Source organism: Neoarius graeffei, chromosome 27, assembly GCF_027579695.1.
Source record: "Neoarius graeffei isolate fNeoGra1 chromosome 27, fNeoGra1.pri, whole genome shotgun sequence".
NCBI classification, from domain to species: Eukaryota; Metazoa; Chordata; class Actinopteri; order Siluriformes; family Ariidae; genus Neoarius; species Neoarius graeffei.
In genome coordinates this window covers 20,376,199-20,664,556 of record NC_083595.1, presented here as the reverse complement: position 1 = coordinate 20,664,556, position 288,358 = coordinate 20,376,199, and the positions used below count along the sequence as shown (strand labels likewise).

At 44.0% G+C, this 288,358-nt stretch overlaps 2 protein-coding genes and 1 long non-coding RNA gene across 3 annotated transcripts; 1 reads left to right on the top strand and 2 right to left on the bottom strand.

The window, feature by feature from the left end:
- Window positions 1-84,493: 84,493 nt before the first annotated feature.
- Window positions 84,494-203,461, bottom strand: filip1l (filamin A interacting protein 1-like). Its single transcript, XM_060911145.1, has 5 exons — window positions 203,150-203,461; window positions 202,034-202,207; window positions 200,841-201,019; window positions 130,225-132,988; window positions 84,494-84,667 (listed from the first exon to the last, which is right to left on the bottom strand). Exons 1-5 carry the CDS (start codon window positions 203,456-203,458, stop codon window positions 84,494-84,496), a joined length of 3,600 nt encoding a protein of 1,199 aa, XP_060767128.1. The 5' UTR covers window positions 203,459-203,461.
- A 26,259-nt stretch (window positions 203,462-229,720) lies between these two features.
- On the top strand, window positions 229,721-230,521 carry LOC132874835 (uncharacterized). Its single transcript, XR_009651710.1, has 2 exons — window positions 229,721-229,978; window positions 230,089-230,521. It is a non-coding gene; the product is annotated as an uncharacterized LOC132874835 (long non-coding RNA).
- Window positions 230,522-256,297: 25,776 nt separating this feature from the next.
- LOC132874996 (uncharacterized) lies at window positions 256,298-257,401 on the bottom strand. The gene has a single exon (XM_060911546.1). The coding sequence runs from the start codon at window positions 257,399-257,401 to the stop codon at window positions 256,298-256,300; it is 1,104 nt and encodes a 367-aa protein (XP_060767529.1).
- Window positions 257,402-288,358: the final 30,957 nt, after the last annotated feature.

Genomic DNA, 288,358 nt, shown 5'->3' with positions numbered 1-288,358 from the left:
AAAGTTGCTACCTCTGTGGCAGTTCTTATGAATGGGCGGAGCACAGAAGACGGCAGGACAGAGCTCAGGTTGGTAAACCTTTTTATTTTTAACACTTTTCAGTGGTCTCTTGTTAATAAACACAGACACACGCGTGCGCACACACACACAACCGGCGTCTGGTTCGGGGGAGAGCTCCCTCTGCTCTCGCTCTCTCTCCTTAGATAGGGCGCGGTCACTGGAGAAGACACACTAATTAACATCAGGTGCAGTGATACCGCCACTTACCTTCCCTGACTCCGCCCTCTGGTCACAGACCGATCCTTGACCATGCCCCCGCTGCCACATACCCCCACCGCCCTTCTCAGGCTGGGCAGCCGTCCGGCCTGCAGCCGACTCCCCCCCCTCCCCCTGATGGGAGAGGAAGTCCGCCACGACCATCTGCGCCCCCGGCCTGTGGATCACCTTGAAGTTAAAGGGTTGGAGTGCCAGATACCAACGGGTGATCTGCGTGTTGGCATCCTTCATGCGGTGGAGCCACTGGAGGGGCACGTGGTCCGAACAAAGGGCGTCCCAGCAGGTAGTAACGGAGGGCGAGGACCGCCCACTTGATTGCTAGGCACTCCTTTTCAATGGTGTTGTAGCGCCCCTCACACACCGACAGCTTTCTACTGATGTACAACACTGGGCAGTCCTCCCCCTCCACCTCCTGGGACAACACATCCCCCAGCCCTCTGTCCAACGCATCCGTCTGTAACATAAAGGGGAGAGAAAAGTCAGGGGAGTGTAAAAGTGGCCCCACACACGGTGCAGCCTTTACCTCAGAAAAAGCCCACTGGCATTGCTCCATCCATTGGTACGCGGCCACATAGGTTGTGTGGGGGTGGAGGACCCTATCCATCAGCCGCTGAAACGTAGCGGGCACCCCAAACAGCCCAAAAGGAAGTGTGACAAACTGGTGTAAGCCGAACGGTGTGGAAAAGGCCGTTTTATCTCGGGATAATGGAGTCAAGTGGGTCTGCCAATAACTCTTTGTTAGATCCAGTGTCGAGTTAAAGCGAGCCGTGCCTAGTCAATCGAGCAACTCATCAATACGAGGCATTGGGTACGCGTCAAATTTAGACACCGCGTTGACTTTTCTGTAGTCTACACAGAACCGGACAGACCCGTCGGCCTTGGGTACCAAGACCACTGGGCTGCTCCAGTCACTGTGGGACTCCTCGATGATGCCCATTTTGAGCATGGCCTCGAGTTCTTCCCGAACCACTTTTTTCTTGTGTTCGGGTAGCCTGTAAGAGCGGCTACGCACTACCACCCCCGGGGGCATCTCACTGTGGTGCTCTATGAGGTTGGTGCGGCCGGGCAGGGGCGAGAGCACGTCCAAAAACTCGGTCTGCAACTGGGCAACCTCCGCAAATTGGGTCGGGGAGAGGTGGTCTCCACAGGGGACCGGAGAGGTACGTGATGCCAATGTTCCCTTTTGAACCTCCGGCCCCAGCTCCGCCTTCTCCGGAACCACCGACACCAATGCCATGGGGACCTCCTCATTCCAGAGTTTGAGCAGATTGAGGTGGTAAATCTGTAGCGCCCCACCCTTGTCCGTTCGCCTCACCTCATAGTCAACGTCCCCGACTCACCGTGTGACCTCAAAGGGTCCTTGCCACTTGGCGACCAATTTGGAGCTCGATGTGGGCAACAGTACGAGTACTTTATCTCCCGGTGCGAACTCCCTAAGGCATACAGGCAGGTTTGTCGTACTTGGGCCTGCCGCAAATTCTCCTGGGTTAGGTGCGTGAGTGTGTGGAGTTTTGTGTGCAGGTCAATAACGTATTGGATTTCATTTTTACTTGGTGAAGGTCCCTCCTCCCAATTTTCCCACAGCACATCTAGAATGCTGTGTGGCTTACGCCCATATAACAATTCAAATGGGGAGAACCCCACGGAGGCTTGGGGGACCTCTCGCAATGCAAACAACAAGAGTTCGAGCCATTTATCCCAATTGCGTGCGTCCTCGCTTACGAATTTTTTAATTATATTTTTGAGGGTGCGATTGAACCGTTAAACCATCCATTTGTGGGTGATAAACGCTGGTGCTCGGCTTAATTCCTAATAACCCATACAGTTCGTTCAGTGTACATGACATAAACGAGGTGCCTTGGTCAGTCAGAATCTCTTTCTGGATTCCAACTCGGGAGATGACGCGGAAGAGCGCTTCCGCAATACTGCGTGCTGAGATATTGCAAACATGCACTGCTTCTGGGTATCGTGTTGCATAGTCCACCAGAACTAAAATTAAGCGGTACCCTCATGTTGACCGATCTAATGGCCCGACGAGATCCATCCCAATTCTTTTGAACAGGGTCTCAATTAATGGGAGAGGGCGCAAAGGCGCTTTTGGAATGGCCTCTGGATTTACTAACTGGCATTCGCGGCATGCCGTACACCACCTATGGACATCGCCGCAAATCCCTGGCCAGTAGAACCAGGCCATTATTCGGGCTAGTGTCTTATCCTGCCCTAAGTGTCCAGCCATGGGATTAAAGTGAGCCGCCTGGAATACCAATTCCCGGCGGCTCTTTGGAATCAAAAGCTGTGTGACTTGCTCTTTAGTCTGAGTGTCCTGCGTCACTCGGTATAATCTATCCTTCATAAGTGCGAAGTAGGGGAAGGACGGGGTGGAGTTTGGCTGGAGCATTTGACCATTGATTACTCTCACTTGGTCAAATGCATGCCGCAGAGTCTCGTCTCACAACTGCTCTAATGGAAAATCCGCAAGGGATTCCCCAATAGAGAGAGGAGCAGCCGGCGGCTCCTCACTCTGACACGGAGATGATGTAGACGGCTCTGTGACAGCTGCTCCTGCCAATGCGACACTGGGACCTCCCCCTATTAAACTATGGCAGGACCCACTCTTCACTAGATGACTCATTAATTCCCCAAATCCCGGCCAACCCGTCCCCAAAATTATTGAGTGGGTAAGGCGAGGATTAACCGCCGCCTTTACTATAAATTTTTCCCCTCGAAAAAGAATGTGGACCGACACTAAAGGATAGTTGTGAACATCCCCGTGCACACACAACACCTTCACCAATTGTGCTCCCCCCAATGCCTCGTCTTGCACCAGGTTTTGGTGGATTGAGGTCTGATTACAACCAGAATCCACCAACCCCTGATATGTATCCCCTTGGACACTCACCAGTATGCGATACGCTCCGGCCCGATCGAGGGCGGCTCCTGGCACGTCGGGGATCCGAACCACCGCACCCACCTCCGTTACCGAGCACTGCTGTTGGAGGTTGCCCGGCTCCCCGCAGTGCCAGCAAACCGGCCCGGGCTTCCTCTCTGCACTGGTGCTCTGGGGCTCACTCACCTGAGGGGGGGAGAGACAGACACAGAAGGGAGAAACAGGAGGGCACCACGGGTGCCGCGAGCCAGCTGGGGTGGCACTGGCCCCCACCTCCGCGGTGGGGGAACGGGGCGAGGATGAGACACAGGAGGTGGGGGAGAGAGAGAGGAGAGAAGAGGTTGTCTGCTGTCCTGCCGTCGGGACAGCCACCAAATGGTCCTCCGCCAGCTCGATTGCCTGATCCAGCGATGCTGGGCGGTGGGACTGGACCCACTCTTTGGTTCCGACTGGTAAGCACACGATGAACTGCTCCAGTACCACCTGGTCGATGATTCCCTCGGCGTCGCAGTTGTCTGCCCTCAACCACCGCCAGCAGGCGTCCTGGAGTTGCTGGCCAAACGCGAACGGCTGGCCGACTTCCTCCAAGCGCAAAGCGCGGAAGTGCTGCCGTTGTTGCTCGGGGGTGCGCCCCACATGCTGGAGAATGGCCCAGTGAAGGTCCGCGTAGGCCAGCCGGCAGTTGGTGGGGAGCTGTAGCGCGGCCAGCTGCGCCTCTCCCATTAGCAGGGGGAGGAGGCGTGCTGTGCGCTGTTTCACCGGCCACCCCGAGGTCTCTGCTACCTGCTCAAAGAGCGTGAGGAAGGCCTCGGGGTTGTCCTGCTGGCCCATCTTCGTTAGGGTGAGGAGGGAAGGGCCCGCGGCGGTGGAGTTGGTGGACCCCGCCGACGTGAGGAGGTGCCAGACCGCCTGTCGTTCTTCCTGCTGAGCCAACACCAGGGCCTCAAACCGCTGTTCCTGCTCCTTCCAGAGGGCGACTAGCGCCTGGTGCTGGCTTTGCTGGGCTGTGGCGAGGGCATGAACCAGGTTGGCGAAAGGGGAGTTGGCGAAGGTTGGGAGGTTGGCGAAAGGGAGACTCCATGGGGCTGTTCTGCTTCTGCACTCCAAGTTCCCAGGTTTTGGCACCACTTTGGCAGTTCTTATGAATGGGCGGAGCACAGAAGACGGCAGGACAGAGCTCAGGTTGGTAAACCTTTTTATTTTTAACACTTTTCAGTGGTCTCTCGTTAATAAACACAGACACACACGCACGCACACACACACACAACCGGCGTCTGGTTCGGGGGAGAGCTCCCTCTGCTCTCACTCTCCTTAAATAGGGCACGGTCACTGGGGAAGACACACAAACACATTAATTAACATCAGGTGCAGTGATTCTGCCACTTACCTTCTCTGACTCCACCCTCCGGTCACAGACCGATGCTTGACCACGCCCCTGCTGCCACATACTCATTTCAGACGAAATCAGCTTTTGCTGTGAAATGCTTCAGGCATCGAAACAGCTGTACAGAGACTCTCATGGCACTGGTGAGCCTGGAAAGCTATTTAATGCACTTGGAGACATAAAGTCTGTCCTTCCACCCTGAAGAGCTTCTCTTCAAAGAATTTTGTTGAAAACTCATGTCAGTATGATTGTACATGTAAACATGAGTTGTATGAAGAGAAGGGGTTAATCGTTTGAAAACATGAAAATCCATGCATAGAAAGTTATTACTTCACATGAACGTAAATACTCATTTCACATGAAATCAATGTTTGTTGTGAAACGCTTGCTTTAGGCGCTGAAACCACTGTAAAGAGTCTCTCACGGTGCTGCTACACCTGGAAAGGTGTTTAAAGCACTCAGAGACAAAGTATGTTCTTCCACACTGAACAGCTTCTTTTCCTACTATTTCGTTGAATACTTATGTCAGAAATGATTGTACATGTAAACATGACAAGTATGATAAAGTATTAACAGGTCGAAAACATGAAAATCCCTGCTTAGAAAGTTGTTACCTGTCAAATATGAGCCAATAAACTCATTTCACATGAAATCAGTGTTTGCTGTGAAATGCTTGCCCTTGCACTCTCATGGTGCTGCTGTGCCAGGAAAGCTATTTAAAGGTCATAGGCAATGGTCGGAGGTGAAACGTAGAACATCAACTTTATAATTTACAACCCCGATTCCAAAAAAGTTGGGACAAAGTACAAATTGTAAATAAAAACAGAATGCAATAATTTACAAATCTCAAAAATTGATATTGTATTCACAATAGAACATAGACAACATATCAAATGTCAAAAGTGAGACATTTTGAAATTTCATGCCAAATATTGGCTCATTTGAAATTTCATGACAGCAACACATCTCAAAAAAGTTGGGACAGGGGCAATAAGAGGCTGGAAAAGTTAAAGGTACAAAAAAGGAACAGCTGGAGGACCAAATTGCAACTCATTAGGTCAATTGGCAATAGGTCATTAACATGACTGGGTATAAAAAGAGCATCTTGGAGTGGCAGCGGCTCTCAGAAGTAAAGATGGGAAGAGGATCACCAATCCCCCTAATTCTGTGCCAACAAATAGTGGAGCAATATCAGAAAGGAGTTTGACAGTGTAAAATTGCAAAGAGTTTGAACATATCATCATCTACAGTGCATTATATCATCAAAAGATTCAGAGAATCTGGAAGAATCTTTGTGCGTAAGGGTCAAGGCCGGAAAACCATACTGGGTGCCCATGATCTTCGAGCTCTTAGACGACACTGCATCACATACAGGTATGCTTTTGTATTGGAAATCACAAAATGGGCTCAGGAATATTTCCAGAGAACATTATCTGTGAACACAATTCACTGTGCCAACCACCGTTGCTAGCTAAAACTCTATAGTTCAAAGAAGAAGCCAAATCTAAACATGATCCAGAAGTGCAGACATCTTCTCTGGGCCAAAGCTCATTTAAAATGGACTGTGGCAAAGTGAAAAACTGTTCTGTCGTCAGACGAATCAAAATTTGAAGTTCTTTATGGAAATCAGAGATGCCGTGTCATTCAGACTAAAGAGGAGAAGGACGACAAGTTGTTATCAGCGCTCAGTTCAGAAGCCTGCATCTCTGATGGTATGGGGTTGCATTAGTGCATGTGGCATGGGCAGCTTACACATCTGGAAAGACACCATCAATGCTGAAAAGTATATCCAGGTTCTAGAGCAACATATGCTCCCATCCAGATGACCTCTCTTTCAGGGAAGACCTTGCATTTTCCAACATGACAATACCAAACCACATACTGCATCATGGCTGCGTAGAAGAAGGGTCCGGGTACTGAACTGGCCAGCCTGCAGTCCAGAATTTTCACCCATAGAAAACATTTGGTGCATCATAAAACAGAAGATATGACAAAAAAAGACCTAAGACAGTTGAGCAACTAGAATCCTACATTAGACAAGAATGGGTTAACATTCCTATCCCTAAACTTGAGCAACTTGTCTCCTCAGTCCCCAGACGTTGACAGACTGTTGTAAAGAGAAAAGGGGATGTCTCACAGTGGTAAACATGGCCTTGTCCCAACTTTTTTGAGATGTGTTGTTGTCATGAAATTTAAAATCACCAAATTTTTCTCTTTAAATGATACATTTTCTCAGTTTAAACATTTGATATGTCATCTATGTTCTATTCTGAATAAAATATGGAATTTTGAAACTTCCACATCATTGCATTCTGTTTTTATTTACAACCCCGATTCCAAAAAAGTTGGGACAAAGTACAAATTGTAAATAAAAATGGAATGCAATGATGTGGAAGTTTCAAAATTCCATATTTTATTCAGAATAGAACATAGATGACATATCAAATGTTTAAACTGAGAAAATGTATCATTTAAAGAGAAAAATTTGGTGATTTTATATTTCATGACAACACCACATCTCAAAAAAGTTGGGACAAGGCCATGTTTACCACTGTGAGACATCCCCTTTTCTCTTTACAACAGTCTGTCAACGTCTGGGGAAGTTGCTCAAGTTTAGGGATAGGAATGTTAACCCATTCTTGTCTAATGTAGGATTCTAGTTGCTCAACTGTCTTAGGACTTTTTTGTCATATCTTCCGTTTTATGATGCACCAAATGTTTTCTATGGGTGAAAGATCTGGACTGCAGGCTGGCCAGTTCAATACCCGGACCCTTCTTCTACACAGCCATGATGCTGTAATTGATGCAGTATGTGGTTTGGCATTGTCATGTTGGAAAATGCAAGGTCTTCCCTGAAAGAGACATCGTCTGGATGGGAGCATATGTTGCTCTAGAACCTGGATATACCTTTCAGCATTGATGGTGTCTTTCCAGATGTGTAAGCTGCCCATGCCACACGCACTAATGCAACCCCATACCATCAGAGATGCAGGCTTCTGAACTGAGCGCTGATAACAACTTGGGTCGTCCTTCTCCTCTTTAGTCAGAATCACACAGCGTCCCTGATTTCCATAAAGAACTTCAAATTTTGATTTGTCTGACCACAGAACAGTTTTCCACTTTGTCACAGTCCATTTTAAATGAACCTTGGCCCAGAGAAGACGTCTGCGCTTCTGGATCATGTTTAGATATGGCTGCTTCTTTGAACTATAGAGTTTTAGCTGGCAACGGCGGATGGCACGGTGAATTGTGTTCACAGATAATGTTCTCTGGAAATATTCCTGAGCCCATTTTGTGATTTCCAATACAGAAGCATGCCTGTATGTGATGCAGTGCCGTCTAAGGGCCCGAAGATCACGGGCACCCAGTATGGTTTTCCGGCCTTGACCTTTACGCACAGAGAGTCTTCCAGATTCTCTGAATCTTTTGATGATATTATGCATCGTAGATGATATGTTCAAACTCTTTGCAATTTTACACTGTCGAACTCCTTTCTGATATTGCTCCACTATTTGTCGGTGCAGAATTAGGGGGATTGGTGATCCTCTTCCTATCTTTACTTCTGAGAGCCGCTTCCACTCCAAGATGCTCTTTTTATACCCAGTCATGTTAATGACCTATTGCCAATTGACCTAATGAGCTGCAATTTGGTCCTCCAGCTGTTCCTTTTTTGTACCTTTAATTTTTCCAGCCTCTTATTGCCCCTGTCCCAACTTTTTTGAGATGTGTTGCTGTCATGAAATTTCAAATGAGCCAATATTTGGCAGGAAATTTCAAAATGTCTCACTTTCGACATTTGATATGTTGTCTATGTTCTATTGTGAATACAATATCAGTTTTTGAGATTTGTAAAGTATTGCATTCCGTTTTTATTTACAATTTGTACTTTGTCCCAACTTTTTTGGAATCGGGGTTGTACAATTTGTACTTTGTCCCAACTTTTTTGGAATCGGGGTTGTAGAAGAACGACCCAAAAAGTGTCCTAGTATCTAATTTGCACCCTAAATTTGAATAAAATGGTTCAAATATACTGTTTTGCCCAATTTCCGAAGGTTTGTTTACATCTTACATAAGCACACTTTCACCGCCAGGGGACAGTCTTTGTGATGTCATTCAAGGCAAACAGACTGGGAGCAATTCTGTGTTTACTTGAGGACTGAGCACACATGTATGGACTTTGGTTGTGAGAGGTTGTGTAAAATGTCTGAAAGCAATAGCGATTTTGAAGCAGGAACTCTCCAAATTGAATATTGAGAGGTGAAACCATATATATATGAACCTATGTTCGTTGCGAAGCAATCGGTGAATGTGGCTCACTGGTTTGACCGTGCTGCCTCAGAATCAGACAGCGACTCAGCTGACTCTGATCGCTGTGACCCCGGACCTCAAAAAGACTCACGCCCAAATGATTTATCCTGGTAGTTATGGTGAAACAAAATCAAGCAGTCAAAGAAGAAAGTTATTCTTACTTTTGTCATAATACTAGATAAGAGCCCTTTTGAAGAATTATTAAACCTCCCTCCCTAGTGGATATAGGTAACGATTACTTGACAGTGTGCCAGTAGGCAACATTAGTCTGCCATCCGCAGCATTATACTATTTATAGCCTACTCTAAGTGAGAAAATATCCCTTTGTCTCATTTCCACAATGACTGTACAAGATCCCTCAGGATTCATGACTTGTCAATTGCAAGCAAAAGTAAAAATGTTTACCTCCAATCTTCTCCTTTTCGCTTGAGCATTGCTGGTCTGTTTCTTCTTTGACTGCTTGATTTTGTTTCACGTGCACAATCCACTCTCTCTGCCTCTTCTCCTCTTTCAGGAAAAAGCCAACCCTCTGACTTCATGCGCACAATCCACTCTCTCCACCTCGTCTCCTCTTCCAGAAAAAGCCAACCCTCTGGCTTCATGTGCACAATCCACTCTGTCCGCCTCTTCTCCTCTTTCGGAAGAAAACAACCCTCTGGCTTCATGTGCACAATCCACTCTCTCCGCCTCGTCTCCTCTTCCGGAAAAAAACAACCCTCTGGCTTCTCGCACACAATCCACTCTCTCCGTCTTGTCTCCTCTACTGGAAAAAAACAACCCTTTGGCTTCACGCACACAATCCACTCTCTCCGCCTTGTCTCCTCTACCGGAAAAAAACAACCCTCTGGCTTCACGTGCACAATCCACTCTCTCCGCCTCGTCTCCTCTTTCAGAAAAAGCCAACCCAATCGCTCCGCCTCTTCGCCTTTTTCAGAAAAGGCCAACCCTCTCGCTCCGCCTCTTCTCCTTTTTCAGAAAAAGCCAACCCTCTCGCTCCGCCTCTTCTCCTTTTTTGGAAAAAGCCAATCCACTCTCTCAGAAAAAGGTAAAAACTTCTTCCTGAACCGGTCCTGTTGTTACAGTTCACTGCACAACAATAAGACATAGTTTTTCTTTGGAGATTCCTGAATGCACGTCTGCACTCAAGCCGAACAGATTGCAAGTAAACTGAAGTGGACTCACCTCAAGCAGTTTGTTTGACTTGAATGACGTCACGAAAATCGCCGAACAGAAATTTGCCGCGATCCGCACTAAACTTATTTTAATTATTACTTATTAACAATACTTCTTGGGACCAGAAGAAAATATAAAGTTTCAAATGTGCATAAATTGAAAACTGTTGCCTATGACCTTTAATGCACTCGGAGACACAAAGTATGTTCTTGCACGCTGAACAGCTTCTTTTCCCAGTATTTTATTGAATACTAATGTCAGAAATGATTGTACATTTAAACATGACAAGTATGATGATAAAGTGTGAACAGGTTGAAAACATGAAAATTCATGCTTAGAAAGTTGTTACCTGACAAATATGCTCCAATACACTGATTTCACATGAAATCAGTTTTTGCCATGAAACGTTTGCTTTATGCACTGAAATGGCTGGACAGAGACTCCACGCTGAACAGCTTCTTTTCACAGTATTAAAATGAATACTTATGTCAGAAATGATTGTACATGTAAACATGACAAGTATGATAAAATGTTAACAGGTCGAAAACATGAAAATCCATACTTAGAAAGTTGCTACTTGTCAAATATGCACCAATACACTCATTTCACACGAAATCAATGTTTGCTGTGTAGCTCCTGCTGTCAGCACTGAAACGGCTCTACAGAGACTCTCATGGCACTGCTGCGCCAGGAAAGCTATTTAATACACTTGGAGACACAAAGTATGTTCTTCCACACTGAACAGCTTCTTTTCCCAGTATTTTATTGAATACTCATGTCAGAAATGATTGTACATGTCAACATAAATATGATGATAAAGTGTGAACAGGTCGAAAACATGAAAATCCATGCTTAGAAAGTTGCTACTTGTCAAATATGCTCCAATACACTCATTTCACATGAAATCAGCTTTTGCTGTGAAACGCTTGCTTTAGATGCTGAAACGGCTGGACAGAGACTCTCACGGTGCTGCTGCACCAGGAAAGCTATTTATAGTCGGGGAGCCAAAGTCTCAAAAACCCTTTAAAATGGGTTGAACCTGACATGGCTTGTTATACTTTTTATTTGTGATTTATTTGATAGTTTTATCCATAAGGACAAATAATTGGAGGGTCTGCTCTGTCGGAAATATCGCGAAAAAAATTGTGCCTATTTTAGTGTATGTACTCTTCATTTTTCGACGAAAAATTCTGAAAAATGAAAAATTATTTGAAATCTTCAGTGGCTTGGGTAAGTTGTCAATAAATACTTTCCAGGTGCAAAGGACACATATGTTGACAACATTCAGTGTAAAAATAATTCTTAAACCACATTTCTACATGATTTTGGCTCCATTTAATGCAAAAAAATTAGGCGTTTTTTCACTTTTTTGCAATATTTTCATCTTTACTTCATTGGCAATCAACCTTTTCCCCAAGTTATGACATCAGACAATATGCCATTCTTTTTACCAAACAGTATACTGATTCCACAGAAAAAAAACTATAAAAATCCAACCAAAATCAATGGATCTGTGGTGATTTCACTTCTAGTTGGTGATCAACAGGCCCAGAAACTCAATAGAATTTCAGGCTACAATCAAAATTCTGAAAGGCACACTGAATACTTAGCAATATGACACACATTCTCTCTCTCTCTCTCTCTCACACACATACACACACACACAAACACATATGAGTAATTTGGGGATCTTACAATGATTTGCACCCTGGTGACACCCCCCACGGCAACCATTTATCTGAGGTAAGTTTTATGTTTTGCCTTACTTTCTCTATGGCTTAAATGTCATGAAACTTATACCATCTGTGTGTAATTAAATCTAATTTAAGGGTGTTTATTTACAATTTACATTCTACTATTTTGTACACATATCATCAATATCTGAGCTACCAAGTTGCATCTGTTAGTTAGCAAGCTTATTAGCTAATGCTATTACAGCTATACCTAATTACTGGTTTGGTAGATTGAGGGTACTGAAGCATGAATTTTAAACGTATATCACGTATGTCAAAGGAAGTAGTAAATTATTTCTTGTCTGTCCTAAAGTTAGCATAACATAGCTTAATGATTAACTTAGCATGCTGAGGCTAGCTGATGATGGAATACATGTGCGTACTTAGCAACAATATCCAGCTACTCCTAGATGCCCTGTCAGAAGAGGATGTACAGAAGGCAACTTATGTGTTTGATAAGGCAGCTGACCAACTGAAAAAGGTGTCATGTTTGATGGCTGAGTTTGATGAATCCTGTAATTCACCTATCACAAAGCTGTGGCTAATGTACATGGATATGGTTATGATCCTCAGACGATTCATCCATGCGGCGCGTGCTGGTCTGTGGGAAGAACACTTGGCTGAAGTGGAAAAGATGTTACCATACCTTGTAGCTGCTGGTCATTACAAGTACATATCCTGCCTGCCGCACTACCTAGAAGCTATGAGAAGCCTGCCTACACTAGCTCCAAACATCTATAGGGAATTCAAGGATGGGAAGTTTACAGTACATCAGACAGCAGGATGGTTTAATGGCGTCTGGACAGACATGGCACTAGAAAAAACGTACAATCGTGATGCCAAGACAAAACTCTTCACTGGCATTAGTCAGCAGCTAGCAGCCATGAAGAAATACTTGAAAGCTCTTCCAGTTCTTACGGCTGTGTCAGAGCAGACAAAGGTTATGGCTCACCTGGATGTGGATGACACCAAACACCAAAAGGACAGCCAAGGTGCAAAGGAGGCAGAAGGTGTAAGGAAGATTACAGCTATGATCAACAACCAGATGATCAATCCTTTCACATATGAAGAGCAAGATTTGATCAACATTTCAACTGGCCACAAAGCTACATCTGCTGATTTGATCTGTGCTCATGAAAAAGGACTGGAGGCATTGGCTGCAGCAAGAAGAACAGACAGTGAGAAAGTAGCCCACATTAAACTTTCAACCTTTGCAGCAAAACCAAAGAAGTCCATGTCCATGGCATTCAAAACCAAACAGGTCTATGAGGAGGAGAGTGCAGTTATGAGGAACCTCTACTTTGTTCATGACTTAGAGGAAGACAGGAAGGTGGAAGTGTTTAGCCATGAATGGACAAGTTGCCCTGCCTCCCTGTTTGAGCCAGATCCATCCCTTGACCAAAGGTATGGTATGCGCAAAGGAAACAAGGCAGACTACCTGGCTGCAATTAAGACTGACCTTGGCAGCTCATGGGGGGAAGTGGACACACTACCACCATCTGACAAGCCTGTTGTAATGGTAGTTGATGCCATGGCATTCATTCAATGTTACCAGCATCTTGGGAGCAGTACCTTCTATGGACTGCAAGGGAATTATCTGAGGCAGCTACTTGGAATGCTCCCAGACCAGTGTGACTGCATCCACTTTGTTGGTGATAGATATGATTTCTCTCCAGCTGAAAGTCTGAAAGGTGTGGAGCGAGAGAAGAGGATGAAGACCTGCCCCAGCAAAATGAAGGAGTATAAGCTGCATGACACACTCCCTGTACCTGAATGGAAAGGCTTCATTCACAATCCATGGAATAAAGCTAATCTGTTGAACTACCTGGGGGAAGCATGGACTGCTCAGAACAAGTCACTTCCTGCAGGGTGCACACTTATTCTTGGTGGAGTCTTTTGTGATCCTGGTTGCACTGTGCTCTTGTCAGCAAACTGTCAGATTGAGCTTCCAGAACTTTCCTGTGAAAAACATGAGGAGGCAGATACTAGAATGTTTGCTCACATTGCATATTCAGTACGCATTATGCACCACAAATGGGCTGTGGTAGTTGCAACTGACACAGATGTGATCATGATGTGCATCTACTACATCAGACACATGATTGGGCTGCAGGAGCTGTGGGTGAAGATGAATGACAACTTCCTACCTGTTCATGCCATGACAGAAGCTCTGGCAGGGAAGTATGACACTGCACCTGCAGAATTTACATCCATTCTCCTCAGCACATACACACTTACTGGATGTGACACAGTGAGCTATCTTTACAGAAGAGGGAAAAGGCGGGCCTACACAACTACCATTAAACACCTGACAGACCTTCTGCCACTCTGCAGGTACGGTGACCCTGAGGAAAGCCTAGATGTTCAGGAAGAGGTCATCACAGCAGCACATCAATATATGGTGTCTTTTTATGACAGGAGTGACTTTGTTGGGACACTGGATGCCCTGCAAGCCCATCTCTTTGTTAACATCAAAGGAGACATGCGTTGCCTTCCTCCAACAGAAGATGCCTTCTTATTACACCTTCGCCGTGCTCTTCATCAATTAGCTGTCTGTAAGCGGGCACACCTGGTTCAGCCAAACCACCCAGCTGCTACTGAGTTTGGGAGGCAACTTGTAAACGGCAAATTGGTGCCAGTTATGATGCTGAAAGAGGCAAAACCATCAGAACTCAAACTCAGCAAATACTGCAACTGCAAGAAGAGCATGTGTGCCCGAGGATGCTCCTGTGCAAGAGCAAATGTGAGGTGTGGCATTGCATGCCTCTGCACCGGGGACCCCAACAGATGTTCAAGGATTGAACTTTTGCGCTTGAAGAAAGAGACATGTAAGTTGACTGTGTGTGTGTGTACACGTGTGTACATCAATGTGGAGGGGGGCATCTTTTATCCAGCTGCTGTATGACCCACCCTGTCGGTCTTGTTTGTTGTCTCATCAGGTGACAGGAAGGATCTGCAGTGTGCCACCCTCCTGATTATCCCAATTCACAGGGACCCGCGCAGGGATCCCACGTTTACTTTTAAATTACTTTGTTCTATTAAAGTTGTCAGTGAGTCAATAAAATTGTGAGAAAATAAAGTATTTTTGTTGATTTTTTTTTTCAATTTTATTTATGTCCATTGGGAGAACAGTTATTTTTAAATTTAAAATCTCCCTAGGCTATGATGTTTAGTAACATGGACATTAAAACCATGTTAAGTACACAGTGTACCTTTCGGAATGTTGAGAGTAGCCTAAAATTATATTGTGTTTCTGGGCCTGTTGATCACCAACTAGAAGTGAAATCACCACAGATCCATTGATTTTGGTTGGATTTTTATAGTTTTTTTTCTGTGGAATCAGTATACTGCGTGGTAAAAAGAATGGCATATTGTCTGATGTCATAACTTGGGAGAAAAGTTCATTGCCAATGAAGTAAAGATGAAAATATTGCAAAAAAGTGAAAAAACGCCTAATTTTTTTGCACTAAATAAATCATGTAGAAATGGGGTTTAAGAATTGTTTTTTTCACTGAATGTTGTCAACATATGTGTCCTTTGCACCTGGAAAGCATTTATTGACAGCTTACCCAAGCCACTGAGGATTTCAGGGAATTTTTCATTTTTCAGAATTTTTTATTGAAAAATGAAGGGTACATACACTAAAATAGGCACAATTTTTTTTCGCAATATTTCCGACAGAGCAGACCCTCCAATTATTTGTCCTTAGGGATAAAACTATAAAAAAAAATCACAAATAAAAAGTATAACAAGCCATGTCAGGTTCAACCCATTTTTGGGACTTTGGCTCCCCGACAATTAATGCATTCGGAGAAATAAGGTACGTTATTCCACGCTGAACAGCTTCTTTTCAAAGAGTTTTGTCAAAAACTTGTCAGTATGATTGTACATGTAAAATATGAGTAGTATGAAGAGAAGGGGTTAAACGTTCAAAAACATGAAAATCCATGCATACAGTAGAAAGTCGTTACTTCGCAAATATGCTCAAATACATTAATTTCACACAAAATCAGTGTTTGCTGTGAAACGCTTGCTTTAGGCGTTGAAAAGGTTGTACAGAGAATCTCACGGTGCTGCTGCACCAAGAAAGCTATTTAATGCACTCGGAGAAACAAACTATTTTCTTCTACAGTGAACAGCTTTTCTTCACAGTATTTTGTTGAAAACTCGTGTCAGATATGACTGTACATGTAAAACATGACTAGTATGATAAAGTGCTAAAAGCTTGAAAACCTTGTCGTGGAAAAATGACAAACACCAACACCACTCTCGTCCTTTTGCAAGAGAAAGAAGGTTTATTGCAGAAACAGACGAGTGATGAGGGTTCGGCACACCCCTCACACCATCCGTTTGTTCTCACATGATGTCATGATGTCGTGCAAAGATGTAATGTCATCTAGTAAAAATATAGATTATTTTTACTAGATGACATTACATCTTTGCACGACATCATTGGAATTACATGCCCTGATCATGTGCTGGGAGTGTGATCAGCTCTAAAGCTGATTGGATCTTCTCTACTCGCTGGCTCGTACGCACATCTGCTACATACATCTGTACACACGTAAGGAACATGATGAGATGAAAAATGTTTCAGTGCAGAGTCTTTTGTCCTTGAAGAGGCAATGCTCAGAAAAGGAAAATAACAAAACAGTATGTCACTAAAATTTACTCTACAGGTTCTTATGCTGAAATGTAGTGTTAACCTTTCTCCAAACATAACACTTCTCATTTAAACTAAAAAGTTTACTCTACAATTCCCCCTTTTATCATGTAAATGATAACACAACATTAAATCTATCATACTGTCATACAGAGTTCACCTACTGGTTACTGTCCAGTCTGTAGCAATAGTCAGTCAACGAACTACGTGGTATTGGGTGTTTTCTATAGAAGTCTCTACGCCTAAGGCACTTAGGCTACGTTTACATTAGACTGTATCTGTCTCGTTTTCTTCGCGGATGCACTGTCCGTTTACATTAAACCGCCTGGAAACGCCGGGAAACGGGAATCCGCCAGCGTCCACGTATTCAATCCAGATCGTGTCAGCTCCAGTGCTGTGTAAACATTCAGAATACGCGGATACACTGTGCTGAGCTCTAGCTGGCGTCTCATTGGACAACGTCACTGTGACATCCACCTTCCTGATTCGCTGGCATTGGTCATGTGACGCGACTGCTGAAAAACTGCGCGGACTTCCGCCTTGTATCACCTTTCATTAAAGAGTATAAAAGTATGAAAATACTGCAAATACTGATGCAAATACTGCCCATTGTGTAGTTATGATTGGCTTTAGGCTTGCCATCCTTCCACTTGCAAGTGGTAAGTGATATGCGCTGGGATCACACACACAGCGGCTCAGTCCCGAATCACAGCTTGTTCACTTCACTCGCGTGCTCTGTGAGCTGCGCAAGGCCGGAGTGCGCACCCTCCAGAGGGCACTCGCTGTTCAGGGTGGAGTGATTTGGAGCGCAGGATGCCTGCGGAGCCGAGCGTATCCGTGTATTGGTATTGCTGTGTGCATGCAAATAGTGTATTGGTGTTGCTGTGTGCACACTAATCGTTTTAAAAACGTCAATCTGATGATCCGCTGATACGGTCTAATGTAAACATGGGCTTAGTAACTTAGTAACGTCACCTAAATCAGCTAGGTATCGTACAGTGGTGCTTGAAAGTTTGTGAACCCTTTAGAATTTTCTATATTTCTGCCTAAATATGACCTAAAACATCATCAGATTTTCACACAAGTCCTAAAAGTAGATAAAGAGAACCCAGTTAAACAAATGAGACAAAAATATTATATTTAGTCATTTATTTATTGAGGAAAATGATCCAATATTACATATCTGTGAGTGGCAAAAGTATGTGAACCTTTGCTTTCAGTACCTGGTGTGACCGACCCCCTTGTGCAGCAATAACTGCAACTAAACGTTTGTGGTAACTGTTGATCAGTCCTGCACACCGGCATGGAGGAATTTTAGCCCGTTCCTCCGTACAGAACAGCTTCAACTCTGGGATGTTGGTGGGTTTCCTCACATGAACTGCTCGCTTCAGGTCCTTCCACAACATTTCCATTGGATTAAGGTCAGGACTTTGACTTGGCCATTCCAAAACATTAACTTTATTCTTCTTTAAGCATTCTTTGGTAGAATGACTTGTGTGCTTAGGGTCATTGTCTTGCTGCATGACCCACCTTCTCTTGAGATTCAGTTCATGGACAGATGTCCTGATGTTTTCCTTTAGAATTCGCTGGTATAATTCAGAATTCATTGTTCCATCAATGATGGCAAGCCGTCCTGGCCCAGATGCAGCAAAACAGGCCCAAACCATGATACTACCACCACCATGTTTCACAGATGGGATAAGGTTCATATGCTGGAATACAGTGTTTTCCTTTCTCCAAACATAACGCTTCTCATTTAAACCAAAAAGTTCTATTTTGCTCTCATCTGTCCACAAAACATTTTTCCAATAGCCTTCTGGCTTGTCCACATGATCTTTTACAAATGGCAGATGAGCAGCAATGTTCTTTTTGGAGAGCAGTGGCTTTCTCCTTGCAACCCTGCCATACACACCATTGTTGTTCAGTGTTCTCCTGTTGGTGGACTCATGAACATTAATGTTAGCCAATGTGAGAGAGGCCTTCAGTTGCTTAGAAGTTACCCTGGGGTCATTTGTGACCTCGCTGACTATTACACGCCTTGCTCTTGGAGTGATCTTTTTTGGTCGACCACTCCTGGGGAGGGTAACAGTGGTTTTGAATTTCCTCCCTTTGTACACAACCTGTCTGACTGTGGATTGGTGGAGTCCAAACTCTTTCGAGATGGTTTTGCAACCTTTTCCAGCCTGATGAGCATCAACAACGCTTTTTCTGAGGTCCTCAGAAATCTCCTTTGTTCATGCCATGATACATTTCCACAAACATGAGTTGTGAAGATCAGACTTTGATAGATTCCTGTTCTTTAAATAAAACAGGGTGCCCACTCACACCTGATTGTCATCCCATTGATTGAAAACACCTGACTCTAATTTCACCTTCAAATTAACTGCTAATCCTAGAGGTTCACATACTTTTGCCACTCACAGATATGTAATATTGGATCATTTTCCTCAATAAATAAATGACCAAGTATAATATTTTTGTCTCATTTGTTTAACTGGGTTCTCTTTATCTACTTTTAGGACTTGTGTAAAAATCTGATGATGTTTTAGGTCATATTTATGCAGAAATATAGAAAATTCTAAAGGGTTCACAAACTTTCAAGCACCACTGTACCTATGTGTAGTCAGAATGTATTCTTTCAGCTACCACCATGTGATTGGTATTATCAGTCAATATGTCATGAACTCAGTTAACAGTTTGATCTCTTTCTATCTTATTTTTTCAGCTGAGAAGTCTGTCACCTGGAGTACCTGTGGTGACAGACACTGCTCCTGTAATATGTGTCTTAATCTCGGTCACTGGACAAACTACCAAATACTACTTATACCATGTATGAGATTCACAATTAGGTACAGAATGAAAAATGTGTTGGAATGCACAGTCTGTCATGTGGCTGTGTATGTTGTTGCTCGTGTTCGTTGGTCGCCCTAAGGGCCTCTTGATAGCAGAGTCTCCATTCACGGTGTGACAAGGCCCCATGAGGGCTTCTTGAATGCTGTCTTAATCTCCTTCCTGTACCAGGGCCTCCTTGTGCTGCTTGTCCGTTAGGGTGCATCAGTTGCCCCCTAAAAATGAAAAGTTCCTCCGATCATGATGCATTTTTGTTTTTATGTTCCTTTTGGTAAGAAAACACACTGGGTGAAATATTTTGACAAAATTCAAAAGTTTAATGGTGGCACCAGGAGCTCAAAGTTATGGAAAAAGCTGCTATTTTATGACTTTTATGACACAATTTCGATCACTTTTCATGAAATATTATGGCACCTTATAGAGTATACCAAATATCTTAGATACACATTTTTAGTACATTTTCTAAATATATTATCAAGCACAGTTTGAGTTTTAGCTGTTCATTGAATCATTGTTCAACTACTTTTAAACAATACAAATGTATTATGAGTCACATTAATGCTTCTCAATCCCTTGCAAAGGTTCTTAACATGATCTCTGGGTCACAAGAAATCAATAAATGGAATCCAACATTGTGATTCAAACCTTACGCGAAAACAAATAAGCTTTTTTTGGCAAAAAATGAACCTCGTGGTGCCGCCATTAGACTTTTGAATATGGTCAAAAAATTTTACAGGATGTCTTTATTGGTGAAAAGGAACACCCAAACAAAAATGCATCAGATTTTATGAAAGTGAGGGTAACTGATGCACCCTATTGTCCGTTGGTTCAGGTACTCTTCTGCAGTGGCTGGCGTGTACCCATGTGGCTCTGTTGTCCACCTTTACAGCTGATTGTGTGGTGAGCAGCACTTGGGATGGTCCCGTCCACCTGGGCTTGTTCCACTTTGTCCTTCTGAAGTCCTTTATCACCACCCAGTCACCAGGTTTCAGGTCATGCAGTGGTCCCAGCGCCAGGACTGGTAAGGCTGATCTCACCAGTTTGTGAATATTATTCAGAGCAGAAGAGAGGGTTGCACACATGACATTTTTGACAAAAAAATTTGAGAGTAATTAGAGAATCCTTTGTTATTGCCGCCATCATTCCCCCTTTTGACACATGGTCTTTCCCGTGTGTCAACTTAGCATAATATGGAAACATGTATTTGGAGAGACAAGGTCACCCATCTGGGCTTGCCCAGACCGCATCTTTAATACTACACCCGTCTTTCCACCACACAGCCTTTTCCTCTGCTGTGGCCCACTGCTGGAGGTCAGAAACCTGTAAGGGAGGTCTAGAAGGGTTAGTTGAAAGCATGAATGAAGTTGCGGTCCTTGTGGGTGCCTGTTTTGCTGCTGCATCGGCTCATGCATTACCTAGAGAGACTGGATCGCATTTGTTAGCATGTGCATCACACTTGCATATAGCAAGAGCAGATAGGAATAGGACAGCATCCAATAGGTCAGAAATAAGCTTGTGGCAGGCTATTTGTGTGCCTGAGCTGGTCAGGAAATTTCTATGTTTCCAGATTGTGCCAGTCATGTACTACACCAAAGGCATATCTGCCATCTGTGTAGATAGTGGCTGATTTACCTGTTGCATCTTTACATGCTTCTGTCAAGGCGTATTAGTTCTGCTGCTTGAGCTGACAAGTGACTAGGTAATGCTCCTGCTGTGATTAATCCTTTGTCTGAAACTACAGCATAGCCCACTTGGTTTTTACCTGTTTCTGAGTGTCGTGATGCTGACCCATCCACATACAGAATTATGTCTGGATTCATGAGTGGTTCATCCTTGAGGTCCAATCTAGGGGAGCATAATTGGTTAGTAAGTGCCACGCAGTCATGTGGTTCACCGTCCTCTGTAGGGAGCAAAGTAGCAGGGTTAAGGACAGTACAACATTTTACTGTTATGTTTGGCATCTCAAGCAGGACAGTGTTATACCTTAGCCACCGTTGTGTTGACAAGTGTGAAGCTTTCTGTTCTAGCAGAAGTATGGAGACTGCATGTGGGACCAAAAGGGTTAATTTAGAGTAGCCTACCAGATCTCGGGAGGCCGCTACGGCCTTTTCAGCTGTTGCTACAGCTCTGAGGCAGAGGGGAAGACCTGCTGCCACGGGGTCCAGTTTCCCAGAGAAGTAGGCTACTGGCCTAAGTCTGTCTCCATGTTTCTGTAAAAGAACAGGAGGTCATACAGCCATTCATTTCATCAACAGTTTAAACAAAAGGTTTGAGTGGGTCTGGCAGACCTAATGTTGGGGTGGTTTGCAATGCTAGTTTCAAATCCTGGAAGGCCTTTTCTGCTTCCAGGGTCTATGTCACAGGTGTGAAGAATGCATTTGCTAGGTCCACTACTGAAAACCATTTGCTATGAGGTGGCACTTGACCTAGAATAGTGTAAGGGTTTGGAACATCTGGGTGCACGCTGTCTGACAGCTGCGTTCACTGCTTGTAAGTCTTGTATAAAACGCCACTCATCAGGTTGGGGAGGTTTTCTGACTTTCTTTACAGGAAATATAGAAGTGCACACTGGTGATTCTGGGCAAAGGACAATTACTCCTGCCTGCAACAGAGACTCAAAGACAGGCCTAACACCTTCTCTGGCTTTAGTGGGTACCGTGTCTGTCTAGGTCTAAAATCTGACTTGAGACTTATCACAACCAGTACAGCATTACAGTACAGCTTCATTAAACCCACATTGTGTTTACCTGTGGCCCAGAGCTCTGGTGGAACCTCTACCAGCCTAGGATGGACTTGGGCTGGGGAGACGTCTCCTGAAACGCTTGGAAAAGCCCCCACTAAGTGCGTGGAGAGCTCTATGCTGTGCATGTACTAGCATAGAGAGAGATTGTTTAAAGACATCCTTTTCTGGATTATAAAATACAGAAGGATCCATTGTACTAACCCAATCAGAGGCTTTCTTACTCACACACCCTGGAATCCAACGTCCCACTTCCTTCCATGGGACTGCCTTTGGTTTGGCTAAAGAATTGTGAGGTGTGGATGATGGGACATCAAACAGCTCCTTTTGGCAGCACCTAGGGAATTTGGTTGTGCCCTCTGATTGAATCCAGGCACAAATGTCTGTGCAGCGCTGTAATTCAACAGAACACGCACAACATTCTTTTGACCAGTATAAATTTCTAAGGCAAATACATTCTCGCTCGTGGGTGTCTTTAAACCATACTCTCTCATATGCAGAATCCTTTCCATCATGCACGTGGGCCATGCAGTGAAGGTCCGTATGCTCCATATAGTCAACATCATGCACCACAACTCTGATATGTGCTTGCTGCACAAGGTATTGAGTTACCTTAGTTAAAGTGTCTGGACAGATCTTCCACTCATAAACAGGGAGCTTTTGTTCATGTAAAACACACGTCAAAGTGGTATTTGTTACTATAATGCCTTCTGGGGATGATGTAAGAACCAAGCCAAACTTGCACATTAAATCTCAAGTCAAGTCAAGTTTATTTGTACAGCGCTTTTAACAATAAACATTGTTGCAAAGCAGCTTTACAGAATTTGAACGACTTAAAACATGAGCTAATTTTATCCCTAATCTATCCCCAATGAGCAAGCCTGTGGCGACGGTGGCAAGGAAAAACTCCCTCAGACGACATGAGGAAGAAACCTCGAGAGGAACCAGACTCAAAAGGGAACCCATCCTCATTTGGGCAACAACAGACAGCATGACTATAACATTAACAATTTTAACATGAAGACAGTTTCGTTGATGTTATAACTCTTCATTAATGGAAACTTGAGTGCAAAACTGTTCATGATAACTGCAGTCCTAAAGTTAGCAAGTCAACTGTAGTCCTCAGCCATAAAAGCATTACTGTAAGAGTCCAGAGCATCCTCCAGGTATAACCCTCAACTGTCCTCATGGGGCTGTCCTTCACAGGAGTGATGCGATAAAACTCCGACCAGACACAGGGCACCAGGATGGATCAAGCAGGTCCGAGGAGCAGAAGAGGCCAGCATCTCAATCCCAGGACCAACATGTAACTCAGAGGGACAGATTTGGGGGGGGGGGGAGAGAGAGAGAGAGAGAAAGAAAACACATGTTGTTAGGTATGCCCTAAAAATGACAAGTACTAAATCTGTGTGGTGGCTCGCAGAGACGAGAGTCTTGACATCAGGCATAACACACAACAATGGCATGTTAATATAGTAAAAAAAAAATATCATGACCTGCTCTGGCTGGATGCTTGATTGGGTGATGGGAGCACACTCCTCAGCAATGATGAGATGCACATGGGACCCTTAGGGCTGGCCAAGACAATTCAGCGACATTTCACCGGGTCTGGGACATGCGACAGAACGTCCGACGGCCAATTCCCTGCAGGCTACGATAGCCAGTCGAGGTCTCCACCCTCTCCACCAAAAGATTTCCTGTTGACTCCATGTAACTCAGAGGGACAGATTTGGGGGGGGGAGGGAAAAAAAAAAAGCAGGTTGTTAGGTATGCCCAATGTCACCTGAATAAGTAGGAACAGTATACATATTGCACCGAGTACAAGCAGGGACTCCGGCAACTAACTATGACAGCATAACTAAAAGGGGAGAGCCAGAAGGTAACACAGGCATGAGGGAGCCCCGGGACATAAAGCAGCCAGCCACTACACCGTCAACAAACTTGAGTAAGCAAGCAAGTGGGGACTGACAGCATCCATACATCCCAGTTTACCGAAACACTCTATGTCTGAGGACCCTCCAGATCTACACCTTTACTTCATAAACACCATTAACAAAAGGCTTGACTAAACAGATGTTTTCAGCCTAGACTTAAATGCTGAGACTGTGTCTGATTCCCGAACATTACTTGGAAGGCTGTTCCATAACTGTGGGGCTTTGTAAGAAAAGGCTCTGCCCCCTGATGTAGCCTTCACTATATGAGGTACCAGCAGATAGCCTGCACCTTTTGATCTAAGTAGGCGTGGCGGGTCATAGAGGAGCAGAAGTTCACTCAGGTACTGTGGTGCGAGACCATTCAGTGCTTTAAAGGTCAATAGTAGTATTTTATAATCAATACGAAATTTGATTGGGAGCCAATGCAATGTGGATAAGACAGGGGTGATGTGGTCATATTTTCTAGTTCTAGTAAGGACTCTTGCTGCTGCATTTTGAACTAACTGGAGCTTATTTATGCACTTATTGGAACATCCAGACAGTAAGGCATTACAATAATCCAACCTGGAGGTAACGAAAGCATGGACTAGTTTTTCTGCATCACGCAATGACATTAAATTTCTTATCTTTGCAATATTTCTGAGATGAAAGAAAGCTATTCAGGTGATGTTATCAATGTGAGTTTCGAATGAAAGACTGGGGTCAATAATCACTCCAAGGTCTTTTACTGCTGTACGTGAAGAAACAGAAAGGCCATCCAGAGTTACTGTGTAATCAGAAAACTTACTTCTAGCTGTATGTGGTCCTAGCACAAGTACTTCAGTCTTGTCAGAGTTAAGCAGAAGGAAATTAATAAGCATCCAGTGTCTAATGTCTTTAACACATTCCTCAATTCTATTAAGCTGGTGTCTCTCATCAGGTTTTGCAGAGACATACAACTGTGTGTCATCGGCATAACAGTGGAAACTAATACAATGTTTACGAATAATATCACCCAGAGGTAACATATATAGAGAAAAAAGCAGTGGACCCAAGACAGAACCTTGTGGAACACCAAACTTTACCTCAGTACGTCTAGAAATATCACCATTTATATCAACATACTGATAACGATCAGTTAGATAAGACCTGAGCCAGGAGAGGGCCGTTCCCTTAACTCCCACAACATTTTCTAGTCTATCCAGAAGAATGGAATGATCAATGGTATCAAATGCTGCACTAAGGTCAAGCAACACAAGTAGCGAGACACAGCCCTGATCAGATGCCAACAGTAGGTCGTTTACTACTTTAACCAGTGCTGTCTCTGTGCTCATCTCATCTCATCTCATTATCTCTAGCCGCTTTATCCTTCTACAGGGTCGCAGGCAAGCTGGAGCCTATCCCAGCTGACTACGGGCGAAAGGCGGGGTACACCCTGGACAAGTCGCCAGGTCATCACAGGGCTGACACATAGACACAGACAACCATTCACACTCACATTCACACCTACAGTCAATTTTAGAGTCACCAGTTAACCTAACCTGCATGTCTTTGGACTGTGGGGGAAACCGGAGCACCCGGAGGAAACCCACGCGGACACGGGGAGAACATGCAAACTCCGCACAGAAAGGCCCTCGCCGGCCCCGGGGCTCGAACCCAGGACCTTCTTGCTGTGAGGCGACAGCGCTAACCACTACACCACCGTGCCGCCTGTCTCTGTGCTATGATGTCTAAATCCTGACTGCTACATTTCATGGATGTTATTCCTATGTAAATATGAGCATAACTGTTGTGCCACAGCTTTTTCAAGGATCTTAGAGATAAAGGGGAGATATGATATTGGCCGATAATTGGACAGCTGACAGGGATCAAGGTCAGGTTTTTTTAATCAGGGGTTTGATAACTGCTAGTTTAAAGGATTTGGGTACATAGTAAGAGTACTTCGTAAGAGAAGAATTTATTATTTTTAGAAGCGGTTCAATTACTTCACGTATTATCTGTTTGAATAGACGTGTAGGTAAGGGATCTAGTACGCAAGTTGAGGCTTTTGATGTAGAGATTAATGAAAGTAATTCAGTTTCTTTAAGGGGAGTAAAACATTCTAACTGATGATCTGATACAGTTATATAAATCTCGCCCTAGTAAATTAACTGGGCAGGAAGAGGAGATCAGGAATGAGTGCTCCACTTCCTGTCCATCTTCTTCCTGACATGACACAGGTTTTGAGAACTTTTCTACGACTGAATGGCCTGTTGCCCCAATTGTGCAAATTGATCAAGAACTTAGTTCAAATGGTAACTGCAATTCTCCCTGTTTAATGACTGAATGGGTAGCTCCTGAATCTACCACGAAATTAAACTTCTTTCCCCATATTGTCAATGGTATGCATGGAAGCTTGGTGAATGGGAAGGCTGAATATTTAAGGAAAGATGTTTTTCTCTCTTATGTACCTCACTCTGCCACTCTCCAAACACTTTCCAGTTTGTTAAAAATGCCTCATCCTTTTTTTTTTAATTTTTGCCTAATTCATCCTTCTCTTTCTTGTCTAAAACCTTTTTTAAGCCTTCCAACTGCCTCATACTAAAACTTCCCTTTTCAGGAAACCCACATTCTTTTACCCAGATATCAAACTGTGTGGGTGGCACGGTGGTGTAGTGGTTAGTGCTGTCGCCTCACAGCAAGAAGGTCCGGGTTCAAGCCCCGTGGCTGGCGAGGGCCTTTCTGTGTGGAGTTTGCATGTTCTCCCCATGTCCGCATGGGTTTCCTCCGGGTGCTCCAGTTTCCCCCACAGTCCAAAGACATGCAGGTTAGGTTAACTGGTGATTCTAAATTGACCATAGGTGTGAATGTGAATGGTTGTCTGTATCTATGTGTCAGCCCTGTGATGACCTGGCGACTTGTCCAGGGCGTACCCCGCCTTTCACCCGTAGTCAGCTGGGATAGGCTCCAGCTTGCCTGCGACCCTGTAGAAGGATAAAGCGGCTAGAGATAATGAGATGAGATGAGATGCAATGACATTAAATTTCTTATCTTTGCAATATTTCTGAGATGAAAGAAAGCTATCCAGGTGATGTTATCAATGTGAGTTTCGAATGAAAGACTGGGGTCAATAATCACTCCAAGGTCTTTTACTGCTGTACGTGAAGAAACAGAAAGGCCATCCAGAGTTACTGTGTAATCAGAAAACTTACTTCTAGCTGTATGTGGTCCTAGCACAAGTACTTCAGTCTTGTCAGAGTTAAGCAGAAGGAAATTAATAAGCATCCAGTGTCTAATGTCTTTAACACATTCCTCAATTCTATTAAGCTGGTGTCTCTCATCAGGTTTTGCAGAGACATACAACTGTGTGTCATCGGCATAACAGTGGAAACTAATACAATGTTTACAAATAATATCACCCAGAGGTAACATATATAGAGAAAAAAGCAGTGGACCCAAGACAGAACCTTGTGGAACACCAAACTTTACCTCAGTACGTCTAGAAATATCACCATTTATATCAACATACCGATAACGATCAGTTAGATAACATTCCTTTGTCTTAGCTAGCAACCAAGCTAGGCCTCACCAGGCCTGACACACACAAACACATCTTAATTAGCACACAAAGCTAATCTTTTGTTTTCACCACAACACACCCACACTCACACACACACACACACACACACACACACACACACACACACACACACACACACTCATCAAGTATATCTCACTGTTTGTATATATTTCAACTGCTATTATCCATTTTTATCTTTGTTATAATAAATTCATTTATTATTGAAACTGTGTGTATTTATTTGTGTTCCAATATTTCTGAAGTTGCCCAATCTCCCAAAGAATTCAAAAAGGTGCATATAAGTTATGTAATATGGTAAGTGATCATAATAATTTGGAATATACCATAATTTAGCTGTTTGGTAATTTATTATTAAGCACCAAAATTAATGGTATTAATTAATGAGACTGATTCCATGAGTGATTTAATGATATGAGACTGATTCAATGAAAATGATTCACTGAAAATGATTCAAATGAGACTGATTCAATTTTAATTATTAACCTTCAGATTTAATGAGATTGATCACTCAATTACCCAAATGCACCTACATATTAAATTGGTGCCCCATGTGAGGAGATTGGTTTGTTGACTTCTTGAATATTGTTGCAACAACAGATAAACCATCAGTTTGTTTAAGCAACTGCTAAGGTTTATTCCCAGGTGTTAAAACAGTTAACAGTAGTGTGATAACCATATCACAAAATACTAATAACCTATTGATAACTTAGGATAAGAGAGCATTGTCAGCAAAAACAGCCTTATCAACTGATTAATTAATTACATACTTAATATTAATTAATAAAAATTAATTAATAAATTAACTCATTGATTGATTAATTACCTAATATCCAGCCTCAGCAAAATGGCATCCCCTCGTGTCTCAGAAATTGAAGACAATGCTCAAGACGTGTCTCTCTTTGAGGTCATCGCAGACCTCATTCACTGCTCTGACTCCGAAAGGGCAAGCATTAAGGACATGAGTAGGCATGAATGCCAAATTAACATAGTCAACTCAATAAAACATATGAGAGATTCAAAGAGAACAACTATTAGTGTCCAAGAAGCACTAGGTAAGCTATTCCTTTTACACTTCCAGGATACTGATCTAGAGATCAGATCCCTCTGCAGAGAGGTTGACAGGCTGACCACCAGCAATGCCAAGCTGGCAGCTGATGTCAATGATTTACATAGGGAGCGTGAGCTTTTGAAAGACTCCCTTGATGATTGCGCCGAAAGGCTAGAGAAAGCCGAAAAGGCCGCCAAAAGGGCTGCCAAGGAGCAGACCCCCCAACAAGGGTGCGAGGGGCGTGAAAGACCCCCAACGATGCGCCGAAGCTCAGAGCGGGAGGCAGCATCCGAACCGGACACCATGGATTACCTGGTTGAGAACCAGACATCCCGCCAAACTCCATCAACTCGCTACTCAACTCCGTCGTTTAGCCAAGATGGAGCCATCCTGCGCTCATCCGGAGCCCAGGCCCGTAGCACACCCAGGTCAGTGCGCTACAGTATCCCTGATCCATCTTCGGATGAATCAGACTACGCATCTTGTGTGAAACGAGAGCGATTCCAGAGTAGCTCAGATAGTAAGTACTTAGGAGAGCAAAGGAGGCCGCACAAGGACGTGCACCACGCCCTCCGCATACAGCAAATTGACCTACTTGCCCAAGATGTCGAGCGATTCGATCCCGACAACAAAAGAACAAATGTAAATGATTATTTGTGAGAAATTGACCGATGCCTGATAGACCTACCAAAAGCCACAACGTGAGAAAAACTCAAACTGATCTGGAAGACCTCCAGTAGCAGCGTTCGTGCCTTTTTAGAGACACTACCACCAAACATTCACAATAGTTACTCGAAACTTCGCAATTACACGAGGGAAGAATATGCGCCGTACACGGATGAAACCTCTGCAACATTGTGTGCTATACAAATCAAACAAAAACGGTCTGAGGCACCTCGTGAATATTATAGATGGCTAGGTACTGCCTATTTCCAGGGTAGTAGCGCACCAGGCTTGGAAGAAGATAGAGGCTTCAAATCCCTCTTCTTACATAACCTCCACCCAAGCGTGTGGACCCAAGTCACACTGACGTGTCGACGAGGTTGCTACTTGATTAGGCAAATTAGGCAACTAGCCCAAATGACCTGGGAGACCATCGTCAAAACCGTGAACGGAAACGATGATGAACCCAGAGTCCTTAGTTTCCAGGGTGAGGACAAGCCCCCGCTAACCTTAGAAAGAGGTGAAGCTACAAAAGGGGGACCCACCTGGAGAAACTATGGTCCAAACCGCCCTTTGCAGAGCCATCACAAGGGTGAGTGGGAGAATCGGCAAGGTAAGGCCAGGAGAGACCGATGGCAAGGCCATAGGGACCATGGCAACCGTTCCTCAGATGAGAATGATCATAAGGAACAAAACGGTTGGCAGCAAGATCGTCATCCCCGCTCTGGCCGGAAATGGCAGGAGCCCTCCAACCGTAGCTCTCCAAGTAGGGGTAGAGGTGACCGAGACAGTGACTCAGACCAACCTGGTGAGTTCCGCTCAGAGCAGAACTCTTTGAAGGCCTGCTTGGCTGAATTTAAAGAACTGTTACAACAGGGGTCAGACCCCTCAACAGATAAAACAAAAGAGCCCAAGAAAAATGACAAAAGCTATTCACTGGCATGACTAGGCCAGGAACCACGGGTATATCTCGTGAAAGGGGAAGGAGATCCCTCAGAAACAGCAGGCGAGGGTCAGGATGTAGGGCCCCCCCTGGTGGCGAAGGCAAACTCACAAGACGCACCTCTCATGCGCGCTAAAGTCTCCACCACCACCTCTCAGACATGGCTCTCACAAGGTGACCCAATCCCAACCAAACCCTGCAACATAAACTTAGTCAGCTTCACACAAATCACGACCCCGCTGTCGTTGAACCCCACAAAACATGCACAAACCCATTGCGATGAGATTAGTGCGAACACCGACCAACCAAGCGCCACGCGAGATCAAATTCCCGATGAACTTCAGTTCATGTCTTTGCACACCGAGTCTGGTGTCGAAACACCTGACATCGCGACTCCCCCTAGTGGCCACAATTCTTTGAAAAACCTCCCTTTATCCATCGACTCGTCTACAGGCACCCATTTCCCTGCTGGTGTAATGGCTGTGCTGTGGAACATGTTAGGCATCGAGGCAAAATTCCATATCGGGTACCACCCACAATCCTCTGGTCAGGTTGAACGAACCATTCAGACCATTGCGAGCATGCTGCAAAAGTATGTCACCCACCATGGTAAAGATTGGGATGTGAAACTTCCCCTGGTGCTAAGGGCCATTCGGTCCACCCCTTATTGCGCCACTGAAGTCACACCCTTTGGGATGATGACTGGGCGGGAGATGGCTCTCCCACCGCATCTCCTATACAAACCAGAGGACATAAGCGTTGCGATTGCATACACCACACATCAATATGTCGCCGACCTACAACGCCACCTACAGTCAACCTTTACAGGTGCCCAAAAGAATCTCGATTCGAGCGTGAAAGGACAAAAGGCCTACTACGCCTGAATCTCAGAGAAATTCCTACACCCTGGTCGAGACCTTTCGATCATGGGAAAACCGTTCCCCGTCGCGTATCGCATTAGGACATCCAGACCTAATCAAACGCTCTCATATCGATGGGTCCATAATAATCGAATCAAACCTTTTGAACAGTCCTCACTCCAAAAGGGGGGGGGACGACAGCTAGGCCCATCCTGTCCACCTAGCTTGTACGCCTCACCCACCCATAAGCGTACACTAACATTCCCGGTCAGACTTACCAACCCAATAAAGTAATAACCCTTCGGTATAACATGGTAGATAAAATACTAAAATCCGCTATTATTACTAGTGTGTATTCATCACAAATACACCTAGCATATAGTCTTGGCAGTGCTATCCTCATTTTTGTGAATCCACAAGACCAGAGATGTGCACCTCCACTAAAGACATCCACTGGGTCTGCCCAGGCAACCCATACATAACACTACACGCCAAGCTGGATAAGATGGTCTGTGTCCCTGACAGCTTTAGCCGCAGTAGCGCACGCTTTCTGGCCAGACCACCCACTGCTATTACACCTTTCTAGAAGATTAGGTTTACCAACCCAAACACTAATACTTCTTTCTTTCCTTCATTTCTTCTCTTTTCTTGTTTTTTTATGCATAGGAAATTAAACACTACATGTTTCATGTTTAATTTTCTTTTAGATGTGACTTTGACCTAGTTAGCTAGAGTGATTATATGCCCAAAATGCCCATAGCCTGAGTATATGCCCAAAATGCCTCTGCCTCCAACTGTCTTACTGGAACTCACAAGTTTCCAGTTTTCACAGGACACCATGGACTGTACAGAGCAAGGCTACCTCAAGGACTACGGACATGTGGACTGTACGGTACTGTGCTCTCAGTGCTACGACTCCATCATACCCCTGAGACCAAAAGGGGGTACAATACACAGTCTGTTTAAAAACTACAACAGTCCCTTTAAGGACTACAACTCCCATCACCAGCTTCCGCATTGACCTGCATCACACGGGGGCGGGATCACCAACGTCACATCCTCCAGGAAGGCATAAACCACCCGGAAACTCCTAGCTCCTCCTCTTTTGGCGCCATGATTCAACACGGACACAAGGAGGAATCACTCGCTCCACCCGAGCAAACCAGAAAAAGACCTCTTTCTTGTAAGATCCATGATTTAGCGCAATTTCTTTCTTACCCTTGGCCAAGGTAGACTCCAGAGTCGCGCGATCTTTAACTCAATCGAGTTACAACCGGTTTTATTCGTATTAGAAGTGACGTTACGACTGCCGCCCAAGCAGTTTTAATTCAAAGCGCTGTGCACATTGTTTGACCAGAGTTTTCTTCCCACAAGCTACGAAGCGTCGGACCCAGAATTCTCTGCTTTCCACAGACGTGCTCCATGAGCTCCTGTGAAACAGCCTCTCCGAGTAATTCCCTGTGCTTCACAGAGATCTCCACAACGGTGAAAACTCCAAAGTCTCGGGACATCTTCTCATAATCTCGCGTAGAAGCGGGATACGGAAGTAAGACTTGGCATTTTGGGGCATAATTAAACCTAGTCTTAGGAATTTAGCTTTTATTGAAGTAGTGTGAATTTAAACTCGCGTTTAATTGTTTACACTGTTCGACATGCAGCGTGTTGAATTGTTGATTGTTCTGTTTTGTTTTAATCTCTCAATTGTTTAATAGATAGGCTGTGCATGCTTCTCTTTATTCCGTACTAATGTACTTAATTTCCTTATACATCTTGACCGCATCAAGATTTCAGTGGATTCAGTATTGTTATGAGCTAGTGGGTTAACTACCGGCTAGTCCTTTGTTACTTAGAAACACGTGGTCACAGGCCTCAACAGGCCTCACAAACACCTTAGCTAAACACACGGCTAATTATTTTGTTCCATTAGCCTCCAGGGCTAATTGTATTGTCTCAAGGGATCACAAGGCCTCCACCACGTGGAGTTAGCTACACAGAGCTAATCTTTTGTCTCCAACACGTGGCGGTCCTCCCCCCCACTCACACCTTTTGTTTTAACTCCACGAGGTAGGGTCCTTGGGCCTTAGCTAGGCACATGGCTAATTCTTTTGTCCACTTAGCAACACAAAGCTAATCTAGGCCTCACCACGTGCCCAAACACACCTCAGTTAGCATTCCACGCTAGCTTCTTTCTTTTGCTAGGCCATAGGCCTAGCCACATGGTCAACTCCTCCCCCACAAACACATGTGGAGTTAGCTACCAGAGCTAATCCTTTTGTTCTATTTAGATAATATTCCTTTGTCTTAGCTAGCAACCAAGCTAGGCCACACCAGGCCTGACACACACAAACACATCTTAATTAGCACACAAAGCTAATCTTTTGTTTTCACCACAACACAGCCACACTCACTCACACACACACACACACACACACACTCTCACTGTTTGTATATATTTCAACTGCTATTATCCATTTTTATCTTTGTTATAATAAATTCATTTTTTATTGAAACTGTGTGTATTTGTGTTCCAATATTTCTGAAGTTGCCCAATCTCCCAAAGAATTCAAAAAGGTGCATATAAGTTATGTAATATGGTAAGTGATCATAATAATTTGGAATATACCATAATTTAGCTGTTTGGTAATTTATTATTAAGCACCAAAATTAATGGTATTAATTAATGAGACTGATTCCATGAGTGATTTAATGATAATATGAGACTGATTCAATGAAAATGGTTCACTGAAAATGATTCAAATGAGACTGATTCAATTTTAATTATTAACCTTCAGATTTAATGAGATTGATCACTCAATTACCCAAATGCACCTACAAAGGAGATCCTCTAAACGTGAACCAGCAAGAAATCTCAAGGTATTAAAAGACGAACACGTACTGGAGCAATTTAATTTAAAGCTATCTAACAGATTCTCTGCTCTTTCTGACCTAAATGAAAACGATGACACTAATATAGAAACCGCTTGGAGGGAGATGAAGGATGCTCTGAAAGAGACTGTTAAGGAAGTTTGTCCAAAAAAGACAATCAGATCGAAAAAATGGATATCTACACGCACTCTAAATAATGTGCAGAAACGTAAAACTACAAGAAACAATAGACAAAAGTGATTTCTGCAAAGAGAGATCAAAAGAAATCTTATCGAGGATGAAGAAAACTGGTGGATATCAAAAGCTGCAATAATGGAAGAAAGGGAGATTCCAAGACTATTCCGGACCATAAATGAAGTGTCAGGGCAGACAAGATCGAGAATGCCTGCAATATTGAAGGATGAAAGCGACCATCTGCTGAAAACTCCTGAAGATCACCTTAAAGGCTGGACACAGTATTTCAGTAAGCTATATAATCGACCAGACCCACTTGAACAGGACTCAGAACTTGATAATGCTGTCCCTATTATCCCTCAAACGGAGATATCTATTGAGGTGCCAATAAATCATGAAATTCTAAAAGCTTTCCAAAAGCTCAAAAATGAGAAATCACCTGGTGTGTGTGATATTCCCCCTGAGGTACTTAAATCTTTACAAGGCAGAGGGTTTGAAAGGTTCTCAAAGCTGTTAATGTGCTTGTGGCAACAAAAGAGTGTACCAAAGGACTTCAAAGATGGTATCATTGTACCTGTCTATAAAAAGGGAGATAAGGCGAAACTTGCAAATTACCGGGGCATCACCCTTCTATCAACTGCTGGAAAAGTCCTAACAACAATCATTCGAATGCATCTAAGTGACCACTATGAAAAAATCCTGAGAAAACAACAAGCTGGATTTCAGAATGGAAAAGGATGTGTAGACCAAATCTTTAGCATACGTCAATGTATTGAAAAGAGATTGAGACATGGAAAATCAACGATCATCACCTTCATTGATTTTGCTGCTGCATTTGATAGTGTACATAGGGGTTTGATGTGGAAAGTCCTCAGAAGAGCTGGTATACCAACACATATAATTGAAATTCTGACCAGCATGTACACTGATGCATCCTCTGTTGTCCGAACTGAAGATGGTACCTCTGCCCCCTTTGTTATATCCTCTGGTGTGCGGCAAGGCGATATCATATCACCAATGATTTTTAATCTTGTGCTGGACTACATCATGTTCAAGTCGATTCAAGAAGATGATGGTGTAATAGTTGTTGAAAATTTGGTTGCCTCAGATTTTGATTATGCTGACGACATTGCCATAATACAGCCAGATGAAAGAACCACTCAACTTCTTCTTAACAGAATATGCCACCACGCCAAGAAATTAGGTCTCAGAATTAAACCTAGCAAAACCAAAGCAATGTCGATTCATTTAGAAAATCCATCTTTAACTGTGTATGATGATGAAATCGAAGTTGTTGAAACATTCACTTACCTGGGATCTGTCATATCAGCCACTCAAATAACACCGACTGAGGATCTCACCAATCGAATTGCAAAAGCATCTGCAGTGTTTGGTCATCTGAGGAAAGGACTCTGGTCAAGAAACAACATTTCTATTGCCACAAGAATGAAAGTCTATAGAGCAGCTGTTCTGCCAACCCTTCTTTATGCCTCAGAAACGTGGTGTATACGAGCTGATACGCAACGACTTGAGGTCTTTCAAATGGCGTGTCTGCGATCCATAGCCGGCATCAGCTTACGATCTCATATCAGAAATGTGAACATCAAAGAAATGTGCTGCAACCAGCCAAACATTGAAGTGATAATCAGAAAAAATAGATTGCGATGGCTAGGACATGTGGCGCGTATGGAAGATGGTGCATTCTGCAAAGAGACTTGGAGAAGTAAGAGACCAAATGAATGGAGATGCACAAGAAACGCGCCAAAGACGACATGGAATAAAGTTATCGCCGAAGACCTTGAAGCGATGAAAAGAAGATATGGAGCTGCTAGACGGTATCGAGAACAAACATCCATCATTTGTGAACTAGCTAGCGATAGGCAACATTGGAGACAAATTGTTTCATCTTTGGGACAGGCGACAGCTGTTTAAAGACGAGCTAAAGCCTTAAGTACAAGTAAGTAAGTACTATAGCCATCTCTTAGCACTTTTTAAAATTCTTGACAGTAGGCCTATGCAAATATTCTTAAAGCTAACCAAATAACATTTCAGCAAAAGGAAAGTGACTGGATACTGCATGCACTTACTGCTTTTAAGCACAGAACACAGGAAAAGAGTAAATTATCATCAAATTCAAAGTCCAGAGAGACAATGAAAAACACATGCAAATGCAAAATGAAAGGGAAGGGAAAGTCAGGTCTTGATGATGTCATCAGCTTAGGTTGGCTGAAAAATACTGTTAAACAATATTTATAATTACACTTGAAGTTACCAACATGTGTACAAGTTCTACGAACTGAGGCCTCTGTTTGAGACACAGACATACTGCCTTTGAACTGCTGAAACATAGTAGTGGGCCCAAATGATGGGCAAAGTCAGTCAATGAGCAAAGTGTCTTGTGCATGAACTATGGCGTGTGGTGCATGGTGCTGACCCAGCAATGTTGTCCCTAGGATCTTGCTCATGATATTAAATTAGCAAATAGATTTTCCCTAGTTATTACATTAAAGTTACACTAAACACTTAATTTAAATTAGGGCCCACTGTCTCATTGACTTTTCTGAACATTCAGATATGTTTCCTTTTCTTACACCAGTTGTTGTGATGTCTGTACCAGGAGCTGCAGATCATGGACTCCCTTCAGCTGCTATGATGTTTGTATCATGGTAGGGATCACAGACTCCATTCAGCTGCTGGGATGTTGGTTGTGGAAGTGGCTGGGTGCCACTGACTTCCTCTAGGCATCACACATGATGAGGGGTGCTGCGAACAGCTTTGGGTGTTTTCACTCTGACTGTTAGTGCTTCATGCTTGTTGTCCTCATACAACATTATCTAAAGAAAACAGAAGAGATGGTATAACATAGTTGTCTGTTTGAATAAACTGGCATTTTATGTGTGATATAATTAATGTTAAAAGTGTCTGACCTATGCCATTGTGTAAAATGCATCTGAGATCTCATCTCATCTCATTATCTCTAGCTGCTTTATCCTGTTCTACAGGGTCGCAGGCAAGCTGGAGCCTATCCCAGCTGACTACAGGCAAAAGGCAGGGTACACCCTGGACAAGTTGCCAGGTCATCACAGGGCTGAGACATAGATGAAAACAACCATTCACACTCATACCTATGGTCAATTTAGAGTCACCAGTTAACCTCGCCTGCATGTCTTTGAACTGTGGAGGAAACCAGAGCACCCGGAGGAAAGCCACACAGACAACATGCAAACTCTGCACAGAAAGGCCCTCGCTAGTCACGGGGCTCGAACCCGTACCTTCTTGCTGCGAGGCGGCAGCACTAACCACTACACCACGGGCGATTGCTCTAAAGGCCTCTGCATGCTCTTGCGACAAGGCTTTCGCAGATAGCTTTTCGCAGACAGTTGTAATTTATTGTTGAGCGGGAGTAATAGGCGTGCGCGATATTATTCACCGGCACAACGCAAGGGGGCGCGAAGTCGCTAGGAGTAGTTGGTGGGTGTGGTTAGTGGAGTGTTTATCCTCCGGTTACTTATAATGACTAGAATTTTTTTTTTATAATGACTAGAACTGGAGTCATATAGATGTCCGTACTTCCTCAATCAACCGCTCTTCATGCTGCTCCATCTTCGCTCGTGTTTTTAAAAATGCCGGTCGTGAAAACAAAACAAACCGGGAAAGTAGGGAAGCGGAAGTGCGTGTACAGCGGATGTAGAGTGGACCAATCAGAGCCCTCTTGTCTGCGGCGCTGTCTGTGAGGCTTCTGCGGTGGTCACAATTTTTGGGAGGTGTGCGCAGAGCGTCTGCGAAGGTGGGGGGGCTACGCAGACACTGTCTGCGACGCTATCTGCGAGGACTGGGTTGTCAGTATAAATTGGCCTTAAGACAATGAGGGAGGTTCAGCCTCCTCTAAAAATGACGAACATCGTGTAGGATGAATTGCGCTAGGCTTATGTTATAGCCGACCTTATAACATTGCTATTTCAGATCCAGAATCATAGAAATATATGTGCTCAACCCACTACAGTGCGAAATCATTCCCTTATAACTTTAATGTGTGCGTGAGTTTTTCCCCCTTGTGACAGCGCGATGCAGCGCAGCCTCAGTGGACTTCAATGGCATGAATCGCCATGTCCCACCAATAATGGCATTTGGGAGCTCTGCTCTTTTCAATCTCAAAATGCAAGACGATTATTGGACAAATACTGCGAAAACGCCCGCCCACGGAGTCTCACGGACTCCCAGCCTCAGTGGACTTCAATGGCATTTGGGAGCTATGCGCTTTTCAATCTCAAATGCAAGATGGTTATTGGACAAATACTGCGAAAATGCCTGCCCCACGGACCCCCAGCTAGAGCCCTGCACTCCCGCGGGAGTCCCGGGACCCGCCACAAAGCAGTGCAACGCGGGACAAATTTTGAAAGCTCATTGCGGGCGCGGGCGGGACCGGAAGTGCACATATGCGTGCGCGGGCAGGAGCGGGAGTGCACATATGCGGCGCGGGCGGGAGCCGTGATAAGCTGCAGTCCCGCTAACTAAAAACGTGTTTGAAATAAAATTTATAAATTATTAATTTATGTCTATCATATATAATTTGTGCTGGATATTTTATTTGGCATTAATAAAAACATTTTAAGATGCCTAAATTTGCAGAGAGAGCCAGATTGAGTGAGGAATGGCATCTTAAATTTGCCATTGATCACCCTAACGGGAAATCCTTTGATCACTCTAATGACTCGCAGTTCACATCCAGCCTCCAGTGACCCACACTAACATGATGCCTCAATGACACCTTAGATGAGCTGGTCATCAGAATTATGATTCTGATTCTGATCCAGGAGAGGATAAATATCTCTCATTCATTTCTCGATTCTTTTCCTCTTCCGTGTTTGAGATCTCCGATCATGGCAGAAGAGCAGAGCTCCTTTACTGAATTTCACAGTGCTTCAAAAGTAAGTGCTGCTTTAAAAAGAGGTACATTTACCGTTAAAAAGTCAAGAGTCCTGAAATCGGACATTTGGAAGTCGTTCTCACTCGTGTACGACGCGGATGGAAATCAGCTGCCCTTTGCTTGCTGTGATAAGTAGGTTAGGACTGTGTTTTGTTATAACATTTATATATGCTATGCTTATAGGGTATTCTATAGGATATTCTAGTTAGAAATGCTTAACAAATGTAAACTGGGTTAGCCTAATGTTTTGTATGGCTGAACAATAAATATACCAAATTTCCACTTGGAATTACGTGCTCGCCTGTGTTTTATTATTATTATTATTATTAGTGCTGTAAAAAATGTCGCGTTATTATCGCGTTAACTTGACTCAATTTTAACGGCGATAATTTTTTTTATCGCGAGATTAACGCTCTGTGACATGATGTAGGGTTTTCATAAGCTTTTGAAACTAGTAGAGATGGGATTTATGGCTCTTTGATGGGATCCGCATCTTTGTGATCCGTTCTTTGAAAAGAGCCGTTCAAAAGACTGGCTCATTTGGCTCTTTTTAAATATTTATTCAGTTTTAAGAAGACAGCGTCTGTAAACTCAATGCTATCCCAGAAATCCTTCCTGTAATATGCAAATTTGGCCACCTCTGATTGGACAGCGCGACGCATCAACAGGCAGAAAAAGTGTAAAAGTACGAAATGTGTTGAGATGAAACAGTAAAGATCAGACTCAATGCAATATTTATCAATGAACAACTTAAAGTTAATATAATAGTGTACTTTATATTATAATCAAGCATGTCAAGCCTACCGTCACTGTGTAACCTGTCTCTCTGATAGAGCTGTAGACTAACTCAAGCCGGAAATCACTTCACTGACTGAAGTGGAAGAAGCGTGAAGTTCACTCCTCTTGTTAGCTCTGCTTTGCAATAAAAAAAAAAAAAAACCCACAACACCCTTGGTACAAAGCAAGCCCATTCACTTTTTTATGCTTATCAGAGAATTGCAATGGTTTCTCATGTGCTAAAAATGTGTGATTCGCGATTAAATATTTTAATCGTTTGACAGCACTAATTATTATTATTAGAGACACTACATGCTGAATTCAGAAACAAGGTAAACAATAACAAACGTGAGCTGTAGATATTTATGCTCAAATCCATCTAAGTAGGGGTCGGGGCACCATCACGCTGTGTCAAGACAAGAACTTTCCTGAGAAATAACGCGAACGTCTGCATCATGCGGGATTTGCGGGCGGGAGCGGGACTGAAAGTCATAATTTTTTTGTGTGCACGGGCGGGAGCGGGACTGAAAATCATAATTCTTTGCGGGCGCAGGCGGGAGCGTGACTGCACAATGCGGGCGCGGGTGGGAGCGGGACTGAAAAATCCGACCCGCGCAGACCTCTACTCCCAGCCTCACATGGGAGGGACATGGCAGTTTCCGCGAGGAGACTGGTGATTGTTGAAAGCGGCCGGATATTTTCTTTGATTGACAGCTCGTTTCAACTATAAACAGGCAGCGGTGAATTTCAGTTCAGTCCCATGCGGATTCGCAAGTGGTGTGGTGTATTGTAAGAGATCAGCTTACATTTCGATTTCATTCATTACATACGGTTTCTACCAGCTTTTTTAGTTTGTATATATTTTCATTGTAAATAAAGTGTAAATATAGTGTTGTCAAGTTTGCTATCTTAGTTCCAGAAATTTCGTTTATTTGAGTGACTGAACTTGAGGGGGCTAGTCAGCTAGCAAGAAAGCTGTGCACGGATGCCAAGCATTGCTGATTTAATTTTGGCGAAGCCATTTGCCAGTCTTCCTTTTGAGGAAAAAATTAAAATTAAAAAGCAGGGTAGACCAACACTTCAAATTGACTTGGTGAAAAAGGGAGGGAATAATACTCGTTCCTTTAGCTCTCCTGGTATGAGAAAGTGAATTGGCTAACAGCAAGTGACCCACATCAACAACAGTAAATAGGCTACTTTAGTAATATGTGACCCCTCACCGAATCCAGGGACGCATGTCGGCCGAAACGAATCCAGATAATCGCAAAAGAAGCTTTTTTTTTTCGAAATTTGTGATTTTTGTTTTTTTCCATCATGTGCAAGTTGAGATCTTGACGAATGCAATCAGTATTTCAGATAATAGATTGTTTTGTTGGAAAAGCATACATTTTTTGTTGCAAATTGTCTCGTTTTTGTCAGGACTGTAGCCTGCTGGGGGGTGTGGGTAAATTACCATATGGGCCATTCACATGATGATTTAAGTCATTTGGGGTTTTTTTCCACGAATCAGCTGTATGATCCGAGTTGAGCGCATGGCTACGTAACTGCATACAGGCGTGTGATTTCACTATGGGATGAGTTACTAAACAGAGTGCAGAGGAGGTGACACACCGCGAAGCAAACAGACACACGGTATTTACATCGGAGATCACCATTTCTAGCAAAAAAAAAACAAAAAACGCAACCTCGTTTTCCAGATTGAATAGAATACTTGAATGATTGGATGATACATGGACCGTTCTAGGATTACATTCCATCGGAGGCATTGGTGTGTGCAAGGCGCCGTTTCTCTTTCTGATGGGGTAAGTTTATTAATTTAAGGCTGTGTGGTTATTTTTGCATGTAATGGAGAGTGTTGTGGTTTGGTTAAGCCTAGGTCACAACCAGACGTACGATTTTTTGGCTGTGTGATTTTTGGCGTTTCCCAAATCGCTGCGTTTTTTTTTTGTTCACGGAGAAAGACGCGCGTTGGCCGTAAGTTTGTCTTGCAACCTGAAAAAAACGTAAGCGCCCGTAGAGTTTGTTTGACATGACAACGAACCTCTGCGGCCGGTCTGCGGCTCGAAAATCAGCACATCACACGCGCGCTCTCATGCTTTTCACATGCGCGCTCTCATGCGTTTCATGCGTTTTTTGCGTGTAGACCCAACACAATTATGAAGTACAAAAATAAGTCCTAAAGTACTAAGTCCTAAAGTAAAGTAGGAGCACATACGGCCGGTTGTGACCGAGGCTTTACATGAAACTAGTGTTGTGTTAGTTGTGTCATCATCGTGCTATCTTTCTTTCTTACGGTGTGAGTAATTTTTCAACCACAAAATGTTAAAGTATACTTTAGGACTTATTTTTGTACTTCATAATTGTGTTGGGCATACTTTGCATGGAAGGAAAATTGACATGGTGATCTTTGTTTACATGAAAGTAGTATTGTGCTAGCTCGTAGGGGGTAGGGCTTTCCTTAATGTCATGCAAATGAGCACCATTATGTGCCCGCCCTACACCCAGAGTAGCTGAGATGGAAAACTTTGAGGGTGATTTTCTCCCTTTTCTGTTTTAAGAAGTATACACTTTCAAAAGGCCACACATTCTTCAAATATTGTCAGATCTCCACATGGAAGGCATCATTGGAAAGCTTAGAAACTGTACTTTCTGAATCTGTCAATAACTCAAAATGCCCCCAGGCCGACATGTGTCCCTGGATTCTGTGATCTGCCACATATGTCATGGATGGACCAAAAATATAGAATCTATTTAAAATGTTTATGCTGAGTATATTATATTGGAATATATATTTTTCTGGATATGAATTAAACACAGCTACAATTTGGAAAACATTTTTAAACAAAAACACAGCCGAGAACATTTCACACTACAGACCTGGATTAAAAGTGAAGGGTTATCAAAATTGTCAAACATTTCTCAGTCAAAATAAGTAAAATATAGGGAAAGTGTCATTGAATGAAATGTGTGGCACCCAGCTCTACTGCTGAGGTTCCTGACAAAGAGCTGCTTTCAATAATGATCAATTTTTAAACAACATGCCACAATTTTAAAATATAAAATGTTAAAATATACCCCCCCAACACCACCATCATGTATATTGGACAGTAGGCTAATGGGCCAAAAGAACCTGTTATTTCACAGTTTGTGACGCTGCCAACAATCAGCCAGATCAGAGGCAAGAGTATGGGCAAAATTGATGTTTTTTCTTTTAAAAAACATTTTTCTGGAAATATCGTAACCGACCAGCCTCCCCTGTTTGAAAGACTACCAGCCGCCACTGCGCTGCCTGCATCTGGTATATGAAATAAAATAAAAGAACTCTCAAAACCACCTCATAATATTACTTCCACTATTTCTGTGTCATTTTTGAATTTCTCAATGCAAGACTCAAGGGAAACAAATGTCTTGGTTAAGGTACTAACAAGTAATTCATATTTTTCCCCAAAGCCATTAAGTACACCGTAGTTCCTTAGCCTAACGAAAAAGACATTCAACCTCTAACTTTTTAGGTGCAGAGGAGACGGGCTTAAAGTGATTGCTGAAGCAAATGAATTGCATATCCAAATGAGGGCTTATCTCTCTTTCATGCTATCCACGGGTGGGAGTGAAAAAAAAAATCACAAGACTGAAACTTTGTGTCTTCATCAATTTTGCATTTCTAGGTGCTCTTTGGTGCATTCTAGTGCTATCTCAGCCAAAATTTTACTGCTTGGAAGGCATCACAATTTGGCTGAAATAGCACTAGAATGCACCAGAAAGCACCGTTAAACCTCACTACTGGACCTAAGAGTTTGGAAAGAAACAACATATTGGTATTTCTGAGCAATTTTAATAATTAATAACCCATTGGTTTGGCTGTCGCAAGCAACAGATCCATGTTCAGCAGCAGCGTCTCATCAGTCTCCTTTGTGGTCATGAGCTCTGCGATGGTTCACAAGTCCAATTGCTGATCCACAGATTCGTGGACATTTATCACAAGGATAACTTCCAGGTGCTGATATTTGTTCCTTTCGACAGCGACGACGCTCCTTCAGTTCTTCAATTCAACTCTCCTCAAAACTAGCCACGCCAGCCTTCACTGCTGTTCTCCACCGGACTCTGTTCTGGGCAAGTACTTCAAAGTCCAATATGCCACGTTTGGTCAGCGAACTCTTCAGAAGGTCCTTAAAACGCTTCTTAGGAGCACCGACTGGGCGCACACCATCAGACAGTTCACCATATAAAAGAGCATGCGATAGTCTTTCTTCACCCATCCGAACAACATGTCCTGCTCATCGAAGTCTTGCTTCCATAATGTAGGCCTCTATTCTACATATGTGGTAGCAAGAAAGGACTTCAGTGTTAGATATATGATCCTGCCAAGATATTCCGGCAATCCTTCGTAAACAGCGCATATAAAAGGCGTCAAGCTGTTTTACATGATGTCGATATACTGTCCACATTTCACAGCCATATAGCAACACTGTCAGAACAGCCACCTGATAGACAGACACTTTTGTTATTAGAGATGTCATGAGTGTTCCAGAGTCTCAAAGCAAGACGACCAAATGTTAAAGAAGCTTTTGCAATACGTGCAGTCACTTCAGTGTCCACGGAGCAATCATTAGATAGTATGCCACCCAAGTAACAGAATTTGGTTACCACTTTCAAATTTTCCAACCCGACCTTCACTGCTGGTTCTGTGTAGCAGGAACCTGGTCTTGGTTGTAAAAGCACTTCGGTTTTCTTTATGGATCTTGTGAGGCCATACCTGGTAGTTGCTTTTTGAAAACAGTCAATAAGAACTTGGGCAATTTCTTCATTATGAGCTACTAGAGCACAGTCATCTGTGTAGAGTAGTTCTTTGACCAACATATGATGGATTTTGGTTTTTGCCTTCAGTCGGCATAGGTTAAATATGCCACTGTCATATTGGAAGTTGACACTGATAACTTTATCGCAATCATGAAAGGCATCATAGATCACAGCAGCAATTACAATACTGAATAGTAGTGCTGCAAAAAAACAACCTTGCTTGACGCCATTGTCTACATTGAAAGGATCAGATTCCCATTCCATGTCAACGACACGTGCCTTCATGCCTTCACAGAATGACCTCATCTCATCTCATTATCTCTAGCCGCTTTATCCTGTTCTACAGGGTCGCAGGCAAGCTGGAGCCTATCCCAGCTGACTACGGGCGAAAGACGGGGTACACCCTGGACAAGTCGCCAGGTCATCACAGGGCTGACACATAGACACAGACAACCATTCACACTCACACCTACGGTCAATTTAGAGTCACCAGTTAACCTAACCTGCATGTCTTTGGACTGTGGGGGAAACCGGAGCACCCGGAGGAAACCCACGCGGACACGGGGAGAACATGCAAACTCCGCACAGAAAGGCCCTCGCTGGCCACAGGGCTCGAACCCGGACCTTCTTGCTGTGAGGCGACAGCGCTAACCACTACACCACCGTGCCGCCCACAGAATGACCTGATGATGTATATTATATTTTCTGGGAATCCTACACGGTGCAACAGCTTCCAAAGTCCTGCACGACTCACCAAATCGAAGGCTTTCGTTAGATCAACGAACACTATGTACAGATCTTGTTGCTGTTCTCTGCACTTCTTTTGCACTTGATGCGCAACAAAAAGCATATCAACAGCGCTGTGATTCTCCCTGTATCCACATTGACTTTCAGGATTAACCTCTTCTGCCAAGACAAAGGCTCTTCTGACTATGATGCGTGCTAAGGCCTTGCCAGCAATGCACAACAGAGAGATACCTGTGATTGTCACAAACGGCACATTCCCCTTTCCTCCTGTACAGGTGGATGATCTTAGCGTCTTTGAAGTCCTGAGGGACCAATTCCAACTGCCAGATGATCGAGTATAGGTGATGAAGCCTTTCAACCAGATAGGGGCCACCATACTTGAAAATCTCAGGTGGGAGAGAGTCTGCTCCAGGTGCTTTACCGTTTTTCAGTTCACCGATAGCCTTTAGAACCTCATTAAGCTGGACTGGCAGGCTCAGACTCTCAAGTGGTGGTCTGCATGGCACAGCCTCAATCACTGCATCTGCTATGGTGGATGGACGATTAAGCAGTTGTTCAAAGTGTTCAGCCCACTTTTTTATGATAAACGAGGGGTCCGTAAGAAGGGTACACCCATTAGAGCTATGAACAGCCGACACACCACTGAAACTTGGTTTCAGTTCTTGATAAAAAGTATGCAGGTCATTCTTGTTTGCAGTTATTTGCATCCGTTTAGCCTTTTCAGCCCACCACTCCTCTTTCATCTTCCTGATTTTAGCTTATTCGCTTGATAATTTTGGGGACTGATTGGCCGGGATTTGGGGAATTAATGAGTCATTTAGTGAAGAGTGGGTCCTGCCGTAGTTTTGCAGGGGGAGGTCCCGGTGTCACATTGGCGGGAGTGGCTGTCACAGAGCCGTTTACATCATCTCCGCATCAGAGTGAGGAGCCGCCGGCTCCTCCTCCTTCTATTGGGGAATCCCTTGCGGATTTTCCATTCGAGCAGTTGCGAGACGAGACTCTGCGGCATGTGTTTGAGCAAGTGAGAGTAATCAATGGTCAAACGCTCCAGCCAAACGCCACCCCATCCTTCCCCTACTTCTCAATTATGAAGGATAGATTATACTGAGTGACGCAGGACACTCAGACTAAAGAGCAAGTCACACAGCTTTTGATTCCAAAGAGCCGCCGGGAATTGGTATTCCAGGCGGCTCACTTTAATCCCATGGCTGGACACTTAGGGCAGGATAAGACACTAGCCCGAATAATGGCCCGGTTCTATTGGCCAGGGATTCGCGGCGATGTCCGTAGGTGGTGTACGGCGTGCCGCGAATGCCAGTTAGTAAATCCAGCGGCCATTCCAAAAGCGCCTTTGCGCCCTCTCCCATTAATCGAGACCCCGTTCCAAAGAATTGGGATGGATCTCGTTGGGCCATTAGATCGGTCAAGACGAGGGTACCGCTTTATATTAGTTCTGGTGGACTATGCAACACAATACCTGGAAGCAGTGCCTCTTCGCAATATCTCAGCATGCAGTATTGCAGAAGCGCTCTTCCGCGTCATCTCCTGAGTTGGAATCCCGAAAGAGATTCTGACTGACCAAGGCACCTCGTTTATGTCATGTACACTGAACAAACTGTATGGGTTATTAGGTATTAAGCCAGCGTTTGGCAGAAAACATTGAAATAATGTTGAAATGATATTGAAAGTGTCCCCTTGAATTTGGGTTGAATCAACGTTGAATTTTCAACCCTATCAGCATTGAATCAATAGTGATTCAACCATCATCTAAATAGAAATTTCTATTTAGATGATGGTTGAATCACTATTGATTCAATGCTGATAGGGTTGAAAATTCAACGTTGATTCAGCCCAAATTCAAGGGGACACTTTCAATATCATTTCAACATTATTTCAATGTTTTCTGCCAAACGCTATTTCAGTGTTGATTCAACTGATTTTTGCTATCTGGGACCTGACCAAGGTAGGTCACAGGTGCCCTTGCAAACACAGAAGTTGACTGAGCCTTGCCTCTGCCAAACAAGTTTTGAAAAAAAAAATAAATAAATAAATAAAAGTTCCTGCATACAATGCAGAGGAGTGTCCCAAGTGTCTGGATAGAACACCATATTAAGTACACTGTGTAAGCTTGCATATAACCAACATGATTCATAAGACACTGAAATGTCACAGGAGCATTCCAAAGCCAAAACAGCATAACAGTAGTAATACAACCCTTTAGATGTTAAACGCAGCAATCACATGCAAATGGCTGGACAATGGCACTTGCCAATATCCTTTTAGCAGCTTTAACTATGAATTTTGCAGAGCACACTTGGTCTACACAGTCTTCCATTCTCAGAAGGGGAAAGAATCTGGCTTAGTGACAATTGTGCTTCCGTACTGATTTTCACAAGGTCAATGTACCATCTGCCTTAGGAACAAGTAAACCTTGAGAAGCCCAACTAGAGGAAGTGGGTTCATCTATACCATTCGCTAGCATGCAAGTAATCACCATCTAGAAGTTTCAATTTGTCATCATTCACCCAATAGAACTTCTGTTTTATCGGTTAAGCATCTCCAACCTCAATGTCCTGTTTGATCAAATGTGTGTGACCAGGGGTGTCAGAAAACAGACAAGGGAAACTATCAAATCTGCCAACTCTGCAGAATTGACTGCTTTGCAATGTGTTAGCAACTTACCCAAATTAAAGAGAACCTGAGAGTTTAAGATGGCCATGCTTGCTCTGGCACACCCAATTTATTCTCCTGCTCCACAGAAGCAGAAAATCAAATAGACAGGCTCAGCTACACAAGCCACATGAGAACTACCACCACTTGGCTGAGTGCAACATAATGATGACTGGGGCATTCAGGAGTAATAAGGCTTAAGTAAATTTGCATGGCAGAGCTGTATACTCTTCCTGTGCTCAGGTGTGGAGACTAATTTTGCTGTGAAACAAGTTTCATTATTGTATATGGCCCTGTGAACATGGCTTGAAATGGTGAATGAACAATGGGAAACAAGGCTAATACCTGACAACCTGGACTGAAAATCTCATCTCATTATCTGTAGCCGCTTTATCCTGTTCTACAGGGTCGCAGGCAAGCTGGAGCCTATCCCAGCTGACTACGGGCGAAAGGCGGGGTACACCCTGGACAAGTCGCCAGGTCATCACAGGGCTGACACACAGACAACCATTCACACTCACATTCACACCTACGGTCAATTTAGAGTCACCAGTTAACCTAACCTGCATGTCTTTGGACTGTGGGGGAAACCGGAGCACCCGGAGGAAACCCACGCGGACACGGGGAGAACATGCAAACTCCACACAGAAAGGCCCTCGCCGGCCACGGGGCTCGAACCCAGACTTTCTTGCTGTGAGGCGACAGCGATAACCACTACACCACCGTGCCGCCTGGACTGAAAATGTGACACTGTACAGTATACCAGAACTTGTGTTTCTCTTGTGTGGATGCCAAGTTTTCTTTAGCCAGATTGCCTGCTATAGATGTTGAAAACAATTAATAAAGTCAAATTTTCAAGAGGCACTGCTTCTCTCCAACTGTCTGACAGAACTACCTACTGTATGGGCAAACAAGCTTGTTTGGGCTGAACCCCATACTTTCCTGTGTAACCTCCCTGACCACAAGCACCAACCATGGTAAACCCTCCTCCCAGTCTCTCTCCAACTCTGTGCAATGTCTGCAAAGGGACTCAAGTGTCTGGTAGAAACATTCCAACACCCCCTGACTTTGGGGGAAATCAGCTGAAGCTTGGTTATACTGAATATTAAGCTGTTTTAAAACCTGAGCAAACATGTGAAGAGAGGTTTGAACCTTGATCTGACAGTCTTCAGAAATGCCAAAAATTGAAGTGAATTGTGAGCATGAACTACTGATCTGGGGGGAAATTGTGCACAGTGGATATGCCACAGGATACTGGGTACTCTGACATCACTTAACAGATAACTAGCACCAGACTATGTGGCAGAAGTCTGACAGTCAATTAAATGCTCAAACAACTGACAGAGCAAGAAAGGGATAGAACAGTGTTGGCTTCAAAATTTGATTTGGCTTGTCAATTGGTATGTTTTAGTGTAGGTGGAAATATATGTAGCCAAAAGAAACCTCAATGCATGGTCATGTTTTATGAACATGAGTGTCTAGATTAATCATGTGCAACTTAACACTGATGGAGTTTTGCTGGTAAGACAAGCTGCAATTACAAGACCCCCAACAAAGCTACCATCATATCAGGCCCATTTTCTCACCAACAGCAAGTCTTGAAAATATCCACATGCATTGTCCCCCATTTCACCATCAGGCCAGACCAGCTCATATAACCCAGCCAGTGAAGAATTGGCCTTCTGCTCTGCAATCGGCTCACTGTGGGACACAGACTCTGGGAAGACAACAAAAGGTAATGAAAATGATAGTTTGCTCTTACCAGACTGAGAAACTTGTTCAGGATCAGACTTTGCACACACTATAGGGTGTGTTACAGCACAGGCTGCAAACATCTCAGGAAAATCTTGTTCACACTCATCTGGCCCAGGCCTCAATTGCAGCACTGGCTCAATGACAAGAGGTGGTATAGCATCAGGCCAAACATGAGCACCTGCAAGATTACCAAGAATCAGAGACTCCTTCAGTTGGTAGTGCTGTGTGCACAGCAAGTGCAACCTCACCCTGAAACAGGTCACAATCATCAGTTTATGCAATGGAACAAAACAGTTAAGTCCGTTCCCCAAACTGGAAGACACATTTCAAAAAGTCTTTAGACAAGGGCAACACACCAGCCTGGATAAAAGTCAAACACCCCTGTGTCCCTCAATTTTCACCAGCACCTTCACATGACCACCAACCATAGACAGATACCCCATTCAAACAAATGGCAAGCATGATTCTAGAGCAGCTGTACATGAGTTTTACCTATGCATCAGATGCAGCAGTACCCAGTGTTTAAATGCCCAGGCATGGCAAAGCTTCACATGTGAGCCTGAGACATTCTTGTTACCTTAAGCATGTAACAATCAGCTTTCCATTGGCCACATTTATGGCAACAGGGGCAAACTTTATACACCTTGTGAGCCACTAACCTTGCCATCAGCCTGAAAAGTTCTGTTTGGACAAGTAAAAACCTCAGCAGTTGCACCAGTTGCACCACTGCTAGTCTGAAACTGGTGCTCACCAGAGCTGTTCTGATGTATTAACACCGTAATCAGCAAGCACTGCTGCTTTAGCTGCAATTTGTACCTTTTGCTTACAGATATAGGTAGCCATATGGTCAGGAACTGAGTTCAGTTGTTCCAACATAGATTGCACACTCAATCCATGACCTCAGCAGATACATACCAACATGAAATACAAGTTGTTAAAATCAAAAGCAGATTCTAGATGGCTCTGCTTTGGACTCTTTCCACAATCTAAACTGTTGCCTATAATGTTCAGGAACTCATTTGTATGCCTTCAGTATGGCTACTTTAGTATAATCCTGACGATCCACTGAAATCAATGCTGAGTATCAATGCTTGCTCTACCAGTCAGTACACACCAATGTGCAAGCTGAGTCTGGCCAGTTACATGCATTGGTCACTCTTTCAAACAGCAGGAAAAAAAGGAATCAGGATCACTGAAGATTTAGGCATCAGTCTCAAGTTTCCCAGAACATGAAAATTGAAGGGGTCAGATTGGTCAGAATCAGATGTTGAATGAGAGCTCAGTTTAGATGCAGGTGAGATCCCCCCACATTACCTGAAGTTTGTGTTCAAGGTCTGTTTGTTCAGTATCTTGGCATAACTTCTCCATGACCAGCTCTTTTTCTATCACAACATTCATTGTATGTCATGCTCAATTTGTAACAACTTTCTGCTGCTGAAAAGTTAACACCTCCATTGATGCAATGATGACAAAGTAACAGATTCAAAATACCTAATGCAACCAAATTACTCTTTAAAATGGCCTTTACAAAATGATTACCAATATCCACTTTATAGTGCTCTGCTAACTTAAGCAGCTGTTTTGTGCAAAAAGAGCTGATCTAAAACCTGATGGAAAGCAATAAACTACCATTGCACACATTAGTAAATGCCAACACAAGATACAATAAGTGCTGACTCCATGCACCAGCCCAACAGACTTAAGGCTCAAATAAAGCAACATGGCCCCTTTAACTACCTAGGCTGAAGCCGAGCTCTTCATGCAGTGGTAAATTAAGTACTAAAGCCCAGTGGGGAGAAAACCACCAGAAACTGGCAACTCCTTGCACCATGGATACACTCCAGAGCCAATTGCTCTAGCCACTTTTACCACACAAAAACCTGGCAAAACCTAAAGGATAATGCTGCTACACCCAACAGGGACAACACATTTGCCATAATACAATAATTAGTGCAACAGTCAGACACTAATTGTTGTACACAGGTTGAACTTTCAAACAAAAGCTTACAAATTTCAAACAAATCACTGCTCAAACCAAGGAAGTGAACTACATCTCTTCAAACTAGGCCTATTCTTCCTGTCTTGATTATTACACCTGAACAGAACAAGGGACTCCCACTATGAAATGATGTCACAAGACAAGCCATTCACAAAATTGACCTGCAGCACTCAAAGGCAGAGACCATATTTAATTCAAAACTTAGAATTTGAGACAATGGATCAAATAGACGAGTCAAGCCCCCAATTTGTCATACCTCAAGTCAAGTCAACTTTATTGTCAAATATGCTATATATGCTTGACATACAGCACAGATGAAATTTCTGTCCTCTCTGACCCATGGTGTAAACAGGCAATGCAATAAATGAAAATAGAATAATTGAAAAAACAAACAATATAAACAGTATAAACACTAGATAAGAACTAGACATAGGCTAAACACTCATTCATATATAGTTAGGTCCATAAATATTTGGACAGAGACAACATTTTTCTAATTTTGGTTCTGTACATTACCACAATGAATTTTGAACAAAACAATTCAGATGCAGTTGAAGTTCAGACTTTAAGCTTTAATTCAGTGGGTTGAACAAAATGATTGCATAAAAATGTGAGGAACTAAATCATTTTTTAAACACAATCCCTTCATTTCAGGGGCTCAAAAGTAATTGGACAAATTAAATAATTGTAAATAAAATGTTCATTTCTAATACTTGGTTGAAAACCCTTTGTTGGCAATGACTGCCTGAAGTCTTGAACTCATGGACATCACCAGACGCTGTTTCCCCTCCTTTTTAATGCTCTGCCAGGCCTTCACTGCAGCGGTTTTCAGTTGCTGTTTGTTTGTGGGCCTTTCTGTCTGAAGTTTAGTCTTTAACAAGTCAAATGCATGCTCAATTGGGTTGAGATCAGGTGACTGACTTGGCTATTCAAGAATATTCCACTTCTTTGCTTGAATAAACTCCTGGGTTGCTTTGGCTTTATGTTTTGGGTCATTGTCCATCTGTATTATGAAACACCGACCAATCAGTTTGGCTGCATTTGGCTGGATTTGAGCACACAGTATGTCTCTGAATACCTCAGAATTCATCCGGCTGCTTCTGTCCTGTGTCACATCATCAATAAACACTAGTGACCCAGTGCCACTGGCAGCCATGCATGCCCAAGCCATCACACTGCCTCCACCGTGTTTTACAGATGATGTGGTATGCTTTAGATCATGAGCTATACCACGCCTTTGCCATACTTTTTTCTTTCCATCATTCTGGTAGAGGTTGATCTTGGTTTCATCTGTCCAAAGAATGTTCTTCCAGAACTGTGCTGGCTTTTTTAGATGTTTTTTACCAAAGTCCAATCTAGCCTTTTTTATTCTTGAGGCTTATGAGTGGCATGCACCGTGCAGTGAACCCTCTGTATTTACTTTCATGCAGTCTTCTCTTTATGGTAGATTTGGATATTGAGATGCCTACCTCCTGGAGAGTGTTGTTCACTTGGTTGGCTGTTGTGAAGGGGTTTCTCTTCACCGTGGAGATTATTCTGCTATCATCCACCACTGTTGTCTTCTGTGGGCATCCAGGTCTTTTTGCATTGATGAATTCACCAGTGCTTTCTTTCTTTCCCAGGATGTACCAAACTGTAGATTTTGCCACTCCTCATATCGTAGCAATTTCTCGGATGGGTTTTTTTCTGTTTTCGCAGCTTAAGGATGGCTTGTTTCACCTGCATGGAGAGCTCCTTTGACCGCATGTTTTCTTCAGAGCAGAATCTTCCAAATGCAAGCACCACACCTCAAATAAACTCCAGGCCTTTTATCTGCTTAATTGAGAATGACATAACGAAGGAATTGCCCACACCTGCCCATGAAATAGCCTTTGTGTCAATTGTCCAATTACTTTTGGTCCCTTTAAAATCAGGGTGGCACAGGTTAAGGAGCTGAAACTCCTAAACCAGTTTTAATGTGGAAACAATCCAGTTTTAATGTGGATACCCTCAAATGAAAGCTGAAAGTCTGGACTTTATGCCCATGTCCATTATATAACTATAACTTGAATATGTTTCAGTAAACAGGTAAAAAAAGAAAATTTGTGTCATTGTCCAAATATATATGGACCTAACTGTACATGTAAATTGGTGCAAATAAACAAACAGTCAAGGGCACTTGAGGTATAGCAGGTAAACATGAAATAAGCAGTATAAACAAACTAACAGCTGTTAAGGTGAGGTAGTGCGGAATAGTGCAAATGAGCGAGGTAAAGTGAGATGTGCAGTCCCTGAGTTCAGTGTGTTAATGAACGATGAGATGTATGTCTGTGTGTGTGTGTGTGTGTGTGTTTGGGGGGGGACCGTGAGTATGACATGTCAGATGCTGAAAGGGGGGCAGGGGGGTGTATGGGCAGAATCTGTGGCAGGGGGCAGAGGGGGGAGGAGGGGCAGAACAGGGAGGGAGTTGAGCCTCCTGACTGCCTGGTGAAAGAAACTGTCCTTGAGCCTGCTGGTTTTGGCCCAGAGACTCCGCAGTCTCCTCCCCAACGGCAGCAGACTGAAGAGGTTGTGAGATGGGTGGGTGGGTGGGGTCACCTGCATTTCTGATGGCTTTGCAGGTGAGGCAGGAGTTATAAATATCCATTAGAGAAGGGAGAGAGACACCAATGATCCTCTCAGCTGCTCTCACGATGCGCTGCAGAGTCTTGCAGCAGGACACGGTGCAGGCGCCGTACCACACAGTGATGCAGCTGGTCAGGATGTTCTCGATGGTGCCTCTGTAGAAAGTGTGCATGATGGGGGCCGGGGCTCTTGCTCTCCTTAGTTTGCGGAGGAAGTACAGATGCTGTTGAGCTTTTTTGGCCAGTGATGCGGTGTGGTTGCTCCAGGACAGGTCTTCAGAGATGTGTACACCCAGAAACTTGGTGCTGCTCACTCTCTCCACTGCAGCACCGTCGATAGATAGTGGAGCATGCTGGGTGTGCTCTCTCCTGAAGTCCACAACAATCTCCTTCGTCTTCTCCACGTTCAGATGGAGATTGTTGTCCTTGCACCACATGGCCAAGCGGCTCACCTCACTCCTGTAGATTGTCTCATCACCATTGTTGATGAGACCCACCACAGTCGTGTCATCTGAAAACGTAATGAAGAGATTAGAGCTGGATGTTGGTGTGCAGTCGTGGGTCAGCAGAGTGAAGAGGAGGGGCTTAGCACACATCCTTGGGAGGCCCCCGTGTTCAATGTGATGGTGCTGAAGGAGTTGCTGCCGACCTGTACAGCCTGTGGTCTCCCCGTCAGGAAGTTCAGCAGCCAGTTGCACAGGGAGGTGTTGAGTCCCAGCTGGTCCAGTTTATGAATGAGCTGCTGAGGAATGATTGTGTTGAATGCTGAGCTAAAGTCTATGAACAGCATTCTGACGTACAAGTCTTTTGTCTCCAGGTGGGTGAGGGCTGAGTGGAGGGCAGTGGAGATGGCGGCATCGGTTGAACAGTTGGACTGATATGCAAACTGGAAAGGGTCCAGGGTGGGGGGAGGGCAGACTTGATATGCCGCATGACTAGCCGCTCGAAGCACTTCATGAGGATGGGAGTGAGTGTGACAGGGCGGTAGTCATTGAAGCAGGAGGGAGATGGCTTCTTCAGGACCGGGATGATGGCGGTGGTTTTGAGGCATGTGGGGACAACAGCCTGGCTCAACGAGATGTTGAAGATGTCTGTAAAGACATCTGTGAGCTCCTCAGCACAGTCTCTCAGGACACGACCAGGAATGTTATCAGGACCCAGGGCTTTTCGTGCATTTGTCATCCTGAGAGCTCTCCTCACGCTATCTGGAGACAGCGTCAACACCTGGTCGCCGGGAGGTGGTGGAGTCTTCTGTGCCGTGGTGCTGTTGTCTGCCTCAAAGCGAGCGAAGAAGTCGTTCAACTGATTCAGCAGAGACGTGGAGTTGTCACAGGTCTCCCCATCAGGAGAGACCTGGCTCAAGAGCCATGATAAAAAGCAAGGACACAGTATTAAGTCCAAAACATTTATTCTAACACCAATATAGAAAGGCCTAACAAAAAGCAGTGATGGAAGAAAAGGCTCCACTGGGATGAGGGGGAAGCCAGATTTAAAGGTCATAGGCAATGGTCGGAGATGAAACGTAGAATATCAACTTTATTGTCTAGAAGAATGACCCAAAAAGCAAATTCAAATTTTCCTAGTGTTTAATTTGCACCCTAAAATTGAATAAAAGTTAAAATACTGTTTTGCCCAATTTTCAAAAGGTTTGTTTTCATCTCACTTATGCACACTTTCACCACCAGGGGACAGTCATCATGACATCATTTAAGCCAAACAGACTCTGTGTTTACTTGCGAACCGAGCACACGTATACAGACTTTGGTCATGAGGGGTTGTGTAAAATGTCTGAAAGCAATTTTGAAGTAGGAACTCTCCAAATTAAATATTTTTAGGTGAAACCATATGTATGAACCTACGGCCATTGTGAAGCAATCAGTGAATGTGGATCACTGGTTTGACCTTGCAGCCTTGGAATTGGACACCGACTCTGATCGCGGGGACCCCGTGTTAGGACTGGGACTGTTTTGGCCTCTAGAGGCCACTGTTATGTTTATCTTGTCATGTTTGTTTTGGCCTCTAGAGGCCGCCACTGTGTTTTGTGTTTGTCTTGATTGCCTGTTTCCTGCCCCGCCCTGTTCCTTTGAGTTTGTGTATAAATACCCCTCTGTTTGTTCCCTTGTCACGGAGCCTTTATGCTATGCTATTAGTGCTAGTTCCCTCTGTCCCATGTTCCTTGCCTGTGTCTTTGTACTTTGCTTTCTTTTGGACCTTTTTGGACTTTGTGTTTACCATTTTTGAGATCTTCTGAGCGTTTGTATTTTTGCCTTTTCTTTTCTCATTTTTTGGACTTTGAACTTTTGGATATTTTTTATTTTCCCTTATATCTTCTGAGCTTTTGGATGATACTTTTGTTTTTGGCCATGGATTGTTTATATTGTAAATAAATTGTTTTTGATACTCTACTTTTGCCTCACGCTTCTGCACTTGAGTCATCCCCCTGGTGGCCTAGTGGGGGTTTGCTGGATTATCACACCAGTGACCCGGGTTCGAATCCCAGCAACACCCCAGACCTCAACAAAACTTGCATACAAATGATTTATCCTGGTAGTTATGATAAATTCCTACTTTTGTCATAATACTAAACACGAGCCCTTTTGAAGAATAATTAAACTGCCCTCCCTCGTGGATATAGGTAAAAATTACTTGACAGTGCGCCAGTAGGCCACATTAGCCTGTCATCCACAGCATTATACCATTTATAGCCTACTTTAAGTGAGGAAATATCCCTTTGTCTCATTTCCACAATGATTGTACAGGGTCCCTCAGGATTCTTGACTTGTCAATTGCAAGCAAAAGTAAAAAATGTTTACCTCCAATCTTCTCCTTTTTGCTTGAGCGTTGCTGGTCCATTTCTTCTTTGACTGCTTGATTGTTTCACGCACACAATCCACTCTCTCTGCCTTGTCTCCTCTTCTGGAAAAAGCCAACCCACTCACTCCACCTCTTCCAGAAAAAGCCAACCCACTCGCTCCGCCTCTTCTCTTTCAGAAAAAGAGAATCCACTCGCTCTGCCTCTTCTCCTCTTCTGGAAAAAGCCAATCCACTCTCTGCCTCTTCTCCTCTCTCAGGAAAAGGTAAAAAGTTCTTCCTGAACCGGTCCCATTGTTACAGTTCACTGCACAACAACAAGGCCAAGGTGTCTCCAATTCCAGAAAGGGGCTGCAGCCACACCAACTGAAATGACAGACCATCAACACAAAACCCCCCACTACAACTATTGTGTGGGAGACAGACTCTGCAATGTGTGTATACTGACTGGGCCCTGTGCTGCTTTCATAGAATAAACATCCAGATCCTGATTCCTGGTGTGACTGGTGTTCAGCCTGTGAGCAACCAGGTGACAGCTGCTACACTCATTGTGGATCCATGGTGTGGTGTTCTGAGCAATATTGCCCAGCGGTGTGGAATTTAGCTTTGTGTGCCTTTTGGTGGGACTATGGGTAGCCATGCCATTGGAATTACATCCTGATCCTTTTTTGGTGGACTAATCCCCCCCCCCCAACTGTAAAGTGACCTTGGGTGTAAGAAAGGTGCTTAAATGGAGCCAAATTTTTAATGAACTTCTGAATATATCCCTCTATTGCAATGTGTATTACATACAATTTTAAAATGCAATTAAAGTGTGAAGTTATGCAGAATAGGATAGGGTTTATCACACATGACTCACTTTTACAGGTACTTGCCCCCTCATCTGCAAGTCAATGTCATCACTCTTGCAGTCTTCTACAGGTCACCACTCTGACATGGGCAAGACTTGAGTGGCTTCTGCAGGTTATCAAATGGGCAACCTGTTTCTTCAATGTTTCTTCCCAAGACATCTCCAGAGAGCTCAACAGTAGAATGAGCCCCTTGGAGTACCAGAGGTCTTATCTTGGTACTACCCCTGCTAACTGCCACTCTATGCTGTTGGCCCAGCCCCAGATTGTTTTTGCCATCCCTCATTCCTCCACAGGGATGTCACCCCTGCCTACTTGGTAATGCTGGTTACCAGCCACTTAATTGCTAGGCCTTCAATGCCAAGCAGTCCTAGGGCTCTCCAGAGTGACTGCTCTGCAAAGCCCCTACAGCCAACTTCCACCAGGAGGTTCTATATTTTCCCCATTCTGTTTGCTCTTGAGCATGAGGGCCTGATATTTCTTTTGTTTGTGCTCATGTGCCTACTCCATCCTCTCTTCCCAGGGCATTGTTAACACAGTAAGGATCACCTGCTTGGAGCTTCTAGACCAGAGAACATCAGGTCTGAGGTCAGTGTAAACCATTTCTGGCAATTTGAGCAGTTTTTTGAGGTCTGTTCAAATATCAGTTGCTTGCCATGGCTCTGCTCCTGCATTTGCCCCTGACCTAGGGAAAACAAGACACAGGCCAACAGAATGTCATTGACTTCTTCCTTGCCTGTTCCAAGCCAACAGGGTCAGAATCTGGTCATGTCAAAGTTTCCTGTCTACCAGACTTAAATATTGAAAAGAAAATCTTAGGATCTTAGTAAACCTTGGCAGTAACCTGACCATAATAGATGGGCATGTTCCCTCTTCAACACCCCTCACGTTGATTACTGCCATCAGCAGAAATCTTACCCTCAAATTCCCAGCATTCTAAAGCCACTGCATTTTCACACTTGATTTCTTAATTTCTTGTACCAACATTCCACTTCCCCATTCAGCTTCTTGTTCCTTGTGCTCAGCTTCTTTTTGGGACTCATGCTCAGCCTCACTCTTTGATGTTCAAATGTCAGACTGAAATTAATGCACAATATGCTTCTTAACACTGTAGACCCTGAAGCCTCTTCAGTGCTACAAGAGTCCATGGAAGCAACTGAATTTTTCTGCAAGTTATTCTAATTACCTGGTGGCAGCACAGTGGTGTAGTGGTTAGTGCTGTCGCCTCACAGCAAGAAGGTCCGGGTTCGAGCCCCGTGGCCGGTGAGGGCCTTTCTGTGTGGAGTTTGCATGTTGTCCGTGTGGGTTTCCTCCGGGTGCTCCGGTTTCCGCCACAGTCCAAAGACAATGAGGTTAGGTTAACTGGTGACTCTAAATTGACCGTAGGTGTGAATGGTTGTCTGTGTCTATGTGTCAGCCCTGTGATGACCTGGCGACTTGTCCAGGGTGTACCACGCCTTTTGTCCGTAGTCAGCTGGGATAGGCTCCAGCTTGCCTGTAGAACAGGATAAAGCAGCTAGAGATATGAGACAAACCAACACAAGTACAGCAACACTGAGTTCAAGTTTATGTATAAAAAAACAAACATACACCACACACACCAACCGGAGAGGAACTGCCTGCATCCATCTATGAAACACTACTCTCTCTGAACTTTAGTCCCTAGTCTTTGTACAGATTCCAACAACAAAGTGACTGAACACCCAAATAGTCATACCCAACTTTTCTGACCACAGTCATTAAAAGCAGACTGACATGGTGTCTTCCATCCAGGATCCAGCACAAACAAGTGAAAATTAAAACAGCATTAATTACTTACAACCTAACACAGGGGTTCACAACTCTCCTCTGGCTAAAACCACCTGGCAGGCTTTTCACACAGTCTCAAAAAAATACTAGCCTGCACTTACCAAAGAACCACTGCCAATTACCTTCACCTGGATCATTAACAGACCCAGGCACAAAGCGATCAATTGCCTCATCTCCTTACACTAACAAAAGAGGAAAACAAATCAAAACAGCAAGCCAATTTCGATCAACATGGGTCTCCTCAAAATTTGTAAAATAATGAGAATACCTAATTAATTCATTGCACCAAAAGATCATCTAAAGGATCTGATACAGAAATTTACCATCAGACTAAATAACTACAGTTATTTAGTACTTTAGTATTTAGTTCTAGTACTTTTAATCAAAACATAATACACAATACTTTACCATAATGAGCAAATGAATGAATGAATGAATGAATGAATGAATGCACATACTTACCACCACTAGCCCAAAAATCCCAGACAAATACTCCACATTACAAATGCTTGGCTCAGAGCACAGCAACATGGAAGGGGAGGCCACCTGTGGATAGTAATAATCAAATAACATTTATTTAAACAAAAATAATAATAAATGAGTGTAGCGGTTCACTATTGGTGGGTGGAGCACAGAGGACGGCAGGACAGAGATCAGGTTCACAATAGCGTTTATTGCTCGACTTTTCAGTTTGGCAAACACACTCTCCCAGCCACACACATACACACACACGCAAGTCATCTGGTGCGGGAGAGCCTCCCCTCTGCTCTCGCTCTCCCTCCTCATATAGGGCGCGGTCACTGGGAAGACACACAAACACAGGTTAATTGCTCTCAGGTGTAGTGATTTTTGCCACTTACCTTCCCTGACTCCACCCTCCTGTCACAAACCGGCGCTTGACCACGCCCCCGTTGCCACATACCCCCACCGCCCGATTCAGGCCGGGCGGCTGTCCGGCCTGCAGCTGACTCCCCCCCCCCCGACGGGAGAGGAAGTCCGCCACAACCATCTGCGCCCCCGGCCTGTGGACCACCTTGAAATTAAAGGGTTGGAGCGCCAGATACCAACGGGTGATCCGCGCGTTGGCATCTTTCATGCGGTGGAGCCACTGGAGGGGCACGTGGTCCGAACAGAGGGTGAAAGGGCGCCCCAGCAGGTAGTACCGGAGGGCAAGAACCGCCCACTTGATGGCCAAACACTCTTTCTCTATGATGCTGTAGCGCCCCTCACGCACTGACAGCTTCCTGCTGATATACAGGACAGGGCGGTCCTCCCCCTCCACCTCCTGGGACAAAACCGCCCCCAGCCCTCTGTCTGACGCATCGGTCTGTAACATAAAGGGGAGAGAAAAGTCAGGGGAGTGTAGAAGTGGCCCCCCACACAGTGCAGCCTTTACCTCTGAGAAAGCCCGCTGGCAATGCTCCGTCCACTGGACCGGATCTGGTGCCCCCTTTTTAGTGAGATCAGTCAGCGGGCTGGTGACGTCCGAATAATTAGGTATAAACCTATGATAATAGCCAGCCAGCCCCAGGAACTGTCTCACCCCCTTTTTGGTCTTGGGCCTCGGGCAGGCAGCAATTGCTGCCGTCTTATTAATTTGGGGACGCACCTGCCCGTTGCCCAAGTGGAAGCCCAGATACCGTACTTCCACCCTCCCAATCGCACACTTCTTTGGGTTGGCTGTGAGCCCCGCTCGCCTCAGCGACCTAAGGACAGCCCTCAGATGTTCGAGGTGCCGCTGCCAGTCATTACTATAGATGATGATGTCGTCTAAATACGCGGCTGCATAAGTGGCGTGTGGGCGGAGGACTCTGTCCATCAGCCGCTGAAACGTAGCGGGCGCCCCAAACAGCCCAAACGGAAGGGTGACGAATTGGTGTAAACCAAACGGTGTGGAAAAGGCCGTTTTTTCTCAGGATAGTGGAGTCAATGATATCTGCCAATATCCCTTCGTCAAATCCAGCGTCGAATAAAAGCGAGCAGTGCCGAGTCGATCGAGCAACTCATCAATATGACGCATTGGGTACGCATCGAATTTACACCGCGTTGACTTTTCTATAGTCCACACAGAACTGGACCGACCCGTCGGCCTTGGGTACCAAGACCACCGGGCTGCTCCAGTCACTGTGGGACTCCTCGACGATGCCCATTTCGAGCATGGTCTGAAGTTCTTCCCGAACCACCTTTTTTTTGTGTTCGGGTAGCCTGTAAGGGCGGCTACGCACTACCACCCCCGGGGGCGTCTCTATGTGGTGCTCTATGAGGTTAGTGCGACCGGGCAGGGGCGAGAACACATCCGAAAACTCGGTCTGCAACTGGGCGACCTCCGTGAGTTGGGTCGGGGAAAGGTGGTCTCCACAGGGGACCGGAGAGGTACGTGATGCCAATGTCCCTTTTTGAACCTCCGGCCCCAGCTCCGCCTTCTCCGGAACCACCGACACCAATGCCACGGGGACCTCCTCGTTCCAGAGTTTAAGCAGATTGAGGTGGTAAATCTGTAGCGCCCCACCCCTGTCCGTTCGCCTCACCTCATAGTCGACATCCCCGACTCGCCGTGTGACCTCAAAGGGTCCTTGCCACTTAGCGATCAATTTGGAGCTCGACGTGGGCAACAGTACCCTTATCTCCCGGTGTGAACTCTCTAAGGTGCGTACCCTTGTTGTACAGGCGGGCTTGCCGTTCCTGGGCCTGCCGCAAATTCTCCTGAGTTAGGTGGGTGAGCGTGTGGAGTTTTGCGTGCAGGTCCATAACGTACTGAATTTCATTCTTACTTTGTGAAGGTCCCTCCTCCCAATTTTCCCGCAGCACGTCCAGGATGCCGCGCGGCTTACGCCCATATCATAATTTGAACGGGGAGAACCCCGTGGAGGCTTGGGGGACCTCTCGCACTGAGAACAGCAAGGGTTCGAGCCACTTATCCCAATTATGTGCGTCCTCACTTACGAATTTCTTAATAATATTTTTGATGGTGCGGTTGAACCGTTCCACTAAACCGTCCGTTTGTGGGTGATACACGCTGGTGCGGATCGGCTTAATCCCCAATAACCCATACAGTTCGCGCAGTGTTCGTGACATAAACGTAGTGCCTTGATCAGTCAGAATCTCTTTCGGGATTCCAACTCGGGAGATGACGCAGAAGAGTGCCTCTGCAATACTGCATGCTGAGATATTGCGCAGAGGCACTGCTTCCAGGTATCGCGTTGCATAGTCCACCAGAACTAATATAAAGCAGTACCCTCGTGCTGACCGATCTAATGGCCCGACGAGATCCATCCCAATTCTCTCAAACGGGGTCTCGATTAACAGTAGAGGGCGCAAAGGCGCTTTTGGAATGGCCGCTGGATTTACTAACTGGCATTCGCGGCATGCCGTACACCACCTACGGACATCGCCGCGAATCCCCGGCCAATAGAATCGGGCCATTATTCGGGCTAGTGTTTTATCCTGCCCCAAGTGTCCAGCCATGGGATTAAAGTGAGCCGCCTGGAATACCAATTCCTGGCGGCTCTTCGGAATTAAAAGCTGCATGACTCGCTCCTGGGCGGCACGGTGGTGTAGTGGTTAGCGCTGTCGCCCCACAGCAAGAAGGTCCTGGGTTCGAGCCCCGGGGCTGGCGAGGGCCTTTCTGTGTGGAGTTTGCATGTTCTCCCCGTGTCCGCGTGGGTTTCCTCCGGGTGCTCCGGTTTCCCCCACAGTCCAAAGACATGCAGGTTAGGTTAACTGGTGACTCTAAATTGACCGTAGGTGTGAATGTGAGTGTGAATGGTTGTCTGTGTCTATGTGTCAGCCCTGTGATGACCTGGCGACTTGTCCAGGGTGTACCCCGCCTTTCGCCCGTAGTCAGCTGGGATAGGCTCCAGCTTGCCTGCGACCCTGTAGAAGGATAAAGCGGCTAGAGATAATGAGATGAGATGAGATGACTCGCTCCTTAGTTTGAGTGTCCTGCGTCACTCGGTATAATCTATCCTTCATAATCACGAAGTAGGGGAAGAACGGGGTGGCGTTCGGCTGGAGCGTTTGACCATCGATTACTCTCACTTGGTCAAACGCATGCCGCAGAGTCTCGTCTAGCGACTGCTCTAATGGGAAATCCGCGAGGGATTCCCCAAGAGAGAGAGGAGGAGCCGGCGGCTCCTCACTCTGACGCGGAGATGACGTAGACGGCTCTGTGACAGCTTCTCCTGCCAAAGCGACACCGGGACCTCCCCCTGTCAATTGGCAGGACCCACTCTCTACTAGGTGCATCATTAAACCCCGAAATCCCGGCCAATCAGTCCCTAAAATTAAAGAGTGGGTAAGGCGAGGATTAACCCTCAATAGGGCTATAGGGTGCGATCACTGGGAAGACACACAAACACAGGTTAATTGCTCTCAGGTGTAGTGATTCTTGCCACTTCCCTTCCCTGACTCCGCCCTCCTGTCACAGACCGGCGCTTGACCACGCCCCCGCTGCCACACTGAGGTTAAGTAAAGCCAGTATAAATGCAGGCTTTGGGGGAAAAGGAAAAAAAGTGTAAGGCAACCAGGATAGTGCTGTATAATGAAAAAGCAAACCAAAATCCAAAAAAGGTACTGGGACAATAGTAAGCAACCATTAGCCCACTTTGGAGAGCCTTTTAAAGCACCCAAACCAGAACATAATCACAGCAACATAGAACACCTGCAGCAGACATAAGTCACACAAAGCAAAAAGGAAGGGCCAGACAGAGCCATCTCATCTCATCTCATTATCTCTAGCCGCTTTATCCTGTCCTACAGGGTCGCAGGCAAGCTGGAGCCTATCCCAGCTGACTATGGGCGAAAGGCGGGGTACACCCTGGACAAGTCACCATGTCATCACAGGGCTGACGCATAGACACAGACAACCATTCACACTCACGGTCAATTTAGAGTCACCAGTTAACCTAACCTGCATGTCTTTGGACTGTGGGGGAAACCGGAGCACCCGGAGGAAACCCACGCGGACATGGGGAGAACATGCAAACTCTGCACAGAAAGGCCCTCACTGGCCACAGGGCTCGAACCCGGACCTTCTTGCTGTGAGGCGACAGCGCTAACCACTACACCACCGTGCCGCCCCAAAGTCATAATGGTATAATAAAATAAAGATTATTAAGATTTCAAATAAAGATTTTAAACATGTGAACTAATAAATTTATCCCTAATACATTTATCTCTAATGAGCAAGCCTGAGTCAATGGTGACAAGGAAAAACTCCCTGAGACAACATGAGGAAGAAACCTTGAGAGGAACCAGACTCAAAAAGGAATCCATCCTCATTTATAAGGTCAAAAAGTGCAATTGTGTAACCAGGAAATTCATTATCATTTTAAGTTTATTTTGATGAAGTTATCAACTGTTCATTGATTGTGACTGTGGTGGTAAAGCTTGTTTTTCAGGTACATACATCCCTATGATAAGTTTAATTTATAAAATACAAACAATATGACCTTAACAACAGTAATAATGCAATTAAAAAAAACAATATATTGTAATAAAAGTTAAGTTAATAATGTGAATAACTTATGTGATTAACTCTCTCAAATGAACGGGTGTCTGACATTTCCAGTTAATATCTTTATCATGATTGAGCTGTGGAGACAGATGCAAGTGCAGAAATCTTTTATTTACACAGGATGGTCAAAGCAACAAAAACAATAGGCATGAAAACAAGAGAGTAGAAGTGAGGAGCACAATGAGCATCAGCACAGAAAATAAAAACAAACATAAGACAAAATAACAGAAGCCAGGGTTTTAATAAGGGGAAAAAAAGTGAAAGTAGGTGTGTGGTTAATACTGTCTACAGACAAGTTGTGTGGGAATTGTAATTTGAGGTGTCATGCTTGTATTGAGCAAGTCAGTGGATATGGCAATCCCACTGTTTAAGTAAAAAAATTGTAGCCTTTGCTTGAACAAAACAAATGTTCAGAAAAAGGAAGAAAACTCTCTCTACAGAGATGTGATGGAGCTCAACTCATGCTATGATGCTAACTAGCTCATGTTTCAGTTTGGGCTTTTCAAAACAATGGACTTGCTGCTTCATTAATTATACATCATATCTGGTCTTGCATGGTTTGCAGTCCGTAGCAATTGTTAAATACAGTCAGGTGGGAAACACGATATCCGTTACTTTTCTGTTATGGAAGACCCTTTGGGAATGAAAATTTGTGATCTATGTTGTTTTTAGGGGTAGCGCAGTGGTTAGCACTGTCACCTCACAGCAAGAAGGTTCCAGGCTTGAACCTCATGGCTAACGGGGGCCTTTCTGTGTGGAGTTTGCATGTTCTCCCTGTGTCTGCATGGGTTTTCTCCACACAAACACGTAATAAAAATACCAACCAACTGGGGTTGCACAAGCCAATGCATCCTTGGCGCTGGTACCAAGCCTGGACAGATTGGGGAGGGTTGCATCAGGAAGGGTATCTGGTGTGAAAACCTATGCTGGATCATAAATTGGGAAGGGTGATCTGCTGTGGTGATCCCTTACAGGAGCAGCAGAAAGAAGACAATTCCATGTTGTTTTTACCTCATACAATAATGGATTTCATATGTGAAAGGAGCCAGGAACAGGAACTATGTCACAGCAACTATCTTTCTTTGTGATAATTGAATAATTAATTTCATTTGTCTTAACTTGTGGGTTTGTGTTGGCTCAGTTTATTTTTATATTCTTAAATGAATGCCAACAATAGAAAGCAACTGATTTTCACAAAATGTTCTCAGTGGTACTCTTATTACCTAGTGAAGTAGTATGAGGATGTCAAGTTAATAGAGACTACAAAGCAAATAAGCCACCCTGGAGATGTGTGTCTGCAAAATGCTGTAAATGTAATAAAAAGTGCAGTAATCCATGCAAATTATATGATTTTAAGTTGAATTTTTTTTTTGTATTCAGTCATGTGACTTTTGCTTGCAATTTTGCTTCTTGTGAATGAATTGGTGGTCAGGCAAACCAATTTGGCCACTGTTATGCAAAGAGCTAGTGAAACCATCTCTGACTGTTTTCGCAGTTTTGAGGCCAATGCATGGTCAAGATGCTGTTTGCAATGTGATAGATCCTTACACATTAGTAAAGAAGGATATTTTTTCCTATGAGTTGGAAAATTATCCAGCATACAGCTACTTTTCAGTCTCTTGAGCTCCTCTTCCACAGAAACAACATTCTGGCATGTTACATCATGTCCTGCACTGTCAGATTCCTCCTGGATTCCTTATGGTTCTGTTGTCTTGATTCTTGAGTTTATGAAACTCAAGCAAGGCCTCAGAACATTTGTGTTTTTCTTCTTGTGATTTTGCTCATTCTTCATGCTCTTTACTTTCCTCTGATAGCTCTTTCACTTTATTATGTTCTAAGTTCAGTGTAGGAGTCCAATCTACATCATCGTCCTTGTAAAGATTGCTAGGACATCCTGATAAATAAAGTGAAAACACATGCATTAGTTTACAATATGGTGACTACAATCAAACAGTAAACAAAAACACATCTGAGGACTTAAGCATCTCATGAACTTCAAAACATCATGAAACAATGGAAAACGGTGAGAAAAGACATTTGCGAATCCAAATAAAATAAATCGGAGGAATTTACAAGTCTTTCACAAAGTAATCACTGCAAACTTTTACCAGTGTCGCGGTTTGTTCGATTCAAACAGCCCAAAGCAATGCAAGTATAAGGCATTTTGATGACTAGCAAGGTGCCCCAGCAATGGTAATGCTTTGTGAACAGTGAACTTGGCTGACCACCACTTCATGTCTTGCATATCTAATGTGGTGGATGTGACATCACATGCTACCCAAGAATATGTCAAGATTTATCTTAGTCTTCTCATGCATAAGCTTACATACGCTCAGGAGTAAAATGCAAAGTTTTTTTTTCCATATTAACAGGACTTTCATGGATCTTTTTTTTTAGAAATACTTGTACAAATGGTGGTGGCATGGTGGTGTAGTGGTTAGTGCTGTTGCCTCACAGCAAGAAGGTCCGGGTTCGAGCCCCGTGGCCGGCGAGGGCCTTTCTGTGCGGAGTTTGCATGTTGTCCGCGTGGGTTTCCTCTGGGTGCTCTGGTTTCCCCCACAGTCCAAAGACATGCAGGTTAGGTTAACTGGTGACTCTAAATTGACCGTAGGTGTGAACGTGAGTGTGAATGGTTGTCTGTGTCTATGTGTCAGCCCTGTGATGACCTGGCGACTTGCCCAGGGTGTACCCCGCCTTTCGCCCGTAGTCAGCTGGGATAGGCTCCAGCTTGCCTGTGACCCTGTAGAAGGATAAAGCGGCTAGAGATAATGAGATGAATGTACAAATGGTTGCATAAATCTGTCCATATCCAGTTTGATCTAAACCAGTAGATGGAGTTTTGGGCAATTTTCTACCCCAAAATGGCAATTTTTAAATATTCCCAGATAGCAAAAGGGCGTTGATTCGACGGGGACTCATCGGCATGTTCTTCGACCATACGCCGTCGAATCATCGTGGATCACCAGCGTTGATTCAACACCGCTTTGCTCATACGAGTTTGCGTTGAAACGACGTTGAAAAGTGGATGGTGGCTGACAGAGAATAGACCCCCTTTCACCCTTTATTCAACTACGGATTTCGGTTGATTTATAGTTTAATTTTCAGCGATGATTCATCCAACTTTACTTCCTGTTTTATGTACAACAGGAAGGCTACAAATTAAGCAAAACAGGCTAAATTAAACTAGCTAACAATAAAGCATCGGGGCTCTTGCCTAGGATGAACACACACATGCATACTTCAACCATGAAAGTGAAACTTAATTTATATCAATGTGCGTAGGCTACGTCCTGTTTAATGTACAACAGGATATAAAAATGCATGCAACAATGCACCTCTCCTAATGTTTGTCAAGCTATCTAATGAGGCATAACTTTTATAAGGAACAGAACACACTTGAACAAGTTCTTAGAAACATTTTATGATTTATTTATAATTGTGGCCTATTCCTCCTGCGGCGCAGACACCTGTACATGGAAACAGAAAAACATAACCAAAATTAATTTGATGCAGCATTGATAAAGAAAGTCAGCAGTAGGCTATGGGTTTCTAAATGCCACCCTACCTCATTATTTGGACATGGGGAAAAACTATATTTAAAATCCAAAGAGGGATGGAGGGAGGAAAATTAAAACAAAAGAAAGAAATGAAATATAGGAGTAGAGAATATTTGATAAAATTAAGAATGTTTTTATTCAGTAAACATTTAAAAAAATGTTCTACAACACTCTAGCCTAGTGACTTACCAGTAACAAAATAGACTTGAAGTATTCAGATCCGCTCTGCATAAAGCAGCTAAATACTCTCTCTGTCTCCTGGCAGAAAGCTCCTTGGTTTGCTTGTGTCTCAATCACAGCTGGTATTCTGTAGAAAGACTTCTTTTCACCTTTCCCATCAGCTTTGTTAGAACCCTAACACAGCACAAAAGTTTACCATTGTAGGTTTTTGATGAACCAAGTGCCTCGTGGGTTCACATACCGCGCGCTGCCGTTATTTCCCCCTAATCACGAGTTTGTTGGTCTTCCAATGTGGCGCAGGGTTTGTTTACTTCCGGTTTCGGGTGACGTCAGTGAAAGGGGTCTAATGGGGGCATTACCGCCACCCACTGGATTGGGGTGTAAAGCAGTCTGAACAAAACGTGTAAACATAAACATAGGAGAAATTAACCCATTTTTCTAACTCGTCCTCACTTAGTCTACTTTTCTTTTTTGATTAGTCTGGATTTGATATTGTAAATTTAAATGTGAATCAATGTATATTCATCGGACATGAACAAATGAATAAATCTTGAGTAATCTTGAGGGGCGTGTATGTGTCCGGGGCGCGGTGTCGCGGGGGGGGATCGAACGAACCCTCCGATCCCCCCTGGCTACGGGCCAGAATTAGTTGCTCATCCTACCAATGTTGAAAACTGGCCGGCAAAAGTGACGATGGTTCAACATCGTATATTCGACCTTCTCTGACGGTCGACAGATCAACCTTTACCCACGGTGATTCAACAGTGATAAATCAACCTTCTCCGACGGCGGAGAAATCGACGTTTCACGACGCCGTTTCAGCGTTGATTTTCTGACTTACGACGGAAACCGACCATTCTGACCAAGAATCGGCGCCGTTTCAACGTCCCTCTGCTATCTGGGTTAACACCAGCACTGATATGTTTCATCACAGTACAGTCATATTAGTCACATTACATTTCAGCTAAAAAACAAACAAACAAAAAAAAACCCCACACACACATTTAAAGCCAAACAAAACACAAAATATAAACTCCATTTGCTGATCACGGCAAGTGCCCTGATGTGCCCCACCCTGCAGATTTTAATTAAAAGTATAACTTTATAAGAATTTATCCATTTGCAAAAAGTGGCAATATTGCAAAGAATAGGGTTCCCTGGGTGCGACCATTTGCACTGAAACCGGATATCTGCTTGTGACGTAGCTTACTCACTAGTACACTGTTTATCTTAATAACACAGAGCAATCAAATAAAGGCTTCTAATTCTTAAAAAAAATCCCAGGGCACTGTAGCACAGCTGCTCACTCTGGGTATGTGTGTGCTCACTTCTCACTTGCAGAGGTGGACAGTAACATAATAATAATAATAATAATAATAAGTTAAATTTATATAGTGCCTTTCAAAAAACCCAAGGACGCTTTACAATTATAGACAAGGAAAGAAAAATAAATAAATAAAAAAATATAATAAAAAATAAAAAGTAAAAAGTCCACCAAGTAGGGGTCAGGATGTAATTCCTGTGGTGTAGCAGCCACAGTCCCACCAAAAGGCGCACGAGAACAAGTCCCACATCTCCAGCACCACCGCCGTGACGCCGTCAGCAATATCGCTCGAACACCACGCCATGGATCCACACAGCGAGCAGAGAAGCTCCGCCACGCAGAGCGCTGGTGTGTCCCAAACCACCTGCACAGCCGCCGCGACACCACCGAGCAACATTGCTCGGAACATCACGCCAAGCATTAAAGCACAGAGCGCTGGACAACCACGATGTAAAATGAACAACGAGCTCACTGCAGTCCATAGCTGGGAGTGCAGGCATCGCCCACGGTGAACCAAGGCCTGGAGGGAACCGACGCCCAAAACTGGGTCCGGAGCTACACCACAACCGGTGGACAAAACACTCAAACAAACATCAAACTACACAAACACACAGAAAAAAAAGAGAAAAAGAAATAAAATAAGAGCTCTGGTGAGAAGCGGCAGCCAGAATGCGCACGACGTAGTCTCAATCGGAAACGGAAATGAAAAAAAAAAGAAAAGAAAAGTAACGAAGTACATTTACTTGAGTACTGTACTTAAGTAACTTTTTGAGTATCTGTACTTGAGTATTTTTTTTTGATAACTTATGACTTTAACTTCACTACATTTGAAAGACAAATATCATACTTTTTACTCCACTACATTTCTATCAAGGTCCTCATTACTCGTTACTATGAAGTGGCTTTGAAAGTGGATGTTTTTTTTTTTCTAAAATGTGATTGGTTTTTTCGCAGGTGACACTGAAACAGCCTATCAGTAATCACTAGGGTCACATCACATCCAAAGACTGTATAAAATCAAGTTTAGTGATTAGCATTATTTAACACGATCGGTTGATGACAGAATGGAAGGAGGCAGTACTTCTGGGGAATGCATGGACCCATGACTATAGTTAGGACCCATGTTTCAGTTTTCTGAAAGGAATAAAGATTTGTTTTGTTTTAAATGTTTGCCTAAAATGGAGCACATCACAGCCTACAAAAACTTGCTGTCTGACCTGCAGAAATATATTGAGGTATACAAACATTTTATTCCAAGAGAAAGCTTGTAATGAAGTTCTATGTGCTTTTAGAGCTAGCGATAACGTTGCAATAGCTATGCAGTTTGGCTAGTCAAATGACTTCCTATGGATTTGCCCACCAAGTTGCCATAGCCTTGTCCACGGCTAACGTTAACACAGCTAGTTAACTTGGATGCTGTTAGTTAGCATGTAAAAATGGAGTTACACTAACATGAATAATGTGAATTTATCTGAAGTCCTTTCAGAAATGTTTTAGCATAACCTTGCCAAATAAACAAAACATAGAAATCTTTTTCTCGTAATGTTAGCTACCCAATATGATTTTGAATTTGAAAAGAGTTTGCTAGCATGTCAGGTGGAGCTTCACTGACTAACTAGCGTAACATTAAACCACCATGATTCCACAGGCAGATTCATACAGTATGTGCATGAATACATACACATGCGGGGGAGAAACCACTGTGAATAGCCAGCAATGGCAAAATTATAGGCAGCAAAACAGCTGCTCACTGCTCTGGGTATACTGCTCACACATATACATATATGTGTGTGCTCACTTCACACGTGTGTGTGTGTGTGTGTGTGTGTGTGTGTGTGTTCACCGCTTCAGGTGGGTTAAAGCAGAGCCTAATTTCTTCTCTGGGATTAATAAAGTATACAAAAAAAAATCTGGCTGCCAACAGTTATTGACAGGGCTGCTATGCCTGGGATTAAGATATCTTATTCATATAAACCTGGCCAAGTCCATTTGACAGATTGCATTCTGGTTATGGAAGATTCTGAGCTCAGCTGAGTGCCTTTCTTTCCTTTCCATTTCTGTAATCTTTTCCCAAGTGAAGCATTCCGCCCTAAAGTTATATTTACAAACCTCCTTGTGCCTGCCAAAACAAAATTTGTCCACAATATGACCAGTGCTGATGAAATGCAGCTATTTTGCCACTTGTAAAACTAATATCCTTTGTGGGTCAATCCATGTGAAATCACCAGAGGCCTCGCCACTGACCATCTCAGATTTGCTTCATACTTTCTGGAAATATTGTTAGTGTGCCCAATAAATAGTGTACAACATTTTAGGCTTGTACCTTCATTAGTTACTGAGATATAGGGGCTTAAAAAAGGGGCGTGGCCCCAATTTCACTGTTAAAACGCATGCTACAGAAAACGGACCTAAATTCCATGTCATTACTTTTAAACTATTCATGCAAGATACATGACATTTTCAAGGATTGTTCTTCAGTGCCAGACGCCTTTAAATACTAAAATAGAAAGTTCACAGTTCAATATTTGCCAAGTTATGGCTTGCTGAAAATCATAAAAAAATGTGCTTTGGAGCAACTTTGACACCCCATATCGCCACATTAAAGCATACCAGATCTTTCAAATTTTCTTATTTATTACTCATGTTATAGTACTCTTTGGACAACTAAGTATGTGTTCAAAAGGAATCAAACTTTCTGATTTATTAGGCTTTAAAAATAAAAACATTTTGCACCTATAATTCAAATGTATGACAAAGTCTACCCTAAAAAACAATTATACCACTGGAAAGAGCTTGTTTTGATTAGCAAATGCAAAAAATATGAAGTTGGTACACTAAACCAAACTATAAATATTAAGGTATCAAGTACAGCATGTTTTACGATAGACGGAAATGCTGTTTTAAGGGATATAATCTACTAGCAGACAAACTAGCAAAACATCATTTCATTGCCAAACACCAGAGTGGATATTTGAAGAATTTGAAGGAAAATCTGTCAGCGGGAATGGATTATGCTTTTGGATTTTGCCGAAAACTATTCATTCTGTGTACAGGATTCTGCCCAGGGATACCACTGGGACAACAGCCAATGCACTCTTCATCCATTTACAGTGTACATTAGAGCAAAGAATGAAGATGGTACAAAAGTAACAAAATGCCTCTCTATCTGCATAATAAGTGACTGCCTTAAGCATGATACAGTGGCCGTGCATGCATTCTTAAAAAAAAGGTTTTATGCCATTTACATCCCCAGCTGAAAAAGGTCAATTACTTCAGCGACGGATCAGCAGCCCAATACAAAAACTAAAAAAATTTCACAAATCTAATAAAGCATGAAGACGATTTTGGACTTTTGGCAGAATGGCATTTCTTTGCCACTTCTCATGGTAAATCACCCTGTGATGGTATTGGAGGCACTGTAAAGCGGTCAGCAGCTCAAGCTAGCTTACAGGCAGTCACGAGTGATCACATACTAACCCCATCTGATCTGTTTTTGTGGGCAGAAAAACATATCAAGAACATCCATTTCATCTGGGTTGGTACAGGGGAAGTTATGGAGAGTGGAAAAGCATTGGAGACAAGATTTTCAAGGTCAGCTACTATTCCTGGAACAGGAGACAACCACTCATTCATTCCAATCATGTCCAACCAGCTGCAGGTCAGCAGGGTGTCAGGTGGTCCTAGCTTCATTGTGGATATGAATGGGAATTGGCCACAAGTAATGCATAAAACCCCTGTTAAATCAGCAGTCTCTCTGGCAGATACAATTCCTGGTAAATATGTTGTATGTTTGTATGACAGACAGTGGTGGATAGGCAGCATTTGTGCATTATCAGAGGAGGAACAAGATGTACAAGTAACATTTATGCATCCTCATGGTCCCTGTCAGACTTACAGCTGGCCCAGGAGAGAGGATAACTCTTGGGTCCCTCTGGTTCATGTCATGAAAATCATTGATGCCCCACTTACATCAACTGGCAGGCAATATAAACTTCCATTTGATGTGGAAAAGCAAATCAATACACTGTTTAAGGTCTTCAAATAAAGTATTTTTAAGATTGTTATTTTTCCTACACTAGGTTTGTGATTGTATTGTAATATGCCTTAAAACAACGTTTCCGTCTATCCTAAAACATGCCATACTTGATACCTTAATATTTGTAGTTTGGTTTAGGGTACCAACTTCATATTTTTTGCATTTGCTAATCAAAACAAGCTCTTTCCAGTGGTATAATTGTTTTTATGGTAGACCTAGTCATACATTTGTAATATGCATTTGAATTATAGGCGCAAAATGTTTTTATTTTTTATTTTTAAAGCCTAGTAAATCAGAAAGCTTGATTTCTTTTGAACACATACCTAGTAGCCTAAAGAGTACTATAACATGAGTAATAAATAAGAAAATTTGAAAGATCTGGTGTGCTTTACTGTGGAGATATGGGGCATCAAAGTTGCTCCAAAGCACATTTTTTTTATGATTTTCAGCAAGCCATAACTTGGCAAATATTGAACTGTGAACTTTCTATTTTAGTATTTAAAGGCGTCTGATATTGAAGAACAATCCTTGAAAAATTAATCTATCTTGCATGAATAGTTTAAAAGTAATGAGTTATGGAAGTTAGGTCTGTTTTCTGTAGCACGCATTTCAACAGTGAAATTGGGGCCACACCCCTTTTTTAAAGCCCCTATATCTCAGAAACTAATGAAGGTACAAGCCTAAAATTTTGTACACTATTTATTGGGCACACTGACAATATTTCCAGAAAGTATGAAGCAAATCTGAGATGGTCAGTGGCAAACATTTTTCTAAATCTGGTGATTTGGGGAGGAATTACCCTTGTAGGATTGGGGATTGCAAAAAACAATTTCCCTTTGCAATTATTGGACATATTTTTACACCCAAAGGCTCAGCACTTGGACATCTTTAGGGTTGTTTGCAACAATTTAGACACAACGTATCCACTAGATCTAAGCCTAGGTAAGTCAGGTGGTGTGTAAGGTATTCTCTCATGTACAGTTGTGGTCAGAAGTTTACATACAGTGACATGAATATCATCTTGGTTATGAATGTCATGGCAATATTTGGGCTTTCAGTAATTTCTTTGAACTGTTCTTTTTCTGTGGCAGAATGTACAGCTTTACATCTTTAATAATAAAAAAAACACTAGAATTTGGTGCACAAGTTTTAATTTTCTTTGGGTTTTCTGAAATCAACACAGGGTCAAAATTATATATACAGTGTCAAAAATATACATACAGCACACATAATAGTTGGGTAAAATGTCTCTTCACAAGATTCACCTTGACAAAACATTTTTGTTTACCATGAACAAGCTTCTGGCAGAATTCTGGTTGGATATTTCATGACTCTTCATGGTAGAATTGGTAGAATTCAATTAAATTTGTTTTTCTTGGCATGGACTCGACTTATAAGCATGGTCCATATAATAAGCCCTGAGTTGAAGTCAGGGCTTGTTTTAAGCTTAAAGTTAGCCTGCTTTATCCTCCACAACCAGCTCTGATGCATGTTTGGGTTCATTACCCAGATAACAAAAATCAGTTGAATCAACATTGAAATAGCGTTTGGCAGAAAACATTGAAATAATGTTGAAATGATATTGAAAGTGTCCCCTTGAATTTGGGTTGAATCAACGTTGAATTTTCAACCCTATCAGCATTGAATCAATAGTGATCAACCATCATCTAAATAGAAATTTCTATTTAGATGATGGTTGAATCACTATTGATTCAATGCTGATAGGGTTGAAAATTCAACCCAAATTCAAGGGGACACTTTCAATATCATTTCAACATTATTTCAATGTTTTCTGCCAAACGCTATTTCAATGTTGATTCAACTGATTTTTGCTATTTGGGAATTGCTCAAGGGCACCTCAGCCCAAGGCCACCCCACGTCAACCTAACTGCACATCTTTGGACTGTGGAGGAAACAGACATGGGGAGAACGTGCAAACTCCACACAGAAAGGCTCTCGCCAGCTGCTGGGTTCGAACCTGGAACCTTCTTGCTGTGAGGCGACCATGCTAACCACTGCACCACCGTGAGAAATTGGGTTGATGTTGATGTTTCACCGTACACAGTGATGGAAAGGCCTGTCTGTGGACATGAACCAGATATGATATGAACCAGAAAGGATTATACAGTCTTTACCTGGACAATAAAATATTGCCTAAATACAGTACGAGCAGTTAAACTTACTGTACAATTCAAATAACTGCCTGACTAACAAAATATTTGAATATTTGCTCCGGTTTCCCGCACAGTCCAAAGACATGCAGGTTAGGTTAACTGGTGACTCTAAATTGACCATAGGTGTGAATGTGAGTGTGAATGGTTGTCTGTGTCTATGTGTCAGCCCTGTGATGACCTGGCGACTTGTCCAGGGTGTAGATACCCTGCCTTTCGCCCATAGTCAGCTGGGATAGGCTCCAGCTTGCCTGCAACCCTGTAGAAGGATAAAGTGGCTAGAGATAATGAGATGAGAATACATAACATGTCATAATAAGTCTGTATAGTAATCCTCAGTCACTGTTTTATCCTACTCAGTATGGTGGTGAATCTGGAGCCTATGCCAGGAACACTGGGCGTGAGGTGGGATGGGGTTCTTGTCCATCAGAGTACCATGTGTACAAGCACATGTTCACTTAACCACTATTTTTAACCACACTACCACAAAGAGGAGAACTGGCCAGTGTTGTTGAAGCAAATTTCTTCAGTCGCAAGCACGGACAGTCTATGGTCGCAAGTCTCGTCGTCAACGGAGCTCGAGCTCTTCTGAAAGTTCTTCTGAGAGACGGTTATTTGGACCATTCCAAATAGCGTCCGGTACAGTAGAATTTTCTGTTCGTTTTTTCCTTACATGTTGCACACACAAGATTTGCACATAACCATAAATAATAATCTATTCTTCATAGTTCCTTGTGCTCCATTAAAATTCTAAATTAAATAAATGAAATTCAATGAAATATAGGAAACCCCCTCCCACAAAATGGTCTCACCCAGAGTGCACCCCAGGCTCCCGTCCAGTGGTGCAGTGTATGATGACAACAAAATCAACATATATTCAACATTGATCAAATGTTTCCTTCAACCATTACATTGATTCGAACACATTTTTTCAACTTTTTATTTTATCACTGGTTGATTAATGGTTGATCTACCATCAGTGTTCAACTATAACTGTAAATCAACCATCTTGACCAAATATCAACATTGAAATAACATCATTTGCTATCTGGGTTAGTGATTCAGCCCCAAACAGTGGTCTACTGCTCCCAGGTTTTCACTTATACCGAGTGGAGTGGAGCTATAGGGGGAAAAGAGAGGTGGCAGAATTTGCTTCTACATAAATGAAGGTTGGTGTGCAGATGTTACAGTGCTTAGTAAATACTGCAGCCCAAATTTGCAGTTACTGTTCCTAAATTGCAAGCCATTTTATTCACTGTGGGTGTTTTCTTCCTTCATCCTGGTTGGTGTTTACATCCCACCCCAGGCCAGCATGGATGATGCTCTGCAAACCCTGGCTGATCAGCTAGCTAGCTGGGAGCAAAAACACATCGATGCACTTTTCATAATTCTTGGGGACTTTAACAAGGCAAAATTAAACCGGGAATTACCAAAATATACACAGCATATTAATTGTCTCACCAGAGGTAATAGCATCCTGGATCACTGCTACACAACTCCAAAGAATGCATATCGTTCTGTTGCCTGTGCAGCCTTGGGGCTCCTTGATCACTGCTTGGTCCATTTCATCCCAACCAACAAGCAGAAATGAAAATCTGCAAAACCTGTGGTGAAAACTGTGAAGAAATGGACCAGCAAGGCAAAACATGAACTGCAAGACTGTTTTGACTATACTGATTGGAGTGTTTTTGAAGCTGCATCTGACAATTTGGATGAACTGACACACTTTGATATCCTATATCAGCTTGTGTGAAGATGTGTGTACCAACCAAGACCTACTGCACTTACAATAATAACAAACCCTGGTTCACATCCAGACTAGGGCAACTCCAACAGGCCAAGGAAAATGCTTACAAAAGTGGGGACAGTGTCCTATACAAGCAGGCCAGAAACACACTGACTAAGGAAATCAGAGTAGCTCAGAGAAGCTACACTGGAAAGCTGAAAAATAGGTTTTCAGCCTGTATCAGTGTGGAAAAACAGGTTTCAAAACCTGTATTAGTGTGGAGAGGCCTGCAAGACATCACAACCTACAGGAAGTACCATGTGGGCTTTCATTTGGCACCATGATCTTTGACCTTGAATGACTTTGAAATGTCAAACTAAAGGTCATGGATTTTCATAGGACTATAACCTGACAGCTGCTGATTGAGAAATATTACCATTATCAATATATAGGTATAAAAGAAGACTGCCAGGCGAGGTTTGTTTTGCCTGGCAACACTTGTCTCCCTTTACACTGATTGGACCGCCATGGACCAAACTGTAAAACTCCTGAAATTTGCAGATGACACTATGGTTATGGGCATCATCCAAGATGGCAATGAGTCTGCATACAGGTGGGAGGTTGAATGGTTGGTGCACTGGTGCAGTCATAATAACTTGGAGCTAAACACGCTCAAGACAGTGGAGATGATGGTGGACTTCAGGAGACATCCCTCTGCAATGCTTTCCCCCCCTCCAGCAGCCCTGTGTCAACTGTGGAGACCTTCAAGTTCCTGGGAACTACCATCTCACAAGGCTTGAAATGGGACTCCAACATCAACTCCATCCTTAAAGCCCAGCAGAGGGTGTACTTTCTGCAGCAACTCAAGAAGTATAGTCTGTCACAGGAGCTGCTGACACAGTTCTACACCACTGTCATTGAATCTGTCCTGTGCACATCCATAATAATGTAGGTACAGCACATCTCCACAATTACATTTCAGAGAATTCCCTCACTTCCTGCCCTGGACAATATCCATTTCATCTCCTTTTTCACTGCGCCACATAGATTGTGATGCAAGCTCGCCATAAATTTAAAAGCTGGCTTGTCCCGTTTTTCTCTCTTTCAGTTTTTGGACTTGCGGATCAAGATGCACCTTGCTGCTCTGGCTTCTCCTTTTCTCTCTCCAGCCTCCCAACACAAGCGTCCTGCTGTGCGAACACCTTGCCATGGCTGTGCACCGCAAATGCTCCTCGCTACCCTGGATTCTTCTCTTGGACTGGTGTGCTCTCTTTCTCTTTGATTGATGCGCCGCTGGTGTTTCAAAGAGACACTGCAGCTACAGACGAGGTGAAGAACAAAGTAATAACACAAATTAAGATGATTAGAGGCGAGCAGCTCCCTCCATGTCTTCAATCCATGAACTTTCAACTAAGGACCTTCTGGATCATGAGATCCCGCCTAAGAAGAACTTTTGCAACACAACAAAGCTGAATTAAAACTACGTTGAAAGGGCTTTTCAGAAGAATACACCGAAACTGAGAATCACCTGAAGAATTCCTTCACGGTGCCACGTGAGAGTGGTCCCAAGTAAGGCTGGCATTTTGGGCAATGTTGGTCTTAGTTGAATTAGTTTATGTGAAGTGCTGTGTAAACCTAAGGCTATTTCAAGTGTGCATACAATCGCCTAGTTTTGGTTTGATTATATGTTATTATTTCTCAGTTTAAAACTCTGGTAGATTTTGCATGTGTTATTTCTTTTTATTTCTCTTGCTAATGTTTTTTTTTTTTACTGCCACACTGTTATAAACATCTGAACATTCAGCTATCAATGGCTGGTTAGCTTAGTTGGTTAGACCATAGTGTTTGTAATGGTGAGGTTGCTGGTTTGATCCCTACATGGGGTAAAGATTATTTATGCACCTTTGTCTAAGCAGTCACACAGAGCTCCTATGGGCCCTCCTACACCTTTTTCACGAGCAAACAATTCTTTGTTAAGCTAACACACACCTAATCTTATTACCTCATATCACCATTTTTGTGCCTTGATTTGTTAAACTGCTGCTAGTATTAGTGAATGTACCTGATCAGTGTTTATTCTCATTTGATTGTCATTTTAATAAATTAAATATTTACAAGAAACTGTCTTGTCTGTTGTGCTGCAGTATTACTCGAAGCTATTCTCTGCCATCAAAGAATTCACATTGCCTTCAATGATCTAGTGTATTATTAGAGTAATTAATTCATTAATTTAATAATTAATAGAAATATTGATTAGTAAAAGTAATGAACTGATATTTTATGAGACTGATTTAATAATGTAATTGCACCCACATAATTTTGGTGCCTTGTGTTAGGACTCATATTGTACCTACATAATTTGGTGCCTCGTGTGAGGAGTGCAATTGCACCTACTTAATTTTGGTGCACCGTGTGAGGCATGGTACTATTGTACTTACAATAGTCTGATTCAGAGCATCCACAAAACAGGACAAGAACAGATTGCAGTGAACAGAAAGATCAGCAGAAAGGATCATTGGTGCTCCCCTGCCCAGCCTCCAGGATTTGTACATTTCATGAACCAGGAAGTGGGCAGAGAAAATCATTAAGGACTCCTCAAACCCTGGTCACAACCTTTTCCAACTTCTCCCCTCCAGCAGGTGTTATAGAGCACTGCAAACCAGAACCATCAGACATAAAAGCAGCTTCTTTCCCTGTGCCATCAACATCATAAATATCTGACTTGAACCATCCCTGTGATACTATTGTACCACTTGTACCTCCTGTATACTCCTGTTTGCACAACCTCACTGCACTTTATGTACTCTGACTGTCATGTATATTTTTAGCATATTGTGTCTTGTCTGTAACTTTCCTGCATATTGTCTGTATATGGTGTACTGTTTATATTGTTGATAGCATAAATATTTATAATGTATACTATATATTATATTGTATATTATTGATATGATAGATATTGTATGCATAATAGTGTTTATTATAGACATTGTATAATACAGATATTTCAGACATGTTGTGTATAATATAGGTATTGTATATTATGTATATTATATAAAACTTACATATATTCACACTTTTTCTTCTTTTTTTTCTTCTATATTGCTAGAGAGACACAAAACGCCAGAACCAAATTCCTTTTGTGTGACAACATACTTGGCCAATAAACATGATTCTGATTCATCCCAAATGTGTTCAGTGGGGTTGAGGTCAGTGATCTGTGCAGACACTTTTCTTCCACACAAACCTTGGTACACCATGTCTTTACAAACCTCTTTGTGCACAGGGGCATTGTTATTCTGGAACAGTTTGAGTCTCATAGTTCCATTGAAGAGAAATCTTAATTCTACAGCAATGTAAATATATTCTAGACAATTATTTGTTTCAAATTTCATGGGAACGGTTTGGGGAAGAACCACATATGGGTGTGATGGTCCCATGTGCACATAGTTTTGACCATATAGTGTAGTTTTGTTGTACTGGTCTTAAAATAAAACTTTTGTGATTCATATTTGAAATATCAGTTAATACCCAGATAGCAAATGATGTTATTTCAATGTTGATATTTGGTCAAGATGGTTGATTTACAGTTATAGTTGAACACTGATGGTAGATCAACCATTAATCAACCAGTGATAAAATAAAAAGTTGAAAAAATGTGTTCGAATCAATGTAATGGTTGAAGGAAACATTTGATCAATGTTGAATATATGTTGATTTTGTTGTCATCATACACTGCACCACTGGACGGGAGCCTGGGGTGCACTCTGGGTGAGACCATTTTGTGGGAGGGGGTTTCCTATATTTCATTGAATTTCATTTATTTAATTTAGAATTTTAATGGAGCACAAGGAACTATGAAGAATAGATTATTATTTATGGTTATGTGCAAATCTTGTGTGTGCAACATGTAAGGAAAAAACGAACAGAAAATTCTACCGTACCGGACGCTATTTGTCCAAATAACCGTCTCTCAGAAGAACTTTCAGAAGAGCTCGAGCTCCGTTGACGACGAGACTTGCGACCATAGACTGTCCGTGCTTGCGACTGAAGAAATTTGCTTCAACAACACTGGCCAGTTCTCCTCTTTGTGGTAGTGTGGTTAAAAATAGTGGTTAAGTGAACATGTGCTTGTACACATGGTACTCTGATGGACAAGAACCCCATCCCACCTCACGCCCAGTGTTCCTGGCATAGGCTCCAGATTCACCACCATACTGAGTAGGATAAAACAGTGACTGAGGATTACTATACAGACTTATTATGACATGTTATGTATTCTCATCTCATTATCTCTAGCCACTTTATCCTTCTACAGGGTTGCAGGCAAGCTGGAGCCTATCCCAGCTGACTATGGGCGAAAGGCAGGGTATCTACACCCTGGACAAGTCGCCAGGTCATCACAGGGCTGACACATAGACACAGACAACCATTCACACTCACATTCACACCTATGGTCAATTTAGAGTCACCAGTTAACCTAACCTGCATGTCTTTGGACTGTGCGGGAAACCGGAGCAAATATTCAAATATTTTGTTAGTCAGGCAGTTATTTGAATTGTACAGTAAGTTTAACTGCTCGTACTGTATTTAGGCAATATTTTATTGTCCAGGTAAAGACTGTATAATCCTTTCTGGTTCATATCATATCTGGTTCATGTCCACAGACAGGCCTTTCCATCACTGTGTACAGTGAAACATCAACCCAATTTCTCACGGTGGTGCAGTGGTTAGCACGGTCGCCTCACAGCAAGAAGGTTCCAGGTTCGAACCCAGCAGCTGGCGAGGGCCTTTCTGTGTGGAGTTTGCATGTTCTCCCCGTGTCTGTGTGGGTTTCCTCCACAGTCAAAAGATGTGCAGTTAGGTTGACGTGGGGTGGCCTTGGGCTGAGGTGCCCTTGAGCAATTCCCAAATAGCAAAAATCAGTTGAATCAACATTGAAATAGCGTTTGGCAGAAAACATTGAAATGATATTGAAAGTGTCCCCTTGAATTTGGGTTGAATCAACGTTGAATTTTCAACCCTATCAGCATTGAATCAATAGTGATTCAACCATCATCTAAATAGAAATTTCTATTTAGATGATGGTTGATCACTATTGATTCAATGCTGATAGGGTTGAAAATTCAACGTTGATTCAACCCAAATTCAAGGGGACACTTTCAATATCATTTCAACATTATTTCAATGTTTTCTGCCAAACGCTATTTCAATGTTGATTCAACTGATTTTTGCTATCTGGGATATTGTTTGAGGTGAGGTATATTTCATTCAAAAGCTTTCACCTAAATCAAGGAAAATTCTCTGCAGCACTTGAAGATGCACAAAATTCAATGGCACAGTACAGAATGGTTATTGTGTAGGTTCAGTTTTGCACAGCAGTAGAAGAAATGGTCTCTTTATGGATAAACTGTTGCTTCACACTTTTAAACACAGAATTTCAAGGCACCAAAACAATATAAACAGCATGGCGGTGTAGTGGTTAGCATGGTTGCCTCACAGCAAGAAGGTTCGGGGTTCGAATCCAGTGGCAGACAAGGGCCTTTCTGTGTGGAGTTTGCATGTTCTCCCCATGTCTGTGTGGGTTTCCTCCGGTTTCCCCCAAAGACATGCGGTTAGGTTAATATGGGATGGCCTTGGGCTGAGGGGCCCTTGAGCGAGGCACCTAACTCCCGGGTGCTGTTAGCATGGCTGCCCACTGCTCTGGGGGGGTGTGTGTGCTCATTGCTCATGTGTGTGTGCATGTGTGTTCACTGCTTCAGATGGGTTAAATGCAGAGAGGAAATTTCACAAGTGTGTGATAAATAAAGTTGTGCTTTCTTTCTTTTTCTTTTCTTAAACACTGTATATTCCCAGATTTTTTTTTCTTTTGAAGTTCAATAAAATCACTTTTGTGTATGAAGGCTTCCTGTTTTAATGTTGTCAAGTCTTGTAATAGGTGAGGAGGCCATGGGGGCCGGGGAATATACTAAGAATATCATGGCTCTCTGGTAGCCTGGGTCCCTCATGATGATTATTTGCAAGTAATTCAGAAATTTTCTTCTCTTTTTCCGAGGAGTAATATAAAAATAAACAAATAATAAAATCACTTAAATTATTTTCAGTTTCTGAAAAGTTGCTAAAATATTCATTATGACTTTGTAAACAAGTTCTCTGTATTAAGTTATTGTATATTTTTCTCCAACTTAGGCAGGACCTGGGCAGTTCCTGCGCTTTGTGTCAACACAGCCCTGGAATTTGTTCCTGTTGGTGTACTGTAGGCTTTCGGTTTAGGTATCCTGGTGGGACCAGAATGCTTCAACATTCCAGAATGGAGCTGGAATGCTTCAGATGGTACCTGTCAGGAAAGTAGAAAATAATTATTTTTTTAAGATGCAAGAAATCAAGATGGTACTGTACTGCATGGATTTTGTCTAAGTCCAAAAAACTATTTTTTTTTCAAAAGCTCTTGGCTTCTTATTTATTAATAGTATTATTTTTTTGTCATTTCACCTTCCCCTATCCAGAAATCAATATCTATCTTGTCCCCATCTAACTGCAATTTTTGACTTTTGTGTGTGTGTATATATATATATATATATATATATATATATATATATATATACACACACACAGTATATAGACAAACACACACGAGGGTAAGTCAAAAAGTTCTGAGACAAATTGAAAAAACATCTTTATTTATGAAAATAACAAAGCTATTTCTCTGCATATCCTCCATTTAAGTCTAAACACTTCTGCAAGCGGTGTTTTCATCAGAGAATTCCTTCTTTGTAGAATTCTGGGGGATGTCTTTCAAACCTTTTGAAATTATAACATCTGTGTTAAACTTTTTGACTTACCCTTGTGTATATATGTATGTATGTATGTATGTGTGTGTGTGTGTGTGTGTGTGTGTGTGTGTGTGTGTGTGTGTATCAAGTGGTGAATGTATATTTCACAAGTGAGTAAGCAGAGAGAATGAGTGAAATATTTTTCAACATGGAAAGATAAACTTCATATCTTCACACCACCATGTAATGTTCTTTAGATTATACAGACATATCCACAATAAATACACAAGTTAATCAAAAGAAGTTTAATTTTGAACCAGTTTGCCATTTTGACAACGTGTCAAGTCAGTGGGAAAATCCTGGGAGTGATGTCATTGGAGTGAAATATTATGCATACAGGACACTTTTTCCATGGAATAAAAACGTATTCTTTTCTGTTCTGATGGGTTTCATTCATTTGGTTCAATAGTATGCAATATTGTTATTATTTATGCTACATGTATTACGCCACTCTAACCAATGGAGAATGACTGTGTAATATTGTTACGATATTGCACGTTGTCAAGACAACAAAATGTCACACATCGGAGCACAGATATCCAGTGAGAAACTTTTCTGCTGTGCATGCACACAATCATTTCTGTGTTCACCAGGAAAGAGAAAGACGTGTTGAACACCTGAAAGGCTACCAAAACTTAATTAGGTATTCTTCACACTTATTTACAAGAGAAAAACATACCAACTGACATTGAAAAACTGGAAAAGAGGCACATGGGAGATGTAAAACTTCCGCGCAAGCAAGCAACTGTGACAGTTTGTAAACAAACATGGCCACCAGGTTTGCTTCATTAAATACATAAGATTTTGAGAGAATTTTGACTGTCAGGTAGCTCCATTGTGTGTAGTTGTTGATGTTGATTTTAGAAGTAACTATGTAGATTACATAGGTAAATGAATACTTAAGTAGGAGTAATAAATACTGTAGCGAGTGTGTGTGTGTGTGTGTGTGTGTGTGTGTGTGTGTGTGTGTGTGGAAGAAGAGTCTGGAGACAGAAATCTTAGCTTCTCTGTCTGTAGCCTGTCTTGATAGCACTGGCTTGACTGCTTTATTAGCATTTGCTAACACTACTGATGAATGCTACACTGGCTGGAAGGTGACTGCACTGCCACGCTGACAGCACCAACTCACTGAGTCACAGGTAAGCTTGCGTTAGCCTTTGCTAACACGACCGATGAATGCTACACCGGCTGGAAGTTGACTGCACTGCCACGCTGACAGCACCAACTCAGGGGTAAGCTAGCATTAGCCTTTGAGAATGCTGATATGAAGAGAGTGTGTATGTATAATCATATTGGCTGGCTTTGCGTTCATGGTATATCAGATATATTCCATTCAGCTAGCATGATACTGAACTTGTCTTCAACTTGTTCAATATTATGCTAGCTGAATGGAATATATCTGATATACCACTCAAAGCCAGCCAATATTATTTAAATATGTCACTCAGATTCGGGATGTATTTTGTCTGAAAAATACAAGTTTTTCAACATGAGAATATAAATTTAATATATTTAAGCCAATGATTGATTTTCTTTTTATTATATAGACACATTCACAAACAAGAAGTATACACATTTATCAAAACAATCAATATCCTCATGAGCGAAGAGATTGAAAAATGTCAGTTGTATTTCTCAATGTCTCAGATGTATTTCGTGTAAAAAATAAGAGTGCGATGTATTATAAAATGTGTGCATACACACACACACACACACACACACATAGTGTCTTGCAAAAGTATTCACCACCCCAGGTGTTTGTCCTGTTTTGTCACACTATTTACACAGCACGCCGACCACTTTAAAGGTGCAAATTGTTGTTTTATTGTGACACAAAGAATAACTAATATGGAAAAAAAAACAGAAATCTGGAGTGTGCATAAGTATTCACCCCCTTTCGTCTGAAACCCTTGAATGAGAGCTGGTCCAAACAATTCAATTCATAAGTCGCATAATTAGTTGACTAAGATGTGTGCAAAGAAAGTGTCACATGATCTGTCACATGATGTCTGTATAAATCAAACTGTTCTGGAAGGATCCTGACTCTGCAACACTACTCAGCAAGCAACATGAAAACCAAGAAGCATTCCAAACAGGTCAGAGACAGTTGTGGAGAAGTATGGATCAGGGTTGGGTTATAAAAAATATCCCAAACTTTGAATATCCCATGGAGCACCATTAAATCCATTATAGCAAAATGGAAATAATGTCACTACAAACCTGACAAGACCAAACCGCCCACCAAAACTCACAGACTGGGCAAGGAGGTCATTAATCAGAGATGCAACAAAGACACCAAAGATAACACTGAAGGAGCTGCAAAGATCCACAGTGGAGATGGGAGTATCTGTCCATAGGACCACTTTAAGCCATACACTCCACAGAGTGGTGCTTTATGGAAGAATGGCCAGAAAAAAATAATTGCTTAAGAAAACATGTTTGGAGTTTGCCCAAACAGACTCCCAAACACATGGAAAATGATTCTCTGGTCAAATGAGACTAAAATTGATCTTTTTTGCCATCATGGGAAATGCCATGTGTGGTACAAACCCAACACCCTGAGAACACCATTCCTACAGTGAAGCATGATGGTGGCAGCATCATGCTGCAGGGATGTTTTTCATCTGCAAGGACAGGAAAGCTGGTCAGGATTGACAGAAAGATGGATGGCATTAAATACAGGGACATTCTGGAGGAAAACCTGTTTGAGTCAGCTAGAGGTTTGAGACTGGTATGAAGGTTCATGTTCCCCCAGGACAATGGCCCTGAACATACTGCCAGTGGTACACTGGAGTGGTTGAAAGGGAAACATTTAAATGTCTTGGAATGGCCTAATCAAAGCCCAGACCTCAATCCAATTGAGAATATGTAGCATTACTTGAAGATTGTTGTATACCAATGCAACCCATCTAAATTGAAGGAGCTGGAGCAGTTTTGCCTTGAGAAATGGGCAAAAATCCCAGTGGCTAGATGTGCTAAGCTAATAGGGACATACCCCAAGAGACTTGCAGCTGTAACTGCAGCAAAAGGTGGATCTACAAAGTCTTGACGTGGGTGTGTGAATACCTATGCATACTCCAGATTTCTGTTTTTTCATCTTAATTACTATGTCACAATAAAACAATAATTTTCACCTTTAAAATGGTAGGCATGTTGTGTAAATTAAATGGTGCTAACCCTCCAAAACTCCATTTTAATTCCAGCTTGTAATGCGGCAAAACAGGACAAACACCAAGGGGGATGAATACTTTTACAAGACACACACACACACCAGGGGTGGACTTACCATTAGGCAAACCAAGGCGGTTGCCTAGGGCCCCCAAAATTTGGGGGCCCCTAACAGTCAGCCCCATCATGGTAAACACCAAACAATATATATGTAATCTTAATTTGTCTCTGATATTAAGTAGTCAATGATATAAATGGAAAAACACACCAAAATAGCATCAGAATATCGAATTCATGTGTATATAGTATTTGTCCCAGCACCCCCCCCGGTTGTTTTACACTGGACTAGTCCATGATTTGACGACGTAGACAGGTGCGCGACGGAAATTCAAACCAAAGCAGAGGGAACTGTAAACAAGATGAAGCGCAGTTATGAGAGTGGTTGCGCTAAACGAAAAAAAAGGGCACAAAGCAAAAAGAATGCAGCTGCACTTCTGAAACTAACTACATTTTTCAAATTACTTTTTTTTATGTATAATCTGGAATATCAAGAGTAGTAGCTGAAGTAGCCTGTTTATTTATTTATTCAAATCAATCTAATTATTATAGCTGTCGGTCAAATATGCAACCTTTTTCAAGAAGCAACTTTAAAGCAATCCTTTTATTGTTGCAAGTTAGAGCATAAGTGGATATTGATTCAAATTGTAACTGAGAGGGAAAAAGGTATCAGTCATAGCTTGATGGTTTTAGTTGCAGCGGCATCATGGCAGCAGTTGACTTTCTACCACTTGTACACTCTTTTCTGGAGACCAGAAAGACAATAACAATAGGATTATATAGATGATGAAGGCCAGGAGAAGTACATGGAGAAGAGACAAGCAAGAAAGGCACAAAGGAGAGAGGGAGACCTGAAACATGAAGGCAAAACAGACACACAGATGAAGAAAAACAGGGGTACAGACAAAGAAATGGAAGACAGGGACAAAGAGAAGGTATTCATTTTAACAATACATTTTGGGTATTTATTTCTACTGTTCCATGATTGATTTGCTGTTGTCTTGTGTCACAGTAGTGAAAGATAATAAGAGACAAGACGGATGGACAACAACTTCTGCCAGGGAGCCCTTGCTGAACAAGGTATGTGATTTGACAAAGGATTACTTGTGTTCATAGATCATATCATCAAAGAAAAAAGTGTATTGAGTTGTTTTGTTATAATGCTGTGTTGTTTATTGTAGTTTGGGTTCCATACCTCTGCACACCACCTTTCTATGAAGACTTTGGAGAAGCCAGCAACAAGTAGGACTTTCTTTCTCATATGATTATGATGAACAATGGACATTTGGAGATTAAGGACTTTTCAGTAATGTACTGGCTGCAACCTTAAAAACTCATACCTCTCTCTTTTTCTACCCCCCCCCCCCCCGCACACACACAAACACTCTCTCTCTCTCTCACACACACACACACACACACACCATTATGGAATGGTGATGGAATACATGAACAATGGAATTTTGAAGATTAAAGACATTTCAATAATGTACTGGCTGTATCCTTTACAAACTCACAATCCCTCTGTATCTGTCTCTCAACCACTGTATTGCCTGTCACTAAATGGCTCTCTCTCTCTCACTCACTCACTCCCTCACTCCCTCTCTCTCACACACACAATCTCTCTCTCTCTCTCTCTCTCTCTCTCTCTCTCTCTCTCTCGTACATTTATCTTGGCATCAGTCTTATCCCATTGAAATGTAGAGGTTTTAATAGAGTAATATCCATTTGTGTTGTAGTTCTGATAACAGTAAGATCATTTTGTATCTCTGGTAATGTGTATCTGGTAACATGTATCCATTTGTGTTCTACTTCTGATAAGAATAAGATCATTTTATATCTGGTAATATTTATCTGTGGAGTAAAAATAATAATTGCATTTCAGATATCCTTGTTTTATTAAAATATGGAGATTGACTCTTAAAATTGGCTCTCTCTCTCTCTACTGTCTCTTCTGTTGTTTGCCTTGTCGCTCTCTCTCTCTTTCTGGTTTGATCTGAGCAATAAACACTGTCAGAATTTTGGCAAATGCTGGAGTAATCTCAAACCTGTTTCACTGTGGAGCTTATTTGGGGCACATTGCTGGGGCAGTTTGCTATCTTTTTTTCTGAATTTACAGCAAGGAGATATGGCATGTGCCAAGTAGGGATGACCATTATTCTGTATGTGTGTTTCAAGACTGACTTTTGAGGGCCCCATGTCTGTATTTCACCTAGGGCCCCAAAATGGCTAGAACCGCCCCTGACACACACATATATAATATTTTACACACCCACCCCACTTCCCTGACAGTGCCGCCCTGGCACCACTAGGGAAGCTAACTAGTGGAGATAAATCACAGTCGGAGCTTGCTAATTGCAAAGCTCACTCTCCCTCCACAAGGTGCGAGGAGGATAAAAGAGGATGCTGCTTTGCCAGTTGGGTGAGTAGGAAGATGGTGAGACAAAGTAACAAGTATTTTCTGTATTTGCCGACAGAGTCATGCTCTGACGGCGTCCACCCAAATTTTGACCAAAACTTCTCTACTACTCAACTCCTCCCTTAATCAGTGGAGTTCCTGTAGGCTCAAGTGGATTTTATCATGCCTGGACTGGAAAAAAAATCACTGGCACCTGCACTTACTTTTTCCTACTACCTTAAAAAAAGCACCACTTATTTTTCCACCATACTTCTGTTTCCTGAGTCTGTGTCCAAGCCTGAGCACCAGAGGGTGCCACTATATAAATGTTGCTCTGGAAAAAATTAAGAGACTACTGCAAAATTATCAGTTTCTCTGGTTTTATATTTAATGGTATGTGTTTGAGGAACATCAACATTTTTGTTTTATTCTATAAACTACTGACATTTAACCCAGATTCCACATAAAATATTGTCACTTAGAGCATTTAATTGCAGAAAATGACAATTGGTCAATAAAACAAGATGAAGTAGCTTCAGACCTTGAATAATGCATAGAAATCACGATTATATTAAATTTTAAACAACATACTAATGTATGAATGTAGGATGAGTTCAGGAATCAATATTGGTGGAATAATATTTGCCATTTAATCACAGCTTTCATGTGTCTTGGCATGCTTTATACTCTTGGGTGACTTTATGCCACTCAGCACAAAAATTCAATCAATTCAGCTTTGTTTGATAGCTTGCAAACATCCATCTTCCTTTTGATCACAACTAGAGGTTTTCAGTGGGGTTCAGGTCTGGAGATTGGGCTGGCCATGACAGAGTCTTGATCTTGTGGTCCTCCATCCACACCGAAATTGACCTGGCTGTGTGGCATGGAGCATTGTCCTGCTGGAAAACCCAATTCTCAGAGTTACGGAACATTGTTAGAGCAGGAGGAAGCAAGTTTTCTTCCAGTATAACATTGTACATGGCTTGATTCACGTGTCCTTCACAAAACAAAAATCTGCCCCATTCCAGTCTTGCTGAAGCACCCACAGATCGTCACCAATCCTCCACAAAATTTCACAATGGGTGCAAGACTGGGGCTTGGAGTCCTCTCCAGGTCTCTGTCTCACCATTAGATGACCAGGTGATGGGGAAAAGCTGAAAATTGGACTCGTCAGAGAAGATGGCTGTGGCAGTAGGGGCATGACCAAGCGTCAGTTTGTGAATGGAGGGCGGGGTCGGGGAAGGTGAGTGGCCAAGTCGTTACACCTGTTGTCAATTAATGTGTGTGTGTGTATGTGTTTGTTGCAGTGATTGTGGAGCATAAAAGGAGTGGAAGAGCAGAGAAAAGAGCCCAGGACCAGAACACAACTCTGTGCGTGTGTGTGTCCTAGAGTTGAGCAAAGTGAAGCTGAAAATCTTAAATAAATGTGTGTGTGTGTGTGTGTGTGTGTGTGTGTGTGTGTGTGTGTGTGTGAGCACTATCTCTCTCCTCCCATACTTCTGTACTCCACCCACATCAGGGAAACCATTAGAGTGGTGCCGAAACCAGGGAGTACCGAAGGGAACCAGCCCATGGAGTCCCACCATTCAAGGACCTCATCCATGCCCTCGCTACTGCTCAGCAGAACCAGCATCAAGCGCTGACTGCCCTCCGGAAGGAGCAGGAGCAAAGCTTTGAAGCCTTGGTGCTGGCCTAGCAGGAAGATTGCCAGGTGTTCTGGCACCTGCTCATGTCAGCGGGGTCCTCGACCACCAGCGCAGTGGACCCTCCCCATCTCACCCTTATGAAGATGGGCCCGCATGACGATCTGGAAGCCTTCCTAGCACTCTTTGACCAAGCAGCCGAACTGTGGGGGTGGCCGGTTGAGCAGTGCGCAATGCGCTTACTTCTGCTGTTGACTGGAGAGGTGCAGCTCACCACACTGCAGCTCCCTGCCGACAGCCAGCTCATATATGCTGACTTGAAGCAAGCCATCCTGCAGTGTGTTGGCCACTCCCTGGAACAACAGTGTCAGCACTTCCGGACGCTGAAGTTGGAGGTCAGCCAGCTGTTTGCATTCGGCCAACAACTCCGTGACACCTGCCAGCGGTGGCTGAGGGCGGATGACCATGACACCAAAGGAATCATCAACCTGGTGACACTGGAGCAGTTCATCACGTGACTTCCAGGAGGAACAGCAGTGTGGGTCTAGTGTTGTCGCTGGAACAAGCCATCGAACTGGCGGAGGGCCACCTTTCGGTGGTTCCAATGGCAGGAGGACATGTCTCCTCTTCTCCTTTTTTCTATCCTTCCCCCTCCCTCTCTTCTTCCCTTCCCCACCCTGTTCCCCCAGTGTGGAGGTGTGGGCCGGCTCCCCAGCCGGCCCGATGTACCCATGGTGTCCTCCCGTTTTTCCCTTCCGTGTCTGTGTCGTCTCCTTCTCAGGTGAGTGGCGCCCATAACACCAGTGCAGAGGGGAAGCCTGGGCCGGTGTGCTGGCGCTGCAGGGAGCTGGGACATATCCAGAGTCAGTGCTCCGTGATGGAGGTGCTGGAACAGTGGTCCAGATCCCCAACATGCCAGAAATCACCCTCGATCAGGCCGGAGCGTATTGTATACCAGTAAGTGTGCAAGGGGATACATATCACACATTGGTGGATTCCGACTGTAATCAGACCTCAATCTTCCAAAGCCTGGTGCAAAGTGAGGCATTGGGGAGAGCACAAGTGGTGAAGGTGCTGTGTGTGCATGGGGATGTTCACAACTTCCCATTAGTGTACATCCACATTCTATTTTGGGGAGAAAAGCATAGAATAAAGGCGGCAGTTAATCCTTGTCTCACCCACTCACTGATTTTGGGGACTGATTGGCCAGGGTTCAAAGAATTGATGGAACACATAGTAAGAGGTGGGTCCTACATTAGTATGTCATGGGAAGATCCCAGGGTGGCATTGACTGGGGAAGCTATCACAGAGTTGTCTAATGTCAGCACCACGTCAAGGCAATACAAGGAGTGAGGAGCAGCTCGCCCCTCCTCCCTCTCTTGGAGATTCCATTGAGGAAGTGAGAGTAATCGATGATCAAACTCTCCAGCCAAGCACGACACCGGCCTTCCCATGTTTTATTATTATTAAGGACAGGTTGTACCGAGTGATGCAGGACACTCAACCGGTGAACAAATAACCCAGTTGTTAATCCCAAAGAGCCGTAGGGAACTCATATTCCATGCAGCTCATTTTAATCCTATGGCCCAGTTCTATTGGCCAGGGATTCGAGGGGATGTCCATCGGTGGTGTGCCGTGAACACCAATTAGTAAATCCCGCAGCCACTCCAAAAGCGCCTTTGGAGTGGCTGCGGGATTTCAGTACATTCTCGACATTCAGTACATTCTCTGCGAGAATTCAGTACATTCTCGACCTGTGCACAAAACTCCACACCTTCACACATTTAACCAAGGAGAATTTAGATCTCTCCCTCAAATCAAGACCCCTTTTGAGAGAATTAGTATGGATCTCGTCAGGCCATTAGATTGGTCAGCATGGGGATATCGCTTTATTTTAGTTCTGGTAGACTATGCAACACGATATCCGGAAGTGGTGCCTCTCCGCAATATCTCAGCACACAGTATTGCGGAAGCGCTCTTCCATATTTTCTCCCAGGATGGGATTCTGAAAGAAATCCTGACAGACCAAGGCACTACATTTATGTCACGCACACTGCACAAACTGTATGGGTTATTGGGAATTAAGTCTATCCGCACCAGTGTCTATCACCCACAAACGGATGGCTTTGTGGAACAGTTTAATCAGACACTCAAAAACTTAATTCAGAAATTTGGGATAAATGGCTCAAGCCCCTGTTATTTGCAGTATGAGAGGTCCCGCAAGCCTCCACTGTTTTTTCACCATTTGAGTTATTATATGGGTGTAAGCTGTGTGGCATTTTGGACTTGCTACAAGAAAATTGGGAGGAGGGACCTTCACCAAGCAAGAATAAAATTCAGTACATTCTCGACCTGTGCACAAAACTCCACACCTTCACACATTTAACCAAGGAGAATTTACGGCAGGCACAAGAATGTCAAGTCCGGCTGTACAACAGGGTCATGCGCCTTAGAGAGCTCACACTGGAAGACAGAGTGCTCGTATTATTGCCCACGTCGAGCTCCAAATTAATCGCCAAGTGACAAGGGCCCTTCGAGGTCACATGGTGAGTTGGGGACATCAACTATGAGGCGAAGCGAATGGACAGGGGTGGGGCATTGCAAATTTGCCACCTTAACCTGTTAAAACATTGGAACGAGGAGGTCCCTGTACTGTTGCCATTGGTAGTTCCAGAGAAGGTGAAGCTGGGGCCGGGGGAAAAACAAAACAAAACAAAACAACATCTCAAGCTACTCTGGTCTTTTGTGGAGACCACCTCTCACCAGCCCAACTCACGGAGTTGCAGAAGGAATTTTCCAACATGTTCTTGCCCCTTCCTGCCCAGATAGCAAATGATGTTATTTCAATGTTGATATTTGGTCAAGATGGTTGATTTACAGTTATAGTTGAACACTGATGGTAGATCAACCATTAATCAACCAGTGATAAAATAAAAAGTTGAAAAAATGTGTTCGAATCAATGTAATGGTTGAAGGAAACATTTGATCAATGTTGAATATATGTTGATTTTGTTGTCATCATACACTGCACCACTGGACGGGAGCCTGGGGTGCACTCTGGGTGAGACCATTTTGTGGGAGGGGGTTTCCTATATTTCATTGAATTTCATTTATTTAATTTAGAATTTTAATGGAGCACAAGAAACTATGAAGAATAGATTATTATTTATGGTTATGTGCAAATCTTGTGTGTGCAACATGTAAGGAAAAAATGAACAGAAAATTCTACCGTACCGGCCGCTATTTGGAATGGTCCAAATAACCGTCTCTCAGAAGAACTTTCAGAAGAGCTCGAGCTCCGTTGACGACGAGACTTGCGACCATAGACTGTCCGTGCTTGCAACTGAAGAAATTTGCTTCAACAACACTGGCCAGTTCTCCTTTTTGTGGTAGTGTGGTTAAAAATAGTGGTTAAGTGAACATGTGCTTGTACACATGGTACTCTGATGGACAAGAACCCCATCCCACCTCACGCCCAGTGTTCCTGGCATAGGCTCCAGATTCACCACCATACTGAGTAGGATAAAACAGTGACTGAGGATTACTATACAGACTTATTATGACATGTTATGTATTCTCATCTCATTATCTCTAGCCACTTTATCCTTCTACAGGGTTGCAGGCAAGCTGGAGCCTATCCCAGCTGACTATGGGCAAAAGGCAGGGTATCTACACCCTGGACAAGTCGCCAGGTCATCACAGGGCTGACACATAGACACAGACAACCATTCACACTCACATTCACACCTATGGTCAATTTAGAGTCACCAGTTAACCTAACCTGCATGTCTTTGGACTGTGGGGGAAACCGGAGCAAATATTCAAATATTTTGTTAGTCAGGCAGTTATTTGAATTGTACAGTAAGTTTAACTGCTCGTACTGTATTTAGGCAATATTTTATTGTCCAGGTAAAGACTGAATAATCCTTTCTGGTTCATATCATATCTGGGTCATGTCCACAGACAGGCCTTTCCATCACTGTGTACGGTGAAACATCAACATCAACCCAATTTCTCACGGTGGTGCAGTGGTTAGCACGGTCGCCTCACAGCAAGAAGGTTCCAGGTTCAAACCCAGCAGCTGGCGAGAGCCTTTCTGTGTGGAGTTTGCACGTTCTCCCCGTGTCTGTGTGGGTTTCCTCCACAGTCCAAAGATGTGCAGTTAGGTTGACATGGGGCAGCCTTGGGCTGAGGTGCCCTTGAGCAATTCCCAAATAGCAAAAATCAGTTGAATCAACATTGAAATAGCGTTTGGCAGAAAACATTGAAATAATGTTGAAATGATATTGAAAGTGTCCCCTTGAATTTGGGTTGAATCAACGTTGAATTTTCAACCCTATCAGCATTGAATCAATAGTGATTCAACCATCATGGTTGATCACTATTGATTCAATGCTGATAGGGTTGAAAATTCAACGTTGATTCAACCCAAATTCAAGGGGACACTTTCAATATCATTTCAACATTATTTCAATGTTTTCTGCCAAACGCTATTTCAATGCTGATTCAACTGATTTTTGCTATCTGGGTGGCCACACCCACCTCATAGAACACTACATTGAGACGCCCATGGGGGTGGTGGTGTGTAGCCGCCCTTACCGCTTGCCCAAACACAAAAAAAAGGTGGTTCAGGATGAACTCAAGGCCATGTTTGAAATGGGCATAATCGTGGCATCCCACAGTGACTGGAGCAGCCCGGTGGTCCTGGTTCCCAAGACTGACAGGTTGGTCCGGTTCTGATCAAGATCAAGGCGGTGTCTAAATTTGACACATGCCCAATGCCTTGCATTGATGAGTTGCTCAATCAGTTAGGCGTTGCTGGCTTTTATTCGGCACTGGATCTAAAGAAGGGATATTGGCAGAGCCCCTTGATTTCTCCATCCTAAGAGAAAATGGCCTTTTCCATACTGTTTTGGTTACGCCAATTTGTCATGCTTCCTTTTGGGTTATTTGGGGCTCCTGCTATGTTCCAGCAGCTCATGGACAGGGTCCTCTGCCCTCACGCTGCCTACATGGCAACATACCTCGATGATGTCATTATTTATAGCAATGATTGGCCGCAGCACCTGGAACACCTTAGGGCCATCCTAGAGTCACTGAGGCGAGCAGGCCTCACAGCTAACCTGAAAAAGTGTGCAATTGGGCAGGTGGAAGTGTGGTATCTGGGTTTCCACTTGGATCATGGGCAGGTGCATCCCCAAATTAACAAGACTGCAGCAATTGCGGTCTGCCCAAGGCCCAAGACCAAAAAGGGGGTGAGACAGTTCCTGGGGCTGGCTGGCTACTATTGTAGGTTCATACCTAATTATTCAGATGTCACCAGCCTGCTAATTGATCTCACTAAAAAGGGAGCACCAGATACAGTCCAGTAGACAGAGCAGTGCCAACAGGCTTTCACTACAGTAAAAGCCGCACTGTGTGGGGGCAGTTTTACACTCCCCTGACTTCTCTCTCCCCTTTGTTTTACAGACGGGCACATCGGACAGAGGGCTGGGGGCCATTCTGTCCCAGAAGGTGAAGGGCGAGGAGCATCCCATGCTGTACATCAGCTGCAAGCTCTCCATGCATGAAAGCAAGTACAGCACTATCAAAAAGGTGTGTTGGGCCATCAAGTGGGCTGTTCTCACCCTCTGATACTACCTATTGGGGCGCTCTTTCACCCTCTGTTCGGACCACACACCCCTCCAGTCTCCACCGCATGAAGGATGCCAATGCACGGATCACCCATTGGTGTCTCGCCGTCCAGCCATTTAAATTCAAGGTGGTCCACAGGCCGGGGGCGCAGATGGTGGTGGCAGACTTCCTGTCCCATCGGGGGGAGTCCGCTGCAGGCTGGATGGCTCCCCGGCCTGAGTTGGGTGGTGGGGATATGTGGCAGCGGGGGCATGGCCAAGCATCAGTTTGTGAATGGAGGGCGGGGTTGGGGATGGTGTAGCATAAAAGGAGTGGGAGAGCAGAAAAGAGAGCCCAGGACCAAAACATGACTGTGCATGTGTGTGTACGTGCATGTGTCCTAGAGTTGAGCTGAAAAGTGAAGCTGAAAAGCTTAAATAAACATGTGTGTGAACACTATCTCCCGCCTGCCATACTTCTATACTCCACCCACATCAGGGAAACCGTTGCAATGACCTTACTCCAGTCCTCTCTGGTCCATTCCTTACGGTCTTTAGCACACCTCAGCCTGACTCTTCTTTGCTTCTCATTGATGAAGGGCTTTTTTCTTGTTTTGAATGACTTCAACCCTGCCCGGAAGAGCCTGTTTGAAACTGTCTTTGCCATGCACTTAACAATAGCTGCCATTTGCCATTATTTTTTTTTAGGTTATTTGATGTCATCCTATTGTCACAGTCCGGTCCAGTCCATCCATGCCTTAGATTGTGGGACTTCCATGCTGGCTCCAGGCTGGATCCAGGACAGGAATTCAGTCCTGCCTTGCTGAAGGCCATTTCCTGAAGCGGCACTCCCACACCTGCTACCACTCCTCTCCCATCAGCCATGGCTTTTTAAGAACTGTTTGGAGCTACTCCATTTGCCAGACTGTCTCTTGTAGACTTCCCTTACCTCACTACAGCTCATTGATATTGTGTGTTCTTGATTCCCCCTGCCTGAATTTCTCCTTGGTTTTTGTCAAGTTTTTCTGTCCAGTTTTTTGTCCCTGTTTTTTGCCTGTCTGTTCTTTTGAATTGTGTCTTTTGCTACCTCTGCCTGGATTTCCCTTGTCCCTGTGTTCATCAGTTTTTGTGAAGATTTTTCTGTCCTGTTTTTGTCCCTGATCGTGTCTACCTGCTCCTCTGTGTTTTTGACCTCCTGGCCTGTTTTTTGACAACAGATTTTTGCCTGAGCCCTACTGTACCTTTGCCTTTCTGCCATCTACTTCATTAAAGATGTTTTCTCTTTACACTGCCTGTTTTCTGAGTCTGCTCTTGGGTCCTCACTTCACCTCAGCTTACCACACCTGACAGCACAGTATGGCCAACATGGACCCAGCAGATTTTGCCCAACTAAGAGCAGTGGTGCAGAAACAAGGAGCTCTCCTTGGGACCCACCAACAGGACATCCAACAGGTGAATCAAAACCTTGTTGCCATCTCTGACACTCTCAATCTTCTTGCCACTCAGCTACAACAGCTTCAAGTAATGTCTGCTCCTACACAACCCCCTCCACCTACCACTCCTCCAGCTCCTGCTCCAGCCCTCTTCAGAGAGCCAAGACTTCCCGCCCCACAGCCAAACGATGGAGAACCAGGTACCTGCAGATCATTTTTATCTCAGTGCTCACTAACCCTTGAGCTTCAACCACTGGCCTTCCCTACAGAGTGTTCCCGAATGGCCTACACCATCACTCTCCTCACTGGCAAAGCTAGGGAGTGGGGAACAGCTATGTGGGACACCAATGCACCATGCTGCGCCAGCTTCAAGGATTTCACAGAGGAAATGAGGCAAACCTTTGATCGCTCTCTGTCTGGCAGAGAGGCAGCAAGAGAAATCATGGGGCTGCGGCAGGGTGCCTGGTCCGCTTTTGACTATGCGATTGAGTTTCGCACTTTGGTGGCATCTTGTGGCTGGAATGAGAATGCCTTGTTTAATGCATTTTTGGATGGGCTGTCAGACTCCATCAAGGATGAGCTGGTCTCATGAGAACTGCCACCCAATCTCCCCGGTCTCATGGACCTCGCCAGTCGTATTGACTCCCGGATCAGACAGTGGGTGAAAGAGAGAACTTGGACTAGTCTTGCTCCCCTTCAGCCTCCCATCCCTTCCGCTGAGCCAATGCAGGTAGACTGAGTCCGCATCTCACCTGAGGAACAACAGCGCCATCAAGATATGATGGCATGTTTTTATTGTGGACAGCTGGGGCATTTCTGCCAATCTTGCCCTTTAAAAGGAAGAGCAGACCAGTGAGTTTAGGGGCCCTGGTGGGCAATATCCAGAATCAGCCCCCTACCAATCAACCGCTACTCCCAGTGGTCATTATCCATGGCAATCAACCCCATGACCTCCAGGCACTCATTGATTCAGGGGCTGACAGAAACCTGATCTGCTCGACCACCGCCGAGCACCTGGGGATTCCACTACTGGCTCTGAACCCATCCGTCACTGTCCTGACCCTTAACAGTACTGGTCTGACCACCATCACCCATAGAACAGCCCCGGTCACCTTGAGAATTTCTGGCAACCACTCTGAATTCATCCAGTTTTTTTGTCATGAGTAATCCCCATGTGCCCATAGTTCTTGGTCTGCCCTGGCTAACTCTACATAACCTCCATGTCAACTGGACTAACAACACCATTTTAAGATGGAGTCAATTCTGTTTATCATCATGCTTGAGACCTGCCCTGCCTCACACCAAGCTGCTCCAGCCCACCATTGGTGAATATCCTGACCTCTCTAACATGCCTCCCAAGTATAATGACTTAAAACCTGTGTTCAGCAAGTCTCAAGCTGTTTCCCTTCCTCCCCATAGGCCCTATGACTGTGGAATTGACCTTCTCCCTGGTACTGCACCACCTAAGGGGTGACTTTACTCTCTCCTTCTGAAAGGCAAGCCATGGATAAATACATCACCAAGTCCTTAGCAGCTGGAATTATTTGTCCCTCCTCTTCTCCTGCAGGGGCAGGATTCTTTTTTGTGGAGAAGGACAAATCCTTGCACCCTTGCATTGATTACCGTGGGCTAAATGGCATAACCATCAAGAACTGTTACCCCCTACCTCTCATGCCTACAATGTTTGAGTTACTCCAGGGAGCCCAGATTTTCACCAAACTAGACCAGTGTAATGCTTACCACCTCATGAGGATCAGGGAAGGGGACGAATGGAAAACAGCGTTTAACAACCCCACGGGCCACTACGAATATCTCATGGTTCCATTCAGCCTGACTAATGCTCCTGCAGTTTTCCAGGCCCTCATTAATGATGTCCTGAGGGACTACCTTAACGTTTTTGTTTATCTGGATGATATATTGATTTTTTCCCCCTGCTCCCTTGATGAACACCGCATCCACGTCACGCAGATCCTTCAGCAACTCCTGGACAATAAATCTTTAAGGCTGAGAAATGTGAGTTCCATAGAAGTTCTGTCTCCTTCCTGGGTTTCATTATCTCCAGTGGCGGCTGCTGGTTTTTAAAACAGGGGAAGCCCATTTTACGCATTCATCGTAAAACCTGTAGGCCGGATATCAAAGCATAGAAAGGTGTGCCCCATTAGCATAGTGAACTAGACAACCCTACCTAGTGGCAGAAAGTATTTTTGCTTATACATTTCATGTTATAGTCTGGCTTGCCAGGCTAGTGCCTCATTCAAAAATATCAAACATCCAAAAATCACTGGCTATTCAACAAAGAGCCTTGAACATCATACCCTGATATGCAACACAGAGTCTTTAACACAACACCCAGCTGTGCAACACATCCTTGAACATCTTCTGCAACACAATCTGGAAATTCATAACCAGGTAGGCTATGCAACACACAGAACCTTGAATATTATACCCAGGTATAACCTATAACACAGAGCCCACCATTCTCTTAACATTACTGAACAATATACACACTTCAGATTCATGAACATTATATGATGCACACTATTTATACACAAATTCTGCCCTCCGCTCCTTTTCCAGAAAATGGTCTGTGACCCTGTCATACCAGCTGCTTGTGCTTTCCAGAGACTTCACCAATTTCTGTTAGCAGCTAGCACTGCAGATCCCAATAAGGCACAAGCTAGCTTATAACCAGATTGAACTACAAATGAAATAAACGAGTGAATTCACGAATGATCAAACTGATAGAATGGATGAAAGTTAACGGAGCACAACGAGTAATATTTACATTTATTTACAGAGTAATGTACAGAGACATCAATGAGAAGAACCGTTTATATGAAAAGAAATTCGGACAGCACTTTAGCACACGACTACACTTTCTCGACATCCGCTAGGGACTGATCATACTTCCGTGTTCCTCGCCGACAGAGCCCGCCCTCATGTCTTTCAAACACTACCTCCAATAATCCTTTATCAGCCCGGCTTCTTGTCCCTCCCACTGTCTCGTTTAGTCCCAGAGAAGCCCGGCTTCCCTGGAAGTGACGATTTTGTCGATTTTAACCAATAACAACTAGCCGAAATTGGCTGTTCAGAGCCGTCTCATAGACTGCAACGGAAACCCGGCTGCCAGCGCATAGAGCCCATTGAAATAAGAAAGGTTACAGCGTGTTGCCAGATTGGGAGGTTTTAAGTGGATTTTGGCAGGTTTTGAACATATTTTGGCTGGAAAACGTCAGCAGTATCTGGCAACACTGGTTACAGCCTGGCAGCAAAGGTGATTCTCGTAGCGAACTGCAAGTTCGTCAGACATCACTCAAATAAGTTACAGGATAGTTATGAACGTAAATACAATCTTGGGCATATATTATGTTATGCAAGTTATTATTTTAATGAGAATTCAACGTCGTAGATGCCGCAGTTTGGGGAGAGAATTTTAGGGGAAGCTCGGCTTCCCTTGTTGTCTCTGAGAAATCGCCCCTGATTATCTCCCTCACACAGATTCAGATGGACCCCCTGAAACTCAAAGCAGTTGCTGACTGGCCCACCCTGTTCTCTCGGCAAGAACTCCAGCAACCACCAGTTCACCTCCTAACCATCTTGGGTTTGCGAATTTCTACAGGTGATTCATCAGGAACTTTAGTATGGTGGCTGGGCTCCTCACAGCTCTAACTTCCTCCAAGGTTCCTTTCAGTTGGGAGGAAGGGGCCGAGAAGGCATTCTCCGAGCTCAAACGAAGGTTCACGTCAGCACCAATACTCACCATTCCAGATCCGTCCCAGCAGTTTGCGGTTGAAGTCGACGCTTCGGAGTCAGGGGTGGGGGCCATATTGTCCCAAAGATCGGCTAGTGACAACAAGCTTCATCCTTGCTCCTTCTTCTCTCATCAGCTTTCCCCCTCTGAGAAAAACTATGACGTTGGCAATAGGGAACTGTTGGCCATTAAACTGGCCTTGGAAGAATGGAGACATTGGTTGGAGGGTTCAGACCTTCCTTTCATCATATGGACAGATCACAAGAACCTCAAATACCTCAGGACTGCCAAGCGCCTCAATTCTCGTCAGGCCCGATGGTCTCTCTTCTTTTCTCGCTTCAAGTTCACACTTTCCTTCCGCCCAGGCTCTAAGAATGGTAAGCCCGATGCCTTGTCCAGAATGTTTTCTCCCCTCCAGGAGGAATCGACCTCCCCTGAGACCATCCTTCCTCCACGGTGCCTGATGGGTGCCACTCTGTTAGAGGTAGAAACCTTGGTCCAGAAGGCCCATGAGCAGGGCCCAGAGCCCAGTAATGCACCTTCTAACCATCTTTTTGTTCCTGTTTCTGTGCGGGCACAGGTGTTGCAGTGGGGTAATGGTTCCAGAATGGCATGCCACCCAGGAGCAGTCCGGACTCTGGCACTCATCTGACGTTTTTGGTGGCCATCTATCAAGGAGGATGTCCAGAGGTTTTTGGCAGCTAGTGACATCTGCGCCAGGAGCAAGACTGGCAACAGACCCCCTGCCGGCCTGCTTAGACCCCTTCCTGTTCCCCACTGGCCCTGGTCAAACATAGCCCTGGATTTCATCACAGGACTCCCCAATTCAGGTGGCAATACTTGTATCCTCACTGTCAACTGTTTTTCTAAAGCTGTTCATTTTATCCCTCTGCCCAAGCTTCCCACCACCAAGGAGACTGCCGAATTGCTGGTACGCCATGTTTTCTGTCTACACAGACTCCCCTCAGACATCATATCAGACCGTGGACCCCAGTTCTCTGCCCAATTCTGGAAGGCTTTCTGTAAACTCATTGGTGCTTCTCGCAGTCTGTCTTCAGGTTTTCACCCTCAGGCAGATGGAACGGGCCAACCAGGAGCTGGAAGTAGCTCTCAGGTGCATGGTGTCCAAGGATGCTGCCTCCTGGAGCAAGACCCTTCCTTGGAAAGAGTACGCTCACAACTCCTTACCCACCTCTGCTACAGTTCTTTCCCCCTTCCAGTGCTCTCTGGGTTACCAGCCGCTACTCTTCCTCATCCAAGAAGAAGAAGTCGCCGTGCCCTCTGCCCAGATGTTTGTGCACCGCTGCAGGAGAACATGAGCATTGACCAGGAAAAAGCTCCTATGTTCTGTCAAGATGTTTAAAGAGCAAGCTGACAAACACTGCTCAGCAGCTCCCATCTATTGGGTGGGGCAGCGGGTAATGCTCTCCACTTGCCACTTGCCCCTCAAGATAGTCTCCTGCAAATTGGCTCCCAGGTTCATAGGACCTTTCCCCATCTCCAAGGTAATTGATCCCTGCTCTGAAAGACTGTCTCTGCCCACAACCATGCACCGTATTCACCCAAATTTCCATGTCTCCCAAGTCAAACCCCTTGTTTCCAGTTCCCTGTCCCCACCCTCCAAACCCCCTCCTCCCCCAGGTTCATAGATGGTGGTGAGGTCTTCACTGTCAGGAGGTTGCTGAAGGTACAATGCTGAGGCAGAGGACCTGGTTGATTGGGAGGGGTATCGTCCTGAGGAGAGGAGAGGAGAGGAGCTGGGTTCCTGCCAGGTTCATCATGGAACCCACCCTCATCATGGACTTCCACCAACAACACCCTGAGGCATTTTCTAAGGCGCCTGGAGGTGCCCGTTGAAGTGGGGGGTACTGTCACAGTCCAGTCTAGTCCATCCATGCCTTAGATTGTGGGACTTCCATGCCAGCTCCAGGCTGGATCCAGGACAGGAATTCAGTCCTGCCTTGCTGAAGGCCAATTCCTGAAGTGGCACTCCCACACCTGCTACCTCTCCTCTCCCATCAGCCAGGGATTTTTAAAAACTGTTTGGAGCTACTCCATTTGCCAGACTGTCTCTTGTAGACTTTCCTCACCTCGCGACAGCTCATTGGTATTGTGTCTTCTTGATTCCCCCTGCCTGAATTTCTCCTTGGTTTTTGTCAAGTTTTTCTGTCCAGTTTTTTGTCCCTGTTTTTTGCCTGTCTGTTCTTTTGAATTGTGTCTTTTGCTACCTCTGCCTGGATTTCCCTTGTCCCTGTGTTCATCAGTTTTTGTGAAGATTTTTCTGTCCTGTTTTTTGTCCCTGATCGTGTCTACCTGCTCCTCTGTGTTTTTGACCTCCTGGCCTGTTTTTGACTACCGATTTTTGCCTGAGCCCTACTGTACCTTTGCCTTTCTGCTATCTACTTCACTAAAGAAGTTTTCTCTTTACACTGCCTGTTTTCTGAGTCTGCTCTTGGGTCCTCACTTCACCTCAGCTTGCCACACCTGACACCTATGGTTGTTGAGTGACATTTGAAGGAGTTGATGATCATCCCGGTCAGTGGAGAGTTGTTTTTGTCCTCTGCCAGTCTGGAACTTTGTTCTCCCCATTGTCTGCTGTTTGACCTTGTTCTTATGATCTGTTGTCTTTGAAATTTTGAGGATGGAAGCAATGGGACACTCACTCTATCCCTCTGCCAGTAAAGCCAGAATTGAACCCTTCTTTTTCTCATGCACAACTTTTCTAACTCTTTTGGTATGGTGAATATTTTTGTATTGGAATTAAATGTAAGGTACTACTAGCACTGTTTTTGCCATCCAAACTGGCAAGAGGATAGTGATGACCACAGTCGTGTTTTTATACTTCCATCCATCCATTATCTGCATGTTTTTTACACATTACACATTTTACATTGTTAAATAAGATTTGGTTCAGGTGATCACCTAATCAGTATCTCATTAAGTAAAATGAGGTGTGCTTGTGTTGGAGTTCCAGCAGAGACACTGGAATAAAATGGGTGCCATACACTGAGATGCTGAAAAAAACTGAAGTGGTCTCTTAATTTTTTCCCAGACCTGTATATAGTAAGAGCAAGATAGCGGCATGCACAGATGCAGCAGCTTACAGCTCTCCTTTATGGTGCTTTTTGTTTGTGGTTTTTTTTTGTGCATTTATGCATTTTTGTTTATTGACACTACATACAGTCCACAGGATCTCCTGATGATAGGACTGCAGAGTAAACAAGCTGTTACATCAGAATTTCTCCACTTCCACGACATACTGGAGGAAATAGCCAGAACACCAGGTTCTCCATGGATTATCATCCACACAAACAAGTGATGGAGGCAGTGGAGAGACAGGGGGCAGAAGCAGGACTGCCAAGCTGGCGCACTTACATGGCTAAAGAGGCACCCATACAGACTACCACTTCCCAGCATTTTTCTATCCAATGCCAGATCCATCTGCAACAAAATGGACAAACTGAGGTTACAGATTGCAATGGAGAAATACATCCAGGACTGTTGCATTCTATTCATCACAGAGCCCTGGCTTCAGGCATGTATACCGGATACAGCTATTGAGCTAGCAGGCCACACAGCACACTGTCATACAGAAACAGAGACTCTCTGGTAAGAGGAAAGCAGGGGGGTTATGAATTTATGTTAATAACAGTTGGTGCACTAACACTAAGGCCATTGACAGCCATTGTTCCCCAGATCTGGAGTATTTGACTGTTAAATGCAGACCCATCGATCTCCCTCATGAGTTTACTGTGGTGTTGGTAACTGTTGTGTGTACATTCCACCTGATGCTAATGCTAACTCAGCTCTAGGCCACTTACACAAAGCAATAAGCAGCCAGTAGTACACATACCCTGAAGCAGTACATGTTATCATGGGTGACTTCAACCATGCTGATTTAAAACTAGTGCTCCCCAATTTTCAGCAGCACATTAAATGTGCTACTAGAGGAGGTAAAACATTAGATAGAGCTTACTCAAACATAAAAAATGGCTACAGGGCAGCACCTTTAATCACACTTGGGATGCTCAGATCACATGTTATTGTTGCTAATACCAGTCTACCACCCCCCTCAGGAAGAAAACTTGGCCCATCATGAGGACTACATGGTCAATAGGTGACTCACGTCAGTTGCAGGATTGCTTTGAAAGAACAAATTGGGACATTTTTGAACATCATGACCTGGAAGAGTGCACTTCAACTGTGTTCAGCTACATTAAGAACTGTGCCGATGCTGTCTCTGTTGAAAAGTGTATCCGGGTGTATCCTAATCGCAAACCATGGATGACAAAAGAAGTCCAGATCCTGCTGAGGGATAGGAACACCACTTTCAGGTCTGGCGATGGGGCACAACATAGTGCTGCCAGAGCCAACTTAAGAAGAAACATCAAAGCAGCCAAGGCAGCTTATTAGAGGAAGATCAAGGCCCAGATAGCAAATGATGTTATTTCAATGTTGATATTTGGTCAAGATGGTTGATTTACAGTTATAGTTGAACACTGATGGTGGATCAAACAGTAATCAACCAGTGATAAAATAAAAAGTTGAAAAAATGTGTTCGAATCAATGTAATGGTTGAAGGAAACATTTGATCAATGTTGAATATATGTTGATTTTGTTGTCATCATACACTGCACCACTGGACGGGAGCCTGGGGTGCACTCTGGGTGAGACCATTTTGTGGGAGGGGGTTTCCTATATTTCATTGAATTTCATTTATTTAATTTAGAATTTTAATAGAGCACAAGGAACTACTGTATGAAGAATAGATTATTATTTATGGTTATGTGCAAATCTTGTGTGTGCAACATGTAAGGAAAAAACGAACAGAAAATTCTACCATACCGGCCGCTATTTGGAATGGTCCAAATAACCGTCTCTCAGAAGAACTTTCAGAAGAGCTCGAGCTCCGTTGATGACGAGACTTGCGACCATAGACTGTCCGTGCTTGCGACTGAAGAAATTTGCTTCAACAACACTGGCCAGTTCTCCTCTTTGTGGTAGTGTGGTTAAAAATAGTGGTTAAGTGAACATGTGCTTGTACACATGGTACTCTGATGGACAAGAACCCCATCCCACCTCACGCCCAGTGTTCCTGGCATAGGCTCCAGATTCACCACCATACTGAGTAGGATAAAACAGTGACTGAGGATTACTATACAGACTTACCTATTATGACATGTTATGTATTCTCATCTCATTATCTCTAGCCACTTTATCCTTCTACAGGGTTGCAGGCAAGCTGGAGCCTATTCCAGCTGACTATGGGCGAAAGGCGGGGTATCTACACCCTGGACAAGTCGCCAGGTCATCACAGGGCTGACACATAGATGGTGTTTACATTAGACCGTATCTGTCTCGTTTTCGTTGCGGATGCACTGTCCGTTCACATTAAAACGCCGGGAAACGACTCCACAGGCGGAACAACTTGAATCCGCCAGGGCCCACGTATTCAACCCAGTTCGTATCTGATCTGGTGCTGTGTAAACATTGAGATATGAGGAAACGCAGTGCTGAGCTCTAGCTGATGTCGTCATTGGACAACATCACTGTGACATCCACCTTCCTGATTCGCTGGCGTTGTTCATGCCACTTTGGTCATGTGACGCGACTGCTGAAAAACGGCACAGACTTCACTTCCTGCTATTGTTTCCACCTTGTATCACCTTTTTGTTTTTCATTAAAGAGTATAAAAGTATGAATATAATGCTTTGCTTTGTCATTCTTAATGTTGTTCATGGTAAGATGCAAATACTGCCCATTGTGTAGTTAGGCAAGGCAAGGCAAGTTTATTTATATAGCACATTTCATACACAATGGCAGTTCAATGTGCTTTACAGAAGTAAAAACAAAAACAGTAAACAATAGAGAAATAAAATTACATAAAATAATTTTATTTTTATTCTAAAACAATTAATTAAAAGAATTAAAAGAAAATAATAAGAATTAAACAATAGTAGAAATAAAATAATAAAATGAAGTAGTAGTTCAAATAGGAGGAGAAAAAGAAAAAAAGAAACCAGCAGAATAAAATAGAATAAAGTTAAAGTAAATTTAAAACATGCAGAGAAAGTAAAGATTATAAAAAATGTAAAGAAGACAATATTAATTATTTAACAGAAAGCATCTGAGAACAGCTTGGTCTTTAACCTAGATTTAAAGCTGCCAACAGCAGGAGTATTTTTAATGTCCTCTGGCAGTTGGTTCCATAGCTGTACTGCATAGTAGCTAAAAGCTGTTTCACCATACTTTGTTTTAACAACTGGTTTTAATAGTAAATTTTTCTGTTTCGATCTGGTAGATCTGATTGGGTTAGGCCGCTGCAACATATCAGAGAGGTAATTGGGCCCTGTACCATTTAGAGATTTGTATACCAGCAGCAATGCTTTAAAGTCAATTCTGTAGCTTACTGGAAGCCAGTGAAGGGACCTTAGAATTGGAGTAATGCGCTCTGTTCTTTTTGTTCGTGTGAGAACCCTAGCCGCTGCATTTTGAACCAGCTGAAGTTGTTTGATGGTCTTTTTTGGCAGGCCTGTGAAAAGGCCATTGCAGTAATCAACCCTACTAGAGATGAAGGCATGTATTAGTTTTTCCAGATCATTTTTTGACATAAGTCCTCTTAGTTTGGAAATGTTTTTTAGGTGATAAAATGCCGTTTTAGTGATTGCTTTCATGTGACTGTCAAAGTTTAGCTCACTGTCAATGAAAACACCAAGATTTTTAACCATTTCTTTAGTTTTAATCCCTTTTGTGTCAAGAATAGTGGTAATCCTGAGTCTTTCATCTTTTTTCCAAATAGAATTACTTGTTTTATCTGTGTTCAGCTGAAGAAAATTTTGTGACATCCAGCTATTGATTTGATCGATACACTGGTAGAGACATTCAAGGGGGGCATAATCATTAGGTGATAGAGCAAAATAAATTTGGGTGTCATCTGCATAGCAGTGATACAAAATTGAATTTTTATTGATAATTTGCCCAAGTGGGAGCATATAAAGGTTGAAAAGTAATGGTCCAAGAATCGACCCCTGGGGGACACCACAGGTCAAGGACATTGATGTTGAGGAACAATTTCCCAGGGTAACAAAGAAGCTTCTATCTTTTAAGTATGAGTTTAACCAAATGATAACTTTACCAGTCAATCCAACCCAGTGTAGTTATGATTGTCTTTAGGCTTGCCATCCTTCCACTTGCAAGTGGTGAGTGACTTGCGCATGCCCGATATCCACTGGGATCACACACACAGCGTCTCAGTCCCGAATCACTGCTCGTGCGCTTCACTTGAGCACTCTGTGAGCTGTGCAGGGCCGGAGTGCGCACCCTCCAGAGGGCACTCGCTGTTCAGGGCAGAGTGATTTGGAGCGCAGCCACTGAGGAGGAAGCGCTGAGCCGTGGGTGGTAGAAATGGGCAACTGGACTTGCTTGAAAATTCTTGAAAACGTTTCACCTCTCGTCCAAAAGGCTTCCTCAGTTCTGTCTGACTAATAGGGAGTATCAGATATTTATCTTCTCCTGGATCAGAATCAGAATCAGAATTCTGATGACCAGCTCATCTAAGGTGTCATTGAGGCATCATGTTGGTGTGGGTCACTGGAGGCTGGATGTGGACGGCGAGTCATTAGGGTAATCAAAGGATTGCCCATTAGGGTGATCAATGGCAATCTGACTCCCCCTGTCCTCCTGTGAGTCACCGAAAACAGCTGGGTCCTGGCGTACACCCAGCCGTCTGGGAAGAGTGTCCAAGACCGCCTTGTAGATGTTTGACAAATGATGTCTTAGACCCCCACCTCTGTTCAGTGATGGCCGTTCCAGGTTGACAAAAATGGCTTCTTGAACTCCTCGCTCATACCAACGATGCTCTCTGGCTAAAATGCGTACGTTACAATCCTGAAATGAGTGTCCTTTGTTGTTAAGATGAATATAGACAGCCGAGTCCTGGCCTGAGGAGCTGGCTCTCCTGTGTTGGGCCAAGCGCCTGTATAGCGGTTGTTTCGTCTCCCCAATATATGAATCCGTGCAATCATCACTGCACTGAATTGCATACACTATGTTGTCCTGTTTGTGTCTGGGTATTCTGTCCTTAGGGTGGACCAGTTTCTGCTTCAGGGTGTTACTGGGTCTGAAATGTACCGGAATGTTGTGTTTGTAGAAGATCCTCCTGAGTTTCTCGGATAGACCAGAAATGTAGGGAATGACAATGTTCTTGCATTTGTTCCTGTTATCATCCTTGTCAGTTATGTTCCTTTTTATGCTCTTTAGGAAAGCCCAGTTGGGATAACTGCAATTCTGAAGTGCTTTCTTGATATGATTCTGCTCCTTCTCTTTTCCCTCTAATGTTGTAGGAATGTTCTGAGCCCTGTGTTGCAAGGTCCTAATGACCCCCAATTTATGTTCCAGTGGGTGGTGAGAGTCGAAAAGTAGGTACTGGTCTGTGTGTGGGGGTTTCCGGTAGACCTCGATACTAAGGCTTCTGTCTTGTCTAATGTGTACATCACAATCCAAGAAGGCTAGATTATTCCCACTGACATCCTCCCGAGTGAAGTTGATGTTGCTATCCACTGCATTGATGTGTTTCGAGAAAGCTTCCACCTCATGGATTTTGATTTTAACCCAGGTATCATCCACGTATCTAAACCAATGGCTGGGAGCAACTCCTGCAAAAGTGGTCAAAGCTATATGTTCCACTTCCTCCATGTATAAATTGGCCACAATAGGGGACACTGGTGATCCCATGGCGCATCCATGCTTCTGTCTGTAGAAACTTTCATTAAACTGGAAATAAGTGGTAGTCAGGCAGAGGTCAAGCAGGGTGCAAATCTGATCCGTGGTGAGTTTCGTTCTATCCAGTAAGGAGCTATCCAGAAGGAGTTGTTTTCTTACAGATCCGACTGCTTCTGTGGTGGGAATGCAGGTGAACAGAGAAGTGACATCGTAGGAAACCATGGTTTCATCTGCATCTAGTTTGAGGTCTGCAACTTTAGAAGCAAAATCTTGGGAATTTTTGACATGATATGGTGTATTACCAACTAGAGGAGCCAAGGTGATGGCAAGGTGTTTAGCAATGTTATATGTGACCGAGTTTATACTGCTGATAATAGGTCTGAGAGGAGCTCCTTCTTTGTGAATCTTGGGGAGTCCGTATATGAGAGGCACGGCTTCCCCAGGGTACAATCTGTAGTAAAGAGATCGGTTGGTGGCTTGGTCCTTTTCTAGTTGTTGCAAACAGCTAACAACTTTCCTTTTGTAACCACTTGTGGGGTCCCTCCTCAATGTTTCATAAGTGGTTGTATCACTGAGGAGACTGGTCATCCTGGAGTGGTAGTCCGCTGTGTTTAGCACCACTGTGCATCTCCCTTTGTCAGCAGGAAGGATGGTGATGTTCTGGTCTCTTTGAAGCACTGTAATGGCCCTTTTCCACTACCCTTTTTCAGCTCACTTCAGCTCGCTTCAGCTCACTTCAGCCCGACACGGCTCGCGTTTCGACTACCAAAAACCAGCACGACTCAGCTCGTTTCAGCCCTGCTTAGCCCCTAAAACTCGCACCGTTTTGGAGTGGGGCTGAAGCGAGCCAAACCGTGCCGACTGAGGCTGGGGGCGTGAGCAGACACTCCCCTGTGCACTGATTGGTGAGGAGGAGTGTCCTCACATGCCCACACACGCCCCGCGAGCGCGCTGGGATCTGTAAACACCGCAAACCCGGAAGAAGAATAATTACGAATTACGAGAATTTCTGAAGCCTTATGCGCCTCGCCTCATCTATACGCTCTTGCCAGTATCTGTTGGCGTTGTCAAGCCACAGCACCAAGACCAGCAACACTAACGACTCCATGTCCTCCATGTTTATTGTTTACTATTTGGGTTGTGAGACTACCGCTTAAAAGATCACTGAATCAGTGACATACAGAGCATAGTGGACGAGTTCGCGGAGCGCAAGGCTCGCCGTATGCCCTTCAAATAATGCGCGCAGTAGGCTATTGATGTTTTATTATGAGCCATGTACAGTATGTCGCCTAATGTTTTTTTGTTTCTGAGTTACATGTTCGTTTGAAGGACTTAATGTAAACACAGTGCATTCAGTGAGGTTTGCACCGCCCTCCTTTTATTTCTGACTCTTCCTGTCACCGTTGCAACCTCTGAGCGCTCATTCGTATGCCCTTCAAATAATGTGCGCAGTATAGGCTATTGATGTTTTATTATGAGCCATGTACAGTATCCTAATGTTTTTTGTTTCTGAGTTACATGTTCGTTTGAAGGACTTGATGTACTAAATAACATAGTTGCACCCGGTAGTGTTGAAATTGGTAAACACCGCAGTTGCGGACATCTAAAATGATGTTATGATAAGCTTTAATAAAGGGCCCGGTCATTTGCCCCGCCCCCGGCCCGGCTCTGACTTGTTCCGCCACTGTCACTGATGTCACTGTTTGCGCTGCTTAACGACATCACATGACGTCCACCCACTTTCGCTAACTCCACCCAATGTGTCCACCCACTTCCAGCCAGCACGGTTCAGCGCGGTTGTAGTCGAAATGCAACTCCAACAGCCCCGCTCAGCTCGACTCAGCTCGACTCGGCACGGCACGGCTCAGCCGCGTTTGTAGTGGAAAAGCGGCATAAGAGCCCTCCTTTCTTGGCTGGTGAGGTTGGAGGGGGGTGCTTTCGCACTGGATAAAGCAGCTGATATCTTCAGTCTAAGTTGTTCTGACTCTGTGTTGGTCAGGTTGTTGTTCCTGATGGCTGTCTCTGTGGCTGTGATGAGTTCTACATCCGGTATCCGCTCAGGTGAAACTGCAAAGTTAAGACCCTTGGATAAGACCTCTCTCTCTGGTTGGGTGAGTACCCTGTCGGATAAGTTCTTCACCCATTTCTCTTCTATGTCCGGTTGTGTAGCCTGGTCAGATTTCTTCCTCCAAGTCAGCCCTTCTGTCTTGCCGGAGGAGGTGGTTTTAGACAGCAATTTTTGAAATTTGCGCATCTGTCGTTCCTTACCTTTGGTGTGTTGTGAAAGCTGTGCCTTCTCAGTGAGATCAGAGACTTGTTCCAAAACTTCACTGGGAAGAAAGGCTGTCAACTCCTCAAACCTCAGTTTAGTCTTGTTCTGGAGAGCATCGATGGTGAAATGTACTTGTCTCACTCTCTCATTGAGAAGCCGCTTCTGGGCTTTCTGCAGGATTGTCTCAGCTCTGTGTCCTTTAACCATTGAAAATAGGCATAGGCTGGTGGAGATAATGTTGGATTGTCGGCATCGCAGGTTAAAAAGCAGGTGGTTTCTGTAGTCTGCCAGTTTTCTGGAACACTTCTCATACTCCCGCACCAGTCAAAGGGTTCTCATCCCAAAATGCGTGGAAACATGTCTGTGAAGATTCTCAATCATCCAGGTCAATGGGCAACTGGACTTGCTTGAAAATTCTTGAAAACGTTTCACCTCTCGTCCAAAAGGCTTCCTCAGTTCTGTCTGACTAATAGGGAGTATCAGATATTTATCTTCTCCTGGATCAGAATCAGAATTCTGATGACCAGCTCATCTAAGGTGTCATTGAGGCATCATGTTGGTGTGGGTCACTGGAGGCTGGGTGTGGACGGCGAGTCATTAGGGTAATCAAAAGATCGCCCGTTAGGGTGATCAATGGCAATCTGACTCCCCCTGTCCTCCTGTGAGTCACCGAAAACAGCTGGGTCCTGGTGTACACCCAGCCGTCTGGGAAGAGTGTCCAAGACCGCCTTGTAGATGTTTGACAAATGATGTCTTAGACCCCCACCTCTGTTCAGTGATGGCTGTTCCAGGTTGACAAAAATGGCTTCTTTAACTCCTCGCTCATACCAACGATGCTCTCTGGCTAAAATGCGTACGTTACAATCCTGAAATGAGTGTCCTTTGTTGTTAGCCTACGCCTATTTTCAATGGTTAAAGGACACAGAGCTGAGACAATCCTGCAGAAAGCCCAGAAGCGGCTTCTCAATGAGAGAGTGAGACAAATACATTTCACCATCGATGCTCTCCAGAACAAGACTAAACTGAGGTTTGAGGAGTTGACAGCCTTTCTTCCCAGTGAAGTTTTGGAACGAGTCTCTGATCTCACTGAGAAGGCACAGCTTTCACAACACACCAAAGGTAAGGAACGACAGATGCGCAAATTTCAAAAATTGCTGTCTAAAACCACCTCCTCCGGCAAGACAGAAGGGCTGACTTGGAGGAAGAAATCTGACCAGGCTACACAACCGGACATAGAAGAGAAATGGGTGAAGAACTTATCCGACAGGGTACTCACCCAACCAGAGAGAGAGGTCTTATCCAAGGGTCTTAACTTTGCAGTTTCACCTGAGCGGATACCGGATGTAGAACTCATCACAGCCACAGAGACAGCCATCAGGAACAACAACCTGACCAACACAGAGTCAGAACAACTTAGACTGAAGATATCAGCTGCTTTATCCAGTGCGAAAGCACCCCCCTCCAACCTCACCAGCCAAGAAAGGAGGGCTCTTACAGTGCTTCAAAGAGACCAGAACATCACCATCCTTCCTGCTGACAAAGGGAGATGCACAGTGGTGCTAAACACAGCGGACTACCACTCCAGGATGACCAGTCTCCTCAGTGATACAACCACTTATGAAACATTGAGGAGGGACCCCACAAGTGGTTACAAAAGGAAAGTTGTTAGCTGTTTGCAACAACTAGAAAAGGACCAAGCCACCAACCGATCTCTTTACTACAGATTGTACCCTGGGGAAGCCGTGCCTCTCATATACGGACTCCCCAAGCTTCACAAAGAAGGAGCTCCTCTCAGACCTATTATCAGCAGTATAAACTCGGTCACATATAACATTGCTAAACACCTAGCCACCACCTTGGCTCCTCTAGTTGGTAATACACCATATCATGTCAAAAATTCCCAAGATTTTGCTTCTAAAGTTGCAGACCTCAAACTAGATGCAGATGAAACCATGGTTTCCTACGATGTCACTTCTCTGTTCACCTGCATTCCCACCACAGAAGCAGTCGGATCTGTAAGAAAACAACTCCTTCTGGATAGCTCCTTACTGGATAGAACGAAGCTCACCACGGATCAGATTTGCACCCTGCTTGACCTCTGCCTGACTACCACTTATTTCCAGTTTAATGAAAGTTTCTACAGACAGAAGCATGGATGCGCCATGGGATCACCAGTGTCCCCTATTGTGGCCAATTTATACATGGAGGAAGTGGAACATATAGCTTTGACCACTTTTGCAGGAGTTGCTCCCAGCCATTGGTTTAGATACGTGGATGATACCTGGGTTAAAATCAAAATCCATGAAGTGGAAGCTTTCTCAAAACACATCAATGCAGTGGATAGCAACATCAACTTCACTCGGGAGGATGTCAGTGGGAATAATCTAGCCTTCTTGGATTGTGATGTACACATTAGACAAGACAGAAGCCTTAGTATCGAGGTCTACCGGAAACCCACACACACAGACCAGTACCTACTTTTCGACTCTCACCACCCACTGGAACATAAATTGGGGGTCATTAGGACCTTGCAACACAGGGCTCAGAACATTCCTACAACATTAGAGGGAAAAGAGAAGGAGCAGAATCATATCAAGAAAGCACTTCAGAATTGCGGTTATCCCAACTGGGCTTTCCTAAAGAGCATAAAAAGGAACATAACTGACAAGGATGATAACAGGAACAAACACAAGAACATTGTCATTCCCTACATTTCTGGTCTATCCGAGAAACTCAGGAGGATCTTCTACAAACACAACATTCCGGTACATTTCAGACCCAGTAACACCCTGAAGCAGAAACTGGTCCACCCTAAGGACAGAATACCCAGACACAAACAGGACAACGTAGTGTATGCAATTCAGTGCAGTGATGATTGCACGGATTCGTATATTGGGGAGACGAAACAACCGCTATACAGGCGCTTGGCCCAACACAGGAGAGCCAGCTCCTCAGGCCAGGACTCGGCTGTGTACATTCAGTGATGGCCGTTCCAGGTTGACAAAAATGGCTTCTTGAACTCCTCGCTCATACCAACGATCCTCTCTGGCTAAAATGTGTACGTTACAATCCTGAAATGAGTGTCCTTTGTTGTTAAGATTAACAACAAAGGACACTCATTTCAGGATTGTAACGTACACATTTTAGCCAGAGAGGATCGTTGGTATGAGCGAGGAGTTCAAGAAGCCATTTTTGTCAACCTGGAACGGCCATCACTGAACAGAGGTGGGGGTCTAAGACATCATTTGTCAAACATCTACAAGGCGGTCTTGGACACTCTTCCCAGATGGCTGGGTGTACGCCAGGACCCAGCTGTTTTCTGTGACTCACAGGAGGACAGGGGGAGTCAGATTGCCATTGATCACCCTAATGGGCAATCCTTTGATCACCCTAATGACTCGCCGTCCACACCCAGCCTCCAGTGACCCACACCAACATGATGCCTCAATGACACCTTAGATGAGCTGGTCATCAGAATTCTGATTCTGATCCAGGAGAAGATAAATATCTGATACTCCCTATTAGTCAGACAGAACTGAGGAAGCCTTTTGGATGAGAGGTGAAACATTTTCAAGAATTTTCAAGTAAGTCCAGTTGCCCATTTCTACCACCCACAGTTTACTATGACCTGGATGATTGAGAATCTTCACATACAAGCCCTGAGCCGCACTGACACATTAACTTACGTGCCGTCTAATTAGTCGTGATTAGCGTATCTGTGTATTGGCGTTGCTGTGTGCACGCGAATCGTGTATTGGCGTTGCTGTGTGCACGCGAATCGTTTTAAAAACGTTAATCTGATGATCCGCTGATACGGTCTAATGTAAACACCACCAGAGACACAGACAACCATTCACACTCACATTCACACCTATGGTCAATTTAGAGTCACCAGTTAACCTAACCTGCATGTCTTTGGACTGTGGGGGAAACCGGAGCAAATATTCAAATATTTTGTTAGTCAGGCAGTTATTTGAATTGTACAGTAAGTTTAACTGCTAGTACTGTATTTAGGCAATATTTTATTGTCCAGGTAAAGACTGTATAATCCTTTCTGGTTCATATCATATCTGGTTCATGTCCACAGCCAGGCCTTTCCATCATTGTGTACGGTGAAACATCAACATCAACCCAATTTCTCACGGTGGTGCAGTGGTTAGCACGGTCGCCTCACAGCAAGAAGGCTCCAGGTTTGAACCCAGCAGCTGGCGAGGGCCTTTCTGTGTGGAGTTTGCATGTTCTCCCTGTGTCTGTGTGGGTTTCCTCCACAGTCCAAAGATGTGCAGTTAGGTTGACGTGGGGCGGCCTTGGGCTGAGGTGCCCTTGAGCAATTCCCAAATAGCAAAAATCAGTTGAATCAACACTGAAATAGCTTTTGGCAGAAAACATTGAAATAATGTTGAAATGATATTGAAAGTGTCCCCTTGAATTTGGGTTGAATCAATGTTGAATTTTCAACCCTATCAGCATTGAATCAATAGTGATTCAACCATCATCTAAATAGAAATTTCTATTTAGATGATGGTTGAATCACTATTGATTCAATGCTGATAGGGTTGAAAATTCAACATTGATTCAACCCAAATTCAAGGGGACACTTTCAATATCATTTCAACATTATTTCAATGTTTTCTGACAAACGCTATTTCAATGTTGATTCAACTGATTTTTGCTATCTGGGGGACCACTTCTACAGTTGCAACATGTGGCAGATGTGGCACGGAGTTCAACACATTGCCAACTACAAGTCCAGTAATCTCACAGCTGCTAATGGAGACCGTGCTGGCTGAGGAACTGAACTGTTTCTTTGCCTGCTTTGAGGTGAAGGCACCAGAGGCAGCTACATTCCACCTACCAGCCCACAGTAGCCATACCCTCACAATGCCGGAACATGAGGTAAGGCATACACTGAGGGTGGTAGAAAGGAAAGCTACCAGAAAGCTACTAGACCTGGTGGGGTGTCAGGGAGGGTGCTGAAGGAATGTGCAGACCAACTCACTGGGGTCTTCACAAAAATCTTCAACCTGTCCCTGTCTCAGTCCATGATCCCACCTTGCCTGAAAGGTGCTACAATCATCCTGTTGCCAAAAAAAAAAAAAAACCCACCAGCAACAGCCTTAATGACTATTGTCCGGTGGCACTCACACCAGTGGTCATGAAGTGTTTTGAGAAATTGGTCATCATTTCCAGCCTCTCACCCACATTGGACTCACACCAGTTTGCATACAGAGCTAACAGGTCTACAGAAGATGCCATTGTCATAGCTCTCCACACAGTATTGACCCATCTGGAACATCAGGGGAGCTATGTAAGGCTGCTCTTCATAGACTTTAGCTCAGCCTTTAACACGATCATCACAAGCAGACTGGTCAACAAATTACTGGACTTAGGACTGTCACACACCATCTGCTACTGAATCATAGACTTCCTGACAGATTGCTCTCAGAGTCAGAGTAGGCCCCCTTCTCTCCACAGCCTTCAGTCTCCATACCGGCTCTCCACAGGGTTGTGTGCTGAGCCCCCTGCTCTATACTCTCTAGACACATGACTGCACCCCCACACATCCAAGTAATGCCATTATTAAATTTGCAGATGATACAACTGTGGTGGGGCTCATCTCTGGAGAAAATGAGGCAGCATACAGAGATAAGGTCCAGAGGCTGTCAGTGTGGTGCACACAGAACAACTTGGTCCTGAATACCTCCAGAACCAAAGAGCTGATCATTGACTACAGAAGGAAAAAGTCTGATCCACATCCTTTGTACATCAGCGGACACCACATGGAGAGGGTTTTAGACTTCAGGTACATGTGGTACAATGGACACAACAAAGGTTGTGGACATAATAGTTAGGAATAAATAGGGTTGGGTGAATTAAGGGAGGGCATGTTAACCCTCAGTACCACTGCGGATTTGGTAGAATTATCATCGAACTTCAACTTACAGGTAAGTCTCATTTTATTTTCAATTCTACCAAATCACAGTGACGTACTTCCGGTTAACATGAGATTTTAAAGCACAATTATGGACACAACCATCCTTGCAAGAAAACTATTTTTTATTCCAGGACAGCATTTTGGAAAGCACCATTCGTTACAACAGGTTTGTCATAGAATTTGCGGAAAGTTGACTCTGCAGAACAGCCTACATGTTTCAAAATAGTATCTACTGGAACCATTTGACTAGCTTTACTTACGCTAGCGGAACGAGTGCTGTGCACCTTAAAGTTAGCAGTGTTTATGCCACTTAAGTCAAGAAGTGTTTTAATCCATCAACCTACTGTGCTGGTTCCAACTGGTGAAAAAGGCTTATGAAAGCAACAGTTTTGTGTGTCCAGGCTGACGATGTAACAAAGTTCGCTGAAGATAATGTTCTAGTGTCGTATAAACACACAATTCCTGTTCCTGGTATTTTATTACATAGAAGGAATCAAGCATATTTCCTGGTCTACTCTGCTTCATGTGCTCTGTTAGTTGGAATAAATAATAATTCTGTGTTTTCTTCATGCATTCAATATCCAAATGAACTAAAGTTTGACATCTCTGTCCTGAGGTAAGGGCAAGAAGGCCCACTAACTTTAACATAAGTTCTTTTAATGAAAGCTTGTCCAAAGGGTATAATAACTTCATATAATCTAACACAACGTCAACATCCCATGTTTCAGAGTACCTGGGTAAAGGTTTTCGACAATTGAAAACACCCCTGAAATAACGAATAATAAATGGATGATTGGCCACAGTATAACGAGTTCCAGATAAGGGTGTGCCCATTAAATAAATAGATAAAGCTGAACGCGCTGTGTTCATAGTGGAATAGGCTAAGCCCTTCTTGTACAAATTGTGGAGAAACTCGAGCACATCATTCACAGTGGGCTGCATGGAATCCACTTTCCTTTGTAAACAAAACTGGGTCCATTTGTGCAGGTAGATGTTATATTGCTTCTGTGTTCTGTCTCGCCAGGCACATAGGAGGACCTCGATAATTTCTGAAGGTATGTTGTGCTTAGAGAACTCCTTCCTGATATTCTGCATACCAGAAGATGGCGTTTGGGACTGTGGATGGACCTTGCCGTGCAGTGGATTTGAGAGGATTCCCTTGGTCACTCGGACAACTCGAGGATGATCGATCAACAGACTTAGTAAATTGGTGAACCATGCTTGCGTTTTCCACATTGGGACAACAATGATGAAGGTGGCTTGCTCTAGGGTGACCTTCTGTAGGCACCTGCCAATTAGACAAAACGGGGGAAAAGCATAGGCATTAGCAAATTCTCCCCAATTTAACGAGAAAGCATCTATATATGTTGAGTGCAGGTCAGGCTTCCATGACACATAGGACTTAACCTTGTGGTTCAGTCTACTTGCAAACAAGTCAATATCAGGAACACCAAAACAGTGCGTAAGCTTCCTGAATACAATAGGACTCAGTTCCCATTCCACCCCAGGGTTCAACTGGTGTGATAAATGATCTGCAGTGGTATTTCGAATTCCAGTTACATGCGCTGCGGACAGCCAGTTCTCACGTTCTACCGCCCATGACCAAATATCTTTTGCAATGGTGTCACAAGCTGGAGCCCTACAACCTCCCATAGCATTAATGTAGGTCACTGTCATGGTATTGTCTGAAGTGATACGGATGTTTTGATTTCGAGTTTGATCAAGAAGAGCTCTTAAGCCCAATTTCATCTCATCTCGTCTTCTTCCGCTTATCCGGGGCCAGGTCGCGGAGGCAGCAGTCTAAGCATGGAAGCCCAAACTTCCCTTTCCCCAGACACCTCGGCCAGCTCCTCGGGAAGAACACAGAGGCATTCCCAGGCCAGCCGAGAGACATAGTCCCTCCAGCGTGTCCTGGGTCTTCCCCGGGGCCTCTTCCCGGGGGGACATGCCTGGAACACCTCCCCAGGGAGGCGTCCAGGAGGCATCCGAAAAAGATGCCCGAGCCACCTCAGCTGATTCCTCTCGATGTGGAGGAGCAGCGGCTCTACTCCGAGCTCCTCCCGAGTGACTGTGCTTCTCACCCTATCTCTAAGGGAGCGCCCAGCCACCCTGCAAAGGAAACTCATTTCAGCTGCTTGTATCCGCGATCTTGTTCTTTCGGTCATTACCCAAAGCTCATGACCATAGGTGAGAGTCGGAACGTAGATCGACCGGTAAATTGAGAGCTTCGCCTTTTGGCTCAGCTCCTTCTTCACCACGACGGACCGGTAAAGCGACCGCATCACTGCGGAGGCTGCACCGATCCGCCTGTCGATCTCACGCTCCATCCTTCCCTCACTCGTGAACAAGATCCCGAGATACTTAAACTCCTCCACTTGAGGCAGGACTTCTCCACCAACCTGGAGAGATCAATTGGCTGTCAAATAAGCCCAATTTGACAGCCAATAATTCTAAAACATTGATCTGGTAAGAAGCCTCCTCAGGCGACCACAAACCCCGAGTAGAACAACTGCCCGAAGTAGCACCCCATCCCCTTCCAGAAGCATCTGTGTTAAGGACAACCTCCGGCACCCCATGGTCAATGATTCGAGAACTGTGAGGGATGGAGCATATCCACCAGTTCAACTCTACTCGGCTTTCTTTCGATAAGGATTCATCAAAACTGCCCAAAGCTCTACGTAGGGCAATGTCTTTATCTCGCTCTAAGGATCTATAATGTAGCGGTCCCAACTCAACCCCAGGGAATGTGGAGACAAGAGTTCCAGTCAGAGAAGCTACCTCACGAATGGTGAAAAGTTTGTCCCGTAGAAAATTCTGGCACAAACTCACAATTTTGGATGCTTTTCTCTCTGGAATAGTGACTCTCATATGGGCAGAATCTAAAACGAATCCCAGAAACTCCAAAGACTGACAGGGATGAAAAACAGACTTGGTGGGATGTACAACAAGACCAAGTTTAGTGAATAACTGGGCCACATGCAAGGTGGCTTCTTGACATAGAGCAAGTGTATCTGCAGTATAAAATGAATCATCAATATATCCCAGACACGAGTGTCCAAACTGGGATCACAAGGTGGCAAATACCGGTTTCAAAATCTTGGTAAATATTCGAGGGCTACTGGATAAACCCATGGGCAGTGCCGTATATTGGAACAATCTACCCCTCCACACAAACTTGAGGTACTTCCTAAACTGGGGCTCGATGGGAACTGAATAATAAGCATCACGTAAATCTATAGATGACATGTAGCATCCTTGTTTCATTAATTTGATAGCTGATTCAACAGTATCCATTTTAAACTTGTGGTAGGTAACCACGTCATTCAGAGATTGAAGGTTGAATATAACCCTGAACGTTCCTGGTTCTTTTTTGGGGGTAGGGGAGAGCGGGGTAAGATGAGCCAGGGGGTAAGATGAGCCACCCCCTGTTTCTAAGAAACAGTAAACAAATGTGACCATGTGACCACATTCAAAGGGGGCCGGGACCATTTACTTACACTTGTGGAGAGGAGCACCACATGTCAAACTAGGTGAGGGACATATTTATAAAAATGTGTTTTTGTGCTTTCTAAGTCAATTCCATGTTTGTCCACAGTGAAGATGATTTAGAGAAGACAAAAGTAGAATAATATTTAGACACATTAGGGTTAAGTTAGTGGCTTTCTAAGCTATGATATGAATGCTAATAAAAATAATTTTGATTAGCCTAATCCCCTTTATTAGCATTTTTCTACAAAATGGTGGCCATGGGGTAAGATGAGCCATTAGATGTGGGGCAAGTTGAGCCACTGGCTCAACTTACCCCATTGGTGGCTGAGCTTACCCAATATGGATGACACTTAAGTTTTCACATTTACTGGTCATATATGACAACAACATATATATAATATATATATATATATATATATATATATATATATATATATATATATATATATATATATATATGACATCAGATGAGGAAGACCAGTTGTTAGATGTGGGGGATTATGTTGTGGCAAAATACACGGGGAAGAAGAAAGTGCATTTCTTCATTGGCCAGATAATCAAATTGGATGTCTTCGAAATAGAGGCAAGATTTCTCAAAAGAAGCCGGTCATGCCATGGCTCTGCAAGAAAGCCAACCTTTGTCTTCAAAGAGAAAGATGAGGCTGTCCTGTCAAGACAGGATATTGTGAAAAAATTGCCCCGCCCCTTTACTGTTGGGGGGACAGCACAGAGGGAGAGGCAAATGGTGTTCCCTTGCCATTTGAACGCTTGGAACATTGAATAATGATGAAATGATTGAATGATTGATGGAATGATTGCTGCATGTTTTAGCAATGTTTTAACCTACTGAAAGAAATAAGATTCTTTTGGCACTGTTCTACTGTTTTAGTAATTTCTATAATATAGTATATCTCTCATTCCCTCTCTAACCATCCCTCTTTCTATCTATCTACGCATATCTCTCTCTCTATCCATCTATCTATCCCTCCCTATCCCATCTCGTTCTATCACCTCTCTCTTCATCTCCCCTTCTCTATGCAACGGCCCTATCCCCCACTTGATTGACTTGACTTGATTCATTGATTGCATTTCTAATAATAAAAGTTGTTTACTTTGTTAACCTAACATGTTTTGTGTTGGCTCAATTTACCCCACACAGTTGCACAATTTACCCCGTGCATGGGGTAAGTTGAGCCACTTGACATTTTTTTTTCAAGAGGTAATATCACTCTAACCATAAGAGCTTATCAATTATGTTTTGCTCAGATAGTAACAGTACACTTTGAAATTTGGTATGGTGTGTAGACTGGAAGCAAAAATGGCTTTAACATGTAGTTATGATGAAAAATGTAAAAAGTGGCTCATCTTACCCCACTCTCCCCTAACAAAAATGGGTGAAATAACTTCTTCTGGTTCTGGGACTGCAGGCTCAATAATATGCTTGTTCAAAAATGTCTCCATTTCGTTGTCAATGGCCTCTTGTTGAGCTGGGGAGAATTTCTGCTCATAGTTGGTGACATTTTGGATACAGGAGGGATCAAAGTCAAATCCAATGGGACAGTTGCTTACACATTGCAAAATGTAAGCATCTGTAGTGATCTTTCTCCATTCCTTCAAATAATGGCTTATTTGCCCAGCTATAAAATCAAATCAAGTCAAATCAAGTTTATTTGTACAGCGCTTTTAACAATAAACATTGTCGCAAAGCAGCTTTACAGAATTTGAATGACTTAAAACATGAGCTAATTTTATCCCTAATCTATCCCCAATGAGCAAGCCTGTGGCGACGGTGGCAAGGAAAAACTCCCTCAGACGACATGAGGAAGAAACCTCGAGAGGAACCAGACTCAAAAGGGAACCCATCCTCATTTGGGCAACAACAGACAGCCTGACTATAATATTAACAGTTTTAACAGGTATAACCCTCAACTGTCCTCATGGGGCCGTCCTTCACAGGAGTGGGGCGATAAAACTCCGACCAGACACAGGGCACCAGGATGGATCAAGCAGGTCCGAGGGGCAGAAGAGGCCAGCATCTCAATCCCAGGATCAACATGTAACTCAGAGGGACAGATTGGGGGGGGGGGGGGGGGGGGGAGAAAGAAAACATGTTGTTAGGTATGCCCTAAAAATGACAAGTATTAAATCTGTGTGGTAGGCTCGCAGAGACAAGAGTCTTTACATCAGGCATGACACACAATGGCATGTTAATATGGCAAAAAATATATCATGACCTGCTCTGGCTGGATGCTTGATTGGGTGATGGGAGCACACTCCTCAGCAATGATGAGATGCAGATGGGACCCTTAGGCCTGGCCAAGACAATTCAGTTACATTTCACCGGGTCTGGGACATGCGACAGAATGTCTGACGGCCGATTCCCTGCAGGCTACGATAGCCAGTCGAGGTCCCCACCGTCTCCACCAAAAGATTTCCTGTTGACTCCATGTAACTCAGAGGGACAGATTTGGAGTGGGGGGGGAGAGAAAGAAAACACAGGTGGTTAGGTATGCCCAATGTCACCTGAATAAGTAGGAACAGTATACATATTGCACCGAGTACAAGCAGGGACTCCGGCAACTAACTATGACAGCATAACTAAAAGGAGAGAGCCAGAAGGTAACACAGGCATGAGGGAGCCCCGGGACATAAAGCAGCCAGCCACTGCACCGTCAACAAACTCGAGTGAGCAAGCGAGTGGGGACTGACAGCATCCATACATCCCAGTTTACCAAAACACTCTATGTCTGAGGACCCTCCAGATCTACTCCTTTACCTCAAACACCATTAACAAAAGGCTTGACTAAACAGATATGTTTTTAGCCTAGACTTAAATGCTGAGACTGTGTCTGATTCCCGAACATTACTTGGAAGGCTGTTCCATAACAGTGGGGCTTTGTAAGAAAAGGCTCTGCCCCCTGATGTAGCCTTCACTATACGAGGTACCAGCAGATAGCCTGCACCTTTTGATCTAAGTAGGCGTGGCGGGTCATAGAGGAGCAGGCTGTTGTGACCCAAGTAGTATATTTATCAAGTTATCATAGCTGACCTGTTGTGGAGGAGTTAATTCTGAGTGCTCTTGTTGTAGGATGCGGACTTCGCCGACGTCCTCCTGCAGTCGGCGTATCTTTCCCCTAAAAAAGGCCTGTTGACTCCTCGGCCGCCATAACGACAACGACCCCTCGCTGAGCCAAAGCAATCTGAAGACCTTCCCTGGCCATAGGGCTGAAAGCGTGAACCGTGACTCTTCCTAGGGGGTATAAGCTTTTTTCCCAACTTGTTTGCTTTGGTCACTGCATCAATTTCTTTCCCCATGTCATCACCAAACAACTCTGTTGTAATAGGAGTTGAGGCATTGCATAAAGCATTGTATTGGGCATTGAGATCTGGCTTTAGCAGCTCTCTTCTCTTCAGATTGATTTCTCTATTGCTAGACAGGATAAGCACCAAAGCATGGACTAGTTTGGTTTTCATTTCTCCGGATGCTGTTTTCGAGGCATCAAGGATAGCATAAGCTGCAGTCAAAAACATCCGTTGACATCTCTGCATTCCAGTATCTGCTTTCTTGGTGTTGCCTTTAAGCTGAGTCCACACAGTCCTGTTCATCTTAGGAGCCAGTAAGAGCTTACAATTTTCTGGTCTGGCATATTTGTCAGTAAGCTTGTCGAGTTTTGCTCTGGGTAGTCTGTCATTGATGAGACCACCTATGATTTTCACCAGATCGTCATCGATTGGTGGGCTTGTTTTCTCATTAGTGGCAAACTCCTGGGCGAGGTCCTGGAACTCGCTTGAGGCAGCATTTTTCTCTTTCTATTGATCTTTATCTTGAGAAAGAAATTTTTCTAAGTCACCAGCAAGATCTGCGTTAGAGATATTCAGTGTCGTGGCTCAGATGGTTAAGGCATCATACCATAAATCCGGGGACTCGGGTTCGATTCCGACCCGACGTCATTTCCCGATCCCTCCCCGTCTCCCGCTCATTTCCTGTCTCTCTACACTGTCCTATCAAAAAAAATATATATATATTATGGCATGCCGTTCAGGAAATTAATCTTTGAATATATTGAATGAATCCACGAATATATTGAATGAAACTTTGAATATATTGAATGAATCCCCGAATATATTGAATGAAACTCTGAATATATTGAATGAATCCCCGAATATGAAACTTTGAATATATTGAATGAATCCCCGAATATATGGAATGAAACTTTGAATATATTGAATGGAACTTTGAATATATGGAATGAAACTCTGAATATATGGAATGAAACTTTGAATGAATCCCTGAATATATTGAATGAAACTTTGAATATATGGAATGAAACTTTGTATTCTGCCCCCGCTCCCACAGCTCGGCAGACAGACAACAGGTCCCAAGAAAAACTTTGACTCAGAGGAGAGTATTAGAGTATATTGAGAAACGCTGTAAAACTCAACAAACAAAATTTACAAATTAGTTTTATATACAGAAAATACCGTTATACAAATATGATCCACGAGGGAAATGACTTTGTCACCGTAGCTTCGTTGCACATAAAAGAAGTAAACACTAATAAAACCACAAGCATTAGCCAGAGTGTTAACAATGTCTTTATTGTTTAAAATAGCCGCAACCAAATCCCGAGCCGACTGACTCATTTTTGGTGCAGGACGGCGGCAGTGCCGTCATGACGTCAGCCAAGTTTCATTCCATATATTCAGAGTTTCATTCAATATATTCGGGGATTCATTCAATATATTCAGAGTTTCATTCAATATATTCGGGGATTCATTATAATCAGAGTTTCATTCAATATATTCGGGGATTCCCATACGAAAAAGAACAGTAAAGAACTTATAAGAGTTTACCACTGTCTTAATAGTAAATCCTTATAAATATAAGGATAAATCCTTATAAGGATTTATAAATAAATATAGGTATATGCCATGTATGATTTACTCCTGAAAGTGGCCCATTTTGCATTTTCCTCATACAAATTTTTTATGAAAATCTAGTATGTATGAAGTGAACATTGTGCATGGTTTTTACAGATAATGTGTATGATGAATTACACCGTCTTTGTATGCTTCATGTAATGTTTGTAGTTTTAAATTATATTTTACAGTTTAAAATGTATATGCCTTTTATATGTAAATCCACATATGTTTGTGTTGGATTTACATATAAAAGGCATGTACATTTTAAACTGTAAAATATAATTTAAAACTACAAACATTACATGAAGCATACAAAGACGGTGTAATTCATCATACACATTATCTGTAAAAACCATGCACAATGTTCACTTACTAGATTTTCATAAAAAATTTGTATGAGGAAAATGCAAAATGGGCCACTTTCAGGAGTAAATCATACATGGCATATATATTTATTTATAAATCCTTATAAGGATTTATCCTTATATTTATAAGGATTTACTACTAAGACAGTGGTAAATTCTTATAAGTTCTTTACTGTTCTTTTTCGTATGGGTTCATTCCATATATTCAGAGTTTCATTCAATATATTCGGGGATTCATTCAATATATTCAAAGTTTCATTTAATATATTCAAAGTTTCATTCAATATATTCGGGGATTCATTCAATATTGTATCAACTCCAAGGCTTGTTTCCACTGGATAATTGGAAAATGCACATATATTCTTGCTCTTAATTGATTAAAATGTGTGGAAAGTTTGGATAAAGGCTATGACTGGAGTCATATAACAGCAGCAGGTGAAAGTAAATCAGCCAAGCAAACACACTGAATTCTTGGATTTTTCCCCCCTTTTTCATCAAAATTTTTATAAATTGCAATCATGTTTAGGTCATACACATATAATTTGGAATAAGCCAAATCCCACTGGTCACCAACATATGCAATGCAACAATTTGCCAATGTGTATTATGGGAATGTGTGATTCACATTTTGGAAATCAGCATTCTATGAACTATGCAATTAATGTGCAAATCTGCACAAACCATAGAATTAAATATCGAGAGAGCATGCTGGGCCCAATGGCTCCAGATCACAATGATCAACATGCATTAAAGGTTATATGGTTACATGACCAATTTATGTACCACGTAAGGCTGGGATCTACATTGTCCAAGAAATGTCATGGAACCTTGGCAATTTTGGTGACTTTGAAGCTGTATGTAGGTTTTAAAATGATGCCTCAGGTGCTGCTACAGGTAATATGTTTCACTCCATCATTTTCCCTTGGTCAGAGACTTTATCAGTCTGAGTTTTGGGAGAATCTATAAATGTATTAATTTATTTTCCTAATATTGTGAACCTGTAGTTCATTTTGTTTAAAACATTAAAGTCCTTCTTGTAGCATAGTTTTATTATTTATTTATTTATTTATTTATTTATTTATTTTGTTTAATGCAGACACAATAGGACATTGTTTTGCAGAAATAGAAAAGGTGTCTTCTCAGTCATAATTTTCCTTCAATAAAATTTTGTTCAAAATATTTTAAGAATTGAATTGAATCAAATTCGCAAATCGAATCAAATCATGACTAGAGTGTATTGTTACAGCTCTAATAGTATATGGGTGTACAGTCTTGGTCAGTTCTAGACACGACTTACTGTAATTTTTGAAGGCTGTGGGATTGGAGTAGAAGCAGGCTTTATCCTGGTGCTACTTGCAATTTTGCTGTTAAACTTGGCTGAAGTATCACTGGATAATACTGAGGTTCTTTGCTCCTGCCCAGGAGAACAGCAGGGCCTGGGGAGTTCTGGATTGCTGTTGATAGTCTGGAGGTAAGGGATGCCAAAGTGAATGTGAGTTTTGTTGTCTTCATTGGTGATGACACTTGGGGTTGAGCTATTATACCTATGCACATGCCAGTAATTTTGTCTTTGTGGTGTTACACAAAACAGAGTTTGACCTGTTTTGACCTCTGTCTCCTGTGCTTTATCAGAAACTCCTGTTGTGATTGTTGTTATCTCAGTTGGTGACTTTGTGCTGTCTGCTGAAAACAAACTGGTGAATTCAGGAATAACCGTTTGAGAATAAGTTGTCATAGTAAGAGGTGAGATTGATTGTTCAGGTGTGGAAGGGCTTTCAGTGGAAGGACAACTCTTATTATTCTGTGGTAAGACTGGTGCATTATGGACAATGTAAATTTGTTGTTTTGTGGTGCAACCACTTGTTGGGATTGCTGCAGTAGACTCCATATTCTCTGTAGTAGGACTTGTAATCTCAAGAGTAGCTGTGTTAAGGCTATGGGCTGGTGTCACCTTGATGTGGAGATGTTGACTTGGATTATGGGTGATTAACATATCCCCTTGCTGAATGTAAGCTCCATTTTGTATGGTTTGCATTTTGCAATTAATAAGCTGCTGTTTCTCTAAACTCTTTAAAAGAGGATTTCTAATTTGCTTTGTGCTGTTCTGGTGGTTGTTACTGTTTTTGAGTAAGGGACTACATTTAACTGCATTAACTTCATAATTGGCTTCATACTGTTGATTCCTCTCCTCATATATTTTCCAATTCACATGTTGTTTTAGAAGACTAAGGTTTTTATGAGTCAGTGTAGGGCTATCTGTTGGTTCAGTCTGAACCTCCTTTGTAGAGGTTTGTAAGTCTGAGAACCGTCTCCCAATCATTCCAGGCCGGAGGCTCTTACTAAAGTGACGGTATCTCTCCAGCTCTCTTGTTAAGCTCTCCTTCTCCCTGGCAAGTTCCTTGTTTCTGACTTCTTGCTGGGTAAGCTTTCTCTGGAGAGTTGCATATTCTGTTTTCCTATTGCAGATGGACTCTTCTGTGCCCATATAACTGTGTATCTTTTCCTTTAATATTTCCACTTCTTTGGTCAGATGACTGGATTTACTCTCTTCCTCTTTCAGCTGCTTATATAGAATGTGTTCTTGGTTGAAATTTTCCTCCTCAGCCAGTTGGTATTTAGAAAGCTCCTTCCTTGAAATCTCTAATTCTTCCATTAGGACTTTTTCATTGGAGCATTGCTTTTCCAAGGATTCACCCTCATTGGGTGTCTTTTGGAGATCATCTTCAACCATATTCTTCTCTCTGAGCTTCCTCCTGAGCCATTCTACTTCCTGTATTAAACCTTTTACTTTGTTGTCTTCTTGGTGAAAACCATTTTGGATGGGTCCCTTCATGTTATCTTGTTTTGCTTTGTTCCTCAAAAATTCCCTTTCAACAGCCTCCAAGGACTGAAGCCTCTTCTTCATCGTGCTGACTTTGAACTGAAGGGAATTGTTTTTCTCTTCTTCAGCTTTTAACTTGGTCTTAAGATCATCTCTTTCCTTGGTGGTAAAAGAGATTTTTTCCTCCATCTCCACTTTGATCTTCAAAGTTTTCTTGCTTTCTTCAATTAGCTTCTCGGTCACTAATGTGACTTTGTTCTGTTCGGCCTGAAGTTTATCAGTGCTATTTTGAACCTTGTTTTCCAGTTGCTTCAGTTTCTCTGCCATTGTTTTCCTTTCATCAACAAGCATTACTGTTAGTGTTTTCAATTTTGTAAGATCTTCCTTTAGTGTCCACTCTGTTTTCTCTAATAGACCTTCAGCAGCTTCTAGTTCCTTGATCCTTACTCTCAGATTATCTAGTTCATTGCACATATGTTTAGTTACTGTCTTTTCTTTTTCTAGGTTGCACTTGAGTGAGCTACATTCCTGATTGCTCTTTCCAAAGGCATCTTTTAATTTTTCAAGCTCCATAATTCTGTGATTCAGGCTGTCCACCTCTGCTTTCAGGCTGTGATTCTGGATGGACTCCCTTTCCAGCTTCTTCTTGAGGTCGTGACACAAATCTTCCATCTTGTTCAATTCCTCATCTTTTCCTTCCATTTCTATCACTCTTTTCCTTAACTCTTCCAGTTCTGACACAAGTCTAAAGTTTCCACTCTCACCATTGCTATTTATGTCCCGTAACTCCTGGAGTTCCTCTTCTGCCCTGTGAAGGGCCTTGTTGGACTCTTCAAGCTCATTCAGCTCTTGGCAAAGTGTAGACAGTTTCTGATGCAGGTGCCTGTTTTGGCTGTTCTCGTCAGTCAGTTGGGTGCACATGGCTTCCTGTTCTTGGTAGAACTGAACAGCCTGGTCATGTAATTCAGCCTCTAAGTGCAGTACTTTCCTTTCCATTCTTTGTGCTCTGATCTGCACAGAGTTCAGCTCTTCTTGGGCCTCACTGGCAGCAGCTTGCAGCTCCTGAACCTTTGTAGTTTGCTGAGCCAGCTCTTCTTTGACACACTGCTGTTCATCAACAACCAAGAGAGCAAATGACTTCAGTTTAGTTAGTTCGTCTTTAAGACTGGTGACTTTCCTGTTATTCTCTTCCTCTCTTTGTTCCTGGTGAGTCTTTTCTTGATCACTGAGTAGCTTCAATCTGATAAAAAAAAATACAAACATCAAAATGGACAATTGAAAACATGTCAGACATTGCAAACACATCAGTGTAGTCCATGGGGGGGAAAACATAGCAGACAAGTAAAAGATCCTATATCTTCTGTAAGATATGGTGGTACAGTGTCTTGCAAAAGTATTCATCCCCCTTGGTGTGTGTCCTGTTTTGTTGTATTACAAGCTGGAATTAAAATGGATTTTTGGAGGGTTTGTACCATTTGATGTACACAACATGCTTACCACTTTAAAGGTGCAAATTGTTGTTTTATTGTGACACAAACAATAATTAAGATGAAAAAAAATCCAGAAATCTGGAGTGTGCATAGCTATCCCCCCTTCACATAAAACCCCTAAATAAGAGCTGATCCAAACAATTCAGTAGTTGATTAAGATCCACCTGTGTGCAATCAAAGTGTCACATGATCTGTCACATGATGTCATCTGTATAAATCAAACTGTTCTGGAAGGACCCTGATTCTGCAACACTACTAAGCAAGCAACATGAAAACCAAGGAGCACTCCAAACATGTCAGAGACAAAGTTGTGAAGTATAGATCAGGGTTGGGTTATAAAAATATCCCAACTTGGAATATCACAGGGTGCACCATTAAATCCATTATAGCAAAATGGGAAAGAATATGTCACCACTACAAACCTGACAAGAGAAGGCTGCCCACCAAAACTCACAGACCAGGCAAGGAGGGCATTAATCAGAGATGCAACAAAGACACCAAAAATAACACTGAAGGAGTCGCAAAGATCTACAGCAGAGATGGGAGTATCTGTGCATGGGACCATTTTAAGCAGTGCACTCCACAGAGTGGGGCTTTATGGAAGAGTGGCCAGAAAAACGACACTGCTTCAGAAAACACGTTTGGAGTTTGCCCAGCAGCGTGTGGTAGACTCCCCAAACACATGGAAAATGATTCTCTGGTCAAATGAGACTACAATTGATCTTTTTGGCCATCATGGGAAATGCCATGTGTGGTGAAAACCCAACACCCTGAGAAAACCATTCCTACAGTGAAGCATGGTGGTGATAGCATCATGCTGCAGGGATGTTTTTCATCTGCAGGGACAGGAAAGCTAGTGAGGACTGAAGGAAAGATGGATGGGATTAAATACAAGGCAATTCTGGAGGAAAACCTTGTTGAGTCAGCCAGAGGTTTGTGAGAGGGACGAAGGTTCACGTTCCAGCAGGACAATGACCCAAAACATACTGCTAAAGCTACACTGGAGAGGGTTAAAGGGAAAGATTTAAATGTCTTAGAGTGGCCTAATCAAAGCCCAGACCTTAATCCAATTGAGAATAAGTGGCATAACTTGATTGCTGTACACCAATGCAATCCATCTAGTTTAAAGGAGCTGGAGCAGTTTTGCCATGAATGGGCAAAAATCCCAGTGGTTAGATGTACTAAGCTAATAGAGACATACCCCAAGAGACTTGCAGCTGTAATTGCAGCAAAAGTTGACTCTACAAAGTACTGACTTTTTTTTTTTGGGGGGGGGGGGTACCTGTGCACACTCCAGATTTCTGTTTTTTTTTAATCTTATTGTTTGTGTCACAATAAAACAACAATTTTAACCTTTAAAGTTGTAGGCACATTGTGTAAATCAAATGGTGCTAACCCCCTAAAAATCCATTTTAATTCCAGCTTGTATATGACAAAACAGGACAAACACAAAGGGGGCTGAATACTTTTGCAAGACCCTGTAGATGATTAGTGTTGAAAGCAGCAGATTTTATTAATGGTCCCACTAATAAGTCATATGACCTCATAATTGTATTGATTATATTTATCCTGTCCAAAATTTATTATATTTCATGATAGTTATGTCCCAGTTCTATTCTGCATTCTATTACACACACACACACACATCACATTATCTCTAGCCGCTTTATCCTTCTACAGGGTCGCAGGCAAGCTGGAGCCTATCCCAGCTGACTACGGGCGAAAAGCGGGGTACACCCTGGACAAGTCGCCAGGTCATCACAGGGCTGACACATAGACACAGACAACCATTCACACTCACATTCACACCTACGGTCAATTTAGAGTCACCAGTTAACCTAACCTGCATGTCTTTGGACTGTGGGGGAAACCGGAGCACCCGGAGGAAACCCACGCGGACACGGGGAGAACATGCAAACTCCACACAGAAAGGCCCTCGCCGGCCCCGGGGCTCGAACCCAGGACCTTCTTGCTGTGAGGCGACAGCGCTAACCACTACACCACCGCGCCGCCCCTGCATTCTATTAAATATACAAAAATTGTACCATAGGTGGAATGGCATAAAGATGAGCAGGACAGTGAAGCTACACAACATAAAATTTTGATGCATGTACTGATAAAAATGATGCTGAATGAAGAGTGCTTGGGTAACATGATTAGGTGGGTAGCTGAACTTCACTGGCCACTGCAGATAGGGGCATATTTTGTGCACACAGATGGGAATGGGAGGCAGATTCAAGGAGTACAAAATCATTCCAATGTTGTACTTCTCCTACTTATCAGTGAGAGAACTAATCTTAACAAATATTTCCAAATGCAACTTTAAGTGATACTGATCGAATTCTCAAACACTTGGAAAATTTGCAATGTCACAAAAGTCCTGTCTAACTGAAAGTTGATGAATATGTTCCTGACATATGTGCTATGGTCAGGCTTACCAGGTGGACATGACAAAGAATCCCAATTGCATAAAAAGTCAAGCTTTCCAAAAAGTTTTATTCATTTATTTATTTGTTTGTTTATTTTTTAAACCAAAGATTTAAGTAGTCTAAAAGTTTCAGACATTGAATAAAAAAAATGTAGTCAGCTGCACTTCACTTTTTTTTTGTGCTGAATCCCTCAAATGTATGCAGTATGTATGAGAGAGAAGAATGCAGGTATTAGATGTATTAGATATTTTCAATGGAATCTGGCCTTGCTATTGAGAGAGCGTCACTGGATTTCATAGTAAGGTATGCGAGGGGGGTAAATCATTACTATTAAATCAAACACTAACTGTATTTTAGGAATGAAATTACTCAATATCTATTAAAACTGCACCAGTTGAATGGACAAAATAATGAAAGAGAAAAGAACGAGATCAGAGTTTCTGCTTTGGTACATTTCTTTGGCACTTTTACTTACCAAAAAAAGCCAATATAATTTTTGTAATTACTTTTTCCATCCATCCATCCATCCATCCATCTTCTACCGCTTATTCAGATCCAGGTCATGGGGGTAGCAGCCTAAGCAGAGCAGCCCAGACTTCCCTCTCCCCGGCCACCTCCACCAGTTCTTCCAGGGCAATACCAAGGCATTCCCAGGCCAGCCGAGAGATGTAATCTCTCTAGCATGTCCTGGGTCTGCCCTGGGGTCTCCTCCCGGTGGGGCATGCCCAGAAAATCTCCCTTGGGAGGCATCCAGGGGGCATCCTAACAAGGTGCCTGAACCACCTCAACTGACTCCTTTCAATGTGGAGGAGCAGCGGTTCTACTCTGAGTATCTCCCGAATGACCAAGCTTCTCACCCTGTCTCTAAGGGAGAGCCCAGCCACCCTGCGGAGAAAACTCATTTCTACTGCTTGTATCCACGATCTCATTCTTTCCATCACTACCCATAGCTCGTGACCATAGGTGAGAGTGGGAACGTAGATGGACCAGTAAATTGAGAGCTTTGCCTTTTGGCTCAGCTCTCTCTTTACCACCACAGACAGGTTTAGCGTCCGCATCACTGCTGACGCTGCACTGATCCATCTGTCCAACTCCTGCTCCCCCTTACCCTCACTCATGAACAAAACCCCAAGATACTTAAACTCCTCCACTTTAGGTAGCACCTCCCCCAACACAGAGTAGGCACTCCACCCGTTTCCAGCTGAGCGCCATGGCCACGGGCTTGGAGATGCTGATCCTCATCCCAGCTGCTTCACACTCAGCTGCAAACCGTCCCAGTGCAAGGTGTAAGTCACAGATTGATGAAGCCAACAGGACCACATCATCCACAAAAAGCAGAGATGTGATCCTGCTGCCACTAACCTGGACACCCTCTGCCCCTTGGCTGTGCCTAGAAAATCTGGCCATAAAAGTTATGAACAGAACCGGTGACAAAGGGCAGCCCTGGCGGAGTCCAACATGCACTGGGAATGAGTGCCACTTACTGCTGGCAATGCGAATCAAACTCCTGCTCCAGTCATACAGGGTCCAAATGGCCTGCAGTAGTGGGCCCTGAACCCCATACTCCTGAAGCACCCCCCACAGGGCACCATGAGGGACATGGTCGTAAGCCTTCTCCAGGTCCACAAAACACATAGACCAGTTGGGCAAACTCCCATGCACACTCCAGTACCCTTGCAAGGGTAAAGAGCTGGTCCAGTGTTCCACGACCAGGACAAAAACTGCATTGCTCCTCCTGAATCTGAGGTTCAACTATCGACCAGACTCTCCTCTCCAGCACCCCAGCATAGGCTTTCCCAGGGAGGCTGAGAAGTGTGATCCCCCTATAGTTGGAACACACTCTCCAGTCCCCCTTTTTAAAAAGGGGGACCACCACCCTAGTCTGCCAATCCAGAGGCACTGTCCCCGACCTCCATGCAATGTTGAAGAGGCATGTCAGCCAAGACAGCCCAACAACATCCAGTGCCTTCAGGAACTCAGGACAAATCTCATCCACCCCCAGAGCCCAGCCACCGAGGAGCTTTATAACCACCTTGGCAACCTCAGCCCCTGTGATGGGTGAGTCCTCCCAAGCACCCTCAGACTCTGCATCCTCCTCGGACAACATGAAGGTAGGATTGAGGAGAGCCTCAAAGTATTCCTTCCACCATCAGATGATGTCCCCAGTTGAGGTCAACAGCACTCCATCCTCGCTGTAAACAGTAGGGACAGAGTACTGCTTTCCCTTCCTGAGCCACCAGATGGTTTGCCAGAATCTCTTCGAGGCTGACTGAAAGTCACTTTCCATGGCCTCACCTAACTCCTCCCACACCCGAGTTTTTGCTTCAGTGACCGCCAGAGCTGCATTCCACTTGGCCTGTTGGTATCTGTCAGCTGCCTCTGGAGACCCACAGGCTAACCAAGCCTGACATGACTTCTTCTTCAGCTTGATGGCTCCCCTCACCACAGGTGTCCACCACCAGGTTCGGGGATTACCACCACGACAGGCACCAACAACCTTGCAGCCGCAGCTCTGCACAGCCACCTCAGGAATGGAGGTGCAGAACATGGTCCACTCAGACTCAATGTCTCCACCCTTGCCCGATATGCAGTTGAAGCTCTGCCGGATGTGGCAGTTGAAGATCCGATGGACGGGAGCCTCCGCCAGATGTTCCCAGCATACCCTTACTAAGCGTTTGGGCCTGCCAGGTCTATCTGGCCTCCTCCCTAATCCAGCTCACCACCAGGTAGTGATCAGTTGACTGCTCTGCTCCTCTCTTCACCCAAGTGTCCAAGACATACGGTCGTAGATCAGATGAAACGATGACAAAGTCAATCATCGATCTACGGCCTAGGCTTTCCTTGTGCCATGTGCACTTATGGACACCCTTATGCTCAAACATGATGTTTGTTATGGCCAAACCGTGCATGGCACAGAAGTCCAACAACTGAACACCACTCGGGTTCAGATCAGGCAGGCCATTCCTCCCAATCACACCCCTCCAGGTTTCACCATCATTGGCCAGGTGAGCATTAAGTCCCCCAGTAAAACAATGTGTACTGTACCCCTCCTTGAATCACCACCTTAACATGGTGGAGGGGTTTGCGTGCCTCAGGGATTCTAGGAGCTATGTTGTCAGGGCAATTGCCCCTGGTAGGTTCTCCCAAGGCAAACAGGTCCTAGATGAGAGGTCAAACAAAGAGAAGTTTAAAATGACCCTTATGAAAGAAAAAACAGGTATCCAAGTACCCTCGCCTGGACCAGGGATACCGGGGCCCCACCCTGGAGGCCTGAGGGAGGAGCTTGTTGGCGAATGCCTGGGGGCCAGGCCTATGTCTGTGGGGCCCAGCCGGGCCCAGCCCGAATGAGCAACACGGAACCACTCTCCTGTGGACCCACCACCTGCAGGAGGTGCCATAAGGGTCCGGTGCACTGTGGATCGGGTGGCAGCCAAAGGCGGAGGCCCTGGCATACTGATCCCCTGCTGACAAAACTGGCTTTTGGGACATGGATTGTCACCTCTCTGGTGGGAAAGGAGCCTGAGCTTGTGTGTGAGGTTGAGCAGTACCAACTAGATATAGTTGGGTTTACCTCAACGCATAGCTTAGGATCTGGAACCAATTTCCTGAAGAGGGGTTGGACTGGCTTCCATGCTGGAATAATTACTTTTTATTATGCAAATTTTTGTAGTTAATGAAAAAGTATTTTTTTACAAAGTAATTTTTGGTATTTGTCATAGTGTCAGGAATAATGCAGTTTATGAGATAAATTAGTATAATTTTGGGCAATGTTAATTACCACTGCTGAGAGAAAACACAAATTTTGGGCTATACAAAAATGACATCAAGTAAAATTAATATTTAATTTTACTTAATGTTTAAGTAGCTAGTAGCAGTGGCTAGACCCAGCTTGGAGCTGGTCTAGAATGGAGAAGTAAGATGCCTCCTTCCCTCCACTAGTCTGGGTGCTCACCTTGGGCAAGTGACAGTACACCCTCAGCCTCCCTCGCTGGGGTTATGGCGTGTATGTACTCAAACCTGGTGAGTACCCGTTAGGTAGTGCTTCCTGCGTTATTCTCTTGTTAGAGTAAGAAGCTACTGACCCTGCTTGTGTCATAAAATGGGGGCGAAAGAAGGATTTCATACCAGTTCGGCCCAAAGTATTCACTTGAGGCATGGCGTCCCTTGTGAATTATTAGCTTTGTTAGACAACCACTATGGATTTACCAGAATTAGCAAACCCTATACTGTACTTCCAGCTCCGGGAGTGAGCAGGAATTCAGCCTTCTATACAGAAGCTAATCGATCCTCAGATCAACAGAATGATGACGCATCCGTAAACCGTGTTTCACGGGGGGAAATGTCTGAGAATAGCCAACGTGTGAAGGTCCTTTTGCGTTGTAAGAAACCACTTTTCATGGGAACATTCAACGCAAACACTTTAAGAGAAGAGCACAGAGTTATGGAACTAGAGCATCGTAACCATCACCAAGGCATTGAAATACTGGGAGTTCAAGAGCATCGCATCATTCATGATGACCCTATCGAGTTCAGAAAGATCAGTCCCAGCTATTTGATTACATCCTCAGGCTGGAGAAATGAAGCACAAGCTTCCCAAGGTGGAGTCGGCCTAATATTAGGTCAGAAAGCAAGAAAAGCTCTTTTTAAAGTAAACAGTATCAGCAAAAGAATTATGATCGCCGAATTTGATGGCAATCCTAAAACTACAGTGCTTGTTGTATATGCACCGACCAACTGTGCAGATGAAGAGGAAGTCGAGGAATTTTATGACAAACTGAGAAACACTCTTCAGGATGTCCCGCCACATAACTTTCTTGCATGTGTTGGTGATTTTAATGCAAGAATAGGATCAGATGACACACCATTCACATATTATGATAAAACTAACAGGAATGGAAAATACCTTGGTGAATTATTATCAGAGTTCAGCCTGATAGCAGTCAACACACAGTTCCAAAAGCGACCAGGAAAACTTTGGACCTTTAGAGACAGGGCATCAGGTTCACCAAGACAACTGGACTACTTCTTAGTTCGTCGAAAATGGAGGAACAGTATCCAGAATGCTGAAGCACATAATACGTTCAGTACACTGGGATCTGACCACCGGGTAGTTTGGGCCAAAATCAGACTGAGCCTCAGAACATCCAAGACGGACAAGAAGATAAAATATGACTGGCACCAGTTCTCTACTGATTTAGAGTTGCAGCGGAAGTACACAGTTGCTGTCAAAAACAGGTACCAAATCCTGGAAGATGAGGATAATGGGGTGAAGTATGAAAAGTTTGTTAAAGCCAATTGTCAAGCTATGGATGAATGCCTGCCTAGGAAAGCAAAAAGGAATGAATCTCTTAGGTCATCAAACACAAGAGTGGCTACAGCCCACCAGGAGGCACTAATGGCTCAGAGACAGTATGAAAACACCAACACTGATGAAGATAAGGAAACCTGGTCTCAGGCAATTAGGAATTTATATCAAGTGTACGATCAAGTGAGGGAGGGTGAAATCAAGGCACAAATACGTAACATTGAAGCAGCTCATGGTGCCCAAAAATATGGCGAGGCATAGACAGTAAATGAGATCACTGGTAGGAAAGGAGCTAAAGAAGGACAAGTAGCGGGATCATGTCCTAAAGAATGGGTGAACATGTGGTTCTCCCATTTCAAGAATCTCCTTGGTAATACTCCAGAAGTAGAAGACCCAGATGAAGAAATTATAAACATGTTTGAAGACCTTGAGATCAATGATAACTTGTTCACCATGGAAGAGTTTAGGAAAGTGAAATCTTCATTAAAAATAGGGAAAGCAGCTGGGCCAGATGACTTACCTCCTGAAGTATTCAAGCTATGCGACTTTGATGACATATGTCTAGACTTCTGCAATCAAGCTCTGACTAAGAATGACCGACCCGATATATGGTCGTTCATGAATATCGTCTCTGTGCCGAAATCTGGGGACCTGTCAAAGCCTGATAACTACAGGGGAATCAGCCTGCTCTGTATAATAGCCAAAATGTTTAACCTGCTGATCTTAAACCAAATTAGAGTTGTAATTGACAACCAACTCAAAATAAATCAGAAAAGCTTCCGCCCCAAAAGATCAACTGTGGCCCAAATATTAACACTCAGAAGAATAATAGAGGGAGTCAAAGCTAAAAACATCAAGGCTATAATAACCTTTATTGACTTCAAAAAAGCATTTGACTCGATACATCGAGGAAAAATGTTGCGTATTTTCAAAGCTTATGGGATTCCACCAAACCTACTGCAAGCAATTGAGAAAATGTACACCAACACAAAGGCCAAAGTGATCTCTCCAGATGGAGAAACAGAGATGTTTAACATCACTGCTGGAGTACTACAGGGTGATACGCTAGCTCCTTTCCTATTCATAATCGTTCTAGACTATGCCTTAAGAAGAGCTATGGCTGGTAAAGAAGAAGACCTGGGATTTACCATCATCCCCAGAAGATCTCGAAGACATCCTAAAGAAGTTTTGACTGACTTAGACTTTGCGGATGACATAGCTTTACTATCAGATGAGATTGAACAAGCCCAGGAATTGCTGCTAAGAGTGGAAAAAGAATGTAAAAAAAGTAGGACTTGGATTAAATGCTAAGAAAACAAAATCACTTGCTTACAACATTAAAGATCTTAATCCAATACATACATTAGATGGTAGTGAACTTGAATGGAAAGATGACTTTAAATACTTGGGGTCATGGGTTGATAGCTCAGAAAAAGACATCAGTGTAAGAAAAGCACAAGCCTGGCAAGCTCTGAATGGTATGACAAAAATATGGAAGTCCAATATGAGTAGAGGTCTGAAAATTAGATTCTTCACAGCCACTATCAAATCAGTTTTACTTTATGGGTGTGAGAGCTGGACTTTGTCAGAGACTCAAGAAAAATCACTGAATGGGTCATACACTAGAATGCTCCAGAAAGTTTTAAATATCCACTGGAGCAGCCACACACCAAATGAGCAGCTCTATGGTGAGCTACCAGCAATCAGTGATAAAATTGCTTCACGTAGACTACAACTAGCTGGCCACTGCTATCGCCATTCAGAGCTGAGCACGCAGAAACTGGTGCTTTGGGACCCTACACACGGACATCAGAAGAGAGGCAGACCGAAAACAACATATATTGACACGTTGAAGAGAGACACTGGAACATCCCACACCAGTGAGATAGCTTCATTGATGGCTGACACAAAGATTTGGAAATCTCTGGTGGTCGCCCGCCTGAGGGCGACCAAATTAATGAATGAATAATGTTTAAGGTTAATTAAACAGCTGAGAACAAGATAATGTTCTGATAACAAATATTACTTTATGCTATGGCTATTAAGAACATTTTATGACCTTCACCAACTTTGTTATGGTTTCACCTCCATTTGTTTGTTTGTCTGTTCCCAATGCAAGTCAAAGTAGTGAACTGGTTTAGAGGAAATTTTGAAGAAAGATGGGTCAATGAACAGTTGATTAGATTTCGATGCAAATTCAGATATGTATGTGGATTCAGGATTCAGATAGACTATGTTTGCAGAGCCAGGATTTTTTTTGTCTGTTCCCAACACAAGTCAAAAAGTAGTGAACGGATTTTGATGAACTTCGGTGTACAGCTTTTGTCTTATCCTAGGTTCAAGTGCGTTGATTTTGAGGTTGATGTGTCTTGGCAGACATACAATGGTGCTTGAAAGTTTGTGAACCCTTTAGAAATTTCTATATTTCTGTATAAATATGACCTAAAACATCATCAGATTTTCACACAAGTCCAAAAAGTTGATAAAGAGAACCCAGTTAAACAAATGAGACAAAAATATTATACTTGGTCCATTTATTTATTGAGGAAAATGATCCAATATTACATATCTGTGAGTGGCAAAAGTATGTGAATCTCTAGGATTAGCAGTTAATTTGAAGGTGAAATTAGAGCCAGGTGTCTTTAATCAGTGGGATGACAATCAGATGTGAGTGGGCACCCTGTTTTATTTAAAGAACAGGGATCTATCAAAGTCTGATCTTCACAACACATATTTTTGGAAGTGTATCATAGCACACACAAAGGGGTTTGTGTGCTTGAATGATCCTAGGAGCTATGTTGTCGGGGGCATTACACCCCTGTTAGGGTCTCCCAAGGCAGACAGGTCCTAGGTGACAGGCCAGACTAAGAGCAGTTCACCAAAACCCCTTATGGATAACAATCGATCAAGGACCATGACATCGCCCGGTATGGCACAGCCGGGGCCCCACCCTGGAGCCAGGCCCTGGGCTGGGGCTCATATGCCAGCGCTTGGTGGCCAGGCCTTTGCCATTTGCCGGACTCAGCCCGAAGCGGTGATGTGGGCCCGACCTCCTGTGGATTCACCACCCACAGAGGTAGCTGTAGGGGACTGGTGCAGTGTGGACTGGGCGGCAGTCGAAGGCAGGGGCCTCGACAACCTGATCCCCAAACACAGCAGCTAGCTGTTGGGACATGGAATGTCACTTCGCTGGGGGGGAAAGAGCTTGAGCTTGTGCGGGAGGTTGAGATGTACCGGCTAGAGAAAGTCAGGCTGACCTCCACGCACAGCTTGGGCTCCAGAACCCAGCTCCTCAAGAGGGGCTGGACTCTCCACTTCTCTGGAGTCACCCATGGTGAGTGGCGGCGGGCTGGTGTGGGCTTGCTTATAGCTCCCTGGCTCAGCCACCATGTGTTGGAGTTTACCCCAGTGAACGAGAGGGTCGCCTCTCTGCGCCTTCGGATTGGGGAGAGGGCTCTTGCTGTTGTTTGTGCCTTCAGGCCGAATAGCAGTATAGAGTATCCGGCCTTCTTGGAGTCCCTGGGAGGGGTACGGAGAGGTGCTCAGACTGGGAAGTCCATTGTTCTACTGGGGGACTTCAATGTTCACGTGGGTGACAACAGTGATACCTGGAGGGGCGTGGTTGGGAGGAACGGCCTCCCCGATTTGAACCCGAGTGGTGTTTTGTTATTGAACTTCTGTGCTAGTCACGGTTTGTCCATAACGAACACCATGTTCGAGCATAGGGGTGTCCATAAGTGCACGTGGCACCGGGACACCTTAGGTCGGAGGTCGATGATCGACTTTGTTGTCATTTCATCGGATCTCTGGCCCTATGTCTTGGACACTCAGGTGAAGAGAGGGGCTGAGCTGTCAACTGATCACCACCTGGTGGTGAGTTGGATCTGCTGGCAGAGGAGGAAGCCGGACAGACCTGGCAGGCCCAAACGTATGGTGAGGGTCTGCTGGGAACATCTGGCCGAGCACTCTGTCGGGGAGGTCTTTAACTCCCACCTCCGGGAGAGCTTTTCCCAGCTTCTGAGGGAGGCGGGGGACATTGAGTCTGAGTGGACCATGTTCTCTGCCTCCACTGTCGATACGGCTGTTCAGAGCTGTGGCCGCAAGGTCTCCAGTGCCTGTCGTGGCAGCAATCCCTGAACCCGGTGGTGGACACCAGAAGTAAGGGATGCTGTCAAGCTGAAGAAGGAGTCCTATTGGGCCATGTTGGCCTCTGGAACTCCTGAGGCAGCTGACAGGTATTGGTAGGCCAGGCATGCCGCAGCTTGGGTAGTTGCGGAGGCAAAAACTCGGAACTGGGAGGAGTTCGGTGAGGCCATGGAGGAGGACTATCTTGAAGAAATTCTGGCAAACCGTCTGGTGCCTCAGGAGGGGGAAGCAGTACTCTGCCAACACTGTTTACAGTGCGGGTGGGGAGCTGTTGACATCGACTGGGGACATTGTCGGGCAGTGGAAGGAATACTTAGAGGATCTCCTCAATCCCACCATCACGTCTTCCATTGAGGAAGCGGAGGCTGATGATTCAGAGGTGGACTCGTGCATTACCCAAGCCGAAGTCACTGAGGTGGTTAGCAAGCTCCTCGGTGGCAAGGCACCGGGGGTGGATGAAATCTGCCCTGAGTATCTCAAGTCTCTGGATGTTGTGGGGCTGTCTTGGCTGACATGCCTCTGCAACATCGCGTGGTGGTTGGGGACAGTGCCTCTGGAGTGGCAGACTGGGGTGGTGGTCCCTCTTTTTAAGAAAGGAGACTGAAGAGTGTGCTCCAATTATAGGGGAATCACACTTCTCAGCCTCCCAGGGAAGGTTTACTACAGGGTACTGGAGAGGAGAATTCGGCCAATAGTCGAACCTCAGATCCAGGAGGAACAATGCAGTTTTTGTCCTGGTCGAGGAACACTGGACCAGCTCTATACCCTTCATAGGGTGCTTGAGGGGTCATGGGAGCTTGCCCAACCAGTCCACATGTGCTTTGTGGATCTGGAGAAGGCATTCGACCATGTCCCTCATGGTATTCTGTGGGGGGTGCTTCGGGAGTATGGGGTTCGGGACTCTTTGCTAAGGGCTGTCCGGTCCCTGTACGAACAGAGCAGGAGTCTGGTTTGCATTGCCGGCAGTAAGTCAGACCTGTTCCCAGTACATGTTGGACTCAAGCAGGGCTGCCCTTTGTCACCGGTTCTGTTCATAATCTTTAAGGACAGAATTTCTAGGTGTAGCCAGCGGCCAGAAGGAATCCTGTTTGGGAACCACAGGATTTCATCTCTGCTTTTTTTGCAGATGATGATGTCCTGTTGGCTTCTTCAAACCAGGACCTTCAGCATGCACTGGGGTGGTTTGCAGTCGAGTGTGAAGCGGCTGGGATGAGAATCAGCACCTCCAAGTCCGAGGCCATGGTTCTCGACCGGAAAAGGTTGGCTTGCCCTCTCCAGGTTGGTGGAGAAGTCCTGCCTCAAGTGGAGGAGTTTAAGTATCTTGGGATCTTGTTCACGAGTAAGGGAAGTATAGAGCATGAGATCGACAGGCGGATTGGTGCGGCCTCCGTAGTGATGCGGTCACTTTATCGGTCTGTCGTGGTGAAGACGGAGCTGAGCCAAAAGGCGAAGCTCTCGATTTACCAGTCGATCTATGTTCCGACTCTCAACTATGGTCATGAGCTTTGGGTAATGACCGAAAGAACAAGATTGCGGATACAAGCGGCCAAAATGAGTTTCCTTCACAGCGTGGCTGGGCGCTCCCTTAGAGATAGGGTGAGAAGCACAGTCACTCGGGAGGAGCTCGGAGTAGAACCGCTGCTCCTCCACATCGAGAGGAATCAGGTGAGGTGGCTCGGGCATCTCTTTCAGATGCCTCCTGGACGCCTCCCTGGGGAGGTGTTCCAGGCATGTCCCCCTGGGAGGAGGCCCCGGGGAAGACCCAGGACATGTCTCTCGGTTGGCCTGGGAACACCTCGGTGTTCTTCCCAAGGAGCTGGCCGAGGTATCTGGGGAAAGGGAAGGTTGGGCTTCCATGCTCAGACTGCTGCCTCCGCAACCCGGCCCCGGATAAGCGGAAGAAGATGAGATGAGACCAGATCATAGCAGAAACAAAAGAGATTTCTGAGGACCTCAGAAAAAGTGTTGTTGATGCTCATCAGTCTGGAAAAGGTTACAAAACCATCTCTAAAGAGTTTGGACTCCACCAATCCACAATCAGACAGATTGTGTACAAATGGAGGAAATTCAAGACCATTGTTACCCTCCCCAGGAGTGGTGTGTAATAGTCGGCGAGGTCACAAAGGACCCCAGGTAACTTCTAAGCAACTGAAGGCCTCTCTCACATTGGCTAATGTTAATACTCATGAGTCCACCATCAGGAGAACACTGAAGAACAGTGGTGTGCATGGCAGGGTTACAAGGAGAAAGCCACTGCTCTCCAAAAAGATCATTGCTCCTCATCTGCAGTTTGCTAAAGATCACTTGGATAAGCGAGAAGGCTATTGGAAAAATGTTTTGTGGATGGATGAGACCAAAATAGTACTTTTTGGTTTAAATGAGAAGCATTATGTTTGGAGAAAGGAAAACACTGCATTCCAGCATAAGAACCTTATCCCATCTGTGAAACATGGTGGTGGTAGTATCATGGTTTGGGCCTGTTTTGCTGCATCTGGGCCAGGATGGCTTGCCATCATTGATGGAACATTTAATTCTGAATTATACCAACAAATTCTAAGGGAAAAAGTCAGGACATCTGTCCATGAACTGAATCTCAAGAGAAGGTGGGTAATGCCGCAAGACAATGACCCTAAGCACACAAGTTGTTCTACCAAAGATTGGTTAAAGAAGAATAAAGTTAATGTTTTGGAATGGCCAAGTCAAAGTCCTGACCTTAATCCAATCGGAATGTTGTAGAAGGACCTGAAGATTAGAGATTAGATTAGATTAGATTAGATTAAACTTTATTGATCCCTTTGGGAGGGTTCCCTCAGGGAAATTAAGATTCCAGCAGCATCATTACAGATAATCAGAGAAAAGGAATAGAGAAAAACTTCTTGATGAATTAAAATAAATTAAGTATTTACATATACAAATATAAGGAGTTTAAGTATCTCGGGATCTTGTTCACGAGTGAGGGAAGGATGGAGCGTGAGATCGACAGGCGGATCGGTGCAGCCTCCGCAGTGATGCGGTCGCTTTACCGGTCCGTTGTGGTGAAGAAGGAGCTGAGCCAAAAGGCGAAGCTCTCAATTTACCGGTCGATCTACGTTCCGACTCTCACCTATGGTCATGAGCTTTGGGTAATGACCGAAAGGACAAGATCGCGGATACAAGCGGCCGAAATGAGTTTCCTTCGCAGGGTGGCTGGGCGCTCCCTTAGAGATAGGGTGAGAAGCACAGTCACTCGGGAGGAGCTCGGAGTAGAGCCGCTGCTCCTCCACATCGAGAGGAATCAGCTGAGGTGGCTCGGGCATCTTTTTCGGATGCCTCCTGGACGCCTCCCTGGGGAGGTGTTCCAGGCATGTCCCCCCGGGAGGAGGCCCCGGGGAAGACCCAGGACACGCTGGAGGGACTATGTCTCTCGGCTGGCCTGGGAACGCCTCGGTGTTCTTCCCGAGGAGCTGGCCGAGGTGTCTGGGGAAAGGGAAGTTTGGGCTTCCCTGCTTAGACTGCTGCCTCCGCGACCCGGTCCCGGATAAAGCGGAAGAAGACGAGACGAGACGAGACATATACAAATATAAAAGAATAAGATATGGGGAAGAGAGGAAGGGGGAAAGGGGGGAGAAGTGGGGTTAGGGTAAGTGTGTGTGTGTGTGTGTGTGTGTGTGTGTGTGTGTGTGTGTGTAGGGGGTGGGAAGCAGGAAAGATATTGCACTTTATATTGCACATTATATTGCACATTGTCTGGTATTGCTTCTTGTTAGGCTAGGCTACTGCTCCTTCCCGTCCTCTGTCCTCCTGTTACCCCTCCTCCCCCCAGAGAGGAGTTGTACAGTTTGATGGCATGAGGGACAAAGGAGTTTTTGAGTCTGTTCGTCCTGCACTTGGGAAGGAGCATTCTGTCACTGAACAGGTTCCTCTGGTTGCTGATGATGGTGTGCAGAGGGTGACTGGCATCGTCCATGATGTTCAATAGTTTGTCCATAGACCTCTTCTCTGCCACCGTCACCAGAGAGTCCAGCTTCATGCCGACCACAGAGCCGGCCTGCCTGATCAGTTTGTCCAGCCTGGATGTGTCCTTCTTGGATGTGCTGCCCCCCCAGCACACCACGGTGTAAAACAGGACACTGGTGACCACAGACTGATAGAATATACACAGGAGTTTCCTGCAGATGTTAAAGGACCGCAGCCTCCTCAGGAAGTATAGCCTGCTCTGTCCCTTCCTGTATAAGTGATTGGTGTTACAAGTCCAGTCCAGCTTGCTGTCCAGCCACAGCCCGAGGTACATGTAGGAATCCACAGCCTCCACCTTGACTCCCTCAATCAGAACTGGTCGTGACCTTGGTCTGGACCTCCCAAAGTCAATGACCATCTCCTTGGTCTTCGAGGTGTTGAGCTGCAGATGGTTCCTGTTGCACCACACAGCAAAGTCCTTCACCAGGCTCCTATACTATGAAGTGAGCAGTTCATGTGAGGAAACCCACCAACATCCCAGAGTTGAAGCTGTTCAATGGGCTAAAATTCCTCCAAGCCAGTGTGCAGGACTGATCAACAGTTACCGGAAATGTTTAGTTGCAGTTATTGCTGCACAAGGGGGTCACACCAGATACTGAAGGCAAAGATTCACATACTTTTTGCCACTCACAGATATGTAATATTGGATCATTTTCCTCAATAAATAAATGACCAAGTATAATGTTTTTGTTTCATTTGTTTAACTGGGCTCTCTTTATCTACTTTTAGGACTTGTGTGAAAATCTGATGATGTTTTAGGTCATATTTATGCAGAAATATAGAAAATTCTAAAGGGTTCGCAAACTTTCAAGTACCACTGTAGCTTTCTGGATGCAGCATGTAATGTAAATGTCCTTGATGGAGGAGAGAGAGACTCCAATGAGCTTCTCACCTGTCCTCCAGGAATTTTATCCCATTGAACAGTTTCAACTCTGGGATGTTGGTGGGTTTCCTCACATGAACTGATCAGGCAGGCCGGCTCTGTGGTCGGCATGAAGCTGGACTCTCTGGTGATGGTGGCAGAGAAGAGGTCTATGGACAAACTATTGAACATCATGGACGATGCCAGTCACCCTCTGCACACCATCATCAGCAACCAGAGGAACCTGTTCAGTGACAGAATGCTCCTTCCCAAGTGCAGGACGAACAGACTCAAAAACTCCTTTGTCCCTCATGCCATCAAACTGTACAACTCCTCTCTGGGGGGAGGAGGGGTAACAGGAGGACAGAGGACGGGAAGGAGCAGTAGCCTAGCCTAACAAGAAGCAATACCAGACAATGTGCAATATAATGTGCAATATAAAGTGCAATATCTTTCCTGCTTCCCACCCCCTACGCGCACACACACACAATCGCTGTAGGGTGTTGTGAGCCGAGACAATGCAATTCCTCAACCAGACTCTGACACAACTGCTTAGAATGCTCTTATTAGTCCCTCTGTAGAATATTGTGAGGATGGGTGATGGGATTTCCTCAGCCTGTATCGGAAGTAGAGACGCTGTTGGGCTTTCTTGGCTATGGAGCTGGTGTTGAGGGACAAGGCAAGGTTCTCTGCCAGATGAACACCAAGGAATTTGGTACTCTTGACATTCTCCATGAGTGAGCCATTGATGTATAGTGGAGAGTGGTCACTCTGTGTTTTTCTAAAGCCAACAACCATCTCTTTTGTTTTGTTCATGTTCAGAGACAGGTTGTTGACTCTGCACCAGTCCAATAACCGTTGTACCTCCTCTCTATATGCTGACTCATCGTTCTTACTGAGGAGATCAACCACAGTCATGTTATCAGCAAACTTGATGTGATTTTGCTGAGATCTGTACTTTGCTAACTGTCTTATTTTCTCAGGAAAAACAAAAAGAAAATATTTACTTACTTTAAAACTATGTATTTTCATTTGTCATTCACACAGGATTTTTACTGGTATCAGATCGCAGGCACTTATGGATGCAAACGCAGGGGAGAGTGGGTGCGGCGCAAACTGCAGGCAAAGCAAAAATGTGAATCAGAAATCATAGTCAGGAAACAGACATGGGTCAAGTGATCAGCAAACAGCGCAGTGCAGGGCAGATGAGAAGACGAAGTCGGGAAAGCAGGAACAGGAGTCTTCACAGGAAGTCAGTCAGATAAACAGAAGGCTTGGTAACATCAGGTACGGGACACAGGATGATACTTTGTGAGGAGTGCTTGTGACTGCTGAGCTTATATGATGTTGGTGATTGTGGGGTAATTGGCTGCAGGTCAAGTGATTAGAATTCTGGTGACGGGGCACTGTTGCTCTTGAAGTGTAGTCTGGACCGGCCATATTTGGAAGCTGCTCCAAACTCAGGTTTTCAGTGCTGTTACTGACAACTGGTATTTCCTGGCTAATGGAAACCCTGCATGAAAAAGGACTTAATGATGGTTGCATCACCAAGATAAGTAATGTGTTGTAGTTATAATTTGTCTATTACCTGAAGGATATTTGATTTACTTCAAATTACGTTCATGCTTATAGTTTTTAGAACTCATTTGTGACAAGAGAACATCAGTACAACACACAGAGTTAAATAATAAGAAAGGTATGCATCAATACAATAAAAATAATGTACATGGCATTGAAAAATGTATAGAATAAATGTAGAGAAAATAGTTGATAGAAAAATTCTCCTGAGTCTATTTCTTGCAGTGGAGACTTGGTTGAGATTGAGGTAGGATCAGCCAAAATTAAGAACTGAAAACATGACTCTGAAGGTCTCAGAACTAACTGTGAATCTAACGCCCACTGATGATAACTCACTGATGTTTGTGAGTTCCTGGGATTTATACTGAGGTGTAATGAGGTAGGTCATTATTACTGCCTCTCCTCCTTCAGTGCTATTGATGGGTTGTTGTTCAAAAGGGGAGTTCAAAAGAGAAGTCTTGGGGTGTAATACCAATTCACTCCCTGGACCAAAAGCAATGTGCATGACAAGATATTCAGGAGGAAACCACTACTCTCCAAAAAATAGTGTTGCTGCTTGTCTGAAGTTTACGCAAGACCATGTGAATTAACCCAGAAACCTATTTGAAGAATGTTATGTGACTGGTGAATCTAAACCTTTTGGTTTAAATGAAAAGTGTTATGTTTGGTGCAAAACAAACAATGCATTCAAACATAAGAAACCCATCTCAACCCCTGCACAATGTATGAATTGAAATGAAAAGTCTTGCAGAAAAAGGAATGACCAAGTTACCCAGCTGTTGGAATCTTGGGCTAGAGACATCTACTGGAGCAGCCCATGGTTTGTGACCAGTGTGAAGTGATGTCCTGCACAAGAGTAGTGAAGTTTCTCCACTGCCCACTTGATGATCATGCTTCTCACTTCGTGGCAGCATAGCACCACTCAGGTGGGGTCAGCTTATGGCTGGCAAACATGGTGGGATGTTCCTCTCTGTCAAAGATCTGAGAACCTAAGAACAGCATTCAGGCCCGTCTCTGAGGCATCCATGTGGACCAGGAAAGGGAAGCTGAAGTCTGGGCTTCTGAGCACTGGGGAGCTAGTCAGTGCTGCTTTGAAGTACTGGAAGGCCCATTTGATTTCTTCATTCCACTGGACCGTCTCTGGTTTACCTTTCCTCATGAGATCTGAAAGGGCTAGGCTAAACAGGAGAAGTTAGAATTGTCTGTAGTATCACACACCCCAAGAAGGCAAGTACCTGGCATTTGGTGGTGGGACAGGGATAACTTTTGTTGGCTTCCACCTTAGACTCCTGTGGTTTCAGAAGGCCTCAGCTGAGGTGATAGCCAAGGTACTGTACCTCTGTGAGCCCCAGATGACACTTGGCTCACAGAGGTACAGTACCTTGGTAGTCAGCCCAGCTCTGCAGAGTTTGGACAGCACCTCTCTGAGATAGTGAAGGTGGTCCTGCCAGATGGTGGAGTGAATGACCACATCATCAATGTAGACTGCTGCATACTGGCAGTGGGACTGCAAGACAACATCTGTGAGCCTTTGAAAAGTGGCTGGAGCCCTGTGGAGGCTGTAGGGGAGAACCCTGTACTAACAATGGCTACTGGCAGTGCTCACACCCAAGCGTTGGGTGTGAGAGACACCTGCCAGTAGCTCCTCACCAGATCCAGAGTGGACATAAACTCTGCCTTACAATGGGGTCATCAACTCATGGGAGGGGGTAGCTGTTGAACAATTTCCTGAAGTTATTGCAGAGCTGAAGACTTCTATCAGCCTGAGATACTACAATGATTAAACTGGACCAGTGGCTGGTGGGTTCCCCTTCCTGGAACATCCATGTCACTTCTCCCTCAATAGCATGGAAGCATGTCTCCAGGACCTGGAAGGGCCATAGCCAGATGACAGTGTGAGGAGGGGTCTTTATGTATGAAAGAGACGAGCAACACCCTGAGAACACCATCCCTACAATGAAGCATGGTGGTGGCAGCATCATGCTGTAGGGATGTTTTTCATCTGCAGGGACAAGAAAGCTGGTCAGGACTGAAGGAAAGATAGATGGTACTAAATGCAGGGCAATTCTGGAGGAAAATCTGTTTGAGTCAGCCAGAGGTTTGAGACTGGGACAAAGGTTCATGGTCTAGCAGGACAATGACCCTGAACATACTGCTAAAGCTACAGTGGAATGGTTTAAGGGAAATATTTAAATGTCTTGGAATGGCCTAGTCAAAGCCCAGACCTCAGTCCAATTTAGAATCTGTGACATAACTTGAAGATTGCTGTACACCAACGCAAACCATCTAACTTGAAGGAGATGGAGCAGTTTTGCATTGAGGAATGGGCAAAAATCCAGTGGCTAGATGTGCTAAGCTAATAGAGACATACCCCAAGAGACTTGTAGCTGTAATTGTAGCAAAAGGTGGCTCTGTAAAGTATTTAACCCTGGGGGGGTTGAAAACTTATGCACACTCCAGATTTCTGTTTTTTTTTCATCTTAATTATTGTTTGTCTCACAATTTAAAAAAAAGTGCACCTTTAAAGTGGTAGGCATCTTGTGTAAATCAAATGCTGCTAACACCCCAAAAATCCATTTTAATTCCAGCTTGTAATACAACAAAACAGGACAAGCACCAAGGGGGATGAATACTTTTGCAAGGCACTGTACATGTGAAAACAACATGCCGCTACTGTTTATAGGCAACAGTCTTCCCAGTGTACTTCAGCACTCATGAGGCATGTTTATGTCTTGATTATATTGTTCACTGCTGCACATCAGGTTAAGGGCTTGATCTAATCAACTTGCTGTTCATTTTGTTTCATGTCACTGGACAATTCCTGTAATACACATGTCTGATTATTTCTGTATTTTTAATATTGTACAGCCTTTCCACCCAGAATATACAATGTAGTCTTCCTCATTGTTAGTTTCTGTATTTTTAGAATGAGACAGTGTTTTTGTGTTGCATGTAATCAGGTCTATCATGTTGGTGACTGAGGCAAGGACCATGGTATATATCTTCATTATGTCAGGAAGCAGGCACTTGCGGATGTATGTGCAGGGGAGAGCACGGAATGCAGACTGGCAAACAAATCCAAAATGCTAAATGAAATCGAAGTCGAGGGACAGACAGGGGTTGATCGATTGGCAGACAGAGTAATAAGGGCTCAACTAAAGAGTAATAAGAATGAGACAATGAGGGTTGAGAACATGATGAGGCAGGCAGAATAACAAGGCTTGATATGACTGATAAGACACTAAACGATACTTTGCATCGAGTGAGTGTTGGAGAGGTGTTTTATATAGAGTGGGATGATTAACCAGGAAATGAATGACAGGTGTAATTAATAGACGGGCGATAGAGGGTGCTGTGGTTCTTGGGTGTTGTAGTTCAGATTGGCCATGTTTGTAGTCTGACTAGAAGTGGCGCTCTCTATCATGTTACTGGCCCATTATGTACCTGGGTCCTTGTTGAACCAGTGAGAAACCTTCACTGGTGCCCCTTTAGCAGTGACGTTAAAAAACCCTACTAACTACAGCATTAAGTTGACTTGTTTTCAATGTTGTCCTAAAATTACCTTCAATGTGAGTGTGAATGGTGTCAGCCCTGCGATGACCTGGCGACTTGTCCAGGGTGTACCCCACCTCTCGCCCATAGTCAGCTGGGATAGGCTCCAGTTTGCCTGCGACCCTGGAGGACAGGATAAGTGGCTACAGATAATGGATGGATGGATATTACCTTCTCTGTTTTTAGTATGGTATAATATTTTTGTGCAAGATTACTTTTGCTCTATCACATCCATGATTGAGACAAAGACTGTGGTATATTAATTATGTACCTGGATCTTTGTTGAACCAGTGACAGACCATCACTGTTGCTTTGTTTTCTGTCCAGAGCAACATGGAAATAAAACATAGTGGTTAAATGTGGCATGTAATTAGGTCTATCAAGTTGGTGATGGAGGCAAGGACCATGGTATACTGTACATCTAAATTATGTAGCTGGATCCTTGTTAAGCCAATGAAAGACATGAACCATTGCTTTGTGTTCTGTTCCCAGCAACATGAAAATAGTCTCGTTGAACCTTGACATAAAACATAAATGGTCTCTTGTAATAGTGACATAAAAAAACCCTACTAACTACACCATTAAGTTGACTTGTTTTAAATCTTGTCCCACATACAAATATGGTTTTATCCACAGCAACATGAAAATGGCCTAGTTGAACCTTGACATAATATATACAGTGGTGCTTGAAAGTTTGTGAACCCTTTAGAATTTTCTATATTTCTGCATAAATATGACCTAAAACATCATCAGATTTTCATACAAATCTTAAAAGTAGATAAAAGAGGACCCAGTTAAACAAATGAGACAAAAATATTATACTTGGTCATTTATTTATTGAGGAAAATGATCCAATATTACATATCTGTGAGTGGCAAAAGTATGTGAACCTTGGCTTTCAGTATCTGGTGTGACCCCCTTGTGCAGCAATAACTGCAACTAAACATTTCTGGTAACTGTTGATCAGTTCTGCACACCGGCTTGGAGGAATTTTACCCCATTCCTCCGTACAGAACACCTCACATGGGTTTCCTCACATGAACTGCTCACTTCAGGTCCTTCCACAACATTTTGATTGAATTAAGGTCAGGACTTTGACTTGGCCATTCCAAAACATTAATTTTATTCTTCTTTAACCATTCTTTGGTAGAATGACTTGTGTGCTTAGGGTCATAGTCTTGCTGCATGACCCACCTTCTCTTGAGATTCAGTTCATGGACAGATGTCCTGACATTTTCTTTTAGAATTCACTGGTATAATTCAGAATTCATTGTTCCATCAATGATGGCAAGCCGTGCTGGCCCAGATGAAGCAAAACAGGCCCAAACCATGATACTACCACCACCATGTTTCACAGATGGGATAAGGTTCTTATGCTGGAATGCAGTGTTTTCCTTTCTCCAAACATAATGCTTCCCATTTGAAACAAAAAGTTCTATTTTGGTCTCATCCATCCACAAAACATTTTTCCAATAGCCTTCTGGATTGTCCACGTGATGTTTAGCAAACTGCAGACGAGCAGCAATGTTCTTTTTGGAGAGCAGTGACTTTCTCCTTGCAACCCTGCCATGCACACCATTATTGTTCAGTGTTCTCCTGATGGTGGACTCATAAACATTAACATTAGCCAATTTGATCAAGGCCTTCAGGTGCTTAGACGTTACCCTGGGGTCCTTTGTGGCCTTTCTGACTATTATATGCCTTGCTCTTGGAGTGATCTTTGTTGGTCAACCACTCCTGGGGAGGGTAACAGTGGTATTGAATTTCCTCCATTTGTACACAATCTGTCTGTCTGTGGATTGGTGAAGTCCAAACTCTTTAGAGATGGTTTTGTAACCTTTTCCAGCCTGATGAGCATCAACAATGCTTTTTCTGAGGTCTTCAGAAATCTCCTTTGTTCGTGCCATGATACACTTCCACAAACATGTGTTGTGAAGATCAGACTTTGATAGATCCCTGTTCTTTAAATAAAACAGGGTGCCCACTCACACCACATTGATTGAAAACACCTGATTCAAATTTCATCTTCAAATTAACTGCTTATCCTAGAGGTTCACATACTTTTGCCATTCACAGATATGTAATATTGGATCATTTTCCTCAATAAATAAATAACCAAGTATAATATTTTTGTCTCATTTGTTTAACTGGGTTCTCTTTATCTACTTTTAGGACTTGTGTGAAAATCTGATGATGTTTTAGGTCTTATTTATGCAGAAATATAGAAAATTCTAAAGGGTTCACAAACTTTCAAGCACCACTGTAGATGGTGCCTCTTGTGGCAGTGACATGGAACAAATTATTAGGTACTTCCCACTTTAACGTTGGTGATGTCCAAATAACTAGGTATGAACCTCCAATAGTAGGCAGCCAGCCCCAGGAACTGTCTCACCCCCTTTTTAGTCTTGGGCCTCAGGCAGGCTGCAATCACTGCTGTTTTATTAATTTGGGGATGGACCTGCCCATGGCCTAAGTGGAAACCCAGATACCATACTTCCACCTGCCCAATCGCACATTTCTTTGGGTTGGCTGTGAGACCCGCCCGCCTCAGCAACTTTAGGATGGCCCTAAGGTGTTCAAGGTGCCGCAGCTAGTCATTGCTGTAGATGATAATGTCATCCAGATATGCAGCTGCATAGGTGGCGTGGGGGCGGAGGACCCTGTCCATAAGCCTCTGGAATGTAGCGGGTGTCCCAAACAGCCCAAAAGGAAGTGTGACGAATTGGTGTAAACCAAACGGTGAGAAAAGGCCATTTTCTTTCAGGACAGAGGAGTCAAGGGGATCTGCCAATATCCCTTTGTTAAATCCAGTGTTGAATAAAAATGAGCAGCACCTAATCGATCAAGCAACTCATCAGTGCGAGGCATTGGGTACGCGTCAAATTTAGACACTGCATTGACTTTCCTATAGTCCACACAGAACCAGACCGACCCATCGGTCTTGGGGACCAGGACCACTAGGCTGCTCCAGTCACTGTGGGACTCCCCGATTATGCCCATTTTAAGCATGGCTTCAAGTTCATGCCAAACCACCTTTTTTTGTGTGTTTGGGCAGGTGGTAAGGGCGGCTGTGCGCTACCACCCCCGGGGGCATCTCAATGTGGTGTTCTATGAGGTGGGTGCAGCCGGGCAGGGGTGAAAACACGTTGGAAAATTCTTTCTGCAACTGGGCTACCTCCATGAGCTGGGTAAGAGAGAGGTGGTCTCCACAGGGGACTGGAGCGGTGGGCGGTCAATTTTCTTTTTTGAACCTCCGGCCCCAGCTCCGCCTTCTCCGGAATTACCGACACCAATGCCATGGGGACCTCCTCATTCCATGCGGCTTATGCCCATATAACAATTCAAACGGTGAAAACCCTGTGGAGGCTTGCGGGATCTCTCATACTGCAAATAACAGGGGCTCGAGCCACTTATCCCAATTACATGCATCTTCGCTTACGAACTTCCGAATTATATTTTTGAGGGTTCAGTTAAACCGTTCTACTAAGCCATCCGTTTGCGGGTGATAAATGCTGTTGCGGATAGGCTTAATCCCCAGTAACCCACACAGCTCACGCAGTGTGCGTGACATGAATGTAGTGCCTTGGTCTGTCAGGATTTCTTTCGGAATCCCGACCCAGGAGATACAGTGGAAGAGTGCTTCTGCTATACTGCATGCTGAGATATTGCAGAGAGGCACTGCTTCCGGATATTGTGTTGCATAGTCCACCAGAACTAAACGAGATCCATCCCAATTATTTCCAAAGTGGTCTCGATTAAAGGGAGAGGGCACAAAGGCACTTTTGGAGTGGCCACGGGATTTACTAATTGGCATTCGTGGCATACCGCATACCACCGATGGACATCCCTGTGAATCCCTGGCCAATAGAACCGGGCCATTATTCGGGCTAGTGTCTTATCCTGCCCCAAGTGTCCGGCCATGGGATTAAAGTGAGCCACCTGGAATATGAATTCCGGGCGGCTCTTTGGAATTAACAGCTGTGTTATCTTTTCGCCAGTTTGAGTGTCCTGTGTCACTCGGTATAGCCTATCCTTAATAATAGTAAAGTAGGGGAAGGCTGGTGTCGCATTTCGCTGGAGAATTTGACCATCGATTACTCTCACTTGGTCAAATGCATGCCGCAGAGTCCTGTCTCACGACTGCTCTAAAAGGAAATCCTCAAGGGAATCCCTGAGAGAGGGAGGAGGGGTGGGGCGCTCCTCACTCCACTTATCACCCTGATGCAGTGCTGACATAGACGGCACTGTGACAGCTTCTCCCGCCAATGCTACTCTGGGGCTTTCCCTAGCTGAATTACGGCAGGACCCACTCTTCACTATGTGCGATATTAATTCCTTAAACCTCAGCCAATCAATCCCCAAAATTAGCAAGTGGGTGAGACGAGGGTTAACCGCTGCCTTTACACTATGTTTTTCCCCTTGAAATAGAATGCGGACAGACACTAAAGGGTAGTTGTGAGCATCCCTGTGCACACACAACACCATTTGTGCTCTCCCCAATGCCTCACCTTGCACCAGGCTTTGGTGGATTGAGGTCTGGTTACAGCCAGAATCCACCAAAGCCTGATACGTACCCCCTTGGACACTTACCGGTATTCGATATGCTCCAGCCCGATCGAGGGTGGTTTCTGGCGCGTCGGGGACCCGGACCACTGCGCCCACCTCCATCGTGGAGCACTGATGTTGGAGATGTCCCGGCTCCTTGCAGCGCCAGCACACCGGCCCAGGCTCTCCCTCTGCACCAGTGTTATGGACATCACTCACCTGAGGGGGAGGAGACACATACAAGGAAGGGGGAAACGGGAGGACACCACGAGTGTGCCAGGCCAGCTGGGGGGGAGCCGGCCCCTGCCTCCGTGGTGGGGGAATGGGATAAGGATGGGAAGCAGAGGGAGAGGGGGAGAGAGAAGAGAGAGGAGAAGAGGAGGCATGCCTTCCTGCCGTCGGAACTGCCGCCATGTGGGCCTCTGCCAGCTCGATCATCTGGTCCAATGACGCCGGGCAATGACACTGGACCCACTCCGCCGTTCCTTCTGGGAATTGCGTGACAAATTGTTCCAGTGTCACCAGGTCGATCACTCCCTTGGTGTTGCGGTCATCTGCCCTCAGCCACCACCGGCAGGTGTCCCAGAGTTGCTGCCCGAACGTGAACGGCCAGCCGACCTCCACCAAGCGCAGCGAGCAGAAGCACTGCCGCTGTTGCTCTGGGGAGCAGCCGACACGCTGGAGGATGGCTCTCCGTAGGTCCGCATATATGAGCCGGCTGTCAGCAGGGAGCTGCAGCGTGGCCAGCTGCGCCTCACCCATCAGCAGGGGGAGGAGGCACTCCACGCACTGGTCCAACGGCCAACTCCACGCCTCCGCTGCCTGCTTGAAGAGTGTGAGGAAAGCTTCCGGGTCATCGTGCAGACCCATCTTCGTTAGGGTGAGGTGGGGAGGGTCTGCTCCAGTGGCGGTCATGGGCCCCGCTGATGCGAGCAGGTGCCGGAATGCCTGGCAGTCTTCCTGTTGGGCCAGCACCAAGGCTTCGAACCGTTGTTCTTGTTCCTTCCGGAGGGTGACAAGCGCTTGGTGCTGGTTCTGCTGGGCTGTGGTGAGGGCATGGATGAGGTCCTTGAACAGCGAGGACTCCATGGGGCTGTTCCCTTCTGCACTCTTCCCGGGTTTCAGCACCACTGTAGCAAAATTTAGGTGTGGGTGGAGCACAGAAGCACAGCAGACGGCTGTTTGCATTGAAGTTAAAAAAGTTAAAGTCCTTCCCACACCATGTGGCACCAATCTCCGTTTCCACAGCCCTCGGCCTCTCGCCTATTACATAGCTAGGGTTGCAAGTCCTCTGGTAACCACAAGAGTTTAACGCCCCACTTGCATCTGTATTGCAGCGCACCTTGCCAGATGGTAGTAGGTACCATTTTTATGATGGTCTTTGGTATGACCCGACCATGAATAGAACTCACAATCTCCCAATCGAGAGGCGGGCACGCTACCGCTAGGCCACTAGCTGGTGTTTGTGTTGAAGAGGGGTTTTTATTTTACAGCTTTTCAGCATAGGGCTCCAAAAAACTCTCACTCTCTCACACACGCACGTGCACACACATACAGGCTGTCAACGAGCTCTCAGCACTGACCTCCCATTCTCGCGCTCCTTTTATTGGGCGCGGTCACTGAAGGAGACACACAAACACACGTTAATTGACAACAGGTGTAGTGACACAACCACTCACCTTCCCTGACTCCGCCCTCCATTCACAGACTGATACTTGGCCACACCCACGCTGCCACAAAGGTATAGCCAGACTCTCTGATGGAGCTGCTGTCAGCCAGCTGGGTCTCCAGTAGGCAAGCAATGTTGATGTTCAGTCTTGCCAGCTCCTTGTTGATGACCTGCAGTCTTGCGAGAGTCATTGATCTGCTAGAGATCGTCGGTGAGTCTAGTGCACATGGTCCAGACATTCCAGCTTGCTAGCTGAAGAGCTGGAGTCTTCGCATTCTTGATACTTCTGTGTTTACCTGGTGCAGGATTTCCAGCTTGCTTGTCAAGATCAATGACCTCTAAGCCCCACGCACCCAGAGGAGCAGGCAAGCTGTGGCGGGACAGCACCTTACTGGCTGGGGGCTGCCCAGCTTGAGGCGGGCGGTAGCTGTCCAATGAGATGCAATGATTTCTCCCACCATCGGAAGTGACCCCAGGCGCTCCTTTCTTATGCCAATCAGATAGAACTTTTAACCGGTAACTGCTACTTCCTGTGTTATGCCAATGTCTAGCAACAACACTGGAGTATCCTCTCCAGGGCGCTACAGGCCTGGGTGGGATATATGGAGACCTTGGGCTGCCCAGGCATCAAGAGCCCCCTCTTGGCATTGCTGGTAGGATCCAAAGGAAAGGTTTAGACTGATACAATTTGGTACCAGCGCAGCTGCAGGAGTTGCCGGAAAGTGACACTGTGCGCCATCCAACCACCTTCGGGGCTCCACTCTGGATTTGTCCTCAGGGTTGACTCCCGAAGCCTTTTCTGTGAATGGGTATGCTGCAAGGCAGTGGAGGTTTGGAATCAGGGTTTTCCTTCCCCTAGATGAACTGTCTTCCCAGGTTGACAAGCTCCATCAACCCAAAGCAACTGGTTTTGAGGTGCCAGTGACCCGCCTTCACCCCTTATCCTGTCAGTAGAAGCAATTCCACCAGACTTAGAAACTAAGCTACACAAGCAGGCCAGGAACTGGACTTAGTTGTCAGAGGCTATTTGAGACACACGGCATATGGGAGCACTTTATAGATAGTAGGAGCTTATCCCCACTATCATCCCCAGCTCTGACAACCTTGGAACCAAGGTTCTTAAAAAAAAAGTACAAAACGCAACATTAACTGAACTTTTTTTTAAATCTTGTCCCAGACACTACACACTGCAAAGTCTTCTTAACAAACTAACAACTTTCTTATACACACTTAACTATCAGTTACTTACACGTCTCGTCTCGTCTCGTCTCGTCTTCTTCCGCTTATCCAGGACCGGGTCGCGGAGGCAGCAGTCTAAGCATGGAAGCCCAAACTTCCCTTTCCCCAGACACCTCGGCCAGCTCCTCGGGAAGAACACCGAGGCGTTCCCAGGCCAGCCGAGAGACATAGTCCCTCCAGCGTGTCCTGGGTCTTCCCCGGGGCCTCCTCCCGGGGGGACATGCCTGGAACACCTCCCCAGGGAGGCGTCCAGGAGGCATCCGAAAAAGATGCCCGAGCCACCTCAGCTGGTTCCTCTCGATGTGGAGGAGCAGCGGCTCTACTCCGAGCTCCTCCCGAGTGACTGTGCTTCTCACCCTATCTCTAAGGGAGCGCCCAGCCACCCTGCGAAGGAAACTCATTTCAGCCGCTTGTATCCGCGATCTTGTTCTTTCTGTCATTACCCAAAGCTCATGACCATAGGTGAGAGTCGGAACGTAGATCGACCGGTAAATTGAGAGCTTCGCCTTTTGGCTCAGCTCCTTCTTCACCACGACGGACCGGTAAAGCGACCGTATCACTGCGGAGGCTGCACCGATCCGCCTGTCGATCTCACGCTCCATCCTTCCCTCACTCGTGAACAAGATCCCGAGATACTTAAACTCCTCCACTTGAGGCAGGACTTCTCCACCAACCTGGAGAGGGCAAGCCACCCTTTTCCGGTCGAGAACCATGGCCTCGGACTTGGAGGTGCTGATTCTCATCCCAGCCGCTTCACACTCGACTGCAAACCGCCCCAGTGCATGCTGAAGGTCCTGGTTTGAAGAAGCCAACAGGACAACATCATCCGCAAAAAGCAGAGATGAAATCCTGTGGTTCCCAAACAGGATTCCTTCCGGCCCCTGGCTGCGCCTAGAAATTCTGTCCATAAAAATTATGAACAGAACCGGTGACAAAGGGCAGCCCTGACGGAGTCCAACATGCACTGGGAACAGGTCTGACTTACTGCCGGCAATGCGAACCAGACTCCTGCTCCGTTCGTACAGGGACCGGACAGCCCTTAGCAAAGAGCCCCGAACCCCATACTCCCGAAGCACCCCCCACAGAATACCACGGGGGACACGGTCGAATGCCTTCTCCAGATCCACAAAGCACATGTGGACTGGTTGGGCAAACTCCCATGAACCCTCGAGCACCCTATGAAGGGTATAGAGCTGGTCCAGTGTTCCGCGACCAGGACGAAAACCGCATTGTTCCTCCTGGATCCGAGGTTCGACTATCGGTCGAATTCTCCTCTCCAGTACCCTGGAGTAAACTTTCCCTGGGAGGCTGAGAAGTGTGATTCCCCTATAATTGGAGCACACTCTCCGGTCCCCTTTCTTAAAAAGAGGGACCACCACCCCAGTCTGCCACTCCAGAGGCACTGTCCCCGACCGCCACGCGATGTTGCAGAGGCGTGTCAACCAAGACAGCCCCACAACATCCAGAGACTTGAGATACTCAGGGCGGATCTCATCCACCCCCGGTGCCTTGCCACCGAGGAGCTTGCAAACCACCTCAGTGACTTCGGCTTGGGTAATGGACGAGTCCACCTCTGAGTCATCAGCCTCAGTCTCCTCAGTGGAAGACATGACGGTGGGATTGAGGAGATCCTCAAAGTATTCCTTCCACCGCCCGACAATGTCCCCAGTCGAGGTCAACAGCTCCCCACCCGCACTGTAAACAGTGTTGGCAGAGTACTGCTTCCCCCTCCTGAGGCGCCGGACGGTTTGCCAGAATTTCTTCGAGGCCGACCGATAGTCCTTCTCCATGGCCTCCCCGAACTCCTCCCAGTTCCGAGTTTTTGCCTCCGCAACTGCCCGAGCTGCAGCACGCCTGGCCTGCCGATACCCGTCGGCTGCCTCAGGAGTCCCGGAGGTCAACATGGCCCGATAGGACTCCTTCTTCAGCTTGACGGCATCCCTTACTTCCGGTGTCCACCACCGGGTTCGGGGATTGCCGCCACGACAGGCACCGGAGACCTTGCGGCCACAGCTCCGAACAGCTGCGTCCACAATGGAGGTAGAGAACATGGTCCACTCAGACTCAATGTCCCCCGCCTCCCTCGGAAGCTGGGAAAAGCTCTCCCGGAGGTGGGAGTTAAAGACCTCCCCAACAGAGTGCTCGGCCAGACGTTCCCAGCAGACCCTCACCATACGTTTGGGCCTGCCAGGTCTGTCCAGCTTCCTCCTCCGCCAGCGGATCCAACTCACCACCAGGTGGTGATCAGTTGACAACTCAGCCCCTCTCTTCACCCGAGTGTCCAAGACATAGGGTCGGAGATCAGATGACACGACTACAAAGTCGATCATCGACCTCCGACCTAAGGTGTCCTGGTGCCACGTGCACTTATGGACACCCCTATGCTCGAACATGGTGTTCGTTATGGACAAACTGTGACTAGCACAGAAGTCCAATAACAAAACACCACTCGGGTTCAGATCGGGGAGGCCGTTCCTCCCAACCACGCCCCTCCAGGTGTCACTGTCATCGCCCACGTGAGCATTGAAGTCCCCCAGTAGCACAATGGAGTCCCCAGTCTGAGCACCCCTCAGTACCTCTCCCAGGGACTCCAAGAAGGCCGGATACTCTATACTGCTATTTGGCCCGTAGGCACAAACAACAGCAAGAGCCCTCTCCCCAATCCGAAGGCGCAGAGAGGCGACCCTCTCGTTCACTGGGGTAAACTCCAACACATGGCGGCTGAGCTGGGGAGCTATAAGGAAGCCCACACCAGCCCGCCGCCGCTCACCATGGGCGACTCCAGAGAAGTGGAAAGTCCAGCCCCTCTCGAGGAGCTGGGTTCCAGAGCCCAAGCTGTGCGTGGAGGTGAGCCCGACTATCTCTAGCCGGTACCTCTCAACCTCCCGCACAAGCTCAGGCTCCTTCCCCCCCAGCGAAGTGACATTCCATGTCCCAACAGCCAGCCGCTGTGTCCGGGGGTCAGGTCGTCGAGGCCCCTGCCTTCGACTGCCACCCAATCCACACTGCACCAAACCCCTACTGCTACCTCTGTGGGTGGTGAACCCACAGGAGGTCGGGCCCACGTCGCCTCTTCGGGCTGAGCCCGGCCGGGCCCCATGGGCAAAGGCCCGACCACCAAGCGCTCGCATACGAGCCCCAACCCCGGGCCTGGCTCCAGGGTGGGGCCCCGGCTGCGTCCTACCGGGCGACGTCACGGTCCTGGATTTTTTCTCCATAGGGGTTTTTTGGTTCACAGTTACTTACACATTTGTATATAATGTATATACCTTGCCAGCCCATGTTAACATGTATAGACAACACAACAACAAAAACTACTTACACTGTTTACAAACTCACTGTTACCATTTTACACTTCCAACAGTTCCACTTAAAATATTCTGTGCTAACTAGGGGTTGTGTTTAGATAAGATTAGATTAGCTAGATAGATAAAAACTTTTCATTTTTCCATTATTGCAATCGCATAGCTAAAGTAGCTCATTGAATACACAGGAACATTTAAGTAACCCCAAAAATTTCAAGAAATTGTTCTTCCTCTTACCTACACATTTTTAGTAGCTCCAAACATCTTCAGAAACATGTCATTTAAACGCTAAATATCACCTGCTGTTTCTACATTGGTTTTGCTTTCCCCCAAAAGACACAAAAAGCAAAAGGCACTGGTAGTGGTACTTCCATACTACTGGAATGGGGTTCAACTCCCTGCAGTGTTCTTGCTTATAATAGTAACTAATGTATAATGTACAATTTCTTTAAATTCCTCATCTACACTACAAAACTACAAACATGTTCAACCCACCTGTTGAGGTATTAGCAAACAAGTATACTGTGTTCATGTTTGTGTTTGGGCAACATACACATCAGTGTCATGACTCCAAATAAAACTAGAAAAAAAGAACCTTTTGATATGTAAATGCAATTATGCTTAAAGCATAATCCATGGCCTCACTTTCGTTTATAAATGTTTTGAGACCTCAAGAATGGCAAAGGAATAGTTTTAAGTGTTAACAATAAATCTAATATCATAATTTTTATGATTAAAGTGATTTATATAGGCAGCGGTCTGAGTGAATGACCTTGATGTCTGTGACATCACAGCAGGAAGTCTATCGGTCTCATTGCCAGTTCTGTGATACCAAAACACAGAGCTGACTGCAACGTCGATCCTCCATTTTGAGCTAATTTATCACCATGCCACGTCGATGTGTTGCTGCACCCACCAGCAACACGACAGAAGGTGGATTTATGTTGGCTTCATGGTCCAAGAATGTTCAAACTGCAAAGATTTGGACGTGTTTTGCAAGAAGTTCATGGGCACATTGGGCAGCTTTGAAGTGGTCTCTCCTCTGCTCTGCACATTTCACTGAAGACTCGTACGAAACCTCTGATCTGTTGAGGAGCGTTGGCTATAAGCCTGTATTGAAAGAGGGTGCAGTACCAACAATTAAAGGAAAAGAAAACTATTTATTCATTTTTCTTAAAAGGAAAGTTCAGTTGCGCCAGTCGTCCCTGAGTGAGCCGAGGGTTGTTGCTAAAACCCAGGATGGAACAGGATGTGACATATCGCTCGGGCAGTGACCTCCCCGCGGTTGTTGCTAAAACCAGTGACGTCCTGTTCTGTCCCGGGTTTTAGTAATTGCCTGAGCCAAGCAGTAATGGCAGAGTACTCCATATGGACAAAATAGAGAATGAGTGGACCAGCCGTCTTATTTCTAAACTGGATATTGCTGCCATCTCGCCCTTATGTGGAAGAAGCGAATGAACAGAGAACTGAATGAACAATTGAAAGTCAGATTGTTTCAAAACAATTGGCCACAAGATCGGCCTTCAAGAAGTGAGAATACGGGTGGGTACCCGCCGACTCTCATTTGGATATAAAACAACAAAAACAACAAGTTGTTTACCTGCATTTAGATTAATACATGTAACTTGTATTGTGTATTTAAAGTGCTGATGACACGTTTTTGACATCTTTGGCGATGTTTTATAACATAAAAAGTAATTCCCGATGATCCATATATTAATTCACGAAGGCGCCTATTTTACAAGTTATGATAAAAAATGCGGCTATTTGGGCAAATTTGATGGGGCTGCAGCACCCAGGAGACGAAGGAGGAGGAGGAGCTATATGACATCAGCGAAAGAACCTTCCTCCTAACTTACCAGTTTGTTGTTGATGCGACAGGTGTTCAGTTTATCATTATTAGTATATATATATATATATATATATATATATATATTAGTTATTATGCCTTTGCATTGTGTTGCCGGCTTTTGCTCCAAAACCTACAAGGATGAGGTAAGTTCATTCAAGTTTCCCAGAGATCCCGAGCTGCATGCGAAGTGGGTGAAGCAAGTCAGGCGCACTCGTGACAAGTGGGAGCCCTCACCAACATCCGTCCTGTGCTCTGAACACTTCGATTTGGATTGTTTTGACACCCTTCCCAGCTTAAAAGAATCTCTTGGGTGTTCAGTTCATCACAAACGTGTGTTACTACCATCAGCAGTGCCTACACAGTGTTGCCAGATACTGCTGAAGTTTTCCAGCCCAAAATATGTTCAAAACCCACCAAAATGCACTTGAAACCGCCCAACTGGGCGGGATTCCTCCCAATCTGGCAACACTGCCAGTATTCCGGAGGGGGTCTACTAGTAGCTATGCCGGATCCAAAGACAGTCCTCCTGTCAGAACATGTGTTGTGAAACGACATAAGATAAAGGTACGTAGAGCTATAGATTCTACATGATAATCATAAATGTAATCATAAAGTCGGCGTGATATCAGTCATGTATTTGCTTGTGAAAGCTTGCGGCTTTCATGTAACTGCCGCCTAGCAACGAGAGGCAAAGGGTAAAGAGGGTAGGCTATCATAGATTCTATTCGGAAGAGATCAACACAATTCTAGACTCCCAGAAGAGGAAGAGCTAGCACTAGAGAGTTCACCGGCGTTTTCATGAGCCATTTCCATTGAGTAGAACCAGAGTAGAACAGCCAGTGAACCGCAGCGTGTTCTTCCACTGACGTCACAACATGGCCGCGAGCCACGGACCCAGTTTTCTTGCTCTGTGCAATTAAAAGTTGGATATTTGCGTAACAACAGCTTCTTTTCACGTAATTATAACAGAAATCTAACATGTTTGCCATGTTGTATAGTTTATTTAAGAAATTGCATAGAGTCATGTTCATGTCATCAGCCCTTTAAGTTACCAGTATAAGATTATTTAATTTGCTTCAGAATGTGATTGTCTCAGTTCATCTGATCATTTAATTAGCCTTTTACGTTTTATCAGTAAAAATGCATGCATGTACATGTATGTTGCATAAGTTATAACACCTATCCTGTTTTGATGAGAGTCAACCCACAATCAATGAAGTCAAATCAGTCTTAGTTGAGCAAGTCGGTAATGGTATTTCTTACTTTCACCGTAAATTTTTATTTATATGAGTTTGTTCTATAGCTGTAAAAGGTCTCGGCCTTAAAACCGGTTACTGCAGTGACCTCATGCACTCAGGCATGGCTAGCTCAGCGGGGCAGCTCAAATGCCAACTTTGCAGTCAATTTTAACTCTCAAATATATATATTTTTTATTCCCATTTATGCAGCATATAAGAGTCAAGGATGGAGACACTATCCACTCAGAAATGTATTTAAAAATAAAGGTTCTGCGTATCTGCTTTAAGGACTGCATACAGTAACAAATCTGTTTTGAGAAACACTGTGATGTGGAGGACTCAAGCCAGCTATATGGCAGTAGCCATGCCAAGAAGGCAAAAACATACATCATGCTCGTGTAAGCATCCTTCCCTCTGTTGCTATTTTTGCTACATTAACTCCAGCACCTCTTGAGGTACAAAGGGGTATTATGAGAATGAATAGGAAGAGGCTTTCTAGTTAACATGCTAACTTCAGTAGCTATCTATGCAACAAAGAGCATAGGCATTTTTGACAATGTCAAAACAGCTATTATCTGGTGCTATTTCTATGAGATGTGTTAAAGTAAAACTCCTACATTATAGCCCCTTTAGGTCTGAGTGTACACCTCTGGTAGGAAGTATTCAAATCCTTTACTTAAGTACAAGTATAGAAATGTAAAAACATTCCATTACAAGTAAAACTTTGGATGAAAACTCCTTTGAAAGTAAAAGTACATTAATAAGTATGAGTAAGTGTAGTAGCAAAGTGTAGTTGAATTATGAATGACTACTATATTATTATACAGTTGTGGTCAGAAGTTTACATACAGTGGCATGAATGAATGTCATCTTAGATATGAATGTCATGTCAATATTTGGGCTTTCAGTAATTTCTTTGAACTGTTTGTTTTCTGTGGCAGAATGATTGTACAGCATACATCTTGAATTAAAAAAAACACTAGAATTCATGTTCTAGTGTTCTAGCCTCAAGTGGACGAGTTTAAGTATCTTGGGATCTTGTTCACGAGTGAGGGAAGGATAGAGCATGAGATCAACAGGCGGATCGGTGCGGCCTCCGCAGTGATGCTGAGCCAAAAGGCGAAGCTCTCAATTTACTGGTTGATCTACGTTCTGACTCTCACCTATGGTCATGAGCTTTGGGTAATGACCGAAAGAACAAGATCGCAGATACAAGCGGCCGAAATTAGTTTCCTTTGCAGGGTGGCTGGGCGCTCCCTTAGAGATAGGGTGAGAAGCACAGTCACTCGAGAGGAGCTCGGAGTAGAGCCGCTGCTCCTCCACATCGAGAGGAATCAGCTGAGGTGGCTCGGGCATCTCTTTCAGCTGCCTCGTGGACGCCTCCCTGGGGAGGTGTTCCAGGCATGTCCACCTGGGAGGAGGCCCCGGGGAAGACCCAGGACATGCTGGAGGGACTATGTCTCTTGGCTGGCCTGGGAACGCCTCGGTGTTCTTCCCGAGGAGCTAGCCGAGGTGTCTGGGGAAAGGGAAGTTTGGGCTTCCATGCTCAGACTGCTGCCTCCATGACCCGGCCCCAGATAAGTGGAAGAAGACGAGACTAGAATTCGGTGCACAAGTTTTAATTTTCTTTGGGTTTTCTGAAATCAATACAGGGTCAAAATTATACATACTGGGTCAAAAATCTATATACACTCACTTAGATTATTAATTCAGAGGTGCTAAAACTTCCAAAATGTATCTTATCTTGCCAAGGCCTCTTAACTTCTTGTTAGTGATCACGATTGACTACAACTGATAGCTTCTCTGTGCCTTCATAAATAGTTTTTTTTACAGCACTCATTAGATTGACCAACACACAGTAAAATGGGAAAGTCCATGGAGCTCAGTGCAGATCTGAGAAAGAGGATAGCAGATATTATATACAACTCCAGAATGTCTCTTGGAGCCATTTCTAAACAACTGTAATTCCAAGATCAGTTCAAACAATTGTATCTAATTTGTTGTGAGGTGTAGTCACTTTGCCAAGCCACTTTGCTTCAAGAAAACCCAAACGGTCACCCTCAGCTGAAAGGAAATTGGTTTGGATGGTCAGGAACAACCTGGGAACCACCATGGCACAGCCCTGCCATGAACTGGAAGCTGATGGATCACTGTCTACAGTTCAGATAACCATGGACTAAGAGGCTGCTATCCAAGAAATAACCTCTTACTCCAAAATTGACATCTTAAAGCTTAACTAAAGTTTGAAACTGACCACACGGACAAAGAAAAAGCCTTCTGGAGGATAGCAGTATGGTCAGATGAGACAAAGGTTGAGTTGTTTGGCTACAATGACCACCATGTACAGAGGAACACTGCACCAGCTGGTGGTGGTGGTGGTAGGATCATCATGCTCTGGGGCTGTTTTGCTACCAGTGGAATTGGTTCATTGCACAAAGTGGATGGAATAATGAAGAAGGAGTACTACCTTAGAATTTTTCAGCATAAACCATCAGAAACTTGAACACAACTTGGGACTTGGGAGTTACAACAGGACAATGAACCCAAACATGCATCAAAGTTGGTTGTGGAGGATAAAGCAGGCTAATATTAAGCTAAAACAAATCCCGACTTCAACCCTATTGAAAATATATGGACCGTGCTTATAAGTCGAGTCTATGCCAAGAAAATAATAATAATAATAATAATAATTGAACTCTGTCAATTCTACCATGAAGAATCATGAAATATCCAACCAGAATTCTGCCAGAAGTTTGTTCATGGTAAACAAAAATGTTTGGTCAAGGTGAATCTTGCAAAGAGACATTTTACCCAAATATTATGTGTGCTATATGTATATTTTTGTTAGGACTAGGACTGTTTTGGCCTCTAGAGGCCGCTGTTATTTCCTTTTCATGTCGTGTTTATTTTGGCCTCTAGAGGCCGCCACTGTTCCTGTGTTTTGTGTTTGTGTTAATTGCCTAATTATCTTCACCTGTGTCCTTAATTAGTTTGTCTATTTATACCCCTGAGTTCAGTCCTCTTGTCACGGAGTCTTTGTGCTGTTATGTTTATCTCCAGTTTCCTTTGTACTGTGTTTTTGATCTTCTTAGCTTTTGAATTTTTGCACTTTGCTTTTCTTTTGGATTTACTCTTTGGTTTTTTTTGTCTTTTGTTTTGCCCTGTATATAGTGTATATAGTTTAAATAAACCATTTGATTCTTTTTCTACTTCCGCCTCACGCCTCTGCATTTGAGTCATCCCCCTGGTGGCCTAGTGGGGGTTTGCTGGATTATCACACCAACGAACCAGGTTCGAATCCCAGCAAAACCCTAACAGAAAGACTCCGTCATGACCGACTCAGCAGAGGCTGCTTCAACTGTCTACCCGGCCAACCTTCAGGGAATTATGGCAGCTTTGACACGCTTCGGAGCGACCATGGACGCTCATGGACGTACGCTCACCAGCCAACGTGAGGCCCTCGCTCGCCACGAGGAACTGCTTCAGCAAATTGGGAAAACCCTGGCACAGCTGACATCTCTGCCTGCATCTCCTGCTCCTGATCCAGTTCCTGCTCCTGATCCAGCTCCCACTCCTGCTCCAGTGCCTCCTGCAATGCTGCCTTCTTCACCTCGCGAACCCAGCCTTCCTGCACCACAGAGGTATGACGGCAAGCACAGTGAGTGTCGAGAGTTCCTTACCCAGTGTCAACTCACCTTTGAGCTTCAGCCTACCACCTACACTACGGATCGCCGCAAGATTGCCTTTGTGATCACCTTATTAGCTGGTAAGGCGCGAGCCTGGGCTACTGCTATCTGGCAAAGACAGGGACCTGAGTGCTTTGATTTCCAGCTGTTTTCTGAAGAGATGCTTCGGGTCTTCGATCAGGCAGACATCAGTACCGACGCAGCCCGAAAGCTCATGTCCATCCGGCAAGGAGGAAGCGTCGCAGATTACGCCATCTCGTTCCGAACACTCGCAGCAGTAAGTGGATGGAACGAGACTGCCCTGGTGTCAGCCTTCCACCATGGTCTGTCTGACCCCATCAAGGACGGTCTGGCCTCTATTGGATGCCCAAGTGACCTCGAAACCCTCATCTCACATGCTATTCGTCTGGACAACAGGATGAGAGAACGCCACCAAGCCTTGAGCCCCCCCAGCCTCCCTACCTCTACCTGGAGACCGTCTACCTCCTTCAGTGACTGTCCAGAACCCATGCAAGTGGGTCGTACTCGCCTCTCCGCATCTGAGAGGGAGCACAGAAGGAGAGACAAGTGCTGCATCTACTGTGGCAATCCTGGTCACTTCCGAGCATCATGTCCCGAACTCTTGGGAAAAGGACCGCCCCGTCCAGCCGAGGGAGGGTTGTGACGGGGCCTACCCTCTCTCCCGGACTCCCTGGCCAAGGAATCTACATCCCGGTCTCCATCTCCTGGGGTGAGTCTGTCCACTCTTGTCAAGCTTTGATAGACTCAGGGGCGGCTGGGAACTTTATGGATATTCACTTCGCCCAAAGCATCAATATTCCGACTGCACCTCTTGAAGTCCCACTGTCTGTGTCTGCCCTCGATGGCCAAGCGTTAGGTGATGGAAGAGTCACCCAAGTTACTTCTCCAGTTTTCCTCCAGTCTCAAGGTCACAAGGAAGAAATATCCCTGCACCTGATTCCTTCACCTGAGTTCCCAGTTATTCTAGGCCTTCCTTGGCTTACTCGCCACAACCCTCGCATAGACTGGGTAACAAGCCAGGTTGTGGAATGGGGCCCTGCATGCCATGCCTCTTGTCTGCTCTCTAGCTCTCCTGTGTCTCCTGCCGAGCCCCCTGATCTCACCGAGTTATCTCAAGTTCCCACAGAGTACTGGGATCTCAAGGAGGTATTCAGCAAGAGCAGGGCCGCCGTTCTTCCTCCGCACCGGGCCTACGACTGTGCCATCGACTTGCTCCCTGGGACTACCCCTCCTCGTGGCAGACTGTTTTCACTCTCTCAGCCAGAACGCAAGGCCATGGAGGAATACCTCAAAGATGCCCTGGTCTCTGGGTTTATTCGACCCTCCACTTCACCTGCTGGAGCCGGCTTCTTCTTTGTCGGCAAGAAGGATGGGGGGCTCCGACCATGTATTGATTACAGGGGCCTGAATAAGATCACTGTGCGCAACCGATATCCCCTTCCGCTGATGTCCACAGCTTTCGACCTGCTCCAAGGCGCCACCGTCTTCACCAAGTTGGACCTACGGAACGCATACCACCTCATCCGTATCCGACAGGGAGACGAGTGGAAGACTGCCTTTAACACCCCGTCTGGGCACTACGAATACCAGGTGATGCCCTTCGGACTCACCAACGCACCAGCTGTTTTTCAGGCCCTAATCAATGACGTCTTAAGGGACATGATTAACCTATACGTTTTTGTCTACCTCGACGACATCCTTATCTTCTCCAAGACCGTGCAGGAGCACCGCCACCATGTCCGCCAGGTTCTCCAGAGGCTGCTACAGAACAATCTGTTCGCCAAGGCCCAGAAATGCGAATTTCATGTTCCCGAGGTCTCCTTTCTGGGATTTATTGTACGGACAGGCCAACTCCAAATGGACCCTGCCAAGACCCTGGCCGTCCAGGATTGGCCTACTCCCAAGTCCGTTAAGGAGGTTCAGCGGTTCTTAGGATTCGCTAACTTCTACCGCAAGTTCATCAGGAACTTCAGTTCTGTGGCAGCACCCATGTCAGACCTCACCAAAGGGACAGGTGGATCTTATGGCTGGTCTCCTCAGGCAGAAAAGGCGTTCAAAGACCTCAAGGACCGCTTCTGCACGGCACCCATTCTGGTTCTCCCGGACACCTCCCAACCATTCATCGTGGAGGTGGACGCCTCGGACAGTGGTGTCGGCGCGGTGCTCTCTCAACGTTCGGAAGGAAAGCTGCACCCCTGCGCTTACTTCTCCCACCGCCTGAGTCCTGCTGAGTCCCGGTACGATGTGGGGGATCGAGAACTGCTAGCGGTCAAACTGGCCCTTGAGGAGTGGAGGCACTGGCTGGAGGGAGCACAACATCCATTCCTGGTTTGGACTGACCACAAGAACCTGGAGTACCTCCAGCAAGCCAAGAGACTGAACCCTCGACAGGCTAGGTGGGCCCTGTTTTTCAGTCGGTTTGACTTCACCCTCTCATACCGCCCCGGCTCCAAGAACACCAAACCTGACGCACTGTCCAGACTGTTCTCTGCCACTAACAGGGAGAATGAAGTCGGGCCTATTATCCCTGTGTCCCGGATTGTGGCCCCTGTCCGCTGGGGTATTGAGGAGGCTGTCCGACGAGCCCAACGCCAGGACCCCGGTCCTGGGACGGGGCCACCAGGCCTCTTGTACGTCCCACATCAAGCCCGGGCCAAGGTTCTCCAGTGGGGTCACTCTTCCCCTCTCACCGCCCACCCGGGAGCTCGGAGGACCCTGGACTTCCTGAAAAGACGCTTCTGGTGGCCTAACATGGAGAAGGAAGTAAGGTCATTTGTCCTGTCCTGTGAGGTTTGCACCAGAACCAAGAACCCACGACAGCGTCCCCAGGGTCTCCTGCATCCTCTGACCATTCCCCGGCGTCCCTGGTCCCACGTGGCAGTCGACTTTATCACGGGTCTCCCTGAGTCACAAGGTAACACGGTCATTTTGGTCTTAGTTGACAGATTCTCCAAGGCCTGCCGCTTCATACCACTGTGCAAACTCCCCTCTGCTCTTGAAACTGCGAAACTTTTGTTTAATCATGTCTTCCGAGTCTTTGGTCTTCCACAGGACATCGTCTCAGACCGAGGGCCCCAGTTCTCCTCCCGAGTGTGGCACGGGTTCTGCAAGGTCATCGGAGCCACTGCCAGCCTCTCCTCTGGGTTTCACCCACAGTCCAATGGTCAGACAGAGAGGCTCAACCAGGACCTGGAAACCACCCTGCGAGGCCTGGCTATGGATAACCCGACATCGTGGAGCACCTGGCTGCCATGGGCGGAGTACGCCCACAACACCCTGCAGTCATCGGCCACCAAGCTGTCGCCATTCCAGTGCCAATTCGGGTTCCAGCCACCTCTGTTCCCGGACCAGGAGGAGGACGCGGGGGTGCCCTCGGTCAACCAATATGTGAGACGGTGTCGCAAGACCTGGAGCATGGTCAGGAAGACCCTCATACAGACCTCCAGAACCAACCAGACTCAGGCCAACCGCCATAGGAGACCTGCACACGCTTTCCGCCCTGGGCAGCGTGTTTGGCTGTCCACTAAGGACCTTCCACTGCGGGTGGAGAACCGCAAGCTTGCTCCTCGCTACATTGGCCCCTTCAAGGTGGTGCGCAGGGTGAACCCTGTCTCCTACCGGCTCCAGTTGCCCCGGACTCTGAGGATCAACCCCACTTTCCATGTTTCCCTGTTACGGCCCGTACTGACGTCTACGTATGCCCCTGCCCCTAGGAACCCCCCACCCCCCCGCATCTTCCAGGGGCAGACTGTGTTCACTGTGAATCGCCTGCTTGACTCCCGCCGGGTCCGCGGCGGGTTGCAATATCTGGTGGACTGGGAGGGCTATGGTCCTGAGGAGCGCTGCTGGGTTCCTGCTCGGGATGTCCTTGATAAAGAACTATGTCGGGACTTCCATTCGGCCCATCCGGATCGCCCTGGGAACGTCAGGAGACGCTCCTAGAGGGGGGGGTCCTGTTAGGACTAGGACTGTTTTGGCCTCTAGAGGCCGCTGTTATTTCCTTTTCATGTCGTGTTTATTTTGGCCTCTAGAGGCCGCCACTGTTCCTGTGTTTTGTGTTTGTGTTAATTGCCTAATTATCTTCACCTGTGTCCTTAATTAGTTTGTCTATTTATACCCCTGAGTTCAGTCCTCTTGTCACGGAGTCTTTGTGCTGTTATGTTTATCTCCAGTTTCCTTTGTACTGTGTTTTTGATCTTCTTAGCTTTTGAATTTTTGCACTTTGCTTTTCTTTTGGATTTACTCTTTGGTTTTTTTTGTCTTTTGTTTTGCCCTGTATATAGTGTATATAGTTTAAATAAACCATTTGATTCTTTTTCTACTTCCGCCTCACGCCTCTGCATTTGAGTCATCCCCCTGGTGGCCTAGTGGGGGTTTGCTGGATTATCACACCAACGAACCAGGTTCGAATCCCAGCAAAACCCTAACAATTTTTGACCGTGTATGTACTGTATAATTTTGACCCTGTGTTTATTTCAGAAAACCCAAAGAAAATTAAGACTTGTGCACCAAATTCTAGTGTTTTTTGTTTGTTTGTTTGTTTTTGTTTTATTTAAAGATGTACATTCTGTGTGAGTGTGAATGGTTGTTTGTTGTTTGTGTCAGCCCTGCGATGACCTGGCAACTTGTACCCCGCCTCTTGCCCATAGTCAGCTGGGATAGGCTCCAGCTTGCCTGTGACCCTGTAGAACAGTATAAGCTGCGCTCAGATAATGGATGGATGGATGGATGGATGGACATTCTGCCACAGAAAAAGAACAGCTCAAAGAAATTACTGAAAGCCCAAATATTGCCATGACATTCATATCCAAGATGACATTCATGTCACTGTATGTAAACTTCTGACCACAACTGTATATGATATCAATAGATTATTAATACCAATGCATCCATCTGTAATGAGCATCCATCTGGAATTTGTAACTATTGGAAGTAAAGCTAATTCATGCTATTTTATATATAGGGCCACCAGATACTTTAGAGGTTGTAAGATGATTAATGTGAGGATATAAACAAGAATAGATGCATATGAGCTGAGGCTGAAAGGTGTACATCAGAGAAAATGTAATTCCCACACACTGCACCTACTTTACATGTGTCTTCTAAAAGCTATGGTTTCAAATATTGGACGTACTGTTTTGTGTGAATAAAGTTCATTTAACAAGGCAGTGTTTTTGTATGCAAGTTATACTCAATTTGTAAATATTTTATGCAGTTCAAAGTTCATGACATTTATGATTCTATAGATAAACTATATCAAAAAGGAGCACTTCAGTATATCATGGGGTGAAACGTAGGAATTAGACACAGACATACTGCCACAGTGATATCTTCGGGTCACTTGTTCGAAAACTGCTGAAGCTGCCATGTCTGAGGGCAGCTCAGTGTATGTAGGGGTGCTGTCACACTGAACTGAATTAAACACAAAGGTGTTTCTGTTATTAAACCTAGCCTCAATGATTGAACTTGGGTACTCTAAATAATATAAACATGTGTGAGCACAGCACAACAGATTTCAAGAACACCAGAAACTACAGTCTCCCAAATAACAGAGTTGAATCATTAGCTCTCTAAATTTGTTTAAAAAAAATACTGATTATTGTAACCTTCATGATGCTTACATTTATTGCAGGACTGGTGCATTAGCTTGGTTTCTAAACAATATGCAACTGTGTGTGAAAATGTTTCAAGTGAAAGTCACACCTGTGATTTTTTTTTTGCCCAGAAGAAGGACATGCTGGGATACTGGATAAACACCGAAACGTAGGTTATGGGGTTTTGTTTGTTTGTTTTTAATTATTATTAGGCTGTCACATGATTAAAGAAATTAACTCATTACTCTCACAGTTTCGCTGTGCTTACTCATGATTAATTTAAAACTTTGAATCAAAATAATGGCTTTTGAAATAATAATAATAATAATAATAATAATAATAATAATAATAATAATAATAATAATAATAAAGAACAATAACTAATAACTCTCCTTACTGTTGTCCCTAATTAGCCATGAGTTCACCAAGTGATTTGTCTGTAAGCTAACAGACAGCCTGATCCTCGTGCACACAATAACATACTCTTACTTTATTACCATGATTCATTAATTTGTCTTTACTCTCTCTTTTTCCTTTTTCCCTTTTCTCTTTTTTCATTTGAAAAACAAATTGTGTCACATAAGAAAAATATACCAATTTTTAAGTGTCCTCCCCCTGACTCCTCTTCTTTACCATACACAGACATATGCAATAAAAAATGTCCTTGTACACTCAAATACAAAAATATCCTCGTGTGCACACACACGTGTTATTATTATTATTATTATTATTATTATTATTAGTAGTAGTAGTAGTTTTCTTAATAAGTGTGGGGCCAGTCGAGCTGATGCTCTGCTGTCTCCTGACTGTTGGCTTGGCAGGTGGGAGCTGGTGTGGGCATGTGGCAGCCAGTGGTGTGCATTTCTGCATCTGGCGGCTCGGACAAGCCTGGCTGGGGCAGTGCATGGGCTGATGGGGCTGGACACCAATGTGCAGCAGATTCAGTCTAGACCTTTGCTTGCAGATGACTGTTACGACTTCCATAGGCCACACATGCACTGTACACCTGCTGCTAACAACTCAGTATGGCTGCATGTTGGCAGGGGAAAGAAAGAAAAATACTCTTGGAAGAGGGTGCTAATGCCTGGAGTATCAACCGTGCCAAACATCGTGGACACTGTTCCTACTCTGAAATGTACATCCTGAACCGGTGTAGTGCGCTTGTATACAGCCTTTAAATACATGCACCCATTCTCTTGTTCTTGTTTTACTGTCATTTTTGTCCCAGAGAGAATGAATGAGGCTCACAAATTGAATTGTCCTGCTCGGACATGTCACGCAGCGCGCATTGCGCTCTAAAATCTCTGTTTTAAACCATGCTACACTGTTTGTTAACGACAGCTGGTTGTGGGTAAATTAATAAAAAAAAAAGGATTTTAGAGTGCGAAGTGTCATGTTGCATTGCAAGTTGAGACATGTTAAAAAGAGATATTAGAGCGCACAGCTACACACACACAAACACACACTCTCTCTCTCTCTCATTGCCTGTTTGTGTGGCTTAACATAAATTTATTGTTTCAGCGGATCAACATCTTGCAATATATTGCAAATCCCTTTGCCACTTAAAATCAGCAACATCTTGACATCATGTATACTCCTCCTACGTGGTTTCTTATCTTCATGCCATATTTGGATATGGCATGAAGATAAGAAACCACATAGGAGGAGTATGTCAAAATGTAACACCTGTCAAAATGCACAAAACCAAAAATAACTCACTTCCTGTTGAGTACAGCTAATGCAATATACAGTTAGGTCCATAAATATTTGGACAGAGACAACATTTTTTTCTAATTTTGGTTCTGTACATTACCACAATTAATTTTGAACAAAACAATTCAGATGCAGTTGAAGTTCAGACTTTAAGCTTTAATTCAGTGGGTTGAACAAAATGTTTGCATAAAAATGTGAAGAACTAAAGCATTTTTTAAACACAATCCCTTCATTTCAGGGGCTCAAAAGTAATTGGACAAATTAAATAATTGTGAATAAAATGTTCATTTCTAATACTTGGTTGAAAACCCTTTGTTGGCAATGACTGCCTGAAGTCTTGAACTCATGGACATCACCAGACGCTGTGTTTCCTCCTTTTTAATGCTCTGCCAGGCCTTTACTGCACCGGTTTTCAGTTGTTGGTTGTTTGTGGGCCTTTCTGTCTGAAGTTTAGTCTTTAACAAGTGAAATACATGCTCAATTGGGTTGAGATCAGGTGACTGACTTGGCCATTCAAGAATATTCCACTTCTTTGCTTTAATAAACTCCTGGGTTGCTTTGCCTTTATGTTTTGGGTCATTGTCCATCTGTATTATGAAACGCCGACCAATCAGTTTGGCTGCATTTGGCTGGATTTGAGCACACAGTATGTCTCTGAATACCTCAGAATTCATCCGGCTGCTTCTGTCCTGTGTCACATCATCAATAAACACTAGTGACCCAGTGCCACTAGCAGCCATGCATGCCCAAGCCATCACACTGCCTCCGCCGTGTTTTACAGATGATGTGGTATGCTTTGGATCATGAGCTGTACCACGCCTTCGCCATACTTTTTTCTTGCCATTATTCTGGTAGAGGTTGATCTTGGTTTCATCTGTCCAAAGAATGTTCTTCCAGAACTCTGCTGGCTTTTTTAGATGCTTTTTTAGCAAAGTCCAATCTAGCCTTTTTATTCTTGAGGCTTATGAGTGGCTTGCACTATGCAGTGAACCCTCTGTATTTACTTTCATGCAGTCTTCTCTTTATGGTAGATTTGGATATTGATACGTCTACCTCCTGGAGAGTGTTGTTCACTTGGTTGGCTGTTGTGAAGGGGTTTCTCTTCACCATGGAAATTATTCTGCGATCATCCACCACTGTTGTCTTCTGTGGGCATCCAGGTCTTTTTGCATTGATGAGTTCACCAGTGCTTTCTTAGGATGTACCAAACTGTAGATTTTGCTACTCCTAATATTGTAGCAATTTCTCAGATGGTTTTTTCTGTTTTCGCAGCTTAAGGATGGCTTGTTTCACCTGCATGGAGAGCTCCTTTGACCGCATGTTTTCTTCACAGCAAAAGCTTCCAAATGCAAGCACCACACCTCAAATCAACTCCAGGCCTTTTATCTGCTTAATTGAGAATGACATAATGAAGGAATTGCCCACATCTGCCCATGAAATAGCCTTTGAGTCAATTGTCCAATTACTTTTGGTCCCTTTAAAAACGGGGTGGCACAGGTTAAGGAGCTGAAACTCCTAAACCCTTCATCCAATTTTAATGTGGATACCCTCAAATGAAAGCTGAAAGTCTGGACTTTATGTCTATGTCCATTATATAGCTATAACTTGAATATGTTTCAGTGAACAGGTAAAAAAGCAAAATTTGTGTCAGTGTCCAAATATATATGAACCTAACTGTATAATGCAATTTTGTTCATCTCGGGGGACCCCACACGCCTACAAAATTTGTCACGGATAGGTGAAACTATATACCAGTCAGAAGTCTCAATGCCATGTGGGGGCACAATGGAGTCCCATGGACACACCCAGGACCATGCTTCTATTCCTGACTAGTGGTGGCCAGGACTGATGTGTGTACCAAATTTCATGAGTTTAAAATTTTTGGCAATGGAATCATTACTATCCAGGTTCAAATGGTGGGATTATACCAGAGGGTCACTTTGGACATGTGGATGTTATCAGAACCATGATGTCTTATAACCTGTGAAGTTTTACACATATCAGGCAATGCATGGTCAATTTAGGACACACTTCCTGTTTGCATGGCGAAATATATAAATTTATTGGTTTGCCATTTCAACATCGTGCAAGATATCGCAAATCCCTTCACAAGGATTAGCAGTTAATTTGAAGGTGAAATTAGAGTCAGGTGTTTTCAATCAATGAGTGGGCACCCTGTTTTATTTAAAGAACAGGGACCTATCAAAGTCTGATCTTCACAACACGTTTGTGGAAGTGTATCATGGCATGAACAAAGGAGATTTCTGAGGACCTCAGAAAAAGCATTGTTGATGCTCATCAGGCTGGAAAAAGTTACAAAACCATCTCTAAAGAGTTTGGACTCCACCAATCCACAGTCAGACAGATTGTGTACAAATGGAGGAAATTGTTACCCTCCCCAGGAGTTGTCGACTTTTCTAGAAGTACATCTTCTGAGATATTTTTAATTCAGTTTAGAACTATCTTGGCCAGAATTTTGCCTGCAATGGAAAGGAGAGATATGCCATGGTGTTTTCCAAATTCGCTCCTTTCTCCTTTCTTTTTGTAGATGGTTACAATTAGTGTATCTTTGAAGTCCTGGGGAAGACACATATTCTCCCAACATGCACTGTACAGTTTTAAGAGGGCAGCTGTTAGGCTGGGGCCACCTCACTTCAGCACGTCAGCTGGGATGCCGTCTTGGCCGGGTGCTTTGCCACATCTAGTATCCTTGAGTGCTTTCTCAAGCTCATCTGATGTGATGGGTCCACACAGATCTTCTCTTGTTGGTCTCCTCTCAAGCCAGCAACATGCCTCAGGATTGGCACTGCTGGTTTAGGAGATTGGAGAAAGGCTCCTTCCACCTTCTTTTTATGTCTTCCAGATTTGTGTGGAGTATACTTCCATCAGCACTTTTCACTGGTGCCACTACATTGCTTCTTGGTCCATAGAGAGTATTCGGTCTGGCGAATAATCCATGGTAGTCCTTCCTGTCTGCCAGTTCCTATAGTTCCTCAGCTTTCTTGCACCATCATCTGTCTTTCATGGCTCTGATTTCTCATTGCACTTTAGCTTTAATATCTTTGAAAGTTTTCATGCTTTTATTAGAGTTTTCTTTGAGATGTAGGTTGTAAATTTTGCGTTTTTCTTCTAACAAAGCTTGGATAGACTCGGCCTGTTCTTGAAACCAGTCTAGTGTACTTTTCTTCTACTCTCCAATTATATCACTTGCAGTTGTGTACACAATATCTTTCAGCCACTGTCACATGTGCTCAACATTTTCTGTGTCTTCTTGATCAGGGGCGTTTTCCTGGAGAGTAGTTGTAATAGCTATTTTGAGTTTTGTGCTGTGTCTCATCATTCTTCAACTTGTCTATGCCTAGTTTCTTATTTGTTGTGGAGGCTGCTCACTTGTGTCTAGGAGATAAAAGTCTGAGTCTCAGCTTTGACTGGACCACAAGAGTGGTCTCTACTTGAGGTACCCTGTCTAACACATCAGCTAATTCATGATAGAAGGCTTCTTTTTCTTCATCAGGATAGGTCATGGTAGGTGCATACACACTGATCAGGTTTCGGTAACGATCATTCCCTGTGGGGACACTGCACTCCAGTGCAGTGACCTCTGGTGGACACCAGAGGCCTTGCATCTCCAGTGCTCAGGCCAAAATTATAAAGAATCTGTACAAAAACAGGGCCTTGCACCTCCAGTGCTCAGGCCCTAAGAATAAAGAATCTCTATGAAAACAATAGGGCCTTGGACCTCTGGTGCTTGGACCCGAATAATAATAATAATAATAATAATGATGATGGGGGCGGCACGGTGGTGTAGTGGTTAGCACTGTCGCCTCACAGCAAGAAGGTCCAGGTTTGAGCCCCGTGGCCAGCAAGGGCCTTTCTGTGCGGAGTTTGCATGTTCTCCCCGTGTCCGCGTGGGTTTCCTCTGGGTGCTCCGGTTTCCCCCACAGTCCAAAGACATGCAGGTTAGGTTAACTGGTGACTCTAAATTGACCGTAGGTGTGAGTGTGAATGGTTGTCTGTGTCTATGTGTCAGCCCTGTGATGACCTGGCAACTTGTCCAGGGTGTACCCTGCCTTTTGCCCATAGTCAGCTGGGATAGGCTCCAGCTTGCCTGCGACCCTGTAGAACAGGATAAAGCGGCTAGAGATAATGAGATGAGATAATAATGATGATGATGAAAATAATAATAATAATAATAATAATAATAGTAAGAAGAAGAACTGGAAATCTGAAATTGTCACTGACAATACCGAGCCTTAATCTATTCCAAATGTAAACTGACAACGTTAACGTTAACAGCCTCACACCAAGTGACAATCGCCATGCAACAAATGCCATTCATTTCACAACATTCATCAACTACCATTTGTCTAGCACTGAGTGACAAGTTACAGGGATCTACCATCACACCATTTGCATCATGGTAATCGACAATGACTTGTCAGTTATTACAGTCTCAATCAAGAACAGCCCCCGCTATTGACAGCAAGTATGGCTCTATGAGTGATGGTGTTAACTAAGAATGAAGAAATTACATATATACAGTGGTGCTTGAAAGTTTGTGAACCCTTTTGAATTTTCTCTATTTCTGCAAAAATATGACCTAAAACATCATCAGATTTTCACACAAGTCCTAAAAGTAGATAAAGAGAAGGCAGTTAAACAAATGAGACAAAAATATTATACTTGGTCATTTATTTCATTCATCTCATTATCTCATCTCATCTCATCTCATCTCATCTCATTATCTCTAGCCGCTTTATCCTGTTCTACAGGGTCGCAGGCAAGCTGGAGCCTATCCCAGCTGACTACGGGCGCAAGGTGGGGTACACCCTGGACAAGTCAGCAGGTCATCACAGGGCTGACACATAGACACAGACAACCATTCACACTCACATTCACACCTACAGTCAATTTAGAGTCACCAGTTAATCTAACCTGCATGTCTTTGGACTGTGGGGGAAACCGGAGCACCCAGAGGAAACCCACGCAGACACAGGGAGAACATACAAACTCCACACAGAAAGGCCCTTGCTGGCCACGGGGCTCGAACCTGGAGCTTCTTGCTGTGAGGCGACAGCGCTAACCACTACAGTACCGTGCCGCCTGGTCATTTATTTATTGAGGAAAATGATCCAATATTATGTATCTGTGAGTGGCAAAAGTATGTGAACCTCTAGGATTAGCAGTTAATTTGAAGGTGAAATTAGAGTCAGATATTTTCAGTCAATGGGATGGCAATCAGGTGTGAGTGGGCACCCTGTTTTATTTAAAGAACAGGGATCTATCAAAGTCTGATCTTCACAAAACATGTTTGTGGAAGTGTATCATGGCACGAACAAAGGAGATTTCTGAGGACCTCAGAAAAAGTGTTGTTGATGCTCATCAGGCTGGAAAAGGTTACAAAACCATCTCTAAAGAGTTTGGACTCCACCAATCCACAGTCAGACAGATTGTGTACAAATGGAGGAAATTCAAGACCATTGTTACCCTCCCCAGGAGTGGTCGACCAACAAAGATCACTCCAAGAGCAAGGCGTGTAATAGTCAGTGAGGTCAGAAAGGACCCCAGGGTAACTTCTAAGCAACTGAAGGCCTCCCTCACATTGACTAATGTTAATGTTCATGAGTCCACGATCAGGAGAACACTGAACAACAATGGTGTGCATGGCAGGGTTGCAAGGAGAAAGTCACTGCTCTCCAAAAAGAACATTGCTGCTCATCTGCAGTTTGCTAAAGATCATGTGGACAAGCCAGAAGGCTATTGGAAAATGTTTTGTGGGCAGATAAGACCAAAATAGAACTTTTTGGTTTAAATGAGAAGCGTTATGTTTGGAGAAAGGAAAACACTGCGTTCCAGCATAAGAACCTTATCCCATCTGTGAAACATCGTAATGGTAGTATCATGGTTTGGGCCTGTTTTGCTGCATCTTGGCCAGGACGGCTTTGGTATCATTGGTGGAACAATGAATTCTGAATTATACTAGCGAATCCTAAAGGAAAATGTCAGGACATCTGTCCATGAACTGAATCTCAAGAGAAGGTGGGTCATGCAGCAAGACAATGACCCTAAGCACACATGTCATCCTACCAAAGAATGGTTAAAGAAGAATAAAGTTAATGTTTTGGAATGACCAAGTCAAAGTCCTGACCTTAATCCAATCGAAATGTTGTGGAAGGACCTGAAGCGAGCAGCTCATGTGAGGAAACCCACCAACATCCCAGAGTTGAAGCTATTCTGTATGGAGGAATGAGCTAAAGTTCCTCCAAGCTGGTGTGCAGGACTGATCAACAGTTACCGGAGACGTTTAGTTGCAGTTATTGCTGCACAAGGGGGTCACACCACATACTGAAAGCAAAGGTTCACATACTTTTGCCACTCACAGATATTTAATATTGGATCATTTTTCTCAATAAATAAATGACCAAGTATAATGTTTTTGTCTCATTTGTTTAACTGGGTTCTCTTTATCTACTTTTAGGACTTGTGTGAAAATCTGATGATGTTTTAGGTCACATTTATGCAGAAATATCGAAAATTCTAAAGGGTTCACAAACTTTCAAGCACCACTGTGTGCATATATATATATATATATATATATATATATATAATCTCATCTCATTATCTCTAGCTGCTTTATCCTGTTCTACAGGGTCACAGGCAAGCTGGAGCCTATCCCAGCTGACTACGGGCGCAAGGTGGGGTACACCCTGGACAAGTCACCAGGTCATCACAGGGCTGACACATAGACACAGACAACCATTCAATCCTATGGTCAATTTAGATTCACCAGTTAACCTAACCTGCATGTCTCTGGACTGTGGGGGAAACCAGAGCACCCGGAGGAAACCCACACGGACAACATGCAAACTCCACACAGAAAGGCCCTCGTCGGCCATGGGGCTCGAACCCGGTCCTTCTTGCTGTGCGGCAACAGCGCGAACCACTACACCACCCTGCCGCCTGATCCATCCTGATGCCCTATGTCTTGCTGGAGTCTCATAACATTGCTCCTGTGGAGGATGGCCCCATATAGACAGTCGAAAGTCACACTTAGAAGATGCTCTGGACACTTACAGTTATGCTTTTATGGCTGAGGACTACAGTTGACTTGCTAACTTTAGGACTGCAGTTGTCATAAACAGTTTTGCACTCAAGTTTCCATCAATGAACAGTTTATAACATCAACAATCAAACTTCATGTTAAAACTGTTAAATGAGGATGGGTTCCCTTTTGAGTCTGGTTCCTCTCAAGGTTTCTTCCTCATGTCATCTGAGGGAGTTTTTCCTTACCACTGTTGCCACAGGCTTGCTCAATGGGGATAGACAAGGGATAAAATTAGCTCATGTTTAAAGTCACTAAAATTCTGTAAAGCTACTTTGCGACAATGTCTATTGTTAAATGCACTATAAAAATAAACTTGACTTCAGACACACACACAGACATTCTCTCTCTCTTTCTCTGTCACAGTTACAACTATGTATCCTCAATAAAGTATTTGTAGGATAATTTCAATTAAAAATTAATGAGTATCAAAATTAATTTAGGATGTTATGACCATTTGCATCATGGCATTTAATTATTGACTGGTTACTGTATGAAGTAAGGGCCACATTTTTATTTATTATTAAAATATATTTATACAGGGTATAAACATTCTCTAAATGTTTTTCAGTGTTTGTTGTCATTTATCTGTTTACCTTAAAATATTATTGATATGAAAATTGTAAAGTATATATAAAACCAAATAAAATAGCTAAAAAATTACATATAAAAACAATAAAAATAACTAGACAGACAGGCTAGCCACCAGATGCTGTACAGTATAGTCTACATTTCTTCATGATCTTATATTTCCAACTGCAAATAAAAATAAACAAAAAAATGCATTTTTTAGTTATATTTTCTCCAGTACAAAGACTTCACAATTACAACATTGCTCACAACTTTCCTGAAATCTTTACAACAAAGCAAGTATTAACAGAATCACTCCACAGTCATCCCTTTACAGACACACAGTTCTGTAATGTTACTCTTCTTACAATACATTTACACTACATCCAGTCTACATTTTTACTGCACTATTTACCAGTTACACTTTTTAAAAGCCTGACGACAACAACTTTTTTTACACATTGACAACCAAATTTGATCACACACACTTGCTCTCTTTTTAAAGAGAACTTTCTTGTTATGTATAATTTTACAGAAACTCCATCTGTTTGCCATTTATTTCCACTACAATATGCACTAAAGATTGTGTCTACTCCCTAAAGTACCTGTATATGTAAACAGGTGACAAAATTAGTGCATTAAAAACTGAAAATGACCGACCTGACCTCACAAAGTAGGTCAAAGGTCAAATCTGACAGTTGATTCAGGTAGAATGGGTATATAATTGGGGTAGTTTACTATGGCATGTTATCACTCAAAAATATTATTTCATGTTAAAAATGACATGTTGTCTATTTTGATAGTTTTTCAGACTTTTGACCTTGACCTAGACCTGAAAATATTAGAGAAACATGCAATTTGACAGTACGAATAGAAAGAGCACATATAAATTATACTGTATATAATGAGTAATACATTTCATTCATGTGGAGGTCATAATTTTGGCTAAAAGTAGGGAAAACACCAATCCAAAGTTTAAAGCAATAACTATCATATTTGGGAATTTTTGTTATATATATATATATATATATATATATATATATATATATATATATATATATATATATATATATATATTTTGATAAAAATATATGAGTTTGTCAATAATGTATAAAAGAATATACACTAAATAAAAAAAATGAGGTCATTGTATGCAAATATTCAACTATTTTTATGATTTTTTGAAAATAGTACAGTCAGAAACAGAAAATGACCCTATTCGAAACAGAAAATGATCCTCTAATTTGACACTTGATTCTGGTAGAATGGCTATATATTTGGGGTAGTTTATGATAGCATATTATCAGCCAAAATCAATATTTCAGAGTGAAATGGCTATACTTACCATTTCTGTGAACATGCAAAACACATTCAATGCATTTTTCAAAAACCAAGAAACACTTCTTTACCAAAAAAGAACCTGCACTGGTCCAGAGCAAATAACAATTTTTGGCACCATTGATGTGTTTGAACATTTTGTGGTTTTGGCTATTTGGGAAACAAATTGTTTTCAACCACCGTCCACAATGCATCACTTTCCACTTGACTGACACTGAAGCTTTTTACACAGGACATGAGTACATCATTTGTTAATATAAAATCTAGGGGGAAATCCTTATATCTTTCGTAGATACTGTAATGAATGTACTGTAGGTTGTGGACAGGTGTCTTTTATACTGATAACGAGTTCAAACAGGTGCTATTAATACATGTAACGAGCGGAGGACAGAGGAGCCTCTTAAAGAAGAAGTTACAGGTCTGTGAGAGCCAGAAATCTTGCTTGTTTGTAGGTGACCAAATACTTATTTTACCGAGGAATTTACCAATTAATTCATTAAAAATCCTACAATGTGATTTCCTGGATTCTTTCCCCCCATTCTGTCTCTCATAGTTGAAGTATACCTATGATGAAAATTACAGGCCTCTCTCATCTTTTTAAGTGGGAGAACTTGCACAATTGGTGGCTGACTAAATACTTTTTTGCCCCACTGTACTATTCTTAAGTATATAAAATATAGTTTATAAAAAGTCAACTTCAAGTATACTTCCTCAGTTTTAGTAAAAAATAAGTATACTCATAGTACACTTGAATAAACTTCTTTTTGCTAAGGGTGTGTTTAAGTCTTGGCTGAAAACATATTTATTTAGTTAAGCCCTGTGTTCAGACCTTTTTGTTTTTCAGTGTTTTGGTAAACTGGGATGTTTTTAGATGCTGTGGGTCCCCTACTCTCACATGTTCACTCAAGTTTGTTGATGAGTGGCTGGTTGCTTTATGTCCCAGGGTGTCCTCATGTCTGTGTTACCTTCTGGCTCTCCCTTTTATTCATGCTGTAGTCTTGCCATAGTCCCTGCTTGCACTCAACACACAATGTTGTCTGTACTTAACCATTAGGTGACAATGGGCATACCTACCAATCATTCTTTCTTTCTTTCTTTCTTTCTTTCTTTCTTTCTCTCTCAAGTTACAAATATCACTCCTGAGTTACCAGTGATGCTGACTTCTCATGCTCTGTGGACCTGCCTGATCCAGCTTGATGCCCTATTTCTGACTGGTGTTTTCATCACTTTACTCATGAGGATGACCCTATATGTAAAGCCCCTGATCCAGCCTGATGCCCGACTTTTGGCTGGACTTATCATAACTTCACTCCTGTTGAGGATGGCCCCATATAGAAAGCCTAAAGATACACTTAGAAGAATGCTTTGGACAATTAATACAAACAGTTTTGCTTCAGTCACTTAGGACTACAATTGCCATGATAAACTACATTTGTCATGAACAGTTTTGCACTCAAGTCCATCCATCCATTATCCATAACTGCTTTTCTTGTGCAGGGTTGCAGGCAAGCTGGAGCCTATCCCAACTGACTATGGGTGAGAAGTGGGGTACACCCTGGACAAGTCACCAGGTCATCACAGGGCTCACACATACAGACAAACAACCATTCACACCTATGGTCAATTAAGAGCCACCAATTAACCTTACCTACATGTCTTTGGACCAGGCTTGTCGTACTCGAGTCCAGGACTTGGACTTGAGTCTGACTCATGCCCTAATTTTAAGGATTCATGACTTGACTTGGACTTGAGCACTAATGACTCTGACTTGAACTCGGACTTGTGCATTAACTGTATTTGGACTCATAAATTGGAGACAAGACTTGGATTTTTTTCTTTATTTTTTGTAACATGCCATAATAATTTGGCATAAGTTATTTATATCTACATTAATTTTTGTACTAATTTCTTGCAAGAGTGTCACACCTGCACACCTTGGCGCGAGCATCAGGTAGACTCTCGGGTATGCTCTGGACAGTGCACGCACCAAGCAGACTCTTACTTGTGTGCTGGACATGGTTTCACAGAAAGGCAGCAACAGCCACCGTCAAATTAGGCATATCAGAGACTCACTGGCCGTGCTATGAAAATTGTGCATGTAGATGCTCATTTAAGTTTCCAAATCTGTCACTGCTTATCTCTTGAATATTTTCTATCATGAATACTATCATGTAACAGTTCCTGATGTGGGTGGAGCACAGAAGCATGGCAGGCAAAAGTTGATGTTCACATACACACTCTTTATTGTCCTTATTTTAGCTTTTCAGCTGCACGCACTCAATCACTCATACTGTCACACACGCATCACACACACATGCGTTGTGGTTGGGGAGAGACTCTTCTCTGCTCTCCCTCTCCTTTTTTGCTCCATCCCTGTAACAAACAAAACACACACACACACACACACACACACACACACACACACACACACACACACACACACACACATTAATTGACACCAGGTTTAATGATTTAGCCACTTACCTTCCCCAACCCTGCCCTCCATTCACAAACTGCCACTTGGCCACACCCCCATTGCCACATACCCCCACCACCCGACTCAGGCTGGGGAGCCGTCCGGCCTGAAACAGACCACCACCCCCAGGGCCAGGGGCGCCACCACCATCTGCGACCCCGGCCTGTGGACCACCTCGAACTTAAATGGCTGGAGGGTGAGATACCAACGGGTGATCCGTGCATTGGCATCCTTCATGTGGTGGAGCCACTGGAGGGGCACGTGGTCTGAACAAAGGGTGAAAGGGCGCCCCAGCAGGTAGTATAGGAGGGTAAAGACCGCCCACTTGATGGCAAGGCACTCTTTTTCAATGGTGCTGTACTTGCTTTCACACATCAAGAGTTTATGGCTGATGTACAGCACAAGGCGCTCCTCACCCTCCATCTTCTGGGTCAAAATGGCCCCCAGCCCTCTGTCCGATGCATCAGTCTGCAAAATAAAGGGGAGAGAGAAGTCAGGAGAGTGCAAAAGTGGCCCCACACACAGTGCAGCTTTTCCCTTAGAGAACACCTGTTGGCATTGCTCCATCCACTGGACCGGATCTGGAGCCCCCTTTTTAGTGAGATCGGTTAAAGGGCTGGTGACGTCCAAATAATTAGATATAAAACTATGATAATAGCCAGCCAGCCCCAGGAACTGCCTCACCCACTTTTTGGTTTTGGGCCTTGGGCAGGCCGCAATCACTGCAGTCTTGTTAATTTGGGGATGCACCTGCCCATGACCCAAGTGGAACCCCAGATACCATACTTCCACCCACCCAATTGCACACTTTTTTGGGTTAGAGGCCTGCATGCCTCAGCGACTTTAGAAAGGCCCTCAGATGTTCTAGGTGCCGCGGCCAATCATGACTGTAGATTATTATATCATCGAGATATTCGGCTGCATAGGCACCGTAAGGGCAGCGGACCCTGTCCATGAGCTGCTGGAACATAGCGGGGGCCCCAAATAACCCAAAAGGGAGTGTGACAAATTGATGTAATCCAAACAGTCTGGAAAAGACTGCTTTCTCTTGGGATAGAGGAGTCAAGGGGATTTGCCAATATCCCTTTGTTAGATCCAGTGTCGAATAAAAGTGGGCAGAGCCTAACCGATTGAGCAACTCATCAATGCGAGGCATTGGGTATGCGTCAAATTTAGACACCGCCTTGACCTTTCTATAGTCCACACAGAACCGAACTGACCCGTCGGTCTTGGGAACCAGGACCGCTGGGCTGCTCCAGTCACTGTGGGACTCCTCAATTATGCCCATCTAGAGCATGGCCTTGAGCTCATCCTGAACCACCTTTTTTTTGTGTTCAGGTTAGGCGGTAAGGGTGGCTATGCACCACCACCACCCCTGGGGGCATCTCAATGTGGTGTTCTATGAGGTGGGTGTGGCTGGGTAGGGGCAAAAACACGTTGGAAAATTCCTCCTGCAACTTGGCTACCTCTGTGAGTTGAGTCAGTGAGGTGTGGTCTCCACAGGGGACCGGAGTGCTTTGAGATGTTACCTTTTTTACCTCTGGCCCCAGCTCCGCCTTCTCTGGAACTACCGACACCAATGACACGGGGACCCCCTCATTCCAGTGTTTTAAAAGGTTGAGGTGGTAGTTTTGCAATGCCCCGCCCCATCCGTTCACCTCACGTCATAGTCGACATCCCCGACTCGCCGTGTGACCTCGAAGGGCCCTTGCCACTTGCCGATTAATTTAGAAATCAACGTGGGCAATAATATGAGCACTTTGTCTCCCAGCATGAACTGTCTAAGGCACGTGCCCCTGTCATACAGCCAGATTTGATGTTCTTGTGCCTGCCACAAATTCTCCTGGGTTAGGTGCGTGAGGGTGTGGAGTTTGGCGCTCAAGTCAAGAACGTACCGAATTTCATTTTTGCTAGGCAAAGGTCCCTCCTCCCAATTTTCTCATAGCACATCCAAAATGCCATGCGGCTTACGCCCATGTAATAATTCAAATGGAGAAAACCCTGTGGAGGCTTGTGGGACCTCTCGTACTGCAAATAACAGGGGCTCGAGCCACTTATCCCAATTACGCAGAAATACTGCAGAGGCACTGCTTCCGGATACCACATTGCATAGTCCACCAGAACTAAAATAAAGCGATATCCCGTGCTGACCTATCTAATGGCCTGATGAGATCCATCCCAATTCTTTCAAAAGGGGTCTCAATTAGAGGGAGAGGGTGCAAAGGCGCTTTTGGAGTGGCTGCGGGATTTACTAATTGGCATTCATGGCACTCCGCACACCACTGACAGATATCTCCATGAATCCCTGGCCAATAGCACCGGGCCATTATTCGGGCTAGTGTTTTATCTTGCCCCAAGTGTCCAGCCATGGGATTAAAGCGAGCCGCATGGAATATGAGTTCCCTGCGGCTCTTTGGGATCAACAATTGTGTTATCTGTTCTCCAGTTTGAGTGTCCTGTGTCACTCGGTACAACCTATCCTTAATAATAGTGAAATTGAGGAAGGCCAGTGTTGTGCTTGGCTGGAGAGTTTGACCATCGATTACTCTCACTTGGTCAAATGCATGCCGCAGAGTCTTGTCTCATGACTGCTCTGATGGGAAATCCCCAAGGGAATCCCTGAGAGAGGGAGGAGGGGCGGGGTGCTCCTCACTCCTCGTATAGCCCTGACGCAGTGCTGACGTAGACAGCTCTATAACAGCTTCCCCAGCCAATGCCACACCGCAAGCTTCCCGCCACATATTTATGCAGGACCCACCTCTCATTATGTGTTCCATCAATTCTTTAAACCCTGGCCAAGCAGTTCCCAAAATTAATGAGTGGGTGAGACAAGGGTTAACCGCCACCTTAATTCTATGGGTTTGGCCCCAGAATAGAATATGGATGGACAATAGAGGGTAATTGTGAACATCCCAATGCACACACAACACCTTCACTGTTTGTGCTCTCCCCAATGCCTCACCTTGCACCAGGCATTGGTGAATTGAGGTCTGGTTACTACTGGAATCCACCAATGCATGATATGTATACCCTTGAACACTTACTGGTATGTGATACATTCCAGCCCGATTGGGGGCGGTCTCTGGCATGTCGGGGGTCTGGATCACAGCTCCCATCTCCCTTGCAGAGCTCCGAGTTTGGAGATGCTCCGACTCCCTGCCACACCAGCACACCAGCCCAGGCTTTCCCTCTGTACCGGTGTTATGGGAGTTACTTACCTGAGGAGGAGACAACACAGACATGGAAGAGGGAGATGGGAGGAGACCACGGGTGTGATGAGCCAGCTGGGGATGAGCCGGACACCGCCTCCATGGTAGGGGAACGGGGTGGGGATGGGAAAGAGAGACAGAGGGGGAGAAGAGAGAAAGAGGAGAAAAGCCTCATCTGCCTGCTGTTGGAGCCGCCTCCAGATGGTCCTCTGCCAGCTCGATGGCTTGTTCTAGCAATGCTGGGTGATGACACTGGACCCATTCTGCCATTCCTTCCTGAAGTCAAGAGATGAACTGTTCCAGTGCCCCCAGATCGATGATCTTGTCAGCGTCACAATCTTCTGCCCTCAGCCACTGTCGGTAGGCGTCCCGGAGTTGCTGGCCGAATACAAACGGCTGGCCGACCTCCTCCAATGCCAGCGTCTGGAAATGCTGGCGATGTTGTTCCGGGGACCAGCCGACCTGCTGCAGGATGGCTTTCTTCAGGTCAGCATACACCAGTCAGCTGTCAGTAGGGAGCTGCTGCACTGCGAACTGCTCCTTGCCAGTCAGGAAAGGGAGGACACCCCCCTGGGGCCACCCCCATGTCTTGGCTGCTTGTTCGAAGAGGGCAAGGAATGCTTCCAGATTGTCCTGCGGGCCCATCTTTGTGAGGGTGCTGGCCACCCCCACGTCCTGGCTGCTTGTTCAAAGAGGGCAAGGAACACTTCCGGATCGTCCTGCGGGCCCATCTTCATGAGGGTGCTGGCTGCGGTGATGATCGACGCCCCTGCTGATGCGAGCAGATGCCGGAACACCTGGCAATCTTCCTGCTGGGCCAGCATCAAGGTTTCGAAGCATTGGTCTTGTTCCTTTCGGAGGGTGATCAGCGCTTGATGCTGGTTCTGCTGGGCGGTAGCAAGGGCAAGGATGAGCTCTTCGAATGGGGAGGACTCCATGGGGTGGGTCCCTTCTGTGCATCCCGGGTTTCAGTACCACTGTAACAGTTCCTGATGTGGGTGGAGCACAGAAGCGTGGCAGGCAAAAGTTGATGTTCACATCCACACTCTTTTATTGTCCTTATTTTAGCTTTTCACACTGTAAAAAAAAATCTTGTCAAATTTACAGTGAAAAACTGGCAGCTGTGGTTGCCATTTTTTCACCGTAAAAAATACAGTGACAGTGTATATGGCTTTACGGTAAGGTATATCAACACTTGTAAAAACAACAGTTTGAAAATGTTCAATTTTACAGGTATTCAATGTACAATAATCAATACATAACTGTTAATTTTACGGATATTCATTGTACAATAAACAATGATTCAAAATGATGGTTACAAGCAATGATCTACTAGACAGATATATATTTTTTTTTAGAATTTTTTTTACCTTTATTGGATAGGACAGTGCAGAGACAGGAAATGAGCTGGAGAGAGAGACGGGGAGGGATCGGGAAATGACCTCAGGTCAGAATCGAACCCGGGTCGCCGGATTCATAGTATGACGCCTTAGTTGACTGAGCCACGACGGTGGACATGTTTTTATTTTTTTAACAGGGCAATGATGTAATTTTAACTATCACATTCTGTTTTAGTATTACAGTTTGTCTGTGTTTAAACTACAACAATTTGTAAATTCTCCAAAAAAAATATGATCAATTCAACATATTCTTACTGTTAAATTAACAGTGGTATTTGGTGAGGAGTTTTACAGTATATTGATGTAAATTACACACTGCTTCATTGTTTTTGTATTTACAGTTTTTTTATGTCATGATATTACATAAATTCACTGTTAATTCTACGGACATTTTTTACAGTGCAGCTGCACGCACTCACTCACTCATACCATCACACATGCAACATACACACATGCATTGTGGTCGGGGAGAGACTCTTCTCTGCTCTCCCCTTCCTTTTTTGCTCCATCCCTGTAACAAACAAACAAACACACACACACACACACACACACACACACACACACACACACACACATTAATTGACACCAGGTGTAACGACTTACCCACTTACCTTCCCCAAACCTGCCCTCCATTCACAAACTGCCGCTTGGCCACACCCCTGTTGCCACATATCATTAAAAAGCTTATAATCTCTGCTTTTCAAAGAAATTTATCTCATTAAGATCTGTTCAGGACTTTGGGAGTAATGCCAGGTTGAAGTTGTTACAACAGAGTAAAAACTCTGCTCGCGTGATGTCAGGAAACTGCCGGTGCTTTTTGAGTCACCCAAAAGCAGTCAGGCTTTCTTCTGGCCTGAGTTCCCCAAAAGCATTGCAGCACAAAGTTAATCATTAAATGGTAGAGTGAGCAGCATAATGAACACACTCTCTCTCCTAGTTAAGGTGCTCGTAGGCTTTTGGGAAACCCACCCCTGATCGGTTTCAGACTGGATTACTCGTGAATATCAATCAGATAACTTTTATAGTGATGTTCTCCAGTTCTTGCTGTTTCTGATGAAGTATTCAGCAAAATTTTTCATCAGCTAGTTTTAATGTTATGATTCACAGGATACTTTGAAGTGAGTTTTCATAGCTTTCCTAACTAATTTTTTTTTCAAATTAAACCAATTCATGTAAAGAAATAACTATTTTAGAATATAACAAGTTGTTTTGCTGAAAAATATTGAGATCATATGGCCCTTTTCCACTACCCTTTTTCAGCTCACTTCAGCTCACTTCAGTCCGACACAGCTCGCGTTTCAACTACCTCAGAACAGCATGACTCAGCTCTCTTCAGCCCTACTCAGCACCCAAAACTCACACGGTTTTGGAGTAGGGCTGAAGCGAGCCAAACCGAGCCGAGTGGGGCGAGGGGCGTGAGGAGACACTCCCCTGTGCACTGATTGGTGAGGAGGAGTGTTCTCACATGCCCACACACGCCCCGCGAACACGCTGGGATCTGTAAACACCGTAAACCCGGAAGAAGAATAATTACGAATTACGAGAATTTCTGAAGCCTTATGCGCCTCACCTCATCTATACGCTCTTGCCAGTATCTGTTGGCGTTGTCGGTGACAACAAGCCACAGCACCAAGACCAGCAACACTAACGACTCCATGTCCTCCATGTTTATTGTTTACTATCCGGGTCGTGAGACTACTGCTTAAAAGGTCACTGATGTCACTGTTTGTGCCGCCTAACGACATCACGTGACATCCACCCACTTTCGCTAACTCCACCCAATGTGTCCACCCACTTCCAGCCAGCACGGTTCAGCGCGGTTGTAGTCGAAATGCAACTCCAACAGCCCCACTCAGCTCGACTCAGCCCAACTCAGCATGGCACGGCTCAGCCCAACTCAGCCGCGTTGGTAGTGGAAAAGCGGCATTAGTGGTCAGAATGATATTTAAAAAACCGTGAGTGTCAATTTCAATTCAATTAATTGGAATTGTTTATTAGATGTGGCTCACACAGCTTTTTTTAAGGTTAGCCTTGAAAGTTGTGACTATTAATTGAAATTAAAATTTGTAGTCTTTCATATAAACACAAGTAGGCCCTACTTTTGAGAAATACAAAAGCCTACAGAGCACAAAGAGGGTATTAGAAATAATCATTTATTACTTGTTATTTTGCTCGAGAATGGTAGATGTGGATGACATTCAATGCTTATGCATATTTTATAACTGTATTTGTAATTTGTAATTGTAATTACCATTTATTTCTCCTTCTTTGTGATGTATACATGAGAGTTAAGATCAGCTTTATATTGCACAAATAAAGCCATTTGGTGAAACTTTGAAGAAGAGAGTGTACCAATTTAACATTCTACCTCATTAGCATAATTAATACCTATTAAATACTAATTTGGATAATTGTTTTTAAACTAATTTTTAAGCTTTGTATTCAGTATACAACCATCTATGTGCCTCCCAATTTCCATGTAAATATCTTGGAAAAAAAAAAGTTCTTTAAAAAAAAACCTTTGATCTCATTCGCTAATGAAGCCCATTTTGGACCATGTTATCCATTAGGATAACATGGTCCAAAATGGGCTTCATTAGCGAATTACATAATATTATGGCAGTTTTCTAAAAATTAAACTGTTTCTTCAATCTTTTATGGTAATATCTCAAGAATGGATAAACCTTTTAATTCTTGAAAAAGTATGTTGTTCTGTATTCAGTGAGACCAGTTTTAAGCAATTTGGATTGGATTTTCACCTGATTGACATTTGCCTAGTCAAATGGTGTGGTTGGAGTCTTTTTCTCAGACTCGACTCAGAGCAATAGTGGATTTTACTCCAGATTTTCTTTAATGACTTGGACTTGACCCTTGGGGACTCAAGACTGGACTTGGACTCAAGGTTTAGTGACTCAACTACAACACTGCGGAGGAAACCAGAGCACCCAGAGGAAACCCACGCAGACACAGGGAGAACATGCAAACTTCACACAGAAAGGCCCCTCTCGGCCACTGGGCTTGAACCCAGAACCTTCTTACTGTAAGGCAACAGTGCTAACCACTACACCACCATGCCGCTCCAGTTTTGCACTCAAGTCTCCATCAGTAAACAGTTGATAACTTCAGTAAAATATACTTCAGGTCAAATTTAGAAATTCATATGTTTAAAATTTACTTCTGGAATTTATATATTTGTGTAAAGCTGTGTCAAAATCTATTGTTAAAAGTGCTTAAAAATAAAACTGACTTACATAATAATCTCATCTCATTATCTCTAGCTGCTTTATCCTTCTACAGGGTTGCAGGCAAGCTGGAGCCTATCCCAGCTGACTACGGGCGAAAGGCGGGGTACACCCTGGACAAGTTGCCAGGTCATCACAGGGCTGACACATAGACACAGACAACCATTCACACCTACGGTCAATTTAGAGTCACCAGTTAACCTAACCTGCATGTCTTTGGACTGTGGGGGAAACCGGAGCACCCGGAGGAAACCCACGCGGACACGGGGAGAACATGCAAACTCCACACAGAAAGGCCCTCGCCGGCCCCGAACCCAGGACCTTCTTGCTGTGAGGCGACAGCGCTAACCACTACACCACCGTGCTGCCCCTTACATAATAATAATAATAATTATTATTATTATTATTCGGTTGCTTTACAGGGTCTAGCAACAGGTGACAAATTACAATTATCACATACATCTTATGCAACAAGTCATACTTGACATAAAAAACTTTTATATAATGGTACATTGTGATCCCAGAAAACAGAAAGAGCTAACTGGAGAGGAACTGCTTAATTACTGTGACAGACAGTAATTAAGCACTAAGCACTAAGAAATAAAGTTGGATTTTGATCTTTTATTTTAAGGAGGAAATAGGTGAATCTAAAGTTTGAGTGGTACACTGAAAACATGCCACACACAAAACTGGGGGAATATAAGTGGATTGAAAACAGAGAACCTTAAATGGGCCCAGTATATATGGCATAGATTGACACATCAATTTAAGGCTTTGTAGGTGTGAATTCTAGCAGCTGAATTTTGGATATTTTACAATCAAGTGAGTGTTCTGACAGGAAGATCAGTGAAAAGACCTTTGCAGTAGTTGAGGTGGAAGATTATAAAGACATACAGTAACCATCATCCTAATAGCTATAATATGAATGATAACCAACACTATTTTCAGATTTTTAATCAGTTTAAGTACTAATGGTGTTAGTGAAATAATTAATCTTGTGGTCATACTGCTTAATAAACATTTTTTCCATAGTGAGACCTTAATTATTTTCTTTGTGACCATTTTTCTAAGACTAAAAACTGTAAGCCTCCAAAAACATGACTTTCTTAAACTTTTTGTCTATCCAAGCCTTGTTTCACCTGTTGTAGGAAAAGGACTCCAAATATTTTTATTTTATTTATTATATTAATATATATTTATTATATGTTATATTTTATTGAACATATTTGTAATGATGATATTTTATTAAATTGATACAAAGTATCAATTTAATAAACTATCATCTAATATCCTTCAAGGGATATTAAACTATTTGTAATTAGTTAACAGAATGGCCTTAAATTTATTCCTAGTCAGTTATGACCAACTAGACCTGGTCACAGGTCCTGGCATGACCTTTGTTGATGTACCTGACCCTGGGGTACTTTGGGTGGCTGTCCCTTCATCAGATATTCTAACAAAGGACTGCTTAAATTTTAGTTTTTATCTGCTGCATTTTCAGTTTGGGCCAAGGCTATTTTTCTGTTGGCACTGACCTTTCTCTTTCCTGTTCCAAAAGGTTGGTGAACTCATCACTTTTTTTCATGTACTCGCTGTGTTTATGCTTCTCATCCTCTAGTCTGTCGAGTGTCTGTTTGTGTGCCTGCTCTACTAGCACCAGTTGTTCCAGCATACATCTGTATGTCTCTTTCTGCTTCTCCACAAGCTTGTCCAACTAAGAAACATAAGCAAATGTAAACACACATTAGTTCATATAACAATAACAAAAATATGGTCTTGTTGGCAAGCACTAAAGACTCTCTGTTCCACAAATATTGCTGGAGGTAAAATACTGTGCACCACATTCATTTCGTTTTGTAAATCATGCATTTGTATTTTTTTATCATGATAAATTTCTGATTTAACATAAAAAAGCATCCATGCTTCTTCAAAGTTCAAGTAGCTTTCCAATTAGCTAATTCCCTTTACTTTGTTTGAGCACAAGCAACTTTTTCCTCCATTTGTGTTCTATTGGTATTTTTTGCTGTCAGAAATGAATGGACCTGTGCTACTATTTGGTGTAGTGCAACAGGGACTGTTACTTCGTTTACACATAGCCGGGTATTTATGAAAACGGGTATCTTCTCCTCCCCGTACTAGAAAATAATTCCGTTTACACAATGCTCAAAAACAGCCAGGGAAGGCTGTCAAAAACATGTCAAACAAATAGAAAGCCAACCAGAGATCTGAAAGCCAAGGAGGAAGGACCGTCAGATCACAATGCTAAAACTCCGTTTTTCCCATAACACGGAGAAAACTCCGTTTTCCACTATTTACACTCAGGCACGAAAACGGAGTTTTCACAAATCTCCACTTTGCCCGGAGTTTTCGAAAGCAGCCGTTTTCAGTGACTGAAGCCTCCGTTTACGTGTAAATGATGGGTGCAACCGCATAAATAAATATACGTTTTTATAGATACCTGGCTATGTGTAAACGGGGTCTGTGTCATTTAAAATGAGTCTTTGACGAAACCCACTTCAGTCAATACTGTCTGGCCATGAGTCCCTCTTAGTACATATGTAATATCAAAACTGTATTTTCATGGCTTTGTGTCAGTAGAATAGGTAAAGCTCTTGGGCATGGGGGAACTCATAAAACTGAGAATATGTTTTTGCAGGTCCACCATGAGCGTGAAAATATCAACCGCTTTAATTCTGTGATGGATAAAAATGTTTTGCTTTTCCCCCACCTCTGCAATGGGCTTTTCATAGATGTCTTCCTGCCAGCCATGACCTTTGGCCTGTATTGTGTCTCTCTGCAGGGCCTGAAGGACTTTAGGAGGAGTCACAAAGCCATAATGGGCCTCCAGTAATGCCAAGTCTATCTTTTCTGCCCTCAGCACCGTGATCACCTCATCTCTGGCCTATAATGATAAAAATAATACTCATGTTGAGTGAAGTTTGAACACCTCAGCTTATAAATACTGAGGTTCTTGAATTATTCAAAGTTATCTATGATATGACCTGTCATGATATTCCTAGTCTCCTGTGCTTTATGTTATTCTTTATTTCTCCCCTTTATTTCCCCCAAGATGTCCCTTGTCATGCTCTGCTCTTAAGAGTATGATGAGATATCCTATTTTATTGACATTACCAACCAAACCTAACATGTCCATTGCCTGTGATAAAACAGTCAGATTCTTTATTGAAATATTAACTCTAATGGGCTCCCATGATATCTTCCATAAAGAAATGCAGTGCAAAACAGAGGTGTTGTGTGTTACTTCATATTTAAGGCTTAAATTTCTGATCCACTTAAGAGACCCTGTTCTATGGTCAAAGCTTCTATATGTTTGTGGTACTGGGGGTATGGCTGAGCATCAGCTGTGACCGGAGGCGGTTTGAACCAGCAGGTAATGCATAATGATTCTCACATGTGTCTTATTATTGCCAGTCTACTTATTTGGGTATCTTTGTGTTTTAATGACTCCCATAACTGGGTAAGAAAGAGAGCAAGAGAGAGAGAGAGCTGGCAGAGTTCGTGAGACATGCACGCACATGCCGAGGAGTGTGAACTTGAACTTGATGAAGCGAATGCTGTGGATCCATGATAGACCCTTTTCTGTCGAATTGTTCTGCTTTGTTAAGTGTGCAGACAGAATAAACCCACAAAAGGAGCTCAACTAAAATTCCACCTGCCTCCCAAGTCTTCCTCAGCAGCCTCAGACACTGGGTTCTTCAACATTAAAAGGTTCATTCTGAAATGAACAGAATTTCTGCATTTTGCTTGTCCAGTCTGACTCTGTTCCTATCTCCATTTACATGAACTGAGGTTCTGACTTTGACTGCATTCTGTTCATTGATACCTGTAGCTCGCCCTCCAGGATGCTCAACAGGAGAAGAAGATCATCATGGGAGAGGTCTCTGTTGTTCCCCAATGATGTTGTCTGCTCTATCAGTTCAGTGTTTTTGCTGTGTTCCTGGCTGTAACAACTGCTCCTGTGCTTTCGCTGTACTGTACTCTTGTTGTCTGGAGGTACCCTAGAACCTTGGCTAGAACCTCGAAAGCTGGTTGAGGGCTTGTCACACTTGGATTCTCTTTGCTGTGCCTGAGCCTGCACCTGAGATGAAGTCACTGCTGAAATATTTTCCAGACTGTTACCACAGGAACACATGGCTTCTGGACTGTCTGGAGAGAACAGATTAGATTAGATTAGATTAGATTAGATTAGATTAGATTAGACTAGACTAGACTAGACTAGACTAGACTAGACTAGACTAGACTAGACTTTATTGATCCCTTTGGGAGGGTTCCCTCAGGGAAATTAAGATTCCAGCAGTGTCATTACAGATAAACAGAGAAAAGAAATAGAGAAAACTTCTAGATAAATTAAAATAAATTAAGTATTTACATATACAAATATAAAAGAATAAGATATGGGGAAGAGATGAAGGGGGAAAGGGGGAGAAGTGGGGTTAGGGTAAGTGTGTGTGTGTGGGGGGGAGCAGGAAAGTTGTTGCACTTTATATTGCACATTATATTGCACATTGTCTGGTATTGCTTCTTTTTAGGCTAGGCTACTGCTCCTTCCTGTCCTCTGTCCTCCTGTTACCCCTCCTCCCTCCCAGAGAGGAGTTGTACAGTCTGATGGCATGAGGGACAAAGGAGTTTTTGAGTCTGTTCGTCCTGCACTTGGGAAGGAGCATTCTGTCACTGAACAGGTTCCTCTGGTTGCTGATGATGGTGTGCAGAGGGTGACTGGCATCGTCCATGATGTTCAATAGTTTGTCCATAGACCTCTTCTCTGCCACCATCACCAGAGAGTCCAGCTTCATGCCGACCACAGAGCTGGCCCACCTGATCACTTTGTCCAGCCTGGATGTGTCCTTCTTGGATGTGCTGCCCCCCCAGCACACCACGGTGTAAAACAGGACACTGGTGACCACAGACTGATAGAACATCCACAGGAGTTTCCTGCAGATGTTAAAGGACTGCAGCCTCCTAAGGAAGTATAGCCTGCTCTGTCCCTTCCTGTGTAAGTGATTGGTGTTGCAAGTCCAGTCCAGCTTGCTGTCCACCCACAGCCCGAGGTACTTGTAGGAATCCACAGCCTCCACCTCGACTCCCTCAATCAGAACTGGTCGTGACCTTGGTCTGGACCTCTCAAAGTCAATGACCAGCTTCATGGTCTTTGAGGTGTTGAGCTGCAAATGGTTCCTGTTGCACCACACAGCAAAGTCCCTCACCAGGCTCCTATACTCCTCCTCTCTGTTGTCACTGATACACCCAATGATGGCTGTGTCATCGGCAAACTTCTGAATGTGACACAGCTCTGAGTTGTAGCATAAGTCCGCAGTGTACAGGGTGAAGAGAAGAGGGGCCAGCACCATGCCCTGGGGTGCTCTGGTGCTGCTAATTACAGTAGAGGATTTATAAGTGTGTCTTCATGTATGTTTGTGTATGTATTTGATAGCTATACAATTTAATGCACAAAATTTGATACACATATGGGTCTCCCTACGATGAACACATTTGTAACATCCACACCCAACAGGAAACAAGTTATTTTGGATTTTGTACATTTTTAGATGTGTTACATTTTGAAATACTCCTCCTAGGTGGTCCATGTCAGATTTGGTATACATGATGTCAAGATGTTGCTGATGTTAAATTGCAAAGGGATTTTTGATATCTTGCAAGGCACTGACATGGCAAAACAATGAATTTATATGTTTTGCCAGGCAAACAGGAAGTGCCACATAAATTCTCCATGCATTGCTTGACACAGTTCACACTTCACAGGTTACTGGTAAGGATTATTATGATAATGCCCACATTCCCAGAGTGACACCCTGGTATAGCACTACCATTTGGCAAGAGAAAGAGTGTATTTTTCACCCATCTTGGCTATACTCCTCTGAGATGGTTCACCGGATTCATGTAAGATTTAGTGTACATGAAGTCTCCTGATTTTATATTGTGAAGGGATTTTTGATATGTTGAATAGTGTAGCCATGGGGACAGGATGAATTTGGGTACAGGATAAATTTGGGTCATTTCATTAGTTTGTAAAGTGTAAAAGAAATTAGACACTGGATGCTTATCAATTTCCTTCAACTTATTTCTGAGAAAACAGAAAGTACTTGTACTAGGACCACATGCAGCTACAAGTAAGCTATCTCATGACACAGTGACTCTGGATGGCCTTTCTCTTTTAACCTGTGCAGCAGTAAAATACCTTGGTGTGATTATTGACTCCAGACTTTCATTTGAACCTTATGTAGATAATGTTACTAGGATATCCTTCTTTCATCTCAGTGAAATTGCTAAGATAAGAAATATAATGTCATTACACTAACTAGTTCAAGTCAAGTCATGTTTGTTTGTATAGTGCTTTTAACAGTAGACATTGTCCCAAAGCAGCTTTACAGAATCTGAATGACCCAAGACATGAGCCAATTTTATCCCTAATCTATCCCCAATGAGCAAGCCCGTGGTGATGGTGGCAAGGGAAAACTCCCCCAGACGACATGAGGAAGAAACCGCGAGGGGAACCAGACCAAAAGGGAACCAATCCTCACCGGGACAACAACAGACAACATGACTATAACATTAACAGTTTTAACATGAAGTCAGTTTCATTGATGTTATAACTCTTCATTAATGGAAACTTGAGTGCAAAACTGTTCATGACAACTGCAGTCCCAAAGTTAACAAGCCAACTGTAGTCCTCAGACCCAAAAGCATTACTGGAAGTGTCCAGAGTGTCTTCCAAGTATGACTTTCAACTGTCCACATGGGGCCGTCCTCCACAGGAGCGATGTGATGAGACTCGAACCAGACATAGGGCATCAGGATGGATCAGGCAGGTCCGAGGAGCAGAAGAGGTCAGCACCTCAATCCCAGGATTGACATGTAACTCAGAGGGACAGATTGAAGGGGGGGGAGAGAAGAGAGAGAAAACACAGGTTGTTAGGTATGCCCAATGTCACCTGAATAAGTAGGTACAGTATACCTTTTGCACCGAGTACAGGCAGGGACTCTGGCAAAATTAACTATGTCAGCGCAACTAAAAGGAGAGAGCCAGAAGGTAACACAGGCATGAGGGAGCCCCGGGACATAAAGCAGCCAGCCTCTACACTGTCAACAAACTCGAGTGAGCAAGCAAGTGGGGGACTGACAGCATCCATACATCCCAGTTTACCAAAACATTCTATGTCTGAGGACCCTCCAGATCTACACCTTTACCTCATAAGCACCATTAATGAAAGGCTTGACTAAACAGATATGTTTTCATCCTAGACTTAAATGCTGAGACTGTGTCTGATTCCCAAACACTACTTGGAAGGCTGTTCCATAACTGTGGGGCTTTGTAAGAAAAGGCTCTGCCCCCTGATGTAGCCTTCACTATACAAGATACCAGCAGATAGCTTGCAACTTTTGATCTAAGTAGGCGTGGCGGGTCATAAAGGACCAGAAGTTCACTCAGGTACTGTGGTGCGAGACCATTCAGTGCTTTGAAGGTCATTAGTAGTATTTTATAATCAATACAAAATTTGATTGGGAGCCAATGCAGTGTGGATAAGACAGGGGTGATGTGGTCATATTTTCTAGTTCTAGTAAGGACTCTTGGTGCTGCATTTTGAACTAACTGGAGCTTGTTTATGCACTTATTGGAACATCCAGACAGTAAGGCATTACAATAATCCAACCTGGAGGTAACAAAAGCATGAACTAGTTTTTCTGCATCATGTAGTGACATTAAATTTCTTATCTTAGCAATATTTCTGAGATGAAAGAAAGCAATCCGGGTAATGTTATCGATATGAGTTTCGAATGAAAGATTGGGGTCAATAATCACCCTGAGGTCTTTTACTGCTGCACATGACGAAACAGAAAGGCCATCCAGAGTTACTATGCAATCATAAAACTTACTTCTAGCTGCATGTGGTCCTAGTACAAGTATTTCAGTCTTGTTAGAGTTAAGCAGAAGGAAGTTAATAAGCATCCAGTGTCTAATGTCCTTTACACATTCCTCAATTCTATTAAGCTGGTGTCTCTCATCAGGTTTTGCAGAAACATACAACTGTGTGTCATCAGCATAACAGTGGAAACTAATACAATGTTCATGAACAATATCACCCAGGGCTGACATATATAAAGAAAAAAAGCAGTGGACCCAAGACAGAACCTTGTGGAACACCAAACTTTACCTCAATATGTCTAGAAAAATCACCATTTACATCAACATACTGATAGCGATCAGTTAAATAAGACCTGAGCCAGGAGAGGGCTGTTCCCTTAACTCCCAGAACATTTTCTAGTCTATCCAGATGAATGGAATGATCAATGGTATCAAATGCTGCACTAAGGTCAACCAACACAAGCAGCGAGACACAGCCCTGATCAGACGTTAACAGTAGGTCTTTTACTACTTTAACCAGAGTTGTATCTGTGCTATTATGAAGTCTAAATCCTGACTGATACATTTCATGGAAGTTATTCCTATGTAGATATGAGCATAACTGCTGTGCCACAGCTTTTTCAAGGATCTTGGATATAAAGTGGAGGTTTGATATTGGCTGATAATTGGACAGCTGACAGGGATCAAGGTCAGGTTTTTTAATCAGGGGTTTGATAACTGCTAGTTTAAAGGATTTGGGTACATAGCCGATCCTAAGAGAATAATGTATTATTTTTAGAAGCGGTTCAATTACTTCTGGTATTATCTGTTTGAATAGACGTGTAGGTAAGGGATCTAGTACACAAGTTGAGGCTTTTGATGTGGAGATTAATGAAAGTGATTCAATTTCTCTAAGGGGAGTAAAACATTCTAATTGCTGATCTGATACAGTTATATTGTTAACTACAGGGTCCCTTACATTGTCTGACCTTAAATTAGTAGTTTGAATTTTTTTGTCGGATATTTTCAATTTTGTCATTAAAAAAAATCATGAAGTCATTGCTACTACATACTGCAGGTGTGCATGTGTCTATAGTGGACTTATTCCTGGTTAATTCTGCTACAGTATTAAATAGGAATCTAGGATTATTTTTGTTATCTTCTATTAGGGAGGAGAGATATGTTGATCTAGCAGCACTAAGAGCTTTTCTATACATGAGGAAGTTCTCCTTCCATGCTAATTTGAATGATACCAATTTTGTTTGACGCCATTTACGTTCCAGTTTTCGAGTGGTCTGTTTTAAAGTGCAAGTGTCATCATTATACCAAGGTGCTAATTTTTTCTCTCTGATCATTTTCCTTTTAAGAGGAGCTACATTATCTAAAGTATAGCGGAACGTTGACTCTAAGCATTCAGTTGCCTGATCAAGTTCTGCAGGGGCTGACAGTGACCCAATCAAAGTTGATAACTCTAGGAGATCATTTATAAAGCTCTGTGCAGTAGTTGACATGAATGTATGTTTAATACAGTAGCGTGGTGAGGTACATTTATTATTACTCAGACATATTTTGAATGTGTCTGAACTAGTTCATTCCTTTGTTACTTCTAGGTTGGAGTATTGCAATGTGTTACTGTCTGAATGTTACAATAGATGCACAAACAAGCTCTAGTTAGTCTACAATGCAAGAGTCTTTACTGGAACCAGAAGATATGTCTACATCATCCCAATATTATCCACACTGCATTGGCACCTAATACTACTATTGACCAACAAAGCACTGAATGGTCATGTGTCACAGTACCTGAGGAAAAGTCTGTTTTTTTATGACCCATTTACTTAGATCAAAAGGTGTAGGCTATTTGTTGGTACCTCAAAGAGTGAAGGCTATATCGGGAGCAGGGCCTTCTCTTATAAAGCCCCACAGTTATGGAACTGCCTTCACGTAGTGTTCAGGGCTCAGGCACAGTCTCAGTGTTTAAGTCTAGGCTGAAAACATATTTGTTTAGGCAATCCTTTTGATAATACCTTCTTATTAGGTAAAGGTGCAGATCTGGAGGGTTCTCCTGAGAGGATTGGCCCCCTATGTACTGCCCCAATCTGTCCTGATGCCCTACATCTGGCTGAGGTTCTCATAACTTAATTCCTGTGGCAGACAGTCCCATATGGACAGTCTAAAGATATACTTAGAAGATGGCTTTGGACACTTAAAACAAACAGTTTTGCGATGATGGCTTCGGACTACAATTGCCCTGATATCTTTAGAAATTAAGTTGTCATGAACAGTTTTGCACTCAAGTCTCCATCAATAAACAGTTGATAACTTCATCAAAATAGACTTTACAGTAGGTCAACACTATAATGAATTTCCTAGTTACACAATTGCACTTTTGGCCCATATAGGAAACACTTATAGAAGCAAGTTATTTATAATCAAGCTATCCGTTATCACCCAAATGGGGTTGGGTTCCCTTTTGAGTATGGTTGCTCTCGAGGTGTCTTCATGTCATCTCATGGAGTTTTTTTCTTGCCACTGTTGCCTCAGGTTTGCTCATTAGAGATAAGTTTATTAATTCATATGTTTAAAATCTATATTTTTCTGTACAGTTGATTTGCGAAAATGTCTATTGTTAAAAGCACTATACAAATAAATTGATTTGATTTGTTTTGATGACTAACAGGATTTCTAATTTTTTTTTATTTTTTATTGAGCATTAACACCACAATAGATCAGTATAAATACAGATAGCTCACAATGCTCATTTTTATATTTATCCCCCCCGAAACATGTTGGACACCAATCCAGTAAAAACATATTGAAATAAAAATGGATAGATAGGTAGATAAATAAATATGTATTTATATATGTATAAAAGGAAAGAAAAAAGAAAGAAAAAGAAAAGGCACATATAAATAGGCTCACTGACACTAATGCTGTGCACTAAACAAGACATGGTTCACATGGATTCAATCACAATTGCATATAGATGCAAGATGGAAATTTAAGTGGAAATTAAGTGGGCACAGTTTTAAGTTGACCTAAATGCCTCAATACTGGATCCCAGACAGAAAAGAATTTGTCCCTGGACCCCCTAAGGGTATATTTTATTTTCCCTAATTGTATGAATTGTGTTACATCGCTAAACCACAAAGACACTTTGGGTGGGTTTTTTGATTTCCAGTGTAGTAATATTCTTCTGTGTGCAAGCAGCATCATAAAAGCAATTATGTTTTTATAACTTTTCCTTAATGTTGCATGTCTCCTGTCTGTGGTACCAAATATGGCCATAGCTGCGTTGGGTTGAAGATCAATACTCCAAGCTTCTGACAGCGTTTTAAAGATGGTAGACCAATAGGTTGCCAGGGCTGGACATGACCAAAACATATGTGTTAAATCAGCAGGAGTGTTTCGACACCTGCCGCAGCTTACGTCTGTAATAGTATATTTTAGCCAGTCTTGCTTTGGAGTAGTGGGTGCGATGTAGGATCTTGAATTGTGTAATGCTTAATTTGGCACAGGAACTGCTGTCATTTACTCTTAGTAGAGCGCTCTCCCAAGTGTCATCTTCCAGGTCCTCCTCCAAGTTCATCCACCCAGTCTGCCCTGATCTTTGCCAGTGTTGTATTTTTAAAAGAGCTTATACAATCATTAATTCTTGAAATAAGTCTTTTAGAATTAAATGGGGATTTTAACAGATCATCTAAACCAGAAGGCGATGTTATGTATGGAAAGTTGGGATCATGATGTTGAAGGAAGTGGCGGACTTGGAAATATCAAAACAGACTAGACCGAGGGAGGCCAAATTGGTGCGATAAATCATCAAAGCTTGCAAAAATAGAGTTTATGTACATATCCTCAAAATTATGAATGCCACATCTCTGCCAAAAAGTAAATTCAGAGTCTAACCTAGCTGGGGGAAAAAGGTGATTATTGTGTATGGGACTTAGATGGAGAAGGTTTTTAAACCCAAAGTTACGTTTAAGTTGAACCCATATTTTGAGGGTGTCTATGACTATAGGACTATTAGTGTATTGTAAGATAGAAAGGGGAAGGCTGGAGGTGACCAGGGCTCTAAGAGAGATGGAGATGCAAGATGCAGCTTCAAGGTGGCACCAGTCTGCATCAGGAGTATGGAGCCAATACATGATTTTTTGAACATTTGAGGACCAATAATAATGACAAAAATTTGGAAGAGCTAAGCCACCTTGCTTTTTAGACCTCTGTAACAATTCTAACCGTGTTCTGGGCTTCTTCCCATCCCATATAAATAAAATTAAAGCCTTATCAATAGATTTAAAAAAGGATTTAGGAAGATAAAGTGGGATACATTGAAACAGATAAAGAAACTTGGGGAGCACATTCATTTTGCTACAGTTCACTTTCCCTACCAAAGATAGTTTAAGTGGTTTCCATTCCTCATCTCATCATCTCATCTCATCATCTCTAGCCGCTTTATCCTTCTACAGGGTCGCAAGCAAGCTGGAGCCTATCCCAGCTGACTACGGGTGAAAGGCGGGGTACACCCTGGACAAGTCGCCAGGTCATCACAGGGCTGACACATAGACACAGACAACCATTCACACTCACACCTACGGTCAATTTAGAGTCACCAGTTAACCTAACCTGCATGTCTTTGGACTGTGGGGGAAACCGGAGCACCCAGAGGAAACCCACGCGGACATGAGGAGAACATGCAAACTCCGCACAGAAAGGCCCTCGCCGGCCCCGGGGCTCGAACCCGGACCGTCTTGCTGTGAGGCGACAGCACTAACCACTACACCACCGTGCCACCCGGTTTCCATTTCTTCAGGTCTAATTTAACTTTCTCGAATAGCAGACAGAAATTTTCTTGATAAAGTTTTTGCATGTTCCTTGTGATATTAATGCCCAAGTATCTAAAGCCATTTTTAGACAGTTTGAATGGTAGAACAACATCCTGTATTTGAAGAGCCACATCATTAACAGGATAGCATTCACTTTTACTGAAGTTCAGTTTATACCCAGAAAAAGCACCAAATCTTCTCAGGGCGTGGATAATATGGGGAGCGCATGCAACAGGGTCAGATATATACATTAATAAATCATCTGCATAAAGAGATACTCTATGCTCTCCCCCCCATGAATCCCAGTAATTGATGGTAATGTTTTGAGTGTAATAGACAAGGGCTCTATTGCCAAGGCAAACAGCAATGGACTGATTGGGCAGCCCTGATGGGTGCCCCTTGACAGATGGAAATATTGTGAATGTTTACTGTTCATGGTTACAGAGGCTTTGGGTGAGGTGTATAAGAGTTTAAGCCATGAGATAAAATTAGGGCCAAATCCGAATTTCTACATGCAAATAAATATTCCCATTCTACCCCATCAAATACTTTCTCTGCATCCAGCGCGATAACCACTTCAGGTACCGTGCTGGACACAGGAGAGTGAATAACATTCAGGAGCCGACAGATATTTGTAAATGAATGACAGCCTAAAATAAAACCAGTTTGGTCATCAAATATCACGTCTTGTATTGTGGTTTCTAGATGTAGGGCAAGGACTTTAGCCAGGATCTTCACATCAGAGTTTAGGAGGGAGATGGGACGATACAAGCCACATTCTGTACTGTCTTTACCTGGCTTCAGTAGAATTGTAAGGTAATTGATGCTTCAGTCAATGTTTGTGGGAGTGATCGATGGGACAAAGAGTCATTAAACATATCAAGCAAAATTGTTAATACTGTAGTTTATCAAAGAACTTTTTAAAGAACTCTTTGGGATACCCATCAGGGCCCGACGCCTTGCCACTCTGCATGGCCTTTATCGCAGAAATTACTTCTATACAATTTAGTGGATGCTCAGTTTCAGTCCTATGAACTGTTATTACAGAAGGAGCTTGGAGGTTATTGAAGAAATATTCCATGTCAGAGCAATCATTTGTCACTTCTGATGTATACAGATTTGAATAAAAAGAGGTGAATGTTTCTTTAATTTCTTCTGGGTCAATAGTTAGTTCACCGTCATCTTTCCGTATTTGTGGGATTTGTTGAGAAGCTGAGCGCCACTTAAGTTGGTGTGCTAATAAACATCCAGCCTTGTCGCCATGCTCATAGATATACCCCCGTGATTTTAATAGGAGACGTTCTGTTTTTTCGGTTGATAGCAAATTATATTGTGTTTGGAGGTCCAGCTTCTTTTTGTAGAGCTCAGGGGAGGGAGAGATAGAGTACTGAGCATCCACCATAGATATGGCTTTAATAAGCTCCTCTTGCTTAATTCTCTTCATTTTATTTATTTTAGCTGAATATGATATAATCTCACCCCTAATTACAGCTTTCAGTGTTTCCCACAGGAGAGAAGGGGAAATGTAATCTTTTTTGTTGGAATTTATAAAGTCATCTATTTTTTTGGGATATCATTTCACAAAAGCTCTCATCGGCCAGGAGATTTCTGTCTAATTTCCATGAGGGGTGTTCTAATTGGTAAAGAGGAAATGCAAGCTCCATTAATACAGGGGCATGATCTGACTCTGTTATAGATGAATATTTAACTTTTTTTGATAAAGGGGAGAAGGTTCTGGTCAATAAAAAAATAGTCTATTCTACTATATAGAATAGAATAGAATGCCCTTTATTGTCATTTTACAATCAATTGTATGAGATTAGAAGCTTCTCCCTTTCCAGTGCAAAAAAAGTATAAAAAAAAATAAAAACCCACTTACGTAAATCCTAACACATAAACATTACAAAAATTGAAATACGTATAAAAGTGTCTTATATCCAAGTATGAATATGGATGGCTATGTACAGAATAAATAATACATTATTTGTATTGCACAGAATGTAAGAGCAACAGTGACAGATGTTTTGCATAATGTCAACATTATATTTGTTTCCTCTCAGAGTTCATGGTGATGGCTCTTGGGAAGAAGCTGTTTTTCATTCTAGTAGTCTTTGTTTTAATACATCTGTAGCGCCTCCCAGAAGGAAGCAGCTCAAACAGCTGGGAGGCAGAATGTGAATTGTCCTTAATGATGCTCCGAGCTCTGCTGATGCACCGGGTGGTGTATATGTCCGTCAGGGAGGGGAGAGGGCAACCAACAATCCTCTGCGCTGCTGTGGCTGTCCTCTGAAGCCTCCCTCTGTCTGCAGCAGTGCAGCTCCCGTACCAGGTGGACAAGCAGTACGTCAGCAGGCTTTCAATGGAGGAATGGTAGAAGGCCAGCAGCAGATTCTGGTCTAGATTGTTCTTCCTGAGGACTCTCAGGAAGTGTAGACACTGCTGAGCCTTCTTTATAACAGCTGAGATATTGATTGTCCAGGAGAGGTCATCAGAGATCTGGACTCCCAGGAATCTGAAATCATGAACCCTCTCCACACTCTCACCGTTGATGTAGAGGGGGAGGTGGTCACTTTTCTTCCTCCTGAAGTCCACAATGATCTCCTTTGTCTTTGTGGTGTTTAGAGCCAGGTTGTTTACTGAGCACCAGGTCACGAGCCTCTGAACCTCCTCCCTGTAGGCTGTCTCGTCTCCATCTGAGATCAGCCCGACCACTGTGGTGTCGTCAGCAAATTTGACAATCATGTTGTCACCGTGAACTGGACTACAGTCATAGGTGTAGAGACAGTACAGGAGGGGGCTCAGCATTCAGCCCTGTGGTGAACTGGTGCTCAGTGTACGTGTGGAGGAAAGGTGGGGGCCAAGTCTCACAGTCTGGGGCCTGTTGGTCAAGAAGTCCTTAATCCAGGTGCATATGAGAGGGGGGAGGCCTAAAATGTCCAGTTTTGTGATCAGAGTGTCCGGGATGATCGTATTAAATGCCGAGCTGTAGTCTACGAAGAGCATTCTTGCATAGCTCTACTGCTGTTCCAGATGGCTCAACACAGCATGCAGAGCTATGGCGATGGCGTCCTCCGTAGATCTGTTCGCCTGGTATGCGAACTGGTGGGGGTCGAATGTGGGGGGGAGACAGTCTTTGATGTGCTGGAGGACCAGTCTCTCAAAGCGCTTCATAATTACCGGGGTGAGGGCAACAGGGCGGTAGTCATTGAGGCTGGTTGTGGGTGACTGTTTTGGGATGGGAATTATTATGGCTGACTTCAGGCAGGTAGGGATGATTGCTTGGGCAGACGAGAGGTTAAAGATCCTGCAGAGGATATAGGACAGCTGGTGGGCACATGCTCTGAGCACCTTGCCAGGTACTCCATCCGGACCAGCAGCCTTCCTGGGGTTCACTGCCTGGAGCACACACCTCACCTCCTGCTCTTCTACAATGAGTGGAGGGGTGCTGGGATCTGATGGGGGTGGGGGCAGGGCTAGAACAAGTGAGTGTCGCTGTGGAGATTCGAAGTGAGCAAAGAAGCAATTGAGCTCCTCTGCCAGAGACTTACTCAGGACTCCTGATGTCACATCACCTCCTCTGAAGTTGGTGATGGTCTGTATGCCCTGCCACACCTGTCGTGGTCTGTTGCTGGCAAGATGGGACTCTATCTTCCTTTTATAGTCCGCTTTGGCTTTTTTCATCCCTTTCTTCAGGTCAGCTCGAATCGTGCTGTAAAGGACTCTGTTGCCTGACCTGAAGGCAGTGTTGTGGGCCTTGAGGAGTGAGCGAACCTGGCTGGTCATCCAGGGTTTCTGATTTGGAAAAACCTGGATGGTTTTGTCCACAGATACAGTTCCCTTACAGAACTTGATGTAGTCCAAAACTGTCTCTGTGAACGTTTCCAGGTCCTGATGTTCAAATAGGTCCCAGTCTGTGTGTTGAAAGCAGTCCTGGAGTTCACTGAGTGCATTCTCAGGCCAAGTTGTTACAGTCTTAGTGGTGAGCCTGAATCTGTGTCTGAGGGGGGTGTATGCAGGGATGAGCAGCAAGGAAAGATGGTCTGACTGTCCAAGGTGGGGGAGGGGCATGGCTCTGTAACCGTGTTTGATGTTGGAGTACACGTGATCAAGAGTCCTTTCCCTTCTTGTTGGACACTTCACATGCTGGTGAATCTTCGGGAGTACAGTCTTAAGATTAGTCTTATAGAAGTCCCAGAGAGGGGCCATTTGGCCTTTTTACCTAGAAAACCCACAAGAGGGCCAATTGGCCCCAAGTCCTCCCTGTAGACATTCATTTTGTTATGGAAATGTGGCTGTTAGTTACCTTACAGCTTAGAAATGAAATCTTACAATGCCTGTTGAATGTTGAATCTCTGCATCTTCGTTCCTTGGAGAGGAGCTTCTTTCACCACAAAATTCTTGAGGGAACTGAAGCGATAGTCCATGTGCACTGAGGTATTTATCCATCAAACAATTGTCTGGTTGCAGTCACATGAGTCGTTATGGTCACATGGGACATTCACATGTTCACATTTTAGAATAGAATGGTGTTTTTATTCCTCATTCTCACATTCACACAGAAGTAGCCAACATGACTTCACCACTGAAGTGTGAAGTGTGTGAAATGTGACCCCCTCACCCCACACACTGCCACTAACAGCCTCATTACCATAACAAAATGAGTGATTAGTGTATTGGGGAAAAGCGGTCGGGCCAAATGGCCCCTATGTGGGTCTTCTAGGTAGACAGAAAAATGCTGGGACTGCTAGTCTCCAGCTATAATGTGAACACCATGTGAGTGATGTCTTTTAGAAAAAAAAAAAGGACTTACTTTGTGGAAATAAAAAACGCCAGGGGTCAACACTTCCTATCTGGTCAATAAAAACTGAGAATACTCTGGCTTTTTTGGAAAGATTTGTAGATTTGGAATTGGAGCGGTCAAGTACTGGATTCATCACACAGTTTAAATCTCCACCGAAAATTAATTGGTGTGAATTCAGATCTGGAATTAATGACAAAATTTTGCCCATAAACTTACCATCATCCCAGTTCGGGGCATATATATTTACCAGAACCACTTGCTTGTGGTAGAGTAGCCCTTAGACCATCACAAATCGTCCTTGTGGATCTGCGATAACTGAAATTTAAACTGATTTTTTTTTTATGAAACAATATGGCTGTTCCACACGTTTTAGAGTTAAGATTGGAGTGGAATACACTCCCCACCCATCCTTTTTTCAGTCTGACTTGATCTTTTACCAGCAGGTGAGAAATGCCACATCACATCTTAAGTACTTAAGATGATTAAATATCCTGGCTCTCTTAACAGGCCCATTTAGGCCCTTCACATTCCAACTAATGAATCATATAGCGGCCATCTTCACATCAATACCCTTCACCATGTTTAACTAAAGAAAGTAAAATGAGAAAAGGGGGTAAGTAATAAAAAGGTAAAACAATGATCATGTTAGAGTGCACAGTTTGGTTAATTTCTTCTCTTCAGCTAACAAAGGCAAGTAAATGATGCAAAAACATGGTCGTGTCCCTTTCCCTAACCCTATCTAAGAGCAAAAACAAAACTAGAACTAAGGCTACATCACACGACAACGGCAACGAGATGTTATTAAAAAAAAATATCGCGTCCACATGGGCAACGGATCAGTAAAATATCAGGTACATATGGCAATGCAACGCTTGCTGAAAACGATGCAATACACATGCCACACCTCTAGGGGCACTGTAAGACGGTCCCTTCGGAGACACCAGAACAATAGAAGTAAGGACGCATGCGCATAAACTATTATGCGCGAGACTTCATATTAGCCACAAAGTCAGAAAAATCTGTTCGTAAAATTACATTATAATGACCAAATACAATGAAAAGTATTTTTCCAGTCTCACCTGTGAAAGGTAATCCCATGTGATCTCGTTTGGACGGCAAACCTGTTGGTACAGTTAAACGCAGCACATGAATGAGGCATCTTTATTCTCCACTTTGACCCATCCAATATGGCGGCAAGGATGACGTATGATTCTACACGGAAGGTGGCGTCTTTAATGGTCCGGAATAAATTGAATGCTACACTTTGATGGATTAATTTGTTCTTCTATGCCCTTTTTGAGGAATGTATTGAAGGACTTAAACCAACATCTGAAGAGGTGAGATCGCTCCTTTTTTTCCCTATTTTTGCTGGCGGGATTGACTCTGCCCTAAGGGCTATTCTCTCTCTCTCTCTCTCTCTCTCTCTCTCTCTCACTTTGCACCATTACACAATAAATATTCACAGTGAAAATATTTTGTAAGCACGTTTCATGAACCAAGTTATAGGATTTGTTGACAACTCGCATCGAGTTCGTTACACTTCTACCCGGCGTGAAGCACATGTGGTTGTGACGTCATCATAAACAAATTCATTCTACTCATCCAGACGACTTCGCAACGGCGCCGTTGCCAGATCTTTCCACTCTGGAACCCGTTCTCAAAAGATTTCGTTTTGGGGCACCCAAAACGCCGGTGCCGTGTGGACGCCAGGCCGAAACGATCAGATTCACCTGAATCCGTTGCCGTGTGGACAGGGCCTAAGCCTATACTTGTCGCTCTCTCTGAGGCAAGCTGCAGGCTAAACACCGTTTCAAATAACTTCTGGTAACACACTTTCTCAATACTTCTGCCCAAGAAGGCTCCCAGTTCCTGTGATAAGCTATATTAAAACCTTTTAACACCAAAGTGGAAACAAAAATAAGATGGTTGAGCAGCACAATAACTATCGAACAAGTGGGCACACATATGTATGAAAACATACATAACCTTAATATTAAAAGACAGCAAAAATGGTTTGTATAGAGAAAAAATATATATACAATTCAGTATAATAATGGTTAGTCCGGCAATAACAACACTGAATGTCCATTCTTTGGGTCCACGGACCATCTGTTGACATCTATGACGAAAATGTGAACTTACACGTCGTTGAGCTCCGATGATTAATCAAGTCCAAACCGAGACATATAGCCCTATTCTTTACCAAATCTCTGATCAGAGGTGGAAAAACCCGGGTGCAGAAAGTAAAAACCCTGCCACATTTTTGCTCCAGCCAATTCAATGAACCAGCTGATCCTAATTACCACATTCCCTAAGCCAGGTTGATGAGCTAATTGGTGAAATCACCTGTGTTGAGAGCACAGGCAGAAGGAAAACCTAAGCAGGACTTTTACTTTGTCAATCCAGTTTTTCCACCTCTGTCTCTGATCAAAGAACATTTGGGCTTCATCAGGCAAGTCGAAGGTGATCACATCGGCTCCGCACATCACTCGCAGCCGGGCTGGGTAGAGCAGGTGGAACCTAATGTTCTTCTGATACAAGGCTCGCTTGATGCTGTTAAACACGGCTCTCTTTTTAGCGAGTGTTGCGCTAACATCCTGATAGATCCTAATTATGGCACCTTGGTATTTGAGCTTGTGAGTCCTGGCCCAGCGCAGTGCAGCTTCTTTCTGTTGGAACCTGGAGAAGCAGACCAGGAATGTGTGGGGGGATGATCTCTGGCCGGCTCTAGAGGTCGGGGTTTGGTGGGCAATCTCCAGTTCAGGCGGCATGGAAAAAACATCGGGGCCCATCGTTTCCATCAAAACATCCGACATGAACTTTAGGGCATCTTTGCCATCTTCACTGCCTTCAGGGATGTTCAATATGTGGAGATTAAATCTCCATGAGCGGTTCTCGAGGTCGTCGCACCGGTCCAGCAGTGACTGGTTCTGGCTCTGGAGTGTCCTAATGGCGGACTCCACAACTAACTAACAGGATTTCAATGAATTAATGAATGAGTAGCTTGTTGGTTGGTCTAGACATGCTTACATCATGACATTGCTTGACATGATTCTGTTTATAACATATTGACAATTCACTGGTCTAATTTACCAACTAACTGAAAGCAAAATCTTTTGGCAGACATCATATTGATGCTATTTTCTTGGAATAAATAAGGGCTAACTATTGGCACCAACCATCAGGCTGGCTATCAGCACTAGCTGTCGAGCCTAGCCGAGGGCCTAACAGTGCCTATACAGGTATGATTTTTTTTTCTCTTCTGTGATTATTTATCCATTTTTCCATAATAATAATAAATAAATAAATGATATTTAATATTAGCTAACACACACACACATTTTATATATATATATATATATATATATATATATATATATATATATATATATATATACACACACACACACACACACACAACCCCGATTCCAAAAAAGTTGGGACAAAGTACAAATTGTAAATAAAAACGGAATACAATAATTTACAAATCTCAAAAACTGATATTGCATTCACAATATAACACAGACAACATATCAAATGTCAAAAGTGAGACATTTTGAAATTTCATGCCAAATATTGGCTCATTTGAAATTTCATGACAGCAACACATCTCAAAAAAGTTGGGACAGGGGCAATAAGAGGCTGGAAAAGTTAAAGGTACAAAAAAGGAACAGCTGGAGGACCAAATTGCAACTCATTAGGTCAATTGGCAATAGGTCATTAACATGACTGGGTATAAAAAGAGCATCTTGGAGTGGCAGCGGCTCTCAGAAGTAAAGATGGGAAGAGGATCACCAATCCCCCTAATTCTGCACCGACAAATAGTGGAGCAATATCAGAAAGGAGTTCAACAGTGTAAAATTGCAAAGAGTTTGAACATATCATCGTCTACAGTGCATAATATCATCAAAAGATTCAGAGAATCTGGAAGAATCTCTGTGCGTAAGGGTCAAGGCCGGAAAACCATACTGGGTGCCCGTGATCTTCAGGCCCTTAGACTGCACTGCATCACATACAGGCATGCTTCTGTATTGGAAATCACAAAATGGGCTCGGGAATATTTCCAGAGAACATTATCTGTGAACACAATTCACCGTGCCATCCGCCGTTGCCAGCTAAAACTCTATAGTTCAAAGAAGAAGCCGTATCTAAACATGATCCAGAAGTGCAGACGTCTTCTTTGGGCCAAGGCTCATTTAAAATGGACTGTGGCAAAGTGGAAAACTGTTCTGTGGTCAGATGAATCAAAATTTGAAGTTCTTTATGGAAATCAGGAACGCCGTGTCATTCGGACTAAAGAGGAGAAGGATGAGCCAAGTTGTTATCAGTGCTCAGTTCAGAAGCCTGCATCTCTGATGGTATGGGGTTGCATTAGTGCATGTGGCATGGGCAGCTTACACATCTGGAAAGACACCATCAATGCTGAAAGGTATATCCAGGTTCTAGAGCAACATATGCTCCCATCCAGACGACGTCTCTTTCAGGGAAGACCTTGCATTTTCCAACATGACAATGCCAAACCACATACTGCATCAATTACAGCATCATGGCTGCGTAGAAGAAGGGTCCGGTTACTGAACTGGCCAGCCTGCAGTCCAGATCTTTCACCCATAGAAAACATTTGGCGCATCATAAAACGGAAGATACGACAAAAAAGACCTAAGACAGTTGAGCAACTAGAATCCTACATTAGACAAGAATGGGTTAACATTCCTATCCCTAAACTTGAGCAACTTGTCTCCTCAGTCCCCAGACGTTTACAGACTGTTGTAAAGAGAAAAGGGGATGTCTCACAGTGGTAAACATGGCCTTGTCCCAACTTTTTTGAGATGTGTTGTTGTCATGAAGTTTAAAATCACCTAATTTTTCTCTTTAATTGATACATTTTCTCAGTTTAAACATTTGATATGTCATCTATGTTCTATTCTGAATAAAATATGGAATTTTGAAACTTCCACATCATTGCATTCCATTTTTATTTACAATTTGTACTTTGTCCCAACTTTTTTGGAATCGGGGTTGTACACACACACACACACACACACACACACACACACACACACACACACAACCCCGATTCCAAAAAAGTTGGGACAAAGTACAAATTGTAAATAAAAACAGAATGCAGTGATGTGGAAGTTTCAAAATTCCATATTTTATTCAGAATAGAACATAGATGATATATCAAATGTTTAAACTGAGAAAATGTATCATTTAAAGAGAAAAATTAGGTGATTTTAAATTTCATGACAACAACACATCTCAAAAAAGTTGGGTCAAGGCCATGTTTACCACTGTGAGACATCCCCTTTTCTCTTTACAACAGTCTGTAAACATCTGGGGACTGAGGAGACAAGTTGCTCAAGTTTAGGGATAGGAATGTTAACCCATTCTTGTCTAATGTATGATTCTAGTTGCTCAACTGCCTTAGGTCGTTTTTTTTCGTATCTTCCGTTTTATAATGTGCCAAATGTTTTCTATGGGTGAAAGATCTGGACTGCAGGCTGGCCAGTTCAGTACCCGGACCCTTCTTCTATGCAGCCATGATGCTGTAATTGATGCAGTATGTGGTTTGGCATTGTCATGTTGGAAAATGCAAGGTCTTCCTTGAAAGAGAAGTTGTCTGGATGGGAGCACATGTTGCTCTAGAACAGTGTTTCGCAAGGTGTGGTCCGCGGACCACTGGTGGTCCGCGAGAGACCTTGAGTGGTCCACGAGGTGATCTACAAATGTAATCAGTGTTTTCAAGATAAGCTAGCGTATGCTTTGTAACATTATTAGAAAGTTAAATTTATCCAATCTTGTTTTTAACGGCAATCAAACGGGCCTGTAGTTTCATCATTATTATTATTTAAAAAGCGTTCTGCATCTGAATTTGCACCACATAAAACTTGTAGTGTGCACGTGCTCTTATTCCGCCTCTCATCTCTAGGCAACAGTCACCTCACAAATCTCTTCCTCACAGGCAAACAGGCAGGCAGACCTGAAAACAAGCAAACGAAAATTCTGAACATAATAGGCTAATCCTAACTAGCTTGTGTTCGTGGCGATTTTTTAAAAATTTACTGAAAGTGAAACAACAAATACTTTTGCCTTTAAAAACCACAGAGGATATGGAATGGATAAGCCTTTAATGTATTTAGTTAACCATAATTTTTTCAATTAAAAACACCTAATAGTACACATCTCTATATGGTCTGTGTGTGTGTGTGGGGGGGGGGGGGGAGCGGGTGTTGACAGGTGGTCCCTGAAATTTTTTTTGGGACAAAGTGGTCCTTGGTCTGAAAAAGTTTGAGAAACACTGCTCTAGAACCTGGATATACCTTTCAGCATTGATGGTGTCTTTCCAGATGTGTAAGCTGCCCATGCCACATGCACTAATGCAACCCCATACCATCAGAGATGCAGGCTTCTGAACTGAGCACTGATAACAACTTGGGTCGTCCATCTCCTCTTTAGTCCGAATGACATGGAGTCCCTGATTTCCATAAAGGACTTCAAATTTTGATTCGTCTGACCACAGAACAGTTTTCCACTTTGCCACAATCCATTTTAAAGAAGCCTTGGCCCAGAGAAGACATCTGCGCTTCTGGATCATGTTTAGATACGGCTTCTTCTTTGAACTACAGAGTTTTAGCTGGCAACAGTGGATGGCACGGTGAATTGTGTTCACAGATAATGTTCTCTGGAAATATTCCTGAGCCCATTTTGTGATTTCCAATACAGAAGCATGCCTGTATGTGATGCAGTGCCGTCTAAGGGCCTGAAGATCACGGGCACCCAGTATGGTTTTCCGGCCTTGACCCTTATGCATAGAGATTCTTCCAGATTCTCTGAATCTTTTGATGATATTATGCACTGTAGATGATATGTTCAAACTCTTTGCAATTTTACACTGTCAAACTCCTTTCTGATATTGCTCCACTATTTGTCCATGCAGAATTAGGGGGATTGGTGATCCTCTTCCCATCTTTACTTCTGAGAGCCGCTGTCACTCCAAGATGCTCTTTTTATACCCAGTCATGTTAATGACCTATTGCCAATTGACCTAATGAGTTGCAATTTGGTCCTCCAGCTGTTCCTTTTTTGTACCTTTAACTTTTTCAGCCTCTTATTGCCCCTGTCCCAACTTTTTTGAGATGTGTTGCTGTCATAAAATTTCAAATGAGCCAATATTTGGCATGAAATTTCAAAATGTCTCACTTTCGACATTTGATATATTGTCTATGTTCTATTGTGAATACAATATCAGTTTTTGAGATTTGTAAATTATTGCATTCCATTTTTATTTACAATTTGTACTTTGTCCCAACTTTTTTGGAATCGGGGTTATATTATATATATATATATATATATATATATATATATATATATATATATATATATATATATATAAAACCTAGTGATGGCCACTAGGCAGTGTGGTGGTTGAAGGTTGTTAGTAAACAACCAAGATGGCGGCGCACATAGTTGCTGCGGCTTATGCTTTCCTTTGTTGGTTTATTTTTGTCGGTTTACTTTTACTTTGTTTACATGTACATATCGTTTTTTTTTTTGGTATGATGGCTACACACTGTGCAGAATATAAATACAGTTGGAAAGATCTCCTCAAGCTCAGCATTAATTGCCATGAACAGAGCGTCTCTTCGGACTTTCTCCGTTGTCATAACATTCCTCCAGAAATCGCGAGGCGCCCCGGCTCCCCATGGATCACCATCCCGGCGAGCAGACGGAGAAGGCAGCGTCGGGAGAGGAAGCAGAAGCGGGGCTGCAGAGCTGGTGTGTTAGTAATACTGCGGAGACAACCCCATAAACCAACGCTCCCCAGCATTTTCCTCACCAACACCAGGTCTCTTGTTAACAAAATAGATGAACTGAGGCTTCAGGTTACAGTAGAAAAAAGCATTAAGGACAGCTGCATCCTGCTGATCACAGAAACTTGGCTCCATTCACTCATCACGGATGCAGCTATACAGCTAGAAGGATATACAGCATAACATCATGACAGGACGAGTGACTCCGGTAAGAGCAAGGGAGGAGGACTGTGCGTGTATATTAATAATAGCTGGTGCACAAACACAGTATTAATAGATCGTCACTGTTCTCCGGATTTGGAGTACTTGACAATTAAACGTCGGCCTATCTACCTTCCTAGGGAGTTTAACGTTGTCCTGATCACAGCTGTTTATATACCACCTGATGCAAATGCTAACGTAGCCCTGGGACTTTTAAATAACATTAGTCAACAGAGCAGATATCCTGATGCAGTGTTTGTCATTGCAGGCAACTTTAACCATGTAAATTTGAAAGTAGTGCTCCCAAAGTTCTACCAGCATGTTAAATGTGCGACCAGAGGGCTAAATACGCTTGACAAGATCTATTCTAACATCAAGAAGGGCTATAGAGTCAGGCCATTACCACACCTAGCCCAGTCCGATCATCTGTCACTGCTTGCAGTTCCAGCATATATCCCATTAAGGAGGAAAAATAACATCATTATAAGAACTGTCAAAACATGGCCTGAGGGAGCCACTCAGCTGTTGCAGGACTGCTTTGACACAACATGTTGGGACATTTTTGAACATCCAGACCTGGAAGTGTTTACTGACAGTGTGTTATGTTACATCAAGCATTGTGTAGAGACTGTTACAGTAGATAAACACATACGGGTCTATCCTAACCAGAAGCCCTGGATGACTAAAGAAGTGAAGCAGTGGCTGAACGAAAGGGACACTGCCTTCAGATCAGGTGATGCGGCTCTGTACAGTGCAGCACGCTCCAGACTTAAGAGTGGCATCCGTAAGGCCAAGTCTGATTATAGGAGGAGGATTGAATACCACCTGGATAGCAACAACAGCAGGCAGGTGTGGCAGGGAATCCAGCAGATTACCAACTACAAGACCAAAGCTGGGGGTGCTGAAGGGGATGTTTCGCTGGCAGAAGATCTGAACCACTTCTTCACTCATTTTGAGGTAAAACCATCAGAGGAAGTAATGCAACACCCCACAGCTGACAATAACAACGTCTTTGTGGTGGAGGAGTATGAGGTGAGGAACATGCTACGGGCTATTAACCCACGAAAGGCACCCGGACCCGATGGCATCTGCGGGCGAGTGCTAAAGGACTGTGCAGACCAGCTGGCGGGGATCTTTACCAAGATTTTCAACCAGCACTCTCCCAGTTCACCGTACCGTCATGTCTAAAGTCCTCCACCATAGTCCCTCTGCCCAAAAAGTCAAATATCACCTCCTTCAATGATTATCGGCCAGTAGCACTCACTCCTGTGATTATGAAATGCTTTGAAAAACTGGCCCGGAAGCACATCTTGTCATTCATCCCCCCCACTTTTGACCCACACCAATTTGCTTATAGGGGGAACAGGGCCACTGAGGATGCGGTAGCCACAGCTCTCCATGCTGCGTTGTCACATCTGGAGCAGCAGGGGAGTTATGCTCGGCTGCTCTTCATAGACTTTAGCTCTGCCTTTACTCCCATCCTCCCCAACAGACTGGTGGACAAACTAACAGGCATTGGCATACCATACTCCACCTGTCTTTGGATTAAGAACTTTTTAACAGAGCGCACACAGCGAGTGCGTGTAGGTCATCACGCCTCCAGGGCCCTCAGCCTCAGCACTGGCTTGCCGCAGGGCTGTGTGTTAAGTCCTCTGCTGTACACACTCTACACCCATGACTGCTCCCCTGCCTATCTCAGTAACATCATAGTGAAATTTGCTGATGACATCACAGTAGTTGGACTTATCTCAAGGGGGGATGAGTCCACCTACAGAGATGAAGTGGAGCATTTGATGGGGTGGTGTGGAGCCAATAACCTGCTCCTGAACATAGCCAAGACCAAGGAGCTGGTCGTGGATTTTAGGAGGAGGAGGACTGCCATCCAGCCACTGGTGATTGAGGGGGTCTGTGTGGAGAGGGTGTCTGATTTCTGCTTTCTGGGAGTCAACATCAAGAAGGACCTGACCTGGGGTGTCAACACCACTGGGCTAGTAAAGAAGGCACAGCAGAGACTTTACTTCCTCAGAGTACTCAGGAAAAACAACATCTGTCGGAGGCTGCTTGTGTCCTTCTACCGCTGCTCAGTGGAGAGTATACTAACATACTGCCACTGTGTGTGGTTCCCAGGCTGCACTGTAGCACAGAGGAAAGAGCTCCAGGGGGTCATAAAGGCAGCACAGAACATCGTCGGCTGCCCTCTTCCCTCTCTGGAAGACCTGTACAGCACCCGCTGCCTAAAAAAAGGCCAATTCCATTTTGAGAGACATATCACATCCAGGCCACAACCTGTTTGAACTGTTGCCATCTGCCAGGAGATACAGGTCCATGAAAACCAGGACAAACAGACTGAAAAATAGCTTTTATCCAGCAGCTATTACTGCACTAAATTATGCTATTAAAGTATAGTTTTATATCTACAGCATGAATGTGGAAGTGTATGGCTGTGATATGTGTGGGTGGGTGGGTGAGGTTTGAGTAGTATGTACTTGTGTGTGAGAGGTTTTTGAGTATTCTTCTAATATCTTAATTTTCTCTTGTTTTTATTTTAATTATTTATTGCTTCACCGAACAAGGACTGCTTAATTTCGTTGTACTTGTTACAATGACAAATAAAAGGTGTATGTATATATATATATATATATATATATATATATATATATATATATATATATATATATATATATATATACTCATTATCTCTAGCCGCTTTATCCTGTTCTACAGGGTCACACACATATACATACTAATAATAATTTAGAATAGCTGTCCTATTATGAGTATGTTGACTAATATGAGGCTGTGTTCCTCACTTGGCCAATCCAAGGCTGTGTCTCTGACCAGGCATGTGTCTTGTGGCAGCATCTCAAACACACTGAGATGATCTCAAACAAATTTTTAATTTACCAAGGAGGCCAGGTGGAGAAAAAAAAAAAAAAGGAAAAGATGGCTTAGAGCAAGGGTGCCCAACCAGTCGATCGCGGTCTACCAGTCGATCGCAGGCGGAGTTTCAGTCGATCGCGAGAATGACAAAAAAAAAAAAAAACTTTGTTGAAAAAGCACACTAATAAAACCATCGTTCATGAGTGACCAGAATATATTTTCATATTAATAAAATTAAGAAATATATAAATAATTCTTAAATATATAAATAATTCTGAATCCTATTCTGTTGCATGCTGGGTATGGTTTGCCATGGTTGCTAGGTTGTAACTAGGGGCCTAAAGCGCGAAGAAGCTTTAGAGTCCGCCTAGTTACAACCTAGCAACCAGTGTAGTGGAAGCTGAGAAGATAATGGCGGAAACCAAAAAAGCTAAAAATGATCACTTTCATCCTGAGTGGGAAGAGGATTACTTTTTTGTTTTTTCGAATTCAAAGCCAGTGTGTTTGATCTGTAATGCTACCGTGGCCATTCCAAAGAAGGGAAATTTGGAGCGACATTTCATGACCGTTCACAAGAGCTATGCTAAAGACTTCCCGGTGAAATCAGCTGTACGAACTGAAAAGGTAAACAACCTGAGGAGACAGCTAGCCGCAAAGCAGGCAGTGTTTACGCGACCTGTTAATAAGAGTAAAACTGCCACGATAGCGTCTTACCGTGTGAGTCGTGTTCTGGCAAAGCACAAGAAATGTTTTAAAGACGGCGAAGTTTTCAAAGAAGCCTTTGTGGAGGCCGCGGATGCACTTTTCGCTGACTTCAAGAACAAGAAGGAGATCATGTCGGCTATTCAAGAAACCCAGCTATCCAGGAACACCATTACAGGGCGGTGCGAGACCATGTCAGAGGACATTGAACGACAGCTTAGAAATGACATTGAGAGCTGTCTTTGTTTTTCGCTGCAATTTGACGAATCAACTGATGCTGTGGATGTGGCGCAGTTATGTGTTTTCATTCGGATGGTTTTTCATAACATGACGGCAAAAGAAGAGATTCTGACAATTTTGCCTTTGAAAGGGCACACAAGAGGGTCGGATGTTTTTGACACGTTTATGGAGTTTGTCAGTAAGTCGCATTTACCCCTCTTCAAACTTACGTCAATCACAACTGATGGGGCTCCATCTATGGTTGGGCATACTGCTGGGTTCATTGCTTTGTGCAAGCAGTCGGAATCTTTCCCTGATTTTTTGAACTATCACTGTATCATTCACCAACAAGGGCTGTGTGGGAAGATTTTGAACATGAAGGACGTCATGGACGTAGCTATAAAAATCGCGTGCTCTTTTCGGGCCAGGAGTTTACAGAGGCGCTTATTCCGTGCCCAGCTCGAGGAGGCAGGTGCAGACCACACCGATCTGCTGCTGCACACCGACGTCAGGTGGTTGAGCCGAGGCAAATTCCTCGAAAGATTTTTGGAACTTTTGCCCGAAATTAAAGAGTTCCTGAAGCACACAACTACCCATGCTGCTGCTTATACTCAGCTGGAGGATGGTCAGTGGCTCGCTGATTTGGCTTTTCTCACAGATGTCACCAATAAGATCAATGACTTGAATCTCGAGCTGCAGGGGAAAGGAAAGCACATCGCCAACATGATCAGTTCAGTGAACACCTTTAAAACGAAGTTGCGCCTGCTGGTACGTAGGTTGCAACAGTGTGATGTCAGGAACTTTCCGCACTTGGAGGCTGAACTCCGCCGTCAGGGCAAAGACAGTGTGGAACTTGCTCGTTATGAGCAACAGATCCAAAACATTCTTTTGGAGTTTGAGCGCCGGTTTACTGACTTTGCGTCCATTGAGCCTGTTGCTCAGTTTCTGTGCTTTCCATTTGGTGAAAATGTTGATGTGGATTGCATTGCGCCCAAAGTAGCCACACTCTTCAGCCTGGACTCCAGTGCTGTCGAGAATGAAATTCTCACACTGCAAAATGACATTGAGATCAAATACAGAGCAACACCTGGGATAACTGGCGAATTCTGGAACCTGCTGCTGGAAGAGAAGTATCCAAACCTCAGACAATGCGCACTGAATATGACTTCCCTTTTTGGATCAACATATTTGTGTGAGTCTGCCTTTTCACACATGAAAATAATCAAGTCCAAGTACAGAACCACACTGACTGATGACCACCTCGCAGCCTGCTTAAGGCTGTCACTCAACTCCTACTGTCCGGATTACGAGAAGCTAGCTGCCTCCTCCCAGTGCCAGAAGTCCCACTAAGGTAGAGAATTGTTTATTATTATTATTATTATTATTATTATTATTAGTATCTTGAATGACATATTCATATCATATCCATATACTTAGAGGAGTATTTTATCTGTTTTCCAGATTCATTTAAATCCAACTGCTGGTTTCCCTGCTATTGCCACTCTCCAGTGAAGTTTATCATTTTGAAATATTGGACTTCTCTTCTCCTTCCTGCTTTGAAGTTATCTCTTCTGGTGTGTGTGTGTGTGTGTGTGTGTGTGTGTGTGTGTGTGTGTGTGTGTGTTAATCTGTTGAATTCATGTTGAATTGATGTTTTCCAATTTTGGATTTCTGTTATGGAGTTTTTGGAGTGTTCTTTTCTGTAGTTGTGTGTGTGTGTGTGTGGTTGAGAGAGAGAGAGAGAGAGAGAGAGAGAGAGAGAGAGAGAGATGATGTGCCTCTGAAGTTCTGTTTTGGACAACCTATTTGTGACATGTTGATCAGTTCCTCATTTTTTTGTGCATTTATACTGCCTATTCTCCTCCTGTGCAAATAAAAACTCAACTACGTGTGATCTGCGATTGCGGCTCCTTGTTTGAATTATTGCCCGGCCCTTGATCTTGACTTGGTAGATCTCAGCATGCCATCAACTTCAAAAGTAGATCTTGGTTAAAAAAAGGTTGGGCACCCCTGGCTTAGAGGGTTAAGAGAAGCAGACATCATATTTTCTTACCTTGGTTAAGTGTGGTGTTAATTTAATGACTGTCAGGAATGAACTGTCCTGATATGTCTTGAGCTTGACATTTTCACTTTTTAGAAAATTTGTCACTGTTCAAAATTTGTCAGATGCATATTCACAAAGCACATAAAAGGGGTTATGGTACTATTGCAGGTTACTTGAATCAGTGAAGTGGAAAGATTAGGTGCCAGTATATGCAGTCATTGAACATAATGAGATTTATATGTTAAAAGGTTCTCTTTTTTGTAGTTTTATTTAGAATCATGACACTGATGTTTATATTGTCTAAAGCCATAGGTCTGTGAAGGTTCACAGTCATCCATTTGTAGAGCCCCGACCCTATCCATTTGCCTCACCTCATAGTCAATGTCCCCAACTCGCCGTATGACCTCGAAGGACCCTTGCCACTTGGCGACTAATTTGGAACTCGATGGGGGCAATAATATGAGTACTTTGTCTCCTGGAGTGAACTCTCTAAGGCACGTGCCCCTATCATACAGCCGGGCTTGACATTCTTGTGCGTGCCGCAAATTCTCCTGGGTTAAGTGAGTGAGTGTGTGGAGTTTGGCATGCAGGTCAAGAATATATTGATTTTCATTTTTACTAGGTGAATGTCCCTGCTCCCAATTTTCCCATAGCATGTCCAAGATGCCAAGTGGCATATATAATAATTCAAATGGGGAAAATCCCGTGGAGGCTTGCGGGACCTCTTGTACTGCAAATGATAGGGGCTCGAGACATTTATCCCAGTTACATGCATCTTCACTTACAAATTTCCGAATGAGATTTTTAAGAGTTTGACTAAACCTCTCTACAAACCATCTGTTTGTGGGTGATGAATGCTGGTGCAGATGGATTTAATCCCCAGTAACCCATACAGCTCACACAGTATGCTAAACTAAAGCAATATCCTCATGCTGACTGATCTAATGGCCCGACGAGATCCATACCAACTCTTTCAAAGGGGATCTCGATTAGAGGGAGAGGGCGCAAAGACGCTTTTGGAGTGGCTGCAGGATTTACTAATTGGCATTCATGGCATGCCGCACACCACTGACGAACATCTCCGCCAATCCCTGGCCAATAGAACTGGGCCAGTATTTGGGCTAGTGTTTTATCCTGCCCTAAGTGTCCGGCCATGGGATTAAAATGAACCGCATGGAAGAAGTGTTCCCTATGGCTCTTAGCAATTAACAACTGGGTTATTTGTTCACCAGTTTGAGTGACCTGCATCACTCTATACAGTCTATCTTTAATAATTGCAAAGTACAAGAGTTAAAAGGGACATGCCACTACAGTATATGTAGATACTGCCATGCTGTCTGTTCTATGTTACTGTTTGTCATTACATGTTTTTCTATAAATGAAAACCAAATAAAAAGTTAAATTACAAAAAAAAATAATTGCAAAGTACAGGAAGACGGGTGCTGCATTTGGCTGGAGAGTTTGACCATCGATTACTTTCACTTGGTCAAACGCATGCCGCAGAGTCTCATCACGTGACTGCTCTAAAGGGAAATCCTCGAGGGAATCCCCAAGAGCGGGAGGAGGGGAGGGCTGCTCCTCACTCCTCGTATTGTCCTGATACAGTGATGACATGGACAGCTCTGTGACAGCTTCTCCAGTCAGTGCCACACCGTGATTCCCCTGTGGCATTTTATGGCAGGACCCACTCCCTACTACGTATTCCAATAACGTTCGAAACCCTGGCCAATCTGTTCCCAAAATCAGTGAGTGGGTGAGATGGGGATTAACCACCACCTTAACTCTATGCTTTTGGCCCCGAAATAGAATATGGACAGACAATAGAGGGTAGTTGTGAACATCCCCGTGCACACACAACACCTTCACTGCTTGTGCTCTCCCCAATGCCTCACCTTGCACCAGGCTTTGGTGGATTGAGGTCTGATTACAACCAGAATCCACCAATGTGTTATATGTATGTGGAGGCTACCCTGTAAGCCTCAGCCTGGACTGCAGGTGTTCTCAATGCGCAGCAAACAATGGAATGTCCAGCCGGTTGTATCCTTTTGGGGTTGTTCCCCGTTTATTGCAAAATATAATTTAATATAAAAGCTAGTTCACCACCGTGCTGGTTGTGCTGTGTTAAAAAAAAAAATTGGGGCATTTTAGCTGGTCCACACAGCTACGGTAAGAACCATGTCTTCTCCAGTCCAAGCCTTCCTTAACTAATTACAGGCACCTGTAATATACCTGTGCCTGCATGACCTACGCTAAAAGTGAAGTGCTCCCCCTAGTGACAATCTAAAACTACACTAAACCTACCTATAGGTGAAAATAAATGGCTCCTACACCCCGGCCCCTAATTGTGAGTGAATACTAAACCACAATTACCCAATTAAAACTAAGGAGCCATTTGGGCAGAGCTAATCTAAGTGAGTTCTTAAGACTAAATGTCTTCTTAGAGCGGCCAGGTCATCAAGTCATCAGGTCATCTGGTCATCGTCCGTAGCACTTCGGGTCATCTGACATGGGTCTTCAGCTTCCATCAAGAGGCATATTTTGGTGACTGGCCTTTCCAATTGACCTGTTCTTGTTCTTAACTGGACTGAACGCACATGGCCCCTCTTGTCTGGATAGGTCTGTGTAATTCGTCCCATCTGCCAGGACCCTCTTGGGGCTAATGGGTCCATCACGACCATGATGTCACCAACGGCAAAACTTCTTTTAGGCCTCATCCACTTCTGTCTCTCCTGGAGCAATAGTAAGTATTCCCTCACCCAACATTTCCAGAAAAGGTCAGAGAGGAACTGCACCTGTCACCATCTTCTCTTCAGATACAGGTCATCCTTTTGAAACAGCCCTGGTGGAAGGACAGGCTTTGTCTTCAGGAGAAGAATGTGGTTTGGTGTGAGAGCTTCCAGGTCATTGACATCCTCAGAGGCCTTTGTGATTGGTCGACCATTCAGAATTGCTTCAATTTCACATAAAACTGTGTGGAAGCCTTCATCATCCAGGGTTTGGAGTCTGAGAGTGGAAGACAGGACACGCTTCACAAGCCGGATCAACCACTCCCAAACCCCACCATGGTGAGCGCCTGCTGGAGGGTTAAAAGACCACATTAGACCATTTTGTAAAAGAGCATGCTGGATCTTGCTATGGTCCAAGTTTGAAACGGCTTCCCTTAACTCCCTCTCAGCTCCAATAAAGTTGGTGCCATTATCAGATATTAAATAAGATATTTGACCTTTTCGACACATGAAACGTCGGATGGCGTTAATGCATGCATCCGTGTCGAGCATAGGCTACCTCAAGGTGAACTGCCCTACTTGCCAGACACGTAAACAAAACACCATAATGCTTCACTCTTCCTCGGCCTTTCTTCACTTCCACTGGTCCGAAATAATCAACGCCCACGTTGGTGAAGGCAGGCAGGTCTGGAACAACTCTTTCCTCTGGGGGTCCGCCATCTTTTGCTGCCCCATCCTTCCCTGGAAGCGCCAGCACTCTGTGCATTCTAAGATGACTTTCCTGCAAGCAGAATTTGCATGGGTTATCCAGTATTTCTTCCTGAGAAAGGACAACATATATGATTATGGCCTGCATGGCCCAACCACTGATGGATGTGCTGCAGGATGAGTTTGGATACATTTTGGTCTTTTGTCAGAATAACAGGATGCTTCTCCACTTCGGGCATGGCTGCCCTACTGAGCCTACCTCCAACTCTCAACAATCCATCCTGCAACACTGGGTCGAGCTTATGGAGATCACTGCTGCGCATAACAGGCCTTCCTTCCTGTAGTGCAGCAATTTCCTCTGCAAACTTCTCTTGCTGATAGAAGCGAATAATGGCATCTTCTGCCCTCTGCAGGTTGGCCAGTGTCAATGGCTGGCCAGAAACCTTTACTTTTTCCTTCTGCAGCTCAGGTTTAAACAGCTTTCTCTTTTGTGACAATGTTAAAAGTATGTCTCTAAATTTGAGAATCCATACAACAGATCTCTTTAATCTTTTAAAATCAGAAAAGTAGTTTAAAAACAATTGTGTTGTATTCAGTGGTGTCTGCGAAACAAAAATACTCACTAGCGGTTCCTTTTTTACTTCAGGGTCGTCAACAGAGATCACAGGCTGCTCCAGAATGGTAGCAGGCCACTCCTCCTCTCCCTTCAAGAGAAACGGGGGTCCTTTCAGCCACCTCTCACAGGCCAGAAACTCTTCAGCACTCAGCCCTCTGGACGCCTCATCTGCCGGATTCAACTTAGTGCCAACGTATCTCCACTGTGCAACACAAGTCAGTTCTCTAATTACAGCCACCCTATTGGCTACAAATGTATGGAACCTTCTGGTCTCATTGGCAATGTACTTTAAAACAGTGGTGCTGTCTGTCCAGAACACTGATGGCTGCAAGTCGAGCTGCATTTCCTTTCTCAGCATCTTGTCTACACGGACAGCTAGGACAGCAGCAGTCAATTCAAGACGGGGAATGGTTGTTTGCTTTAAAGGGGCAACCCTGGCTTTTCCCAAGATAAAAGCAAGACTCACTTGATTCTCCTTATTCTCCATTCTGAGGTAGGAAGCAGTCCCTTACTGTCCCTCATATTGCTGAGCTCAAAGTGGACCGGTGCATGAAGCCCAAGAGCTTTGGGGAACTTACTCGCATGCAGCTACACCACTTTTCAGATGCCAGTGAGTATGGCTATACTCACCGGCATCTGAGAAGTGGTGTAGCTGCATGCGAGTAAGTTCCCCAAAGCTCTTGGGCTTCATGCACCGGTCCACTTTGAGCTCAGCAATATGATGCAGGTTTGCAAGCCAATTGGACCACTGCTGAGAGAAGAGATGAGGTATTTGAGCATCCCAGCCGATGTTCTGTCTGCACATCTCCTGCAGCATTCTTTTCACTGGCAGCATGAATGGTGCGAGAAAGCCTAAGGGGTCAAACACAGAAGACACAACAGACAATATGCCACGTCGTGTGTGTGCGCGCTCTTCTAAGGCCAACTTAAAGGTTAGGACATCAGTGTCAATACACCAATGCAGACCAAGAGCAGTTTCAACAGCATTTGCATTTTGATCTAGATCGAGCTCCCTGGTGGTCTTTGATCTCTGAGCCTCTGGAATGCTGGCCAAGACTTCACTGCTATTGCTTGTCCACTTCAACAGGCGGAACCCTCCTTTGGCACATGCTGTGGTCAACTCGTTCACCATCTTTATGGCCTTCACCTCTGAGGACACAGACGTTAAGCAGTCATCCATATAAAAGTTATGGAGTATTGTGTTTAGAATGGATGGTTCAAAGTGGTCTTTGTAATCTTGCACAATTCTCCTCAATGCGTAATTTGCACAACTAGGTGACGATACTGCCCCAAAAAGGTGCACTTTCATCCTATACTGCATAGGGTGTTAGGTCACCATCAGGATATCACAAAAAATGTAAAAAATCAGTGTGCTCTGGAGACACGCTCACCTGATGAAACATTGCTTGGATGTCTGCCATCAATGCTACACATTCCTGTCTGAACCTGGTGAGTACACCAAGCAAGGTGCTGGTGAGGAGAGGACCTTGCAGGAGCTGGGAATTCAGAGAGGTTCCTTGAAAGACAGAGGCACAATCAAAGACAACCCTAAGTGTTTTCTTTTTAGGGTGGTATATCCCGTGATGGGGAATATACCAAACATTCCCATCGGACCTATTCAGCTGTTGATGGGGAACAGGCTCAGCATAACCATTTGCAATGACTTCAGACATGAAATCTGTGTATTCTTGATGGTATTCTTTGTTTCTTTTCAGCTTTCTTTGAAGACCAAAGAGACACTGCTCTGCAACACAATGATTGTCTGGAAGTGTAACATTTGCAGATTTAAAGGGCAAGTCAAAGCAGTAGTGACCCTCATCTTGATGGATTGATGACTCTACAATTTGCATAAACCTATGGTCTTCCCGGGACAAACATGAATCATCTGATGTTACTTCATTGAAATCCTGGTTGTATTGGGCAATTAACAGATCTTGTAGTTTGGCGACCGAGATCCTATTGGTAGTAACAGTAGAACAGCCATACATGCCCTTAACTTCACTACCTCTCAGCGGACCATTCACGACCCACCCCAGTAGGGTCCTAACTGCATATGGCCCTTCACCATGGCTATTGATTACTTCCCATGGCTCCATAAGTTTTGGTGCATTGGTACCTATGAGCAATTCCACCTCTGCCTCCAGACTGGGAATGTTAATGTCTTTGAGATATGGCCAATCCTTCAGATCCTGTTGAGTAAGAATGTTACTTTTGCTCACAGGCATTGTTTTCTGTATGAACACTTCAGGTAAATCCAGAAACCTTTCTCCTGTCAGGAGAAAGGCCATTAAGTGAGAATCTCGTGACTGTTTTTTCTTGGCCGAGTGTACGAAGGAGAATATTAGTTTTGGTACCTGCAAGATTCAGCTCTCTCATGAGGTTTTCAGTACAGAAAGAGGCTGAGCTCCCAGGGTCAAGGAAAGCATAAATGTTAATAATGTGACTCCCAGACTTGGCCTTCACCTGTACAGGCACAATGGAGAGGACATACTCATCTTTCCCGGCCCCAGTATGGCCACACGTCTGCAATGACACAAGAGCATTGACTGAAACATCTGGTGTTTTAGACTCAACATGTAACACAGTTGGATGACTCTTCTTGCATACAGCACAAGTTAGAGGCCTATCACACACACCTTACTCATGTGACCTGACATGAGGCAGCGGAAGCAGAGTCGATTTTCTTTAAGAGCATCAAGTTTTTCTCTGTGTGTCATTCTCTCAAGAGCTGAACAATTCACCACTGAATGTTGGTCTTTACACACAAAGCATGTACCATGGTCATACCTCTGTCCAGATGGACCCTTACGCTGATGTTGGGGTGCAGATGGATTTAGAGGTCGGACAGCATCAACAGCAGCAACTTGGACTTAAAGGAGGGGTTTGATGGTGTACCCTGCAAGTCCCCAAAGAGAGGTTCAGACAGAATTTTCACCTGACGCTCAATGAAGACCACGAAGTCAGCAAACATCGCCCTTGTGCCGCACCTCTCCTGGAGTTCACACGCAACTGCCCTCCACTTTTCTCTCAGCTTGTATGGCAACTTCATCATCATCAGACGAAGATTGGATGGAACATTCATCTCCTCCAGGTACTGTAGATCTTCCATTACATTGCAACAGTCCCTTAGAAAGACAGAGAAAGACTGCAGGGCATTATCATCATCAGGCTTCATCACTGGCCATTGCATAGCCCTGTCCATGTACGGTAAGCTGCAGAAATTCTCATTTCATTGCCAAAGTACTCCTTTAACAATTTATTTGCCCTGGTATAGCCTTGACCAGGAGCCATGTTAAAGCAACTCCTAACCAACTCTCTTGGCTGCCCTCTGGTGTATTGGTCAAGATAATACAGACACTCTTCTTTATCAGCAGTTTTCTTTTCAATAGCTTGTTCAAATGATCTAATAAATGCAGCATATTGAGTGGGTGTCCATCAAACTCTGTGATCACTCTCGGTGGAATGGAGGCTAGAGCTTGATTTTTAACGAACTGAGCAGTGATGTCATTCTGCTGTTGCATAAGATCATACACAGAGGGCTGATTGCTACCAGAGGACACAGCATGGCTTGCATGTGTCTGAATGGGTGCATTTCCATGAACAGATGGCAGGTGGTGTTGAAGCGGGTCTGGATTGGTGTTCCTGGGTCCACGGCTATCCCTCGATGCCCCAGGTCTTTGTGATGGTATCTGCAGCACTGAAGGTAGAGGGTTACTGGGCCCAAGAGAAGACTGGACTTGAAAAGCATGCTTATTCTTCGGCCTCACCACTAGGGGTGCTGTACTGTCCTGTTGGACCACAAGAGATTTAGGATGAGAAACAGAACGATTTGACAACTGTAACTGAGCGTGAAGGTAAGCATTCATTGCATCCTCTCCATCATCATCACCACCACCATCATCATTTTCAAGGACAGACAACTTAGCTGTAGCAGCTGCCAATTTTGCCTCAATTTCCAGCTGTTCCTTCTTTCTTTTCAGTCTTGCTCTCTCCATTTGAAGAGCTTCCTCCTCTGCATCTACGTCATGCATTTTCTTTAGAACAGCAGCAGACTGTAAAAGAGCAGCTCTTTCGGCCTTAGCCTTTAAACATATAGAAATGATGCTAGAAGACTGTGACTAGGTAGACAATTGACTTCTGTGTCTGGATCTTTTACTTGATACATTGGAAATGCTATCATCAGGTAATACATTAGCATTAGAAAATTGAGAATCAACCTTGGACACAGCACCAGCCAGCCACTGACAAACTTCATTTTCAAATTTACTAATTTCCTTAGTTTTTTCTGTAAGCCAAGTTTGTTGTGCTTGGTATTCAGAGTCTGGCATTGGCATCTCCAGCAGAGTATTTTGCGTTTCTTTAGCCTCTTTGCACAGAACAGAAAATTCATTTAAATTCTTCTTGACATCATTGATGGTATGAGAAGTGACTTTTGCAGACAGCAGCTCATTTATCCTTCTTTTTGTCTTACCAGCTTGCATGAGCTTGGATTTATGACTCTTTTGCAAATTATCACACACCATAGAAAACCCCTTAGTTGTTAATTTCTTCACACGTTTTTCAGAATCCTCTTTAGTTGTATTACTCAGCGCATTGGAGTGTTCTGATGTGAGAGCAGCAGCCGAAGCCTCGCTAAATTTTCCTTCATCCATGTTGCGCAAAGCACACATCGAGCACAAATACCACTGAATACAAAAAAAAAAATAATTAAAATAATGCGGTGGCAACCAACAGTCTTTATATTAAACTTTTAGACCTCTATGTGGAGGTGGCACAAAGATAGGTCTGTAAACAGCACAGCACTTAAAACAACAGCACGGCAAACAAAATGTGAACTAGAAAGACCGCTACATTTTCTTTTCTCATTGAAAGTCCACGTTGCTTATATTCCCAAGAAAAAGATGAGTTTCACCCACCGGATTTCAGCAACCACTTTCGGGTTTTCAGCATACAGGATTTTTACTCAATCACAGCAGTTCATCAATGCCGAAAGGCACCGCAACAAGTAAGTAATCCGTTTCCCAATCATGGCTACTCACTTCCACTTTGCGCAGGCTTGTAGGCGCAGATCCTCCAAACTTTTCCAATTAGATGGGAATCCTCTTGATGAGCCACCAGCGAGCTCTGTTAGAAAACCCTTTGTTTGTCCTGTTTCCAATTTGCATTTCCTTAATCCTTTGTTTTATTTTGTCCTCGGAAAAAGCTCACATGAATGTAAAATGTTTCTTACGTCCAATAAAAATGAGTAACAGTTCCTTGATGAGGGTGGAGTACAGAAGCACGGCAGGCGGGAATTGATGTTCACACACACTCTTTATTTTCTTTTATTTTCTGCTTTTCAGCATCACACACTCACACTCCCCCAGTCTCTCTCTCTCACACACACACACACACACACGTTCTGGTAGGGACAGCTCCTTTCTCTCTGCTCTCTCCCTCCTTTTCTATCCTCTGTCACTGCAACACAGACACATATTAACCCTCGTCTTGTGTTCGTTTTCTATCACCATGCCCGGTGTTCATGGGTCGGTTTCGACCCGTCTTTTAAATCAGCTAAAAAAGTCACAAGTAACAAAGATTTGTCACCATTTTTTTTCCTGATGTCTTGACTACTCTTTTAGGCTTCCATTTAGATGGAAATATTAGTTTTATTATTTTTTTGTCAAGGGTTTAAGGTTATTGTTTTCTGTGTACACCCCTTTATTTCAGTAGGAAAAAATTAAAAAGTAACCTCTTAAGTGTAATACAAATAATTAAAAAGATTTATTGTTACCTGGCTGTTACTGTGGGGTATTAGAACATATCTTGAAAAACAATTTTTTTTCATGTGTTTTTATTTTTGATTTTATTTACAATAGTTACATCTATGGTGTTCGCGTCGTTTTCGACCCATATATAATTACCACTGAGAAACAGGAACAACAGAATCTTTTTCAGTGAATGAACTTTAATGTGACCATAACATGAAACAAAGAACAATGAAAATGAACAAGTCATGGCACAACATATAGATTTGTAAGGTCAAACAAATCCCTAATAATCCACCAAATTAAACCGATAAGGCCTACACTCATTTGTGTGCCTAAAAATCTCTCTCTCTCGCTCTCTCTCTCTGTGTATGTGTTTGTGTGTGTGTGTCTAGCACTAGAAGTCCCAGAGAGGGGCCATTTGGCCTTTTTACCTAGAAAACCCACAAGAGGGCCAATTGGCCCCAAGTCCTCCCTGTAGACACTCATTTTGTTATGGAAATGTGGCTGTTAGTTACCTTACAGCTTAGAAATTAAATCATACAATGCCTGTTGAATGTTGAATCTCTGCATCTTCGTTCCTTGGAGAAGAGCTTCTTTCACCACAAAATTCTTGAGGGAATTGAAGCGATAGTCCATGTGCACTGAGGTATTTATCCATCAAACAATTGTCTGGTTGCAGTCACATGAGTCGTTATGGTCACATGGGAATAGAATAGAATAGAATAGAATAGAGAATGTGAGAATAGAATGTTTTTATTCCTCATTCTCACATTCACACAGAAGTAGCCAACATGACTTCACCACTGAAGTGTGAAGTGTGTGAAGTGTGACCCCCTCACCCCACACACTGCCACTAACAGCCTCATTACCATAACAAAATGAGTGATTAGTGTATTGGGGAAAAGCGGTCCGGCCAAATGGACCCCTAAGCTGAACTAATGGCACAAAACATATGTCAACATAACCCAAAAACTTCAAACTAGTGAGCTATTTATATACACAATATCATGATGTCATGCTAGTTCATAAGCTTGAATGGTTGGCAGAGGAGCTAGCTATATCAATTTTAGCTAGCAGTTCATTTATTTGTTCAGTTTTGGTTGTAATAATTGCTCCATAAACTACTTATTAAGAACCGGGTCGAAAACGACCCGAGCACCACAAGTGCTATATTTTTAATTAGAGCATAACAGAATTTTGGAAAAAAAAAATTTTTTGTTTTATTTTGTAAAAATACAGGTGGCTGACAAAGTCAGAAAGCCTTGAGGCAAGAATCTAAACCCAAGGGCTTCGTTTACAAAGTCAAAGTTGAAAACGGGTTGGTGACGACCCGAACACAAGAGGAGGGTTAATTAGACACAGGTGCATTGACTTTGCCACTCACCTTCCCTGGCCCTGCCCTCCATTCACAAACTGACACTAGGCCATGCCCCTGCTGCCACACCCGGCTTCGGCACTGTGACACTAGCATGGGATTGTGCGGCATGCCTGCTCCTTCCCACTACATCCACTGTGTAGGTGAAGTATTCTGTCAGTTAAGGGGTTGCAGATAGATGCGAGTGCAGGAAGATTTATTTACAGGCATGTCAATGTGATCCAAAAGTATGAGGCAAAGACAGAGTTATAAAACAGGCAAGGGTCATTCAAGGCATGAACAAAATATTAGAGACAAGGCGAAAGGCAGAGTTCAATAAACAGAGCAACATGAAAACTAGAGTAAGCACAGATATTGAAAGGCTTCGTATGTCAGACACGGGGTACTCGACATGTATACTTCACAAAGTCTTTGTGTTTCAGAGTCCTTTTATGTGCACACTGTAATTGCGCTCTGATCAGGGACAGGTGCACGTAATAATTAGCAGTGTTGGTCAAGTTACTCAAGAAGAGTAATTAGTTACATTTACAAACTAGTGCCTTTAAAAAGTAATCAAATTACTTTACTGATTACTTGGTATCAAAAGTAACTAGTTACATTTCTCATTACATTACTTTTGCTACCCTGCCTTCTGAAAAAGTGAAAGCTTTTGTTGTCAGCTGTCCAGATGTCAGCTGTGGTGGACACAAAATTTTACCTCTCTGAGTGTGGGCTTCAAATTAGATTCCATCACCGCTTATTCACTCTCAAGGTAGTCAGAAAACATCTTTCTCTGTAGCAGCTTAGCATTATTCTTCGTGGGTATTTTCTCTAAAATGTGTCGAAATGTGGGTGAGTCAATACTGGAAACAGGTAACATCTCTTCTCTGATATAGTCAGCGACGAGCTTATTGAGATCCTTTCCACTAAACTTCTTTCTACCACTGTTTTCTGTCCTGAAGTCCAGTTTCTGTCGTTTAGCTGGAGTGCATGCACCTCTATCAGCACCTATGTTTTTTTTTTTTTCCCACAAGTTTCAGTGCTGTGTTGCTGTGTCAGATGCTTCAATAAATTTGATGATGTATTTTTCACAGTTGAAAGCATTTTGTTGCTAGACTGTCAGAGTTTACAATGGACAACAATGTTCTTTGCATCTCTTTCTTTAAAGGCACTTTTGTGGTTTGTTTTTAGCAAGGTATAATAGTGGTTTAATGTTTTGGCATTTTAATCTTTGTAAACTCGCCATTTTTAAGTTAACTCTGTAATTAAGTTAATTATGTGAAACTTATGGAGCTGAGAGCAGCATAAAACTCACTGTGACCAGGACAAAATTCAAATTGTGTTCAGGTAACGAGGTGATTAGTAACTGCAATATAATTACTGTTTTAAAAATTGTAATCTGTTACATTACTCGTTACCATGGAAAGCATTCAAGTTACAGGAACGCATTACTGAGTAGTAACGTGTTACTGCCCAACACTGATAATTAGTCCTTGTGGCATGCACAGCGCTTGGATGTGCATGGGCAAGAGTAAAAGCTCAAGGTGCGCCAAGTGCGCTGATGTGACACTGAGGGAGTTCTTCCTTGCCACCATTACCTCAGGCTTGCTTATCAGGGGTAGGTAAATAAATTTATTCAGGATAAAATTAATTCATATGTTTAAAGTCTTTATTTTTCTGTCAAGCTACTTTATGACAATGTCTGTTGTTAAAAGTGCTACACAAATAAACTAACTTGACATGACTATGAGATGGGGTTAGCAAGATTTTATAGTTATACCAAAGAAAATCATTATGCACGAGAGAGCATGGTTTCACCAGCAAAGGCAAAAGTCAGGGGAAATAGCTGAGTCATGTATCAGTGTGCTCTATGAACAGAGTGAGAACTATGATTTTGGGGAAACAAAAAGTGAACATATCAGAGACAGACTGATTGTCAGCATTCATGACAAACAGCTCTCTAGGCAACTACAGCTCATGTCCGATCTCACCTTGGAAACTGCACTGCAGATGGTAAGGCAAGCTAAGGAGGTAGCACAGCAGATAAGCTGGCAGGAGCAATAGTGACACTCAATGTGACACATCAGCAACCATCGTAGAGAGGGGCAAGACAGCCTGTTAAAGAGAGAAGTGACAGGCCCACTCGGGATACTCTCGGTGTTGCTGATGTGGGAAAGGGAACACAGAGCCCCAACCAAATGCCCAATGTTTACCCACAGAAAATATGTTTCTCCAAGTCAGTAAGTGAAGTCACTTATAGTAAAGAAACTGAGAACTTCTATCTCATCTCATCTCATCATCTCTAGCCGCTTTATCCTTCTACAGGGTCGCAGGCAAGCTGGAGCCTATCCCAGCTGACTACGGGCGAAAGGCGGGGTACACCCTGGACAAGTCGCCAGGTCATCACAGGGCTGACACATAGACACAGACAACCATTCACACTCACGGTCAATTTAGAGTCACCAGTTAACCTAACCTGCATGTCTTTGGACTGTGGGGGAAACCGGAGCACCCGGAGGAAACCCACGCGGACACCGGGAGAACATGCAAACTCCACACAGAAAGGCCCTCGCCGGCCATGGGGCTCGAACCCAGGACCTTCTTGCTGTGAGGCGACAGCGCTAACCACTACACCACCGTGCCGCCCCAGAACTTCTATCTAGGAGCAATAATTAAAGTAAATCAGAGTGGTGTTGAACAATGAAAAGAACAAATAAATGTAGGACACACTCCAGTTTGGTTTAGAATTAATACAGGAGCTGATGTTACTGTAATGATCCTGAAGACATTCAGAGCACTTATGCCAAAGAGAAAGCTAATTTTGCCTAACAGACCTCTAGACAGCTAGGAGAGGAACTAGATATTGTGGATAGTAATAAGTCCACTGCTAGTACACTTCATAAACAGAGGAAGTACATCTTTAACGTGTGTAACAAGAGGGCCTATGATCAGTTACCTATTAAAGCAGTAGAGATGGGGCTGGTGAAAAGAGTAGAGCAGGTTAGTGCAGTGGCAGGACATTGGGGGAACTTAAAATAGACCCAGATAAGATCCATCAAAAAAGAATGACCTGTACCATATGTTGTCCAGCCAGAGGATTCCCTCCATCATTCCTTCCCAAAGTTCAAAATGAGTTGCAGTGAATGGAAGAGCAGGGTGTGATAGACAGAGTCACACAACCTACAGACTGGTGTGCACTTACTGTATGGTGCCAGACTTGAAGCCAACAGATGCAGTGAGAATATGCCTAGGACATCAAAACCTAAATGAGAACATCAAAAGAGAAAAATAATCAATTGCCAATGACCGTGGAGACACTGGCTAAACTGTCAGCTTCTACACTCTTTACATCTTTACAACCCTGATTCCAAAAAAGTTGGGACAAAGTACAAATTGTAAATAAAAACGGAATGCAATGATGTGGAAGTTTCAAAATTCCATATTTTATTCAGAATAGAACATAGATGACATATCAAATGTTTAAACTGAGAAAATGTATCATTTAAAGAGAAAAATTAGGTGATTTTAAATTTCATGACAACAACACATCTCAAAAAAGTTGGGACAAGGCCATGTTTACCACTGTGAGACATCCCCTTTTCTCTTTACAACAGTCTGTAAATGTCTGGGGACTGAGGAGACAACTTGCTCAAGTTTAGGGGATAGGAATGTTAACCCATTCTTGTCTAATGTAGGATTCTAGTTGCTCAACTGTCTTAGGTCTTTTTTGTCGTATCTTCTGTTTTATGATGCACCAAATGTTTTCTATGGGTGAAAGATCTGGACTGCAGGCTGGCCAGTTCAGTACCCGGACCCTTCTTCTACACAGCCATGATGCTGTAATTGATGCAGTATGTGGTTTGGCATTGTCATGTTGGAAAATGCAAGGTCTTCCCTGAAAGAGACGTCGTCTGGATGGGAGCATATGTTGCTCTAGAACCTAGATATACCTTTCAGCATTGATGGTGTCTTTCCAGATGTGTAAGCTGCCCATGCCACACGCACTAATGCAACCCCATACCATCAGACATGCAGGCTTCTGAACTGAGCGCTGATAACAACTTGGGTCGTCCTTCTCCTCTTTAGTCCGAATGACATGGCGTCCCTGATTTCCATAAAGAACTTCACATTTTGATTCGTCTGACCACAGAACAGTTTTCCACTTTGCCACAGTCCATTTTAAATGAGCCTTGGCCCAGAGAAGACGTCTGCGCTTCTGGATCATGTTTACTGTAGATACGGCTTCTTCTTTGAACTATAGAGTTTTAGCTGGCAACGGCAGATGGCACAGTGAATTGTGTTCACAGATAATGTTCTCTGGAAATATTCCTGAGCCCATTTTGTGATTTCCAATACAGAAGCATGCCTGTATGTGATGCGGTGCCGTCTAAGGCCCCGAAGATCACAGGCACCCAGTACGGTTTTCTGGCATTGACTGTGACGGCCATGAGCTTTTGAGTAATGATTGTTTTTTTTTTCTGTTTAGTGCGTCTCCCCAATCTGTCTTGAAGCGCAGGTTTGTGCAAGGGGCGGGCCGCTTCTAATGGACTATGGCTTCCACCGGCGCGCAGGCGGAGCCTCTCCTTCAAAACGAGCGTCACCCGCGACCGAGGGGGGCTTTTTTTTTTCTCACCCGCACTCTACAGACACACAGCACATTCCACTCCACTCCTGCATTTGCACACACTACTGATAGCCTACCATCCCTCCTTACACTATTGACTTTGATCGCAATTTTTGTTGAAACTGAGATTTTGGGACTTTTAAAAAATAAATAATTCATTGGATTTTTCCTTGCAAACGTCGTGTCGTCTCCCCCATTCTTTTTGGTATTGTGGTGACTCCCCTAAGTCACAACAATATGGGGGCTCGTCTAATTTCTTTTTTTTTGCTGAGTTTTTCCCTCTCGCTCCTCCGCTTTGGGTTTGCCACGTGAATATCTGTGTTTGTTTGCACTTCCGACATTTGTTTCGTCTCACTTCACTTCTTTTTGTGGGGGGCGGCGTGCGTGCGTTTGCCTACTTTCACTTTTACCTTTCGGTAATTGTTTGATAGTCGCCTAGGTGGCGTTTGTAATCGTTGGGGTATTCCCCACTCGTGTGTTGGCTGTTAAGATAACCCGGTACTGCTGCTCTTTTGGTAGTCTCACCACAGCGTACCTTCCCTGATAGGCTGAGGGTGTGCTCTTGGGCGCACCATTTCTTTTTTTAGTTTGTTTTTTTCACGGTGAACGTGGGTAGTAGCAGTTGTCTCGGGTGCACCTCCGGGGTGCGCACCTCACATGCCCACTGGTTTTGTGTACTTAAAATCCCTCCATCGGTAACCGCAGAAGACCTAGGGTCTACTTAGTTTAGTTTTGAAAGTGTTTTAGTTGGGTAAATGGGGATGTAAGCGTGAGACTGCTGATAACAGTTGTGTGGTTATCTGGTTTTGGATTTTCGGTACGCCTTGAATAAAGCAGGCTGGTTTTTTTTGGATATGTCGATCGTCGACGATTTCGTTGCCACTCCCTCTGTGGAGACGTTTAATTTATTAACTAAAATCCAGCTCTTGGACATTGCCGAGCGTTATAAGGTTCCTCTAACTAGTGAAGACAAACGTTCCAAGTCGCTCATGCAACTAGTTGTTAAAGCGGCGTTGATTAAAGCGCAGGTGCTGCCCGAGGAGGAGGCGACTCCTCCCTCTCCGGCAGCAGCGGCTGAAGTGACATACGAACAGCAAAAAGAGCTCCTTAGGCTTCAAATGGAGAAAAGTAGACTGGAGTATGATAAAGAAATAGAAAAACGACACCTTGACCGGGAAGTGGAATTGTCTAAATTGGATGTCGAGCGCCAGCGTTTAGCTTTGATTGAGCGTGGCAAAATGCCTGCTGGTACTCCTGGGGAATTTGATGTGGCACGTAGTTTAAAGCTGGTGCCTAAATTTGATGAAGCCAAAGTGGAAACTTTTTTCACTCTGTTTGAGCGTGTCGCCAATGCGTATCACTGGCCCGACGTCGAGCGCACACTGCTACTGCAGTGCACCTTAACTGGCCGCGCCCAGGAGGCCTATTCCATGCTGGATGGCACCAAAAGCCTGAAATACGACTCTGTTAAACAAGCGGTGCTCAAAGCTTACAAGCTCGTTCCTGAGGCCTATCGCCAAAAGTTCCATAGCATTCGAAAACGACCTACGCAAACCTATACTGACTTCGCCCGTGAACTTGCCATTCAGTTTAATCGTTGGTGTGTAGCGTCTGGCACTGAAACACAAGCTGGCCTTACAAACCTAATTTTGGTCGAACAGCTAAAAAACGCACTACCCGAAGCTATGGCCACTTTCCTTAGTGAACGTGAAGCGATCACACTGACTGCTGTAGCTGCGTTGGCCGATGACTATGCCCTCATTCATAAAAGTAGGTTCTCTGCTCCACCGAGCCGTGACATTCGCTGGTCACGGAACACCCAAACACCCCGCGATGCTGTACTTTCGAATAGGGGCGCTCCTCGCGCTCGTAATCAACCAGATCCAAGCAGCGTTTGTAATTACTGCTTGGGGAAAGGGCACTGGAAGTTTGAATGTCCCGTCTTACGGGGTAAAGAGAAATTTAAAATTCCTGTTAAGGACAATGCCTTGGCTGTGCCAGTTTGTCGTCTTGCTTGCATGGATGAAAGTTTTTCACCCTTTGTGTTTGATGGTTATGTGTCACTGCGTCGTGGCAGTGAAAAATTGCAGTGAAAATCCTGAGGGATACGGGCTCCGTAGAGTCTTTCATTTGTAGGTCCGCCTTGCCCTTTTCAACGTCTTCTGATACTGGCCAGTGTGTTTTTGTTCGTGGCATTAATTTGAATGTCCTGACCGTGCCCTTACACAGCGTGTACCTAGAGTCCGTTTTGGTCAGTGGAGATGTTTCACTCGGTGTGCGCCCTATGCTCCCTGTCCGTGGGGTTTCTGTTATTCTTGGGAATGGGTTAGCTGGGGCTTGTGTATGGGCAAATGGGGTGATTGAATGTGGGGGTATCCAAAATTCAAGTAGTGCTCTCCCAGACCGTGAAATTGCGCCTGTGTCCGTGGTAACGCGCTCGTCCAGTAAAAGGACATCTGCGTTGGAGAACGATGATGCTCATTCTTTAACTGGTTTGCCGGCCTCGATCTCTCGCCAGCAGGTGATTGATGCGCAGCAGTCGGATGCTTCCCTGCAGACGCTGTTTCCCAAGGCTCGTGGCTGCGACGATGACGTATCTGAAGGTTACATACTGAAGGACGAGGTCTTGATGCGTAAACGCCCTCCAAGTGGCCCAGCTGACGAACATGCGTGGCAGGTAGTGGTGCCAACCACCTTGCGTAGCCTGGTGTTAAAAACTGCCCATGATGACGCCGGCCACATGGGTGTCCGTAAAACCTACGACCGAGTCACACGCTACTGCTACTGGCCTAGGGTAAAACGTGACATTACGGAGCATGTGCGAGCCTGCCATGTCTGTCAACAGATTGGCAAGCCTAATCAAATGCCAAAACCGGTTCCTCTGCGACCCATCACCCCTGTGCCAAAACCGTTCGAACACCTCATCATTGATTGTGTCGGGCCACTTCCTCGGTCCAAAACTGGATGCAATTATTTGCTAACTGTCATCTGTCAAACCACCCATTATCCTGCGGCGTACCCACTTCGGTCCATTACAGCCAAACCCGTTGTCAAAGCGCTGTCTCAGTTCATGTCAGTGTTTGGTATCCCAAAAATCATACAGTTAGACTGCGGAACGAACTTTACCTCCAAAACCTTTGGCCAGGTGTTGCGCTTACTGAACATCCGTCACAACAAGGCGTCAGCGTACCACCCCCAAAGCCAAGGGGTCTTAGAATGGTTCCACCAAATGCTCAAGTCCATGTTGAGAGCGTACTGTGTGGAGCTGGGAAGCTCCTGGGATGAAGGACTGCCCTGGTTGCTGTTGGCGGCCAGAGAGGTGACCCAAGAAAGCACTGGCTTTAGCCCAAACGCGCTGGTGTTTGGCTATACAGTGCGAGGTCCGGTAGCAACGTTGATGGGCGATGTTGACTTGTCTAGCGGTCCTCCGCAATCTTTAACTGACTACGTCAATGGGTTTCGCCATAGATTGTATGAGGCGGGGAAAATCGCATGGGAAAAACTGCTCTCCACGCAAACCAAAATGCAAAAAGCATATGACAAAAAGACTGTACGTCGCGTGTTTAAAGTTGGCGATCAAGTAATGGCCCTTCTCCCAGTCGTGCATTCGCCTTTCCAGGCCAAATTCGCTGGCCCTTACAGGGTTGTTCGCGTAGAGCAAAATGACAATTATGTGGTGGCAACACCGGACCGGAAGAATAAAACCCAACTGTATCACGCCAACTTGCTGAAACAATATTTTGATCAGGCAAAGGTTGAACCTGCTACTGCTTTTGCTACCTCTGTCTGTCCTCTCTCTTGCTTGTCTGTGGCAGGGTCAGCTGGGGAGAACGACAGACATCCATCCTCGGGTGAGATGACTCCTCCAGCGGTGGCAACGCTGCAGGATGTAGAGGTTCGTGAACCTGACGATGCAGTCTTGTTAGGAAGGCTCAAAAATTCTGAGTCATTGGCTAACCTTCCGATGCTGTTTAACCATCTTACCCCACAACAGTCATCCGAATTGGAAGCTCTGATAAAGGAATTTCCGTCCTTGTTCTCCGACACCCCCACCCAAACATCTGTGCTTACCCATGACATTGATGTTGGGGACTCTCCCCCCATTAAACAGCATTTTTACAGGGTTTCCGGGGAAAGACAAAAAATCCTGGAGGGGGAAGTGCAGTATTTGTTGAAACACGACCTGGCTGAGCAGTCGTACTCCAGCTGGGCTTCGCCTTGCATCTTGGTGAACAAACCCGACGGTACCTATCGATTCTGTACGGACTACCGTAAATTAAACAGCGTCACTAAATCTGACTCCTTTCCACTACCACGCATAGACGACTGCGTTGATCAGGTGGGATCTGCCAAGTTCGTAAGCAAGTTTGACCTGCTCAAGGGATATTGGCAGATTCCCTTGACTGCCCGTGCACGAGAAGTCTCCGCGTTTGTTACACCCACAGGTCTCTACGTTTACAAGGTGATGAGTTTTGGATTGCGTAACGCGCCTGCCACCTTCCAGAGATTAATGAATACAGTTGTCGCACATCTGGAAGGCGTTGCGGTGTTTCTGGATGATGTGGTCCTGTACAGCGAAACGTGGGAATCACATTTGCATCGCATCCGCCAGCTTTTCACACGGTTGGCCCAAGCCAACCTTACGACCAACCTGGCCAAATGCGAGTTCGCTAAAGCAACAGTTTCCTATCTTGGCAAAGTGGTGGAGCAAGGTCTCATGCGCCCTATTCGCGCCAAAGTCTCGGCTATTGACGCATTTCCACAACCAACTTCAAAAAAGGAACTTATGAGGTTCCTGGGGATGATTGGCTATTACAGAGGGTTTTGCCAAAACTTTTCGTCTATCATAACACCCCTCACTGATCTGCTCAAAAAGAGCAAACCGTTCGTTTGGAGTCCTGCTTGTCAAAACGCTTTTGACAAGATCAAAAGCGTCCTCACCTCTGCGCCACTCCTCGCGGCACCGAAATTGTATGAGCCTTTTAAATTGCAAGTTGACGCGAGCGGGGTAGGCGCTGGAGCTGTTCTACTGCAAGAGGATGATGAGGGTGTTGAAAAACCAGTGTGTTACTTTTCGCGTAAATTCAACACTTATCAGTTGCACTACTCCACCATCGAAAAAGAAGCGCTCGCCTTGATTTGGGCCCTTCAACATTTCGATGTGTACCTGGGGGGTAGCGTAAGCCCAATTACGGTCTACTGTGACCACAACCCCCTTACCTTTCTCCACTCCCTCCAAAATCCCAACCAAAGACTAATGCGCTGGGGTATTTTCTTGCAACCTTTCCATCTAAACATCAAACACATCCCAGGGAAAGAGAATGTGGTAGCGGACGCGCTGTCACGCTCTCCAGCCCCATAGATCTACCCACTGTGTTTGTAATGGTGTTATACTGTGTCTTCTATTCCAGGGCCCGGAATTTGAAGGCACCGCTGGGTTGCCACCAGGCCAAGTCGGGTTGGTAATGTAGTATGAAATGGTGAACACGGATTTGTGACTGTTTTGTGTGAATGCCTTTGGTGTATGGTGTTATATCCCCTTGATATTTGCAACTTAGAAACGCTACTAAAGGTGGACTAAAGTGGCTTGAGAAAGCAAGAACCAAATACGCTTGTGTTGATTGATAACCATGGTTAGACTGTGAAATGTTTTGAGAATTTAGAAATTGTAAGTGCACTAACTATTTTGTGTTTGAGGAGGGCATTTATTTGCTGGAAACCCATGGGGTTTCTCTTAAAGGGGGAGGTGTGACGGCCATGAGCTTTTGAGTAATGATTGTTTTTTTTTTCTGTTTAGTGCGTCTCCCCAATCTGTCTTGAAGCGCAGGTGTGTGCAAGGGGCGGGCCGCTTCTAATGGACTATGGCTTCCACCGGCGCACAGGCGGAGCCTCTCCTTCAAAACGAGCGTCACCCGCGACCGAGGGGGGCTTTTTTTTTCTCACCCGCACTCTACAGACACACAGCACATTCCACTCCACTCCTGCATTTGCACACACTACTGATAGCCTACCATCCCTCCTTACACTATTGACTTTGATCGCAATTTTTGTTGAAACTGAGATTTTGGGACTTTTAAAAAATAAATAATTCATTGGATTTTTCCTTGCAAACGTTGTGTCGTCTCCCCCATTCTTTTTGGTATTGTGGTGACTCCCCTAGGTCACAACATTGACCCTTACGCACAGAGATTCTTCCAGATTCTCTGAATCTTTTGATGATATTATGCACTGTAGATGATGATATGTTCAAACTCTTTACAATTTTACACTATCAAACTCCTTTCTGATATTGCTCCACTATTTGTCGGTGCAGAATTAGGGGGATTGGTGATCCTCTTCCCATTTTTACTTCTGAGAGCCGCTGCCATTCCAAGATGCTCTTTTTATACCCAGTCATGTTAATGACCTATTGCCAATTGACCTAATGAGTTGCAATTTGGTCCTCCAGCTGTTCCTTTTTTGTACCTTTAACTTTTCCAGCCTCTTATTGCCCCTGTCCCAACTTTTTTGAGATGTGTTGCTGGCATGAAATTTCAAATGAGCCAATATTTGGCATGAAATTTCAAAATGTCTCACTTTCGACACTTGATATATTGTCTATGTTCTATTGTGAATACAATATCAGTTTTTGAGATTTGTAAATTATTGCATTCCATTTTTATTTACAATTTGTACTTTGTCCCAACTTTTTTGGAATCAGGGTTGTAGATGCAGCTTCAGGTTTTTGGTAGGAACCTTTGTATGAATACAGCTGCCTCCTAATGGCCCTGTCACACTATAGCGTTTTGTTCGACGTTTGGTTGCGTTTTTAAAAATTTGAGAAACGCCGGGGAACGTCGACGTTCTTCAAATTAAGTTTCTAGGTCAACGACGTTGTAACATTCTTGTAACGCTTGGTTAACGCTCAGCCAATGTTCCCTCAGTGTCAGGCGATGTTTGTGGTCGAAAATAGCAGCAAAACCTAGCGTTCTCATAGCGTCCACAGCGCTTTGATAGCGTTATCATAGCGTTTGGGTAGCATCTGCCTTGCATCCAGGTAACGTTCTTGACGTTTGTCCAGCATCTAGCTGACGTTCTCGACGTTTCCACAGCATCTGCCTAGAGTTCCTGTAGCGTTCGAGTAACGCGTGGAGCGTTTGTGTGACGTTCCTGTTACGTTTTGCCAACCTGCGGCTGGACGCGCAGTATAAAAGGGGGGGCTTTTGGCCAGAGTGCATCACTTCCAGTTCAACCACCGTGCAGTCAACATCGCAAACGAATGAAACGAAAAGAAGTATGCCTCCCAAGAGCAAGAGGGCCAGCAGCAGAGGTCGGGGCAGCAGCAGGGGCCAACGAGCAGCATCCTCTCCCAGCCAGGAGGTTGTTTCCATCACTGCAGAGGTCCATCCCCCTCCTGTTGAAAGCGAGGCTGACAGCCAGCCAGCAGGCAGCCAGCAGCAGAAGCAGCCGAAGAACAAGAGGGCAACAATCACCCCCTCCAGGTCCCAGTCGCCATCTCCAGCCTCTCCAGGGTCTCCAGGGTCTAGCTGCTCCTCCTCCTCCTCCAGAAGCTTGTCAGCAGCCTCCTCACAGGACAGAGGCAAGAGGAAGAAGAGCGACAGGATAAATTACAGCCTCTCTGAATCTGATGAGGCCATCATGGTCGAGTGGTTACAAGAGAACCGGACATTGTGGGACTCTAAGCTCCAGGCTTACCACAAGATCACAAACAAGGAGAAGTTGTGGGAGGCCCAGGCAGAGAAGATGCAGAAGACAGTGAAGCACTTGAAGGGCTGGTTCCGGTCACTGCGGGATAAGAACACCAGACTCATGAAACACAAGAGCGGTGACAGTGCCCCAAGAAGAACAGAGAGGGACAAGTGGGTGCTCAGCAACGTCAGGTTCCTGCAGGAGGTAGTGCGACACAGACCGGAGCCAGCCAAGCCCATCCTACCCAGCAGAGCCTCAGCTGCAGCAACTGTCCAGGAGGATTTACCAGTATCTGGACCTTCTATCATGGAGTGTACTGCCATACCTTCCAGATCTTCCACACCTGCCACAGCAGCCTCCAGCAGCAGCAGTTCCAAGAGGCCCAGACGATCTGGACAGGATGAGGATATCACCACCGAGGATGACGTGTTGGCTACCCTGCAGGAGAAGGTCAAGGAGTCAGAGGCTATACTCAAGGGTTTGTTCCAGCCTCCAGCAGTGACCCCTGAGTCGACCTTTGCGAACTACGTGAGGGACAGCCTTCTCACAATGTCGAGCCGGAAGTTCAAGAAGGCCAGGGCCAGCATCAACATGATCCTCACGTGGCTGATGGATGAAGACACTGAAGAGGAAGAGGAGGACCTGCCTACCTTCTCAGCTACATGTCGGTCGGCCCCCCCTCCTGGCATCACAACCACCAGGCAAGCCCAGAGCAACATGTTTCAGCCGGACCCTAGCCAGTGGCATGACAACCCGCCCACTGGCACTCCTTGGCAGTCACAGACCAGGGAGTGGATGGCCAGATACCACCAGCAGCAGCCTCACTCGTCCTTCCAGCAGCCTCACTCGTCCTTCCAGCAGCCTCACTCCTACTACCAGCCACAAAGGTTCTTCCAGCAACAGAGTAGGAACTCTCCCATCTTCCACACGCTGACAGCACCAGCCACCACCCATGCCTCCATCTCTACGGCCATCAGCTCTGCAAGACACACCATGGACCAGAGCAACCAAGGCAGCAGCTCTCCAGCCCTGGTTGTCACTTGTGCCGCCACGGACGTTACCGTGTTCCCCACCGGAGTGTCTACAGCAGCCAGTGTCAGCGACTTGTTCAGCACCCTGGACAGTCCAGTTCCAGTTGCCACCCCGTCCACGGCTACCTCTCTGAATGACACGCTCAACACTCCACAGCCACCAGTGGACCCAGAGACTGACTCTTAGAACTTTTTGTTTAGGAATCTGTAAATAAATGTTGTACATAGTTTGAACTTTGCCTGGTTCTTGCGTGAAACTTTCAATTTCTTGTTTTTAATATTGTACCCCCCCAAAAAATAATGAAAAAAAAAAAATAAATAAAATAAGTAAAATAAAAAATATAAAAAAATAAAAGATAAAATATAAAATAAAATAAAAGATAAAATAAAAAATAAAAAGTAAAATAAAAAATATACAATAAAATATAAAATAAAAGATAAAATAAAAAATAAAATAAAAAGTAAATGATATTTTTTATTTTATATTTTTCTTTTATTGTATATGTTTTATTTTATTTTATATTTTTCTTTTATTTTATATGTTTTATTTTATTTTATATTTTTCTTTTATTGTATATGTTTTATTTTATTTTATATTTTTCTTTTATTTTATATGTTTTATTTTATTTTATATTTTTCTTTTATTTTATATGTTTTATTTTATTTTGTTATTTTTTATTTTATTTTTTATTTTACTTTTTATTTTAAAATAAAAAAAATAAAAAGTAAAATATAAAATAAAATAAAAAATATAATAAAAAAAATACAAAATACAAAAAAAAAAGTTAAAAAAAATGAAAAAGAACAAAACAATACAAAATAAAATTATGACATTTATTAATACTGTTTTATACGTTTGGTTACGTGAAAAGGGGTCGACCGGGAACTCAGTAAAATAAATAATTGAAAAAGAGATCATGCCTAGAACAGATTGGCTAAAAAAGTAGGGCGATCAGTAAAAATAATTACTTCGAAATGACACACACAATTACTTTTATTATTACTGTTATCGACAAATAAGTAATTGTAAGTAAGTTACACATACAATATTTCAGTTTCTAAAAGTTGTCTACCAAAAAGTATAGTCTATATTAAGTCCATTCTGCATTGCAACACTAGGGTCCAGGTCTACACCATCCTGTCCTGCCAGTCCAGTGCCCCAGCTGAGGAGTTGACCCAGTGCTTGATGAGGTTCCTCTGCTTCTTGGCTTCCTTGGTCGCAGTGTTGGGGCCTGCAACAACCTGTGTGTCTTCCATATTGAAGCCATCTCTCCAGGCACCAGGCACAAAGTCTTCTTCTGGACCTTCTGGCTGGTCCAGCTGTTGGTTCTGCAGCGTTGGATATCTGACCCTCATCAAGTTGTGAAGGACCAAGCAGGTCTTCACTATCAGCTTCACAGTCTCTGGCTTGTGCTGCATAGTGCCAAGAATCACCTGGAACCTGTTGGCAAGGATCCCAAAGGCGTTCTTCACAACCCTCCTGGCTCTCGACAGTCTGTAGTTGAAAATGCGCTCCTCCTGTGATAGACCACGGAGACTGTAGGGCTTCATCATGTAGGCTCTCAGGGCAAAGGCGTCATCTCCAATGAAGAAGTATGGAACATCTGTAGTGTCTTCTGGGAGAGGTATAGGCTGTGGAAACCCAAGCAGGTCTTCTTCAGCTCCATGTTTCAGCTCACTGGAGTTGTAGATCTGGGCATCGGATGCTGATCCCAGGCCTCCAAGATCTGCCCACAGGAACTTGTAGTCAGTATCCACAAGGGCCAGCAACACGATGGAATAGAACCCCTTGTAGTTGTAATACAAGGAGCCACTCTCTGCAGGACACCTAATGGCCACATGCTTGCCATCTAGTGCTCCCAGGACATGGGGGAAGTTCCACCTCTGATAGAATCTGTCAGCAACTTCCTTCCACTCTTCTGGCGTACTGGGGCAGGTCAGCATCTCATCCAGGTACTCGTCCAGTATGGCATGGCAAACCTCTCTGACCACCAGTGACTGTGTGTTGTGAGGTACTCTCCAGGCAAACTTCTGCGAAGCATAGCTGTCACCAGAGGCAAGGTGTCGCAAAGTCAGGGCCAGCTTCATACCAGGGTCGAGGGCCGGTCTAAAGCGAGTGTCCTTCTTGGTGATCCTGGGACCAACTCTCTGTCTCAGCTCATCAAACATCACTGCTGGCATGCGCAGGAAGTTGTGGAAGGAGGCTTGGTCTTCAGCTCGGAGTTCAGCCATCAGCTTGTCATAAACACCAAACTGTGGTCGCCTTCCTATCCAGGGTCTCACCCAGCTCTTTCTCCCTCTCCTCTTCCTTTTCTTCTTTGACTCTGCCTTGGACATCTTAACCTGGTGCAATGCCAACTGCAGGAGGTTGTTGTGATGCATGAGAGGAGCAACAGCATACTGGTGTTTCTCTTGGTCTGTCATTGTTCTGAAGTCTTCACTCTGTGAAAGTTCCAACAGGACTGTCGGTGGCCTCTGCAAGCCCCTTTAAATATATTTCTGGCAAGTGCCTGCCAAATGCTCCTGAACGCTACCAGTAGGTTACAGGCGCGTTACAAGGATGCTACATGGACGTTACACAGATGCTAGAAAAATTCAGAACGCTGACAGATGTTAGAAAGATGTTGAAAGAGCGTTACATGAGCGTTAAGAATGCTCGGCGAACGCTGACGAACGCTGAAAAACGTTGGCGACACGCTGGACAGACGTTCGATGGACGTTACACAGGCGTTAGGCAAGCGCTACCCAAGCGCTAGGCACACGCTGGACACTCGACCCTGATGGGCCAGCGTCCGCCTAGCGTCCAGGGAACGTCCTGACTTTCGAGTAACGTTCGAGTAACGCCCGCAAACTTTCGTGTAACGTTCCTCTAACGTGTAAGTAGCGTTTTGATAGAACGTCCTGAATTTTTGTGCACACCCAAAACTATTTTTCACCCTCAGCGTTCGCCGACGTCCCTCGACGTTCCCCAACGTTTGCCGACGCTCGTCTAACTTTCTTGTAACTTTTTTCTAACGTTCTCGACGTTCCTCTGCGTTTCGCAACACGTTACTCGAACGCTGGTGAGAACGTCATAGTGTGACAGGGCACTAAGCACTTTTATTACACCTTTTGGGATGTACTGTTTCAAGTGTCTACATTTTGGTATAAATATTGCTCCAGAGATACTCCAGCCCAAATGAATGAACCACTAGAAGGAGGAACAGTGTATATGGATGATGTCATTGTCCATGGGAAGGACATGGCACACACCTGCAAAACATATAGGAGAGAATGGAGCAGGCTGGTCTCAAACTCAACAAGGAGACGTGTGTGTGCATAGTGGATGCCAGTGTAGTGAAAGCACACTCACTAAGGATTTGGACATGGTATCAGTGCATGGTCAAGGAATTTCGATGCAGTTCAATGCCAGGGCAGAATATACGGTACACCAGGGAAAACACTGGTCATTGCTGATGCGTTGTCACGCAGCCCTGTAAAGGACTGAAGGCGTCTGGATCTGATGGCAGGGACAGCAAGGTCAAGGAGGATTCGGGTGAAGAGTTTGGCCAGTATGGAAAATAAAGTAATTTCTTGGTGGTTGTCGCATACAAGATGGTCACCCTTCTTCTTCCAAAATGAGAGGTTCACACCACGCCACCAGTCATGTTGCAGTGATGCTGCAGATGCCTGGGTCCTTGTTGTTCTTGAGCTTGTGGTGGGCCTTCACTACCTCATGTCTGCAGACTAGGTCAGTGTGGCAGTCATGGTTGTAATCGGTAGTAGAGGTGGCGGCGGCAAGAAAGTCTGGATTGGGTGGTGGTGGAGGTCACTGGAAGTGCTCTCGAAAGTGTTCAACCCACCAGGTAAGGCAGGCATATTCAGTAGTGATGATGTCACCATTTTTGGGCTTTATGTAAGTGACCTTTTTGTGAGGGCCACTACAGGCATAACGAAGGAGGTGGTAGACCAGTCTCTGATCGTTGCGATGGGCGGCATCTTCTAGCCTCACAGCCTCCATGTCCCAGTATCTCTTGCTATTGATCTTGATGTCAATCTTGATGACCATGTTCAGTTGATGATACTCAGGCATATCACTGCAAAGAAGGGTAGCATGATGTTCTTTGATGATGATGAGAGTGTCGTTGGAGATCCAGGGCTGCCAAGTTATGGTGGTAGGGCGGTCGATGGTCATAGTGGTCACCTCACTGACTGATGACTTGAAGGTGGACCAGTCAGTAATATCCTCAGCAGCTAATGTGTTTTATTGGTTGGAGATGGAGCAGTTGTACTGAATATGAATGCTCGGGTTTCAATATAATGGTGATATATTTGACCTTCGACATTTGAAATCCAAAACCAAAGTACTTTCGAGTTATATAAGAGAAGCCCAGTATGCTGATGATATTGCAATCTTCTGCAACGATGCCACTTCACTTCAACTCCTTCTGCCTGCTTACAACAGACTGTCACAGAATATGGGTCTCTGGATCAATACCAAGAAAACAGAAACTATGAATGTAGGAGAACAAACTGATTTTTACATCAATGGACAGAAGTTGACCAAGGTAGATCCCTTCACATAGATTAGATTAGATTAGATTAGATTAGATTAGATTAGATTAGATTAGATTAGATTAGATAAAACTTTATTGATCCCTTTGGGAGAGTTCCCTCAGGGAAATTAAGATTCCAGCAGCATCATTACAGATAAACAGAGAAAAGAAATAGAGAAAAACTTCTACAACCCCGATTCCAAAAAAGTTGGGACAAAGTACAAATTGTAAATAAAAACGGAATGCAATGATGTGGAAGTTTCAAAATTCCATATTTTATTCAGAATAGAACATAGATGACATATCAAATATTTAAACTGTGAAAATGTATCATTTAAAGAGAAAAATTAGGTGATTTTAAATTTCATGACAACAACACATCTCAAAAAAGTTGGGATAAGGCCATGTTTACCACTGTGAGACATCCCCTTTTCTCTTTACAACAGTCTGTAAACGTCTGGGGACTGAGGAGACAAGTTGCTCAAGTTTAGGGATAGGAATGTTAACCCATTCTTGTCTAATGTAGGATTCTAGTTGCTCAACTGTCTTAGTTCTTTTTTGTCGTATCTTCCGTTTTATGATGCGCCAAATGTTTTCTATGGGTGAAAGATCTGGACTGCAGGCTGGCCAGTTCAGTACCCAGACCCTTCTTCTACGCAGCCATGATGCTGTAATTGATGCAGTATGTGGTTTGGCATTGTCATGTTGGAAAATGCAAGGTCTTCCCTGAAAGAGACGTCGTCTGGATGGGAGCATATGTTGCTCTAGAACCTGGATATACCTTTCAGCATTGATGGTGTCTTTCCAGATGTGTAAGCTGCCCATGCCACACACACTAATGCAACCCCATACCATCAGACATGCAGGCTTCTGAACTGAGCGCTGATAACAACTTGGGTCGTCCTTCTCCTCTTTAGTCCGAATGACACGGCGTCCCTGATTTCCATAAAGAACTTCAAATTTTGATTCGTCTGACCACAGAACAGTTTTCCACTTTGCCACAGTCCATTTTAAATGAGCCTCGGCCCAGAGAAGACGTCTGCGCTTCTGGATCATGTTTAGATACGGCTTCTTCTTTGAACTATAGAGTTTTAGCTGGCAACGGCGGATGGCACGGTGAATTGTGTTCACAGATAATGTTCTCTGGAAATATTCCTGAGCCCATTTTGTGATTTCCAATACAGAAGCATGCCTGTATGTGATGCAGTGCCGTCTAAGGGCCCGAAGATCACGGGCACCCAGTATGGTTTCCCGGCCTTGACCCTTACGCACAGAGATTCTTCCAGATTCTCTGAATCTTTTGATGATATTATGCACTGTAGATGATGATATGTTCAAACTCTTTGCAATTTTACACTGTCGAACTCCTTTCTGATATTGCTCCACTATTTGTCGGCGCAGAATTAGGGGGATTGGTGATCCTCTTCCCACCTTTACTTCTGAGAGCCGCTGCCACTCCAAGATGCTCTTTTTATACCCAGTCATGTTAATGACCTATTGCCAATTGACCTAATGAGTTGCAATTTGGTCCTCCAGCTGTTCCTTTTTTGTACCTTTAACTTTTCCAGCCTCTTATTGCCCCTGTCCCAACTTTTTTGAGATGTGTTGCTGTCATGAAATTTCAAATGAGCCAATATTTGGCATGAAATTTCAAAATGTCTCACTTTCGACATTTGATATGTTGTCTATGTTCTATTGTGAATACAAGATCAGTTTTTGAGATTTGTAAATTATTGCATTCTGTTTTTATTTACAATTTGTACTTTGTCCCAACTATTTTGGAATCGGGGTTGTAGATAAATTTAAATAAATTAAGTATTTACATATACAAATATAAAAGAATAAGATATGGGGAAGAGATGAAGGGGGAAAGGGGGGAGAAGTGGGGTTAGGGTAAGTGCGTGTGTGTGGGGGGGGGGAGCAGGAAAGTTGTTGCACTTTATATTGCACATTATATTGCACATTGTCTGGTATTGCTTCTTTTTAGGCTAGGCTACTGCTCCTTCCCGTCCTCTGTCCTCCTGTTACCCCTCCTCCCCCCAGAGAGGAGTTGTACAGTCTGATGGCATGAGGGACAAAAGAGTTTTTGAGTCTGTTCGTTCTGCACTTGGGAAGGAGCATTCTGTCACTGAACAGGCTCCTCTGGTTGCTGATGACGGTGTGCAGAGGGTGACTGGCATCGTCCATGATGTTCAGTAGTTTGTCCATAGACCTCTTCTCTGTCACTGTCACCAGAGAGTCCAGCTTCATGCCGACTACAGAGCCGGCCTGCCTGATCAGTTTGTCCAGCCTGGATGTGTCCTTCTTGGATGTGCTGCCCCCCCCAGCACACTATGGTGTAAAACAGGACACTGGTGACCACAGACTGATAGAACATCCACAGGAGTTTCCTGCAGATGTTAAAGGACCGCAGCCTCCTAAGGAAGTATAGCCTGCTCTGTCCCTTCCTGTATAAGTGATTGGTGTTGCAAGTCCAGTCCAGCTTGCTGTCCAGCCACAGCCCAAGGTACTTGTAGGAATCCACAGCCTCCACCTCGACTCCCTCAATCAGAACTGGTCGTGACCTTGGTCTGGACCTCCCAAACTCAATGACCAGCTCTTTGGTCTTCGAGGTGTTGAGCTGCAGATGGTTCCTGTTGCACCACACAGCAAAGTCCCTCACCAGGCTCCTATACTTGGAAGCTATGTCAGCAACAACTGCATGTTCGAGAAAGAGATCACTGTCTACATCCAAGCTGCCTCATGTGCCATTGGTAGGCTCAGAGACAGTGTCTTTAACTGTAGAGAACTAACAACAGAAACTAAACTTAACGTGTATAATCAATGTGTTATACCAGTGATGTTGTATGGAATTGAGACTTGGGCTCTATACTGCCACCATATCAAAAATCTAAGAACTATCCAGCAAAGACATCTTAGATCCATTCTCAAGGTTAAATGGGATGACTATATCACAAACTATGAAGTTCTAGACCGTGCTAAGTCTGAAAATATTGAAATCATACTATTGACCGCATTGGGTGGGACATCTTGCATGCCTGCCAGATGACCGGTCAGTTAAAGCACTGTTCTAGCAGAAGGCTCTAGAAAGTTTGTTTGCACACTTCTTAGATATAAAGATAACATCAAGGATATTCTGAAACATGGTGATGCACTCCATAAATGGAAGGATATTGCAACTGAGAGGCCAAAATGGCAGAAGTACATTCACAAAATGTGCAAAAAGATTGAGTTTAACAGAAAAGAAGATAACAAAAGGAAAAGAGCCAAGCGCCATGAGAAGAGAGCTTTGAAAGGAAAGAATCAATGAACTGTGTACCACTAATTGAATCTCACCAGAAAACATTCATATGCATATCTATAGCCAAACATATATGACTAATTACCATGTCTCCTGTAACTCCTCTTATGATTTGTATTTACCCACATCGGGTCCGAGGTGTGTTTCGAAGCCAGGATGAGATGACTCAAGATTGGTGTCTATTGGCAGGGTTGGCCTTCAGGTGCAGTCTCAGGTGGGCAACAAAGAGGGGGTGATTGGTGTTGCCAAGCTAGGCGCTACAATAAATGCAATAGTTGGTGAGTATCCAAGGGGTGCCTGCCATGAGTTGGTGGATTCATTTTGAATAACAGAACTATAAATGACCCAAAATCCATTGCTTCAGCATCTATCTATCTATCTATCTATCTATCTATCTATCTATCTATCTATCTATCTATCTATCTATCTATCTATCTATCTATCACACATGGGGTTCCACAGGGGTCAGCGTTAGACCCAATTCTATTCATTATTTCTATTAATGACTTTTATAAATGCATTAAACTTTGTGATCTCCATATCTTTGTTGATGATACCAATTTATTTTTTCACACAGTAATTTGTTTACACAAGAATCAAATATCAATGAAAACGTATGCCATGTGTCAAATTGGATTGCTGCCAATAAGCCTTCCCTTAATGTTGACTAAATTAATTTTCTTTTTTTTCTACCCACCTCAAAATGCCATTAATTATACTATAAGATTATTTATCAATAATAAGATTATTAAGAAGGAGAAGTGTACCTTGGTATTTTCATTGATACTCATTTAAATTGGAAACATGAAATAATGCACATCTCAAAGAAAATCAAATATTATATAGGTATTATCTCAAAAATCAGGCAGTATGTTCATCTCATCATCTCTACCCGCTTTATCCTTCTACAGGGTCGCAGGCAAGCTGGAGCTGACTACGGGCAAAAGGCGGGGTACACCCTGGACAAGTCACCAGGTCATCACAGGGCTGACACATAGACACAGACAACCATTCATACTTACATTCACACCTACGGTCAATTTAGAGTCACCAGTTAACCTAACCTGCATGTCTTTGGACTGTGGGGGAAACCGGAGCACCCGGAGGAAACCCACGCGGACACGGGGAGAACATGCAAACTCCACACAGAAAGGCCCTCGCCGGCCCCGAACCCAGGACCTTCTTGCTGTGAGGCGACAGCGCTAACCACTACACCACCGTGCCGCCCAGACAGTATGTTAATATTTCAAATCTTATTATGCTATATTATCTAGCCTTAACCTTAATCTATCCTTTTTAACCTATGCAATTGTCACCTGGGGCAATACAGTACCTACACAACCACCTTAACCTCCTAAGGCCCAAGCTGTTTTTTTACATGCATTTTTTATTTCTCTTTGCTATTTGGGCTTATTATAACCTGATTAGAATAAAAACTAAGCATCATCTTTTGATAAGATGTACTTTTAGAGAAAAAGTATGTCCACACATGTGGATTCTTGTTCCGAATTTCTAAAAAGTGCTGTCCATGCATGTGACCGCTAAGCCCGAGGAGGTTAAAGACTTTTATTAATCTTCAGAAGAAAGCAGTGAGAATAATGACTTTTTTGTAATTCAGGGGTCATTCATCTTCACCATTTTTTTCTTTTTTTAATTTAAGACTGATTAAATTTCTGGATTTAATTATTTGAATAAATTTATTCTTTGTTTATGTATGATTTTCATGTAGACAATTTACCACTTGTTTCCAAATGTTTCTTTACATCTGAAAGCAGAGGGCATTAATATAACACTAGACTTGCCAGAAGTCATACTACCTTCTCTAAGATCCTTGAAAATCTGTGGCACAGCAGTTATGCTTATATTTACATAGGAATAACATCCATGAAATGCATCAGTCAGAATTTAGACCTCATCATAGCACAGAGACAGCTCTGGTTAAAGTAGTAAATGACCTACAGTGGTGCTTGAAAGTTTGTGAACCCTTTAGAATTTTCTATATTTCTGCATAAATATGACCTAAAACATCATCAGATTTTCACACAAGTCCTAAAAGTAGATAAAGAGAACCCAGTTCAACAAATGAGACAAAAATATTATACTTGGTCATTTATTTATTGAGGAAAATAATCCAATATTACATATCTGTGAGTGGCAAAAGTATGTGAACCTTTGCTTTCAGTATCTGGTGTGACCCCCTTGTGCAGCACTAACTGCAACTTAACATTCCGACAACTGTTGATCAGTCCTGCACACCAGCTTGGAGGAATTTTAGCCCATTCCTCCATACAGAATAGCTTCAACTCTGGGATGTTGCTGGGTTTCCTCACATGAACTGCTCACTTCAGGTCCTTCCACAACATTTCGATTGGATTAAGGTCAGGACTTTGACTTGGCCTTTCCAAAACATTAACTTTATTAAAAAAAGAAGAAAGAAGAAGGAATCCAAAGCACTCTTCATATCCAACTATATAAAAAAGCCTTTATTTTACATGGCTATTTCAAGTCAAGTCAAGTTTATTTGTATAGCACTTTTAACAATAAAAATTGTCACAAAGCAGCTTTACAGAATTTGAACGACTTAAAACATGAGCTAATTTTGTCCCTAACCTATCCCCAATGAGCAAGCCTGTGGCAACGGTGGCAAGGAAAAACTCCCTCAGATGACATGAGGAAGAAACCTCGAGGGGAACCAGACTCAAAAGGGAACCCATCCTCATTTGGGCAACAACAGACAGCATGACTATAACATTAACAGTTTTAACATGAACACATTTCGTTGATGTTGTAACTCTTCATTGATGGAAACTTGAGTGCAAAACTGTTCATGACAACTGCAGTCTTACAGTTACCAAGTCAACTGTAGTCCTCAGCCATAAAAGCATTACTGTAAGAGTCCAGAGCATCCTCCAGGTGTAACCCTCAACTGTCCTCATGGGGCCATCCTCCACAGGAGCAATGCGATAAAACTCCGACCAGACACGGGGCACCAGGATGGATCAAGCAGGTCCGAGGGGCAGAAGAGGCCAGCATCTCAATCCCAGGACCAACGTGTAACTCAGAGGGACAGATTGGGGGGGGGGGAGAAAACACAGATTGTTAGGTATGCCCTAAAAATGACGCAAGTATTAAATCTGTGTGGTAGGCTCGCAGAGACGAGAGTCTTGACATCAGGCATAATACATTCCTGCATAATACATAATACACAGGTAAACTCCTCTTAAAAGGAAATTGTTTGTTGGAGCAGCATGCCCTGAAGAAGGCTATCTGTGCCGCTACCCGTGGGTTGCTGCTCAGCTCATGTTTTCTGTATGAAATAGCCATGTAAAATAAAGGCTTTTTTTATATAGTTGGACACAAAGAGTGCCTTGGATTCCTTCTTTTTTCAAAGGTTTTTGCATTCCCTCTACCAAAGAGCACCTTCAATTTTTTTATTTTATTTATTTTTTCATCAATTCCTGAGCACTTTGGATTTTTTCTATAGAATCTTTATTGTCATTGCACATCAGGTATACAATGAAATTGCAGGGCTTCTCCGGCCGGTGCATAATAAATATTTAAAAAAAAACAGTAAAATATTAAAAGAAAACAGTAAAATAAGAATAAGAAAGGAGTAAACTAGAAATAAGAAAGGAATGCATATTTACATAATTTACACATTACACTAGCATATACTCTCTTATGAGTTCAGGGACCTGATGGCCCAGGGAAAGAAACTGTTTTTAAGTCTGTGTTACGTATTATGCCTCCTGTGTTTGTATGTGTGTATGTTTCTCCTTTCTTGTGTGTGTCTTTCTCTCTCCTCAGGTGTAGCAGTTTGTGTTGGCTCCTCCTCCTTTCACCTGTTTCCACTTGAGGAAGGCCTATATAAACCTGTGCTTCTACCTGTTAGAGGGAGAGAGGGTTTTGGGGTTTTTGCATGCTCGCCTTGCCATTTCGCGTCTGTCTGCTCGGTTGAGGGTTGGCTCCTGGGATTGCCACCCTCCTTGTTGGATTTTGCGTTCTGTTTTTTCTATCACCTTTTGTTAAGCATTCTTGTAAATAAATTTCACCTTTTTTACCTTATGTCGTCTTGCGTTTTGGGTTTATGTCACCACCCTTTTTTTTTGATTGTTTATGCCTCCCTAGAGCATGTAACAATTGGGGGCTCGTCCGAAACCCAATTTATCAATTGGAGATTCGTTTTATACACCCAATTTATTAATTGGGCGTTTGTCCGTTTTTGTTTTTTTTGTGTGTGGAGGAACCAACTGCTCGTATTTCGGGAACTCTGGTAAGGTAGTGTGCTCCAGCTGGGTTTTGAAATCCTTCCATCAGAGTACTATTTTTATTTTCTTTGTTTTCTGTTTTGGAGGTTATTCCGGGGGGAGGTACGCTGCAAGGAGTTGGATCAAGTTGATTCAGCTTCTATGCGTTAAGCGTTTAAAGTCGCCTTCAATTGGTACGCCTCTGAAGACTAGATGAGGTTAGTTAGTATTTTCTTGGGTAGGCAGGTAGGACTAGAGTTTCCGTAGTCGTGCCTTGGCTGTTTAAGGTTGGTTGGGTAAATTCGCACTAGTGGTTTTGATTTCGTTTTATTTGTTTTTTCAGTTGGTGGTGACGGCCCTTTTAGTATTTTTGTAGATTTAATTTTGGAATATTGCAAAGTTTGTTGTGTCGTAATTTTGTGGTTCTTTGTTCTGATTTGAAACCATGTCTTCATTAGAAGAATTTCGTGACAATCCTTCAAGGGATGTTTTATTAAAATGTACGAAAGATCAGCTGTTGGAAATTGCGGACCATTATTCTGTGCACGTCAGTAGTGACGACAAAAGATTAAAAGACGCGTTATTTTCGGCTGTGGAAAAGGCATTAATCGAGCAAGGAGTTTTTATTAAAGGTTCTAGTGCCCCTCCCTCTCCATCACGAACATTTGGTACACCTGGTTCTCAGTTGCGTGGGGGAAGTTTAGAAAAGTTTCGTGCCGATTGTGAGGCGCGCGCTTTTAAAAAACTCGAGCTTGATAAAGTCCAACTCAGACGGTCGAAACGGTCTCCACAGACGCAGCAAAAAAGCTGTGGTTTTGTGCGTGTCCAGAGTGCAGATGACGCTACCTGTTCTCTGTACGATCCGTTTATTTTAAAGGGATTGGTCTCTCTCACTGGTTGGGAGGGAGATCAGATCCCAATTAGAGTTTTGCGAGATACTGGTGCCGCCCAATCCTATATTTGTGACTCCGTGCTTCCTTTTTCTGACCTCACGTATTGTGGCTCCGATGTCTTGGTTCAGGGAATTGAGCTGGGAATTACGTCTGTTCCATTGCATAATGTGCATATTGTTCATGATTTAGTGTCGGGTCCTGTCAAAGTGGGCATTCGCTCTAAACTTCCTGTGAAGGATGTTGATTTTATTTTGGGGAATGATTTAGCGGGTGGGAAAGTGCTACTTCCTGAGGTGACCGCTAGTCTATCGATTCTGTCTGATTGTGATTCTGATCAAAGCCTTGCTCAGGTGTTTCCAGCTTGTGTCGTTATTCGAGCTCAAGCTCGGAAATATGGTGAGGCTGTTGATCTGTCTGATACGTTCATGTCGCATGGTTTGCTTGAGTCTTCTTCCAGCAGCCAATCAGTTACTGTTGTGTCTGAGCTGCTCCCAGCTCCTGTGGAGGGTGACTTGTCGCTCTCTGTGGATAAGGAGTTAATTAAGCTGGAGCAGGCGAAAGACCCTAATTTGGCCAAGTGCCGGGATGCTGCTGTTAGCAAGAATGATTTGGATAGCATGTCTGTTGGTTTTTATTGGGAAGATGGTCTGCTAAAACGAAAGTGGAGTCCATCACATCTTGCAGACGGAGATTTTGATTCTGTCCACCAGTTAGTTGTTCCTGCAAAATATCGGTTACATGTGTTGACACTCGGACATGATCACGACTTTGCAGGCCATTTAGGTATAACAAAGACATATAATCGTGTTTTGCGTTACTTCTTTTGGCCTGGTATGAAGGCTGATGTTGTTAAACATTGTCGCTCATGTTATAAGTGTCAGGTTGTTGGAAAGCCTAATCAGTGCATTTCCCCAGCGCCACTTTGTCCAATCCCAATTATTGGTGAACCTTTTGAACGGGTAATTTTAGATTGTGTTGGGCCCTTGCCCAAGACTAAGTCTGGGAACTGGTTTTTGTTAACCATAATGTGTGCTGCCACTCGGTATCCCAAGGCTTTCCCCTTGCGTTCGTTGAAGGCCAAGCCTATTGTAAAGGCCCTTCTGTGTTTTTTTCTACGTTTGGTCTCCCAAAAGTAATTCAGACTGACCAAGGTTCTAATTTCCTCTCTCGTTTATTCAAACAGGTGCTGCATGAGCTGTTTATCAAGCACGCAGTATCTAGTGCGTATCATCCAGAGTCCCAGGGCACGCTAGAAAGATTCCATCAAACTCTAAAGTCAATGCTGCGTACTTATTGCTTCAAATCTGAGAAAGAATGGGATGAGGGAGTTCCTTTGCTTTTGTTCGCTGTTCGTGAAACGACACAAGAATCTCTTGGTTTCAGTCCAGCAGACCTTGTGTTTGGTCATACAGTTCGCAGTCCTCTGAAACTGCTTAAAGAAAATTGGGAGTCGGGAGAGTCTAATAAGTGTAACATTCTTGACTACGTGAGTTCATTTCGAGAACGACTGCACAGAGCTTGCGAGTGCGCTTGGGAGGCTTTGTCCTCGGCGCAGAGAAAAATGAAAACGCTTTGATCGCAAGGCTGTGCAGCGCTCTTTTGTAAAAGGGGATAAAGTGTTGGTTTTACTGTCCGTGCTTGGTTCGTCACTGTCCGCTAAATTCTTTGGCCCTTATGAGATTGACAGAAAACTCAGTGAAACTGATTATGTGGTAAAAACGCCTGACAGAGGGCGGAAAACGCGTGTGTGTCACATTAATATGTTGAAACCCTATGTGACACGAGAAGGTGAGAGCAGTGATTCTCTGGTAACTGTCGCAACAGTGTCAGCAGTAGCGCCTCTTCCTCTGCCTGAAGAGGATGGCCTCAATTTCGGCAGTGTGCCAGTGTTTTGCGCTCACTTTAAAAATTCTGAGATTTTGAAAGACTTGCCTTCATTTTTGTCTTATTTGCCCGTGTCTTATGCAACTGACATGCAACGTCTTATTTTACAGTTTCTTGAGTTGTTCTCTGATGTGCCGTCTTTAACAAATGTGCTGAGCCATGACATCGATACGCAAGGCTATGCGCCGATTAAGCAACATCCGTATCGGGTAAATCCATCTAAACGTGCAATCATGAAGTCCGAAGTGGCCTATTTAGTTGAACATGGTTTAGCTCAGCCAAGTTTTAGTGCGTGGAGTTCGCCCTGTCTTTTAGTCCCAAAGCTGGACGGTACATATCGTTTGCACGGACTATAGGAAGGTTAATGCCGTCACCAAGTCCGATTCATTTCCATTACCACGCATGGAAGACTGTGTTGATAGGGTGGGTTCGGCTTCGTTTGTTACTAAAGTAGACCTTTTGAAGGGGTACTGGCAAGTACCGCTGACACCCAGAGCTGCTGAAATTTCTGCCTTTGTTACATCAGACAATTTCCTGCAGTATTCTGTAATGGCGTTTGGTTTAAAGAATGCGCCCTCTACCTTCCAGCATTTGATGAATAAAGTGCTTGTTGGAGTTTCTAATTGTGAAGCATATTTGGATGACGTCATTTATTCATTGTCATGGGTTGAACATTTGGAAGATGTTCGTATCGTCTTTGCGCAGTTGAGGGATGCGTCTCTAACTTTGAATCTTGCCAAGTGCGAGTTTGGGAAGGCTACTGTCACCTACTTGGGGAAACAAGTTGGCCAGGGTCAAGTTCGCCCTTTAGAGGCCAAGGTGTTGGCTATAGTACAGTTTCCCATACCAACCACGAAGAGGGAGCTGCGCAGGTTTTTGGGCATGGCAGGCTACTACCGTGGTTTCTGCTGAAATTTTTCTGATGTCGTTCTTTCTTTGACAAATTTGTTAAAACATGGTTGTGACTTTGAGTGGTCTCAGGATTGTGAGTTGGCATTTAAAAATGCAAAGGCTTTGTTGTGTAGTGCGCCAGTATTGGCTGCTCCCAATTTCCAGCTGCCTTTCAAACTGGAGGTTGACACCAGTGCCACAGGTGCTGGAGCTGTTCTTTTACAGGAAGATTTGAATGGAATTGATCACCCCATTTCGTATTTTTCAAAGAAGTTTTCTAAACATCAACTTCATTATAGCACAATCGAAAAAGAAGCTCTAGCTCTGTTGCTTGCTTTACAACATTTTGAGGTGTATGTTGGGTCAACCACAGTTCCTTTGATTGTTTTTACTGACCATAATCCTCTTGTTTTTCTATCCAGGATGCGGAACACAAACCAGAGACTGATGCGTTGGTCTGTGTTTACAAGGTTTCAACCTGGATATCCAGTATAAGGGCAAGGATAATGTCTTGGCAGATGCTTTGTCCCGCATTTAGTGTGGATTTGTAGTGTCAGTGTTTATTCTAGTAACATATAATGTATATGGCAGTTTTTGTTCAACCTATAGTAGGTTGAACTTTTGGTGGTGGGGGTGTTATGTATTACGCCTCCTGTGTTTGTATGTGTGTGTATGTTTCTCCTTTCTTGTGTGTGTCTTTCTCTCTCCTCAGGTGTAGCAGTTTGTGTTGGCTCCTCCTCCTTTCACCTGTTTCCACTTGAGGAAGGCCTATATAAACCTGTGCTTCTACCTGTTAGAGGGAGAGAGGGTTTTGGGGTTTTTGCACGCTCGCCTTGCCATTTCGTGTCTGTCTGCTCGGCTGAGGGTTGGCTCCTGGGATTGCCACCCTCCTTGTTGGATTTTGCATTCTGTTTTTATCACCTTTTGTTAAGCATTCTTGTAAATAAATTTCACCTTTTTTACCTTATGTCGTCTTGCGTTTTGGGTTTATGTCACCACCCTTTTTTTGATTGTTCATGCCTCCCTAGAGCATGTAACAGTCTGTCTGTCCTGCTTTTGAGGCACCTGTATCTCCTGCCAGAGGGCATGAGGGTAAACAGGTGCTGTCCCGGATGTGAGGGGTCAGCAGTGATTGCCCTCGCTCTCCTGAGACACCGTGTGCTAGCGATGTCTTCTATCAAGGGTAGGGGACTGCCAGTGATGTGTTGTGCAGTTTTAATGACCCTCTGCAGGTTATTTCTTTCTGCCACAGAGCAGTTGGCGTACCAAGCTGTAATGCAGTACGTCAGGATGCTCTCAATGGTGCTGCGGTAAAAGACCACTAACAGTTTCTCCTCCAGATGGTTCCTTCTGAGTATCCTTAGGAAGTGGAGTCGCTGTCGGGCCTTTTTTACCCCCACAGATGTGTTGGCAGTCCGGGAGAGGTCCTCGGCAATATGTGTCCCAAGGAACCTGAAGGAGGACACCCACTGGACACAGTCTCCGTTGATGCTTAGTGGGGCTGGATCCCCCCCTGTGTTTCCTGAAGTCAATCACCATCTCCTTAGTTTTGCTGGTGTTGAGCAGCAGGTTGTGTGCAGAACACCAACCTGCCAGCATGTTGACCTCATCCCTGTACGCAGTCTCATCCCCTCTGCTGATAAGGCCGATGACCATGGTGTCATCCGCAAATTTAATGATGGTATTGGAGGGGTGGATGGGTGTGCAGTCATGTGTATACAGGGAATACAGGAGAGGAATACATTTTCTCATCTTATGAAGACATTAACTTTATTCTTCTTTAACCATTCTTTGGTAGAATGACTTGTGTGCTTAGGGTCATTGTCTTGCTGCATGACCCACCTTCTCTTGAGATTCAGTTCATGGACAGATGTCCTGACATTTTCCTATAGAATGCACTGGTATAATTCAGAATTCATTGTTCCATCAATGATGGCAAGCCGTCCTGGCCCAGATGCAGCAAAACAGGCCCAAGCCATCATACTACCACCACCATGTTTCACAGATGGGATAAGGTTCTTATGCTGGAATGCAGTGTTTTCCTTTCTCCAAACATAATGCTTCTAATTTAAACCAAAAAGTTCTATTTTGGTCTCATCCGTCCACAAAATATTTTTCCAATAGCCTTCTGGCTTGTCCACATGATCTTTAGCAAACTGCAGACAAGCAGCAATGTTCTTTTTGGAGAGCAGTGGCTTTCTCCTTGCAACCCTGCCATGCACACCATTGCTGTTCAGTGTTCTCCTGATGGTGGACTCATGAACATTAACATTAGCCAATGTGAGAGAGGCCTTCAGTTGCTTAGAAGTTACGCTGGGGTCCTCTGTGACCTCACCAACTATTACACACCTTGCTCTTGGAGTGATCTTTGTTGGTCGACCACTCCTGGGGAGGGTAAGAATGGTCTTGAATTTCCTCCATTTGTACACAATCTGTCTGACTGTGGATTGGTGGAGTCCAAACTCTTTAGAGATGGTTTTGTAACCTTTTCCAGCCTGATGAGCATCAACAATGCTTTTTCTGAGGTCCTCGGAAATCTCCTTTGTTTGTGCCATGATACACTTCCACAAACATGTGTTGTGAAGATCAGACTTTGATAGATCCCTGTTCTTTAAATAAAACGGTGCCTACTCACACCTGATTGTCATCCCATTGATTGAAAACACCTGACTGTAATTTCACCTTCAAATTGACTGCTAATCCTAGAGGTTCACATACTTTTGCCACTCACAGACATGTAATATTGGATCATTTTCCTCAATAAATAAATGACCAAGTATAATATTTTTGTCTCATTTGTTTAACTGGGTTCTCTTTATCTACTTTTAGGACTTGTGTGAAAATCTGATGATATTTTAGGTCATATTTATGCAGAAATATAGAAAATTCTAAAGGGTTCAAAAACTTTCAAGCACCACTGTACTGTTGGCATCTGATCAGGGCTGTGTCTTGCTGCTTGTGTTGCTTAACTTTAGTGCAGCATTTGATACCATTGATCATTCCATTCTTCTGGATAGACTAGAAAATGTTGTGGGAGTTAAGGGAACGGCCCTCTCCTGGCTCAGGTCTTATTTAACTGATTGCTATCAGTATGTTGATATAAATGGTGATATTTCTAGATGTACTGAGGTAAAGTTTGGTGTTCCACAAGGTTCTGTCTTGGGTCCACTGCTTTTTTCTTTGTTACCTCTGGGTGATATTATTTGTAAACATTGTATTAGTTTCCACTGTTATGCTGATGACACACAGTTGTGTGTTTCTGCAAAAACCAGCTTAAAATAATTGAGGAATGTGTAAAGGACATTAGACAATGGATGTTTATTAATTTCCTTCTGCTTAATTCTGACAAGACTTAAGTACTAGGACCACATGCAGCTAGAAGTAAGTTTTCTGATTACACAGCAACTTTGGATGGCCTTTCTGTTTCTTCATGTCCAGCAGTAAAAGACCTCAGAGTGATTATTCACCCCAGTCATTCATTCGAAACTCACATTGATAACATTACCCGGATAGCTTTCTTTCATCTCAGAAATATTGCTAAGATAAGAAATTTAATGTTACTACATGACGCGGAAAAACTAGTTCAGGCTTTCGTTACCTCCAGGTTGGATTATTGTAATGCCTTCCTGTCTGGATGTTCCAATAAGTCCATAAACAAGCTCCAGTTAGTTCAAAATGCAGCAGCAAGTATCCTTACTAGAACTAGAAAATATGACCACATCACCCCTGTCTTATCCACACTGCATTGGCTCCCAATCAAATTTTGTATTGATTATAAAGTACTACTATTGACCTTTAAAGCATTGAATGGTCTCGCACCACAGTAACTGAGTGAACGTCTGCTCCTCTATGACCCGCCATGCCTACTTAGATCAAAAGGTGCAGGCTATCTGCTGGTACCTCGTATAGTGAAGGCTACATCAGGGGGCAGAGCCTTTTCTTACAAAGCCCCACAGTTATGGAACAGCCTTCCAAGTAATGTTCGGGAATTAGACACAGTCTCAGTTTTTAAGTCTAGGCTGAAAACATATCTGTTTAGTCAAGTCTTTTGTTGATGGTGTTTATGAGGTAAAGGTGTAGATCTGAATGGTCCTCAAACATAGAATGTTTTGGTAAACTGGGTTGTATGGATGCTGTCAGTCCCCCACTTGCTTGCTCACTCGAGTTTGTTGATGGTGTAGTGGCTGGCTGCTTTATGTCCCGGGGCTCCCTCATGCCTGTGTTACCTTCTGGCTCTCCCCTTTTAGTTATGCTGTCATAGTTAGTTGCCGGAGTCCCTGCTTGTACTCGGTGCAATATGTATACTGTTCCTACTTATTCAGGTGACATTGGGCATACCTAACAACCTGTGTTTTCTCTCTCTTCTCCCCCCCCCAAATCTGTCCCTCTGAGTTACATTTCAGTCCTGGGATCAAGATGCTGACCTCTTCTGCTCCTCGGACCTGCCTTATCCATCCTGGTGCCCTGTGTCTGGTTGGAGTCTCATCGCATCGCTCCTGTGGAGGGCGGCCCCATGTGGACAGTTGGGGGTCGCGCCTGGAGGATGCTCTGGACTCTTGCAGTGGTGCTTTTGTGGCTGAGGACTGCAATTGACTTGCTGACTTTGGGACTACGGTTGTCGTGAACAGTTTTGCACTCAGGTTTCCGTCGGTGGGGGGTGTATAGCATCAATGAAGCTGACTTTATGTTAGGACTGTTAATGTTATAGTTATGTTGTCTGTTGTTGCCCGGATAGGGATGGGTTTCCTTTTGAGTCTGGTTCCTCTCGAGGTTTCTTCCTCATGTAGTCTGAGGGAGTTTTTCCTTGCCACCGTCGCCACAGGCGTGCTCATTGGGGATAGATTAGGGATAAAATTAACACATATTTTAAGTCGTTCAAATTCTGTAAAGCTGCTTTGCGACAATGTTTACTGTTAAAAGTGCTATACAAATAAACTTGACTTGACCTTCAGAAAATTAGAACTAATTATGGAATATTTAACATCCATTTTATTGGTGCTAAAACCGAATTCAGTTCAAGATGACTTCATATGTAAGTCCCATTCTTCCTTCAAGACTCTTAACTGATTTTCTTCTGGATAGCTATATTGATACTTACACACGAGTTAATGCTTCGATTACATTTTAAGTCTAAACTTCCTCATCTATATATTTTCCTTTCTAGTTTTTTTCCCTTATGCTTTATTTTTTTTGTGTGTGTGTGTGTGTGTGTGTTTGATTTTTTTTGTGGGTGGGTGACTTTTCCTTGCATGTGAGTTCTATTGATGTATTCTCCTACAATTTGCTATTTATAACTATTATTGCTAGGCCTAAGCCTCTTCCGCATTTGGTGACAAAATGGAGATCCTCGACCCATCTTGGCTCCTCAAAGACTAGGCCTTTCCTGGATCCTGATTTTGTACCAAATCATAATTACGATCACCTATTGACATCAACTGTTTCAAAGCATATCATTATTTAATTGTTTTACCTCATTCCTAGCCCTAAATTGCCCTGTCCCAAGTTTTTTGGAATATGTTGCAGGCTGGAAATGCAGGAATGGATGTATATTAAACAAATGAAATGAAGGTGTCCAGAAAAAAAAAAAGAAATAAATGTCTTGGGTTCATACTGTCTGCAATGAAATACAAGTGAAGATAAATTTAGAAATCATTCCTTTCTTTTTTATTTCTAAACTCTCCAAACTTTTTTTTTTCAATTTGGGGTTGTATTATTATAATGCAGTGAAAACTGTGAAAATTAATTGTTTGATGCATCTTACTTGCCAGGCTTTGTATTAGCTTTGCTAGCAGATTAGCAGCATCAAATAACTGTAGTATACACTTACCAGAAGCACCACCATATATCTATACATCTACATATGTTCTTGAACTAAAGTGGCAGCTACAATTAACGACAGTCCATAATTATCGACACCTTTTCAGATTTACCAATAAAAACAATTTTACAAAGGTGAGTTTCAGTTGCAACAGTTATTATTGGTTAATTAATCAACTGGAAGACCCCCTTGCACTTTGATCTTGTCATCTGATGACACTCATTACCTGAGATGGAATTTTTTTTTAGCACAATCAGCAATCTGAGGAAAATCCAGACATTATCATCGCAGGTAAGCATGGTGGAAAGATCACTGACATGTTTTTACTTATCACATTCACCGATATTTCATGATAATCCTTGTCAAAACCTACTTTGTTTCTGACTCTTTCATTTGACAGTCACCATTTTGTATATAAACACGTTTGAGAAGTCATGTCAGGTGTCGATAATAGTGATTACTTTCACCAGTGTCCACCATTATTGACACCCTTTGGAATTAAGTGACATTTACAACTGTTATGTATTGATCTTTGTGTAACATTGCTGAAGTAGATGAAGTACTTTAAAAAATAAAAGTGTTGTGATTTATAATTGTTTTCTGATTCATAACAGAATGGAATGCTTACTGAGTATTTGGAATCCTATTGCAATAAATATAATTAGATAAGAATTAAATTCCTAGTGTATAAAAAAAAATACATGCTTGAAATATTCAGATTTTTCTTTTCCATTCAGATTTTTTTTTCAGTTTGTTGTAAATATCTACCACATATTACAATATCAGTAGACATTTTATAATTTTAATAAATAATCATCTGGTTGTTGATAATTGTGGAACGGTGTCAATAACTGTGGACAAAGGTGTTATGGAACGGTATTACATGATCTGATATGCTAAGTAATCAGGAATCAACTCATGTTTTTCCAGTGGAAGTTTGAGTAATTATTCATGCACATTTTATGTATTGAAAGTCTTTTCTACTTTTGCAATGACCAAAAGATCATTAAAGTGTCAATAATTGTAGCCGCCACTCTAGTCAAATATAAATTAAATAAAACACTATTCAGTATGAAAAAAAATGTTTGATTTGCATGTTATATGCCAAGTTATTAACTATTATCAGCTTAACAGTGGAAGCTAACTGTACTAGCTACAACCACTCTTTATATCATGCGAAAATTATTTGGGATCCATGCTCTAAACCTAAAGGATTACTAGGATGACATTTAAATATTCAAAGTATTGTCTCCAAGAGTAATCAAGTAGAACATTTACTTTACAGCTCCAATTTGGATTTTCTTGGCATAACAGAAACTTGGCTTAGTAAATATTCTCCTGTGGCTGCTTTTAATGTTTCTGGGTATAATGTATTTAGGAGAGATAGAAATAAGGGCAGGGGAGGGGGATTGTTATTCTACGCCAAAAACACAATTAAATGCAATCTCATTGAATGGGCAGAAGAAATAGATCTGGAGTGTATTGGGTTAAATGTCTCCCTATCTCCTCAAATGTCCTTTATTGTTATTTGTGTATATCGCCCACCATCATCCAATTACCTGTTTTATGAGTATCTTCACAATATTCTTAAGCAATGTGACAGTAAGAAAGAATTAATACTAATGGGTGACTTTAATATAAATTGGGATAGAAAGGCAGACAGAAAAAAAATTAAAAGAGATAGTAAATAAATTTAATCTTACTCAGCTGGTACAAGGACCAACAAGAGTAACTAACTCTTCCCAAACCCAAATTGATCTGATATTTACTAACAGACCAGAGAGAGTCACTAAGACATACAACATGTTAACTGGCCTGTTAGATCATAATATCACATTAATGGTACGGAAAATAACCAAAATCTATTGAGAAATAGTACGAAAACAAATCAACACCATGAGAGAATCCCCAAAAATGAAGTGGCCAATTTGGAAAATGCTATAAAACAAATAGACTGGTCTGACCTCATATCCAGTACTGACACTGAGCACAGCTGTAACACTTTCTTAACAACCATTAAGAAAGTAATATCCTCCTTTAGTAGGAAGGTTAAATATAAACACAGGCAAAAGAACATCTTACTATGGCTTGATGATACTCTCTGGTAACAAATGAAAGAGCGAGATCTTTCTCTGAAGAAAGCATTTAAATCAGGGCATAGAAGTGACAGGCATTGTGGCAGCGGGGGCGTGGTCAAGCACCGGTCTGTGACAGGAGGGCGGAGCCAGGGAAGGTGAGTGGCAGAATCACTACACCTGACAGTAATTAACCTGTGTTTTGTGTGTTTTCCCAGTAACCGCACCCTATTTAAGGAGGCAGAGGGAGAGCAGAGGAGAGCTCATCCCGGGACAAGAACACAGTGTGTGTGTATGTGTGTGACGTTAGCAGATTAAGAACTGGCGATTATACTGAAAAGTCTGGGAATAAAAAGCCTTTTTGCATCTGAAGCATTGTCCTGCCATCCTCTGTGCTCCACCCACACTTCAAAGAGCTCTACAGTGGTGCTGAAACCCGGGAGGTGGAGCACCAACCTTGCAGCCCCATGGAATCCTCCCCATTCGCGGACCTGGTCCACGCCTTCGCCATGGCTCAGCAAAGCCAGCACCAGGCGCTCATTACGCTCCAAAAGGAGCAAGAGCTGCGCTTCGAAGCCCTGGTGCTGGCCCAGCAGGAAGATCACGAGGCGTTCCGGCATCTCCTTGCATCGGCGGGGTCCACCAGCACCCCGGCCTCGGGCCTGTCTCCCCTCACCGTGACCAAGATGGACAACCCCGAGGCATTTCTCACCTTGTTCGAGCAGGTCGCTGAAGCCTCGGGGTGGCCGATGGAGCAGCGCGCGGTGCGCCTCCTCCCCCTCCTGATGGGAGAGGCGCAGCTGGCCGCGCTACAGCTCCCCGCCGACCGCCGGCTGGCCTATGCGGACCTTCGCCAGGCTGTCCTCCAGCGCGTGGGGCGCACGCCAGAACAACAGCGCCAGCGCTTCCACGCGCTGCGGTTGGAGGAAGTCGGCCGGCCGTTCGCGTTCGGCCAGCAGCTCCGGGACGCCTGCTGGCGGTGGCTGAGGGCCGACAATCGCGACGCCGAGGGAATCATCGATCAGGTGGTGCTGGAGCAATTCATCGCACACTTACCAGCCAGAACCGCGGAGTAGGTCCAGTGCCACCGCCCGGCGTCGCTGGATCAGGCAGTAGGACTGGCGGAGGATCATTTGGTGGCTGTTCCGGCGGCAGGATGGCCGACGACGTCTTCTCTTCTCTTCTCTCCTCTTCTCTCTCTCTTTCTCCCCTCCCTTCTGTGTCCCGTCCTTGCCCCATTCCCCCACCACGGAGGCGGGGGCCGGCCCCACCCCAGCCAGCCCGCCGCACCCGTGGTGCCCTCCCATTTCTCCCTTCTGTGTCTGTCTCTCCCCCCCCCTCAGGTGAGTGAGCCCCAGAGCACAGGTGCAGAGGGAAGGCCCGGGCCAGTTTACTGGCGCTGCGGGGAGCCGGGCCACCTGCAACAACAGTGCGCAGCCATGGAGGTGGGCACGGTGGTACGGATCCCCGACGCGCCAGAAGCTGCCCTCGATCGGGCCGGAGCGTATCGCATACCGGTGAGTGTACAAGGGGCTACATATCAGGCGTTGGTGGATTCTGGTTGCAATCAGACCTCGATCTGCCAAAGCCTGGTGCAAGATGAGGCATTGGGGGGAGCACAGGGGGTGAAGGTGTTGTGTGTGCACGGGGATGTTCACAGCTACCCTTTGGTGTCGGTCCACGTATATTTCAGAGGGGAAAAATCTATAGTGAAGGCGGCGGTTAATCCTCGCCTTACCCACTCTTTAATTTTGGGGACTGATTGGCCAGGATTTCGGGGTTTAATGACGCGCCTAGTAAAGAGTGGGTCCTGCCATTTGACAGGGGGAGGTCCCGGTGTCGCTTTGGCTGGAGCTGCTGTCGCAGAGCCATCTACGTCATCTCCGCGACAGAGTGAGGGGCCGCTGGCTCCTCCTCTTTCTAATTGGGGAATCCCTCGCGGATTTCCCATTAGAACAATCATGAGACGAGACTCTGCGACATGCGTTTGACCAAGTGAGAGTAATCGATGGTCAAACGCTCCAGCCAAACGCCACCCCGTCCTTCCCCTATTTTTCTATTATGAAGGATAGATTATACCGAGTGACGCAGGACACTCAGACGAAAGAGCGAGTCACACAGCTATTAATTCCAAAGAGCCACCGGGAATTGGTATTTCAGGTGGCTCACTTTAATCCCATGGCTGGACACCTAGGGCAGGATAAGACACTAGCCCGGATAATGGCCCGATTCTATTGGCCGGGGATTCACGGCGACATCCGTAAGTGGTGTACGGCGTGCCGCGAATGCCAGTTAGTAAATCCAGCGGCCATTCCAAAAGCGCCTTTGCGCCCCCTACCATTAATCGAGACCCCGTTCGAAAGAATTGGGATGGATCTCGTCGGGCCATTAGATCGGTCAACACGAGGGTACTGCTTTATATTGGTTCTGGTGGACTATGCAACGCGATACCCGGAAGCGGTGCCTCCTCGCAATATCTCAGCACGCAGTATTGCAGAGGCCCTCTTCCACGTCATCTCCTGGGTTGGAATCCCGAAAGAGATTCTGACTGACCAAGGCACCTCGTTTATGTCACGACCACTGAGCGAACTGTATGGGCTATTGGGTATTAAGCCGATCCGCACCAGCGTTTATCACCCACAAATGGACGGTTTAGTTGAACGGTTCAATCGCACCCTCGAGAATATAATTAAAAAATTCGTAAGTGAGGGCGCACTTAACTGGGATAAATGGCTCAAACCCTTGTTATTTGCAGTGCGAGAGGTCCCCCAAGCCTCCACGGGGTTCTCCCCATTTGAATTATTATACGGGCGTAAGCCGCACGGCATCTTAGATGTGCTGTGGGAAAATTGGGAGGAGGGACCTTCACAGAGTAAAAATGAAATTCAGTACATTATGGACCTGCGCGCAAAACTCCACATGCTCACCCACCTAACTCAGGAGAATTTGCGGCAGGCCCAGGAATGGCAAGCCCGCCTGTACAACAAGGGTACGCGCCTTAGAGAATTCACTCCGGGAGATAAGGTACTCATACTGTTGCCCACGTCGAGCTCCAAATTAATCACCAAGTGGCAAGGACCCTTTGAGGTCACACGGCAAGTCGGGGACGTCGACTATGAGGTAAGGCGAATGGACAGGGAGGGGGCGCTACAGATCTACCACCTCAATCTGCTTAAACTCTGGAACGAGGAGGTCCCCGTGGCGTTGGTGTCGGTAGTTCCGGAGAAGGCGGAGCTGGGGCCGGAGGTTCAAAAAGGGACAATGGCATCACGTACCGCTCCAGTCCCCTGTGGAGACCAGCTTTCCCCGACCCAACTCACGGAGGTCGCCCAGTTGCAGGCCGAGTTTTCAGATGTGTTCTCGCCCCTGCCCGGTCGCACTAACCTCATAGAACACCACATAGAGACGCCCCCGGGGGTGGTAGTGCGTAGCCGCCCTTACAGGCTACCCGAACACAAAAAAAAGGTGGTTCGGGAAGAACTTCAGGCCATGCTCGAAATGGGCATCGTCGAGGAGTCCCACAGTGACTGGAGCAGCCCGGTGGTCTTGGTACCCAAGCCCGACGGGTTGGTCCGGTTCTGTGTGGACTATAGAAAAGTCAACGCGGTGTCTAAATTCAACGCGTACCCAATGCCTCATATTGATGAGCTGCTCGATCGACTAGGCACGGCTCGCTTTTACTTGACACTGGATTTCATGAAGGGATATTGGCAGATCCCCTTGACTCCATTATCCCGGGAGAAAACGACCTTTTCCACACTGTTCGGCTTACACCAATTCGTCACACTTCTGTTTGGGGCGCCCGCTACGTTTTAGTGGCTGATGGACAGGGTCCTCCGGCCCCACGCCACCTATGCGGCCGCATATCTGGACGACATTATCATTTATAGTAATGACTGGCAGCGGCACCTGCAACACCTGAGGGCCGTCCTTAGGTAGCTGAGGCGGGCGGGTCTCACAGCCAACCCGAAGAAGTGTGCGATTGGGCGGGTGGAAGTACGGTATCTGGGCTTCCACTTGGGCAACGGGCAGGTGCGTCCCCAAATTAATAAGACAGCAGCGATTGCGGCCTGCCCGAGGCCCAAGACCAAAAAGGGGGTGAGACAGTTCCTGGGGCTGGCTGGCTACTATCATAGGTTTATACCTAATTATTCGGATGTCACCAGCCCGCTGACTGACCTCACTAAAAAGGGGGCACCAGATCCAGTCCAGTGGACGGAGCAGTGCCAGCGGGCTTTCTCTGAGGTAAAGGCTGCACTGTGTGGGGGGCCACTTTTACACTCCCCTGACTTCTCTCTCCCTTTTTTGTTGCAGATGGATGCGTTGGACAGAGGGCTGGGGGCCGTTTTGTCCCAGCAGGTGGAGGGGGAGGATCGCCCCATCCTGTACATTAGTAGGAAGCTGTCGGTGCGTGAGGGGCGCTACAGCACTATTGAAAAGGAATGCCTGGCGATCAAGTGGGCGGTCCTCGCCCTCCGTTACTACCTGCTGGGGCGCCCTTTCACCCTCTGTTCGGACCATGCGCCCCTCCAGTGGCTCCACCGCATGAAAGATGCCAACGCGCGGATCACCCGTTGGTATCTGGCACTCCAACCCTTCAATTTCAAGGTGGTCCACAGGCCGGGGGCACAGATAGTCGTGGTGGACTTCCTCTCCCATCAAGGGGGGGGGGAGTCGGCTGCGGGCCGGACGGGCGCCCGGCCTGAGTCGGGCGGTGGGGGTATGTGGCAGCGGGGGCGTGGTCAAGCACCGGTCTGTGACAGGAGGGCGGAGCCAGGGAAGGTGAGTGGCAGAATCACTACACCTGACGGTAATTAACCTGTGTTTTGTGTGTTTTCCCAGTAACCGCGCCCTATTTAAGGAGGCAGAGGGAGAGCAGAGGAGAGCTCATCCCGGGACAAGAACACAGTGTGTGTGTGTGTATGTGTGTGACGTTAGCAGATTAAGAACTGGTGATTATACTGAAAAGTCTGGGAATAAAAAGCCTTTTTGCATCTGAAGCATTGTCCTGCCTTCCTCTGTGCTCCACCCACACTTCAAAGAGCTCTACAGGCATATTTTCACAACTCTTTGAAACAAGATTTTAAGGGGCATAAGAAAGACTAAAGCAGATTTTTTTTATTAGAGTTATAAACCAGGCACAGGGTAATGGGAAACTTATCTGGAAAAATCTCAACAAATTAATTAATAGGAATAATGAACAGCAAACAACTGTATCTGAACTTGAGGTAAACAGTATAATGATCCAAGATGAAGGTATGATAGCAAGCACTTTTAATGATTTTTTTTATAAACTCAGTTGAGGAGCTGGCCCAAGGCTTGCCAACCGGAACTACACCATGTGTCCTTATTGATGACACAAAACCATCTTTTAGAATAATGGAGATATCTGAATTAGCAGTGAAAAGAATCATTGCATCTGAAAAATTCAAAAGCAAAGGATGCCTATGGCTTGGATACCACATTTCTAAAATCACATAAGGATGCTTTAGCTCATCCCATTGCTCATATGATCAATCTATCAGTTAAAAGTGGTGTATTTCCCAGTATCTGGAAAATAGCAGTCATAACTCCTGTCTATAAATCTGGTGATAAAACATCTGTATCAAATTACAGACCTATCAGCATCCTACCAGTGGTATCCAAGGTGGCTGAGAGATGGGTAGCGGAACAGCTGACAGCATACCTAAATCTGGGCCATACCCCACTGCATCCAAAACAATTTGGATTTCGCACCAACCACTCCACAGAAACAGCTAATTGTTATTTTTTGGAAAGTGTTAAATCCCAATTAGATAAAGGTGGTTAAATAGGCGCAGTGTTTTTAGATCTTAAAAAGGCTTTTGACACTGTGAACCATCAAACACTAATAGTAAAACTATCTTTTTTTAATTTTTCAATAGATGCCATTAAATGGATGAGTTCTTATTTACTTACTTACTTACTTAGGCCCTTCGCCCCCTGCGGAGCATAGGCCATCGATCAGTTTCCTCCAGCGTATCCGGTTCTGGGCCCTCCTCCCTATCTCGGGCCAATCCAATCCTGCCTCCCTCATCTCCTTTTCTAGATCTCTCCTCCAGCTATTCCTTGGTCTGCCTCTTCTTCGTTTACCCTGAGGGTTCCACTTGAGGGCCTGGCGTGTGATGTTACTTGCCGGCTTACGCAGGGTATGGCCTATCCAGCCCCACTTCCTCCTTCTGATCTGCAATTCCACTGGTTCCTCATTTGCCTGCTCCCATAGCTCTTCATTTGTGACTTTGTCCTTCCAGCTTATCTTTAGGATACGCCTTAAACAGGTGTTAACAAAGGTCTGGATCTTGCTCAGTGTTTTCTTTATCATTCTCCAAGTCTCTGCACCATATAACAGGACAGACTTCACGTTTGATCTAAAAATCCGTAACTTGGTTCTAGTAGTTAACTCTTTAGATGACCACACGTTCTTTAACATGAGGAACACTCCCCTTGCCTTTCCAATCCTTACTTGCACATCCTTATCTGTTCCTCCTACTCTATTTACCACACTTCCCAAATACGTGAACTCCTCGACGTCCTCTAGTTGATGTCCATTTACTACTACTGGTACCTCACTTGTGGTATTCATCCGCATTACCTTAGTCTTCCCTATCTTAACTTTCAAGCCAAGCTTGGCTGACTCCTCTGCTAGTCTTGATGTTTTTTTCTTGCATTTGCAGCTGGTTATGTGAAAACAGTGCAAGATCGTCAGCATAATCCAGGTCATCTAACTGCTCCCAGGGAGTCCACTGTATCCCGTTCTTGCTCCTGCTTGTTATTGTTCTCATTATCCAGTCGATAGCCAGTAGAAAGAGGAAAGGAGATAGCAGACATCCCTGCCGTACACCAGTTCTTACTTCAAAAGGTTCTGAAAATTGTCCTTCGTGGGCCACTCTGCACTTCATACCTGTATAGCTGGACTTAATCAAGGTGATAAGCTTCTCTGGAATCTCATAGAAGTATAATAGCTTCCAGAGTGACTCTCGATCTACACTATCAAAGGCTTTTTCATAGTCCACAAATTTTACGTACAGGGATCAATTCCATTCCAAGGATTGTTCTATGATGACTCGTAAGGTGCATATTTGGTCTATACAAGAGCGATCTCTCCTAAATCCTGCTTGCTGGTCTCTCAACAACTTATCCACGGCATCCTTCATTCTTACCAGTAGTATTCTGTTAAACACCTTGCCCGGAACAGAAAGCAGCATAATGCCTCTATGGTTGTTACAATTTCCAAGATCACCCTTCTTAGGAACTTTCACAATGATCCCTTCTCTCCACTCATCTGGGATACTCTCCTCTTCCCATATCCTAGCAAATAGCCTATGGAGGATTTCCACTGATGTTGTTAAATCCGCCTTCATAGCTTCAGCAGGAACCCCGTCAGGTCCTGATGCTTTACCATTCTTTAGAGCCTGAATGGCAGCCTTTATTTCCAATTTGCTAGGGTTTTTGCAATTCAGGGGAAGAGTTGCATCTGGCAGGGGGATGTCCAGTTGATGTTCTGGTGCAGGATGGTTTAGAAGCTCCCCAAAGTGTTCGGCCCATCGCTTAAGTTGTTCCTCAGCTGTAGTCAATGGCTTTCCATTTTTGCTCTGCACTGGTTTCAGTATCCTCTGATGCTTCCCCGCCATTCTTCTGGTGTAACTATACAGGTCTTTCAAATTTCTCTTCTCTGCTGCTTCTTCTGCTGCCTTTGCCAGATCATCAATATAACTTCTTTTATCCTGTCGAACACTTCTCTTCACTGCTCTGTGGGCACTTCCATACTGTTCACTGGCCTTTGCCTTCACTGCTCTTGTTCGCGAGTTGTTCAATACCTCTTTGCACCTTTTCCTAGCCTTGATCTTCTCCATTGTTCCTAGAGACATCAAATCCTTGTCTGTCGATTTCTTCTTACCTATTGTCTCTTCACATGCTTTGATCCAAACGTTCTTCACTTGTCTCCATTCCGTCTCAATGTCTGCCACTCCCTCCACTTCATATAGATCTTGTAACACTTGAAATCTATTTGACATACTTAAACAAAACTGGTCTCTCATAGTTGATTCCCTGAGAAGGTCAACATTGCATCTTGTCCTGCCACTTGTTGGTTGTCCATGATGCTTAAGGCGCAACTTTAGGGTGGCAATAACAAGGTGGTGATCTGATGTCACATCTGCGCCTCTTTTAACTCAGACATCTTGTAAGGTTTTTCTAAATTTCTTGCTGATGCAGAAGTGATCGATTTGGTTCTCTGTCATTCCATCGGGTGACACCCACGTAGCTTTGTGTATCGACTTATGTGGGAAAACACTCCCTCCGATTACAAGTTGGTGTAGTGCGCATAAGTCGGCAAATAATTCTCCATTTTCATTCATTTCTCCCATTCCATGCTTACCCATTACTTCCTCATATCTGGTGTTGTCAGATCCTATTTTGGCATTTAAGTCTCCCATGAGAATGGTGATAGCTTTGGGTCTCTCTTTGTTAAGTAGATCTTGTAGTGTGGAATAGAACTCTTCCTTCTTGGTCTGTTCTGCATCATTTGTAGGGGCATAACACTGTATAATACTAACCTTGATGTTCTTCTGCTTGGTTAAGAATTTAGCTGTCACAATTCTTGGACTGACTGGCTCCCAACTTATAAGAGTTTTTGCTGAATCTTTAGATAACATTAATGCAATGCCTTCTATATGGGGGGCATTCACTTCTTCATGACCTGAGAACAAAACTACTTCCCCAGTTGATAAAGTTAGTTGACCAGCCTGGTTCCATCGCACTTCGCTCAGCCCCAGGACTGATAAATGGTAGTTTCTCATCTCCCTTACTATCTGTGCTGCTTTTCCTGATTCGAACATCATTCTTACATTCCAATTCCCTATTCTGATAGTCTTCCTGGGCGTCAGTAAAACATTCGGCCTCACAGCTTCTGGTTGGCTTTCACTGTGCCACGTCATAAACCTTAAACTAGAAAGCTTTACTTCCCCCAGGACCGATTGTTGTTGTAGGTTACTTCTCTGATTCTGTAACATTCCTTTTTTTACAGTAGAGGGTTGTTAGCCCTAAACCAACCTCCCAAGGGAGGAAAGTGTGGGATCACTCTTTGTCTGGCCCCTACCTTTTGACCTGTTCGGCATGGGTGACCCTACCGGGAGCCACGTGGCTCCTGCCGACATAGCTCTAGAGGTCATTGGGACATGCAAACCACCCCACCACGAATAAGGTGATGATCCCATCGGAGCGGTTCTTATTTACTTAACAGGAAACAAAGTGTACTTATTGGCGATACTCATTCCACTTATCAAAACTGTAATATAGGAGTGCCACAGGGATCAGTGTTGGGACCTATCTTGTTTAGTCTGTACATTAATGATCTGCCATCAGTATGTCCATCTGTCAACATACAGATGTATGCTGATGACACAGTTCTTTATGTACATGCAAAAAACAAACAAGCTGCAAGCAAGTTAACTGCAGCCTTGGTCCATGTTTCTGAGTGGTTAAGAAACTCATGCTTACATTTAAACATAAATAAAACAGTTTGTATG

Bases quoted from the DNA above. Each gene is read 5' to 3' on its own strand.
- filip1l (XM_060911145.1), bottom strand. From the start codon at position 203,458: ATGTGTTCCTGTGGTAACAGTCTGGAAAATATTTCAGCAGTGACTTCA. The intron at 202,208-203,149 runs GTATCAATGAAC...TTATCATTATAG, and splicing joins TCCTGGAGGGCGAGCTACAG to GCCAGAGATGAGGTGATCAC. The intron at 201,020-202,033 runs GTGGGGGAAAAG...TATGTTTCTTAG, and splicing joins ATGAAAAGCCCATTGCAGAG to TTGGACAAGCTTGTGGAGAA.
- LOC132874996 (XM_060911546.1), bottom strand. From the start codon at position 257,401: ATGGCTGAACTCCGAGCTGAAGACCAAGCCTCCTTCCACAACTTCCTG.